The sequence below is a fragment of the Podarcis liolepis genome (assembly GCF_965112155.1).
Source record: "Podarcis liolepis genome assembly, chromosome: 7".
NCBI classification, from domain to species: domain Eukaryota; kingdom Metazoa; phylum Chordata; class Lepidosauria; order Squamata; family Lacertidae; genus Podarcis; species Podarcis liolepis.
This window is the reverse complement of record NC_139561.1, coordinates 36,839,804-37,128,161: the sequence shown is the minus strand read 5'-3', so window position 1 is coordinate 37,128,161 and position 288,358 is coordinate 36,839,804. Positions and strand designations below refer to the sequence as shown.

The 288,358-nt window shown below is 42.1% G+C and overlaps 5 protein-coding genes and 3 long non-coding RNA genes across 45 annotated transcripts; 5 read left to right on the top strand and 3 right to left on the bottom strand.

The window, feature by feature from the left end:
- Positions 1 to 105,430: 105,430 nt before the first annotated feature.
- CHD9 (chromodomain helicase DNA binding protein 9) lies at positions 105,431 to 180,095 on the top strand. Of its 21 annotated transcripts, XM_083513446.1 has the most exons (42): positions 105,434 to 105,538; positions 107,296 to 107,462; positions 113,707 to 113,809; positions 115,730 to 115,822; positions 120,120 to 121,707; positions 134,427 to 134,764; positions 143,117 to 143,228; positions 143,340 to 143,486; positions 144,816 to 144,884; positions 144,978 to 145,033; positions 145,893 to 146,010; positions 146,383 to 146,469; positions 147,101 to 147,238; positions 147,824 to 147,945; positions 148,599 to 148,842; positions 149,322 to 149,498; positions 151,308 to 151,451; positions 153,604 to 153,859; positions 154,630 to 154,840; positions 156,967 to 157,162; positions 158,135 to 158,302; positions 158,930 to 159,109; positions 159,353 to 159,463; positions 160,731 to 160,927; positions 161,603 to 161,802; positions 162,231 to 162,390; positions 163,093 to 163,182; positions 163,295 to 163,398; positions 163,485 to 163,602; positions 164,436 to 164,493; positions 164,830 to 164,872; positions 165,007 to 165,226; positions 165,369 to 165,571; positions 166,431 to 167,339; positions 169,819 to 169,982; positions 171,135 to 171,407; positions 172,086 to 172,254; positions 173,830 to 173,969; positions 175,037 to 175,258; positions 175,566 to 175,694; positions 176,189 to 176,293; positions 176,725 to 180,095. In XM_083513446.1, exons 5-42 carry the CDS (start codon positions 120,283 to 120,285, stop codon positions 177,586 to 177,588), a joined length of 8,667 nt encoding a protein of 2,888 aa, XP_083369572.1. In that variant the 5' UTR covers positions 105,434 to 105,538; positions 107,296 to 107,462; positions 113,707 to 113,809; positions 115,730 to 115,822; positions 120,120 to 120,282; the 3' UTR covers positions 177,589 to 180,095. The 21 variants fall into 21 exon arrangements, with proteins under 21 accessions (XP_083369563.1, XP_083369564.1, XP_083369580.1 ...); XM_083513437.1 differs by lacking the exon at positions 107,296 to 107,462 and having other exon boundaries at positions 105,431 to 105,538; positions 169,822 to 169,982; positions 171,135 to 171,359; positions 172,113 to 172,254; XM_083513438.1 differs by lacking the exon at positions 107,296 to 107,462 and having other exon boundaries at positions 105,431 to 105,538; positions 169,822 to 169,982; positions 171,135 to 171,359; positions 175,064 to 175,258.
- LOC310711702 lies at positions 165,625 to 182,599 on the bottom strand. Its single transcript, XR_014528603.1, has 2 exons — positions 182,475 to 182,599; positions 165,625 to 171,760 (listed from the first exon to the last, which is right to left on the bottom strand). It is a non-coding gene; the product is annotated as an uncharacterized lncRNA (long non-coding RNA).
- On the top strand, positions 182,511 to 213,784 carry RBL2 (RB transcriptional corepressor like 2). The gene is made up of 22 exons (XM_083513574.1): positions 182,511 to 183,120; positions 185,660 to 185,790; positions 190,737 to 190,937; positions 191,498 to 191,562; positions 194,659 to 194,787; positions 195,493 to 195,653; positions 195,744 to 195,808; positions 197,644 to 197,830; positions 198,582 to 198,748; positions 199,434 to 199,543; positions 199,849 to 199,952; positions 201,278 to 201,415; positions 201,584 to 201,748; positions 203,278 to 203,389; positions 203,722 to 203,997; positions 204,577 to 204,845; positions 208,964 to 209,140; positions 209,238 to 209,309; positions 209,793 to 209,895; positions 210,555 to 210,760; positions 211,765 to 211,929; positions 212,201 to 213,784. Exons 1-22 carry the CDS (start codon positions 182,764 to 182,766, stop codon positions 212,369 to 212,371), a joined length of 3,531 nt encoding a protein of 1,176 aa, XP_083369700.1. The 5' UTR covers positions 182,511 to 182,763; the 3' UTR covers positions 212,372 to 213,784.
- A 430-nt stretch (positions 213,785 to 214,214) lies between these two features.
- Positions 214,215 to 234,966, bottom strand: AKTIP (AKT interacting protein). 16 transcript variants are annotated; one of them, XR_014528552.1, is made up of 13 exons: positions 234,730 to 234,890; positions 233,282 to 233,540; positions 226,986 to 227,103; positions 226,160 to 226,365; positions 223,122 to 223,186; positions 222,938 to 223,038; positions 220,065 to 220,153; positions 219,869 to 219,967; positions 219,028 to 219,135; positions 217,382 to 217,442; positions 216,126 to 216,287; positions 214,551 to 215,301; positions 214,215 to 214,509 (listed from the first exon to the last, which is right to left on the bottom strand). XR_014528552.1 is itself a non-coding variant. In XM_083513806.1 (12 exons), the coding sequence occupies exons 3-11, from the start codon at positions 227,025 to 227,027 to the stop codon at positions 216,141 to 216,143; spliced, it is 918 nt and encodes a 305-aa protein (XP_083369932.1). In that variant the 5' UTR covers positions 227,028 to 227,103; positions 233,282 to 233,540; positions 234,730 to 234,890; the 3' UTR covers positions 214,215 to 215,298; positions 216,126 to 216,140. The 16 variants fall into 16 exon arrangements, 9 of the variants coding, with proteins under 9 accessions (XP_083369932.1, XP_083369929.1, XP_083369926.1 ...); XR_014528550.1 differs by lacking the exon at positions 216,126 to 216,287 and having other exon boundaries at positions 233,282 to 233,537; positions 234,730 to 234,966; XR_014528551.1 differs by lacking the exon at positions 233,282 to 233,540 and having other exon boundaries at positions 234,730 to 234,957.
- LOC310711666 (uncharacterized protein) lies at positions 234,220 to 242,198 on the top strand. Its single transcript, XM_083513882.1, has 3 exons — positions 234,220 to 234,335; positions 240,531 to 241,088; positions 241,900 to 242,198. Exon 2 carries the CDS (start codon positions 240,544 to 240,546, stop codon positions 240,919 to 240,921), a length of 378 nt encoding a protein of 125 aa, XP_083370008.1. The 5' UTR covers positions 234,220 to 234,335; positions 240,531 to 240,543; the 3' UTR covers positions 240,922 to 241,088; positions 241,900 to 242,198.
- A 3,659-nt stretch (positions 242,199 to 245,857) lies between these two features.
- Positions 245,858 to 252,135, top strand: SNX20 (sorting nexin 20). 3 transcript variants are annotated; one of them, XM_083513787.1, is made up of 5 exons: positions 245,858 to 245,996; positions 246,390 to 246,604; positions 248,735 to 248,901; positions 249,502 to 249,653; positions 250,521 to 252,135. In XM_083513787.1, the coding sequence occupies exons 3-5, from the start codon at positions 248,742 to 248,744 to the stop codon at positions 251,187 to 251,189; spliced, it is 981 nt and encodes a 326-aa protein (XP_083369913.1). In that variant the 5' UTR covers positions 245,858 to 245,996; positions 246,390 to 246,604; positions 248,735 to 248,741; the 3' UTR covers positions 251,190 to 252,135. The 3 variants fall into 3 exon arrangements, with proteins under 3 accessions (XP_083369913.1, XP_083369912.1, XP_083369914.1); XM_083513786.1 differs by having other exon boundaries at positions 245,858 to 246,604; XM_083513788.1 differs by having other exon boundaries at positions 245,858 to 246,604; positions 248,718 to 248,901.
- On the bottom strand, positions 246,747 to 277,551 carry LOC310711685. Its single transcript, XR_014528581.1, has 4 exons — positions 277,447 to 277,551; positions 262,055 to 262,265; positions 253,566 to 253,735; positions 246,747 to 248,119 (listed from the first exon to the last, which is right to left on the bottom strand). It is a non-coding gene; the product is annotated as an uncharacterized lncRNA (long non-coding RNA).
- Positions 277,552 to 277,644: 93 nt separating this feature from the next.
- LOC310711673 lies at positions 277,645 to 283,988 on the top strand. The gene is made up of 2 exons (XR_014528564.1): positions 277,645 to 278,897; positions 282,554 to 283,988. It is a non-coding gene; the product is annotated as an uncharacterized lncRNA (long non-coding RNA).
- Positions 283,989 to 288,358: the final 4,370 nt, after the last annotated feature.

Sequence of the window (288,358 nt, the reverse complement as noted above, 5' to 3'; positions counted from 1 at the left end):
TGCTGATTTCCTCCTTGCTGTTGACATTTTCGTGCTGGAATTTGTTTGTTTACAGTGTTCTGTAATTATTACTGAATTTTAAGGTTTCCTTTTTAAGCTGCCCAGAAAATGGTTTTGGTTGGCATATATACTGGTGTCAATGAATGAATGAATGAATGACACAAAGGGAGAGTGAAAGGTCTGATAATAACATTGTTCACTGCACAGTACAACTGAGATCACCCTTCAGAAAAGCAAAAGGACATCTGGTCCAGGACTCAGCTTCCCACAGTGGCTAACCAAAAGCTTATGGGAAGTCCATGAAGAGTGCAGAAGGCAACAGCTCTCCACTGCAACTTCTCTTGTTCAGAGAAGTACGTATATTACCTGTAAGATCATGGACATGAGCAGGGATGGGAAATCTGTGGCCCTCTAGATGTTGCTGAACTACAACTCCCATCATCCCTGAACATCAGGCCATACTGGTCAGGGCTGATGGGAGTTGAAGTCCAACTACAGCTGGTCTGACCACTGTCCCCCACCTCTAGTTTCAGAAGTCATAAAGTCAAAAGACTAAGTAGGTGAGAAGAACAGGCAAAAGGTTTGAGAACAAAAATACTCTAGCCTACCAATGCCTTCAATATCCTAGATGCTTCTTTTTAAAAAATTTAAAAAATCCTCTTGTTTACAGATGTCTTATCCAGATGTTTGCTTATATTTAAGTGAGCCTAGTGCATTAAGTCGAACACAGGAATACATTTCAACCTTCTAAAACAACAGCATCAATGCAACACCACTCAGCTTTCATTTGTGCCAGAAAACTGATAGCTTGATAACATCATGCTCGTGATTCTAAAATGTATGAGTAAAGATGTGTTTCCAAAAATACAGAGGCTGCTGATGAAAACTTTTGCAATCTGATGACAATAAAGTAAAGGTCATTTATTTGTTGAGTGGGCTCTACATATGTTCCTTTTACTTCCTATATGACATGATAGATACCAAATCTCTTCCCCCACCCAAAAAATCATCATCATCATCACAGATGCTAATGGCAACACTTATCAACATGGGTGCCATTTGAGAAAGCTCTGATTCACCCAGTTACGTGCTCTGAAAATTTCCCAGATTTCTAGAATTCCTTTGCCTCATATTCAGTTCCTATGTTTATTTCACCCAAATGCTCCCCTTGCCAGCTTTTAAGATGCCAGAATATGGAATCATTTGTTACTCAGGAAAGAATTTTGTACCAAGTGAGGCAGGGGGTGGCTTCTTTCATTTTTATTGGAGCTTAATCCACCTTCCAGTTGTCACCATTTCTAAGTACCACAGCCTCTGCACCATGCTTAGGAAGAGACCCAGAATTCAAATGAATCATCTTATCATTCCTCATAACTCACCTGGTGCCCTCCCTTTCCAGAATAATGAAGGCCCTAATAGGTGGTAGGAGGTGGTATTGGTGTACCTGTCATTAGGAACACAGGAACATAGGGTCACATCATAGGAACTGCTTAATTCAGACTAAGGGAGGGGGGGCATGAATGGTGTCTTGTCCAAGTGCCCTCCGAAACCTGGAGTGAGCACTGTGTGTACCATTGAGTGTGTGTTGATTGTAAGGGCGTCTGTGTTGAATGAGTGTATTCATGGCCTCCCCCCATGCCCACCACTGGCCACACCCACTGGCATGCAGCTTCTGAGTGCCCAGAACTGCCACAGCACTGGCATGCAGATGTCGGGAGAAAAAATGCTGCTCGCCCTCGATTTAAGTGAAAGTTGGTTTTCCCCCCTAAATGCCAGCCGCTTGCTTTAAAAAGGAAGGCTAATGAAACATTGGCACCTAAGTTTCAAAGCAGGATAACAAAGGGAATCAATCCATTTTCTGCAGCAGAGGAGGAAGGAAAGAAATGCATAGCTGTTATTGACTTTTCGGTCCCATTTCCAGAGATAATCCTTGTTATCAGAATTTACTAGTCACCTAGTTATGACTAAGCTGAAGACAATTTCAGCTCTCTTCAATGTCTCCGATAAGCCGGTGACTCAATATGCCAACATTTGAGAGTGATAAATTTCAAAGGCTTCAAAGCAGTTCCACTGCTATATTATACATGTCATAACAATCCCACACTCCCCAGAAGACAGTCGTCATGGAATACATCACACCACTTGACAAGCAAACCTCAGACTCAAAGACCCACTCTTATCTCATCTAACGTGCCAAAGTGATTTCTATCACAACAAATGGAGCCAGCCCAGAACAATTTGGTTCAAAGGGAAATTGAGATGAAACTACCTCTAATAAGGGAGAAGATCTTCCGGGCTTGGGGAGACTAAGAAAATGGACTGGAAATACATATGATTTCCTCCCCCTTTGGTCAAAATTCTCCCATCAAATTTATCAGGATCCAGACCTCCTTTTATTTTTAAATGCCAGGAAGGTACAAAAGAGGAACAGAAAGATAAAAAATGAACTTGTTTCCGGTGTTTTATATGCTATGTTGTTTGTTACATTTCTAAAAGTCTAATGAAAAGTGATTGGGGTGTTCACATGCTACATTCAACAAGCGTAAAATCTGTGAGCATCTAGATACATGCATTTGATCTGTACACTTGCACAGTTAATCATATGTAATGTTTGGATACCTCTGTACATGCTAGTGGAGTTGTACAGATAAACTCTTTCACCAAATGCATGTATCATTATTATTATTATTACTACTACTACTAATACTACTATTACATTTATTACCCATATTTCACCAGCACATCACAGGGTTGGTAGATATAGCCTTCAATGTAATGTATGAACAAGCCCAGTGTTAACTCCTAGGCCAGGATGGGAGTTGAAGAGAACCCTTGGTCCAGCCCCACAATGATTTCCTTCCCCTTTCATTACTGTGAGCAATGTTAACCAATGGGATCTCCACCAGATTTTCCTGGACCACATCTCCAATCAGCCCTAGTCAGCACAGCCATTGGCCAGAGATGATAGCAGTCTATTTATTCTTTATTTTATTATTACGTTCATGCTCCACCTTCCCTCCAAGAAGCTCAAGGTAGTGTATATATCTCCTTGTTTTATCTTCACATCAACCCTGTGAGGTAGACAAGGCTGAGAGATAGTGACTGGCTCAAGGTCACTCAGTAGTCTTCATGGCTTCATGGTCACTCAGTAGTTTTCAAAATGGAGGAGCATGGGGCTCCCCCATCTCTGCTGTCCACAAATGATCTGGAATAAAGGTTGAGCAGTGACAGACCAAAGTTTCCAGATTCTTCAGGATGGTGAAACTCAACGTGTCATTGAAGAACTTCAGGATTAACCTCTCCCCAATGTGCATGGGCAACAAAATGGCAAATGATAAAAGTTGTAATAAAAGTTGCAATAAAAGTAAGGGTCTAGTGTTGCAAACATAGGTAGATGCATTTAACTTAGTCAGCACAATAAATGGGCTTGTAGCCACAGCCCATTGAACACAATGCAGAGTTGGCCACGGTGGTTGGACTGCTAAAGCCTAAGGCAGAGCTAGGAGGATGTGAGTCTCAAAAGGGGGCAGTGAAGCCCCCTGCACTAAATCTCCCCTTGGCAGAGTGTATTCTGGAAAAGCAGCAGCCTCTGATGAAGACAAAGAGGGTACCCCAGTGTCCCCATTTGTGATAAGGGCCGCTGCATGTTGGTGCCTCCACTCATCCACTGATTAGGTCTCATCAGGGCTGAGGGCTGGTGGATTCTGGCAGTCCTAGACTCATTCGTAGTCATAGCAGTTCTATCCTAAGATGCTTGTGGGTTTCCACAGGCATTTGGTCAGTGAATTTGAGCCAGGGTGCTGGACTGGATGGGCCATTGGCCTGATTCAGCAGGTGATTCTTGTGTTGTTAAGATACCTCCCACTGTGCTTGGTGCCCTCCAGATATTGTTGGACTCCAACTCCCATCATCCCTGACCATTAGCCATGCTGGCTGTGGTTGATGGGAGTTGGAGTTTAGCAACATTTGTAAAGCAGCAGACTGGGGGAGACTGCATTACAGTTTTTGCATGTGAAAATGAGAACATTTTCTCTCTCTTAGCAACAGCACATAAATGTAGCCAGCCTGAGCTGGCTTTAAGTAGTGAGGAATTCACACACACACACATACACACACACGGTTGGTGTATTATGCTTCTAAATAATAAATAAGACAGAGGCTATGTTATTTATGTGCTTCTGTTTAAGTGCCATGATGCATAGAATATTATGTAACTATAATGAGAGGGTGTCTAGATGTTCAACAAAGAAAACCAAGTCTGAACAGATGGGTCTTTCACCGCTGAAGCTATTTTGGAATAGAGAAGACAACTGGCATGTAGAAGACACAGATACAGAAAGATTGCAATGGAAAAGCAGAAAGATGTAGGCCATTCTGAAATCAGTTCGAACTCAAGACGCAGTTCCTGTCTGTTGAAATATTACCCTTTTACAAAAGTGAATATGAAGCACCTAGCAAGCACATAAACTTTTCTCCGCCAGGCCAAAAGAGAGCTCAGGTTCTAGCAACAAGAACATAGGAAGCTGCCTTCTACAAAGCCGGACCATGGATCTATCTATTGTAGGACTATCTACCCTGGCTGGAAACAGCTCTCCAGGGTTTACAAGGAGAGAGCCTTTCCCAACCCTACTTGGAGGTGCCATCGGGGATTGGACCTGGGGCCTCTGGCAAACAAAGCAGATGCTCTCCCACTGAGCTATAGCCCTTCCCAAAGGACTGCACATTTGTGCCTTTAGATGAGGAAGGCTCAGTAAATCAAAATCTGATTCTAGAGTTAAAGAGTCAAGACCCACCCCAAAAGGAATGCATGGAAAAACCACAGCAGACAACAGTGTTTAAGAGAAGGATATACAAACATTTGTGTATATTGCTAAGGAGGAAATCAGAGCATGGGGAGAAGGAGGAGATACTCAGATCGTTTGGCTTCTCTCTCTCTCTCTTTTGGCCTAATGAATAAATTATCCAGGCCCCATTTCTGCACCTGCTGCTTTGGGGAGGGAAAAAAAATTGCTGCCCCTTTCCACACCAAGTGAACAGTAAACATTGCACAATGGCTCGGATGTTGCTGGAGTCCCGCCAGCAAAAATTACCACTCTTCAACCAAGATAAACATCATATTACTTCATTACCCTTTTAAAACATATGCAAATTAAATCCATTATTCTTTCTTACTGGAGAAATGAAGTTCGTTTGGCTGGGATTCATCAACTCCCTTTTGTTACCGTCAGCCATGAATGGATGAACCTCATGTCCACGTTGCCCACTTCCCATCTTTGAATCAAACATTAATACCATTTGACAGTAATAAATAACATTTATCACAATGGGGATCTAATAATGATTTTTCCCCCCACTAAGCTGGCTCATCAGCTGACAACTGCATAAATGAGATTAGCATAACAGCTGCCTCTGACAAATGTATCTAAATCATTTTAATGCCAGCTACTGCTTTTGATCTCCCTATCGCTTCATTGCCAAAGCTAAATCCATTTCTCCCAGATTTGTGTGTACACACACTATAGTGTGTGTGTGTGTGTGTGTGTGTGTGTGTGCATCTATGTTTTAGAGACTGATGTGCTGTTCATGTTCATGCAATTAAAAGAATTAAGAATAAGAATAGGACATCACTGCTGTAGTGTAAACACACACTGTCACCTTATGGGATATCATTTTGCTGTTTCCCCCCAGAATTGTTGCAAAACAAAAGCTCCAGTGAAGACTGCTGTAATGTATCTCCCCTTCCCAGTTTAAGAGAGATTTGAATGCAAATTATGACATTAACTATACATTGCTGTCGCTTTCCAAAGAGGTCTGCTTGATTCGTAGAAATCTAAACTGATTCCGGGTATTTTGCATATAAAGAAGCACATATTAAAAACAACAAATCATTGTGTGGGGAGCATGAATGCAACATTGACATAATGAGCAGGGAAGCCGCTTTTGCAGTACTGGCAATCTATTGATTTTCTCAAGCAATTAAATTACTATTTAAAAAACAAAAAACAAAAAAACCCAACTTGTTAGTTACAAACCATAAGCAGGGAATCATCATAAGTCCCACCACTTTCCACCAGATGGCATTGGGGAGATGGAGTAGAGAAGTTTGTTTACCCAAGTAACTTGTGGGGCACTCAAAACACCAGAAGCTGCAGTAGTGGAGGTGGAATGCAATAGTTATGTAAGATTAAGTGGAAATTGGGTTACTTGAAGGACATGAAGTACTCTGATCTAAACAGTTGAACTTCAAGCATCACTATTATGTGTGTTAGTTTGTTTCATTTGTTTAACTGGCTTTAGATACTGCTTAATCGGGAAAAGCTCTAAGCAGTTAACATAAAGCAATATTAAACATTCATCAAAAATACCTATGAATTTTAAAATTTTAAAAAACTAAAACACATAGTATGCATCAAGACATAAATAAAATTCAACAATTTTAAAAATATATGCAAAAGAAAATGGCTTGATAACAATACTGTACATCTGCAAATTATACACTTTTGTAAAGGAAATCTGGGGAAAACATGTTAGTTCTTCCTTTTCTTGAACCAAAGATATTAGCACCAGGACAGACAAAAAACAGTGTCTTATAATAAACTGGACCATCAGTCTAGCTAGCTCAGTGTTACCTACACTGACTGAAAACTGTTGTCTAAGGTTCCAGATAGAGGCCTTTCCCAGCCCTACCTAGAGGTGTTGGGGATACATCCTGGGACCTCTTGTGCGTGAAGTATTAGTTCCACCACTGAGCTCCAACCCAGGCACATTTTCTATGTGTCATGTGGTATCTTGCCAGAGGAGGGCGCTGCTAATCTCCTCTCCACCGCACTAAAGTGGCACCACTGCGGATAGCAGAAGGATGGTATTGCAGCTGCCCAGTTAGCAGGGATCAGCCAATGCAATAATCTAACTGAATGCTGCCTGGTCCTATAAACTGCTGGTTCTGGTTGAGTTCCTCAAGCTGAGCAATTCGTTGGTCAAGGACCAAACTCAGAAATATGTCCCTATGTTTTTCTTTACTTAATCATATGTTTGGGGGAGGGGGGAAGAGAGTGGTGGTACTGCCCCAGTCATAATCCAAATTCCAGCCACCTTACTCCAGCCTATTGTTTCCATTAGCCCAGTCCTGGAAGTTTGGAGTCATTCAGCAATGATGCAGCTCAGATACCTTACATGGTCTTTGGATGCTCCACTCCTTCCTTTGTCTCAGCCAGCCCTGATCTAGGAAGGTGCCTGGCTAGCTTCATGTGAGGCAGCATTGGCCGTGTGGCCCTGAAGATTGTGCCTGGTTGACTGTGGCCCTGAGGGAGATTAGGGCAGGGCTCCAAGAAGCAGCAAGTACCCAGGTGGCTGGTGTAGTGTGAGGTAGAAATTCTGTAGAGCCCATTATCATTTAGGCCTGCATCACTAAGTAAGAGTGCAGCCTGACCACAAAACTGATAAGAACCAGTCACCTAACACTGACAGCCCCAGGTAAGGTGCAAAGAGGGCTTTGTGCATACAGCAGAAAACTTGGGTTGAATAAGTGCTTTCAAGGACTATGGTTGGATGAAGAGATGGTGAGGTGCTGGGGTGGCAGATGGTGGCACAAGTTGGTTGGATGAAGGATGGAACAACCAAGATGATGTGTTTTTCCTAAATAGGATGTGTGCTCATGGAACACTGTCACAGACTCCATGGACTCTGTCCAGTAATGCATTACTGAATAAAGTCAGACTGATGCGGAATGTTGGACCCCCAAAAGAAAATTTCTCCCTCCAGCCCTTGGCAAAGGATGCCCAATAGTTCTTCAGGGTCACAGGCAGTGTTGAGATCTGCCAGAGTGATCTACTCCTCCTGACTATTGTCCAAAGAGACCTCAGGATCCAGATCTGGATACCACTGAACTCTAGAAAAACTTCCCTTCTCCACACACTGTAGTCCTGGTGAAATCTGCCCCCTTGCACCTCTAATTAAGGGGGTACACAGATGTGATTGCTTGTAAGCAATTGAAGTATTTGGCCCATAGTGGGGCATGAAGACCAGAGGTTTATATTAGAGGCTTCAGGAGAAATAAGAATGCAAATAATGATGAATGATCAAATATGTAACTACTTAAATTTCACACTCTCGTACACATTTCCTTCAATATCCCGAGCATATACCAATGCCTCGATTATCCGCAAAATGAACTTAAACTTGCATTTGAACAAGATGCAAAGAGATGAGGTCATCAAGCTCTTCCCTGTAGCAGGAGCTAGTTTTACACAGTGGAGCATGCGACGCAGGGAGATGATGTCATCCCTTTCTTCCTTTCCCTGCCTCCAGCAGTGAATTTCCAAGCTTATGATCCTTCCTTGTACTTGGTTTTCTGCTGGCTGTCCTACTTCTAGTTGTCATATTAATCTACATGAATTTCGTTACTGTCTTTGCTTCTTTGAGGCTCTCAGAAAGAGGGAAATCAAAATTATTCTGTCCATTTGTTTTGCCTTTGTACAGAGAACACAGCGACCTTTTATCCAAAGCTTTTGTTTGGAGAAGCAAGTCATTTTTCATGAATGAGACAGGGGTACCTGCACTGAGTGCCTCTGGAAATGCTTCTTATCATTCCCTCTAGTTAACACTGTCACCTTTCATTATTTAATTCTGAAGTACAAACTTAGCTGATTGGTATCCACAATGTATAATTATGGGCAGAGGAGTTGAAGAGCAGAAATATTGAATTAGTACTTGGGCAAAAAGTGCCTCTCTGAACTTTCTGCAAAAGAAACTTACTTTCTACAAGGCACAGCAACAATTTGTAATAAATAAAGTCATTGTGGTTCAATGAACATTTGCTGTTTTTTAATCTTTGGTCTTATTTTGGCTGCGTTGATCATAATAAATCAACAGTGATCAATAAAGTCACACTAGATGAGCAATATAAACTCATCAGAAGGTGGCTTAGCATTAATCAGGGTGTCCGCTGGTTGATCATTACATGTGAATTACTGTGTAGCTCCACCATGAGTGTACACATATGGTACACTTGCTGAACTTCTCTTTTGCAGAAGGCAACAATGGCTTGTGGCTGTAAGGTCTTTGGGTTGACGAGAAGAGATGCGGTCTAGGGTGCTGGAGCTACAATGTCTTATTGGCATGGGATGAACCTACTTGTGTGAAACTTCAAAAATATATATATGAGGGGCAGGGGAAATCTAGTAGACCATTTTGGTTGCAGAGTTGGCAATCCTACTTTGTGTCGCCAGTGTTGAGGGACAGGCATGCCTGCCTTCACCTTTTGTAGAGCACCTGTGGATTTGCCAGGTAGGCAAACTGTGTGCATTTCAGCTGCAGTTCCCCATTTGTGGAATGCTCTCCCCAAGGAGACTCACCTGGCACCTTCAGTACATATCTTTAGGCACCAGGTGAAGACATTCCTCTTCAATGAGGTCTTTGGCTGATTAAATAACCTTTTAAATATGTTTGTGGGAGGAGGGGGGTTAATGGTTGTTGTTGTTAGTTTTGTTTTTCCTTTTGTCATTATGCCATGTATTTTGTGTTTCTATCTTGTAAACCACGCTGTGATCTTCGAATGAAGGGTGGTCTATCAATTCAATAAATAAATAAATTTACACACCATAATTTCTCCCATTTGGCTCTTTCTTTCTTTCTTGGGTAGCCCTGGGGTGGGAAGTGTTGGTTTCTGCCAGCGACAGTATTCTGAGCCTGAATCTGAACAAGGGTATTCAAGCCCATATGGTTCAATCACATTTCACAAAGCTGCGACGAAACCAAGCACCTTACTTCATGTGCATCCATTTAATAGCTAGCCTTGGTGGCAGGTTGCGCTGGCATGCTGGCTCAGCGTTGGAATCTCAAGTGCCAGGCTGAAAAGGAAATCTGCATTCTTAAGTGTTCTGTTTAAATGGGCAACAATAATAAGCACACAAGCAACAAAAGGAAACACTGGGAAAATGGAGCATTAGCTCTTCAGGCTTTTTTAATAAATCTAAAGGGCTGACAGGTTGAAAGTGGTTTCTGCTGACTCAAAGATTGGTGTATCTTAGTAACACACACAGACAGTAGCAATGCCAGCCAGTAAAGTTATCCACTTTTCTGAAACAGTTTGTGGATTATTATTTTTTAAAAAACAGCATGAAAATTCACCAGCATTTTAGTGCAAATTTCTCATTTTTCAAACATTTTTGCATATAGTTTTTGCCTAATATGCATTTATTGGCAAAGCAATTACCCCTAAAATAAGGCATTCTTGTATGATTTTACTAATATGTGCATTTTTATGCATGCTTTATCCCAGTTAATGCATTTTTGTACCTGTCAGTTGGCTGGACAACAAAGTTTGGAAAAATGCAAATTGCAAACAATGGCTGAGTTTCAGTTCGTGAATTGTTTCAGAAAATAAAAATTAGGTAGGTGAACATTTAACTAAGAACTGAAACAGATTTCCCCCCCCCCATCCCTGTCTCAGTCTGATTTAAAGTAGATTTGCAAGGATTCCTGGCCCCAACAGTTTTACAATAGCAAAATAAGCTTCCCTCCTGCTTTTTTTATTTTAATACACTGATGAAGCTATGAAAGCCAGGGTGGGGGAGGAGAAATAGCTTTATTTGTGAAAAGCCTGCAAGATTAATTTGAAAATAAATTCCTGGGCTGTGCATATGCTGACACTCGCTTCCATAAAACTAAGGCTGGATATAGACACATCAAAGAAGCGTTTCAGTTAAACGCACTGAAAATTTAAACACGGAAAACAGGTAGAGAAAAATGGAACTCCACAGCGCCATCTGGTAGTACAACGTTTTATCACATATACAACACATATAAATCGCTTTTTCTTTAGCAGTCTAGCTGAGTGCAAAGTGTACATCAGCTTCCATGGACCACAGTTTTGCATGAAATGCTGGTTGATGGATCCAAAGAACTAGACCAAACCAGCCTATGTTCTGCCCACTCCATCATAGATTAAGAAAATTAGGCCTTTACCTAGCTATGTAGCCAGTTTATACCAAAGTCTATGCCAGGGGAGGGAGAACCACTAGCCCTGTAGAAAACCTTCACCTCCTAACACAAACCCCTCCCTGTTTCCCCTCCTACCTCTACTAGCCTTTTCATTTTACTTTACTTTGACTTTTTGTTAATTCAGGTATAGTTAACACGATGCCCTCCAGATGCTGGACTTCAGCTCCAAACTCCCCTGACCATTGGCCATGCTGGCTGGGGCTGATGGGAGCTGAAACCCAACAACATCTGGAGAGCACCACGTTGGCTGTCCCTGGTATAAACAGAAACTAAAAACAAAGCAGCAGCATTGTGCTCAATATGTCCCACATCTTTGCCATGCATTTAAATCACTGTTATACCATGTTGGGTGGGACGCTGGTGGCGCTGTGGGTTAAACCACAGAGCCTAGGACTTGCCGATCAGAAGGTCAGTGGTTTGAATCCCCATGACGGGGTGAGCTCCCATTGCTCGGTCCCTGCTCCTGCCAACCTAGCAGTTCGAAAGCACGTCAAAGTGCAAGTAGATAATTAGGTACGGCTCCAGCAGGAAGGTAAACGGCGTTTCCATGCACTGCTCTGGCTTGCCAGAAGTGGCTTAGTCATGCTGGCCACATGACCCGGAAGCTGTACGCCAGCTCCCTCGGCCAGTAAAGCAAGATGAACACCGCAACCCCAGAGTTGGTCACAACTGGACCTAATGGTCAGGGTCAAAGCATCCTCGGAACTGTAGTTGGTTAAGGGTGCTGAGAGTTCTTAGGACACTTTAAAAGGATAAGGCTATCAATGGCTACTAAACCTGATGCTGATATTCCACCTCCACTTTCAGAAGCAGTAATGCTTCTGAATACCAGCTGGAAGACACAGGAGGGGAGGGTAAGGATGTACTCAAGTCCTGCTTACAAACTTCCCCAAGGTATCTGGGTGTCCAGATTGCTAGATGAACCACTGTGGGCTCTTCTTATGTTCTTAATTAGGCACTATATGAAAGAAGACTCTCCTTTAATCATCCTGAATCTCAGTCAACCAGATCCATCAGATGATCCCAGGTTCTAGTGTTCTGAGGAAGGGAGGAGGGAAGCCCTTTTCAACTTCCTTCCCTACACCATGGTTCATTTTATAAACCTCCACTGAGTCCCCCTTAGTTGCCTATTTTCTGAATTAAGACCATAATCACACCATACACTTTAAACAGCCATGGCTTCCCTCAAAGAATCCTGGGAACTGTAGTTTGTTAAACATGCTGAGTGATCTTAGGAGACCACTATTCCTCTAACGCAGCTCCAGTTTTCATATTGGTTTAACAGTCAGTCTCTCTTCCCAGGGAACTCTGATGCAACACCATCTAACAGTATTGACATAATGTCCATAGTACTAGATATAGCATACTACGTATTCTAGAAAGGATATCACATCACAGAGACACTCTTTTGTGTTTTTGATGTACTTCACACACACACACACACAAACACAATGTTTCCAGCAACATAGATATAGTCAAGATTCCCATATATATTCTGCCTATTCCACCAAGGATGTGTGATCAGAGTCCTCCTTTTCCTTTCCTTTTTTACAAGAGCAGCAGTGAGATTTTCATTGTGCTGTCATTGGCTTTTGTCTTATATTTATCACCAGGTCTTCAATTTCATCTCTAATTTAGAGAGCTGGTACTTTTCAAAAGGCACAATGGCTGCCTGCTCAGTGGACTGTCTCCTGTCAACTCCTGATTGTCTCCTGCCTCCTATTCATCACCACTTCAATTTATCCTTTGTACAGTGTTGCCAAAACCCAAAGGTGAACAATAGGAGGAAACGTGAGAGAACCTCTTTGGACTTAACTCTTTACAGTACAAAAGCTAGCAACAGCAACTGAGTGTGTATATAGGGGATGAACCGTACAAGCTGAGATCAAAAGATCTCTTGGCCTCTTTAGCTGAGGAAAGGAAGGAAGGAAGGAAGGAAGGAAGGAAGGAAGGAAGGAAGGAAGGAAGGAAGGAAAGCAAATAGGCTGTCGTTCCACAAATCTATTAGAAGGATTAAAACAAGAGAGGAAGCATCTGTATTTAAGTGAATGAATGTCAAAGAACCAATAACTACAAATTAGTCAGTAATACATTTAGATAAGAAGTCAGAATCAAGCTTTATACAATGAGCACCCAACCACATAAGGACATAAGGACAGCCTCATGGACCGGGCTAAAGGTCTATCTAGTCCAGCATCCTGTTCTTTTCACACTGACCACCCAGACAGTCAGTGGGGAGGCCAAAGGTAGGACCTGAGCTGGACAGCACTCTATTCATTTGTGATGCTCAGCAACATCAGAGGAACACTGATGTGGAGGTAAAATATAGCCATTGTGGCTAGTAGCCATTGATAGCCTAAAGCCACCCAAGTTGGTGGCTATGGCTACTTTTGGGGGAGCAAATTCCATAGTATATATGGAACTATAAGAAGAGTACACGTTGACCTTCATCATAAGACTATGGGAGAGGGGGGTTGCACAAATGCAGAGAGGTGGGAGAGACTTACAAATCACTTTGGTGGCAAAATAACCCCGGTGAATGCTGAACTTGATGTCACCGTTAGTTCAGTGCCACTGGAAATCTCTGGAGCATTAGGCCTAGTGGGATCTGTTTCAATTGTTGCAACCTGAAGGTGTGGACAGGATGCTTTTGACACTGAGGCTAACGATATGACCTCTTCATCCCTGCCCATTATGGCTGACAAAATATAGTAGTCCTCGGGTCCAGGGAATGATCCACATGCCTCCCTGATGGAGGCAGCTATGGCCACCACCTTAAAACAGGCAGTAGGTGTGGCCCTCCTAAAGAGCTCTTCCCTGGATCCAGAAGCTTTGGGAAACTACTATCCCGTTTCTAGCATTCCTTTCCTGGGAAAAGTGGGTGGTGGGCAACCAGCTGCAGTGTGCCTGGAAGAAGCAGGTTATCGAGATCCATTCCAGTCTGGTTTCAAGCCCAGTTTGGGCACCAAAACAGCCTCGGTCACCCTGATTGGCAACTGACTGCTTTTAATGAAAGAGTAAACGCCATGCTGTTTTTAATGTAATTATTTGTATGGTTTTAATAGATGGCATGTAGCTTTACTTCCATCAATAATCATCGCTTTTTAATTATTGGGTTCCCCCCATGTTTTTAATGGTTCTTACATTTTTATATGTAAGCTGCCTTGAGTCCCGTTAGGGAAAAAGGCAGGGTATAAATAAATTTATAATCACGTATTACTTCTTACAGGAAAAAGACAGGGGGAATGCAACCCTACTGTTTCTGCTCGACCTCCCAGCAGCTAAATAAGTTGGAGTAAAGTGGGCCTTCCTGGGGAGAGCATTCCCTTGGCGGGAAGCTTCTGCACAAAAGACCCTATTCCTACATTGCAGGGGGTTGGACTAGATGACCCTCAGGGTCCCATCCAACTCTACAGTTCTATGATTCCGTGACCCACTCTCCCATTGCCACCTTCTGGAGCTCCAACAGAGGTGGCATGCAAATAGTGAGCTCATGGTTCAGGCCCATAAGGGGAAAGGTGACTCCAGCCTCCAACATCTCACCATCCTAGAACCTGCTGCCTGAGATAATCAACTCACTGTGCCTAACCATAGAATTTTTGGCATTCATGCATGAGATTTCCCCAACACACACGTGTTTGTAGGACAAAGCCTGATGTTCTAAATGGAAGTGAAGTTTCTACATTGGAACCATATGACTGCACTGTAGTAGCTAAGGTAGCATGCATATGCTCAAGGTGTTTCTGCGTGTGCTAAAAACAGCCATAACTGCAACAACTGTCACATTACCTGATGATATTGATTGCTTATTAATGCAGCTTCACAGAAACCAGAATGGGTTTTGATTGGGAATTGTGTGTAAATGGTTCAGTGTAGATTTTAAATACCAGCTGGCTCTTTGTAGGCATTTAGGCGGGAGGGCTGACAAACCCTTTTTTTGGTTTTGTTTTTTATGCATTTCAGCAACAGTCCTGCAGATAAATGGATATCAATTACCTTTAACGCCAACTTACAACTTTAATTGTAAAGTCATGTGGAAGGGGGAGGGGAGAAAAGAGGTTGACTTACAAAGGGATTTTAATGACACCAAAAAAAATGGTTCTGCGATTGATCATTACCCATATCCTATTCCAGCGTGAGATCATACATAATATCAGCATGATAGAAGACCCTCATAATAGCAACATGAGGCCATTGCTCAGGGTTTTTTAGAAGGTAAAACTGTGCCTCTTTTTTTTTTTTTTTTTTTTTTTTTTTTTTTTTTGGAAGGGACAAAAGACCACAATTAGAGGTATCTTTTGAAATAGTGGAATAAAGGCTCAGAAAGTGGTATATTTGAGGGCTTCTTGAATGTGTTTTAAACTTTTATATCATTTCTGAAGTGCCCAGTTTTAATGAGACAAACCACAGATGAAAAGTGGATGGAAATAACTCTGAATGAACAATCAGGGGAGTACTTGAAAAATCAGGAACGCTTGAGAGGATTCATGAAAAGGCATTAAACTCAGCACAGTGCTACAAAAGGTTCAAAACAGGCTTATCACACTGTAATTTGATTGTTGAAATGGCAATATTTTGGGGTGGGGGGTAACTTTTGCAAGTTTCTGGCCATCTTCTGCACGGCTATTGGGTTACGTTTTGGTCAAAATCTTCACAGATAAATTGAATTTTCAAACCCATGGACCTATCAAATTTCCTCCAGCTGTTATGTCATTCTTAAGTATCTGTAGGATCTTGGTGAAGGTTAGAAAGTTCCAGAAAGCCCATGAACCCCTCTGAAATATAAGAGCCCTTATATCTAGCACAGAAGCCCTGCACAAGGCCATTACACCTATTGAAATGGCTTGATCTCCCCTGGACCCTAGCTTCTCCGTTTGCTGTAGGAGAGAGGGTGAAAAAATGTGGACTTGCCTTCCTGAGTTGCGCCAAGGTCCATCCAGGGTAGGGATGGACAGCTCTGTAAATTTTGGTTACTTCTGTTTCTCTTTTTCCCCAATCTTAAATTCAATTCCCCAGGTTTCTATAGAAATTTGCATTTTTTTAAAATAACCCTGATGATTTCTCAGCATTTTAATTTGAATTTCTCCTAAAAACATGTTTCTATATGCAGTTCCGACTAATTACATATTTCTGTGAGCAATTTTTCGATATAGAATCCATTTTTGTATGTTATTTTCACAAATAAGTGCCTTCTGTTTCAACTTTTAAATGCCTACTGACAACTTTTCAATTCTGCCAGGCTTATGCAGGCAATCAAGAATACATCTAACATAGTAGTTAGCTGATTTCTGATTTCTCCACTATTATTGTTGTTCTTCTTGTTGTTATATTTTTTTTATACCCTGCTTTTTCCCCAGACCACGACTCAAGGTAACATACAGATAAAAATATAAAAATCCAAGTAAAAAAGCTAAAAACATTGAAAAGAGAGTCATTAAAAAGTAATTAAACATGGATGGAATTAAAATAATATAAAAAGATATATTAAAAATGCAGGTAATAACAATAAAACTCCACAGCACTAGCCTTTTCCTTAAAAACAGTCAGTTCCCAAAGGTCTGTTGGAATAAAAAGGTCTTCACCAGCCAGCAGAGAAACAACACAGATTGTGCCAGTCTAACTCCCATAGGAAAGAAATTCCAAAGTCTGGGAGCAGCCACTGAGAAGACCCTCTCCTGCACCCCCACCAAGCAGAGGTGCCAACATCTGAGGGAGAAGGAGGGGCGACATTGCATGTGCATACCCTCCAACATTTCTCCGACAAAAATAGGGATGTCCCATTCCATAATGACAATTTTACTATTTATACCCCACACATCTTACTGGGTTTCCCCAGCCACTCTGGGCAGCTTCCAACATATATAATAACACAATGAAACATTAAACATTAAAAAAAACCACTTCCCTATACAGGATTGCCTTCAGATGGCTCGGGGATTGGATAACTCCATACCCTCCAATATTTCTCCAATGAAAATAGGGGTGTCCTATTCCAGACCCTCCAACATTTCCCCAATAAAAATAGGGGCATCCTAAGGAAAAGCAGGGACACGGGTGGTGCTGTGGGTTAAACCACAGAGCCTATGACTTGCCGATCAGAAGGTCGGCGGTTCGAATCCCTGTGACGGGGTGAGCTCCTGTTGCTCAGTCCCTGCTCCTGCCAACCTAGCAGTTCAAAAGCATGTCAAAGTGCAAGTAGATAAATAGGTACCGCTCCAGCAGGAAGGTAAACGGCGTTTCCGTGCACTGCTCTGGTTCGCCAGAAGCGGCTTAGTCATGCTGGTCACATGACCCGGAATCTGTACGCCGGCTCCCTCGGCCAATAAAGCAAGATGAGCACTGCAACCCCAGAGTCGGTCACGACTGGACCTAATGATCCTTTACCTTTAAGGAAAAGCAGGACATTCCAAATCAGAAACCAGGACGGCTTCTCTAATTCAGGGACATCCCTGGGAAATAGGGACACTTGGATGGTCTACAGGTGAGACATCAGGATGTTGGGAGGAGCCAGGCAGCAGAGCCAAATGTGGTGGCACGGTTTGGATGGCTGGCAGTTCCTCCTCCTCCTCCTCTTCCTGCTGCTGCCGCCAGCCAGGGTCTGCTTCCCCACTCCCTCCTCTCCACAGCAGCAGCAGGAGGGGAAGAAGCTGGCCACTGACACTACACTGTGCTCTACTCTGCTCTTGGCCTTCTCCACCCCCTTTGAACCATAACTGTCAACGTTTCCCTTTTTTAAGGGAAATTCCCTTATTCCGAATAGGATTCCTCACAAGAAAAGGGAAAAGTTGACAGCTATGCTTTGAACATTGGGGGGCTGGCCCTCTCCCCCAAAATATTGGGGCCCCCAAAAGGGCTCAGCCCCTAGGAGTCGGCCCCCTTGCCACCAAGTATGCCTATGAGGATGGTGAGACTGAGAGAAGGTCCTCCCCCCAAAAAATCTCAGAGCCTGGGCAGGTTCGTATGAGGCAATGCAGTCAGACCTTCAGGTGGCTGCATACCAGTAGTGGCCAAGACCATATGCAAAAGTAGACAGAGAAATGGCCAGGCCAAAAAAAGCACTCAATGGTGGTGTGGACTCTGGGATGTTGTGTGGCCTGGGGAAAGTCCCAGGGGTCAAAGAGAGAGGTATCCAGGCCTGAAGCTCCCCACCCCTGATGCAGTGCATGCTCCCTCATCCCAGTAATAATAATAATAATAATAATAATAATAATAATAATAATAATAATAATAACAACAACAAAACCTACAACAGAAAAAACAAGTCCAAGGCCAACTGTATGCTTAAATAAAATATTCCAGAAACAGACAACATAATGTACAGCATTCATCAGGGAAGAGATTAGGTTTAAAGGACCTATGACAAACAAATGCCCCAGAGCTCAAACTAATCCACTAATGGGTTTCCCACCCCCCCACATCCAAGAGCCCTCCAAGGATTGTTATTAAGCACTCATGATATCCCTATGTGCTAGACTTTGCAATTGGATCACTATAGAGTGGGGAGATCTGTGAAATGCCATGTAGCCAGAGAGCTCCCTATTTGTTATACAGGAGGAGGCTCCTGAGAGTAAATTAATCCATTCAAGGTCAAGTGTGTTTTATGTTTGGTAAATTGACTTGAGCTTAATTCCGATGCCAGCCACACGTCTAACTTAAGCTCGCTGCTAAAAAGCCTGCTGGAGGAAGCACGTGTCTCGACAACCTTAACTCTACTGTGAAAGAATCCTAGAATCATGGGCATGTGAATGTTGTGGATTGTACACCGTATGAATGACTTACTAGCAGTGGTGACTGGGGGGGGGGCAGAAAGCAGGGAGATCAACAGTGGGTACAGCCTGAGAACCAATGAAAAGCAGAGCCACTCTCTGAATGGTGTTAAGTAAGGAGTCAAGTGGGTGGGGGCTGACTTAGAGCAGACAGAAGCTGGTGGGGCAGCATCCTGTTTGCCCTAATGGACTAGACGCCACTGCTTGTTAGGGAACTTGGGCATTCTTCATCTTCCAGTTGAGAGGCAAACATCTTTATCCAAAGATCCTCAGGGTTTGTTAGTTTTTTAAAACCAAATATTAGAATAAGCTAGAATTTCCTCTGAAATATGCATCTCATAAGTAGGCCAAAAATTAGGATGCAAGATTTTGATTAATTTCAAGGGGTCTTGAATCAGCAGTTCCTCGCAGGGACCATTTGAGATTCTGAGCACAAAAGAGGGAAGACATCACACAAATGAGGATATTGCAAGAACAGAGGGACCTTATTGTCCATTGGGACTGGGGCAGGGAACGCTAAATGAGAGCTTCCTGGTTCAAAAGAACATACAGGCAATCCAAATTAAACGTGTTGATTTAAGGGCCAAGACAGCAGTGGTGATAACTGTGCAATTCATAATTGCAGAATTAAAAAATAAAGTACAGAGCAGTCAGAGACAATTGGGTTCAATACCATGGTGGGGTCTGAAACGAAGGAGAAATCATCTTCCTCATTTCATGTACACAATTGGACTAGCAGGAATATCTATACAGGTGGGACAGATAGCTTCCCAACAGGTGGGTCACTGTTGCTCACTGGGAAATGGGGGACAAGGAGATCAACATAGTGCAAGCACACCAGCAGAGGCAATCTGGAGCTCCTGCCACTGTATTTACACCTTGCCAACCTCCATACTAGGGACGCGGGTGGCGCTGTGGGTAAAACCTCAGCGCCTAGGACTTGCCGATCGCATGGTCGGCGGTTCGAATCCCCGTGGCGGGGTGCGCTCCCATTGCTCGGTCCCAGCACCTGCCAACCTAGCAGTTTGAAAGCACCCCCAGGTGCAAGTAGATAAATAGGGACCGCTGACTAGCGGGAAGGTAAACGGCGTTTCCATGTGCTGCTCTGGTGCCGGTTCGCCGGAGCAGCTTCATCACACTGGCCACATGACCCGGAAGTGTCTGCGGACAGCACTGGCTCCCGGCCTCTAGAGTGAGATGAGCGCACAACCCTAGAGTCTGTCAAGACTGGCCCGTACGGGCAAGGGTACCTTTACCTTTACCTTTTAACCTCCATACTACCTCACACTTCTTCCTCCAGGTAAGTAACAACATCCCACCTGCTGGGAAGCTAGCATAATCACTCTGCCCCACTCCACGAATTGCCTCCATTGACTAGACTGGTTCCTACTTCCACCCTGGTGACGGGACAGGGTCCTCCACCATACCCAAGGTCAACATGCAGAATTAAGAGGAGACCATGTGGCACATTGTTTTGCTCACTCTCTGCTACTAAATATCCACCGCCTGAGGCAGTTCAGCCTTCTGCCTAATGGCAGAGCCAGCCCAGATTATCATTACATCTGTGTAATAATTATCATAACCACTGTGAGATGGGGGGGAGGCTGGCTTAGATGGGCCACTGGCTTCATCCATCAGGTTTATCTTATGTTTGTAACCCTAGTGCTTCATATCTGAAGCTTATGAATCTGGAACCTTCCAAAGCACTCACAGATTTTTTTAAAAGCAGTAAACCCAATTGGAAATTGGTTAATTTTCTACCTTCTCTCTTCTGATACATTGCCTTCATGCTAGTATATTAAAAATAAAAGCAGTAAGCTTACTTCCAGGTGAAGCACTGTGATGAAGCATAACCCAGCAAGGATTTATCAAACCATATTAAGAAGACAGTGAGGTTTCTAAGGCTGCTGCTCAGTGTGCATTACTGCACTGTAAATGTTATTGTGCATGCCTCTCCGAGAAAGAACAAGAAACCCCTTCTCAACGTCCAAATGAATTGTTTCATTCAATGCATCTTTTAGGCAGGTTTGATCAGTTACGGGAACCTGAAATGCAGAGGGCTCTCGCTCCCTGACAAAGCGACATTGATTGGAAAGATGTAAAGGTTAAGAAAAGGCAGCTCGGCTACACAAATCTACTGCACACACTTGACACCGCACCTGCCCTTTCTCTGTTATTCATTGGCTGGCCAGATGTCAGAGAGTTTGGCTGAAAGGGGACAATTCCGAGGGCTGAACATAGCCATATGGGGGAGCGGAATCAGGAGGGACCCTTTGGCTATTGGGAGAGAGGGTAGATGAAACATTTGCAGGAGGCACATACTGCTAACACTTGCATTAAAATGGGTGGGGTGGGAGTGCTGCCCGCTTCAGTCTTTCCCCCTAAAAGGCAACAGCAGCAGTGCTACATCTAGAACAGTGCAAGGCTCTCAATGTGGGGCTACCCTTGGGCCTGGTCTGGAATCTCCAGCTAGTGCAAAATGCTGCAGCTGGCTGTTGACGGAGGTAGACTACTGCGTGCCTCCAACCTAGGGTGCCCAAAAGCTTGCACTAGCTGCCCATATATCTACTGGGCTGGGTTCCAGGTTCTTTTATTAATTTACAAGGCCCTTCACAACTTGGGTCCTGGATATCTCAGGGACCATCTGATCCTTTATGTCCCTGCACGATCGCTGGGGTCTTCAGGGGAGTCACTGTTAGTGGTCTTTCGTGGCTCAGATACGTGACTCAAAGCAACCAGCAGCCATCAGTTCAATATTGTGGGCTCAATTTTATGGAACTCCCTTCAAGTTGAGGTCAGACAGACACACCCCCACACCCCTGTTGAACTTCTGGTGCCTTCTGAAGACTTCCTTTTTAATCCAGCAAGCATTTTGACAGAATTCTGATTTTATAGTCTTAACTAATGTTTATCTTTTGTAGAGCTTCTTTTTTTTTTGTTGCAGTGCAGTGCAGTTAGAAATCGTTTAAATAAAAAAATAATGTAATAAATCAATTGATCAAAAAGAAGCACTTTTAAGCAACAGGGTGGGGAATGCCCTCCATTAATTGGATTGCGTAGATAGGTCGAAAATGATGCTCTAAAATAGGTCAATACAATCCTAAACATCCCTTCTCTGTTTCTATGCCTTATAGAACCCATTGCTCTAAAACTGGTCTTGAATTATTGGTCGCTTAAACAGGTTTCTCCTTCCAGGTCCGTGAAAGTATGCTATTCATATTTATTTATTCTTTTAAAGACCCTTCAATTTTAAGTATAAAAGGAGCCACGGTTCCCCAGTGCATCCCTTTCTACCAATGCCACAGTCGAGAGTGATACATTGTCCGTGTGCTAACATGCTGATGATGTGTTGCACTAATACATCCTTACGTTGGCAATGCTCTAATGATCTGTCTGGGCCTTAAATCAGCACCCGGCTGTCAGTTTGATGATGTGTTACTTCAAGATGTGTGATCAAAAGAAACTATCAGGAGGTTCAACAATGGGAGAATTGTATTTTTAGATTTCAGGAATTCATTGGTGTGTTTTATTTGAGAGAGAAAGAGAGAGACCTCCTGCTTAAAAATAAAGGCTGGTTGAAATGAAGACCTTTTATTGTATAAGCAGCTAGCTAGCTTCATGTTCTACCATTTATTCCAATCTACTAAAATCTCTTCTAAATTTATCATACAGCCTATGGTCCTAGTAGTATAAATGCCATTAATATTGCAACAGCTTCACAATAATCAGCTTGATGAGACTGTAATACAGCAATATTAGGATCCCCTCTATTAATAAAATATTCAATAGACCAGAACGGATGTACTGTAAACTCAACGTTCAGTGTAGATAAAAGAAAAAAAGAGGGAGAACTAATGGGACAATTCCTCCACTCAGTCTCAGAAGAAGGGTTAGGAACCCAATAGCCTGAACTAATGCAGGCTTAATTCTGAGACAAACTGAGAAGATCAGCATATAGGGAGAGCCTGATGGATCAATCCATTGGCCCACCTAGTCCAGCATCCTGTTCTCACTGTGGTCTCCCCTGTCCTACATACCTGGATATGGCAGGAGTTGAACTTCAGAACTTGTACAGGCTGCTCTCATGGGACTGGTGTGTTTCTAGACTCCATTCAAAGTGCTGGTCTTCATCTTCATGGCTTGGGGCAATGGTATCTGATAGACCACCCATTTAAAAAAAAGAAAAGAAAAAAGAGGTGTGCTGGGTTGCTGCAAGTGAGATGGCCTTATTGGTGGTACCCAAACTATGGAATGATCTCCCAGGCATGCTTGCCATGGCACATATTCTGATGTTAATTTGGAACCAGGTAAAGACCTTTCCATGATTTTCATAATCTGATCTTTTAAAATTCTTTCGAAATAAGAAACATTTGCCTTATTATAGAGAACTGCACAAAATTAAGCACCATGTTTTCTTTGTTATCAAGGCATGGTGATTGTATGTTTTTTGGGGAAAGAGTTGGGACTCAGTGGTAGAACATCTGCTTTGCATGCAAAAGGTCCCAGGTTCAATCCCTGCCATTTCCAGCTAGTGCTGGGGTATACTCTCAACTGAAATCCTGGAAAGTTATTGCCAGTGTAGACAATACTGTGTGAAATGGCCCAATGGTCTGACTCAACATGGCCTTTGCTGTTTTATTCCGCTTTGATTTGGTGGTGTCATTCTTAAGCTACCCTGGAATCTTGACTGAATGGCCATGTAGAAATTTCTGTCGCATAAATAAAATAAGTGAACAAACAAACAAACTAGGCCTGAGAACAAATGGCCCCTTGCACAGCCAGTTTTTGAAAGAGGAAATAAAATATACAAAGAGTGGTCTCTCTCAGGGTGTACAAATTTAAACAACAAAGGCAAAAGTGTTGAGAAAATATTGGGGGAAATAAGTGCTTATTTTCATCAGGCATGTGTCTGATGCCAGGCACATCAAACTGGAAGAAAGAGTCAACAGTACAGCCATTTCACAAGTGAACTTTGACAAATTATTATTGAAACTTACAGCATAAGAACAATTCCTTCTTTAAGATTCTTTATCTATAAGAAAAAATAAAGATGGAGATTAATAATAGAACTGATGGAAGCATCCAACAGGTTTCTTAACACATGATTTATTGAAGGTGGGGTGGGAAAGGAGAAAGGAAAGCCTTTGACTAGGGAACAAATAGAAGGCTGACTTGTGTTCTATAAATACAATTGCCAATTGCTTTTTAAATATTCTCTGAAATCCTTAAGAAAGTGTGTGTATGTTTCATGTCAAGCCCTTTTGTGGAAAGGCTGAGGCTGCTTCCTTTTTTCTTTTTTTCATTCCTCAAGTTTAGTTTTTGAAAGATGCTTTCACATTCAGAGCAAAAAGCTATTTTGCTTTTACTGATTAAGATCAAAATAAAGCAAAACTTAGCCTCATGCAGGCCAGTGACAACAGTTGGCTAGGTGAGGCACTAGCCAAGGGCCCCGGGAGCTCTGAAGGACTGCTGCCACAATGACAACAGTGGCAAAAGAAGAAGAAAATGCTGTGTAACTGCATCACCCACTCCCCCCACCTTACGTGTGTGTTCAGGGTGGCAACTCATTAGCAGCACAGTGCCAAGGGATCCAGGCAGTCAATCCAGGGAGGTTGGTGTGGTGTAAATGCAACAGCAGGAGCACCAGATTGGTTCTGCTGGTGCTTTTGCACCACGCTGACCTCATCGCCACCTTGCCCCTGTTTGTGAGCCGGGAAGCCAAGCAAGTACCTCCATCTCACAATGTCGTCTGCTATGGATCAGAACCTGCAACCATCATCTCTCTCTTTCTGTCTTTTGTTACCTGCTGCTTATCTGAGGCTCCATCACTGTCCCACTTGGAAGTTCAAGGAGAAAGATGCTGCATTTAATGGCGGCTGTTGGAAATAACCCCCTTTTCTTGCAGCTGCAGCCTTTGTCAATACATATAGTGAAGAAGGCAAACAACCCTCATTGTGATGCAGATCTCCCAGCTTTCAGCATGCATGTGCGCACCAACACAATCATTTCCCATGGTCTCTTCAATGTATTCCTTCTATTATTCATAGAACACAATGTAAATGAAGCTATAAATTTTTGCCACATGCTAAATGTGGGGAAGGAATAATGGAAATGGTGAATTATGAATGAATCATGGGTTACTGTAATTCCTGAAGGGTTCTGATGGAAATGATTACAGCTGTGGAAAGACACAGTCATGCAACTTATATATATTGATCTTTCACAATGACTCCCAGAATGCTATAATTAATAAATGCAATTTATGCATTTAATTTCCACGCAGGTGCCAACGATTACAACTATCAAAGACAAGCATGTGCCAAAGGAACCTGGGAGCAGACAAGTACCATCACTTTGGGAATCACTGAGATGGGGAGAGATGATAAGACCCTGAAAAAATATATTTCCAACCCCATCACAAATGTTCTTCCAAATGTAAATAAGTCATGGGCAAAATGCATGGGATAGTCTGCAACAAAGATCTTAGTATTTGGAAAGAACTAATTTGTGGGGCCCTCCAGTGTGGTGTAGTGGTTAAGAGCGGAAGTCTCATAATCTGGGGAACCGGGTTCGCGTCTCCACTCCTCCACATGCAGCTGCTGGGTGACCTTGGGCCAGTCACACTCCTCTGAAGTCTCTCAGCCCCACTCACCTCACAGAGTGCTTATTGTGGGGGAGGAAGGGAAAGGAGAATGTTAGCGGCTTTGAGACTCCTTCGAGAAAGTGGGATATCAAATCCAAACTCTTCTTCTTCTTCTTCTTCCCCATTGTGGGTACATTCTGCAACATGTTCTTGATGCAATGGTAGTTCATTAGTGGTGGATTTATTTAATTTGTTCTGCGATGCTTCCCTGAAGCTACCCCATTTTTGCAGCCCGGAGAGACTATAGTACAACAAAAGCGAGGCAAAAATAATGCAGGACATTTGAGATATAACCCCAGCAGGAAGTTGCATGATATGCACTTATTGGAAATGAAGCAGTGTTAGTGTCCCAAAACTTTTGCAGCTGCAAACAGTATTGAAAGTGGGACTGCATATGACTGCCCCAATAGCATCATGAGCACAAATCATCATGGACGCGAAATAAAAAGGATGTCTCAGGGAGCCTTGAGCTTTCCTGGTTCAATGGGTTTAAAAGTGGACTGGACAAATTCTTGAAGAAGGTGATCAATGGCTACTAGCCATGATGGCTATGCTCTGCCACCCCAGTCAGAGACAGCAATGCTTCAGAATACCAGTTGCTGTAAACCACAGGAAGGGAGAATGCTCTTGTAACTGGATCCTACTTGCAGGTTTCCCACAGGCTTCTATGAGAACAGGAAGTTGAACTAGATGGGCCATTGGCCTGATCTAGCAGGCTCTTCTTTTGCTCCTATGTACAACCTCTTAGACTTGACAAAAGAGTGTTTGATGGCCCTATAGTGTTCTGGCAATGCGTCTCCAGGGGAGCTAAAGAGGCTAAAGAGATGACTCATCCAGATTCTCTTCCCTTCTTTCAAACATGTGGGTCAAGATGTGTGTGTATATATAAGCGTGGGTGTGCATGTATACCAGCATGTGTGTGAGAGTATGCACTTTTGTAAGGAAACAAAAGACAGGCTGCAGTTTACACAAGACTGGGAAAGACACAGAGAGATGAGTGTGAGCTCTGTAAGCATCTTAGGGTGTTGGGTGACTCACTAGAGATCTTATGTGAGAGCAATGGACTGTGGCAGGCTATTGTAGTGTTGAAACTGTGCCTTCACTTATGCTCAACCTGTATGTTTGCAAATAAGCACAGATTTTGCAAAATACAAATCAGCACCCCACACACCCAGTGACTTCCTTCCAAAAGAAAGCAAACCTGGCTAGGTGCTGCACCCCAAGGACCCCAAATCACTTGGAAAAGGGGGTCGAGCATCAACCACAATAATAAAATGCACATTTGAAAGTTAAGCGAGGGGCATTGCATGTGGAATGGCTCCTTTATACTGCCAAATGTCCATTTTTTCCTGCTGTTCAAAAATACAGGCTCACAGCTGTGATGGCATAGATCAAAAAAATATGAACCCAAAAGCACATAGAACATTTCCACTGTGCAGAATAATTTCATTTTATACTTTGCTCAGGGTTCACTTACGAGGTTTTACCTGGTGAGGCCCTTTTATTCCATTGCTGCCATTGGTGCAGTGTTCTTTTATTTTACATTTTTCCGCCATTTCTCCAGAGGAATCCATTTTGTAAACATATTGGCAGTCTTCTAAAATGTGATTTATTGTACTATTTTTGCCACTGATCACTGCTCGGTATGAGGGTTATTCCTCCTTCCCCTCCAACATACCCAGCTGTATTTTACTCTGAGATTGCAGCGAAGGTGTACGTATATCAACAAAGCAAATGTTTTTTTAATTTACAGTTGCCTTTTATTCCCTCCCCAAATACAAAAATAGGACGTTCCTTGCTTGGTCATAACTCATACTCATACTCATAACACAGTAAAAGAACTAAAAGAAGAAGCATGGCATTCTTTACCACAAAGTTCCATCATCAGCAAAAGACAGACTTGCCTCATGACCTTTGCAGAAGCCTTTGAAGAAACCAATGAGCATGCAGATGGAGGTGGTCCATGGATTTTATGGGCTGTATCCAAAATGCTCTATCAGCTACCTCAAGGGTTGTTGCTGTAGCAGAAGGGTGAATTTTCATGCTGTGAAACAGAGGAATCCAATGCAACAGTTGTGCTAGGGGAAAGTCACTGTGACGGTCTTGCTTGTGTGGAACTCAAGACTACTGCTGCCAAGCAGTACTGAACTAGAAGGATCAGTGGTTGGTCATGTCCCTCCTCTATGCCTCTTCTGTTTCTCAGTGAAATACAGATCTCTTGGAGTAGCCTGACCCCACAGGCCTTCAGTATTCTGGTTGAGCAGATAGTTCAGGAGCAGGGAACATTCTTCACCCTGGGGGCTGCATTAGTGCACGGGCAGCCTTCCAGGGGCCACATACCAGCGGTTGCCAGGACCACATGCAAAAGTGTGCAGAGTAACAGATGGATGTACAGTGGGTTACATTCCTGTGCTTTCCCCTATCAATGGAAGGGAAATGCTGTTCTTTAATTCAGTTTATAAATGGGAAATGACAGAGGAGATTGCTCCTCTATATCACTGATGCCCTGCTGGTCATAGCCTATCAGAACTCTAGATTAGGCAGATCAACCACCTTTGGTCCTCCCACCCCAGCTTAGTAACTCCCCAAAATTAATGTGGCTGTGAATGCACTAGAGAGCAAACATGGAGTCCACCCAATATTGTTGGACTACAATGCCCATCATCCCTAACAACTGGCCATCCTGGCTGGGGCTCCTGGAAGCTGCTGTCCAACAATATAAGGAGGGCACCATGTTGACTACCCCTGCATTCAAAGACCAAGGAGAGATCTCTATCGCCTTCAAAATTTAAACTAGGTGCAGAAGATGTCTAAAGGGTAACACCGTGAACCCTATTTCTGTCTTCTCTCCCCACCAATAACTCACTCTATATTTCATTAAACTGGAGGTGGGGGTGGGTCAAAAGAGGCTGGGGATTGTGTTAATGAGCAGCGCTGCATGTCAGTTACATCCTTAGATGAAAGGGTTCCCTGAGCCAGCCAAGGAAAAATCAAGGTTGAAAAAGAAAAGGGATAAAAGTCCCAAGTCTCCTGGGTTTTAACTTCTAGACTGAGAGGTGATTTTTTTTTCTTCCCCAAGAGAAATGAGAGAGAGAATTAAAATGTCATCTTCATGTGCAAGTTGTGCTTCACTCTGCTTATATTTCATCCATACCTAAAATAACTTGTCGACATCCAGAACCGTAACTCTGAAACAGACTTTTCTCTTGCCAATTGGAGCTCACTCTGTGGTATGTTTACTGCCGCAGTCCCCTTGGGACACATGCAAGACAGCTCTGGGGAGTGGAGAGCTAACTGCTTCTGTCTCGTTAGTATGGTGGTCCCCAAACTGTGCGCCGTGAGAGAAGTTCGGCTGGTGTGCCAGGAGGTTCGGCCAGGAGGCTAGAGAGAGAGTCAAGGCTAATCAAACATAAGAACACAGGAACATGAGAAGAGTCTGTTGGATCAGGCCAATGGCCCACCCATCAAGTCCAGCATCCTGTTGTCAAAGTTCCTAACCAGATGCCTATGGGAAGCCCATAAGTAGGACCTAAGCACAAGAGCACGCTCCCCTCCTGTGGTTTTCTGCACCTGGTATGCAGAAGGATACCACTTCTGACCATGGAGGCAGAGCATAGCCATCATGACCAGCAGCCACTGATGGCTAGAATTTGTCCATTCCTCTTTTAAAGCCATCCAAGTTGGTGGCCATTACTGCCTCCTATGAGAGTTCCATATTTTAACTATGCACTGCATAAAAAGGGATCTGTTCTGCATCTAGTTTTACCGCAACTCTGTAAGTCTGACAGTCCATCCATGTATGCAGGTTTTCTGTTAGTGAACAAAACATGTGTGAGTTACCTCTTGAACTCAGTGGAAACTCAGGGCAGATACTGTTTGCAAATTTTCTGAAAGAACCATATTGGGCAAATAAAAATGGGACAGTGTCCCTTTGGAACATTACAGTTTCCTCTCTGTTGCACTCAAACGGTTAATGAGACATCAACTTGAGTTTACCAATATTAATCCTAGATTCTGAGGTAGGCGTGCTTTGAACTGTCCAGTGCATTAAGCATGGCAGGCTTCCCAATAAGCCCTCCAAGCTTATGAGCTCTTCTGCCATTTACATATGCAACATAATTCAAGTTACATTAAGAAGCGCTTAGCAGAAGAAGGTGAAATTTCAAAATCCCTGTTTCTCTTTCACTCCCTTTCCCCATGGAATGTTAAGTACATTTTTTAAAATAAAGAAAATACATGTTGGGAGGGGGGGATTGATTAAAACCCAGTTAAAGCAATTCATCACAACGCTCCTTAATTCTCTCAGTTGCAACCAGGTACAAAGTATTTATCATGTTACTTAAAAAGGAATAACTGACTAACTCCCTAAAGAGCAGGTTAAGATCCCCAGTAACATTGGTACTCTGTAAAAGGGGTATGGAACCAATTTTCACTTGGAGGTCTGCATTCCCATGTGGACAGCATTCCAAGGGCAAATACCACTGTCGAGCGGCATCAGAGTCAAACCTGGGGAGAGCAATAGGTGCGCCCCTTGCCTTTTCATGATAAGCTATATTCGAGTCATGCAGAAGTCAGAGGTTTACAGATACACACTCATCTCTTCAGCTTCCATCCATTGGGGCACATATGACGATGTCATGGGCTGCATGGATGCAAAGGAGTGGGGGGGGGGGGACAACAGCTTCAGAATCCCAAAGGGAAGAAGGCTCAGAGGCAGAGAGTTAGTGGTGGGACCATGATAAATGGTCAGAGAGAGAAGAGGGAGAAGACTGGAAGGTGGTGTTGGAAGCTGGTAACAGGGTTTAGTGAGCAGGGAGAGTCTGTGACAGAGAGCAGACCAGAAACAGAAATGGAACCTGGAGAGGAGGGGGGCCAAGAGGCAGAGATGAGTCAGGACGCTGAAGAAACCAGGGCATCTCCTGCTGCTGCTGCAACCAGCTCCCATCCCCACTGGTCTCCCAGAGAGGAGACCACTGGGAGGAGCAAAGCAAGGTGAGGTGTTGGAGTTTGAGATTGCTTGGGAAGGACCTGGGGGAGGAGGAGACTTAGGGAACTTAGGGATCTTCAGTTCCCACAACTGCCTCACAGGGGCATGATCTACTGGGATGAGTTGCCATGCTCACTAGGCCTGGCCTCCTGAGTCAACCTTGTTTCCTTGAATAAAGTGTCAACTTCACTGGCACCGGGTGATTTATTGCTGACCTGCTGGAGTTTGCTGGAGTTATTGCTGACCTGCTACAGATGAGTTTGCTGGAGCCAGCCAATGGCCCACCTGGTCCATCATCCTAGTCTCACAGTGGCCAACCAGATGCCTGTGGGAAACCCACAAGCAGGCCTCAAGCACAAAAGCCCTGCTTCCCTCCTGCAGTTTCCGGCAACTGATGGAGCCTCTTGGGAAAGGAGGCCCATTAAGAGATGCTGGGGGTTGAACCTGGAACCTTCTGTATGCAAAGCAGCTGCTCTACCACTGAGCTATGCATAGTCCCTCACCACTTTCACTCAATAAAAGTGCTTAGGATTGCATCCTTCATGTTCCAAAGGAGCACAGAATCCAAACAGGGCTTCAGGTGAATTGAAACGGACACCTCTGGCAGCCCTAAAGTATTATAGGGGAGTTTTATTGTATTAGTCATTTTCCCCCTCCTTGTCATTTTGCATTAGCGTCATATTAGCCTAATGCAAGACTAACATGATACAGAAATGTTAGCATATTACAGATTACTCAAAGTGCCAAGTTTGTACCTGATCATATTATTCTGCGGTATATATTTGTGAGCAAAAGCTTGCAACCAGGAGAGGGGAGACTGACGTGACACCGTTTCATGGATATTCTATAAGGCTTCGTAAAGCGGCATTAACCTCGGCTGCCAACATGTAGCTTGCTAATTGTAAATAAGTTTTGAGGGCACCGAGTCAAAAGTATGGATTTCTTAGAACAAACAAGGTTTTTCCTCTGCAGAGTAAAGCACAGACCAAGCCTGTGCACAAACAACTGCAGCTTTTATTACAGCACTGAGGGTTCTCAACTCAGAAGGAATGTACTAGTATTCTGTTCAGTATTTAATTTCTGCAACAAGAAGCAGCAGAAGGGAAAGCCACGCTCTCTGCCCAGGAATCCTATCTCCCTAATGTCAGGAATGTATAAATGGGTTCTGATTATTTTCTTTTGAAGAGAGGGCTCTCTGCACATGCTTGTGTGTATTTTATTTATTGCATAGATACTGGTATGTCCTCCTCCTTCTCTCAGAAGATCATGGTAACATTCTTCATTACTCTTCCCCAACACATCTGCTATTTTGTCCACAAAACAACCCTGTGAGGTTGGTCAACCAGAGAGACAGTGGTTGGCTCAAGGTCACTTAATGATTTTCATGGCCAACTCAGGATTTGGAGCTGGGTCTCACCAGTCCTGATGTGACCATTATATCATGTTTGTTTCTCTCTTCTTGGCTCAATCTTGCTATTTGCAAGTGGTTTCTCCAGAACTATGTAAACCTTTTGTGCAATAAGCATTATTTTTTAGGAAAATGAAGTTGTAATGTTATTCTTAAAAAAACCACGAGTGAAGGCCTGGCCAGGGCAAAGGCCTCTTATATACCTGCTGGGATTGACAAGGCATTGACAGGTGATCTGGTCTGCAGCCACAGTGTGGGAATAAAGGATGAGATTGCCCAACAGATACCAGACACTCTACTATTCAAATTAGGCCCCAGTGTTTTTGTTACAATCCCCTCCTCAATTAAGTAATCAGTTTTAATCTAGAATTTAAATTCTCAAAACTTTCTTATTTGTTAATTCGAGCAAGTCAACTACTGGTCTCACTTCATTACAAACAGTATTTCTAACCGCAACACACTTGAGCAAATCTGCGCCTCTTCCTTTCACAGATATTTTGCTGCCATTTGCAACTGTAGCTGCCTCTGATTAGTTATCATTTAACTCTTGGGGGAAATAATTAGCATCACACGTCATGTGCATGGAAGTTGCTGAACCAATTAACCAACTAGAAGGATTACTGTTAATAGCACCAGTTTTCCTATTACTTGATATTGCTGGGTAGTTTTGATGAACTGCAAAAGCATTTTTAGTTTGCTTTCTGTTGCCACCCTGGAACTTTTCTTTATTAGTGCCACTTTGTTTTGTACAATTCCTTGCAAATGAAGGAAAACAACTTGTATATGTATATGTTGATAATATAATTTTGGTTACTGAGGACAAACAAGATTGAGTGCAGGCCTGGCCAGGACATAGGAGTCCTGACTATGACAAAGGTGACGTGTGTGTGTGTGTGTGTGTGTGCTTGTTTGCTTGTTTGCTTGCTTGATTAACAGCTGTTGGGAACTTCAAGGTCCCTGCTCTTCCCTTCTTATGGTCTTTGTAGTGGACCTGGAGACTCCAATAGAGAGCATTCCATGCCAAGAAGGAGGACAAGTGGTCACCCTATCAAATGACAGGGCAGGGGCTACACAGAGCAGGGCCTTTTCACTGGTGGTGCCCATTATATGCCTCGCTCTTCCCAGACCTGTTCTCTTTTGGCCTGTATTTTAGAGTTTTATAATTTAGGAAGACTTTGGAAGAACTGGTTGACAAGTCTTATCACTCACTGACGTATGAGCAGATTTTATTTGTTGCTATTCTGGGGTTCTGGTGCACCAGGGTTTACACCAGTGTAAAAGAGTTGGCCGGGATGCCAGAAGAGATACAATTTATGAGCTTTCTCCATTATCTGCACAGCAGGGGGTGTTCAGTCAACAGTGCAAAGGCTGAGCTGAAGCGTTGCCTGCTGGTTACCTGCTTTCCGCAATAAGGGTTGCTGTTTGGTAGTACCCAATTGGTTAGCTATCAGATTCTAGAGCTCTCTATTGGTGGCTCTTAGGTAATTCACAAAATACAGAGTCCATTCATAAAACAGTGTTCATTCATAAAGAAGTAATATAAATCTCCATTGCTACATATTGGGTGTATATTTCAGCAGTTGAACATACAGGTTTATGGCCATGCTGTAGTGTAGTGCTTATGTGACTGTGAATAAAAGGTGGCTGGGCTCATTGTCTTGGGGGTTTTTGGGGGGGGAGGTGACAAAACTGATTTCCAATAAGTGCCCCCCTTTATTTCCATAAGAAGTTCTTGAATCTGTACTCTAAATGGTGACACCAGGGACCTAGAAGGTGCAGGGCTTGTCCGTCCAACCCCTGCACAGTCTCATCAGGGCTGAACTTAGGGCAATTGGAGCAATTGGGCCAAATTGGGCCCCACATGCCGCTCCTATGGGGGCCCCACACCGGGGCAATCTAGATGGCTTATATTTATATCTATAAGATTTTGCAGACTTTGGCTGTGAACTGGGGCCCTACCAAAAAAAAAATTCAAGTTGCACCCCACTGCTTCAAATTGGGCCTCACTGGCTAGCCCTGAGTCTCATAGTTGCTGGGCCTGAGTTGCCCTGCCCTTGCATGGAGTCTTGGATTTACAATTTTGGGAGAGGGGAGACTGTGGCACTGGGGAGTGGGCAGGCTGGGGAGGCCCCTTAGATTTAGACGCCTGAGTTGCCTCGCATGAAGTCTTGGGTTTGCAATTTTGGGAGAGGGGAGGTTACCTGCTGGGGAGAGGGCAGGCTGGCGAGGCCCCCTAGATTTAGAGGTCCTAGGCTTCAGCCTACTTAGCCTGTACATAAATCCTGCACTGGGAGAGGGCATTCTCTGTGGCAGCTCCTGGGTTGTGGAATTCCTTCCCAACAGAGGTGACTGTGCCACCTTCCTTATACCAGTGTTTCCCAACCGGTGTTCCGCGGCACACTACTGTGCCGTGAGACATCGGCTGGTGTGCCGTGGGAGGGAGGCGGGCGAGAGGCGGCGGCGGCGAGGATCCGGCGGGGGTGGGGGGAGCGGGGGCCGTCGCGCGCAACCGAACTCACTTGGCGCGCTGCCGGCTTGTCCTCCTTCAACCCGGGTCGGGCCAGGCCTGCTCACGTCCCCGGATCCCCTAGCAGCAGCCGCACGCTCTCCAAAAGCGCAACGCTGCGCGCAACCGCTCGGCCAGCTGGTGCTCTGCGACTCCGCCCTTTCCCCTCCCAGCGCCGGAGGGTTCGCGCGACCGCAGCTGTTCCCTTTCGCAGCGCGCGGGAAACAATTCCAGGCCGATTGCCTTGTGCCGAAAAGCACCGCCTCTCCTTCCAGCTCAGGCCCGGGCCGCCGGCTCCCCGAATGACGTCACGGGGGCGGGGCTTTAATGGTGGTGTGCCGCGAGATTTTTTTCCGGTAAACAGGTGTGCCGTTGCCCAAAAACGTTTGGGAAACACTGCCTTATACAGCTTTTTTCATATGCTGAAGATGTACCTCTCTGTCCTGGTTGTGAGGGACCTGCTGGTGAGGGACAGGTAATAAATGTAATCATCATCACCTTCACATCTCTAGTTCAATGTTTCTCCACAGAGCTCAACGTGGGTAGTTGCCTATAGAAGAATGGTAGGATGAAGGACAGTGAGTGGCTGGAGGTCACTCACTGAGCTTTATGGATGAGTAGAGATTTGAACCCTGGTCTCCTGGGTCTTAGTCCCAAACTCTAACCACTACACCACAAATTCTCAGTTAAAATTCATTTCTTCACTGTGCTGTCGAGTAGGTGAATTGTTTCTTTTAATGCTTCTTATGCAGCCTTTTCTCAGGTTATTTAAACGAACTTGTTGTTTATTTATTAAAAAGGTTCATACCCCCACCTTTCTGTTTGTTTGTAAAACCTCAGTGCCTCTTGCAACACGATTAAAACATCAGGAAAGATAATAATGAGAACAAATTCAATAGACAAAAGCAAGTGAGAAGAGACAGTGAATAAAAATCAGAAGCTAATATTCTAGGAAGACTGAAACCATCAACAAGTCAGCTGAAAAGAGGAAAGCTCTTCACACAGCAAAAGAAGGCCAACAAACAAGGGGCAATGCAAGCTTCTCCAGGTAAGGAGAACCAAACCCGGCATAGCCACATAGAGAAACCTTTCTCCCAAATCCAAACCAATCACAATTTCCTTGGGTGTGGGAAGTGAGGGAGAACTTCTCCAGAGGATCTTAAGTATCATTATGAGATCGGGCATAGACAGCAGAGGGTTAATGGACCTGAAACAGATGGGACAGATTTGACTCAACATATTCTTTGTTAGGTAAAATATAGGCAATGTGTTGTCATGGAAACTAAAATTATTAGCCATCAGCAGGTGATATGTTGCCATGGGAGCTAAGAGGGCCCAAGAAGGCTAGGTGATGGTTGGAGAAGATGACTCTGGAAAATTCCACCCTCTAGCCAGAGGGAGGGGGCAAAGCGTCGCTCTGTGATGGGGGGGGGCGGGACAATAGTCTGCAGTCAGAGTTGAAGCAAGTCACAGAGAGCTGGAATATGGGGGCACTGTTAATTGACAGCCATAACGGCTAGCTGGCTCCTTCGAATCTGATGTCAGTGCAACGGAATGTGGCTATCTGTTGGAGTGTTGGAACTGTGTGCTTCCACCTACACTCAACCTGAACACTTCCAAATAAGTAAAAGTATTACAAAATGCCAAGAAGGAAACAACATGGGAAGATACTGGAACCTCTCACTACACAGAGAATTGGTATGAACATAACAACATGTTGCTCTCTGCATACTATTATATCTTGTTTTACTGAATATTTTAAGCAGCATTGAACATCACTATAAAAAAGAGGAATAAGATGCTTTAAATATTGGGAGCATGTGACTTCTTGGTTGGTTTCTAAGAACAATTCAGAGTGCTGAGCCAGGTAACCCAAAAGGCCATCCTCTCCGAAATGGAATCCTCTCCAGTGTCAGTGGGCAAACTCTGACAAACTACAGAACATCCAACAGCTGTATCGCCATGCAATAACCACCAGTGCTATTGCAGTTGAGTATATGGCTTAGGGCCATAGTATCCCAAGAGTAACCTTCTGCCACAAGGATCTGCCCAAGAATTATGATCCACCTCTGAGGCCCTTTTCCAAGGCCCCCTTCTGTTGGATATAGAGCAACTGAATGTCTATGCAGCTGAAGTTATTATGAAACTGAAGTTGCCATTCCACACTATAGGTGTCCAACTGGCAACCAATTCTGTCATTCTTTGGGGATGGTTTTGGTTGCCAGTTGGGTACTTGTAATGTGAAATGGTAAATTCGGTTGCATAGATTGCACTATCCCACTGAACAGACAGGTCCACCCCTCTGTTACGGACAGCCATCCAGATTCAAAGGAGGGGTGAAGCTGCAAATAAACACAGGATAATATACTGTATCATATTGGTATTACCTAAATATACTGCATCTCTTTTGGGTATGTCTCTTAAGAGTTGCAATTTTCCAGCATTTTAGAGCTTGAGTGACCAAGGAACCCCTTCATGCAACCAAGGGTTTTGTTGCTGCGGTTAATTAATTATAAAGTTGCATTGTTTGGAGAAAGTGGTCATTAAATGAAGCTGAGAGAAGATTCAGGACAGACCAAAGGACATGTAAACAATGGAATTGGTTCCAACAAGATGTAGTGATGGCACCAACTAGGATGGGTTTAGACAAAATCATGGGTGATCAGATTATCAATGGCTACAAGCCATAGTGGCTGTGCTCCATTTTTTGCCTGAGGCAGTATGCCTCTGAGTACCAGCTGGTGGGTATCACAAGTAGGAAGGGTGCTGTTCCACTCAGGTTCCCCATATGGGTTTCCCGTAGGCATTTAGATGACCACAGTGAGAACAGGATGCTGAACTAGACTAGCCTTTGGCCTCATCCAAATATAGAAAGGTGGATGGTTGTTTTTTAAAAAAAAGAAAAAAGGAAGAAAAACCAAAGAAATAAAATTACAAATAATTGTGAGCACACACAACAAAGAGGATAGGACTCATAAAAGCACAATAATTCTATACTGAGTGCATTCAAAGTGAAGCCAAGCAAATCCCGTGGAAATGCTTTTAGACTCTCGCAGATCTTTTGGAGAGTTCCATGTTCTCTGGGTTTTTGAAATACAGAACAAGCAAACAAACAAACAAACAAAGACAGAGTAGAAGCATTCCTGCTGAATCACCTTGTTGACTTCCCACCAATCTGGCACCCCTGCCATCGTACCGATGTGGCCACTCATTCCATACCCATGTGCTGCATGAGTAAGTTTATGGTTTGAGGAACAAAGCTGTGTGGAATTTGAATGAAATGTTTAGCACTTTGGGGGAGTGTTGTGGAAACCAAACACAACACATATTTGAGCAAGCTGCCACCTGCTGGTCAGCTCTGGTATTTTATGAGGCAGAGAGAAACAAAGCAGTAGACAAGAGCTAAACATTTGCTAGGCAGATTTGTGGAAAACCTTTCCCACCAGAACTACCAAAAGCCAAAACTAAATGTGCAACTGGATCATCTTGTATCGTGTTCCTATCGAATGGGATTCAAACAACAGTGGTGGCTACTTTAAAGGTGACTTAAGAGTTTTGTGGAGGATGAGGCATCTATGGGGCTAGTAGGGGCTCTGTGCCACAGTTGCTGGCAACATCAAGGAGGGAGCTACTGGTGGACTCCTCAGAAGTGTGAGTGAGCACTGTGGCCAATATCAGACTATGTGGACTTTTGGTTTGGCCCAGCAGGGCTCTACTTAGGTTCTAGGTCAGGGATGGGGAACCTGTGGCTCTCCAGATGTTGATGGACACCAGCTTCTATCAGCCCCGGAGAGCATGGCCAATAGCCAGGAGTGATGGTTGTTGCAGTGCAGGCCTTTTGCCAATTAAACAATTTATGGCCTTTTAAACCAGGGAGTGTGGGTGGGGTGGCTATTGTTTTTGTTTGTTACTAATGATATTGCTATTTCTAGCTATGCATGAGAGTTCTGTATGTGTACCTTATATTGCTTTGCTATGCCTGAAATGGAGAAAAATGGAGCAAACATGTCTGAGATCCATAGAAATATAGGTTTTTAGAAAGGTAAACAATCATCATATTTTGCAATGCCTGGAGTACAAAGGCAGATAGTGTTCCAGCTATGAGATCCTGACCTGTATCTTGTTGTTGGCATCTGTCTGTCTCAGAAGACAATGGAGTGCACCTCCAGGGGCAAAGCCAAACTGCTGCATTAGCAGCACCAAAGTGACCTTCCCAGAGCACAAGCCTGGGCAATGCACATGGGGGGGGGTCCTGAGCTGCCCAGGCAAGAAGACCCCACTCTCGGACACACTGATGTGGTCCAAAGGAAAGCAGAGCAATACGTCTGGCACCAGCTTGGCTGTAGGAGTTACTGGAAGGAGCATACAAGGCACCACCCAACTGTCTTAGGAACTCCGCTCCAGATTTGTGTAGGATTTACTCCTTAGCGTTTTCTTCTCTTAAAGATACCTCACAAGGCAGCAGAGGTTTAGGATCAGTTTTTCTTTTCCTAGATGGGATACCTTCCCAGGCTGACAAGCCCCATGTGCCCCTCACTTCCCTCTACAGCATGTGCAGAAACCACCTTCTTGACCCATGGACCCACTATTGGTCTCATCCACTCAACCCACATGGGCCTGTCTTTGCATGCAGTGGAAGTCTGTAATTCACTGAGGGTTTAAGACCCATTGGCTATTCTCACCTGGTTTAGCCAGCTGGTTAAAACCATTTCCTAGGGTGTGGCCACTGTTGCATGCTGACAGCTTCTAGGAGCTGGGTATGGCGTGGGGACCAGAAGGTGGACAAACTGCTCTACGCGGAGCACAACCTTTATCAGTCTCTAACTATCCATGAGACTGTCATAAGCCCACCATGCACCATTTTGTCCCTCCAGAAGAGGAGAATGAGTTTGTGTCCATTGTCATCCCTTCCACAGGTACTGATTCTCCATTACCTCCAGCTAAGATGTTGCCAGCCTGCTACTAGGAATTGTTCACCTGCACATACAGGAGACAGACTCTGCAATGTCACACGTATAACACGAGCGCTGTAGTCCTTCCACCCCCGTCGTTGCTCACCAACTCACTTCAAGAGATCGATAATGCTGAAGACTTCCATGTTCAAATCCTCCCATGTCTCAGCTGAACTCTTGAGTGCTTTTCAGCAATTGTCTGAAAAGATCGTTAGCGTTCACCCAACATAGACCTTTCCTATTTGTTCAATTTTTCGATCCACTACATCTTCAAAAGCAGCTGCCTCAAATAGATTCCCTTTTAACCTCAGAATCCATATACTTGCCTGTAAAGCAAATAAGTGGTAAACTGTTCAATGTCCACGTTAAATGGAGCCTGGCCTTTACTACTTCTCTCTCTATCTATCTGCCACCCCCTTTAGGCTTATTTTCCTACTCACCACCAGGATAATTCAGAACATTTATCACAAGGTTTACATTACTATTTAGACTCACAGAACTGCGCTGTTTCAGAGTGGTTTAGTGGTTTAATGGTTCTTCATGGAAAACTCCGGGAATTGTAGGCTCTGCAAGGGGGCAAAGGGCCTTCTAATAACTTTCAGCGCCCATAACAAACTACAGTTCCCAGGATTCTTTGGGGGAAGCCATGACTCCTTAAAGTGGTATAATACTGCTTTAAATGTATGGTGTAGAGTCTATAAGAGTATGGTGCAGTAAAACAGCTAATCTGCACAATGGAAGATGGAAATGGAAAAACAGACTTGTAAAATATGCTGCGCCCCAATGATCTGTTGGTAGGGCGATACTGGTTGGATCTACACTGACCTGTTTAACTTATTAGAATGATATTAGATATATTGTTCTAAAATGTCACCACAGGGAATAAAATAAAGTGTTTCTTACCTCTGGTTGTTGTTGTTGTCAAAATGGCTATCTCCCTACTGCTGGCCACACTGTGGTGTCACATTTCAATAACGCATTACGAACATTAAATGTAGAATGTCATGTGTCTCTCCATGTTATGAAAACCATTCCTTAACCCTTCCTTAATGTTAAATACCATGAATGCAGATCTGCCCCAAATTTCCAAATTTGCAGAGGGCAGCCCTATACTTTGATCAAGCAGAGGTCATTCTTCTGTTTTTTGTTGGGAATATGCAACCTTGTATGTCTGCAGTCAGCAGAGGACAGGGTTGAGACTAATAGATAGACAGGGGAAATGACACTTCGTTGTTTCCTACTAACCTCTTAAGCTCCACCTCCTCCTCCAGCTTTTGTTCCTTTATCTCTCTCCTAGAATCATAGAATCATAGAGTTGGAAGAGACCACAAGGGCCATCGAGTCCAACCCCCTGCCAAGCAGGAAACACCATCAGAGCACTCCTGACATATGATTGTCAAGCCTCTGCTTAAAGACCTCCAAAAAAGGAGACTCCACCACACTCCTTGGCAGCAAATTCCACTGTCCAACAGCTCTTACTGTCAGGAAGTGCTTCCTAATGTTTAGGTGAAATCTTCTTTCTTGTAGTTTGGATCCATTGCTCCATGTCCGCTTCTCTGGAGCAGCAGAAAACAACCTTTCTCGCTCCTCTATATGACATCCTTTTATATATTTGAACATGGCTATCATATCACCCCTTAACCTCCTCTTCTCCAGGCTAAACATGCCCAGCTCCCTTAGCCGTTCCTCATAAGGCATCGTTTCCAGGCCTTTGACCATTTTGGTTGCCCTCCTCTGGACACGTTCCAGTTTGTCAGTGTCCTTCTTGAACTGTGGTGCCCAGAACTGGACACAGTACTCCAGGTGAGGTCTGACCAGAGCACAATACAGTGGCACTATTACTTCCCTTGATCTAGATGCTATACTCCTATTGATGCAGCCCAGAATTGCATTGGCTTTTTTAGCTGCCGCGTCACACTGTTGGCTCATGTCAAGTTTGTGGTCAACCAAGACTCCTAGATCCTTTTCACATGTACTGCTCTCAAGCCAGGTGTCAACCATCTTGTATTTGTGCCTCTCATTTTTTTTGCCCAAGTGCAATACTTTACATTTCTCTCTGTTAAAATTCATCTTGTTTGTTTTTGCCCAGTTCTCTAATCTGTCAAGGTCGTTTTGAAGTGTGATCCTGTCCTCTGGGGTGTTAGCCACCCCTCTCAGTTTGGTGTCATCTGCAAATTTGATCAGGATGCCCTTGAGTCCATCATCCAAGTCGTTGATAAAGATGTTGAATAAGACCGGGCCCAAGACAGAACCCTGTGGCACCCCACTAGTCACTCTTCTCCAGGATGAAGAGGAACCATTGATGAGACCCTTTGGGTTCGGTCAGTCAGCCAGTTACAAATCCACTGAGTGGTAGCATAGTCAAGACCGCATTTTACCAGCTTCTTTACAAGAATATCATGGGGCACCTTGTCAAATGCCTTGCTGAAATCAAGGTAGGCTACATCCACTGCGTTCCCTTCATCTACCAGGCTTGTAATTCTGTCAAAAAACAAGATCAGGTTAGTCTGACATGACTTATTTTTCAGAAATCCATGCTGACTATTGGTGATCACAGCATTCCTTTCTAGGTGCTCACAGACTGTTTGCTTAATGATCTGCTCCAGAATCTTCCCTGGTATTGATGTCAGACTGACTGGGCGATAATTATTTGGGTCCTCTCTTTTCCCCTTTTTGAAAATAGGGACAACATTTGCCCTCCTCCAGTCTGCCGGGACTTCACCTGTTCTCCAGGAATTCTCAAAGATGACTGCCAATGGTTCTGAGATCACATCTGCCAGTTCTTTTAATACTCTTGAATGCAGTTCGTCTGGCCCTGGAGACTTGAATACATCTAAACTAGCCAAGTATTCTTGTACTATCTCCTTAGTTGTTCTGGGCTGTGTTTCCTCTGCTGAATCATTTGCTCCAAATTCTTCAGGTCGGGCATTGTTTTCTTTATCGGAGAAGACTGAGGCAAAGAAGGCATTGAGGAGTTCAGCCCTTTCTGTGTCCCCTGTTTGCATTTCACCATCTTCTCCTCTGAGTGACCCCACTGTTTCGTTGTTCTTCCTTTTGCTACGGACATACCCATAAAAGCCTTTTTTGTTGCTTTTAACCTCTCTAGCAAGCCTGAGTTCATTCTGTGCTTTAGCTTTTCTGACTTTGTGTCTACATGTGCTAGCTATTTGTTTGAATTCCTCTTTGGTGGTTTCCCCCCTTTTCCATTTTTTGTACACATCCTTTTTTAATCTTAACTCAGTTAAAAGTTCTTTAGATAGCCACCTGCATGAGGCAGCCATAAGAATCTTGCTTCCATCATGTAGGCTTCGACTCCAAAGCCATCACTGTAAATATGAAAACACTGTAAGTAGAGAACCTTTATTTTTCTTCACCAATGGGACATGTTTGTTTTTTGTTTACCTTTATTTAAGCAATGCTAGTGATGTGTGAATGAGACAGAGTGGGTAATGGGATCACAATAGTTATGCAGGTCAATTTTTCATCACCATGAGCCATTTCATTTGGTATCCGTGAAACCTTCTGTTTAGCAGCATCCTTCTTGAGTTAGCAAACAGGATGGGGGTTGTCTCCTACTTTTTGATGATCTCTGGGAGTGTTGAAGCATGGGAGGCACAGTGCCTCAAACTGCACATTCAGGATTCTCTTAAGAATTACAGCATAATCATCTTCTGACAGATGCTCACGAAACCTGCAGCCATTATCGTCCATGAGCAAGGGCCCATTAAATTTGTAGCAAACTTCAGCAAAGAAAAAGAAAAGCACAAATGGAAGGACTTTAAAAAAAATATGCCAACTCAATAGAATCAGTGCACAAAACCTCAGCCATGCATACTGAGGTCATATATCACAGGACAAAGTTAAGTGGCATTATAGTTTTGCAGCCATCTAGCTTTATGAAGCACTGGTGTAATTCTACTTTAAAAGTAAGTCATCCATGACAATAGAGGAAATCGTCCTGGTCCCAGTCAACTCGTCAGTGTTCTCTCTGATAACTTTAGGGAAACAATGTGGACAACACAGAAGAGAGACAAGGCAGGCTTTGATTCTAGCAATTATCTCCCTTCAGACTTGTGCAAAGGAGATATTCAGACTTCTAAAACTGGCTTCAGTCTGCCTAGAGCAGACTTATAGATGCCCTCCAGATATTTGGACTCCCGTCATCCCTGGCTAAGGCGATGGCTGACTATAGCTAAATGGAGTTGGAGCCCAAAACATCTGGAAGGTACCAAACTGAAATAAGATGACTGAGTGAGAATATGTACCCCTAAATAACTTGGAACCAGCTCATCTTGGGCCAGGCAAAGTGAAGATCTCAATGTTTTATTTGGATATGTCAGGGCTTTAGTTTTCTTTTTCGGTTCTCTGTAAGGCACAATTTCCCCAGCTTGGTGGCCTCCAGATGTTTGCTGAGCTATGGCCATACTGGTAGTCAGACTCCAACAACATCTAGAGGGCACCAGGTTGGGGAAGGCTTAGGCCAAGTGGCTTGATGTAAGAGAGCAGATTTTCTGGTTCAGGGATTTTGTTTTGTTCTTTTTTGTTAATAGGGCCACCCTACATCCATCAGGCAGAGCCAAGCTCTTCCCATTGTCTTACCAGATGTTAAGAACACAAGAGGAGCCCTGATGGATCAGGGCAAAGGCCAATCTAGTCCTCCATTCTCAAAACAGCCAACCAGATGTCTGTTGGAAGCTTGCAAGCAGGACCTGGTTGCAACAGCACTCTGCCCACTTGTGATTCCCAGCAATGGGCGTCCAAGACACACGGTGACCAGAAGGGGAAGGAGAACATTGTTGCAACATGCTGATATGTGCTTCTAAGTTCCACCCCGACTCGCTCCAAGCCCAAAGGGCAATTTTGCAGCTGGCCTACCCAAGCACATGGTGGTCAGGGGCTCACATGGCAAAAGCAGGATAATCCCCCACTCCAGGGTTGTTGATGTCCTGGGATGTGTTTGTGAAGTGACTCTCCTATGTGGAAAGGTTGCAGCATTGGGGACTTTTCAGTTTAGAGAAAAGGTGGTTAAGAGCCGGCATGATAAAAGTTTATAAAATGGTGGATGGCAGGGTGAAAATGGATGGAGTTTTTCTCCCGCTCATAACACTAGAACTTGTGAGCATCCAATGAAGCTGAACGTTGGAAGAATCAGGGCAGAGAAAGGAAAGCACTTCTCCATGCACAGTGAAATATAGTCAGAGTCGAGTGTGGATTTCATGCTCTTTATTCAGCTCATAGTAGTGAGGAATGGAAGTTCCCCCAAAATGTCTGCTTTATATACATTATTTACACAATGGGTGCCACGTGATTGGCTAATTCGGGATTCTCCTGTAGGCCAATCAGGTTGCGGCTTCACTTCCACCTGGAGTTTGTATTGGGTGGCTCCTGCGGGCCAATCAGACTACTGCATTCTGGATCCTATTGTTCTAATACCAATCAGACTGCTGCGTTCTGAATCCTATTGTTCTAGGACCAATCAGACTGCTGCAATTTGGATCCTGTTCAACTCAGTACATAACACACAGCATACATAGTTAAACCGTGGAGCTCGCTGCCACAGGAAGCAGTGATGGCCACCATCATGGATGACTATGAAAGGGAATTGAACAAATTCATGGAGGACGAGGCTATCATGATGAAGGATATGCTCTGCCTGCATGGTCAGAGGCAGCAATGCTTCTGAATGCCAGGTGCTGGAAACCACAGGAGGGAAGAGGGATCCTGTCTGCATGTTTCCCACAGGCATCTGGTTGGCCACTGGGAGAACAAAGTGCTGGACCAGGTGGGCCATTGGCCTGATCCAGCAGGATCTTCTTCTGTTCTTGTGTTTGGACTACAACATGCAGGTTGTTTGTTGTACCAAGCATATCTAGATCCTTGTACATTGCAGTACTACACCCACACTAGAGCCCAGGATGCTGGGTGTCATTGATAAAGTTTCTAAGGCAAGAAGGATACCAGTTGTGTCAATATTTCTCAAGGTGCTGTAACACATATTCATCTTGTCATATCACTGAATAAATAGATGGGGAGCTGAAGCAACATGAGAAGCACCGAGTAGGTAAAGGTGATACATGGCATTTCTTGTACTTCAATTACCTTCTTTGTATAATGTCAGGAGGTAAAAGCTAACAAACCATAACTTTTCCTGACATTTCCTCCCTCTGGTGACCAGTGATGGATTTGCCTTGAGAAGCATTCATCATTTTGCAGTGTTCGGAAGCCTTTTATGAAAAAAAGAAAGAAAGAAAGAAGATGAAGAGGAGGAGGAGGAGGAGAGAAAATGAGGTTTAAAATTTGACATCTCACTGTTTATCTACAAAGATATCAAACATGCCTTTAAAAGTCATTTAATGTGTGTTCAAGGCAGGGCTAGCTAACATGCTACCCTCTTGGTTTTGTTGAACTACATTTCCCATCATCCCTCAATATTGGCTGTGGGGGAGATGAAAATAGGAAGCCAAACCACATCTAAAGGGCACCAGTTCGATTGTTTTTCATCACACACATCTGATTGGCTGCTGTCAATTCCCATAGTTCCCTGGGAAGGGGGATTGACTGTTAAACCACCCTGGAAATTTGGAATCTGCTAACAACTCTCAGCACCCTTGCTTCCATTCCCAGGGTTCTTTGAGGGAAGCCATGGCTGTTTAAAGTGGTATCCCAACCCTGGGATTAGTGTGTGACAAGCAGGGATAGTGTTTATTTGTTTCATGTGTGATCATTCCAGCCTAAGTTTCAACATAATCTACAACAGTGGTTCCCAAACTCCACCACCACCACCATGAACCACTTGAAAATTACCAGCGGTCTTGGTAGACCACTTAAAGATTCTTTTGCCTACTGTAGAAGTTGCAATGCACCATGCTAGATGCTGTATGGTTTCTAATTGCATTTTCATGGCTTCATTTACTTCTCATGCTGTATTTGATTGTATTACAGTTTGCATTCCAAAGAATGCAAATGACAATAGAATAAAATATAAGAAATAATAGAGCCAATTGTATTGTAATTAAAGATTGATATAAATATTTTATGCGGACATGCTGTGGACCACCTGGATAAAGCTCATGGACCAAGGGAACTGCAGTTTGGGAATCCCAACAATTAAAATTATTCAACTCAGCTCTTGCTGGCTTTCCTCATCCTGGTGCCCTCCAGATATTCTGGAATCTAACTCCTGTCAACTCTGACAATTGACCATGCTAGCTGGGGCTGGTGGAAGTTGTATTCTGGAGGGTACCAGGTTAGGAAAGGCTGTTGTAGGCTATTGTGTGCATTCTGAGACTCAAGGCGCTTTAAATATTCTGTGCTTGCAAGAGATCATTTGTAAAGGTGTTTGAGAAGGAACGTCTGTTTCCTTTGCAATCTGACAGATCTACAAAAGGGACTCCACGGAGAGTTAGGAGTTACACAGAAAGTGAACTGAGGTGCCATATCAGTGCTCTGTACTCTCGCTTCTGAAAAGTCCATTAGAGGTGTCCCAGAGCTTTCTAGGGGATTTCCTATGGTTTAATGCATCATAACATCTCGCTCAAAGTTTCAACTCTCATGTAAATTTCACAAGATGGAAGTCTGGAAATTAACAAGAAGTTACAAAGCCTGCCCACTGATACACAGCTGTCTCCCCTCCACCGTCAGAAGCAACAGGACAGGGCTGGCTTCTCGAAAGCCTGGAGCGAGAAAATCTCCTGAGAGGATAGACTGGAAATAGATGAGTAGGTGAATGTGCTGTGGAGAGAAATGTTCAGATCTATAATGCAGAAATGAGAGATTTTGCTGGGATATGGAAGAAATGGTTCAACTCCCCCTCTCACCATGGTCCTGATCCTTACCCCCCCACCCACCCACATACACACACACCACTGTTGTTTAGTAGATAGGTATAAAAATAATCAGGTGTGGAAAACTTGTGGCCCTTCAGATGCTGCTGAACTAGAACTCCCATCAGTCCTAACTATTGACCATGCTTGCTGAGGATGATAGGAGTTGCAGTTCAGCAACACCTGGAGGGCCAAAGCTTTCCCATACCTGAGGTGTACAAACATATATACAAACATATATTGCAGGGGCGTCCCATAGGCATCCCATTGGCTACTGTGAGATCAGGTTGTGGGACTAGTCAGGTCATTGGCCTGACCCAGCACTATGTTCTTATGTTTAATTTCAAATGTATAATTTGGCCTTAAATCTGCCCTCCACAAGCCATGCTGCAAATTCTATGTGTAAGGCGTTTGTTTTATGCACCAAGTATGACATTTAAATCAGGACTCAGTTTCGAAAGCAGTTTGCCCTGTGGAATGGAGGCTTGACATTAAATTGACATTAAAACAACAGTGCAGTCCTATGTGTATGTACTCAGAAGTGATGCCATTGAACTAAATGGGGCTTCTCTCCAGCTGTAATAAGTCTAACCGTTGTTGGCTAGATAGGTGTTGCTGTTGTCCAGGGTGCTGAATAAAGATGGTCGCTGGTTCCTGCCTCCTTGTGGAAGATGCAGTTTAGAATTAGGATGCCAGAGGTCCAATCCGTAGCATCTCTAGTTTAAAAAGGCTTAGGGTGAAAGGTAAAACACTTTATGCTTGAGAACTTTGGGAGCTGCTGCCCATCAGCATAGACCAAGGATGGGGAACTTGTGGCTTCCAGATGTTGTTGGACTGCAGCTCCCATCACCCCTGATCCATGGCCATGCTGGATGAGCATCCTATTTCACTCAGAGAGATGAAATTCCCAGAGTTCCCTGGGAAAAGGGACTGGTTGTTAAACCACTCTGAGAATGGTAGCTTCTGTGAGGGTGAAAGGGGTCTCCTCAGAACTCTTAGCACTTTAACAAATAACAGTTCCCAGGATTTATTGGGAGATGCCATAACTGTTTAAAGTGTTATGGTACTGCTTTAAATGTATAGCACAGATAGGCCTAAGCAAAGCTTTGCAACCAGCCACTTTTAATTAATAAAAAGATAAGGATAATTAATAAAAAAAGATAAGCATTTGGGGGGAAGAGTCCCAGAAATGTTGGCAATTTTATGAAGCATTATGGTTGGTTTTTTTTATCATTTTTACCATCCCTCCCACCCGCAACTGGATTTAGAATTAATGCCCTTTTGGAAAGAAAAATCCAAACAGGGGAGCCAAGAGAAAATTACTTAGATCTACAGACTGCAATATACTTCTGCAGAATCTGGTATTGAAGAAACATTTTTACTCTTGCCTATGCCACCTCTTTTCATGCCTCCAGGAAGGACTCTGTCTACCACAAGCATCAGTTAGATACAAATACAGACTTAGAAAATAGTTTAAGACACTTCTCGGAGGCAGAGGTGCCAGAATAGTAATATATTTGAATTTCACTAGCTGAAAACAATACTGTCTATATTTACAACTGTGGGATAAACTTAGATGTTCCATTAGCGGTTGCTTGTTCCCAAACCTTGTGTGAATTATTATTATTATTATTATTATTATTATTATTATTATTATTATTATTATTTATTTGTACTCTGCTCATCTGACGGGGTTGCCCCAGCCACTCTGGGTGACTTCCAACTGCCTTCAGATATCTACGGAAGGCCATATAATTGTTTATCTCTTTGATGGGAGGGCATTCCACAAGGAGGGCACCACTACCAAGAAGGCCCTCTGCCTGGTTCCCTGTAACTTCCCTTCTCACAATGAGGGAACTGCCAGAAGGCCCTCGGAGCTGGACCTCAGTATCCAAGCTGAATGATATGGGTAGAGACACTCCTTCAGATATACAGGGCTGAAGCCTTTTAGGGCTTTAAAGGTCAACACCAATACTTTGAATTGTGCTCGGAATATTGCCCTTGAGAATACTGAAAGGAGAAATGCCCAGGATGGTTTGGCACAAATTTTCCTGTCCTAACAAAATGAATAATCCTCCTATTCTCCTAAAAAGGGATTTTTGAAAACAGCAATGCAGGACAGAAAAAAGTAATAATGCTTGGTGCCACCATTTCCTGTGTTATTATCATTTTTTCTCAGAAAACAACACTCTTCCCTAAGCTGAAGAAAACCATTTCAGATTCTATCTGTGCCCAATGCAGGAGGACTCAGTTAAGATGTACATGTTTTTCTATAAGGTTTGCTTGTGCCTGGAGATAAGTAGGGGGCACCGGGGCACTGATGTTTGAGCTCCTGTACACCCCTTTTGCTTTCATGTGAGAGGTGAGAAGCCAATTGCTTCTGAATGTTGGAATCCAGCAAAATGTGTTTTAAGAATTTAGAAAGTGCTATGATTCAGGCCCATCACCACAATTGCCCTTTGTTTCTTCTTGCATAAAAGCTAGCCATGACATTCTCACAAATGCGCGCTCGCTCTCTCTCTCTCTCTCTCTCTCTCTCTCTCTCTCTCTCAATTTGGCAGTTTTTAAAAAGCAGTTTCCACAGCAATGCTTGCTTGCTTCTTCTTAAAAAAAGAGAAAAAAAACTCTCCACATGTCTCTTCAACTCGCCATGCCGTAAGCATAACCAATCACAAAAGGTTTAGTTCCCATGACAGTTTGAGAGAGGCAGACCTCTACTCTATCTTTCTTGGATTTAATTAAGCCTGCTGGAGTGGAAAAAGCCAATAGAAAAGGGGGCCAAATTCTCCTTTTCTCCCTCCCCCCCTTCCTTTGCAATAAAAGTTGCCCTGGATTTATACCAGACAAACTGAAGCCCACGAGGGGGGGGGAAGTGGGGGGGGGGAGAGAAAGATTATTGGGGAATTGCAGGAGAGGAGAGGAGCTTCGGAGACAGTGTTATTTATTACTAAAGTACTGCTTTATTTTAATTATTTCCCACCCTTCAGTTCAGTTATGTCCCCAGGAAGGAGTACTGTTTTGTAAAATAAGTAAATGAAAACAATAAATACACCAGATATTTATTTATTTTATGAGATTTATATGGCACTCGATTGCAATAAAGAATTTTATATACCGCTTAATAAACAGAAATAATAAAACCATAAAATTATCAGCAAAAATATAAATATAAATTTGAACCCACTATTTAAAACATTTGAAAAATCATTATAATCAGCAACAAGCTAAAAACCAGGTTAAAACACATGTCAAAATTTTACATGTCTGGAAAGGTTTTTAGCAGGTTCTGAAAAGTGTATAGTAAAGTTGCCGGATGCCAATAGGCAGGGAGGTCTAAGCGATCACAATGTAAAAGCAAATTCAGCCACATACTAATTAGGAGAGGGATTTCCACTAAAAGCAGATGATAGGACTGGGTCTTTTAAAAAGTATTGGTGCTGAATGGACAACATATTTGGCAATAGGTATGCCTCTGATAAGGCCATTTCTATTTAAATTGTTGCAATTTTAATTCTTGTTATCTATACATGAAAATTAGCAAATGAAAATTTTACAAAATTGGATAATCTATTTGTTTAGTTTTTGGAAAATAGTTCCCTCTTTCTTTCTTTCTTTCTTTCTTTCTTTCTTTCTTTCTTATGGCAAAATAAGTGGTTACTCTAACTGCATAGGCAGCTGTGCAGTGTAAAGAAAGTGAGTTGGCCTGTAATTTCTCAGAAAACTGTATTACCTGATTACCTATTTTGAGAGGCTCCACCCAAGCTGTTGGGGAATTTTAGTCCCCATCCCCAAATACATTATGGAAAAACCACCTGGAGAATTTTGGGAGGTCATTTTTTTGCTCAGCTGACATCATAAGGCACAAGCATTCTCCAGCCTGCCCTGAGCATTCTAATGCCAAGTCTGATTCGAGGCATAAATGCTGCTCCTTTACCTTCTGATTGTCTTGGGCGCAGGTGTATTTGTGTGTGTGTGCGTGCATGCATTTGAATTCAAATTGCATTGTGATAACATTAAACACTTTTATGTTGTGATAAGATTAAACATTTGGCAAAACAAGCATAAGCTGTAATGATTTAACCAAGGCATGCTGGCTTTGTTAGAGAACATGAAACGGAAGACACGTCTCACTGGGTGATCATCCCCAGGCACGCTCGCTTATAATAATGCGGCACTTAACGCTGTGCAAACATCATTGGGGGAGGACAGCATCCCAGCCAAATCCTGCTTTCAGGGTATACAGGACCATTCTTATGCCTCCCCCCCCCCCTGTGATTGTTCTTAATTGAAAATGTGTGCTGTCGTCACCCCTTGCTCTGAAAACTTGGGGCACCAGGCGCCCGTGGGAAACCAGGAAGCAGGACGGAAGCACAAGAGTACTCTCTCCTCCTGTGGTTTTGCAAAACTGGCATTCAGAAGCATTGCTGCCTCTGACTGTAGAGGCAGAACATAGCCATCATGGCTAGTAGCCATAAGTAGCTGTCTCCTTCATGAACTTTTAAAGCCATCCAGGTTGGTGGCCATCATTGCCTCACCTGGGAGCAAGTTCCATAGTTTGACTATGGCCTATGCCAGGGGTCAGCAAACTTTTCCAGCAGGGGGCCGGTCCACTGTCCCTCAGACCTTGTGGGGGGCCAGACTATACTTTGAAATAAAATAATGAATGAATTCCTATGCCCCACAAATCACCCAGAGATGCATTTTAAATAAAAGCACACATTCTACTCATGTAAAAACATGCTGATTCCCGGACAGTCCGTGGGCTGGATTTAGAAGGCGATTGGGCTGGATCCGGCCCCCGGGCCTTAGTTTGCCTACCCTGCGTGAAGGAGCGCTTTCTTTTACCTGTCTTGAATCTTCCAACCTTCAGCTTCATTGGAAGTCCATGAGTTCCTTCTTGCCTGTTGCTCGACCCCACAGGATCAATGTCTCTGCTCCCCAGCTGTTGAGCAGAGGCATCGATCCTGTGAAGCTACACAAGTGACTTTCCTGCAGGAGAGCTGCTTGCAAAGCAGCACCATGCAATATTGGATCCTCCTGTTTAACAGCTGGTAAGCAGTAGGGTCCAATCCTGCATGGTTCCAGTTGCTGCTCCTTTGGGAGTGGCTGTTAGCAGAAGGATCCAATTTTGGAGGGTACAGTGCACACACACACACACACACACACACACACACACACTTTTTAAAAACTCAATTTGAACTATATGCTAAAATAGGCTCCAAAAACCCACAGCCCTAACCCTAAATTCTTTCAGGGACAGATCTCGGATGGGGTAAGTGGCCCCAAAGATGGCAGCAGATGAACCACCCTGATCTGGGGGCCACAGATTGGGACCATGGGGCAGATCAAGGGGTCTGTGTGCAACCCTATCAATTACCTCCATGTTGGGAATTAGCTCTTTTCTCTGTTTTTCTTTAGCTATTTCATATACTCCCCCCCCCAAAAAAAAGCAGCCCTGTGTAATTTCTATTTGCCTGCCTTTTGAATCCTCACGGTCTAAAAAGACTGCAGCCAGGAATGTTAGAAGTTCAGTTTCTCCTTTCATTATGGCTGACAGTTCTCTTGAAATGCTATTTTAAGTTTCTGCCTATGCTTTCATTAAGTTTTAAAGAAGTGTTTCTTTAAAAAAAAAAAGCCAACAAAAAACAGTACATGCATTTGCTTTTTGTTCTGAAATGGAAAATGAGTCTGGAGCATAGCTTTCTGGAAAACATGGCCAATGTTTTGTCTGTTGTGCTGAAATGCCATCATATTACCATGGGAGGCTTTATATCGTTCTAGTTTACTTCATAAAAGTTAGTGAGGGGTGAATGACTTTGGCTCAACTGAAACTGAAGTTCCTGCTCAACATTAGCAACATATCTGGAAAGCATTTTATTCCACGCATTATTGCTTCAGGCTAACACATTATTGTTTCTGTTTGGCATATATCCTTTCATAAATGTGCCACAGTTCTTTTAGTGGGGACCTGAATACATTGTGCATGCAATATAGTACAAGACGGCACATGTCCCCAAAGGCTGGATAGATTATTATTTTTTATAAATGACTATGTTTATGTGTCTGGTCCCTTTTACCATTATTATGTGGTGACTAAGGATGGGCTCAGTGGTCAATTTCAGTTTCTCTCCAGTGTGGTGTGGTGGTTAAGAGTGGTGGACTCATAATCTGGGGGACTGGGTTCGCGTCTCCGCTCCTCCACATGCAGCTGCTGGGTGACCTTGGGCTAGTCACACCTCTCTGAAGTCTCTCAGCCTCACTCACCTCACAGAGTGTTGTTGTGGGGGAGGAAGGGAAAGGAGAATGTTAGCCGCTTTGAGACTCCTTCGGGTAGTGATAAAGCGGGATATCAAATCCAAACTCTTCTTGTTGTTGTTGTTTCTCCAGCTGTAAATTCCGTTCTCCACATTTCAACATTTGTTCATGATTTTCTTTTTCATTCAAAGATCCTCCCACAAGCTCACCAACATTTTAGTGCAAATTTCTCCTAAAATGCAAATGTTTGCATGCAGTGTTGCCTAATGTACACATTTTGGCAAAGCCATTTTCCTGGATGCGATGCATTTTGTTTGCTATTTTCACTAACGTATGCATTTTATGTGCACTTAACCCCCAGTATGTGTACACATTACTTGGCAGGAGAGCAGCAAGGCAAAATGCATGGCTGTGTTTTAGAAAGTGAAAATTAGGTAGGTTTGTATTTAAATGCCAGATGCAGTGAACTTCTCCCCCAGTCCTGAATAGTAGTAGCCAGGAAGAAAAGATAATTGAGAAGTGACATTTGAAGGGCCATCACATAGATTATCAGGCAAGTTTATTCTCTGTTGCTCCAGAGTATCTGAACCAGTGGGGGCAAGTTAGAAGAAAAGGGATTCCCAGCTTGGCTTTAGGAAGTACTTCCTGATGGTTGTGCTGAACCAAAGGTGAACTGTTCCAGAAGCTCTGCAAACGTCATCTTGATAATCAGGATAACCCCACAATTAATTGGTAATCGTTACAGCAATGAGCTCCTATTCACTTGCTTTGATATAGGCTAATTGGCTTGGTTTGACACTATCCTTATCTGTGGGCTTGGGGGGCTGGGCTCTGAACCCAGAAAGGGGATCTATCTGTAAGATTTGGGTAGTTGCCACCTATGGTGGACTGCAAAAAATATATATATATTTATTTATTGCATTAATATCCCACCTTTTTTTTCTTCAAGGAGCTCAATGTGGCATACATGGTTCTCCCCCTCCTCATTTAATCACCACAACAACCCTGTGAGGTAGGCCAGGCTTAGAGGCAGTGACTGGCCCAAGATCACCAAGGCTGGATCTGTATTCACTCTTTAACCATTCTTAGAGTGGTGCTTTTGATATCGTTTGATATCGTAAAAGCATTTGGTTTCTCACTTCATTTTTTTACAAGGGCTACGCACTTACTTGATGGGGAGAGCTCTACATCACCCTCTGGTGTCACATTTTAATAACACATTATTAACGTTTTAAAAGAACGTCATATGCCTGTTAGCCTTTTAAAACTGATTTTTAGCATTAAAAACCATGAGTGTAGATGAGTTCCCAGTGAGCCTTGTGGCTGAGTGGGGTTTGAACCCTGGTCTCCCAGGCCCTAGTCTGACACACTATATCACACTGGCTCTGAAGCCTTAAGAAGAGAAATGACACTGTCGCCACCGCCGTCCGCCTGCCCTGCTGAATATTAAGAAAAGTAAGCGCATTTGTTTGTGTCTCTTGTTACTGAGCATTAAATTAACTTCCATTTGATTCAAGTATACCAGTAGCTTTATGGAAACGGTTGCTCCAAAACTTCCAAACAAAAGTCACACATGCACACACAAACTTTGCATAATCTAAGATCCTGAATGCATGAAGGAAAATAGCTGGTTCCTTGTACTTCATAGCATTTAACTAGGTTTATGGACTGCTGTTCTTCTGGTTCCACCCCTCCCCCCCCCCATTTCTATAATCATTTTTAGGCACATTTTCCTCCAATTATTGCAACAAAAGCACCTTTCAGGCTCTAGAAAATGATGCTATTTTCTTCCAGGAGCTAGCACCTTTCTGTCGGAAAGTGGGGCGGGGGGGAGTAACAGTGATGCTAAACATTGCCGATGATTGTTATGGAAATCCATTCCTCCGTATGCTGTTGTCATGGCAGCTGAAGATCAAGACGACGCATGTCACATACAGTAATTTATACTGATTTGAAAGAATGTTTTGGGGAAAACATTTAAATACACTACCAATTTTGTTTCAAAGCCTTATCCCGATTCAGCTTAATGTTGTTGTTGTTTTTAAATAAAGTAAGATGCATCGTCTGGTTTGATCCAGGTGTACTCTATTATTGATGCTCATTGAATTGCTTTAATGGCCAATGTACTGGGCAATTTTATTACTTAGACATTCAGAATCTGTTTGTAGGAGGACTTGTTTTTGTTCTTTTTATGCTGCCCCCAGTTTAATTTTAGCCGTGTTCCTGTCCACATCAAAGGACGGCATGATGTCATATAGTTTCCCCCCCAAGTAGTACAGATTACAGGGATGCAAAATTACTTTCTTGTACTGAATCCCCTTTGATTCATAACAGGGATGGGGTAGAAGATTAGATTCTCCCCGTCAAGGCACATGGAACCCATCTTTAAGTTCTGAGCAAATTAAATGCATTTTGTCGGCAAACTCTGTTTATATAACCACCAGCAAAACGAATGCTACATTTAAAAAATATTTTCAGGCAACATTGCCTTGTAATGGTGTGTGGGTGTGGGAGGGTGTGTTTATATTGCTAATTGTAGCAGAGTTTTATCCATCTCTATGCTCAGTTGTTGTTGGAGCAATGGATGTTGTTGTGGGGAGCACCCAACATCTTTCAGCATTCTGGAAATTTCAAAATTAGGATCCTATCCTATGCATAAAGATGCTGCAGAAGATAAAAATGCAGAATTTTGACTGTTTCATGCTTCAGGGTTTGTATGTTTTTACTTGAGAGGTGCAGTGGTTTTTAACTGAGGTTTTAACATTTAGTCAATTTGTCGGTTAGATGACTCCATGATTTAAAACTTTTTTTTTCAAATTCACTCTTTCATATACATATAAATGTATTGTGGATGTGGCAGTCCAGCAGCAGCAATAAATAAGTAAGTAAGAACTGGGTTGAGGTCTGAGCTATGGCTCAACCCCAACAAATCATGAGCTCTGGAACTTGAGACCCCCAAAGCAAGACCTCCAAACCTGTGCATCGGAGTGTGAGCCCCCTAAGGAGTCCCTAGACTGACCCCACTCCATGTTAGAGACCCACATCCCTAAGCTGCCATGTTAAGAGAGGCAGTATGGACTCCCACAGGCAACCTGTGACCTCTGCCCTTGGTGAGGCCCTCAGTGCTGATTTCAGGCAAGCTCATGTCTATTTGGGGCAAGCTCTCACCCAAAATTGGCAGGATCTTGCTTGAAATCAGCACCATTCGGCAGCAGCAGTGACAGAGTGACAGACCAGGCAACGGAATTAGCAGGTCTAGTGGTGGTGGTGGCAGCAGCAGGGCAGGAAAAATGGGATGTGGGATACAGAACCCCACATCTAAGTACCACGTTCTCTGCTACCTTGAAGTGTTTCTGAGGAGACAAAAAGGGGTGGGGGCTGTTTGGTGAAAAGCAGCCTGAGCGTTAATAAAATCTCTCACCTGGTAGCAAGTAGAGTTTATTGGGAAGGGTGGGCAAGGGAAACTGTTGGGAAACTGCCAGGGAGATAACGTCCATCATGGCCCCCAAGCCGGAGTTCGGAGATTCCATCGGCCTCCCGTATTCACGCAGATCCAACAGTTAGGGACACGAAGCCTTAGAAATTCCTAGCCACATTCCAGGGCTTGGTGCACCCTCTTTATCAGCAGAAACACAGCCAAAAGCTTGCATCACAGAAGAGCATAATTTACAGACTTTATTTAGCGTTTAACAGAACAAAAGAAAACACGTCCATTCTGTCAGCGTGTCTGAGCCGACTGAGAAAACGAAAGGAAAAAACAGCAAGCATAAACATCCTGTGAATAGGACATGCGCAGACTCTGTTGCTTACAAAAGCCTGCTCCCTTTTAAGGTGGAACGGAAATATCCTAACATCCTCCCCCTTTTCGTGTAACCTGTTGTACCTGTGGTTCACTCAATTGCAACCTTTGTACATAAACCTTATGTTGTTCTCTGTTAACAACCTTAGACAACAGATCAGCAGGAATTTCATTTCCTGGCATGTAGGACACTTGAATCAGTCCTTTCTGGATACACTCTCTTGCACGATGTAACTTAATCTGCAAGTACTTGGTTCTCTGCTTGCAACTCTCGGAGTTCAGCAAAGCCAAACACGATCTATTGTCTTGATACACTTGTATAGGACATTTCACAGACACCCTGATGTCCTTAAACAGTTGCATCAACCATTCACAATCCATGAGTGAAAATGACAGAGCATTGAGTTCTGCTTCACAGGAACTTAGGCTCACTGTTGTCTGCTTCTTGCACAGCCAGTCAAACAGGCAGTGGTTGTACATGTAGCATACTCCAGAAGTGCTTGTACCATCCGTGGTGTCACTTCCAAAACTAGCATCTGCAAAGATTTCAAGACCTCCAGTCTTCTGACTGGTGAACCTCAGCCTGTAGTGCATAGTCCCTTTCAAATAGTGGGCTATGCGCTTCAGAGCTTTCCAATCCTGAACCGTAGGATTGTTGGCATGTCTGCTAAGCAAATTACAGCTTACAGCTATGTCAGGTCTTGAACATCTGGCAATGAAATTTAGCTTGCCTAGAATGCATCTGTACAGCGTTGTGTCAGAAAACGCTTCAGCAGTACTGTCTACCTGGTAACCTGTCACCATCGGTGTGTCTGCTGGGTTTGCATCAACCAAATTCAACCTGGTTAACACATCAGCAATTTTCTGTGTTTGATGTACCAGAAAATTACCTGCTTGGTCCTTCTCCACCTGCAGAGAAAGATAGTTGGATACCTCACCAAGATCCTTCATGTCAAAGTGCTCCTTCAGTTGAGCTAGGGTGCTTTGGTAAAAAGCCTGATTCTTCCAAAACATCAGAAGATCATCAACAAAACATAAACAATACAGTTTGTTTTGCCCCTCCTCCTTGACAAACACACATGGATCAGCTTTGCCCTGGTGAAAACCTAGAGAAAGCAATGTCTCAGTGAGTTTTGTGTTCCAACACCTGGCACTCTGCTTGAGACCATATAAGGATTTCCGCAGTTTACAGACCATACCCTTCTGTATCTCCATCCCATCAGGTGGAAGCATGAACAGTTGTTCATTCAAAATCCCGTACAAAAAAGCTGTATTAATGTCGTGGTGGGAAACATGCAGTTTCTCCTCCGCAGCGACCTTGAGCATCAGCCGAATGCTCTCATATTTGACTGTGGGTGAGTAGGTCTCGTGGTAATCCTGTCCTGGTACCTGTGAAAAACCTCTGGCAACCAATCTGGCTTTGTGTCTGACTACCTTGCCATTCTGGTCTGTCTTGGCCTTGAAGACCCATTTGCTGCCAACCAGTCTCATTCCTGGGACTACCGGTACCAATTCCCAAGTTTGGTTCCTGTTCAAGGAATCAACTTCAGCCTTCATGGCATTAAGCCAAGGCTCAGCATCTTTAGAGGTTAACTCCTGAACCTCTTTGAAGCTTGAAGGTTCCCATACCTTCTCTGAGCTACTAAGAACAGCAGTTGCTGTCTTAGCAAACTCATCAGCATACCTCTTTGGAGGTCTGCCTTTGGTCGCCCTTTCAGATCTGCGTACTAGACGCAAGTCTTCTGGACTCATCTCCTCTTTCTTAGGAGAAAAGTGACCAATGGTGAACAGTGGTTCTTCCAGTTCATTGTCAGACGCATCAGATGGTCTGACTGAGGCCTTTGCGCTCTGGTAGTCTGCTGTGTCATCACTCTCACTGACATCAGCAGCAGCGCCGCCCACTGAACTGGAATCCGAACTCTGATCATCATCATCATCATCCTCATCATCATCAGCAGCAGCAGCTTCCTCAGCTTTAGCTGCTTGCTTGACATCACCTTCATCCTCCTCTGGGTAACTCTGGAAAATTCCCACATTTTCCCCCCACTTAGGATTGTACTCAACACTCCTTGTGAACTTTATGGACTTAGAGTCAGTCATCCATACCCTGTATGCACCTTTTTCGTACCCCATGAACAAACCATGTGCCCCACGCTTCCCAAGCTTGTTGGTTTGTTGTGTGCGTACCCACATGTCCGAACCAAAGATTCTCATGTGTTTGGTATTGGGTTTCTTTCCAAACATCTTCTCATAGGGGGTACAACCAATGGGTGATGACAATCTGCGATTATAACTGTAAACCAAATTCCCCAAAGCTTCCCCCCAAAACTTATCAGGGAGATTGGCATCATGCAACAAGGTCTTGATTCCTTGCAGCAATGTTTGATTTGCTCTCTCCGCAAGACCATTCATCCATGGCGATATGGGCGTTGACATGTCATGCTGGATTCCCTTCTCAGTCAGGAAAGCTTCAAACTGCTGAGAAGTAAACTCCCCGCCCCGATCAGTAAAAAAACAAGAAATACGTTTACCGTGCACATTTTCCAACCAAGCACAGAATTCCTTAAACTTCGGAAACGCTTGCGATTTCTGTTCGAGCAAATACACATGAATGTACCTGGAAAAAGAATCAATCAGAATCATGAAGTACCTTGCTCCTCCTAAAGAGGGCGCAAGTGGCCCAACCAGGTCTGCATGCACTAGCTGGTAGGGTTTGGAAGCCTGCCTGCTAGACTCCTTGCCTTTTGGAGCAACCTTTACCTTGTTCTCTGCACAAGATACACATTTCATGTGAAATTTACAGGGTTTGATGTTCAAACCTTCAACCACCTCTGGCATCTTGGCCAGTGCCTTCCAAGAGAGGTGACAAAACCTTCGATGCGCATCATGAATGCAACCTGCATGAAGAACTTTGTTAGTTTGTGCAACACAACAAGAATCAGCATTAGATACAGCAACAGTGTCATCATAAGTTATATGGAACAAACCATCCATAAACTTTGCATGCAAATAGTCCTCTTTGCCTTTACTGATGACACAGACGCTCCTCTTGAAGGAAATCTGAAAACCACGTCCAGTAAGCTGTGGGACGCTCAACAAGTTGCTTGCAGCGCCTGGAACATATAGTACACCGCTGATGGTTGTGTGCAAACTTGCAAGTTTCACAGTCCCTTCTCCAGCAATTTGCAACGTCCTTCCATCAGCCAGGTGGATCTCACCTTCCTGAGGCTTGAAGGAGATAAAGAGATGCCTGTCCTTGGAGATGTGACGCGTGCAGCCTGAATCCACAACAAAGTCGCCTTTGGCTGTTGGAGCAGTCTTTACAGCAAGCAAACCCTTGTTTTCCAGCGGTTTGGGCTTTTGCAGCTTGCCCCCCTGCTGCTCCTGGCCAGCAGACTTGCCTTTAGCCTTTGGTGAAGCTGTGCCAGCAAGCAAAACCTTGCTTTCCACTGACGTGGGCTTTTGCAGCTCGCCCCCCTGCTTCTGGCCATCTGCAGACGTGCCTTTAGCCTTTGGTGAAGCTGTGCCAGTAAACAACGCTTTGTTTTTCCCTTGCGCGGGCTCTTCACCCTCCCTCTGCTCCTGGCCATCTGCAGGTGTCTGCCTGTGGCTCTGTTTACCTTTGCCTTTCCGGCCTCTGCAAAGGCGATGGCCTTGGTTCCCATGAGAACCAGAGCTCTCAGCTGCCGACTCCTTGGCTCCCCCTGGAGGCTGGAATGCTGCCTGGGACGACGTGACGGTCAGCTCCCCCTGCAGCTTGCAACCGGTGCCCTCAGCATCCCTGCACTCAAACGCATTCTGGGAAACAGCTAGGACCTCCGATGCAGTCAAACTCTGGGCTGGGATTTTTGCTTTGTGAGCTTTTTTTAAAGCAGACCACATTGCACGTGCAGTGGTGTTGCCAGCCAGCGTCTTAATTTCCTCAAGAGATACGGATAGGACTATTATGTCAATCGCTTTCGAATTCTGGCCTTTCCATCTCTCTGTCAGAGGAACTGGGGGGGCTTCAAAAACGACATGCCACACCCCAAACTGACGCAGTAAACTCTCACACCATTTTGCCCAGGGTTCATAATTCTGCCCATCCAACTTAAGGCACTGAGCATCTCCATCAGCTTGGAAAAATTCCATTTCAGCTTTTGGCAGTAGCCGCGAGTCTATTTTAAGTTGAAAGACTCCTTATCTTGGCAGCCCATTAATCACGAACTCTTTGGCTCGGCTCCCAGGTCAATTAAGCCTTGCCGGAGTTCAAAGGCTCTTTGCCGAGGTATAACAGAAAAAGCGTCCCTTTGCTTTCGCTTTTCCCCCCTTCATACCTCAAACGCAGTCTGTTGCAGCTTTACTCTCCTGTAGGTGCCGTGAATCTGGGCCCGAAACCTTGTTGTTGGGAAACTGCCAGGGAGATAACGTCCATCATGGCCCCCAAGCCGGAGTTCGGAGATTCCATCGGCCTCCCGTATTCACGCAGATCCAACAGTTAGGGACACGAAGCCTTAGAAATTCCTAGCCACATTCCAGGGCTTGGTGCACCCTCTTTATCAGCAGAAACACAGCCAAAAGCTTGCATCACAGAAGAGCATAATTTACAGACTTTATTTAGCGTTTAACAGAACAAAAGAAAACACGTCCATTCTGTCAGCGTGTCTGAGCCGACTGAGAAAACGAAAGGAAAAAACAGCAAGCATAAACATCCTGTGAATAGGACATGCGCAGACTCTGTTGCTTACAAAAGCCTGCTCCCTTTTAAGGTGGAACGGAAATATCCTAACAGTGCTGTGGCATCAATATGCCAGCATCGCCTCCTGACAGAGGATGTGGGATGCAGGGTTCAAGGGAAGGATATGGGACGTGGCCCCAGAGCTCCCCCTATAAGGCACTGAGAAATTCTGCACACTGATGGGAGTGGCACACAATGCTTGGTTATACCTCAGGGTAGCACGTCAAAATTAGTCATCGGCATCACTTAAAACTGTGGTTTCTCTGATAGAGGCCTATCCAGAACTTGCCTTCGAACAGCATAGCCCAAAGAGGAGAATTAAAACGGAGAGGTTACTGTAACCTCAAACAATAATGGTATCTTAATAGCATTCTAATGAGGAGATCATAAATGAACATTAACATCATTTTGGCATTTTCTAATTCAGGCTGTAATGGCTTGCAAATGATAATTCAATGGGTGCCACTCTGCCCACCATTTAGCTGAAATTGTTTTGGCATTGTGATATCATACCCTAAATGCACAGTAATTGGATCATATTATATTCTCCATAATCCTTTGCTGAGATTCTTCTGCTATTATGATTTCACATAGAGGGGACATCCTCAAGTGGCTTCCTTGGGAAGAAAAGGCACACAGCCCGGAGAAGAAAGTGGTCAAAAGACATCCATAGCGAAACGCCGGGGAAGGGGGGGAGAAAATCAGCTTGGTTAATGAGCCCTGCCTAACTTGCGCTTCCTGACACAATCCATGAACCATAACACAGCTGTCCTTCAAAACTGACACTTCTCTGAATTTTGCAATGTGGTTCTCCCACAAACAAATATAGAATCATACAATCATAGGTACCATAGAGCAGGGATCGTTTGCCCAATGTGGAGCTCAAACCCACAATCCTGAGATTAAGAGTCACATGCTCTACCGACTAAGCTATCCCAGATGTGTATATCAGGGGGAAACATGCATAAAAAGGCACAAGGCCAGATTCAGCACCCTTTCCCATTCTGGTGTGGCTCCTTATGACTCTGAACTAGATGATACTTGTGGTCACTACCAAGTCTGCAATTCTATGTATCCACCCTTACCCTGATAGCAGCCATTTCTCCATTCAGTCTGCAGTCCTATGCACACTTAGCTGGGAGTAAGGTGCTGTTGAATTCAATGGAGCTTTCTTCTAAGTAGACACTACTAAGATTGCCCTAGAAACACCCTTTCCCTGTAGCTTGTGATTGCATGAGGTTTCATTGCAAAGTGCATGGAGAAGGATAAAGGAGACATAATTATTAGTGGTGAAACACAAGTCATAAATGAGATCACATGAGGTTTCATTGCAAAGTGCATGGGGAAGGATAAAGGAGACATAATTATTAGTGGTGAAACACAAGTCATAAATGAGAATAGTAATGTGTTCTGCATCTTTCAAAGACAGTGACATTGCTTTGGGGAGTGGGGAGGTTCATTCCCCAAATATTGATTAAATAACTATATGCATTTATTAAATTATCGAATGAGCTCCATTAGAGTTTTTTCCCTGGGTTTGATGTCAGTCCCCATCACCACCACCTTCATCCCAATTAACTCAAGCATTCAGATTAATTTTGTATGGTTAGTCAAAGGGAAGATCTGCAGCACCTGCATTTATATAACAGCAGACGGTTGTTGAAACTGATCCAATCCAGCAGGGATACCAATTCACTTATGTCAATATTATAACAGGTACGACTGATGCAGCACATTAAGAGGATTGTTTTAGAAAGAAATGAGTTTTGTGGGGAAGCCCTAGCCTGGTCATCACATACTAACACTTTCTAAACTCACAGAAGCTTTGCGTAGGATGGAGGACTGGGTGCCATTTCAGACATTCTCCTAACCCTCAGCAACTTATGCCAATGTATGCCTTTCCATGATAAAGAACTTTGAACAATTTAATTCAGTAGCCAAATCTGAGAACTATAGGAAGCAAACCGCCTTATGCCATGACAGACCAGTGTTGGATCTTGCTCAGGAACGTCTACAATCCACTGTAGGCTCTTCAGGTTTCAGCCTGGAGTCTTCTCTGCACTTGGAGATGCCAGTGTTTGAACCTGGGACTTTCTGCAGGCAAAGGAGGGGCTCTCCAGAGCTATAGCCCTTCCCCTTACAGTTCAGTCTGTTTTTTCATCCAGTGCTACACACTTCACACACAGGAGGTACCGTCTGAAATATGTTGTGATGAAGCCCAGATTAGATCTGACCTTCATGCAGGTTCCTCAAATTAAATAAGCCTCTTCAGCAGAATATGTGCTCTGGCAGACTCCATCCATATGCATATTTGAGATAAATGTTATTATTGCTCTGAGATTGCCTATTATACACATATCCAAGCTGTACACCTCCTTCATCCCTTATCTGCTAAAATGAATTATTACCCTTGGTTCCTCTTGTTTGAATAGGTAGCCACCTGTTGTCAACAAAATAATTCAAGTGAGAACTGGAAAATTAAGCTGCTTTTCCCCTTCCAAACATGATCAGCCCTCTCCATTCATGAAGTTACTGGAAATAATGCATTGTGGAGTGTTATTTTTTTCTTGCCACTTCATGCTCTTTGATGGTTACTGGGCCCTTGGGTGACTGAGAAGATGCAAATTAATACTGTGTCACGTCCTTGCTTTGAGTAGAAAGCCAGGTGGGCAACAGAATAGTCTCTCCTTATCGTTTAAATGGCAGAATGTTAAGGACTTACAGAAATATGAAATCTAAAGCTTTGCAAAGTCACCCTGTACATGCTGACAACACCACTGTTCCAACACAGAAAAACTGTGGCTTTCCATGTACTGGAATTTTTTGTTTGTTTGTTTCCAATAATCATAAAATCAAATGGTCCTGAGGGAAAGCTCAGTTAGTAGAGCATAGAAGTCTTCATCTCAGGCTGGTGAGTTCAAGCCCCATGCTGGGCAAAAGATTCCTGCATTTCAGGGGCTTGGACTAGATGATCCCTTTCCAATTCCCACAAATCTATGATTCTACAAAATGCCATTTTTATAAGTGATCAGACCCAGCATAATATATAGCTTCTGGGATCCTTTAAAGGTCCACCACTGATTCCTGTCTTGACCATAGAAGTTGCTAAGTACTTGGGACACAGGCCCAGGGCACAACTCTGCATAAAATTTCCATATGCTAATTTATATTTAAATCTCTACATATTTCTGAGCAAATCAAGAAAGCAGTTAGCTTGGGTCTCTCCACCGCTGCATGTTGCTGTGTACATAGCTGTCCTGTGGATAGGGAGCCTGTGGCACTCCTGGCATTGTTAGATTCCAGCTCCCATCTGCACCTACAAAACAGGCTACAAAACATTTTGATGCTGCATGGTTTTCGTTTATATGCTTTATGAATAAAAATAGAGCACTGTATAGGCCCCCAACGACACATGTCTCTATGTGGCAAAGCTACCTTGTCAATATATATGACTCTGGCTTCCAAAATGTCCCTTTGAGGAAGCTATTTTATTATGATGCCTGTAAGCATGTCCTGAGCCTTCCGTTTATTTTATTCCAACTGCAGTGTTGCGCACACAAGCCATTGTTCTTTGTTTCTTTATTGTTTGGATATCTTTTTTATAAAAAAAAATAATAATAATTGCATTTGTTGGTCACTTTATGCAAAAGAAGTCTCAAAAGTGACTTAACTGGATAAAATACAAACACATAAGATCAATTAAAAGCCAAAGGAAAAGGAAAAACAACAATATGCAAAACAAAAAATTCTAAAGTGCGCATAGAACCAAAGGCAGATTTTGGGGAGTGCAGCTGTCACATCCAATGGAAGGTGAAAGGGAGGGAGGGGAGCCGGATTTTGGCATCACACAGGGCACCACTGAGACGTCAAGGGCCGCCACTGCCTAGTACCAATACAGGCTGTGCTAGCTGGGGCTGATGGGAGTTGTAGTCCAAAATGTCTGGAGGGCACCAAGCTGCTGAAGACTGTTTCAGCATATGAGGCAACAGATTACTGCCACTGCTGTCTTACAAGTTTTTCTTCCTATTTTAGTTGCTGTCATTCAATCCTGGAAGACTGTCTTCATGTTATGCTCTTCTTCTTCTTCTCTGATCCAAATAAGACTATTACAGACACTGCAGCTAAATTCCTGTTGAGAGCCATGAAGACAAGAGCTGAAATCTTATCCAAATAAATGTAACAGCATTTTCCTCCCTGCCAATAGATTTATTTGATCTAGTGTCTCGTTTTCAAATGTGAACAGGAGTCTCATTGTGAGACCTGTTGCCTAGTGTGATAAAGCGATTGAACTGGATAATGTTTAAGAAGAGTTGTCATACGCATTTTTTATTTAAAAAATCATTTATTTCTCAATATCAGGAAAAGGTTTATTTTATTTTATGCTTTACACTCCATACTTTATGCTACTGAGGTTGAATTGCCCACAAGGAGTCTTGTGGTGCTGCAGCTAAAATATCAGCCTTAGATACATGAAACTGAGGACCATAGCTTCCCTCTCAGGCTTAACATTCAGCCTAGGGCTGGTTGCTCTCTCTTGTTGGGAGCTGCCCAGAGTGGCTGGGGCAACCCATTCCAATGGGCAGCATATAAGCAATAAAACTATTATTATCACAGATGTGGTTCACCAGGTAGGGCAGAGCCACTACACTACCTTCTTGGCTAGTAGGTCACTGACCTCCCTGTCAACTTCCCTCTACCTTTCTTGCTCCTGCCAATCCAGGAAACCAGCGCAGTGTCTGCGCCCCACCTAGTAAGCTGTCTTGCAGAATTGTTGTGTTCTTTTGTCTAGTGAACATCTTATGCTACTATTATGTAAACTACTTAGAGGTTGGTTGGTTGGTTGGTTTATTGTTAAGCGGTATACTTTATAACCCTTGCTAAATTTAAATTAATACCTTCTCTTGTAGGGAGAAATCTGAAATTCACAAATAAGGAGTATTACTTGCATTTGTATTATTTATTTATTTTACACACAGCTTCAACTATTTTTAAGCATGGCCAGTGTGCGAACGTGCAACCATAATCTGGTCCAGGCAGGGAAGGAGTGGCTGTCTGAATATTAGCCTTAGACAAATTTATAAGTTGGGGTGGGGGGGAGTTCCTCATTCAAAATGCTAACATTCAGAAGGTTTTTAAAAAATAAAACATTGACAGCCATGATATTTTTTTCACTGCAATTGTCATGCAGCCTAATAAATCATTATGCAGAGTATTACACATCCACTTGTATTCCTGAAGCTAGCTGATCTGAAGGACTGCTAAATTAAGCAGCCCCAATTCATCTCTGCTCTTTAGAGAACCAAATAAAGGGCAGCCTCAAAAGGGAGGGGCACAGAGGCCAGACAGAGGCAGATGATAAATTATTGTCGAATAAAGCTGTCCCCTCCAGGATTCAAAGTTCCCAAGCTGTTTTGAAGGCTTGTGTGATTTTTCTCAACATGCCTGAGACCTGATCCACAAAGGAGATGGTCACTAGGAGGCACTATAAATGGGGAGAAAGTGAGATGGATCAGGCCAGTGACCCATCTAGTCCAGCATCCTGTTCTCACAGTGGCCACCCAGACGCCTTAACAGGAAGCCCGCAAGCAGCAGCTTAGTGCAACAGCACTCTGCTGTTCTGTGGTTTTGATATTCAGAAGCAGAAGTGGAACATAGCTATCACAGTTCGTAGCCATGAGAAAAGTTGCTTGGATGGACCAGGAAGTTGCTTCACATCTTCATGATACATTTTGCATTCAGTTCTTCTTACATTGCTCAGATGCATCTATACATATAGCTCAGTGGTAGAGTTCATCCTTTGCATGCAAAAGGTTCCAGGATGGACCAGGTCAAACTCTTTGACCGCTTATCCCAGAACCTTCTGATGATGGGGAAGGGTCACAGTTCAGTGGTAGAATGCAAGCTTTGTATGCGGAAGGTCTGCATCCTTGAACTTTGAGGTGGTGCAGCTCAGAGCACCCTCAAATGGACCACCTCCTCCATCTCTACAGTTAGACAATGAATGCCAGGAATCTCCAGCTCAGTCTGGATTTTATATGGCCACTTTAAGGCTAACAGCAGCAAGCAAAGGATAACAGGGGGCTGTTTAAATGGTCAAGTCTTATTGTCTCTAGAGATGGTAACTAAGAAGAAGAACTAATAAATTTATGCCAACTCATTGGTGGGGGGAAGAAAAGAATCTGCTAATGATCATTTCGGCCCTTTGCCATAGTTTAGCATCTTAAGCCTCACTAGAGTAGATAAATGAGATCATTAGAGGTGGGGGGGGGGATTTTGCTAATGACTGAAGAAGTTCAATGTGCTTTTTATTCACTGCCTCAGCCTCTAACAGTATTGAGCACATGTCATTTTAAAGGATGTTCATGTGAACATGTTACAATCATAGGAGGCTCAAGGATTCTGCTGGAATAGGCCAAAGGGGGCTCATCTAGTCCAGCATCCTGTTCTCACATTGCCCCCCCCCCCCCGTTAATGTTGGAAACCCACAAGCAGGACCTGAGCACAAGAGCCCTCTCCCCTGGTGTTGTTCCCATCAACTGGTATAACCAAAGACTGCATTAAAACTAGTCTATTTGAGGAATCCCAAATCACTTCTATTCCTTGTGGCTTTTGGAGCAGAAGTAAACAGTAAGGGTCGTTTCTCATGTTTGTGTTTGTGTGTTTACACATACGGATTCAAGAAGTTAGGAGGTTATAAAAATACTTATTTGTTAGGACAAACTTGTGGTCCCTTCTGATCAGTGCCTTGACTGTGCAATGGTCGTCTAACCAGCTTGCTTGAAGAAACAGCATTTTGCTGCTCTCTTCTAGTCAGCCTATCGGTCCACATCCTTCTGAATCATGACCAGGAAAAGTATTGTCAGAAACTTAAAAGTAATGCATGATTGTGTTGCAGGACCTACAATCTTTCACTTTGTAGCGAGCTCTCCCCACTTCCCAAAACACACATAGGAACTGCATAGGAATAGCTCGGCCTACTCATGCTGTAGACTTGTAGAGCGTGATCAGTGCCTCTGAGACATCAGCAGCCATTGCTGAAATCCCCATCCTCACTTCAGATCTATTTGCATGCTTAGCAACCAACAAACTTCATGCTAAATAAAGACACAAAGTGGTTGGCAGGTTTGAAAACAAAGCACAAAAGGGTGAATGTGGCATACAATTGCCAGCACAGTTGCTTTCTAGAAACACAATTGTGTGACAGCAGGGGAAACAAGAGACACAGCTGACAGTGTCGGTGGATAAAGAGAGAGGGGGAAAGAAGAGAAGAGAAGAGAAGAGAAGAGAAGAGAAGAGAAGAGAAGAGAAAGTGGAGCATAGTCATCTGGGAAGAGCAGCTATGGTTTGCTCTCATCTACCAAGTTCTGCTTCCATAAAAGCATTATGACAGATGTTTCTCATAGCTTCACATAATCCACACTCCCATTTGTTAAACACCTATGCAATACGCAGAGCCAGCCTGCCCCTGACACGGAGTAAAGCACCCACCTCAGGTGGCAAAAGTGCAAGAGTTGGCACTCTGCCTGCCGCACCACTTCTGCCGCCGAGAGGGAGGCATTTCAATGTATGGCATTGGCACTCTTCTTACCCACTCCCAGGTGAAGAAGCTGAGTGAGCAGCAACAATGAGCAGCGCCCTAGCTCCCAGTGAGTTTGACAAGAGAATGTGGTTTTCAATGCTGCCTTATACAAAACACCCTGGAAGTAGAAAACTATCATAGCAGACAGAGGACTGAGCTACACCCTTTCTCCCTGATGTGCTAGATGTCTACAAACAAAGTTTTTACTATCCATTCCTTTAAAAACTTGCAGCTTGAAGTGGTCCTATCCACAACCACTTGAAGGCATAGCTGTCAAGCGTCCCTAATTTGGCGGGACAGTCCCTTACCCCAGCACCATGTCCCGCTGCTGTCCTTTATTGATGCTGTCCCTTAAATTTCCAGGGTTTCAAAGGAAGCAGGTCCTCTCCCTCCCTCCCTGCCGGCCAGGGAGGAGGGAGGCTCCAACTGTGCTGCTTGGCTGTGTTGCTCACCCAATAAGGAGTCTAAGAACGACTGGGGGGTGGAGCTTGCATGCCTTGTGCCGATCAAATCAGCCACGTTGCCTGGGGACTCGACTTTGCTCAGCGCTTCCCAGTGGAGAGGTGATGGTGGTTTTCCTTGCTGCACCCCCTTTGCCGGGTTGCTGCACTATGGGAACCACCACTTGAGGCTTCGTTTGGCTGCTGATCCCTTATTTTTGAGGCTGCTGGTCCCTTATTTTCAAATCTGTAAGTTGACAGCTATGCTTGAAGGACTTCACCATCTCATTCTGCTACATGTGTAGATCTGGCCCATTGCAAGTGGTGGGGGGGTAACACAGCAAAAGTTTGTGTTGCATTCTTATTTTTACCTTCCACCAAGTTTTCTGTAATTCCTGCCCCTCGGTGACCTCATTTAGCAAGGTGGAAGTCAAATTTTCCTGGTCTATTAAGACTTCAATAAAACCACCCATTCACAGTTAACCAAAATTGTACTTGCATTTAGAGCAGAATATTAATTGTCTGATAATGAGAAGATAAAGCTGCTTCTCTCTGCAGGTGCACCAATCAATTGTAGTGAAAATGGGGAAAGTTGGGGGGGTGAAATTTTTCCTCTTATTGCATGTGAAATTAAAAAGTGATTTATATTTTCTAATAAAGTGCTTTTTCATTGATCCCCTTCTGAAAATGTATGGTTTCATTTGCACTCTTTTAAATTACAGCGGTTTCGGTTTGTATAAGAATGATTTTTCCAGTATAATTTTTTTGGCCTCCAATTGATTATTAGCTCTAATGTGACTTCAGAAGATGTTAAGGGGGGGAAACACAGAAAATTTCTTTACTTTTAATAAACTTTGAAATACACGATCAGCAGAATGATTCAGCTAATACACAAATCAGCCCAGACGACTCTTTTGAAGAAAAGTCTTTATGGACTCCATAGACTTTTTCATTGGCGTACAATGTTTTACTTTGTTATGACTCTTCCTCAAGAAAATAAATTATTTGCTTGAATACAAAGCAATACATAAACTTTCTTAAGATTTTTTAAATTAGGTAAAACAAATGTACAATATTTATTGCTAACCAGACCAATTAATACTTAAGGCTAAAGGTTTTCATAGAATTTCATAGAATTATAGAGCTGGAAGGGACCATGAGGATCACCAATCCAACCCCATACAATGCTGGAATCCTTTGCGCAACGTGGGGCTCAAACTCATGACCTTGAGATTAAGAGTCTCATGCTCTACTGACTGAGCTATCCCAGAAGTGTATATCAGGGAGAAGCATGCTTTTCATGTTTGAACCTGCAAGAGGTTTCCAGTGATTCCATTTGATGCTGGCTTGTTTTGTAATGGCCTGGGTTTTGTCAGCTACAGATATCAGTGTGAAGTGCTAATTAGAGGAATAAATCTATTCTGTAGTACAGATTAACTCCGAAAGTTATCCAAGCAACTTTGAAAGGGACTTCAGCAGGCTGCACTTTGCGAAAATGCTGTCAGTACTTCTCCCTCCAGCTCTGCCTCAAACCCCAGGTTTTTGTGCTGTTTAGTACGGGCCAGCGAAAAGTAAAACAAAGTAAATATCATAATATTAGGTAACCTAAATTAAAGTATTGCAGGGCAGCAAAGCATATCTCTAGTATACTTTATGTCCTGTAATCCAGAGCTTCAAGTCCAAGCCATGGGCTCCAGACTGAAGCACACAGTTTTAGGACAGAGCTGCCTCCTACATGAAACTGAGTCAAGCCACCAAGTATAGCAATGAACACATATCACAATGAACATGCATATCATAATGGCATCAGAACACTGGTCAAACTTAACTAGACCAAGGGTAGCCAATGCAATGTACTGCAGATGCTGTGGACCTCAACTCTCATCATCCCAGATCATTGACCATGCTGGTTCGGGCTGGTGGAAGTCCAATCCCATCTTTAGGGCACCATGATGTTTACCATTGAACTAGATGCTGCAGAGGAGCAGAATGGGGGGTAGGAGTGAAACCTACCTGTATCGAATCAAATCACAGAGTCCAGTTTCTACTCCAGAGATGAAGAACCTGTGGTCCTCCAGTTGCTGTTGGACATGCTGCCTGGGGCTGATGGAAGTTAGAGTCCATCTAGAAGACCACAGGCTCCCCACCTCTGGTTTAGACCAACTAGAAGTTGGTCTACAAGAAACCTTGCCCAGTCTTACAATCTGGTAGCTTTTAAACTGAAGGACCAGGGACCCTTTGCTTGCAATTTTTTTTGCTGTAGGCCCCCACCTTGACAGTGTGTGTGTGTGTGTGTGTGTGTGTGTGTGTGTGCAATCAGAGAGAGACAGACAGACAGACAGACAGACAGACAGACAGACAGACAAAGGGAGAGATAGGACTTTCTTTTTTAATTAAATATGCTTGAAAATGATTAAAACTTCTTTTCTTATGGCCAAAATATACCTCTGTCTTTGAAGGTTAGTGACTTTGCTAGAGATCTCTAACTGTGCTTTAAAAATACTTATGAATAAGTCATCAGCATTTTTCCCCTCCTCTGTGGTATAAATCTATTTCATACGAGGAATTTTTAGCTTCTTAATGATATAGTCTAGCCATACCATATTATTGCACATTTAGAAGTAATTAGTTTTCCAACTGCAGTAGAGGAGAGTAATGCATTTAAATTAAAATTGATTTTTTAAAAACGTACTCAATGTTTCTAATGGTGGGGAGGGCATCAAGCTTTATTTTACAAGCTAAAAAGAGAAAGTGATCTTTTTTTCATACTAATCTTTGGGAGCCATATGCCCTCTCCTCCCCCCCCCCTTCCATTGAATGAGATGCAGGGGCACAAAGTTTCATGAAGCTGCTTAAATACCTGCCCCATCATTTAAATTAAGTAGCCCATCCCTTGTCTGTGATTGTACCCAGATCTAAGGAATACTTAGCTTCCACAATAAGCAATCCTTGCTCATCTTTTAGCAAGTATAGAAATGAGCTGTATTGTGCTGGTGGAATGGCCAATGAATCCCCTAAATGTTCAGCCTAGGACGAGAGGGGTAAAATATATAAGAAGCAGGGAAATGGTAGACCAACAATGACTAGCACACGTCCAGGATCTGCAGAAGCACCAACAAAACCCACCAATTAGAGACTCTGTTGGCGACAATGTCTCCATGCAATGCTATATGGAGTGATGAACTTGTGAGATTGTGACATGCACCCAACATATACCCCACCAGTACTCAAGACTATGCCAGTGTGACCCTGATCCAGCAACACCACCTTGCATAGGGCAAGTGAGGATGATCAAGGGGATGGAAAAGCTTTCCTATGAGGAAAAGTAACAACATTTGGGGCTCTTTAGTTTAGAGAAAAGGGGAGTCACTAACAGGATTCTTCTTCTTCTCCCTGCCTCAGGGGTGGCACAGAACCCCACAAATCACTGGCCCCTCTAGATCATCATCTTCTGCCCCCCCTCCCCTGCTCAACCTTTGGACTCCTGCCTATCCCTGGCATGTGGGGAGAGTGCTGTCACAGTTTCTCCTTGTGGTCTTCCCATAGGCAACTGTCTTGTTACAGGAAGAACAGAATGATGGACTAGATGGGCCCATGGCCTGATTCAGTCTGGTCCTTCTTATGTTCTTAGGTTGAGAACAAGTGACTTATTGAAAATCACCATTGAGCTTAAGTGGGAATTGGAAGCTGAGACTTCCCAAACTGAGTACAACACTCTAACCCATACATCACATTCAGCTTGGCTACCATATACATGCTTAAACATTATGGATCAGCTGCCACCATGTGTCGTTTAGCCTAGAGTGATACCAGGATGGGTTTCATTGGTGCCCATAAATTTCAGGCTGTACATTTTCCATAAAGAAAATGTGTATACTAGCTCTAAAATATCTCTCTGTTACACATTCCCGTCTCCACATGCCACCATAATGGATTTCTTTAGGAACTGAAAAGGCCTGTCACTATGACAGAGTAATGTTATCTGTGCAAGAGTTGCAAATAAGTATGTGGAACTCACATAGGTGCAAAAACTACTCTGTTTCCCCCCACAAAAGTGTAAGTGCATGTAAGAATGAGGTGTCTCCATCGAAGCTAATGGGTAGCCTGTGTGTGCCTGCAGAGCTTTGTATTGGGGACACCGACTTCATGAGCATAGATTCCATTCTGTTGAAACCATTGTCAATGCCTCTTTGATGTGCTGAAGTATTAGTAAGACATTATCCAGGCTCAGCTACTGAAACTGTTGCATTGTTAATGAAATTGGTTTTTATTTAAGCTCCTTTAATTCACTGCTTCTTCTCACATTTCTGCCTGAAGGAAGGAGAAATCTTTGGGTTTTTTAACCAAAAAAATAATAATAAAGCTGGAAAACTTGTGTTCTATCGTTGCAAACAGATGTTGAACCTTTTGGTGTATACATGTGTACCGAAACCTAGAGGTGCACTATTTATTTGGCAGATTGGTTAGATTAATTGATTAAAAACAATGGGTTGAACTGCAAAGATGCCTCGGGTAGTAAGGAGGGCCCATAATACAGGCTCTTGGGATGGGTGGCTTTCATGTTAAGGAGAAAGACAAGTTAACCAGTTCTGGATGGGAGTGGACTCCCTATGGAGGATCAAGTGCATGGCTTGGGGGTACTATTGGTGTGGAAGCATCCTCCGCGCCTTTTACCAACTCCATCAGGTTCACCAGCTACAGCCACTCCTAGACAGATATCTTAAGCACCAAGGTATGGGGGGCACCCACCGCTCCTGCGCACACTTCTCCCCCCTTCTGTAGAGTGCATCTTGCTCTGCTACACACAACTGGGTACAGGCCTCCCCTTGCCTCTTGCTCCCCCCCTGCCCCCACACAAGAGGTTTCTGCCCACTCATCCATTCCCCCCGCCCTCTCACCTGCCCACCTCTCCTACCGGTCTACCTGCCCATCTGCCTCTCCCCAGCTGCCCTAGCTCAGATGCACTCAGAAATGGTACCTAAAGCTGCACAGCAAGCCAGGAAAAGAGGGGGGTGCCTGGCTGGGGGGGAGGGGTGGCTGCCCAAGGGAAGTAAGTACCACTGAACCCAATAGGGCTCAAAAAGTTTAGGATTTCACCCTTGCTTTTATTTAATTTCCTGCAATGATAGTGATGCACATATTGTTTTTCATTGAGAGATGTATTTCTTTGTACAGTGGGGGGGGGGGGGAATCAAGGGGGTAGATAAAGAGGGAACTACCCAAGACTGGGATTTTTACATTACCCTTTTAGCTGCAGTAATGGGTAATGTTAGAGTTAAATACTGACTCTGATTATTATTATTGGATGGAGCTAAAACTCCTCCCTTTAGCTTGTTCTTGTAGTCACTTTCATTTTGTTATGCAGTTGTGAATTAACCTGTTTTTCAACAAACAACCTCTTGTTCTTGGCCTACAAAGCGACTGGCCCCCTGTCTTGTAGTAAATAAGCACTTAACACCGGTGAATTCTAAGAGAGCAATGGATGCAGTTCTGAAAAATCACCCATCTTTTTTGCAGCAGGGCGAGGGGTTGGTTGATAACGCAGGAGAATGATCCTGCCGTATTGCATCAGTACATAGAGGTCTCTCTCACTGAAGGGCTCTTAATTCCTTTTACATCAGTGCCATCTAGTGTCTCCTCATTCAAAAGTGCCAAGGACCATATTTGAGAGCAGACGGCGCATCGTTTAGCTCCAGTGAGTTAGAACATTGCCAATGGACTTTCATGTCTTTGATAGCTTTGCATTCAACAGATATTCCATGGCTAGGGGGTGGGTGGGAGATAAAGAGTGTTCAGATGGTTAGCTGCCTGCATGTAACAACATGTTTACTTGGCAGATTAGCTAATTATGATTTTAAAAACCACACAAAACAGATGATTGAGATGTGGCACGTTGGCTTTGCCTCGCAATCCAAACTTTTTTTAGATTGATTGGTTTCACTCATTAATCACATGAACCCCAGATGTAAGTCGATGAGGGATTCTGGTTTTACATTAAACCCCTCCTCCTCCTCCTTTCTGAAGCTGGGACTGAAATGCAGGATGCTGTCCCAGGCCTTTGGTCTGATCTAGCAGGGCTCTTATATTTTGCTTCTACTGTGATTCACCACATTAAACCTGGCCTGGCCTAATCCTTGGTACCATTCTTTCTCCACTCAAGCTTGCAGGATCCACATCTGACACAATGAACATAAAAAGAGCCCTGCTGGATCAGGCCAATGGCCCATCTAGTCCAGCATCCTGTTCTCACAGTGGCCAACTGGATGCCTGTGGGAAACCCCCTAGCAGGATTCGAGCACAAGAGACCTCTCCCGTCCTGCAGTTTCCAGCAACTGCTATTCAGAAGCGTGGCTGCCTCTTATCATGGAAGCAGAGCACCCAAGGGTCTCTGTGGTGTAGTGGTTAAGAGCGGTAGTCACGTAATCTGGGTAACCGGGTTCGCGTCTCCGCTCCTCCACATGCAGCTGCTGGGTGACCTTGGGCCAGTCACACTTCTGTGAAGTCTCTCAGCCCCACTCACCTCACAGAGTGTTTGTTGTGGGGGAGGAAGGGAAAGGAGATTGTTAGCCGCTTTGAGACTCCTGAAGGGGAGTGAAAGGCGGGATATCAAATCCAAACTCTTCTTCTTCTTCTTCTTATTGTGCAGTTAATGAGCAGCGTGTTACCCCCTCCACCCCCTGTGCACCATAGATGCCATACCAAGTTTAACTCTTAAGCTTCTACCTTGTGTATGCTGTCATGCAAAGAGTTAATAATGCCTTTCTGTAGTCCCTGCATGAGGAAGCATTCAGTGTTTTAGTTACAATGCAAAACTAATGTTGGAGGCATGTTAAAACTTGCAGAGTTGTCACAAGAAGCCTGACAAAGGAGTTGAAATTAAGAGCTTGGAAGGTCCAGTTGCATCCTTGTGCCATTTTAATTAGCTAGCCAACTTACCCCCTGCTAAGCACATTGTTAAAAAGGAACTCTGGCGTGGGTAGACTTTGAGCCAAACTGCGCATGATGTGCTCACTCTCATTTCTTGGGCTGTGTGCACACCCTACATCCAGAGCACATCCAATTCACATTTAATGCACATGACTTCTCCCAAAGAATCCTGGGAACTGTAATTCGTTAAGGGTGTTGGGGGTTGTAGCCTTGTGAAAAGTAAACTAGGGTTCCCAGGATTCTTGGGGGAGAGTCACGTGATTTAATTGTATTGTGTGTATGTGTGTAAAGGTAAAGGATCCCTGGACAGTTAAGTCCAGTCAAATTCAACTATGGGGTGTGGTGCTCATCTCTGCTTTCAGGCCAAGGAAGCTGGTGCTTGTCTGCTGACAGGTTTTCCAGGTCATGTGAGTAACATGACTAAATCGCTTCTGGCACACAGAACACTGTGACGAGTGCCAGAGTGCACAGAAACACTGCTTACCTTCCCACCACAGTGGTACCTATTTATCTACTTGTACTTTTATGCTTTCGAACTGCTAGGTTGGCAGGAGCTGGGACAAAGCAATGGGAGCTCACCCCGTTCCGTGGATTCAAACTGCCCACCTTCCGATCGGCAAGCCCAAGAGGCTCAGTGGTTTGTGTGTACACACACAGCCTTGGTCACATATAAAGCAGGGAATGGGGAGGTCTATTTTTTACATTAAAAGATGCACATTTTACATTGAAAGTTTGTGTTCTAACAACAAACAGCCTCTTGTTCTGAGTGAAAAGAGGCTCGGGGTGGTATTCAACTCAGAGTAGAGCTGTTGAAATGAATGAGCATGGCTAAGTTAGATCCATTCATTTCAGAGGACCCACTGAAACTTGAATACCACCCTTGGTGTGAAATGCATGGAGACAGTTCCAGGTTCAATCCTTCAGCTGAGAAGAATGTAGCTGACACACAGTTTGGAAAGCTGTGCCTCACAGAATTTGGAACCCAATCCCTAGTATGCCTGCCAATGAATTCTTAGGGATAGGAGTTGGTTCAGGGGCATATACCAGTTTGCACAGGGTGCCTGAGCAGGCTTGGCGAGTCTCAAGGCCACCTTACGTGAACTCAATCAATCAATCAATCAATCAATCAATCAATTTATTACAATCAATAGACCAAAAAGAAAAAGCATGCAGTACACAAGAATTTCAGAGCAAAACAGATGGTGAAATACAGCATGAAAACAATCATACAAAACTACAATCATCTCCTGAATATAGTTCTTCCAGTTTTAAGTGGCGTGTTGTTGTCTTGTTAACTCTGCTGTCAATAGAAACTTAGCCACTCCCAATGACACATTTGGGGGTTTTTTAATCTTCCATTAGATATTCAAGATAATATTGAATTGACCTTCCTGGTAGTTTGGTCAGCAAAGGGCCCATTGTAATGCTGCCAAACTCCAGACTCCAGCAAAGAAATTACAGAGCAGAAGGACATTTTCTATAGATTCTACCGCCTGATGGCAAACCTTAAGGAAAGAGAGTTGCCAGCACACCTGCCCCCAAACGCCTGAGATGGAAGAATGTTAAATCTAGCCAGAATAAAAACTCTGCAATGTTTAACCACTTGCAGTTTCCTAAAGTAGGCAGCTAACTAGAATGTATCATCATAAGAGATATCCTTGTGTGAACTGAGCATACTCTATCAACGAAGCCTATGGCTAAGTGCTCTTCCAGAAGGCCTACTTATTAAGCATTCATTCTGATTTCTTTCCACAAAGCTTACATGGAGGTTATATTATATCTGATCTTTACTGAGCATTCGTTCTGATTTGTCTGCAGGGAGGTTATACAACAGTGAGCATTAATCCTGAATTCATCCTGACTTGCTTGTGCAATATTTACACATTTCTCCATCCCTTCCCTAAAAAGTCTGTTTGTTTGTTTGTTTGCTTGCTTGCTTGCTTTTCAAAAGTGGCTTTGTTGCACTAGGATGACAAAATGCTTTAATTGCCCATTTCCCAGTACAGTGGTACCTCAGGTTAAGTACTTAATTCGTTCCGGAGGTCCGTTCTTAACCTGAAACTGTTCTTAACCTGAAGCACCACTTTAGCTAATGGGGCCTCCTGCTGCTGCCGTGCCGCCGGAGCACAATTTCTGTTCTCATCCTGAAGCAAAGTTCTTAACCCGAGGTAGTATTTCTGGGTTAGCGGAGTCTGTAACCTGAAGCGTATGTAACCTGAAGTGTATGTAACCTGAGGTACCACTGTATACCCTTCAATCGCTCCCACAAAGTACTGACCGTCAGAAGTGTCCTAAGACATGGTGAAGAAAGCTGTTGTTTGCTACTACAGCAGTTCTTACCGAGAAGATTCTGTAAGGCCCCTTGGGTTACCCAGAGCACAATTTGAAAACCACAGAAAACCAAAATAAGAATAGCCCTCTTCAGACATTTGGTACGCATGGGTACAGAATGCATGATGTGACTGTTGAGAATGTGCAGGCTAGTCCTGTCCCCCTAGAAGTTGGCACATGAACTGACAACAGGGGAGCTTATGCATCTAGGGCTTCCTCCAAGGAATCAGAAACTTTCATTTACTGTTTCCATGGATGAACTTGCCCTAAGTGTACTCACTTAGGACTGATTCGGGTTGACCCTGATCAGATGTTGACCAAGAGTCATGGCTAAGGTGTACATTGGTACCCATGGGTACCAAATGTGAACAGAGCAAACATCATATGCAGTTGTTTTTGAATGCAAAAACGTTACAGTACATAATACCGAGGAAGCTATATTAAAGAGAAAGAGAGTATAGCAAATGCTGATCACAACTCATAACTTTAATCCCTTCAAACGTTTGCCTTTTAGATCCAAGATCTTGAGCAATCAAGTCCAATTCATGGCTGTTAATTTGAGCATAAGGTTGGAATTTCATCTACTGTATTCAAACATGATACTAAAGAGTAGAATACGTGATCATATACAAGTCTACTGCAAGGTAAGCCCTATTAAGCCCAAAGAGACTTACTCAGAGGTAAGAATGTATACGATTGAACCCATCATGACTATCTGGCCTTCAGCAGTCATGTAAACCTAAATATAGAAAATAAGATGGACAGTATGGTGATTTATATTTATATTTCATTTGCTCTCATTGAAGTTAATTGTCTCACTTCAAACCTGGCCCAAAATGTCCAGAGAAAGTACTTTAAAGGTATGCAGTGTCTTCCCTTTCCTGAGCATTTTTGCTAGTTGCATTAAAACCACTTTTCTTGAAGTTCCTTAGATCTCTTGAGGTTCCTTAGATTCTTTTTAATTTCATGTGAAATCCTGTGGCAAACAAAACCACTCTAAGATTATAGATAGTTTTAATTCTCTTGCACTAGATTTTTATTCTTGTGGATGTCCTTCAATCTTCTGGCCAAGTAGGAACCTTGAGAATCATTTAGAGTTTTACTTTTGGCAAAAAATCAGTGGCAACTCAAGTGAAATTGCAGCAAAAATGAGTCTGCCCATAGGAGCAGCCAAATCACCTTTGGAGTTCAGTGTGGAAGAATCCTCAGACATCCAGGTGGAATATGAAATTGCTCCTTCCAGAAGGATCCCTTGAGCAGTCTTTAAGGAATGTGTAATTCATGAAAGAGTTTCTCCTTTCTTCCCACAGTCCTGATTGGGCAAGTAATGAAAATGAACCTCATTGTTCCTCTCACAGGCAAAGAAGAAAGACCAAATTGATAAGTTCATTTGCCCAGTCATAGCGGCTATTTTGGGAGGGGGCACCTCCTTTGCTTCAGCTTTTGCAGGTACCCTCTTTGGCAGAGGAGTTCTGTATGGAATCTGCCTTTGTTTCAGAGCTGGCATCCTGGTTATTTTCTTCTCCCTGAGGTGGGTCACCAGGCTTTTCAGCTGCTTCCACGACTGTTGTGCTCTTGCTGGTGGTGCAGCCCATTGTCGTCAGTGGCAAAATCAGCCAAGGCCAAGGCTGCCTCCTTCACACCACCGCAATCCTGAAATGAGAGAATCTGAAGGCTGTGGGCATCTGAGTGGTTTCTGTACGTGTTCAGAGCTAAATAGCTCTTCCCACTAGAAAACACAGAACTAAAAGATGTTTGGGTTCCTTTGACAACCTATAGATGCTGCCACTCAAATCTTCCTTCATAAAGGCCAATAGTTCATTCTTTCGCCTCTCCCACAAAGCAGCCTTGCAAACGAAGAAAAGGAGCTGACTTTCTGACGGCGCAGTGTTCTAGCCCACTGACTCACAAAGGTCGCACCCAAAAGAATTCTGTTTAATTTTAACTCTGAAAAAGCCCTGAAGCCTAGCTACCCAACAAACACTTCTGGTTACGGTAAAGGAGCCCTTGTTGTTATGGCAACACATTGTCTGGCCTGGTAAATATTTGCTGTATTCTACCCTGATACGATCTCTAGCATGACACAGATATTTCTGTTATAAAAGAACACATATAATCAGGCAAGGGTTCGTAGTCCCCCACAGGGGGCAAAGAATATACCACTATTGAATCTTATATTTATTTATTGCATTTTTTGCTCTGCCATTCCTTCAAGGAGCTCAGAGTTGCATATAAGGTTCCTTCTTTCATATTATCCTCAAAGCAACCCTGTGGTGTAGGACAAGCTGAGAGACAGAGTGAGTGGGCCTGAATCAGGAATTGAATCCGAAACCCTCCAGTCCTGGTTTAGCATTCTAACCACTACAACACACTAGCTTACTATATACAGTGGTACCTCGGGTTACATACGCTTCAGGTTACATACGCTTCAGGTTACATACTCTGCTAACCCAGAAATAGTACCTCAGGTTAAGAACTTTGCTTCAGGATGAGAACAGAAATTGTGCTCTGGCGGTGCGGTGGCTGCGGGAGGCCCCATTAGCTAAAGTGGTGCTTCAGGTTAAGAACAGACCTCCAGAACGAATTAAGTACTTAACCCGAAGTACCACTGTAGTGATAATTACTTATCCAGAGGTATTCTGCTCCCAAATGGAGCTGACACCCTTTCATGGTGTTATAGCCAACTAACTTTTACTCAGAGCCGATCCACTTAAATTAATAAACGTGTTTGCTTTTGTAAGATTTCTTACCCACACTTGACCCTAAAGTCAGTGCTTTTTTTTCTTTAAAAAAAATGTTGAGGGCTACTCTCATCTCCTACTCATATTGAAATACTGCCCCTCAATGAGGCCAAACTTAGATTCACAAAATGTTTAGGGGTATGCGTACCCCTGCGTACCCCCAGAAAAAAGCACTACCTAAAGTTATAGCAATAGAAAGCACAATGATGAAAACAAGATAAGATAGAGTTGCCATATGTCTGGGATTTTCTGGACATATCTGGACAGATCGGCAGCAGAGTCCGGGCAGAAATCTCAAAAATGTCTGGGAAAATCTGGACGTATGGCAGCCCATGTTGGCCATTTTTGCCAATTTTCCATTAAAATAGCTTTAAAACGGCCAAACAACTTTGCCTTCAAAAAAAATAGCAACCCTAAGATAAGATCACTACAATACATAAAACTATTCCAAATGGAACAGAACAGGATAAATATGTTAACCATGCCCATTAATTTCAATGGGTCTAAAATGCAGGTTGTTTACCAGTCTTTCATTGGTTGAACACATAGACCGCTTTCACACCATACATTTAATGCAGTGTCATACCGCTTTAAACAGCCAAGGTTCCACCAAAGAATTATGGGAGCTGTAGTTTGATAAAAAAGCAGAGACATCACCTTGCCAACAAAGATCCGTATAGTTAAAGCTATGGTTCTCCCAGTAGTGATGTATGGAAGTGAGAGTTGGACCATAAAGAAGGCCGATCGCCAAAGAATTGATGCTTTTGAATTATGGTGTTGGAGGAGACTCTTGAGAGTCCCATGGACTGCAAGAAGATCAAACATGTCCATTCTGAAGGAAATCAGCCCTGAGTGCTCACTGGAAGGACAGATCCTGAAGCTGAGGCTCCAATACTTTGGCCACCTCATGAAAAGAGAAGACTCCCTGGAAAAGACCCTGATGTTGGGAAAGATGGAGGGCACAAGGAGAAGGGGGCAACAGAGGACGAGATGGTTGGATAGTGTTCTCGAAGCTACCAACATGAGTTTGACCAAACTGCGGGAGGCAGTGAAAGACAGGAATGCCTGGTGTGCTCTGGTCCATGAGGTCACGAAGAGTCGGACACGACTAAATGACTAATCAACAACAACCAAGTTTTATAAGGGTGCAGAGAGTGGTTAGGAGACCCCATGCATGCACACTTCCTCTCCCAGAGCTGCAGTTCCCAGGACAGCTTAACAACCAATCCGTCTCCCCAGAGAACTTTGGGAATTCTAGTCCCATAAGGATTTTGCTTTAAATGTATAGTGCAAGGGGGGGTCTGAGTTGTATCCAGCCCCGTGGTAACCTTAATAAAGCCTGTCCTTAATTTTCCAGGGAAGATCTCCCAGCCACACAATTGGATACAATCCTTTGTGTCATAGTCCCTCTTCTCCCACCCCACCCCATCCCGCTCCACACTCTCTACTGCTCTTGCTGTGTCTTATTTATGTTTTTACCTGAGAAACAGCCTTTTGTGTACTGATGTGTTACAAACATTTCGCATAGCATCAGGACCGGTGCGGGCTGGCTCCAGCCAACCCCGGTCTCCATAGCAACACAACTCGTTCTCCCTACAACCCCCCCCCCCCAATCCTGAGTTTCCAGTTCTCAAAGGAGAGACACATAATAGTCCAACAAATGAGAATGTATATTGAATGGTCAACTTTATTTTGTTTTGTTTTTAGCAAATACAGAAATAAGGAACTTTTTAACTCCTGTGTGCATACAGAAAATAATAAAAAATAAATTCTGATCAGCTCTGGCTGATTAGAAGATACATATTGCCTGTGCTTTATAAAGAACCAAAGGAGACAACAGTGTGCATGGATGCATCTGATATTTTTCAGTTACTCTCATTTTTTCAATCTTAAGTTTGCCACATTAGCTTGTTTTCCTCCCCCCCCCTTTTTTTTTTCTTTTAAAAAAAGGGTCCTTATGAAAATTCAGCAGCAGCTTAGGGTGAATTTTTTCTTGTAAACAAATTCTTGTAAAGCAATTTCCCCAAATATTACACATTTGATGGCTGTTGCTTTTATTGGTGCATGCATTTTTGTACTCATTACTTGGCTGGAGAACTGCACTGCAAAGTCTAGAGGACCGCAAATTTCAAAGGATGGCTGTCTTTCAGTCCACATATTGTTTTGGAAAGGGAAAATTTGGAAACTTTGCTTTTAAATGTAAACCAAATAGTATTTTGCTCCCAGCCCATTTTAGATTTACCACAGTTTGTCATGGAATTTTAACCCTAAGTGGGGTTGATTTTAACTGTGTTTTGTTGCAAACCATACATGTAAGATCAGTGGTTTGTTTGTTTCTACTATAAAAAAGGTGCCAGTACTCACTATTAAGTTGTTATAATAAGTGCCACACTTTTAACATTGGGGGCGGGGGGGGGAGGTGCCGGTATTGCTTTCCCTTGAGTAACCCCAGGAAAAAAAGCACTGGCTAAGGTTAATCACAGTTTGTTGGGTTTGGACAACATGGCAAGCTGTAGTTGGTTGATGTTAAATGAAAGCTTAAAAAAATGTTCTCATGTTGCCACCCTCCTGACTTCTCGAGGAGGAGGCACACAAAGAAGGCCCTCAGAAGGTGATCTCAGGGTCCTAGTGGGTTCATATGGGAAGAAGCAGTCCTTGAGGTATGGCCGCAGAAGATCTCAGGGTCCGGGTAAATGAATCAAAGCTAAAGCCTCTGATCTTCTCATGGTTGCACCAGAAGATGAGGAAGAAGAAGAAGAGTTTGGATTTGATATCCCGCCTTTCACTCCCCTTCAGGAGTCTCAAAGCGGCTAACATTCTCCTTTCCCTTCCTCCCCCACAACAAACACTCTGTGAGGTGAGTGGGGCTGAGAGACTTCAGAGAAGTGTGACTGGCCCAAGGTCACCCAGCAGCTGCATGTGGAGGAGCGGAGACGCGAACCCGGTTCCCCAGATTATGAGACTACTGCTCTTAACCACTACACCCACACTGGCTCTCAAGGCCTGAGGTTCACCTCATTCTTCTGACTATGGTTTAACATTACACCTGGTTCAGTATAATCCCACCCTTACACATCATACTAGATGGCGCAGCACACCACTGCCATAGAAATGTTTCCTTCCAAGCATTTGCCAATGTGGGCTGAAATAGTAATCCTGCAAATGATATCTGGCAAATGAATGGGTGCCAGCATGCACAAGATTTACCAATCCTGTTCATATCAAGAGGCCCATTAAAGAGGGATGTGCCACTTCCCTAATGGATGGTTAGTTGGTATGCAAGTGTTGACACATGTGTGAGTGGGAGTGTGTATGAATGAGCTATCACAGATCGAACAGCACCACTAGAATTTGGGTTCACCTTGAAACATCCCCCAATCAGATAGTTCAGATAGTCAGCTGTGAGGCCTCAACTGATGACATTATGTAATGCAGTATCACAAGTTGTGTGAATGGGTGGCTCAGCTCTAACTAGTTTGCTGGTATACGTGTGTGTGCCAATGTGCAGATCTGCATCATGAGAGCAATGTGAGACGTTTCAGTCTTTTCTCTGTTCATAATGGATTGTATCCAATAATAATCAAACTCAGACAAAATTAAAAGACACCTGCTCCTTGGGAGAAAGGTGATGGCAAACCTAGACAGCATCTTAAAAAGCAGAGACATCACCTTGCCAACAAAGGTCCGTATAGTTAAAGCCATGGTTTTCCCAGTAGTGATGTATGGAAGTGAGAGCTGGACCATAAAGAAGGCTGATCGCCAAAGAATTGATGCTTTTGAATTATGGTGCTGGAGAAGACTCTTGAGAGTCCCATGGACTGCAAAAAGATCAAACGTAGCCATTCTTAAGGAAATCAGCCCTGAGTGGACAGATCGTGAAGCTGAGGCTCCAATACTTTGGCCACCTCATGAGAAGAGAAGACTCCCTGGAAAAGACCCTGATGTTGGGAAAGATTGAGGGCACAAGGAGAAGGGGACGACAGAGGACAAGATGGTTGGACAGTGTTCTCGAAGCTACAAACATGAGTTTGACCAAACTGCGGGAGGCAGTGGAAGACAGGAGTGCCTGGCGTGCTCTGGTCCATGGGGTCACGAAGAGTTGGACACGACTAAACAACTAAACAACAACAAAAAGTTAGTTAAGTCCTTTAATTTGATTATGACTGATTTTAGAGACAATTCTCAAACTTTTTTGAATGTTTGGTTTGACTGATGGATTTAGTTATCTTTGAGGGTGGGAAGAATACCATCTTCCATTACTCTACTAAGTTTTATTAATTTTTTATTGGTCTACTATTTTTTAAACCACTTTTATGGACCTGAATGCAAATAAATGCATTGTTTAATGTGGATTATATGGCTGTACTACCTTCAGTTTTATGGATATGCAGTTCTCATTTTCTGTACTTTTCAAAGGCAGAATATTAAAACCGCCAGACACAAATCCTGTGTCTCCTTTATTAAATTCTCTCCACTATCTCTCAGAGGTCATATGGTTTCCATTTTTTTAAAACAAGCAACTTTTGACAAGTTTTATTCACCTTCTGGATAATCCCCTTTTCTCATTATATAGTTTGGGCTTCTTAATTAGTTTTTCCACTTTTCAAGCTCAGACTCTTCTTAATCCTTATTTATTTTCCCTGTGTTTTATAATATTTCACTCTACATGTAATATACCATCTCCACTTAATAGCTTTCACAGTTTCTTTTAACAGCTCACCTGCTTTGATGTGTCACCCTCCTTCCTGAGATTTTTTGCACAGTCTGAGCTTCGTAGGAACTTCCATACCAGTAGAGGAGCCCATAACCCAATTTAATGAGATATTATCTCAGGGCATTGACCAATGGAAAGTCCTTTAGCAGGTAATGCAAGTGCTCCCTCTGGTGGTCAACAAGGACATGGCTAGTGTACATAAGGAAACAATTTTCATTGCAATATGCAAATTCCATAAATAATGCAGATTCTGTTTGTATAATCATATGAGTGTGGATCTTTTTAGCACCAGCAGAAGTAGCTGCAATTTCTCAGAGACAGAGCCACTACAGAGACAGCAATCTTTTTCTCACTTTCCCAGGAGTAAGTCATCTCAACAAGTCTTACTTCTGAGTAAAGGTGCACAGGGCTGCACTGTTAAATACGGAGCCCCACCCCCCACTTAATATTTTAGGTTCCAGGTCCTTGGACCAAGCAATTTTGATTCATGCCGATTATTCCTTGTTTGGGGGTGTAGAGAAATGCTACCTAGGATCAGCCCATCTCATCACTTACTCATAAGTCGAGCCTCAAGGCAGAAGAATGCTACTGAATGCAAAGCCAAACATGCCCCCAGCTGTTTACCATCCTTATTGGACACAAGAAAATGGTCACCCTAGGCCTAGAGGCTCACATTATTCTCAGCTGCATCCACCCTCCTATTCTGATGAACTGTCTGGTGAATAAATGGATTGACTCTAATAATAATAATAATAATAATAATAATAATAATAATAATAATAATTTATTATTTATACCCTGCCCATCTGGCTGAGTTTCCCCAGCCACTCTGGGCGGCTCCCAATCAGTGTTAAAAACAGTACAGTGTTACATATTAAAAACTTCCCTGAACAAGGATGCCTTAAGATGTCTTCTGAATGTCAGGTAATTATTTATCTCTTTGACATCTGATGGGAGGGCGTTCCACAGGGCGGGCGCCACTACCGAGAAGGCCCTCTGTCTGGTTCCCTGTAGCCTCACTTCTCACAATGAGGGAACCGCCAGAAGGCCCTCGGCGCTGGATCTCAGTGTCCGGGCTGAACGATGGGGGTGGAGACGCTCCTTCAGGTATACAGGACCGAGGCCGTTTAGGGCTTTAAAGGTCAGCACCAACACTTTGAATCGTGCTCGGAAACGTACTGGGAGCCAATGCAGATCTCTCAGAACCGGTGTTGTGTGGTCCCGGCGGCCACTCCCAGTCACCAGTCTAGCTGCCGCATTCTGGGTTAATTGCAGTTTCCGGGTCACCTTCAAAGGTAGCCCCACGTAGAGCGCGTTGCAGTAGTCCAAGCGTGAGATAACTAGAGCATGCACCACTCTGGCGAGACAGTTCGCGGGCAGGTAGGGTCTTAGCCTGCGTACCAGGTGGAGCTGGTAGACAGCTGCCCTGGACACAGAGTTAACCTGCGCCTCCATGGACAGCTGTGAGTCCAAAATGACTCCCAGGCTGCACACCTGGTCCTTCAGGGGCACAGTTACCCCATTCAAAGCCAGGGAATCCCCCACACCAACCCGCTCCCTGTCCCCCAAAAACAGTACTTCTGTCTTGTCAGGATTCAACCTCAATCTGTTAGCCGCCATCCATCCTCCAACTGCCTCCAGGCACAGGACCTTCACCGCCTTCACTGGTTCTGATTTAAAGGAGAGGTAGAGCTGGGTGTCATCTGCATACTGATGAACACCCAGTCCAAACCCCCTGATGATCTCTCCCAGCGACTTCATATAGATATTAAAAAGCATGGGGGAGAGGACAGAACCCTGAGGCACCCCACAAGTGAGAGCCCAGGGGTCTGAACTCTCATCCCCCACACCACTTTCTGGACACAGCCCAGGAGGAAGGAGCAGAACCACTGTATGACAGTGCCCCCAGCTCCCAGCCCCTCTAGACGGTCCAGAAGGATGTTATGGTCGATGGTGTCAAAGGCCGCTGAGAGATCCAGCAGAACTAGGAAACAGCTCTCACCTTTGTCCCCAGCCCACCGGAGATCATCAACCAGCGCGACCAAGGCAGTTTCAGTCACATGGTGAGGCCTGAATCCCGATTGGAAGGGATCCAAATGGTCCGTTTCCTCCAGGCGTGCTTGGAGTTGTTCAGCAACCACCCGCTCAATCACCTTGCCCAAGAATGGCAGATTTGAGACTGGGCGATAGTTGGCCAAATTGGCCGGGTCTAAAGATGTTTTTTTAAGAAGCGGTTTAATGACTGCCTCTTTCAGCGGGCCTGGGAAGGCTCACTCACAGAGGGAAGCATTCACCACCCCGCAGAGCCCGTCGCCCAGCCCTTCCCGGCTCGCTTTTATCAGCCAGGATGGGCAAGGATCAAGGAGACAGGTGGTCGGTTTCACTTGTCCAAGCAGCCTGTCCACATCCTCGGAGGTAACAGATTGGAATTGATCCCATGTAACAGGACCAGACAGAACTCTAGCACTCTCCCGCCCTGGCCCTGCTCCCACGGTGGAGTCTACCTCCTTCTGAATCTGAGCGATTTTATCTGCAAAAAACTTTGCAAAAGCATTGCAGGAGATCTTGGGGTCCCTACCAGGCCCCAGTGGTACAGGTGGTTCCGATAGATTGCGCACCACCTGAAAAAGTCTCCTGCTGCTGTTTTCTGCAGATGCAATGGAGGCGGCGAAGCAGGCCCTCTTCGCTCAACGTTGAGGCTCAACGTTGAGCTCTAACCCATGTCCGGTCTGATTCAGAATGAGCTTTCCACCACCGGCGCTCTAGCCGTCTCAACGATTGTTTCATCACCCTCAGCTCTGGGGAAAACCATGAGGCTGTCCGGGCTCCATGCAATCGGAGAGGGCACTTTGGAGCCAGACAGTCAATAGCCCTGGTTAACTCCGCTTTCCAGCGTGCCACCAGGGAATCAGCTGAAAGGCCATCAACTTGGGATAAAGCATCCCCTACCACTCTCTGGAAGCCAATTGGTTCCATTAAGTGGCGGGGGCGGACCATCCGAAACGGTCCCACCTCCCTGCAGAGGGGAAGGGTTGCGGAGAAGTCCAGTTGCACCAGGAAGTGATCTGACCATGGCACTTCTTTTGTTTCGCTTTTAGTTAGTGTCAGATCACCAACATCCATAGAGGTGAACACCAAGTCTAAGGCATGTCCACGGCTATGAGTTGGGCCAAACTTATTCAGGGAGAGCCCCATGGAGGCCATGCTTTCCACGAAGTCCTGAGCGGCCCCTTGTAAGGTCGTGTCGGCATGGATGTTAAAATCCCCCAGGACAACCAAGCTAGGTGTCTCCAGGAGCATATCCGCCACGACCTGAAGCAGCTCGGGCAGGGAATCCTTGGCGCAGCGGGGAGGTCGGTACACCAGTAGGAATCCTGTACTGCCCCTATTGCCCAACTTCCAGAACATGCACTCAGAAAACTGGGTCTTCCCAATAGGACGCCTGGTGCAGACTAATGACTTCCTAAAAATCACTGCAACCCCCCCTCCCTGCCCACATGACCTGGGTTGCTGTGCGTAAGAGAAACCTGGTGGGCAAGCAGCGGCAAGGACAGGCCCATCTGCTTCATCCAACCAGGTCTCTGTCACACATGCCAGGTCAAATCCTCCATCCACAATCAGGTCGTGGATGGCAGTGGTTTTATTCATCATTGACCTGGCATTGCACAGCAACACTTTCAGGTCATGTGGGTTTCCCTTGCTGATTACTGTATCCTTCCAGTCAGGACCAGACCTGGAGGCAGGGATAGTCCTCAAACAACGACTAAACCTGCCTCCTCGGTAATGACATGGTCTGGTCTTAGCATAACTCCTCCTCCTGCCCGTGATCACTGAGATCGGGTGTCCCAATACATCCCCCCCTGTGGAACCTGCCCCACCCAATCTACTGGCTGAGGCCCACTCCCAGGCAGCCATGACCCTTCCCCTTAAAAAGCAAAATACAAACTATATAATAATTTAACAGAATAATAATAATAAAACAAAGCAAAGCAAAGCAAAGCAAAGCAAGAAACAATAGCGCTGACTAAATGCTTATCCCACCCCAAGCAAAAATAAAATAATGAAATAATATAATATAATATTATTCTTCGAACACAGCCATTCTTCGAACTTTGCACTTCTGTGAATTTTGCAAAGCAGTTCTCCACCCAAATATTGCAGATTGCAAGGTAAAGTTTGCATATATGTGCATATATTAGTGTAAAGAACAACAATATTAGGAGAAATTGCTTTGCAGCAAATGTGTAATTAGGCCAAATTGCATATCAAAATATGTATATTAGGAGAAAATCGCACAAAAATGCTGATAAATTTTCACAGGGACTTTTTAAAAAAATGCAAACTGATGTGGAAATTTGAAGAACAGAAGGATAGAAGAATTAGAAACTGAGAGAAGGCAACATTGGTTTCACATATATCTAACTGAAGATGGATGGTAGATAGATAGATGAGAGACAGACAGACAGACAGACAGACCTATTGCGAAATCATGAACTTAATCTCATCTTCAGAAACACACATTAAGCATGTTAAAGTGCTTTGTATTAGAGGAGATATTTATTCACTGTACTGTGGATTATCAAGTTGGCTTATTTGATAATACTATTCAGTTAGAAATAATAAATTCTGCAACTATGCCCTTGGTCAATTAAATTAGGCCGGACTGCAATTCAGATTACTGTTTTTTCCTGTGCCAATGTGCAACTGTGTTGTTTGACTAATCCCAAAGAGGTATTGGGAACTTGTGGCACTCCAAGTGTTGTTCAACTCCAACTTCTATCTGCCCCGGCAATGATGACCAATGACCAAGGATAATGGGATATGTAGTCCAGGGGCACAAGTTTCCCATCCCTGCTCTAGAGAACAGGATTTCTTTGATTCCAACATGTGAGAATTCAGAGGCAAAGGAAGTTTACTAAAGGACTTGTTGGAAGTTTTAGCAAGTTAGACTGTTGGACCGTCTAGCTCCAAAGTGTCTACAGCAGAGGTGGGCAACCTTAAGCCCGGAGGACAACTGTGGACCTTCAGGCCTTTATATCTGGTCCTCGGAAGTCTCACTATACATCACACCTCTCACTGGCCCAGCCCTGAATGTGTCTTGGCTGTAATGTGCCTGTCAGCTCTGATATCAGAACTATTCCATTTTACAGTGGTACCTCGGGTTACATATGCTTCAGGTTACATACGCTTCAGGTTACAGACTCCGTTAACCCAGAAATATTACCTCAGGTTAAGAACTTTGCTTCAGGATGGGAACAGAAATCATGCTCCAGCAGCGCAGCAGCAGGAGGAGGCCCCATTAGCTAAAGTGGTGCTTCAGGTTAAGAACAGTTTCAGGTTAAGTACGGACCTCCGGAACGAATTAAGTACTTAACCTGAGGTACCACTGTAGTTTGGATTCCTCAGATGCAAGAAACTACTTTGCTTGCTTGACTGCACAAGTCTTTGCTGAGTTCAAATGCACGGATCCAGCATTTTCGCAGAGTAGGCTGGTTCTAGAAGACTTCCTTTCCAGATTATTTGTGCAAGTGCAAATCATGAACTGTGGGAATGCCTTGGCAGCTAACAGCAGCTTCTCCCCTTGAAATGTGCACTTTGCAAATAGTAACAAACTTCTGACAGCAAAGTGCTTGCACTGGCCTAAAGTATATGTTAAAGGCATTCTGATAATAAGGAAATTTCCATTGTATTGTGCAGGGAAAATTTGCAGAGGTCAGTGAAGAATGTCATGCCAGGTTTTGAAAATATACAGACATACCACAAGGGGGCATCAAGACCTCAGAGCTGAGAGCTTTTCCAGCAAACTGGACTTGGTTTCATTTTGAGGCACAGGGACATCACAGCTTCTCCATGGAACACGATGGGCTTGTGCTATAGCTTTGTTCAAGCCGAAACCGGGGGGGGGGGGGGAATCCCACTTTCTACATTTCATACAGTAAACAAGTTTTGACCAACGATGGCATTAGCAACGGTTAACTTACAGTTGCGGGTCATTTCACATTTTTACATGCACAGTACATTGAAGGCTGGCTGTTGTATTTAAAATATAAATTGTAAATGAGATAAATAGGAGTTAGCATGTATCCTATATGTGGATATATTGGGCTGGCAACCAGGATTAGCTGAATAGCAAGTATACATACCTGGTTGGTGGCTGTGTCATGTGTGAAAGAGCAAGGTGACACTAGTGCAACATGGTCCTATTGGTGCCACTTACACTGGTGCTACTACTCTTGTGCCGGGGTACCCTGAGCCCGTCTAGCCATCGTTTGGTTCAAGAATTGTATCACAAAACTCAGAAAAGTGTGCAATTTCGAAGGATGGCCATGTTTTAAATCTCAGATTGTTTCAGAAATATGAATAGGTGATAAACTCAGTTTTGTGTAATGTGAGGCCCTGCTCTGTGACCCCTCTCCCTGAGAAGTTTGGACAGTGACAACAGCATGAGAATTTTCTGTTGTGGTTCCCCATATATGGAATGCTTTCCCCAAAGAGGCTAATCATTAAGTAATCTATGGCATGTTAAAAATGGGGGGTCTGTTATTATTTTTGATTATTATGTTATTACTATTCTTTATTTTATGTTTTTATTATTATGTTCCATAAAATACGTTTTTAATGTTGAACACCTCCCTGAGATCTTTTGATAAAGGGCAAAACATCTCCCCCACCCTTGCATGAGATACAAAATGGAAACTCTGTCTAGGTATCCTCACCATCCAAAACAATGGCTTTTTGTGTATCAAGTTGCTAAGCCCATGATATGCATGCATTTGAGTGTTACACCAGAAGTGATCTCATTTCAGTCCAGACAATTGAATTAAATCCATATAATCTGCTCCTCGGTATTTACGCTTCAGGAAGCAAAAACATTCCTGAACTGGCTCTGTGCTAAATTATTTCCTGCCTGGTTTGAGCCATCTTTTCTGTGATTCATGGAACAATTACCGCAAAATGGAAAAAAATTCAGGTTTGGGACTGATAAGCAAAAGAACCATATGCTAATTGGTCCAAAAACAAAAGAAAATGAAAACTGAAACAAAAGAAAAATGGGTTCTTGTAGTTCTTGTAGTGTGAGTCAGCTAACTTTGAAGTGAATCCTACAACGTTGAATGGGGCTTACCCCAAATTAAGTATGGATAGGGAAACCACCTTCGGCTCATTATGCTAGTCTCTTGGACAGAGATAATTTAGATAATTACTTTAGGTTACAATCCTACACCAATTTACTTGGGAGTAAACCTCATTGAACTCAATCAGACTTTATTTATGGGCTACACAGTGAGTGAATTAATCAGCCCAATGACTGGAAGTATTATGATGTGTTTTAAGTGTTATCTCAATTAACTGGTCAGCAGATTTTTTAAAAACACATGTGCTTTTAAAAATGGCACCATCTTAAGAGGCATTCTGCCCCCACAGAAAGAGGCAACTGGGCTCTTGCCACATTCCAGGGTCAAGGGGGATGACTGAATGAGCAGTAAAATGGCAAATGCAATTCAACGAAAAGAAGTGTAAAGTTGGGGCAAAAATTCCTTAATTTCACATATGCACTCATGGGGTTTGAACTGGCAGCGTCTGATCAAACAGGAGTGGGCAACTGGATCTGGCCAGGTCTGGCACCCACCTGTCAGCCATCTGATATCACAATGACACCAGGTGACTTTTTATATCCCTGAGGATAACATACCCAAAATTTAGTACATTGCAGAAAATGGCTACTCTGGCCAGAGCTGATGAAAGTTACAGACTAAAACATCTGGAGGACACCGGGTTGGTGAAAGCTGTCCTAAGCGTTTAGCCAGCACTAAGCAAGCAGTTGAATGGGAAGTTCAGTGTCCACAAACAGAACTAGCTGTACTCTCGATTGCCTTTCCAAGTGCCGGATGAAGAGTCATCTGCACTAAAGAGTCTATGGCCTTTATGCAAAACGTGACTGCAGCCATTACATCCGGCTGTATCATGGGAAGGAAGACCCAGAGCCTCTCCATCAACACAGCTGAGAGGCCAGCAACTTTTGCCTGCATTGGAGGACGTTGGACTAAATGACCCTTTGTGATCCCTCCCAACTCCACAAGTCTGATTCTCCTTGATTTCCCCCCATCCCAGCGGACTATTATAACAACTTGTAGCTAAGAGCTTGAACCTAATTTTGCTTATTTCCTTCTCCGTCCCACTCCAGTTTCCTTTTGAGTCCTTTTATTTTTAGATTGCAAACCTGAGGGCATGGACTTTCTGTTTTAGTTATTTGTAAGCTGCTCTGGGAACCTTTCTTTTTTTGGCTAAAGAGTGGGATTAAAAAATTCTGCACAGAAATAAAGTAAAAATAGAATTTCCTCTGCGTGGGAGACACAGCAATTTGCTTAGCGCTCAATACACATGATTTTCACATATTTCACAGGGGAGGTGTGGCTGTGGGTACTTGAGTGCTGTTCACCCTCAATTGTGAAGATGGAGTCATACTTTTGAGATGTGAGCTCCTCTTCTCTGGTGAGATTCTCCCATCGTTTACCTGAAAGGGGCAACTTCTCCATGCAGCCCCACCTGCTGCAGTGGAATTGAGGTGGGTGTTTGTGCCAGAAGTCCTGAAGCAGGTTACCTGTGTGTACTCTGAGAACAAAAGAGATACCCATTTGCCCATCTGCTGCTAGCCTTGGCTGTTGGCTGATTGTGCTAACTGTTCCCTTTGGACAAAGTGTGTTTTTATCAAGTTCTACTTCAGCAAAGTCCACATGTGTGTCCAGGTTACAAATACCGGGACAAAGTGATGTTGCCCCGTGTTGTGTGTGTTGTTGTTGTATGAGCTTTGTTCTTTGGCTAGAGCTTATATGCCCCTGTTAGTGTGCCATGATTGGCTCTCTAGTCAGAATCCTATCTTCTGATCTGGCTGTGGGACAGAGGAAGCGAAGGGCAGTCAACTGGGATTTCCCATCCACTACAATGGGACTGTTTTTACTTAGTCATAAGAACACGAGGGGCCATTGGTCTGGCCCAGCTGGCTCTTTAATCCTGTTCTCACAGTGGCCAACTAGATGCCTGTGGAGAAACCTACAAGTACCACCCAGGAACAACAACAACAACAACAATAATTTATTATTTATTTAATAATAATAACTTATTATTTATATAGCATTCTCCCTTCCTGTGATTTCTGGCAACTGGGATTCAAAAACGTTACTGACTCCAGCTGTGGAGGCACAGCATAGTCATCATGGCTGGTAGCCATTGCTAGCCTTTTCGTCCATGAATTTGTCCAATCCTCTGTTAAAGCCATCCAAGTTGGTGGCCATCACTGCCTCCTGTGGGAGAGAGTTCCACAGTTTAACTATGTGCTGCATGAAGTCTCTTTTTTTTCTGGCACTGGGGACAGGACTGACCTCCAATCTTCTACAGAAATCCACACCACAACATTTCCAGTCCTCTTCATCCTCCTCCCAACTCTTCATCCTTCACCCAACTCCAGTCCTCTTCATCCTCCTCCCATACTCCCAACTCCACCCAGTTTTGCCCCTTGCACTGGTGCTGATCTACTGTCATAGGAGTTATGCTGGCACAACAGTATCAATACACTACTGTAAGTCCACTATGTAATGTTTTGTTCCTCTGACACAAAGATATTTGAGATCCTATCCCTGTCCAGTTGGCATAATACAGGGATATCCGATAACCAGTAAATCACTAACAAAACTATAAAGGAATTAGGGTTGCCATATTTTTGAAGAGGAAAAAAAGAGGGCACATTTGCCAACTTCTACTTTTAACTATGGATCACTATGATGAATCTACCATGAGAAAGAGTATGTGTCCTGCAAAAAGAGGACATATGACAAACCTACACAGAATTCTGTTGTTTCTTTGGGAGATTCTTCGCTTGCTGGTATCAAGGATAAGGAACAGTCTTTCCCAGCCCCACCCCCTCAAATAAGGTTTGGATTTTCCTTTGGAAAATTCCCCAGTTAAGTTTTGCCTCCTGGCAGAGTTTCAGCATGTGGTCTCCATTTTAGCTTACGGTCTCCAGACCTCTCACTGTCATAAATTGCACTGCACTGGTGTGTGTGTGTGTGTAGATAGATAGATAGATAGATAGATAGATATAGATATAGATATACACACACACACATACACACACACCTCCTCATCCGTCCCGCCTCCCCCCCCCCCGGTTTTATTTGTGCTAGGCAAACTCTGGTTCTGTAGCAGGTTGCAGATCCCTATGTGCCCCTCACCCAGCTTGAAGCTCTCCCCAAAGTCCTCCTATTCTTAACTACTAACAACACACTGAGCAGAAAAAAGTGACAAGCAGTTTAAAGTAGGATTTTCTGGGGGAGGAGGTGTTCCCCTCCCCACGATGCAGCCACTGCCAGCACCTTCATCAGTTCCTGTTGCAGCACCTTCCTCCAACATAACACCAAGGCAGCTTTTTAGCTGCAAGCAACATGAATTAATCTCTGCAAACAATACTGAAACATCAGCAGAATGAACCAGGGACTAGTAGAGAAAATGTATTACTAATACATCCTGCAGCTCTTTTAGGCATCAGAGTGTTATGCAACCTCTCTCTCATTTACCTACACAGCAGCCATGCTATAAATTGAGTCATTAATACTGCAATCTTGTGCACATTTTCTTGGCAGAAAATCCCCCTGGACTTTGGAGGTCTTACTTCTTAGTAAGAATAGGCAGGATTGGCCTGTACAGTAACGAGCTGGGATTACAGGTAAGACCTCTCCCTTACAGCAGGTGCATCTAATCTCAGCTCCTTACATAGAATCATAGAGTTGGAAGAGACCACAAGGGCCATCGAGTCCAACCCCCTGCCAAGCGGGAAACACCACCAGAGCACTCCTGACATATGATTGTCAAGCCTCTGCTTAAAGACCTCCAAAGTAGGAGACTCCACCACACTCCTTGGCAGCAAATTCCACTGTCGAACAGCTCTTACTGTCAGGAAATTCTTCCTAATGTTTAGGTGGAATCTTCTTTCTTGTAGTTTGGATCCACTGCTCCGTGTCCGCTTCTCTGGAGCAGCAGAAAACAACCTTTCTCCCTCCTCTATGTGACATCCTTTTATATATTTGAACATGGCTATCATATCACCCCTTAACCTCCTCTTCTCCAAGCTAAACATGCCCAGCTCCCTTAGCCGTTCCTCATAAGGCATCGTTTCCAGGCCTTTGACCATTTTGGTTGCCCTCCTATGGACACGTTCCAGTTTGTCAGTGTCCTTCTTGAACTGTGGTGCCCAGAACTGGACACAGTACTCCAGGTGAGGTCTGACCAGAGCAGAATACAGTGGCACTATTACTTCCCTTCATCTAGATGCTATACTCCTATTGATGAGGCCCAGAATTGCATTGGCTTTTTTAGCTGCCGCGTCACACTGTTGGCTCATGTCAAGTTTGTGGTCAACCAAGACTCGTAGATCCTTTTCACATGTACTGCTCTCAAGCCAGGTGTCACCCATCTTGTATTTGTGCCTCTCATTTTTTTTTTGCCCAAGTGCAATACTTTACATTTCTCCCTGTTAAAATTCATCTTGTTTGTTTTTGCCCAGTTCTCTAATCTGTCAAGGTCGTTTTGAAGTGTGATCCTGTCCTCTGGAGTGTTAGCCACCCCTCCCAGTTTGGTGTCATCTGCAAATTTGATCAGGATGCCCTTGAGTCCATGATCCAAGTCGTTGATAAAGATGTTGAATAAGACCGGGCCCAAGACAGAACCCTGTGGCACCCCACTAGTCACTCTTCTCCAGGATGAAGAGGAACCATTGATGAGCACCCTTTGGGTTCGGTCAGTCAGCCAGTTACAAATCCACTGAGTGGTAGCATAGTCAAGACCACATTTTACCAGCTTCTTTACAAGAATATCATGGGGCACCTTGTCAAATGCCTTGCTGAAATCAAGGTAGGCTACATCCACTGTGTTCCCTTCATCTACCAGGCTTGTAATTCTGTCAAAAAACAAGATCAGGTTAGTCTGACATGACTTATTTTTCAGAAATCCATGCTGACTATTGGTGATCACAGCATTCCTTTCTAGGTGCTCACAGACTGTTTGCTTAATGATCTGCTCCAGAATCTTCCCTGGTATTGATGTCAGACTGACTGGGCGGTAATTATTTGGGTCCTCTCTTTTCCCCTTTTTGAAAATAGGGACAACATTTGCCCTCCTCCAGTCTGCCGGGACTTCGCCTGTTCTCCAGGAATTCTCAAAGATGACTGCCAGTGGTTCTGGGATCACATCTGCCAGTTCTTTTAATACTCTTGGATGCAGTTCATCTGGCCCTGAAGACTTGAATACATCTAAACTAGCCAAGTATTCTTGTACTATCTCCTTAGTTATTCTGGGCTGTGTTTCCTTTTCAAGTGAAGATACCAGGTAGCCTGACATCTGGCTGGTTGATAGGGGATCAAATACTTATTTCACTCATTATAGTGCACATCGATCTCCGACTTTTGTCTTCGGAGTTTCTGGGGGGTTTTCTGTTGTCTCTCACAGCTACAATAAACCTACCATTAAAATTATGGACAGGTCATTTCCTTGTCAGAGGGCAAACAGATCAAATACTTCCCCCCCTCACTGTAAGCCTGTCTTCTCTAACAAAAAGACTGGGGTTTCCCTTACAACCAAGGAATTGTAACTTTTCTGATTTATACATGCCTGGTCCTTTGCAGAATGCATGGTCTGAAGACAAATATCACATAGGGCTTAGAAATGGGGGAAGATCAAGGGACCGGGAGACCACTAGGACCTGGATAACTTACACGGGGACCCTGTGCTGATGTGGAAGACCGTTCCAAATGCTGGTTCAAAATAAGAAGGCCTAACCTACCTCACAGGGTTGTTGCGAGGATAAAAATGGAGACCCAAGTACACCATCTTGAGCTCCTCGGAAGAAAGGTAGAGTATCAATGTAATAATGATGGCACCCCCCACACACACACCTTGTAGTGCAATAGGAGACCACAGTGGATGCTTAAGCTTCCTCTCTGGGCATGAATCATGTCCATTGTGCATCTAACCTTCCTGGGTTTCTCAAACCAGCGAGAGAATGTGCACTTTGGAGGTACTTCTGCACAGTCATCTCCTTTGCCAGATGATGAGGGCATCCGTTCTTACAAGAAATCACAAACAGTATTTTGCATGTTAGCTAAACCATTTATTTTTCATTCTGGCAGCTCAATTATGTGGAAATAAGCTCTAATTAAGCTAATTGAGCTTTACTTCCAAATAAATTAGTTTCAAATTGGGAGGTGCCAGTGGTTTTTTTTTTGCCAAGCTTGTTATGTATTGCAGCACAATCCTATTTGTTACTTGTAAGTAAGTCCCATTGAGCTCAATAGGGCTTACTTCCAAGTAAGTACACATAGAATAAAACCATGTAGGGTGACTTATCGGTAAGTCTAATTAAGTTTAACGGAATTACCAAGTCTGGTTTGGTGCAGCCACAAAGTACAACCAAATGCATGTCTGCTGGAAAGTAAGCCCCACCAAGTTCACTGAGACTTACTCCCAGGTAAACACATGTAAAACTGCAGTCCTTTTCAGGGATTGTTACTCAGGGATTGATCTGCCCACCTTCATGTCTTTGTATGGCATGTAAACATGTGCATATTAAATATCAGGTGGCTCACAGGTTACACATTAAAACTCATTCATTCAAATACAATTAGGCAGGTTACAAACATTTTTATTCCAAGCTAAGTTCAGTTGGGTTGATTCCATGGTATGCAAGCACATGGCTGCAGTAGCACTGCAATCTTAACCATATTTATTGGAAATCACGACCCATTGTTCAGTGGGGCTTCAGAGTACACATATTTAGAATCGGGCTGTAAGGGCATATCCTCACTACCAACTTAAAGTGGTTCAACAGTCTTGTCAGCTTCCCAGAGGACCCTGAGAATTGTTGATTTGAGGCTTTGGGTGTCCGACAGAATTCTGAGCATCTCATAAAAATAAAATTCCCACATTAGGCTAAGACAAATGAAGGCTGACAGGATAAATATTTCAGATATTCTGAACTTACTGATGAAGGTCTCATTCATTTCCAGCTTTATCCTTTTTGAGTCTGTGCTCCTCCAGATGGCGTTGGACTCCAACTTCCATCAGCCCTGGTCAGAAAGGATAGGGGTGACAGGCCCAGCAACGTCTGATTTGTAGACTGACCTTCTAAATTGAAGGCCGTTAGCTGGGGCAAGACAGCTGCTGTTTTATTAATACAGCAAGAAAGGACGTTAGATAAGTATGCAAAACTCTGTAATAAGATTGCTAACATGAAAGGCAGGCCTTTTATTATTGTTGTTGTTTTAAAGTGAGGGGCAATTGCATAACAGGGAGATGAGAAGGCTACAGCTATCTCCCCTCAAACCCGGGGCACATGCAGAAGATCAACCTATTTCCCTTCAAGAGAGAACCTAGAGAAGGTGATCTCTTTACTCGCCCTCCCACTAAGCTGCCACAGCTGGAAATGCATCCTGCGAGAGGAAGAGCATCCACCATAGCTAATAAGGCAGCAGGAACTGTAGTCTGTGTCAGTATGAGAAAAAGAAGGAATGCTGTTGTTGGTGTGTTTGTCAGGAAGCAGGGAGGGAGCGAGCAGCAGGGCTGCCAAGTGTCTGCTAGAGGGAGCCACAGGCAACCAGAGCCTGATCTCTCCACCAGCATAGTACAATTTCGCCATAGCACGCCTGTATAGTTTCCCATCTGAAGCTCTTAACCAACGCTAGAACACACACATACATAGCTGATTATAAATACTGTAGTTCTGGCCTTGCTTACACCTCCATTTGAGACTTTATTTGTATTGTTCTCATTAGCTCTTCATTGTCTTATAAAAGGGAATTAGGCGATTTCGTGGAGGAAGATAGATCAGTTCCAGACCCTCCAAGTGTTCCTGTTTTCCAGGGACAGTCCTGGATTTACAGAAGCCGCCCCAGTTTCTGATTTGATCCTGGGATGTCCCACTTTTCCTTAGGATGTATCTATTTTGGCTGGGTCGGGCTGATATTGGATTGGGGGGGGGCAACTCCCATCTCTCGCAGGGGCGCAATTAGTACCAGCACCGTCCATTAAGAGTTTGCGTGTAATTTTCGACACCTCCCTTTCCATGGAGACACAGATTGCAGCTATAACAAAGGCAGCATTTTTTCATCTCTGCCAAGCTAAGCAGTTGGCTCCTTACCCCTCTCGCCCTGACCTAGCCACTGTGATCCACGCGACGGTCACCTCCAGGCTGGATTATTGTAACTCACTCTACGTGGGGCTGTCCTTGAGACTGACCCAGAAACAAAATGCCACGGCGAGACTCCTTATGGGGTCCTCGCTACAGGATCACATTCACCTAGTGCTATACCAGCTGCACTGGCTCCTGATAGAGTACAGGATCAGGTTTAAGGTGCTGGTTTTAACCTTTAAAGCCCTATACAGCCTAGGACCCTCGTACCTACGGGACCGCCTCTCCTGGTATGTCCCATGGAGGACCTTACGGTCTTCAAACAAAAACATATTGGAGGTCCCAGGCCACAGGGAGGTTAGGCTGGCCTCAACCAGAGCCAAGGCTTTTTAGGCTGTGGCTCCGATCTGGTGGAACGCTCTGTCACAAGAGACTAGGGCCCTGGTATTGGAACTGATTCAAGAATTTGGACAGGTTGCAGGTTTCAAGTTGAATAAGATGAAAACCAAGGTTCTAGAGAAAAATTTAACTATGAATTAGAGAGAGAAGTTTCAGGAGGCATACAAATTGGACAAAAAAGTTGGTTTCCAGGTGGAAAAATCTAAATTGGAAACAGAATTGTTAGATCCAAAAACTAAGAATTTGTCAAGAATGTATAACTTGCTGTTGAAATGGAACACTCAGGATGAAACAGTGAAATCAGCTATGATTAAATGGGCACAAGATGTTGGACATAACATAATGATGGCTGACTGGGAACGGTTATGGACCACAGGTATGAAATTTATGGCATGTAATGCCTTAAGAGAAAATTTAATGAAAATGATTTATAGGTGGTACATGACACCAGTTAAGCTTGAAAAAATCTACCATTTGCCTGATAATAAATGTTGGAAATGTAATGAGACTGAAGGTACATTCTTTCACCTTTGGTGGACGTGCCCAAGGATTAAGGCATTCTGGGAGATGATTTATAATGAAATGAAAAAGGTATTTAAATATACCTTCCTTAAGAAACCGGAGGCCTTTCTCCTGGGCATGGTCAGCCAATTGGTGTTAAAGAAGGACAGAACTTTTTTTATGTATGCAACAACAGCAGCAAGAATACTCATCGCAAAATATTGGAAGACACAAGATTTACCCACCAGGGAAGAATGGCAGATGAAGTTGATGGACTACACGGAATTGGCGGAAATGACTGGCAGAATCCGAGACCAGGGAGAAGAGTCGGTGGAAGAAGACTGGAAAAAGTTTAAAGACTATTTACAGAAATACTGTAAAATTAATGAATGTTATAAAAATGTTAGAATGAAGTTATATGGGTTTAGTAGAAATGTTATAAGGAATTAAGTATAGATAGATTAATAGAGCATTAAGGGGAAAAATAAGGTTAGAATGTGTTAAGATAATTATAGGATAGAAAACAGAGGAAGATGGAAAGGAATTGCTGAAACAATTAATAGAAGTGGAATACAAAAAGGGAGGTGTGAGGAGGTCGTGGAAATTAGTGAAAGAAAGATAAGATATTGAAATTGGATTGTGTTTTAAATGGATTTTGTTTTGTTTTGTTAGATGTATGCTAGTGGGGTTTTATTGTATTGTATTGTATTGTATTGTATTGTATTGTTGTATGTTTTTTCTTTTTCGGTTTTTTGTAGTGTTGTGTTCAATTTGTTGGAAAACTAATAAATATTATTATAAAAAAAAGAGAGACTAGGGCCTGCAGGACTGCAGGACATCTTTCCGCAGGGCCTGCAAGACAGAGCTGTTCCACCAGGCCTTTGGCCAAAGCACAGCCTGACCCCCCTCCTTTGGTAATCCTCACAGAACTCTAGCCCAATGGTTGCCATTAATTTGATTTGAACTGATTTTATAATGAATTGATTTTAGAATGCTGTATTATTTACTGTTTTTAGGAGGGCGGGATATCAATAAATAAAGAAATAATTTTCAGCAGAGAAATTTTGGAGGGTATGGAGTTATGCGACCCCGGAGATAAGTAACTATACAACCTTTAGAGGACATCAGAAGGAAGTACAGTGGTATCTCGGGTTAAGTACTTACCGTATTTTTTGCTCTATAAGACTCACTTTTCCCCTCCTAAAAAGTAAGGGGAAATGTGTGTGCGTCTTATGGAGCGAATGCAGGCTGCGCAGCTATCCTAGAACCCAGAACAGCAAGAGGGATTGCTGCTTTCACTGAGCAGCGATCCCTCTTGCTGTTCTGGCTTCTGAGATTCAGAATATTTTTTTTCTTGTTTTCCTCCTCCAAAAACTAAGTGCGTTTTGTGGTCTGGTGCATCGTATAGAGCGAAAAATACGGTAATTCATTCCAGAGGTCTGTTCTTAAGAGGAAACTGTTCTTAACCTGAAGCACCACTTTAGCTAATGGGGCCTCCTGCTGCCGCCGCGCCGCCGCTGCACAATTTCTGTTCTCATCCTAAAGCAAAGTTCTTAACCCAAGGTACTATTTCTGGGTTAGCGGAGTCTGTAATCTGAAGCGTATGTAACCTGAAGCATATGTAACCCGAGGTACCACTGTATAGGCAAGTTCTTTTTAATGTTTAATTCTTTATTGTTTTTATATATGTTGGAAGCTGCCCAGAGTAGCTGGGGCAACCCAGTCAGATGAGTGGGGTATAAACAATAAAATAAAATAATAAAATGGGGGTTGGACTAGATGACCCTCAAGGTCCCTTCCAACTCAACAATTCTATGATTCTAAGCACAAGCACAATTCTATGATTCTAAGCCCCACAGTTTCGTTTTTGTTTGTTACCATGTTGTGTATTTTTGTGTTTTTATATTGTAAACTACCCTGTGATTCTCAGGTGAAGGGCAGTGTAAAATTTTTATAAACAAATAAAAATAATGCAAGTAACCAAAGCATGAATTACTGTGGCCAGAATGTAAATATGTACATATACAAGCACCCCCACCCAGTCTCATTTCTCCCACAGGAGATGTCTATGTTCCCTAAAATGATATTAATAAAAATATTTTTTCTTATACTGTATTTATATTATTAATGCATTATTTCTGAGTAGTAGCCGCACCAGCAGGATTTCCTGAGCCTCTCTTGCCAAGTCCTTTGCCCCGCCCACTCCCCCCCCCCGCAAAAAAATGGGGCGGGCAAAAGTCTTCCCCTTTTTCAACTCTCCCCCGCTGCCAACCACCCACTGACTCCACCGCTCACCCTGCCTTCTGACCAATCAGCGAGCGGGTGACAAATATGCAAATACAACCTCCCTCCTCTCTTACCTTATACCACCCGTAACCAACCACCACCTCCCAACCGCCAACAGACATACACGCGAGCCATCCTCCCCCGAAAAAAGAATAAGAATAAGAATTAAGTGTCCCCTCCCCGGGTTGGCTGGGGTCGCGGAGCAGGCGGTTGGCGGCGCGCGCGCGGCTTCCCTCTCCCTCTCTGCCCCTGTCACTTCCCCTAGTGAGAGGGAAGGCGCGCGCGAACTAGAGAGAGAGAGAGAGTCCGTGAGGAGAGAGAGGGAGGGAGGGAGGGGGAGCGGGAGGCGAGGGCGGCTCCGCCAATAGGCTATTGGCGGGCGACGACGAGAAAGGGAAAGGGGAGGGGACGGGGGAGTCTCGGGGTGAGCAGGGAGAGGGCGGGGGCAGGGAGCGAATCACGCCGCGTCGCGCCCCGCCCCCCTTTCCCCTCAGCCACCGCCGCCGCCGCGCCACCTCCTTGCCTCAGGCAGGGCCTTTGCCAGCCTGCCAGCCACCCGCCCTCCTCCTCAGGCTCAGCCACCGCCACCGGGTAAGCGCTTCCTTCTCTTGCCCTCCCTCAGGCAAGGAGGCGCTGAGGGAAGGAGAAAGCCCGGGAAAAATTAGGCGGGGTGGGTGGTGGTGGTGGGGTGGGGTGGGGTGGGGAGAGAAATGGGGGGATTCCCTGAGGAAGAGGGGAGTGGCCGCCTCCTCGCCCACTGCTGCCGCCGCCGTCGCCTTCTCCCTTGTGCCACCCTTAACCACATGGAGGAGGAGGAGGACCGCGAGTCCTCTCAGGCGGTGGCCGCCGCCGGGGTCGAGCTGTCAAGCCGAGGCGGGCGTGGGGCATCGCCTCAGACGCCACCTCTTCCACACACGCGCGCGCGCAAAAGGGAGAGAGAGGGCGAGGGAGGCTGCCCTGGCGGGCTTGGTGAGTACGTGAGAAGCCGAGGCCCTGCCGTGCCTTGCCCTTCCGACACCCCTCATCCATCTCCAGGGACCGACGCGGCCAGCCTGAGCCCTCTTGCTGCTCCCACTCTGCGTTCACACGAGGAGGAGGAAAGGCGCAGCTTGGGCCTTGCTGCTGCTGCTGCCGCCGCCGCCGCCTCTCTGTCACACCTTCTCTAGCTGTCTTTCCCTCGCTCTCTCTTCCACCTCTTTCTTTCCCCGCGCCCTTTCTTTGCTCTTCCCTCCTACCAACCCCCTTCTGCCTTCAGTGCTTTCTTCCTTCACCAGTTTTTAGCCCAAGACTGTTTAGGGAAGGAAGTCCTTTTACTTGTTGGAAGTGGGGGGGGGGGGGAATTAATGAGCAATGATTGCAACCCTCTTATGCCACACAGACACGCCATGCTCTCCATTCTTTGAGTTATCCCTGGCTTTACCTCCATATATATATAGTCAGGTGTATATTGCCTAAGCATACCTATATAGTGCTATTATAGCAGTATCCCTCTGAATACCAGTTGCTGGGGATTAGGAGCTGGAAAATGTTATTGCCCTTATGTGCTGCTTGTGGGCTTCCTGTGGCCACCATGAGAACAGAGTGCTGGACTAGATGCAAGGCTAAATAAGGCCTCCGGTCTGTTCCATCAGGGCACTTCTTACCAGTGCATAGGGTAGTAATGACAAAATAAAAATATCCAGTTGCACCTTAGAGACCAATTGGAAGGATTTTTAAAATTTTGTTTCGACTACAGCTACCTACCTGTAACTAGGGTAGTAATGAGCACAGATCACCACTCACCCAATATATATATATATGTGTGTGTGTGTGTGTGTACACACAGGGGGTGTAAATGGTGGGCATGTGCTTCACATCAAATTTGGTGAGGTGCTTTTTTTCCTGAAGTGGGTGTCACAGAACGTCCAAGTTAAAAGGTAGAATGCCACTAAATCACAGCTGCTGGGAGGGAGAGAGGGCTGTTACTTTAATGCCCTGTTTGTGGACCTCTTGGAGGAATCTGATTAGCCACTGGGAAACAGGTGCTGATCTAGATGGGCTACTTTAATGTTTCTGCAGGGATGTGTTTTGCATGGTGAGGAGGTCATTAGGGTGGTTTGAAGTAGCTTTTTAATCACCACCCCACTTTCCAACAGGTTTGAGAGCAAGGTATACTTCTCTGTTGGCCTTGGATGTAGTTGGCTGCCTGCTACATTGGTTGGCAAACATTGTCCACTGGTTATATCTCTGGATCAGAAAGTCATATATGCATTTTACATACTCTCACATGGTCTTTGGTGCCGCCTTCTACTACTGATAAATTGGCAACTCTTCTCCATAAAATGTATTTACTATCTTCTGCTTGTCAGGAACTGGTTGTCACCTGGTACTCCAGTCTCTAACACAAGACCCACTTCCAAGAACCCATGCACTCAAGAGGAGGGGCTGACTGATAAAGGGGCAGAGCTCATGCTTAAGGGTTGAAGCCATGCACTCCAGGAGGAAATGGAATGTTAAGGAAAATGCTGTGTTTAAGGTGTGCTTTTTCTTGTGCTTTTGAATCCTCTGCCACCAAGCAGCTTCACTTTACACATTGTGCTCCATGACCTGTTCAAATCAAATTTTATTAAACGGTCACAGACCAGATTAACCATGACCTGTTCACCTACCTTCTTCCTTGCCAACCCAGCACTTTGATGTCATTGTACAAAGGAGGAGACAAGCACCTGGAGAGCCTCTGTCCAGTCCTGGTGGGATATGCAGCTATTGCTACCCCCATTCTCCTGTCTCTCATGACTTGGAGCCAAGCATAGGGATATGGAGATACAGCCTCAGAACAAATGGGAAGAGCCCTCTGGGCATGTACATTGTGCCACACTCAGGCTTGCACTGTGTGAAGGGACAGTAGAGCTGCAGAGGGAGACACAGCTACCAAATATACCCATGGAGTTACATTTTAGCTTAAAAGTGGTCACTCTCTCTTACGTCTCTTTTCCTTCTGAGTGTGTGCTGTTCCACCCACTGTATTCTCCCTGCAGACAAATAATTGAAGGAGGAACAGCTTTTCAGTAGTGCATGCTCCAAGCAGGAGGAGGCTGCTTCTCTTCACAAAACAAAACAGCAGTGGCATCTCTGCCAGGACCATCCTGAGATTGGACCTCCAGCCCTGAGCCACCTGTTGAGGGCCAGTGTGCTATTGTAATAGAAAGGTGGTCAAAAGGTGGAAAAGTTACTTACAGCTTGCTGGAAAGTTGGGATAAATGCATGTTGATTTCAGTTGGGGGGGGGGGGACAGAAGTGTAGAAATTTAGTATTGGATCACAATGTAGCAAAGTAGGGTTGAGACCAGTGTGCTTTGGAATGTTAACAAAAAGTTAGAAGAAACTTCTCAGAATGAAAGTAGCAGCCCCAGTGCTCATTTTTATTTTGAGAATTGTACTGGAATTGCTTTAGCACTAGATGGTAGAAGTAGTGCAAGTAAATGAGTGCATAATAACTTTTGGCTAAAATCGTGTAAAAAACATGTTAATTTATATATTCTTTAACAGTGCTTTACCATATTTTTAGTGAATATGACCATAGTCTGATAAGATTGGATCATTATTTTTACAGATGAGGAAAGCCAGTGTAACCTGGCATTTCTGAACTGAAATTTGAATTCAGGCCTGGGTGCAGCACACTGCTCCATGAATCATCTAATCAGATAAAAAGTTGAGGGAGTATGTGGGAGTAAAGAGTAATAACATATTGTAAACTGTTTGGATGGCACTGTCTTCTGCTAATGAGGAAGCAGGGATAATGAAGTTGCTTATGCCATTTGATAAAGGTCTGTTATGTAGACCAAATAAAAGGATGAGGTATATACTCTTCATCATATAGACATTTCTGTTGATGGAGGTTATTTAATTGGAGTAATGTAGGGATTCCAGACTGTAATCCTCATGTGCTAGATACTGACAAAATTTAAAGGGCTTGGAATGTGAGTGGTTTTCCATCAGTAGCATTAGTGTAGTGAAAGTAAAAGTAGTTGGCTGGTATCTATTGGCCAATATTTGAAAAGTCTGAAAGTTGATTGTCCTTGAGAAAGGTTGGTGAATATTGAATAAATTTTCTAGAGGTTCAAAATCCAGGGCAGTCATGTTTATCTTTCCCAAGAACTTTCTTGTATTGCTGCTTTGTAGCTCCACCTGTTGCCTCATGTCTTTTTCTTAATTATTTTAGGTTATAGGGTTTACGGACAGTTAAACATTGATATTTCTGACACTATGTCTTGTGTGTTTTCTTTAAGCGGTAGATTAAACTTTTGCATGTGGTTACAATACCACAAATAATATCTCATCCATCCATAGGAACATCTTATCCAGAAGAGGGACTGGAATTTTCCTTCTGGTCAGCATGTAGCTGCTTCCAATAATAACCACATTGATACTGATATTCTTTCTCATTTTAAATATGTGGAAAGTACAGAAATGATCATTCTCATGAAATTAATAGGGAATGAAAATACACATTGACAAAACTCTGTTTAGAAACTTAGTTTGTGACTATTGGCATGCCATTTGTATTGATATCTCATAAATGAAAGAACTATCAGTAGTGTATATTGCATGTTGTTACATTAATGCTTGGTATAGAAAGGAAAACTAGACAGATTCACACATTTTTGAAATATATATTGTGTTCAGTAGCTTTTTTGTACACAATAGTGTAATAGACTGTTTTATTGCTATTAATCAACATAGAAGTGAGACCTTGCAACTAAAGGGCCTCCCTGTGCTATAAGAGGAGTTCTTCTGTTCAGTGTGCCATTGAACCTCAAATAGGAACCTTGTAGTTCAGGTCTCTCAAGGGTGGATGATTTTCTTTCAGTCAAACCTCAGCATTTCATTGCTATATAGGTGGTAGGGTTTTGTAGAGTGGAAAAGGGAATACATGTCATTTCCCTATTTCCTGCCCTCTCCAAGATACCTGCAATAAGCTGTCAGGGGCTTGAGCAGGCCTGGAAGTTCCATCTGCAGACAAGGAACTGACTTACTCTAGTATTTCTAATACAGTGGTACCTCGGGTTACATAGGCTTCAGATTACAGACTCCACTAACCCAGAAATATTACTTCGGGTTAAGAACTTTGCTTCAGGATGAGAACAGAAATCATGCAGCGGCAGCTCAGCAGCAGCTGGAGGCCCCATTAGCTAAAGTGGTACTTCAGGTTAAGAACAGTTTCAGTTTAAGAACGGACCTCCAGAATGAATTAACTCTTAACCCAAGGTACCACTGTATATATAGGCCAAGCTATCATCAACATACTGTACCTGAAAGCTCATGGGTTCTTGTTGGTCAGGTTTGGGTAGTTGTTGTTGATTTAAAACATTATTTTAATTTATATTTGCAAATTTGCAACGGGAGCTCACCCTGTCGTGGGGATTCAAACCGCCAACCTTCTGATCCGCAGAAGAGGCTCAGTGGTTTAGACCACAGCACTAATTGGAAGGGGAAGGCTATTGCTTGAACTCAGAGTTTGTAGAATAATTATTTTTCTGATACCTGAAAAAATTGAAGAAATAAAACTTGATATAAGGAGTACTGTATTTCTGTGATGTAATTATGTTTAGGTTCAAGTCTTAGGATTGCACCCTTAGGGAATCTGCCCCTTGATGTAAGGGTTCTTAATAAAAGTCTGCTCATGTTTTATAAAGTAAGTAGCACACTGCACATGCTATTTTAAATACACAAAATTTCAATTGCTTTCCTTTCATTGCTTGTTATGAAATACTTCCATCTCTATATCCCTGTTTTTTAAGAAAACATATCTGTTGTTTAGACCTTGGGTCAGATTGTATAGAAGACAGATGAGTGCCAACAATTTCTCAGTCTCTTAGGAGTTGGATTGCATTATGTTTTCCTCTTTTTAAAAAAGCTTTTTTCCCCTCAAGTGACAGATGTTTGAATACAATAATTCTGAGTGATTTCTTAAGGGTTTATCAACTGCCTTGGTTTTGGAATCAAAGTTGGAGTGTAGAGCCTGCCATTTCCCCCCATCCAGGAGTCAGATTAAAATCTCCCCTGACTTTCCACAACAGAAGCCTAAATTTTCTGTTGGTGGCAGTAATTCTAGGATACTTTGCTAATGGTCAGTTCATGTGCACTTGAAAAAATACTTGGTAGGTGGAAATAATTTGAACCATTGGAAACATTTACCTAGCATTCTTATTGTGTGTTAGAATATTAGTCTCCAACTTGTTTAGCTTTTCTGTAGCTAATTTTGCATTGGGGGTAACATTCATGCTGAAGAACCAGTACTCACTGGCTTAAAATGTAAATTGTAACTAATTATACCATAAGCAACATGTTAAATAAATGCATCTCCTATTCCACTTGGAAACTTTACATTTAAGTGTGGTAAGAAAATGATTTTATAGCCTGTATGTAATTAGCATGTAGTATATAATGAGTGAATGTGTCTGGTTTGGAAGTAACAGGGAGGAAACATACATGAGGAATAGCTCAGTTGGTAGAGTGTGAATCTCAGTGTCATGGGTTCAAGCCCCACATTGGGAGAAAATTCTTGCATTGCAGGGGGTTGAATTAGATGATCCTCATGGTCCCAAGGTCTAGGATTCTATATCTAAATGATTTAAAACTCAAATGGATTACAGGGCTAAACTGCCCATGCAGCAGATGCCATGAGGGCCAATTATAATTTCCCCCAAATATTCCAATTGTAAAATCATCATCAGTGATTCATTTTATTCCACAATAAATTGAATATTGACATGTTCCTCCCCCCCCCAATAATTTGGGAAAAGTTGACTAGGAAAAAATGTAGACTCTCTTACTGTTTATCTTAACTGCCAGATAAGTAGAATGTGAGTGAATCAGGAAGAATGTTTCTTTGCTACAACAGCTTCCAAACTGGCACAGTGAAAGGTGATGGGATGGGCCTTTTGCTGTCACATGACAACAGGAGGGCTAGCTCTGGGTCCAACAGATTTTGCACTTGGCCAGGTCCACCTCTCTGCTCTGGAGGATACCTCTATCTGCCAGCAGAAGCTTCCCACTAGCCAGGTGCACTGGAGCATTCTGATAGAGCTGCACAGAGGGGAATCTCCACCTCATTCAAACCCCATTCAGCATGGTAGATCTAGGGTTTAGAATGCTAAGTAAGAACCTTCCAAAATTACTAGAAAATAAAAGTTTGTATGAAAACTTTTAGCCACAACTTGTGGAAATAAAGGAAGAATAGCTGGCTCTTAACGTTTTAGAACACCATATGTAGACAACTTTACAAGCCTTTCTGTTTTATTCTGGAAATGCTACAAACAATATTTCATGCAGTAACAAATAAGGTAACAATATTTCTTTTTCAGTAAGCTTACAAGTATAATGTTATAGAAACCCTTGTCTTGGTTTCTGAAAAACTTATATATATCATTTAAGAAAAGACCTTCTGGGTCAGATCACTGGTCAGTTTGTTTCTACTTGTAGCTGTAGCCTTAGATAAAGTTTCTAACAGTGCAAGACTCTTTGAATATTTTTATCTCAACTGACGGCTAATGTTGGAGTCATTGAGGTTCATTTCATCAGTTAATTTCTTATAGTTTTAAATATCTTAAATATAATGTTGTCAATATGTCAGCAGAGTGAGTCTCACATTCCTGTATTTTCCACTGGGGGTGGAAATAGAAGTAATGTTGATTTACAAAACTGCCTTGGGAGTCAGAAACCTTACAAAATTTGGTTGAAAAAATAATAATTATAAAAATACTACCAATATAATAATTAAACTTAATAAAACAGTAAAAAAAAGCCTATATCCAGTTGTTATTTATTAAAAGCTTGAACCAATAAAAAACAGTTAAGCAAAGCAGAAGAAAGCATTCCAGGACCAGGGTACAGCTCCAGGAAAGGCTGTTTCGTTGGTTACCACCTGTCCAACCTTTGAAGGCACAAGAATCTCTCTCTCTCTCTGACTCATCTGCCTTTATTCAGTAAATAATTATCATTGAAAAATATTGATTTGACGGAATTGGAAAATATTGTTTGCACCAGAAGCTAATAGCCAGTTATATTTTCTTGCTATCATATGTAGGCAGTACATCCTGAGTATTTTGAGGACTAAGCATTTGACTTAGTATTACTAAGTATGGTGTAGGTCTTGGAGAAATTTTGTCCAAAGCACTTGTATTCATGCATGTATTATGGATCTCTTGTATTTTGTGGAGGGAAGAGGAGAGGAAAATTTGGCCTCTGAATTTCCAAATATTTTATAATTTCCTGTTCATATAAACCAACTTTGTTATCATTTCTGAGTGTGTTCAAATAATTGTCTATGATCCTTGCTTAGTTAAGAAAAGTTTCTCACTCTTCTCAGACACGCAAATGGGGGAAATAATGGGTCCTAATTAAAGAGCTTGGAATTAGAGGACAGCTTAAGGCATATAATGAATGTCATGTTAAAATATTTACAGATAAATATAGATCATAGTAAAAGCAGAAGTGAAAATTGTAGTTATATTTTTTTCTTGAGAACTTCAAATAAATATTCCTAAGGTTGTTATGCATACATACATGATCAATGTTTGATATTAAATATATGTGTATACACACACATTTATCTGAATAGCATGTTATGTAGTTTGCATATCACCTCAGAAATACTTATTAAAAAGGGTACAGGGTTATTTGCAGACTGTTAGCTGTTTTTGTCTTGCAGATTGGTTATGTGATGGCTCTATCTTAACCTTCATAATAATCTGGGTTTTCCCCTTTTTTCTTTCCCAGTTCTTCTGCTGTACTGACAGTATTGCTACAAGGAAGTATTTGTGATTGACCACAATGTGACACAATGTAACCCACCAAAGGGAACCAATTTTTACACCAAATGGTATGGTGATTGTTCTGAAGCTAGAATGTATTTATCAAGCATCTGTCTTAGAATCATTCAACAAAATGTATTAATTGCTGAGGTGATTGCAGATCTATATTTTAACTCTAGTAATGTTGAATACTGTGTGCCACATCTCGGTGGTTATTTTTATTTGCTAAATGACAAAAGGGAGTAGTTTTAAACTGACTGTCCTGGAGATTTATGGGTCTTCAGTTACCTCTGCCTAAGCAGGTAACCAAACAGTGTCTCATAGTAACATACCTGATAGAACATATAAATACTGCATCTCTGACATAAACCATGGCTTATGCACATGAGGTCATCTTGTGAACCTTACAGCTGAATGACATGTCTTCCTTGATTACAAGAAGAGGCTCTGGGACAGTATTTCCCTGTAATTTCTGATAAAGGTATGAGTTGCACAGAAAATATATGCTAAAAATTTTTTGTAGTTTGATTAATTCATCATATTCTTTTATGATTTTATATGTTATATTGGCTTAACACCAAATCTGTTATTATGCATGTTACTACTATGGAAATTCCAAATCTGTGGTTCTAGAGCTCCTATTTTGGAAATAAGTTGTTTGCTGTCAGTATTGTTAAAAAATAAATTTTAAAACTTTTTTTTTAAAAAAAAGAAAGTAGTTTAATTAGTTGCTACTTTGTATGACCCTGCTGCATGAGGACAGCCAGGATCCCTAAGTGTTTCTATTAAAATAAATTGTCATCAAGGCTGTGAAACATAGGGTTTAGAAGGAAGGATGAATCCTGAGAAGCGCAAGCAGGGTGCAAGCACTCTTGCAGTGTGGTTTCCCAACTCCCTCTTCTCCACTGCACTTATCTGCAACCCTGAAAATTCATTCATGAGGTTTGGGGGACTCTCTTCACTCTAACACAGATCCTCCCCACCCACCCCGGCTCCAATCCCTTTACAGAAGGGGAATCTGTAGTGCTCCATATATTGTTGGACTTCAGTGTCCTTACTGGCTGGAACTGGTTGGAGTTCAGCAACATATGGAGGGCCAGATGTTTCTCCTCCCTGCTTTACAGCATTGACCATGGTACAGCATTATTTGGCATTAATGCCAACCATGGTTGATTTTAACCAGAATGTGCAAACTTTAATCCTTCTTTAAAATTTATGGGAGGAAGTTCATAAAACCAAAGGGTATTCTCAATCTCATAACCTCTCCTGTTTTTTATTTTATTTAAATATTGGTTAATTTTGTAACCTCATTGTTACAATTACAGTGGAACCTCTACTTACAGATGTAATCAGTTCTGGAGGTCCATCCATAAGTCGATCCGGGTCACTGGTAGAAGCGCCGTTGTGCGCAGGCGCAATCGGCGGCAGCGCACTTCTGTGCATGTGTAGGCGGCGGCCGCTTCTACACATGCGGAAATGGCAGAAGCTGCTTCTACACATCTGCGAATCACGGCAAACCTGGTATTTACTTCTGGGTTTGCCACGGTCGCATCTTGGATCAGGCCCAAGTAGAAGCGGTCGTAAGTAGAGGTTCTACTGTATGGATTTTTCAGGAAACTGCATTTTTAAAAATTAAAATTTAAGTATTTACTTATTTGAGGTTTGTAGTGACAGGACATGTGCCATGATTGAGACCGACTGAAGTACAGCTGTTCAACCAGTGCAATAATGATAAAATATGATGATGCAGTAGCACACAAGTTCTTGTTTTCTTTTGTTTTGATCTGAGTGAGTCTGTTGTCAGTTATAGTTTATATTTGTACTTGTGGAATGTTTAGTTTGGGCATCCAATTTTTCTACTTTTAGGCTGTGATGTATTTCAGATAGCATTCCTAAGCAAATATATGGTATTTGAAGTCAACTGAAGCAAGCAATTAGTTTGAAAATTTGTAGTTTTCTTTAATACAGTACTGTAATTTGTCTTTCAGATCACTAATACTAATGAATTACCTTTTGGGGGGTCAAGGATTTCCTAGGATTATGTAAGACATTTGCAATGGAAATGCACTTCATATTAATGGGTAAGGATTATTTTGATTATTTCACCAAATTTAACAGCAAATGAAAGACCAACAAATTCTACCCTATCTGAGCTCTAAGCATTGTATACAACTTCTGTCCAGTTATATTGTGGTTCTGCCAGGTTAATTGTCATCTAAACAGGTGGTTTCAAATTACCTATTTTTCTACCATGTCATTGAATTACAAAAATGACATACAGTGGTACCTCGCAAGACGAATGCCTCGGAAGACGAAAAACTCGCAAGACGAAAGAGTTTTTCGTTTTTTGAGTTGCTTCGCAAGACAAATTTCCCTATGGGCTTGCTTTGCAAGACGAAAACGTCTTGCAAGTTTGTTTCCTTTTTCTTAAAACCGCTTGAAGAGGTGCAGTTGTGACTTGACCGTGCTTCGCAAGACGAAAAATTCACAAGACGAAAAAACTCGCAGAACGAATTAATTTCGTCTTGCGAGGCACCACTGTATATAGATTCCCGTGGGTAATAGATAATTTGTGTTCCTGGCCTTCAATATTTTCCAGGGACAATTGGCTAAAGTAGGAATCAATGTTGTATGGTCTCTTTTATGCAATTCTGTTTACCAGTAATTCCAGCATGGAGTAAACTAAGGAACTGGTTTTTTATCTTACATTCTTTGCACTGATAGATGTGGATATTTTCTCAAATTTCTCATTTCAGGAAACTTTCAGATCTGTCAGTGCAGTGGATGTAGGTTGAATTAATGGATGCTAATACACTTACCAAATAAAAACAGGATTTTTTTTTAAAAAGGCAGAATCATACCTCCTGAATTTTATTGCCTTTGGGAAATGCACATGCTCAAGCAATTATTATCACTGTTGGACATTAAAAGAGTATATATGATTAACTGATAATCCTCAGAATAGTATGCTTTACACTGTCTTCTTAAAATTCAGGCTTCTAAGACTGCTGTGCAGATGCTCAGGCAATTCCAGTCTCTCTTTTTTACACACACACACACACACACAGTGCAGATTTTCCCGTGGCTTTTCATGCTGCATGTGTTGTGAAAAGGGGCACAATGACTGCAGTGGGAAGGAGTAGCCCCTGAACTCCATTGAACTTGCAGAAAATCTTCCTGCATCTCATTGAAGTTCCAGCTGAAGTAAATACCAGTGATTTAAATAAAACTTGATTCTTAAAGTTTGCTCTGTGCTACTTGGAAGTAAGTTACATTTGAAATTCCAGGAAAGTTATTTAGGATAATAATGCGTACTTTTGTAGACTGAAATGTTAAGCAATTTAATCTTGGATAGAATTCTCTGGGGTGTTGGAGCAGATGACACTGATAAATCTTTAGTAATTTGGATTTTGTGGATTATTTTGTTGGTGGTGATTTAGCATTTTAAATGGAGTTTCCATTCTGGACCTTGTATAAATGCTGTTAGCATTGATCTATATTTCTTGGAACAGTTTCATTGTTTTACATCTCTGCAAACAGAGTAGTACTTTCAGATAGTAAGTCCATACTGATATGCATGCCCAGTTTGCAAGTAGAGAAAAAATATAAACAGTGAGGTCAGATAGAAATGAAATGCAAAAAATACAGTGTGGTATTCCATGAAGTCATTCAGTTAGTGCAAGGACAGCTGAAGTTCCTCTCTGTCTTCTTTCCCCATGTGCTCGCTAAATCTGTTCCTGGGGCTCCCCCAAATCTCTGGAATAGATTTGCGTAGGGTGCCGGCAGAGAGGAAGGGGTACAGAGCCATTGTGCAAGTGGAAACTTTGTGTTAACAGAACAAATGCATTGGATACTATCCACAGTTGGTGACAGTTATGTTAAAACTTAATTGTATTCAATATAACTACAGTGGCAATTCATAACAGCAGTAGCTTCCATTGGCTAGATATTTCTGGATTAAGCAGTAATTGGTTGGCCATCTGTCATGGATGCCTTAACTGAGATTCCTGCCTTGCAGGGGGTTGGACTAGAGGACCCTTGGGGTCCCTTCCAACTCTACAATTCTATGGTTCTATGGTCTTGGACTTGCTTATTTGCTTTTTTACATATGGTTAACTGAAAAGCCTTAAGTGACTGTACTGAAGTTAAGGGGCATTACTTTAGTCAAGAGCTATGAAATGGATATGCTGATACAGTTTGTGGGTTTACGTAGGAACTACCATGGTAGCCAAATTAATTGATATAATCAGTTTTTGTGTTGCTGCAACATAAATTATAATGCAGAAATGTTAGATAACGTGTAGAATGTGTTAAGACTCTACCTGAGGTGGAAGATTGAACAATTATGTTAAATGATTGTATACATCCTCAAAATGTGAGTAGATGAACCTGATAAATTTTGAAGATTTTTCCCCCCTGTAAAACCGCTTGAAAGTTCAGCAGCTTGGTAGGGATTAAACTATAAAAACCCTCCATTTATCTTAAGATCAAAACAATGTCACAAAAATGTATCAAACCAAAGTTTTCACAGTGCCAACTCAACACCTATGGAAAGCCCGCAAGAACAGCATTATTTCCTTATGATTTCCAGCAACTTCCTCCAACAGTGATGGTAGTACATAGCCAGCATGGCTAGTAGTCGATTACTTTACCATCCATGAATTTGTCTAATCCCCTTCTAATACTGAACTGAGTCATAACAGTAATGTCACTGACAAACAAAAACATAAATAGTTAAAATCCAGTATTGATCCACATTATCTTGAAGTTTCAAATCATTGCAAATAAAATAGATTTACAGAAACTTGTTATAGCCCTTTTGACAACAAATCAACAAATTCCTTGAAAGAATACATTTTTAAAAAGTAAGAAGCTGTAATAAATCTTATTTTAAAAAGTAGCATGAGCGTCCTGAGCTCGGATTGTCATGACATTTACTGATATGATGGGAGGGGACAGCCTGCAAATATAAATAAACTTTATAGTTTTAAGTATGATGTACCAAGGAGGAAATCAACAGAAAGACACTGGCTATGTTCAGACATCATATTAAACCATAGTGTAACATGATGTGAATGATCCTAGGCAAGCCCTTGGGTTCACATTTTCTCCCATCTGGTAGGAATTATGGATTCTGGGGGTTTAGCTTTTGCTTAACAAGTAGTTTCATCAGACCTGAAAAACTAGGTTTACAATGACTTTTTTCAAACAAGCCACATGGTTAATTTGACATCATTGTTTGGAAAGCTAGCTTGTTTCAACAAACTGTAGTTCAGATTAACCAAAGGTTAGAATTCTGATCTAATGCTAAACTGTGGTTAAGTCAAATCAGAAGAGAAAGCTTATAAACTCCTACTTGCAAATGCACTTAAAGAGGAGGGAGAGTGGCAGGGATGGTGATGTTAGGAGGAAACATTTGAACCTTAAGTTCTTTTCCATCATGCTATACCACATACTTCACATTATATATTGGTGAAATTTACAGCTCATTTATTTTAGAGCAGTCATTTTAAAATCCATATTGATATGGTGGAAGATTGTTTTGCAATCACTGTGGAAGCCCTTTATATGATACTTATGATAACACAGCATTACATTCTGTCAACTTGTTTGTGTCCCAATAAACCATGGTGAATAAAAATCAATATTTTTGAAGCTAGTTTTTTTAAAGATTGACAGATTTATTTAAATATAATAAAACATCAAACTCTACAACCATCTCTTAAAATTGAATCCATGATTGTTTGTCAAACATTTAATTAAAGGCTCCTTTTCTATGTAAAAGAATGAAGCGGTGGCAAAATAATGTTATGAAATCAAGTGCTGTAGATATGACAGAATTGATTGTTAACTGCATGTATTATTATGCATACAATGAGTAGTTACACTCTTTTAACCAGATAGTTACTTTCAGTATCATGGACAAACACAGGTTTTCCCAGTATCTACAAACCCTTCCTTCTGAAATGTTCTGGGCATTTAACTGAAGATTAAGTTATCCTGCTTTTGTCTTCGCTTTTGTATATGGAGGTGACTAGAACTCCTTAATAACTGCTCCCCTAAGCAGATAAGATTTCTGTGTAAAAGACATGACCTGAGATTTCAGCTTGTGTTCCTATATAGTAAAAAGGTTACATGTCTAATGCAAACATATGTATTGTTATAGCAATTGATTAGTGGCATGCATATTCAGGAAATATATCAGAAAGTTGGAAATTTGGGTTCACATCAGTCCATCTGCAACAACATTTCTGTATTTTAAGTGTCACATGACAGGAGACAAAACATGATTTGGGGGGCGGTGGTAATTTAAAATACAGCCCCATACATTAACATTTTAAAGTAACCGCTTAATTGCTTTTTTCCCCTCTTGCCTAGGGTATTTTAAACACTTCAAGACATTATTTCTTCAAATGTGCTAATGGATGTGGACATGACTTAGATAAGGTGTTGACCACTGCAAATTCTCTGTTGCTGTGTGCTGCCGAAAGGCTAGCTGACTCCATTTGGAGTAGTGTCAAACTAGCACAGATATATCAAGATGACAGATCCTATGATGGACTTTTTTGATGATGCCAACCTCTTTAGTGATACCTTAGAAAGTTTGTCTGATGATGCTTTTGTACAAACTGGACCTGTTTCACTTGTTGATGAATTGAACTTGGGTGCAGAGTTTGAACCTTTACACATTGACTCGTTAAACCATGTGCAGGAAACGCAAACTCAACAAAAGATAAATGAATTTGGGCAGCTAAATCAGTATGATTCATTGAAACTTCAAGTAAGCCAGTCCTTCAGCAGCCCAGCTGAAAATGTTTTATCACCACACTCTGAGTTTAATTGCTCACCCATCCATCCCCAAAGCCAAACCAATGGGATGTTTCCTGATGTGGCAGATGGAAGCCCAATGTGGGGACACCAAACTTCTAGCAGTGTTTCAAATCAGAATGGATCCCCTTTTCACCAAGGTCGTTCACAATCTATGCAGCAGAACAAAAGCTTTGTAGCACACCATGACTTTGCCTTATTTCAGGCCAGCGAACAGCACCATCCGTGTGCCTCATTGCAGTCTCAGCAAAACAGAAATGGCATCAATGCAGAAGAGGACACTCAAAGTCAGTCAGAAAACTTCATGGAGGTTAATGCGTCTGTTTCACATAGAACCAGTGTTTCTCATGCACCTCAAGGTGCTACTCTTTCAGACTCACAACAGTCTATCTCTGTGCAGTCATTTTCTCAGACTGCAAGTAACTCACCTCACTTTTGTGGGACTCAAGACGGAAACTTTGATGGACACTCTCCTACTCCATGCTCTGTTAATACACAGTTTTCACCTCCTTATTCCTACTCTAGTAACCATGTCTCTCCTACCAGTCTTCTACAGTCTTCGACAGCTCTTTCTGTTAGTCAACAAACTCATTCTCTATCTGATTTTCCAGAGAGTGATGCCTTTGCTCCTCAGATAGGGACCAAGCAAGAAAATACAGATAACCTCCTTAACTCAAGTCCATCTTTAAATTCAAATAGTTTCCATGTGTTGCATTCAGCACATCCTCGGGGCAGCTTCAGTGGTTCAAAACTGTCTGCAATGAACATTAATTTTTCTGCCCCTGCTGGCTCTGGTCCTCAGCTGAGCTATTTCAGTGATCCTATAGAAGGCAATGGTTTTTCGTCTTTGGATGAGAACTTGCTTCATCAAGTCGAATCTCAAGCTGAATCATTTACAGAACTGGATCCAGAAACTCTCCTTCAGGAAGATCTCCTTCCCCAGTTCAGTGAATCTACATTTGTGCAGGACAGCTCAAGTAATGAGTTAGAACACCACCTAGAACACCATGTTACCCCACAAGTGACAGAGCCCTCCCACCTTGTTCGGACTCAGACTCAAAATTGCAATCATCCCTGGTATCCTCCTAGTTCTAATCAACACCTGCAAGAGCGAAAACGTGTAAATGCTCAAGGGCAGGTAGGTAATGCTTTTCTGGGAGCGTTATATTTTGCTATAGCTAGTTCATTTTTACCTTGCTATTAGTCAAAAGTAGTTAGTAGTTCAACCAATATAAGGAGGCAGAACCATAATCCATTAGTAAGAAGAACTATCCTGAAGTAGAGGATCCTGTTTAAAAAGGGGGGCGGTTTGGAGAGGTTTTTATAACTTTCAGCTGTTTGAGATGGAATACTAAATAGCATTTAAATCTTAGCTCTAAATGCCTTTTACACACTTCACTTTACAGTGTCTTCCATCTCAGAAAATACAGCATTCTGCCATATCTTCCAAAATTGAATACACATTTCAGTTTGTTTCTGTACGACTTGGCAGACTGTTATTTTTGCTTTCGTTACTGCCAACTGTTGAGTTTTGTGGTATAAACTGGAAGGAAAAAAAATACAAAAAAGTGTTGAGAAATAAGCTTTATAATGCTGCTTGCTTTGTTTTTTCTCCCCCATCTCAAATTAATTGAAGTTATAAAACACCTTTATGGTCTTTTTAATAACACATAGAGGTATGACTCTAGCTTTGAACATTGTTGCCATGAAGAGTTGTATATATAACTATTATTGTTTAAATTAATAAGCAGAATTGAATACACACACACATACGTATATATAATAAAAATGTAACAAATATTAGCAATATATAATATTGATGGAAATACTGGATTCTGTTTTTTCTATTTATGTAGGTGGCTGTGGATTTTAATATTTTATTATGAGAACCTAGTATTTACTTTGAAAACATTTTGGAGCAAATTATGGTGTAATTTATAGTAGTGAGCATAAAACATCCCTTTGATTTCAAATCTGTTATTAATAGTGACTGCTATTTGAGCATAATTTTTCCAAGAGAGTATTCTTTTTGACATTTTGGCATGACCAAATACTAGTGTAATATATTCTTTATATTTCATTTGTCTATTTCCTTTTGGGCTGTAAAATACTTTTTTTCTCATGTGTTAAGCATAGCATGAATCTTGGAGAATGCATCTTTCTTTTCTTCGAAAGGCAGGTGTTGCTTAGCAGTAGTTAACTACATAACAGTTAGATGGCAGAGGTACTTGATGCTGTCAAATCATGAAGTCTTTAAGGTCACAATGATTAATATGGTAGAATGTCTAGGGAACATAAATGATATTGCTCATGAGCCCTAAATATGAGATCACCGAGCTTTCAAAATTCTGCACAATGGGTGACAAGATAATCATTTGTATGAACTGAAGTGATATGTCAAACACTAATTATTATGTTGGCCATCCTAATCTTCAATTTAAGCAAGGGTGCCTAACTCACAGGCCATTTATTTTCATTTACAAATTTGTAAACCACTTCACACTCTGAAGCCACTGACCATTTTTAGTAGCCAGCTAAGCATCGAGACTTAAGACGCCTGCCTAATTTCAGCTGGTAATTGATTCTAGAGGGCTAGAGTTGTAACACAAAAAGCCCAGTTTGGGGTGAAGTGAACATCTGGGGCATGCAGAATTCTCAACCATGCCCCTTCTGAGGAGTGCATTGTCTGGGCAGGGATATATGGGACGAGGCCATCCCTTGGGTAACCTGGCCCCAAGTTATTGACCTTCAAAAGTTTTATGTGAACCCCAGAAACATGCACACCAGCTTTGTGAGGTCATGTTTAACTCTCTTTGCACTTACCAGATGGCTCCTGCTGTGTCCATTCCATTCCCTGGCTGTTTTTGTCCCAAAACTGCATCCCTAAGCTGTTTGACCTTGCTGATATTTTGCACTTCCACATACTGGTAAACTTTCTGCTAATGTCAGGTGAACTGCGTTTTGCTGATTATGTTCTGGGGATAGCGCGTAAACCAAATTTCATATAGTCAAAACAGATTGTGTTCAATGGCAGGTGGGATTGGCAAAGTCTTTTTTCCTGGATGTCTGCCCCCTTTTAAAATGTGTTGGGTTTTTTTTTTTTATAGCCAAGCATGTATAGCTGAATCCACATGAGTAAATGTGTGTAAGTTGCAAGTTACCTGTATTATTAAAAAGATAATATCTAGAGTGCAGCTGAAGCATCTGCTCTTAGGGACAATCATGGGGTATCATCTTTTCAGAAGACCTCAGTGGGAGCCAAATGAAGCAAGCATCTCAAAGTAACATTGAGATTTGTGATTGAAACCAGCTGAGCTGAACGATAGTGTATTTTATCGACGTCAGGGCAATCCTGGTGTAGGATATCCTCCACTACCAGTGCTGCCCCGAGAAAGAAAAATGCTGAATGAGTATGTGTCTACTGAAACAATCCCCCAACCTCGTTCTGACTGCTTGCTTGCATGTTTGCAGACTGCTCATCCATCCCCCTTCTCTGCTGAGCATGTGGATTGTTGTGTGTGTGGCATGTGGCAGTTTAGGTGTGGCCAATCCTCACTGCATCCCTCAGGCCCAAAAAAGTTAGTGCACCTGAGTTAAACCCATGATTTAGTTGCTTACATCCTAAATAGTTTTACTTTCCCACCTGCACACACATACAGTACAGTGGTACTTCAGGTTACAGACGCTTCAGGTTACAGACTCCGCTAACCCAGAAATAGTACCTTGGGTTAAGAACTTTGCTTCAGGATGAGAACAGAAATCGTGCGGTGGCGGCGCGGCAGCAGCGGGAGGCCCCATTAGCTAAAGTGGTGCTTCAGGTTAAGAACAGTTTCAGGTTAAGAACGGACCTCCGGAACGAATTAAGTACATAACCAAAGGTACCACTCTATCTACATTTGCTTATGTTTTACCCGAAAGACAAGAAAAAGCAACTCTTCCAAAAGCTTCCCTGGATGTAATTCTTAATTGTCAGTGCTGACCAGGTGAAGTCAGAAGTTTTGAGTTGCAGAGCTTGCCGTTCCTAGAATGTCTGTTAGGAAGTATACCATTAGGAGAGGTGAAATCAGTGTTTTGCCAGTAACCTCATCAGCCTTGAAAATAAACTGTTAGCCTGCAAAAAAAAAAAGTTACTCTTCCTGCTAGAGGATGACAGAGTGAGTAGTGGAGAGCCCTGCTGGGTTCAGAGGCCCTTCTCTAGTAGGCCTTTTGGTTTCTGTGCTTGGTGCAGAAGAGAGATGAAGCATTTCATTCACTTGCATGGAATTCTGTGCACTCACCTGTTTGCTATTTCTTTTCAGCTATGACTACCAAGCTAGTTCTAAAATGCAAAGAGCTGGTGAAGGCTGCTAGTGAAGCAAATTTTAGCATGAGAAATGAAAATGTGGTAACATTGACATTGCTTGAAATATTACTGACTTTGTGCTTTTAGACGTTGGCTTATGTTATTAAGCTCTGGTGAAAAATTAAGCAAGATAAATTTCCAGTTATGTGGATGCATCTATGGATGCTACAAAATGACATGGATATGTAAATGAGACCTTATGAAGAAGGTTGATGGGTGCTACGATGGTTAATAGGTGTCAGTTAAAAGTCAGAAATTGCTAACAATATTTTGAAAGTTATAAATGCAGGTGCAAGTTTCAAAAAAGCCTACAGTTTTTCATAAGCGGCACCTAAAATGTCAACACCTAATTTTTCTCATTAATATCAGTGCAGAGAGGGAGATAACATTTGCTAAATATGTTAAGAAATCAGTGACATTTAATTTGTCCTCTTTTATTATTCAAAATAATAAAATTACTCCATGACACCATGTACTGTTGCCCATTTTTTTATTTGTTGCTTTAAATTTTGGCCTGCACAAATTAAATCCTGCATATAATAATGTAACATACTTAAAAGCAAGCAGATACAAATTCTTCCTATTAATGTTCTTTACAAACTTTTTTGGTACACGGGGTATGGACAAATTTCTAAGTTGTCAGGTCAGCTTTTACATTGTAAGTATATTACAAAAATGTTTTATCCATTTTTATTAATATAATGTTTCTAAAGTCACAAGTTAGACCTTGGTGGTTGTTTGTTGTCTTTCTTGTCAATTCTTTGTTAGTATGAGTCCTCCGTGTCCTGGATTTGCATGGAATGACTGCCAGCAGTGAAATACGATCCTAGCTATTACTTGGTGTACTGCACTGCACAGGCTGCCTAGCACTCTGCCAGGAAACTAAGTAACAGAAAGCAGAGTTGTTTAACAGTAGCTTTCGTCCTATTGGCCTCCTCCATGCATACTCAAAGCAGAGTACAAACAGGAAGTGGATTCCAGGAAGGGGAGGAGAGGATGGAATTTGTGGATCACTCCAGTATATAAGGAGGATGTGGGTAGGATCAAAGCCAAACTAAACTGTATGTTTAATTTCTCTGGAACTGGAAGATATTAAACACTGTACTCAGTTCTTTTGCAAAGTTTAAGATTTAAAATAATCCAGTAAAAAATAATAGTTAGAAACAGCTGTAAAATAAATTTCAGTACCTATAGCTCTCATTTTGGGGATCATGATAAATCATGGTTTACTGTAATGGGAACAAGCCACAATGAGGCTTAGGCTCACCTGTGTTTTGGTCCCCTTTCATCTAAATCACCTTTATAACCCATGGTTTGAAGTTGATTTGTTAGAAACAAACCAAAGTTAAGATTAATCACAGTTCATCAATGACAAGCTGAAAATAATTGGGGGGGGGGAATAAATGTAAAAGCTTCCAATATCCTCATGGATATGTTGGAGCAATAGAAGAGAGAGGGGAATACACAAGCTCAAGGTTCACTGTAGCTCGTTTCAGCAACAAAAAATCCAGTTTATTCAACCAACTCACAATCACATGTCTCTTACTTAGGAAAGTAGAACTGATTCTTGTCCTTTCTTCCTGTTAATATTCCTGAGAAGTGAAACTTACTGAAGTGTTCCAAAATGCATAGCTTATGTTATGTGAAGGAATATAACAGAAGTTTTCCAACCATGGTTTGTTGAAAGGTGGAACAAACTCAATTTCTGCACTTGACCCTAAAATTGTTTTTTCTTTCTTCTTCTGGCAATATCAAGGCTCTTTTGATCAAGCCCAGATTAACAAGCATGCTAACAAGGCCCTGGTTTAGAGCCTGTAATTTTCATAATATGGTGCTGATGTGAACTGAGATTTTCACCTCTTGCTGCTCTCAAGTCCAAATGCAGAAGCAGGTTGAATGCCAAACTTGACTTGAGGGTAAAGTAAATTTAACATTCAATTTTTAATAAATTTGTGATTACAAAAACAGGCACATCCATCACATTAGAAAGGCCAGATTGCGGTTTATAAAATATCACTTATTTTATCATATGTGCTCTGATTTTCAAACATAAAATAAGTGGTCCAAGACCCCAGCAATGTTCAATTGGTCTGCAGAGGGAAAATTAAAGAACTACTTGTATCTAGTATATAACATACATATATGACTTAATGTTTCTTCCAAAATGAATTTAACAGAGCCAATAAGAGGAAAAACAAAGCTTTATATTATGACCACAATCCAAAATACACTCATAAAGGATTAAGTCTCATTAAATTAAGTAGGATTTGCTTCTGAGTAAAGAGGCTTGTGATTGCACTGCATGTGTTTAATTATATTCCAAATTTATCGAGAAAGCTGTGAAATAATATAAAACCCATATTTTGAGTAAAGGTGGGATAATCAAGATATTTGCTGGTAGATTTTTTTATTTTAACAATATACAAGTTTAAATTAAATTAAATTTCCAGTATCCTGGAAAATGAGTGATGATGATGATGATTTCATTTATTAAATTTGTATACCGCCCTTCATCCTTAGCTCCCAGGGCAGTTCACAACATAAAATTACAAAATAAAAACCACAAAGTACATAGTAAAGATAAGAACAACAGCAAACAAAAAATGTGAAAGATATGCAGTGAGGAAATCCATCCAGTGTTTTAAGCAATTACATGCACTAGTACAGCTGTTATGGCATGAATGTGAGAGCTTTGATGCACGCTGGGAGTTCTGCATGAGGTTTTCCTATTCACTTCAGTGGTCTAATAATGCTCCATCCTCATAATCCTTTTGTGGACAGCATCCTCTAACTGTAAAGTTTGTGGGGAACTCCTTGTTATATGAGCTCTATACTGACTATGAAGTTCTGTATAGATTTGGATTGAAACTAAACCTTGATCTTCTCCTTGTATTGTTTATACCATATAAAAATATTGTTTAGCATTTGAAATTTATACTGATAGTTGCTTATATTGTGGGACTCCATTTGTTTAATTATATGTAGCCTACACTTCTTGAAACTACAGCATCTTCCAACAATTACATCAGAAAAAAATAAAAATAGTTTATTATTTTAAAATAATAAAACCACACATCTAACCAGTCAGAATCTAGCAACATTTAGTTAAAAACTTGCATATACAAAAATGAGTTCACTTTCATGTGTTACAAGGAATTGGAATCAACCCATTAAAGTTCCCAGCTAGTAGGAGATTGGATCAGGCTCTCTTCCACGATCTTATAGGTAGATAGGCTCAATTGTGAGAAGATGTAGTGAAGATATACCAGGTTTAAGCCCAAGTTTTTATTGTACCAGGAAGGTAGTTGGAAGTCAGTGCCATTAGCTATAAGTTTGCCTATCTGGCATACGATTCCAGTTAAAAGATGGGCAGCTGTGTTTTTGCACACTTTTACATTAACTTAGTAGTAACAAAAGCATTGGCAGTGAATGAAATCTATTCTTCAGATAAGTGTCCAGTGGTACCTCTGGTTACGAACGCTTCAGGTTACAAGCTCCGCTAACCCGGAAGTAGCTGCTCCTGGTTGCAAACTTTGCCCAAGGATGTGAATGAAAATCGCGCGCCAGAGGCATGCACACAGCAGGAGGTCCCATTAGCGAAAGTGCGCCTCAGGATAAGAACAGTTTCAGCTTAAGAACGGACCTCCGGAACGAATTAAGTTCATAACCAGAGGTACCACTGTATAGCCTTCTTATTAGGTTTGCCTGTGGGAGGAAGGGCAGGATATAAATTTAATAAATATATGTAATAAATAAATATGATAAAAATTGTTTTTGAATACAGCATCCACTTGTAAGTCAAGGGTGTGTTTTAGATCCATGGGTATCTGATTCCCCAGGGAGAATGCTAGAGAAAGAGAAAGGGTTCCTAGACTGCAGGACCACATCGTTCCAGATTTGTTTTTTTGTTTTTCCTCCTCATTCCAAAACTTTTTTCCAGAACTGAGGTCACCACTTGTAGATGTGGTAATAATGCTGGAAATCAGAATATTTCATATTTACCCTACTTCTGGCTTCATAATATTTATTTGTTTGATACTTTTATTCTACTATGTAGTCCTAAAAGACACACAAAGCTGCTTAAAAATATTTGCACAATACAATTACATTCAAAAAGATTTGCACAGATAATAAATTATGCCAGGTTTTTTTGTCCTCATTCTTGGTCTTCTCTGGTGTCTGAGGATGTCCACTTAGGACCTCTGAGTTTAGTGAGTCTGAGCAGCCAGATCTTACTCAGTGAATGTTGAAGCCTGCTGGAAGTTAGCAGTTCACATGCAACAGTTCTTACTGAGCACCTCTGAGGCAAGGGAGTGAGGCTGAGTTGCTGGAAGTCACTTAGCCCATTATGAAAGAAAGAGCTCCCACTGAGGACCTCTGAAGGCAAATCTTGATAATAATGTAAGAACTGTGTCCATCCTGGTGCATGCAGGAAATACACAGGCAGGATATGAGGCAACAGCCCTCTCCTATATGGGTTCCCCTATCTGGTGTTCAAATTATATCATAGAATCTTAGAATTGGAATGGACCCCAGGGTCATCTAGTCTAACCCCCTGCAATGCAGGAATATCAGCTAAAGCACCCATGACGGATGGCCATCCAACCTCTGCTTAAAAACCTCCAAGGTAGGAGAGTCCACAGCCTCCTGAGGGAGACGGTTCCACTATCAAAAAGCTCTTACTGTCAGAAAGTTTTTCTGTATGTTTAGTTGGAATCTCCTTTCTTGTAACTTGAAACCATTGGTTTGAGTCCTACCTTCCAGAGCAGGAGAAAACAAGCTTGCTCCATCTTCCATCTGACAGCCCTTTAGATGTTTGAAGATGGCTATCATATCTCCCCTCAGTCTCCTCTTTTCCAGGCTAAACATACCTAGCTCCTTCAACAATCCCTCATAAGGCTTGACTTCTAGACCCTTGATCATCCTAGTTGCCTTCCTATGCATATGTTCCAGCTTGTCAACATCCTTCTTAAATTGTGGCTCCCAGAACTGGACACAGTATTCCAGGTGTGGTCTGACCAAGGCAGAATAGAGCAGTACTATTACTTCCCTTGATCTGGACCCCATACTTCTGTTTATTTATTGCATTTCAATCTTGCCTTTGTAGTTCTGAAGAAGTGCTAAAGATGTCTACTGTCAATACTGAAAACAGAACAAACGGGGAGGGATAAACCATGAAAAAACTTCTTTATAGAGAGTAGCAGACCAAATAATAGAAGGCCAATAAAATAATTTTAAAAGCTTGGTTCCTTTTTTGTGAACAGCACCAACTTTGATTTTGTCACAGAAAAGCAGGATATAAATGCCCAAATAAGTAAATCAAATTTGAGTAGCAGATAAACCACAAGTTCATTGAACAGTACTGTTTTGGAACATGAACATTTTATATAGTCTACTTTCCAATTAAAGCATGATCTTTCTGAAGCAATTTGTAATCCTAAAATAGCCTATTAAACATAATTTGCAACCATACAACACAGAAAAAATACAATAGAACATTGAAAAAAAATATAAGAGCATCTAGTTCTCATCATTTAATATAGATATGAAACAGTAGAGAAAGTTGGAACCATAAGAAAGTACCCTTAATACCTGCTTAATTCCATTGGTGTTTTAACCTGTACTGCTAGATCCAAAAGAATCTTCAGGAAAATTTCCTTTTGACCTTCAAATGAAGATCATCAACCAAGGCTACTAAAGCAATCTCTGTCCCATGACCAAGCTAGAAACTACAGTGGCATCATTTTCAAAACCATTTGTATTAATATTTTAGTGAAAAGGTTTCAATTCAATAAAGTGATGGATAAAAATAAAAGGCACAAAAATGTGTAGAAAATATATATATAAGAAAAAACATCCTCACCCATACATTATTTTCAGCAAGTACCTGCTTGAGACACCAGCTCAAAGACTGAATTGTAGGATCCAAATTCAAATGATTATTGGTATATTAAAACTATTTTTCAGACTCATTATTGTGTGTAGCACCTTGACATCTGGTTGTGATCTTTAGGTGCGTGACCCATGAGTAGGGTTAGGTATTTTCCAATCCATTTATTTCACTGGACACATTTCTTCAGCATTCTGGGACAATCTTCTGCCATGCACACTTAAGTCGTCTCCCCTGCTCTCTTAGCTCTTTCTGTCGCCCAATAAATCAAGGCGTGCAGCCCTGGAGAAAATGCGTGGTGCTGCTGTATTTATGCCCAAGGTCAGTCTTCATTGCAGAGGCGAGTAAGGCCAACTGCACAGAAGTTTATTAAATCTCTCAGAATTTTGGAAAACAATTAGATCTAAAGGTCTCCAGGGATAGGCAAACCTAGCTCACCTCCCACTCGGGGACCACAAATTCTGTGTGGCCTTGGTATCTAATCATTTTCTACAAGTCAGCTGTGAAGTATATTCCTTCTGTGAATGATATGGTGCACATTTTCAAAACAGATACAGTTTTCATCAGATTGAATAAAGCTGTGTATTAATAACTTTGACTTTTATAAAGATTAATACTTCTTAAACTTTTATTTTCAGTCTGTTACCCATTTCATGGGTTTTGACCATTTCCTCTCTTTATAATATTTAAGGCTGGCCTCCTCCTCCTTCTGCAACTGTATTACAGAATTGTTGTTGTTGTTGTTGTTAACAATATTACTTTTTACTATTTTCTTTTTACTACTAATATTACTTCAAAAATATGTGAGTAGTATGGATTTTGATCAGTAAGGTCTTACCTACCTGTTCTGTCCAAATAGATACATTACAGAAAGGGAAGGAGATTAAAGGAATATAAAGCAGGCATGGCTCAAAATAGCTTCCGCAAAAACACCTCTGTACTGTCCTGCTAAAATATCAAGTGTTCACGTAGAAAAAAATGATGCATGTCATTTTGTAACAGTAAATATCTTATATGGTCCTTGTGCTTCTGGACTTCAAATATTTTTGCTCTGTGGACCTAGTATTATAAAGCTGTAGGAGGGATGCTTTGAAATGGATGTCAGATTTCGGTGTGTTACTTGTGTGTGGTGTGGAATACATAGGTATTATTTTCAACTACTGTAGCAGCTGGAAGAGTAAGAGTTAACTACTGTACCACATGTAGGGAAGAACAGTCTATTGAGGGTTAAATTACAGAGTCTAATGGAATAATAACTGGTAGCACCATCTGCTGGCCTACTTCCGCAGAAGGAGTCAGTATTTTTAACGACATCTCTAATATTCATGCTGATGCATTTTGATGCTTTGTGCATTCATTTCTTTCTGTGTTTTGTTGGAATCTGGCTATCTGCTTACAGCTATTGTTGAAATTCTGCCGTTCCATGGAGGTTGACGGTTTCTCATACGGTAGATAAACAGAGGACTCTTGCTTGTCAAGGAAGGAATATGTTGATAATTCACAATGTGTATTTGTGGAAGGTTGTGTCTATCCTGGCTTTCGGCTTACTAAATAGGCCATTTAGCAATCTTCTTTCAATGCTTTTCTCTTGAGCACTACCTCGGGTGGTGAAAAATCAGAGGGCAAGCCTTTGTCTAATGCCAAAAATGTCTTCAGTGAAGAGGCCAAGAGGAAGGGTAAGTGAAAGCTTGAATGAGTGGGAGGAGGAGGGGTTCTTTGGGCTAAAAGGCTAATGGGATTGAATAACCTTCCTTATTACTGGCTGCTGCGGGAGTCGTGCTGCATCGCCATCTTGAGCTTGTTGCTGTTTTCTCGAGTCTTGGTGATTTGTTGTAGCCTGCAGGCCTTGAGGTGGCATTTTACTTAGCTATCATAAACCCTGCTTTCTTCTTCGTGCTGCAGCACTGCTGTTAAGCTTTGATGAGGCACGTATAGAAAAATGTATCCAGTAAAGCGAACTGGATCTGGCCTGAAAATGTGTTTGGAAATTCCTGGCTTTCCCCTATGCTGTAGTCAGAGGCACATTTATGGGTGAGAACATAGCAGAATTGTTATCTGCTTTTTTTGTCTGTTTGGATAGGAAATTCTTTCCATTCCTTATGTTTGGTTTTTTTTAAAGCTGTCCTCCGTCAGATCTTCGAGAGGCTGCTATAATTATTTGTGCTAGAAACAGGAATTTCAGTGTGCGTACATTTAGAAACAACAACCAAACAAAGGAGCTGTTTAACTGTTTCCTGTGATCAGTTCTACATGAATTTCTAAACAAAGGGTATTTTTTGTAACTGACTGAAATTGTTTTAGCGTTATATGCCTAGTTTACCTGTGAAAGCTAATTCGGCTAAAATATATTGCATCTGAATGTTGAACATTGTAATATGTACAGATTTTGCTATGACGTTAACTTTTATGTTATGTAAGTTTTTATAAATTTGCTTTTTCTTCATCAGTATATGGTTTCTGTATCTGGCTAGAAATTCAAGATTCATAAAACAGTATTTTTTATGTATAAACATTCTTTTTACATGGGAGTTGTATAGAACTATTTGGCTTATCCTGAATATTTTTTTAATCAGTGTGCCATAAATAAAATGTTTTATTACATTTAAAATACAACTTAAATGGTCACAAAAAATTGGTAACTGTATGATGAAAATTCTTTTAAATTATGTTTATATTTTTATTCACACTGGTGAACGGTGAGTAGGTTGTGAATGTAGATTAATTTTCAACTGAAGTGAGATAGCGCAGAAAATATGGAAGTAAAAAAGAAGGTAAACAGTAAAATGGAGAATGTGAATAAATGCAGTTGGAACAGGAGTTGTATTATGGCCCACCCTCATCAGTACATGAAGACTGTAAACTGGAACCTCCCCAGGCACAGATGCTAATTTAGTGGACACCCCCCCCCTTTATTTTTACAAGGTTGTGAACAATTCAGCCTATGAAAATCTTATGGATAGAGAATTTTCACACTAGACAAAAGTTTTTAGAATTTAGAAGTTACAATTTTTAAAGATTCATAACTTCAAACTACACCATTTTTACCTTTTGCTTTTCTATAGTACAGCTGCCAGCTCTATTAAAATGAGAGAAAAAACTTAGAATACTTCTTTGAGTTTAACATTTATGTCTGTTTCCCAAGCCCCCTTTTATTGCACATGCAAAGACCTGGTCTAATACACAGTAATGTAGTAATTTTACTATAACTTAAAGCTACAGTATCCCCTCGATTTTTCTAAATATTGTCTGTGACAAAGAATGTCACAAAGAATGCAGATAAAAAGTTGGATAGCTCCCCCCATACCCACTCAGGAATACTATAGCTTTAACAGATGGTGTTTTTTTATACTGACTTCTGTAAGATTTTATGATAGAATTAAAATGTTTTATTATATGTGATTAGGGCTTCAATCTGCAGCATACTTATTAGTAAGCCTTAAAGAACACAGTAGATCTTATTTTAAGTATACATGTGTAGGACTGTGCTGCATGACTGCAGTTAGACTATGGAATAAGCACTGGGACTATCTCCTGAGTAAGCATGTATAAGCCTGCACTGCAAATGTACAGTATAAGAAAACACATTTGTTTTAGATGAATAACATATATATATTTTTTCTTGCAGCCTCCTTCCTCCAAGAAAACAGATGGTTCTGGGACATATGCTAAGTTGCAGAATACCCAGGTGAAATCTATGTCTGAGAAAAAACAGAAAAAAAAGGTGGAATCTGAAAGTAAGCAGGAGAAAGCTAATCGCATAATATCGGAGGCAATAGCAAAAGCAAAAGAGAGAGGGGAGCGAAACATTCCACGAGTAATGAGTCCAGAAAACTTCCCAAGTGTTTCAGCAGAAGGAAGAGAGGAAAAGAAGGGCAGGAAAGTTAAATCAAAACCAAAAGACAAAGAAAGCAAAAAACCCAAAACTGGCTCTTCATCCAAAACTAAAGAGAGAGCAAAAATTGGGTAAGTGGGCTAACATTCTGTTGTCTGACAGTTTAGCATCCCAACCATAGCCAACGTTTATGTGGAACTTGATTTCAGCAGGGCTTATATACAATAAAACATGCATAATATTGCAACCTGAGGGTATTTGAAAGAGTTGAGATAGCACAGAGAGTATTTTTTTTTTTACAAGGGTTGAGGAAGTAGTTAGATAAGTTCCATTTTTTTTAAAAAAAAGAAAATTCTTGTGAGAGTCTAGTTTTTCCTGGGTCGTTGTATATCAGTGCATGAAAGCAAAATGCCCCAGGAACTCTTAAGCTACTGCAGAAAGTGTTGGAACTGCTAAATGTAGGTGGCATATTTGCTGCTGATTTTTAGTCCAGTTCCAGTCCTTATCCTTAATATGAGAGATAATACAATATTTGATGTATTCATTCTTAAGTGAAGTTTGCATGAAGCAGAATCCTAGGATCTGTGGTATTTGCAGTCTCTGCAGCTCAGACTGGGCAGGAAGATACCCTGCCAACAATTTATTTCAGGTCCCATTTGTTTTCATATATAATATCCTAGCCTTAATCAAAACCAATTTTGTGCTGGCTGGCTTTGTATATAATATGCAGGATGTCTCTGTGTGCGTCCCTTACTGCTAAGAGCTTTTGTTACTACAGTATGTTGAATTCAGTTGTTAGAACTAGGGTATTCTAATATAGTGTATTAACTTAAAACTTTCTCTTATATAATAATTGTGCTGTGGGATAATTTTGTAAGCATTTTGGCCATGTGTTATGATCAAGTGCTATAGTTCTTAGCATTTCTCATAGCAGTATTCTTGTAACAATTGGCTTCTACACCAAATATGTATTGTCCTTTGCAGTCCTTTTCCCATTGCTGTTGTGCACCTATGTGTATGTTCAGATATAGATATGTACTGTATAATGTACTTGGGTTTTGTGGGGTTACTTGCACAGCTTGGAATTACTGTTGATGCAAAACTTAAACAATCAGATGGGCTGATGCTTGTCTTCTCCCTGGGACCTGCAGGGTTCCATTTCATCAGTGCTTGTGTTCAAAATGGAATTGAGGATGCTACATAAACTCTTGGAATGAGGGGCCACAATGTCATTGATGGGTTTCATCCTCTGATCAAGCTTCCACGTTTGAGTGCTTATGTATTTTTTGCATTGACTGAAATGTCATATAGCAGAAGTGGACAGATATGCTTTCCATCTGGTATGAATTCTGCAGTCCTTTCATTTACATTCCTTTTCAACAGACATAGCTGTGTTTTTTTTGTAAACTACACTGAAAGAAAGAATATAGTGAAAGATTTTTTTAACCAAATAGATTTAAATTTGAAGTGTTTATAATATTATGTATTTTTTAAAGAAAAAAATCAACATTGAGCATTGAATATTATTTTAGAATAGTGTAAGCTTTTTAATATATACTTTGTTGCATAGTTCTACACAGGCTATCCTTAGACAGAGTAATATTTCTGACTTTTAACAGAAAAATACTTATTCTTACTATTTAGTGTGTATTTAAGTATATTGAGTTGTATCCAACTAAATCACACTCAGGTAGTACCCCTGAAAGCATTGGACTTGATTTAGCCATGACTTGAACTCATCATGTTGTCTTCAAAATTGTACATACTAAGACAATGTCAGGAAGAATGAAAGTCTAGACATTTTTATTGGTTGTGGAATATCCAATGTATAGTCCTGCCTTTGTCTTAATTCCATTCTACTTGTATATATTTGCCATATTTCTTATTTTGCCTGGATTAGCCTTCACATCTGCTTTTATCAAGCACATCCCTCTTATTTAAGAAGCAGTTTATTTATACAGTGCCATCTATGTACATGGTACTTTTCAAAGAACAGGTTTGACAGATAACAACCCCAAAGGGCTTACAGTTTAAAAATAGATAAAAGGGAAATGGAGGCAGGGTAAACAGGGAAAATATGTAACTATTTGGGTTAGACTTTGTTAAAGTACATAAGATAGTATGCCTAAATTCTTTGTCATGACCCACTTATGCAGCAAAGCTTTCCTTTACCTAATCTGAAGTCCCTTAACCGTTTCTTCATTGCATTTCCAGAACCCACTAAACTTCCCCAACACATATCTGTTGCCACATAGTTCTCTTCATTCACTTATAAATTGTTGATCTAATGCAGATTGGAAGCTTTTCCTTCCATTTTGTATTAACCATTGTTTTAGCATTTCATCTGAATTTGGACAAAGCGGTTTACTAACACCAGCTTCAAACTTTGATCTATGAAGCAGAATTATTTTCAATACATTTATTTTATAAGCCTTTTATCATCCAAAAATGTATTTCAGGGTGGTATGCATTGAATTTAAAATGTACAAATACAATATAAAATGTAACCAATTATCCATTAAAATTTAAAGTAATAAAAGCTATCTAGATGGCTAAAAAATACTATATTTAAAAATGCCTGGGGAAATAGAAATGTTTTCACCTGACATTGGAAAGAAAGCAGAATCTGTGCCAGGCATCCTCCTTTAGGAAGGCATTCCACACAGGGTACAAATAAGGGCCTCTTCTAATTATCTTAATGCATCTGTAGGTTGGTTCCAGAGGAGGCCCTCCTTCAAATATTTGCATCCCAAGTTGTTTAGGGTTTTAAAGGTAAGCACCAGTACCTTTAATTGGGTTTTGTAGTGAAAATGGAAGAAATAAGAGTTCCTTTAGAATTGATTTAACTTGCCTCTGCATAAATCAACCAGAACCTAGTTTCCAAATTTTGTTATAGTTGAAGCGTCTGAACTGTGTTCAAGGACATCCCTACATATAATGCATTACAGTAATCAAACCTGGAATTTACCAGAGCATGGATCAGCATGGTCAGACTGTCTTAGTCTAGGAAGGGCCAAAGCAGACGAACTTATCACATTTTAGGATTTGGACAAAACACCAACCTGTGGTTAATAGAAAATAGAAGCAAAAGCTTCTGATAGCATCCTCATTACTACACCAGTAGGGGAGAGTACATACCACTCGGGGTAATTCCACTATGTTACTGTTATGTGTGAATGAGACCTAATTGCTGTGTAGGACTTAGCACAATGTTGCTAATTCGGTAAATATTTAGAAGTTGTCAGGGGTGGCTGGCTCATAAGGGGGAAGGGGGCAGTTCCCCTCCAAGAGCAGCCATTGTGCCACAGCAGACCCTGGTTCTCTCTTAACCCCAGAGCTTCAGCTCACTCTTCCTCTCCACTTCTCTCACATCCTAATTGTTCACTCTCTGCCTGTCTTCCAGCTTGGAGTCTGCATTACTATGACACAGGCAGGCCTGCCCACACACCTCTCCAGAAAAAAGGGAGAAATGGTAACTTACTTCAAAATTTCCCATAGGAAAAGCTTGTTCCATTGAAACTGGAAACACCTAGTCAATCAGGACAATTATTTACTTCAATTTGTATGAAGTGATTTGTTCCAGACTGATGCCTGCACCCAATTCACTGCAAGAACTTCATACCATTTCCCTCACCAGTGGTGTCCCTAGACCAGTCAGAATTCAGTTAGGATGCTTTCAACCAATCATGTTTTTGCTGCAGTACTGTTCTGAGAGAGAAGCTTAACTAACAAATCATTTTGGAGACTGGACTGAAGTAGCAGAAGGAACAGGCAGATTGTGTTGTGTTGATGGAAAGCACAGGCAGAAAACTACTACAAGATAGGAGGACTGCACTTTCTGTTGAATAGAAAGTTCTCCCCCTACACCTTTGTTTATTCTTTCCCCCCTTCTAATCCCTAGACTTGCTCACTCTTCACCCTACTTAATTCTCACTGTTTCTTCCCACTCCTAGACTCTTCCCCTACTTCAATCTCTCTCCTTCTCTCCCAGCCCCCTTAAACTCTCTTGTGTTTTTGTCTCTGTTCCAAGTGTGCTCTATTGTGGCATTCACCTTTATCAGCTGTTTGCTGACTTACCCTACCTTTTGCTCCATCAGCCGCCATGAGTAGTTGTATGAACAGAGAGAAATTAAAGATCATACTAGAATGGGAGATTGAAGTGTGGAGTATGACTGTGTCTGCTTCAAGCAAGTCATCCTTATCATCACACACACACACACACACACACACAGAGAGAGAGAGAGAGAGAGAGAGAGAGAGAGAGAGAGGTTTTTCTTCACTGTGACTACAAGGAGAGTGAAAGACACTCCTTACTCAATATATACTCTTAGTCAAACTGTGTGGTGTTGCGGCAGATGCTTCATTGTGAGGTTGAGATAGCAAACATTAGTAAGCAGCCTCATAGTCCTAACAATTTAGCTGAAAGTAATTTTCAGGGCAGATAACCCAAATGACATGCTGGGACAGATACAGGAATTAGAAGGGTGAGGAAGCCAAAGGGAATCCAGGATGGAGCCATAGGCAAGATAGGGCACAAGCAAACAGACAGATGTGAAGAATAGTGTATTGGAAGCAACACAAAGTTGTGCAGAGCTTGTAGCAAGAGGAAGTTTATATATGGACAAGGGTAAACTATGGTTAACTAATATAATGAGATAGAGCAAGATAGAGGTTCTGATATGAGGTTACATCAGTGAAGTAACTGCTGTGGTAAATAGTGTTTCTGTACACTCTGGTTTCCATCACAGTGTTCCGTTGTGCTAGAAGCAGTTTAGTCATTCTGGCCATATGACCCGGAAAGCTGTCCGTGGACAAACGCTGGCTCCCTCAGCCTCAAAGTGAATTGAGCGCTGCAACCCCATAGTCGCCTTTGACTGGACTTAACCATCCACGGGTCCTTTACCATTTTTTACCTTTACTTCAGTGATGTAGGCCATTGAGGAGGAGGAGCTCTCCTTGTCCCCAGAACTCATAAAACCTTTGTTGTCAAAGACCTTGTAGAGAACAAAACTGATTTACCAAGTTTCCAAAAGAAAATATTTATAGTGTGCAGATCCCCACTCCATAATACTCATGTCTATAGTTATAATTTGTGTTGCTGTGGGGAAAAGTATGTATTCCACATGTCTAAGGCACCACAAAAAAACAAGGTTCTTTATGTATTCTGATTTATTTATTTATTGAATTTCATTTGCACCTTTCCTCCCCAAAGGAGCTTGGGGCAGCAGTCACCAATGTGGTAATACAATACAAAATTCAATAAAATCACTTTTAAAAGGTGTAAAAACATTTTTTTAAAAAAATATGCTTTAAATGTATGGCATAATCATAAACACTTGTGTTTTCTGAAACAAGAAGCATGCTTTCTGTTGTTTTTGGATGCACTGCTAGCACGTTTGCAAAGCTAAGCAGGAACCATGTGTTGAGATTCTTGTATTACAGGGCATTGGACTAGATGGCCCTTAGGGTCCATTCCAACTCTGCAGTTCTATGATTCTATTTGGCCAAGCAAATATAATCCTGAAGGAGGCATGCCTGCTGCCCACCAGAGAAAGCCAAATGTCTCTTAAGAGAATTTTTGCCACCTACAGTTTGGTCACATCCACACCATACATTTTGTTCATTCATTCTTATGTTCGATTTATATCCTACCCAAGGGAGCAAACACATCTATAATTAAAACAATTTTAAAGCATTCTAAAAATAATTTAAAGTATTCCCTCAATCAGTGATTTCAGCATTGCCAAGAATAGTATCTTTCAGCCATCAAATGCCTGGGAAATAGGAATATTTTTAAATACCACATCCACCTGAAAGTGAGGTAAACAATGAGGGCATTCCACGAACAGAGAATCACCATTGAAGAGACCCTGTTGGGTCAGCACCAACTTGACAGCTTCCACTTTTAGTTGTTACCCCTACACAGCCTACCTAATATTTACTGCTTCTGATGTACAGCCTTAACATATTCATGATTAACCCTGAAAAAGATGTGTAATGGTGTAGTTAAAATCAACAGGAACTGTGAAGGGAAATGTTAGTACTAATGGCTTATCATAGGCAATGTCCTATGCTGTGTTGTCCTTAATGAAGCATACCTTTAGACATTGGTTTGGACTTTATGGTCTTCAGGTACATTTCAGAATTATGAGTCATAAAGTTGGCAAGATGAATCATGTGCAAGGTCTGGCTGCAGCAGCTGCGTAATGAGAAAAGGAAAAAATTCTTTTTAAATGGGGGTTGGGGAGTACAGAGGATGATGGGGATATCTGCTGTTTGGTGCATATTTTCAAGTCGGGGTTGTTTGCTGCTTATCTGTTTGCTTTGTTAGTTAATGAATTTTGTGGTGTGATTATTAATGCATCTTAGTGTGAGTACTGATTTTTACGGTTTATTATTTATATGCATGCTTTGGAAAGAGTGGATGGCTGGGTGGGTGTTCAAATGCCAGGCGTTTGACTTGTTCTTTATGTGTATAATGTTTTGATTTGATGTTCAGTAGCATTGATGTCCAAAATATTTTTCTCCTGACGGACCTTGCCTGGCTCCGGAGAGGAGTTCTTGAGCGAATTCATCAAAGGCTAGGAACAAACATAAATGTTCTGTATGTAGTCATTGTACTGCTAATTGTCCTTTTAAAAATAATTATAAAATATCCTGCAATCTGAGTTTATATACTGTGGATATGAATTCAAGTGGAGATAGAGAAGCAAGGTGGTCTTAATGTGTCATGTTGCAGATTTAAATTTTGGTTTTATGGAGTTGCATAATTTTACAGTAGTACGTTGGTGACATTAGCAAACAATTTTCTTCAAGGCTTTTATGATCACATTAATCAGAGATCCAATTAGGTTTTCCATGGCTTTTGCCTAGAGTTGTCATACATCTGCTATGATTCCTTCAGAACATCCAACTAACCAATGATAGCTTTTTGTTTAATTTGAGGGAAAGCACTAAATTAGTCAATCAGATTCTTTTCAGTAACCTTCGGGTTGCTATTTGGGTTAAAGGGACTGTTATATCATAAAACCTTACTGTGGGTTTCCTTAACTGAGTAATGTTAATACAATAGTAAATTTTCAGGATCATTGGTAACAAAAACTAGGCTTCTGTCATAAAAAGAAATGTAATGGGTTTCCTGGATTACTATTCATTCTTAAAAATGATTTGACATTTATAAGTGATCAGCCATCTCAGCCATATGTGACTTGTAATGTAGAAAGCTAATGAAAACTAGTGGTGTTGCTCTGGTGAAGTAAGATCAGGGTGCTTTTCTTAAGAACTTGAACGTTTAAAGGGATCCAGATAGTCTTCCTTATTTCTGTAATTGCTTCTAGCAAATTAGATGTTTTGTACATGCGCCATCTACAAACAAGATTTTATGTTATTAACTTTTAAATTTCATAAGCTCAATAAATTGCTGAGTAATTTATAATGGGTGCCATCTGATCTAAATTGTCCCCAAAGTAGATCCAATAGATGTAAGTTGGGCAGGTACCACTGTTTGCATATATAGTGATTGGTGAATCATTTCTTTAAACCAGCTTCATTTATTCATTTATTTCTTTTAAATATGATACAGTTGAAAATGGTTGAGTCGCCCCACTTTCACTGCTTTGAATTATCTTCCAGTGGCCAATCATGTTTACTGTTTTTGATGAATAGTAACTGCAGCAAATTAATAAAGGCCAATTTTTTTTATAAAAGGGATGGGAAAAGTTCTGTGAAGCAACATAAATTTCTATAGTAAAGCAATTCTGTCATTGCTACATAGTATGTAATTATCAAATCTACATTATGTAAAGTGTGCATCTAAGGACATCTCTTTATCTGAATTTGGGTTTGATTGTAATCACATTGTGATTATTTTGAGAATGCATTGAAAAGCAGCACTTGTCAGACTTTAAATATGGAAAATTATATGTATTTGCAGCCCTCTGATTAAAACCAGATGGAATGATATTAATATTGTTCCTTTTTCTGTAACCCTTTGAATATAAACTCAGAAATAATTAGCACTGTTGCATTAGGGCTATAATTTCTCCCTCCAATTCTGTAGTCATTATCAGTTGTTACTAATGAAATGGTTTCTGTACTTCTCGATGTTTCAAAATTTCAAACTGTCAACTTGAATATTTTTTTAGTGTGCTTACTCTGGATTATGTATGAAAATACTTTAGACTGATGCAATATGCACCACTTATATCAATAACTTTTTTTTGTTTTGTGTGTTAATAATAAGCACTTCCAGGCAATATGTATAGATATTATTCTACAGTTGTCCAGTCTTCTACTAAAGTAAGCTTTTTTTCTGGAGGTGAAAAAATTGAAATCTCCTCCTCCGGCTAGCACCACATCAGGATTAGGAGGAAATATTTTAAAATGTTGCAGCTTGACAGTGCATCTTTGATGTTAAATACAGAAAACATTTAGTATCTTAAATTTTATGACCAGGCTTAACTTTGTATTTTGTTTCAAAACAGCAAGATTATTATTACTTTGGGCAAAAAGCAAAAGAGAAAAAATGAGTCTTCAGATGAAATGTCTGATGCTAAGCAGACAACTCAGCAGTCGTTCAAAGATGAGACTTCTCAGGTATTCAGAAATTAACACTTTTATTTTGAAAATATGCTTAAAACATTAACTCAGTCCCCAACCTTTAACAGTTTGGTCAAAACACTTTCAATATTTGCAATTCCATTGTAGAAGAGAAGATCAAATCGACAAATTAAAAGGAAGAAGTATGCAGAAGAAGGTGAAGGAAAACAATCTGAGGAAGAAACCAAAGTTTCTGTCAAAATAAAAAAGAATTCTGCCCCTTTACCTGCTGAACAGCCTTTACAGTTATTTGTAGTAAGTGAAACTCATTATTTGTGGGGTTTACCTCTTGCAGTTCTGTAGTTAGTTTCCAAGGCTACATACACTCAAACATGTTCATAGCAGTTTTTCTTAATCCAGAATCTTTCGTGCTAATTCTCAACATGCTGCTTTCAGTCTAGATTGATTATAGATCCTGCAGTCTACAAGAGTGGGTGTGGTTACTTTATATGCATTTGAAAACCCACTCCTTGCTTAGGTTTTCCAAACCTTTTCTTCCCTGCACATGCCCCAGGTGAGGGAAGAAAGAAGTAGTGATTTGAATCTTGGTATATGCCCACCCCACAACATAATTGGGCAGGTGTAAATACCCCTCCCCCCAAAAAAAAAATCTCCTGTGCTGCACGATACAGCCAATCTATGACTTGGAAGACCAATCAAGCCCTGTCTTACAATAGACAGAGCAATATAGTGTGTATTTCAGGAAAGGGGCCACTGCCACCTTTGCTACCATGAGCCTAGCAGAGAAAACAAGCCTTTAAAATATTTTGATTTATACTACCCATTTTGCCAGTGTAACTTTTACCAGGTTGCTAGGTCACATGACAAATCTCATGACTGAACCAGGATGGAGGGAGACTTTGAGACTTTGCCTGAGCCAGGATGAGGGAATACAACCAGTAGCCTAGAGATCCACCTGTTCCAAACTGCTGATACCAGCAGGCCTAGAGTTTAGATCACTCCTAGAAATGTGAACTAATGAAGGCAGCAGTCCATCAAATTATGTTCCTTGTATTCCTTACTGAAACAGTAGCTATATGGGAATAGTGCATTATGCATTGCACCATATACTCCCTCTCATATAAGTTTGCCTCTGTGGAGAGATTCCTTGTATGGGTGGGAACTCATATGCATGCTTATAGGTCTTAACACCCATAAGAAATTTCAATGGAATCGGTACTATTTTTGTGTGCCTGCAGCAGTGCATGGGCAAAGTTACCCACTTTGTGGAATGAAAGGGTCTATTTACCCTGAAGTGCACATGGGATCTGCATCAAGGAGTTTATGTACACTACGTACTGAATAATACTAATAATATATATTGGTGCTATTAGTAAATCTAAATGTGTTCATTTGTTTTGTGAAATATTAGTCCTAAGAACAAAGTAGTTTCTGTTCTAAAACTGTAAGAATTAATAGCTCCATAATAATAACTGTAGAGGGAGATTGAATATATTGAGTTTTAATCATTTGATTTTTTTTAAACACATTTATGTATAATCCTTCTCTGCTAATATCTGCACTCAGGACTGCTTTTAAATGGAATATAGCCTGTTTTGTTTTTGTTTCTTTGCACCTGATTAGGAGAATCCAAGTGAAGAAGATGCAGCAATTGTAGATAAAATTTTATCTTCCAGAATCATTAAGAAAGAAGTGAGTACATATGGGGATATGGGTTTTGGGTCATAGTTTTTAAAATGTTTTCATATAAAAGAATCTTAAACAGAACACTGTGTACTCTTTCAGATTCCTGGGGGAGCGACAGTGGAAGCCGAGGAATTTTTTGTTAAATACAAAAACTAGTAAGTATTGTAGTTACGTTATTTAAGTTAAATTACAAGTTTGAGACTATCAGGCTGGCTGACAGTTTCTAGGGCTAGGTAGAAGAGATCTGTACATAGTGTTTGTCCCCTCCCCCTCATTTTCCATGGCAGCGTGGGTTCCTTGCAAAGCAGGGACCCCCATCTACAAAGAGTAAATATTAATTGGAACTAGGTAGTTACTGTTGGGATACTGCCGGGGAGACAAAGTCCATCATGGCCCCACGTCGCCTCCGGACGTCCATCGATCTCCCGTAGACATGCAGTATCAGCAATTAGTGACACGAGCTCCAGAAACAGCTTGCCACATTCCAGAGCTGATGCACGCTCTTATCAGCAGATAATGCACAGCGAAAGATGCATGAAGGAGAGCATTATTTAAGTTTATTCAGTGTTGGTCAGAACAAAGAAAAAACATGACCGCCTGCTTCAGTGTTCAGGCACCGAAAGAGAAACGAAAGCAATAGAAAACATAAACTTCCTGTGAACAGGAAATACGCAGACTCTGTGACTCACAAAGCCTGCTCCCTTTTAAGGTGGAATGGAAATATCCTAACAGTTATACCCCTGCTTGTAAATGAGGACTGTAATCGTGCTTTTTGCTTAAATTATTTTTACAGTTAAATATGGTTCTAAAATAAGAGAATGCAATTGTACGCAGGTACTTTGTGGCTTTATTTTAAAGTTCAGGCACAGAGAAATAATCATATGAAGCATAGTGTATTAAAAATATGACCATCATTTCTCTTCGAAGGATTTATCTAATATTGCTAAGGGCATGTGGAAGAAATATAACAAATTGCTTGCAGCAATGTGCTAACATACTGTTATGCCATTCTAGCTCCTACCTCCATTGTGAATGGGCTACTGAACAACAGCTTTTAAAAGATAAAAGAATCCAGCAGAAAATCAAACGTTTCAAGCTGAGGCAAGCACAAAGAGCCCATTTTTTTGCAGATGTGAGTATGCGGGAGGGAAACAAAACTACAAAGCTAATTAAATACTTGATTATCAGAAGCCTACACATATTTTGCTATTTAGTATTTTGTTATATTCATGTACGTGTGTGTTCTCTTTCTCATTTTAATTATAGACATTAAACAGTATAAATGGGTTTGTATATTAAAAATAGTGAAAATGCAATATATTCTTGGGTAATTTTAGCACATAATGCTGATCAATAACTTTTCTGTTCTCTATAGTTGGATATTAACAGCAAACCTCAACCTGCTATTAATATACTTCAGTGCAATTTACAGTGTTTTGGAATTGAACCATGCTATGCTGTTAACAAGATCAATTAATTCATTATAAAATATACTCAATTTCAGATGGAGGAAGAACCTTTTAATCCCGATTATATTGAAGTAGATCGTGTGTTAGAAGTGTCCTTTTGTGAAGATAAGGACACTGGAGAGGTATGGATATAACCAAAAAGAATCGTATATAATCTAAGACACACGTTTTGCAGCATCTATCATGATCATTTTTAGAGTAGTGTGTGCACTCACATATATATGTATGACCTGTGTTGTATATATCTGTGACCATGTTCAAATCCTAAGCTTCCTTGAGCCATAACAATAGGACAGAGTAAAAAAAGGGGGGTAATTAAATAACCTCTATAATATAGGCATGGTGAACCTCTGACCTGCATGCCAAATTTGGCCTGATACAAATTCCAATTTGGCTACAAGGCCATTTCCCCAAAGCACACACATGTGCCCCGCATCAAAGTCCCTACACAGGGAACTTTGAGACATGGGTTATCTGGCTGATATTCTGACACCAATTGATTGGCCTATGGAAATGGGGACAGATAAAAATCTGGCAAAAAAAAATGTTCCCCATCTGTTGTCTAATGTATTTTCAAGCTTACAGTGTGGAAAGCATATAGGAATAATTAACCAAAGGGGGGGGGACAAGGGGTCAACTGCAGGAAGAAAGCAAATACTGTATGTGAAATGTGTTGAAACATCTTACTAAATTGAGGCAGCATATATTCTTTCGTATTTTGTTAATTCCGACTAATCATTTTCACCACTACAGCCTGTTACTTACTACTTAGTAAAATGGTGCTCGTTGCCATATGAAGACAGCACATGGGAGCTGAAAGAAGATGTAGACCAAGGAAAAATAGAAGAGTTTGAACAGCTGCAAGCTTTAAGACCTGATTCAAGGCGGTTGGTAAGGATAAATCATTTATCTCAGGTTTGGTTTGTTGTTGGTAAGCAGAGGTGCCAACTTGTGCAGAGGGTGAAGGGGGACTAGTGACGTTTGCTTGATATTGGGATGTGTTGTCAGGATGTTGAGAGGAGCAAGGGGTGGAGCCCAACACAGCAGCGTGGCTTCAATGGCCAGTGGATCCTCCTCTCTCGTGCTTGGCCTCCTCCTCATCTTGCTACCACCACCACTGGCCAGGGGCTCCTTCCCCTCTGCCGCAGGAAGAGGAAGAGCTGGCCCCCAAACTGCACTGCGCTCTTCTCTGCACTCAGCCTCCTTCACCCCCTGATCATTCTGAACGTTGGACCCCAAAAATTGGGGCCCAAAAGAGCTGGGCACCTAGGAGTTGACATAGGAGGGCACCTATGTCAGGAAGAGTTTCGACTCCCTCCCATTTACATGTCTTGAGCCAATCCATCCTCAACTCTTTCAGTCTGTGCAATATACTGGACTGTGTGCATAACCCCTGAAAGAATGTTTTACTTCAGTTTCTTTTTTCAGGTGAATAGAGAGCCAAAAATGTCATTTATGTTATGCTTTATTCCTAAGGATCGACCTCCTTCTAATTCATGGAAGAAGATAGAGCTGTCCAGGGAATATAAAAATGGCAACCAACTCAGGGAATACCAGTTAGAAGGGCTCAACTGGCTACTTTTCAACTGGTATAATAGGTATGTGTTCTGAATTAATCAAATCAATTTTTATGTTAGTGTTGCTTCAAAAGTAAATAAAAACAATGAAACTAGGAAACATTTGTATTTGAAATTTGTGTCAATGAGCAGTCTAGTTTTCATACCTTTTGGCATGTGTTACTTATTTAATGAACTTTTATTTACTTGTGACTTGGAGCATATGTACCCCACTCTACAGCTAAAAAAGGTTCCCATAGTGGCTTACATACAGTCAGTTTAAAAAGACAGTCCCCACTGCACAGGCTTACAATCTAGAAAACATAACAAGCAAAGAAAAATGACAGAGAAGAAAGAGGAACATGAACAGATCTACATTTTTTTTAAAATAAAAAATGCAATGGTATTGTTTTTAAGCGAAGACAAGTCTTTTCTGCTGGAAGCTCAATAACACAATAATAATAGATGTGGAAGAGAGATAAGAGTAAGACAATATTTAGTCTATTACCATGCAGAAATACGGTACCTATAGGGAGCATACAAAATTCAAGGAATCAGGTGCTAAATCACTACTCATTCTTTGCCCTGGGAAACAATGCAAAGAGATGCTTCAAATCTTTCTTATACTTAAACATTGACAGCCATCCTGAATGTGTGTTCTTCTAGCCCTGCTAACAATGTTCTTGTGTTTTCAGACAAAACTGCATTTTAGCAGATGAAATGGGTCTTGGCAAAACCATCCAGTCAATAACATTCCTGTATGAAATCCTCCGGACTGGTATAAGAGGGCCTTTCTTGATCATAGCTCCACTTTCCACCATAGCCAACTGGGAAAGAGAGTTCCGCACATGGACTGATCTTAATGTTGTGGTATATCATGGGAGTATGGTTAGCAGGCAGATGATACAGCAGTATGAGATGTATTTCAGAGATTCACAGGTAATCTTCTATTTTGTCTTATAGCTAGTAAACCAGTTTGATTTCTGTACATAGTGTTATCATTTATTTTTGTGATTTATGTAATTGAGAGTCTGTTTAGACCCTCAACTTAATACACTAAAAATGTCAGTAGTATATGTAGGCATAAAATTATTCTGTTTCTGTATATCCTGTCATAGCAAAATATGTGGATGGAAATTTGGCAACCTGAGACTGCCATTATGGTGGCTGTGCATGGGTGGAGATAATTGTGGCCTTGTATTCACCCTTTCAATTATTGTTTCTCTTGTTCATTATATATTGTTTCAGAATGTGCAGCTTTGGCTTCTTTTTTAGGTTTCATTTAGGCTTGGACACCCAGCTTTCCCCCACACGTTAAAGAACATCCCAGTTATGCAAGCACAATTTCCCCCTCCAGAAGCAATGGAAAGGTTCTAGATAATATCATATATTGTGTTCTGTTTGTTCACTCTTCCTAGGGTCGCATCATTAGAGGTACATACAAGTTCCAGGCTATCATTACCACATTTGAAATGATTCTTGGTGGCTGTCCAGAACTCAATGCCATTGAATGGCGCTGTGTTATTATTGATGAAGCACACAGATTGAAGAATAAAAACTGCAAACTTCTAGAGGGGCTCAAACTCATGAATCTTGTGAGTGTTTACTTTTCATTTGCATATATAGCCCTTAAATCTGTAGGGCTTATGGAGGCCAAGTTCTCAATAGTTTGTCCAACTGCTTGACCTTCAAAAGATGTATAAATATTTTATACTTCTAAATCAGGGAGTTGTATGCTCCTACTTGCACAATGTTAATGTTGTTTTACTACTCTGTTTCCGCATGACTGTAATCATTAGAGGCTAATGACTGGGCATGAAATCATGTGTTTGCAAATACAAGCTAGTTTCTCCAGCACTATAAACCTTTCAAGCTATCTACCTTGTATATAGCATGTCATTTGTTTTATTGTTTGAATTCTTAACATATGCCTTATTGCACTATGATGTAAATGTCTTTTTTAAAATGTAATTTGTATTGCTGAAAAATATAAATAAAAATTATTTCATAAAATAATCACACTTACAATAACATACCATATTTTCACTAGATCATCTACTATTTTTGAAATGTGAAATTCGGTTGCAAGCATTAAATCCCTGAAAGTTTGAAAATTCCTTATAGCAGTAAAATTTCAAAGCAATTTATAAAATGTGCACATATACCTACATGCTAAAAAGAATCCATATTTTTGGTATAATATTGACAGTGCATCTTCTCTACACTAAGTACCAGGGGCGGGGAGAAATACTTCAGTTTAAAAGAATGGTTGATTAAATTACGTAGTTTACAGGTTTTGAATAAAATTACATAGGGTGGAATTCAGTGCCACACTCTTCCCATCATTCTGCCTGCAAAAGCATCTAAGTTTGCCACACAAAATGACTCCCCATCTCCTCCTGTGCACTGCTCTGGAGATTCTCCCCACCGCTGCTGCCAATTGTGGGGGGTGGGGGTGGGGAGAACCGAGGAAAGCCTTGCTGCACAAGGAGAAGTCCTTGTTCAAGGCTTCCACTGACTAGATTTGTTAGGTGACTCCCACCCATAGATTTTCTGGGTGAAGCAGGAAAATATAGGACCAATCAATTTGAGGGAGAATGGAAGCCATTTAGAAAATAACAAAATTATTTACAGTGTGTGACAGACAAGAATCCCTTTCCATAATGATCTAATTCAAATACTGTAATGTAAATAAAGCTTAGTGTGTATGTGTTATTATTTTTCCTTTGTACTGCATGCTTTAGATAATAGTTCTATTTTGGGGTCAAAAGGAATAGAATATTGTAACAGCTTACTAATATTAAGATATTCATTAAAATCCACAATGCATGAAAACAGCTCTGACTTGTCCACGGTTTCACCAGCAGTCCTTACAATCTTTATAAATGATGTAATGTATTAAAGGCAGAAAAGTTATTACAATGCTTGTTTATCATAGGTTATTTTATTTATAAATTAGCATATGTGTATTGTCTGTATGAGGGACGGAGGTGGCGCTGTGGGTTAAACCACAGAGCCTAGGACTTGCTGATCAGAAGGTCGGCAGTTCGAATCCCTGCAACGGGGTGAGCTCCCATTGCTCGGTCACTGCTCCTGCCAACCTAGCAGTTCGAAAGCACATCAAAGTGCAAGTAGATAAATAGGTACCGCTCCGGCGGGAAGGTAAACGGCTTTTCCGTGCGCTGCTCTGGTTCACCAGAAGCAGCTTTGTCATGCTGGCCACATGACCCGGAAGCTGTATGCTGGCTCCCTCGGCCGATAAAGCGAGTTGGTCACAACTGGACCTAATGGTCAGGGGTCCCTTTACCTTTATTGTTTGTATATTTCCTCTCAAAGATTCAAGATTGTGCATAACATACCCAGCTATATTTTAGACAATCATGCAAAATGTGCATCTTCTATAGGAGCACAAGGTGCTATTGACAGGCACACCACTGCAAAACACAGTAGAAGAACTTTTCAGCCTTCTTCACTTCCTTGAACCTTTGCGCTTCCCAGCAGAATCGACATTCATGCAAGAGTTTGGAGACCTTAAAACAGAGGAGCAGGTATTTAAAACTTTTTATTATGTTATATTCACACACAGGCCTTGTTCACATGTCACAGTAAGTACCGTATTTTTCGCTCTATAACACGCACCTGACCATAACACGCACATCGTTTTTAGAGGAGGAAAACAAGGGAAAAAATATTCTGAATGAAACAGTGGGCGTATCATTTTTGTGCTTCATGCTGTGGCCACAGACATGTGATCTGATGGTGAATTTGGGGTGACCCAATGCAAAAATCCTGAGAATCCCTGTGGATCCATGCTTTGTAGCCATGTTTTTGCACCATTGCTGCCCCAGGCAACAGTGGGTGCGTGATTTTTGGGGGGCAGGCTGTAGCCATGGACATGCTATGTGCTCTGATGGTGAATTTTGGCTGACCCAATGCAAAGATCCTGAGGATCCATGTAGACCCATACTTTTTAACCACGTTTTTGCACCATTGCAGCCCCAGGCAACAGTGGGTGCGTGATTTTTGGGGGGCAGGCTGTAGCCATGGACATGCTATGTGCTCTGATGGTGAATTTGGGGTGACCCAATGCAAAGATCCTGAGGATCCATGTGGATCCATGCTTTGTAACCACGTTTTTGCACCATTGCAGCTCCAGGCAACAGTGGGTGTGTGATTTTGGGGGGGCAGGCTGTAGCCATGGACATGCTGTGTGCTCTGATGGTGAATTTGGGGTGACCCAATGCAAAGATCCTGAGGATCCATGTGGATCCATGCTTTGTAACCACATTTTAAGTGGGGAGGGAAGGAAAAACACAGAAGGCTAAGAATGCAGGAGAGGGCTATAACGTGAGGAAAGGAAGGCAAAAGTTTCCCCCCACCCACCCACACAAGCCAGCCAGCGTGCTCTCTCTCTCTCTCTCCCTCTCTCTCCCTCTCCCTCTCCCTCCCTCTCCCTCTCCCTTCCGGCTGCCTGTTATATACGTATTTTTTTTAACTGCCTTGACAGAAGAAAGCATTTTAACTGCATTAAGAACTATTTAGCAGCGAAACCTAAGCTTTGCCATCCCTTAAGAGGTACAGACACTGTAATCTTCCAGATCGCATGAATTTACAGGCAAAACACTGTTTAAGGATTTCATCCTTTTAAATGGAAGAAAGCATATTTGAATGCTGTGTGTCTCCAAAAACAAAAAGCAGGAAGTCAAATCAGAATTTTAAGCCGAACCTGTAATCTCTCTCCCTTCACAAACATTGTTCCCTCCGGAGCAGGGAGAGGATAGAACGAGGGACGCTCTGCTTTCCCCTCTACTTGCCTGGAGGGGAGGGGCTTTCCCTGCTCTTTGTTCCGTTTGAGCAAACACAGTAACGAAACAGAGAGGGTGGGCAGTAAGACCCTGAGGCAGAATGCAGGAAAGCCACCACTTCCTCTCTTCAGGCTTCCCTTCTCCCTGAAGCGCGGTTTGATTTCTGCCTGATTTTTCGGCTCCAGGGACCACACATTCGCTGCATAACACGCACAGACATTTCCCCTTCCTTTTTAGGAGAAAAAATCTGCGTGTTATAGAGCGAAAAATACGGTAATACTTTGTCTTAAATCTTGGTTTAATCGTGAATGTGCCTTGCCCTTTTTGCGTGCATGCATGCACAGCTTCTCTCCCCGCTAATGACTCAAACAAGCCATAGTATGATTTGTTGGGTCACAACTCCAGAATGTCATTTGTTCCATGCTCTAGGTTTGGATGGAACATGGGCGGGGGTAATATGTTAGGGGAGCAGCTGGACAGTGACACATACAACAGTGGGGAAGCACATTGGTATGGTTTGTAGTGATGTATGAACCAGAATACATTCAAAAATTAGAATTTAATGGGCTGTTTGTCCGGTAATGACTATCAGCTCAACCATAACAGTAAATCCACCTCTCCCATCTTTATTACTATTTGAACTAATGATAAGTAAATTGAAAATGTTGTGATCAGCCATAGTATTGCAACAATTCATGGTGGCTGCAAGAAAATATGCAGAAATAATATGAATTTGAATCTATACATACATTATGTACATTCAGGTTAAGTACGGACCTCCGGAACGAATTAAGTGCTTAACCTGAGGTACCACTGTAATGATTTTCGCTCCCTTTATAAGCTTATGAAATGTAGCAATTTATATAGGGTTTCAGCTAATTTTTACTTTATGTAGGTGCAAAAGTTGCAAGCTATACTGAAACCAATGATGCTGAGAAGACTGAAAGAAGATGTAGAGAAGAAGCTGGCACCAAAGCAAGAAACTATTATTGAAGTGGAATTAACGAATATCCAGAAGAAATATTATCGAGCTATTTTAGAGAAAAACTTTGCATTTTTGTCAAAAGGTGCAGGCCAAGCCAATGTACCCAACTTGGTTAACACTATGATGGAACTCAGGAAATGCTGCAATCATCCATATCTTATCAAAGGTAAATGTAAAAACCTTAAATTTTACTTACTTTAGGCATTTTTCTTGTGATGTAAAATAATGCTTTCCTTGGAGTTATAATTTGGATACGGTTGCCATATTTCAAACACTGAAAATCCAGACTTCTCTGTTGAGCCTTTTTTTTTTTGACAATTTTTGGCAAATTTTCCCCAAAAATAATATTAGAGCTATTTTTAAGGAAAATTGCTAAAAACAACACTGCCGGCATGGGTTGCCATATGTCCAGATTTTCCCAGGCATTTTAGTGATTTCTGCCTGAACACTGCTTTTGAATGCAATATTCCAGATATGTCCAGGAAATTCCGGACATATGGTAACCCTAAATTAGGATGAGTGCTATAAGGGTGGCCATAGTGAACTGCCCTGAGACCTTCAGGTATAGGGCGGTATACAAATTATAATTAGAACAACAGTAACAATTCAATTATTAATCTGTTGTATCATATTTTACTGGAGGAACCGAGGAACTTCTTTGTATTTTTAAAAATTGTGTATAAGTGCTTTTGAATTTAGTTGCATATGCTATAGTTTTGAAGGTGAAATGTAAATAGCCACAATGAGGATCAAGTGTTACTGTGATCAGTGTCAAGGGATGGGGACTGAAAAATGAAAAACAATGTGATCATAAATACTGTTATGAAATATGTGGCGTATGCACTCACAGTATTATGATGTGCACTTTGTATCAAAGCTATATGAAAATGTCAATACCTTTTAGAAAAAGCAAATCATACCTACTTTATGTGACAGGTGCTGAGGAAAAAATCTTAGGAGAGTTTAGGGAGACCTATAATCCAACTGCTCCTGATTTCCACCTGCAAGCAATGATCCAGTCTGCTGGAAAACTGGTCCTCATTGACAAACTTCTTCCAAAAATGAAAGCAGGGGGCCATAAGGTGCTTATTTTCTCTCAGATGGTTCGCTGTCTTGATATCCTTGAAGATTATCTGATACATAAAAGGTATGATACTATTCATAGTGCAAATAGCCATACTAATGGTATATTAAACAGTTTTGAATGGACTTGGTTCATTCATCTTTGAGTCATCGTACTGAGATATCAAGTGATAATTTGCTTTTAAATTACTAGTCATGCACTTCCTTGCACTACAGTTTCTGGCCTGATCTTGCACAGCAGGAGAGGGAAACTTTTTTTCCTGTTGATGGCCATAACCATAATGTCTATGGTGGCTGGAACCAGAGCCAAAAATGAGCAGGGCTACCTTTCTGCCTTTCTCCCATTTTCTGACACCCTCTCTTTGAGTGGGCTGCCAGGAGCAGCGTATTTTTTCCTTCTCTTCCATCAGATGCTTCTCCCCTGCATCAGATTAGGCCAAGGACCATATGCAGTCCTTTCAGTTGTAGGATGCCTATCCCTGCTCTTCCTTCTTTGGCGATCACTCATAGCCAAATAAGATTGTCTTCCATGAATATGGTATTAATGGTGTATCCATAAGTGACTGTGAAGGCCTATTCTGGATCCGCACGTCCTTTCACAGTGGGGACATAGGTTTCCAGGCAGGAGTTGATCACGGTGAGGATTTGCCTTCCTCTTAGCTCGCTTCTCCTTTTTGTCCTGAGTTTGTGCTTCTTCAAAATCCATGACACCTTTGGTAGAAGCTACTCCAATTAGAGCACTGTCCCTGCTATACACCAAGGCACCAGCACAATAGAGCCATAAGTTTATGTATTAGATAACACGTATAATTACCTGATTTTTATTTTATATAGAAGACAAATATAAACACAATGTTATGTCAGCTTCTCATAAGAAAGGGGCTAAAAATAACCTCTGCTCCAGCAGAGGTTCCTTTCACCATAGAGAATTTCAGAACTCCAAGTCAATGTGGTTCAGACTCCACAATTTAATGACATGTCCCAGATTTCCTCCACCAAACCTAATCTAGCCCCCATAGGCAGAGGGACCAGAGAACAGTTCTGACTCAATGCCTCCTCTGGTTCTTTTTTCTTCCTTGGGCAGTTTTGGCCAAGGATACCTAGGAACATAATACCATTAAAAACAGCCTAGTCATAGAATTTCTGTTTCTGTCCCCCAGTTCTGAGCCTTGAAGTCTACTGAAAAACTATTATTTGGCAGACTATTCACTACTTATTAGAAGTAGGGAACAGAGATCCAGTTCCCCAGAAAAGAAATTATCTGCTTTCTGCTCTGTGTTCTTCATTGTCTTCAGGAAAGGATGGAAATTAAATTCTGGATTTAAAATATGAAAACAAGTATATAACATAGGTTCAGGATGGAATCCTCCACCAAGGCAATTATAAATGGGAACACTACCAAATGCAGCCATGACTGAACTATAGACTTACCTCAGGACATTGAGTTTTCAACAAACACTGCTTTCAAGGCACCTTATTTGGATGACCTCTTTAGATCCTCATCTGGAGACAGGACAAGATTTGCTCCAAGCTAACCTCCCTCCAAGACTATGGCTTCTTTATCTATTGGCAAAGGAACGATCAAGTTCCTTCCAGGAGGCTCCAAAGCCTTGAAGTAGTGTTCTTATCTTATGATATCTGAATAAAGTTTTTCAAGTTTCTATAACGAAAATACCATATTTTTCTGTGTATAAGATGCCCCCATGTATAAAACACCCCCTATTCTGGGGGGACTCCAAATTAAGAAAACACCACTCAGCACTACCCGTGTATAAGATGAGACCCAATTTTAAACCTAATTTTTTGGTTAAAAACCCCTAATCTTATACAAGGAAAAATACGGTATATGTGAATATATATTAAATGCCCCAAGAAAATTATTGTTGAATGCTTATGGGGATGGAATTTCACATACTTGTTAAGAATTCTATCATTCAAAGCATCAGATGAGTGAAAAGAACATTGTTATGTTTTACTGGTTCACCTGAATATGGATTGGATGCATTTTAACACACTTTCAAGATGGTGTGTAATAAAAAACCTGACCAAAAAATTTACAACATCTCCTTGCAATGTAGGCTCATTTGATTAGGACAGTAGGATAGTAGTATTCAGAAGTGCATGGTTATACTTATATTCTGGTTTGCAATTACAGCCTTTTTTTAATGGCTTTTTTTTTTCACTTCAAAGGTACCTGTATGAGCGAATCGATGGAAGAGTAAGAGGGAACTTACGTCAGGCTGCCATTGATCGATTTAGCAAGCCAGACTCTGATCGGTTTGTTTTCCTTCTCTGTACCAGAGCTGGTGGATTGGGCATTAATTTAACTGCAGCGGATACTTGCATAATTTTTGATTCTGACTGGAATCCTCAGAATGATTTGCAGGTAAATATATTTGAGCAGTTTAGCCTTCTGCCATAGGGCTAAATACCTAAGAAACACCTACAAATGAACAAGTGTGAACAAGCAGGATTGCTTGCAGGTGCTTGCTAACTAGCTAGGTCATATGAGGAGAGACATTCTTAAATCTGCAGTGGGTTCAGGTCATTGTGTGTACTGTTAAATATATTTAAGCAAACCATCTATCCAGCAGGATATAGGTAGCCCTTGTTGGCTGCCAATACCATATATCTTTTTCAAGGAAGGGAGTCTTGTCCTGAAGTTGGCATTGTGCCTCTAAAACACAAATTGGAGATAAGAGGAAATCTCTTCCTCACTTTTCCAAGTCCATGCTTTGTGTTGGGAGAGAGAGTGGAGGACTCTGTGCAATGTGAAAACAAGCCGTTTCCCCCTCTAGGTCTGAGCTAGTCATAAGGAGTCAGAAGCTTTCGGTCTTGTCTCTGCACTTGCTGGATTCTTCAAATACCCAGCAACAGCAGAGACAAAAGAAGCTTCCAGTTCCAAGCTGCAAGGTATAGATAGCATGGTGAGGGCTTTTCGCTGGTTGTTAGGTGCTCCAAACTCCTGAAAAGTCCAAGCTGAAACAGGTCCTAGGCTTTCTCTGAACTTTAGAATGTGGTTCAGATGGATCGTCCCACCTCCTCTGTAGCTCCAGGTTTCAGAGGAAACTTGAGCCATGCCAAACTAGTCAGACACTATCTGAGCACTTGCCATGGGGAGCAAACTTGTGAATCCCTGTCATACAAGGTAGAGAAATATTCTATAATACACAAAGCTAAAGTCCGTTTGTATTGACCTTAATTTTATTTTTTATTGTTTTCATTTACAGCTTCAGTTTAATTGTATTTTGTTTTAACAATGTCTATTTAAGTAATTTTATATTTAAGTAATAATATATCATTATATTACATTTCTACTTGACCATGTGTCCAATGGATTCATGTACCTTTTTCTTAGGCCCAAGCTCGTTGTCATAGGATTGGTCAGAACAAAGCAGTGAAAGTCTACCGACTAATAACTCGGAACTCTTACGAAAGAGAGATGTTTGACAGAGCAAGTCTGAAGCTTGGCCTGGATAAGGCTGTCTTACAGAGCATGAGTGGAAGAGAAAATAGTGTTGGTGGTGTATGTACCCATTTCCCCCTCTTTCCTCTCCTCCCAAAAAAAATAGGAATTTGAAATGGGTTTTTATTTTTGTAACTGTATCATTTACTCAAGAGAATAGGGGAACAGTCCAAAGCTTAGTCTGAATGAGATCTTAAAGCTTTGCACCACTTCCTAGCTCTCTGCTTTTCTATTACCCCCACATAAAGTCCTGTTGCTTTTCTAACCAATATATCACCAAATATTGGCCATGTTGGAGAGAGAATTCTATTGTTTGAGACTTTAGACTCTGTTGTTGGATGGATGATCTTAAGGAACAGGTAGGCAAAGTAATAGGTTTGGAATCCTTGAGATAGTTTACTGTGTATACAATAATAGGATTTTGATACTGTAAGAGACTTTTTAAAAGATAACAAAAATAATACACATAAAGTAATTATGTATTGGCTGTAGTTACATACTTTGGACAGGACAACCAGTTTCTGTCAGTAACAGGCAATATTTACTGTAAAACTATTTTTTAGATATCCAGTGGAACTATTTCAAAATATAACAATTATATTATTCCATATTAACATTTTAATTGAGCATTTTTATGTATCCAGCTGGATTAATAGCATAAGACTTACCAGTTTCTCTTTTACATAGATTCAACAACTTTCTAAAAAAGAAATTGAGGATTTGCTTCGAAGAGGTGCATATGGTGCCATTATGGATGAAGAGGATGAAGGTTCTAAATTCTGTGAAGAAGATATTGATCAAATCTTGCAGCGTCGCACAAAAACAATTACAATTGAATCTGAAGGAAGGGGCTCCACATTTGCTAAGGTAGTTACAAGCTCTTCTGGTGTCCTTTTTACAGAACACAGAGAAAAGTATAAGCATCCAGAACAGTCCTCTTAGAAGTTAACAGATTGTGACTGACTTAACTGTTAGGTTAAAATACCTAATTGATAGGCTTCACTTGAATGTAGCTGGTGTTTTTCCTTCCTTGAGAGCATGTGGTACCTAGTCTGTGATACTTGAAACTGAACAAATATACTGGTGACACTTTATATTGTGCTGTTACAGGCTAGCTTTGTTGCATCTGGAAATAGGACAGATATTTCATTAGATGATCCAAACTTCTGGCAGAAGTGGGCCAAAAAAGCAGAAATAGACATAGACACCATCAGTGGTAGAGTAAGTATGATTTATTTATTCATTCATTCATTCATTTAGGCTTGAGTGTTCTTTTAATTGTCCTATTCACTTTGTTTGCTTTTTAAGTTGAGGCTTATTGTAGCAGTTTGGATCAAATCACTATTGGAGAACTAAGTTAAGTTCTTTGGACGGCAGTATCCTAACTGAAAACATTTCCTCCACTAAAATAGTATATGTAGACCTATGCTTAGTATTTTGTTTACTCGAAGAACTAATCCCCCCCCCCCATCAAACTTGCCTTCTGTTGATCCTTGGAGGTATCTGGAACTAGATGGTGTCGAAAGGAAAACGTATGTTTAAATAGACCACAAACTTGATCTATGAAAGCTTCATTACCAAAAGGATACAAATTGTGTACTAAATTTAAAATATCTTTTTTTGTATTCTGGGGCAGAGATTTTCATGTTGTGTCATGAGCTTTAAGTGTACTTTTCATTACTTGAGAGAAAATATTTTTGAAAAATGCAGTAATGTGTCCTGTCTACCTGATCATTACTGGATGTTTCCTTACCAATTCATAGAATTGGGAGTGGGAAGCGACAGAAATGTTCTCTCAGCAATGATTGACTATTCTGATCATGAATGAGGAATGTCCTATCATCCTATGCTGTATTTGAGTGTTCGTAGTTTTCTTGAAATGCTACCATACTTACAGTTCAACAAGCTTTTGTTGATATAGTCGTTGAAGCCAGTATTAGTTCTACTCAGAACAATCCATTAAAATTAATGGACATGGTTAATGTTGGTTGATTAATTTTAGTGGGTCTTCTCTCAGTATAATTATGTTTGATGTAGTGAGGACACCCTCTTGACAGTGTCACATTTGCCAGGAATTTGATATAGGGCAGCCTCAGAGAGGATATTCTCGATGGACACTCTGATTGTGGAACTGTCTTGCCCCTCAAATATGGTTGAACCATGTCTTACAAGCTCTAGACACCTAGCGAAGACCTACAATTCACCCAGGCTTAATTGAATCTCTGATACTGCACTATGTAAATGGTTATTTGTCAGTGTACATGCTTATTTTCTCTCTTACCGTTTATTGGGAGATAGATGCTAAGATTTGTTGTGTTTTAAAATCTTGCGTTTGGATTATTTTAAAATGAAAAGCTGATTGCAAAATTTATAAAAACAAGTAAAATAATAAATAAAATATCAGACAAGGATGTTTTGATGAATTTTATCATTTTGTATTTTGAAAATGCTCACTTCTGTTGACTCAGAATATTGTTACATTTTACAGAATAGCTTGGTTATTGACACTCCTAGAATTAGGAAGCAAACAAGGCCTTTCAGTTCTACAAAGGATGAACTTGCTGAGCTATCTGACATTGAAAGTGAAGGGGATGATAAACCAAAACTTCGGAGGCCTTGTGACCGCTCCAATGGATATGGAAGAACAGAATGTTTTAGGGTGGAAAAAAACTTGCTAGTTTATGGGTAAAAATGTTTTTTGTTTCTTTGGTGTAAAGAGAGACAAAAATATAAATAATAAAATTATTATTATTTCTTAAATTTCATTTTCTGTATGGATGGTGTCCTACTTTACACTTGCTATTGTACCAGATTCCAGCAGTTTAGTAGTGATGCTGCAGTACAGTTACAATGTAGTATTTTGTGGCAATAGACATAATGACCAAAGTGCTTACTTATTGATCAGCAGACCTTAGGATCAGGCCATGTTGCTTTTTCTATTGCAGTCATGTAAAACACACACATATAATGTTACTATAGTTCTTCTCATAAAGAACTGTAGTAACAAAATGTGCCATAACCTATGTGTAATAGAATAGTAGTTATAATAGCAAAGAGAAAATCTCCCTGTGGATATGTTTAAATATTTTATAGATACAGAAAAACCTGTGAGGGACCAAACTAATGCTCACAGACTCACAGATTTGCATAAAACTAGTGGCTTTCCCTATTAGCTTGCAGGATGATAAGGGGAGAAAACCTTAGATTCTCAAAGCAACACAAAAGGGGAAATTGTTAATGCATTAGAAATATAAAATATATTTTTACCTCTTAACACTTTGCGGCAAAACATTCTACAAGTAGTCTTAAAGATGCCATTTTTGTTTAAAATGTTAAACTCCAGTGTTAAACTCTAAACAGGTGGGGCCGTTGGAGAGAGATTTTATCACATGGGCGATTCAAGAGACAATTAAACGAACAGGATGTAGAGATAATCTGCCGAGCCCTTCTAGCATATTGCCTTGTCCATTACAGAGGAGATGAAAAAATAAAAAGTTTTATATGGGACCTTATTACACCAACGGAGGATGGGCAAACTCGAGAGCTACAGAATCACCTAGGTAAGAATCTGTAAGAGGACTATTTTTTGACATGCTTGTGATGAAATTAAAGACTCCTCAAAAGTACTGAAGGATGATACACCTTGTGAAATAAAATGGGGGAAAATACAAATGCATGTATTCTTCTATTTTGTGGCTTTGGGGAGAAAAACAGCTGGTGGAGACCATTTTGAATGCACTAATGTATGGGAAGGGTTAAATGACCCACTCCATCTGAAACTGCAGCTGCTTTACCTTGGGGAACATTGAGAGTAATCATGGTATTTTATTACATGTAGGTCTACCCTCTTTTGTCGTTTAGCATTACTGTTTGAATTATCTACACTTGCAATGTTAAGGGAAAACAGATAGTATTCTCTGTCTTCCTGAAACAAGGAAGTTCTGTCATACCATGCAGTTGTTACATTGTATTTTCCTATGTTGCATAGGTTTGTCAGCTCCTGTCCCCAGGGGCCGAAAAGGAAAAAAAGTTAAAACTCAGGCCAGCACTTTTGATATTCATAAAGCAGAATGGCTTCGAAAGTATAATCCAGAGCATTTGTTGCAAGATGATGGATATAAAAAACACATAAAACACCACTGCAACAAGTAAGTAGCAATATAAACACATGATTTAAAGTTTGTCTCCTTGATGTACAAGTAAAACCTTCATACTAAATGCTAATAATCTTTATTAATGTTAACAAGTGAGGTGCTATGGATTACAAAACTAGCATAATTGTAGTAGCCATGTTGTAAACTAGTCTCTATATTTGCACAGTGGTTACACCTTGTGCAGATGCCAAAAGTTGGAAGGGAGGAGGAGCAGACAGTAGGAGAGAACCTGTACATTTTGGCAGGAACTCTCCCTACTCCTGCAAAACAAAAAAAATGTGTGGGATTTGCAGAGAATGTCACCCTCCTTTGCCTTCCTCCAAATCACAAATTGTTTGGGCCTGACAGATGTGCATACAAATTGTTCTCATGTTGCCAGAAACTGTTGGCAGCAAACATGCTGCTGCAAGCCCTTAGTTAGCTGGGACTAAGCATTAGGCCCAAAGCATCAAGGTCATTAGGTATGGAGAAGGTGCGGGGGACTACTTTTACGGACTCGTAACCATTAAAATGTTACAGGTGTGTGGAGTGATGAAATTGGCCTCAAAAGACACTTGGAAAATTTAAGGTTTTGTCTTAAATTTGTTGATAATAATGCTGAGCATGTTTCCTATATATTTCAAAATAGCTTGTTGAACTAAAATACACTCTGCCCGGGGCTGAAGAATTAATTGTCTTCTGTGTGTTTATGTTTAGGGTCTTACTTCGGGTTAGAATGTTGTATTACTTGAAGCAAGAAGTCATTGGTAATGAGTGCTCAAAAGTTTTTGATGGAGTTGAAGCCAGGTACACCATGTTGAGGCTCTTTCCTCTTTTCTCCTTAACCGTAAATAAAGTTGTTTCTCAGAATTCTTTAATTGAGTTGACTTAACACCAGCTTTCTGGGTAACTATTTCAGTGAAATTGATATTTGGGTCCCTGAGCCAGATCATTCTGAAGTGCCAGCGGAATGGTGGGATACAGAAGCAGATAAATCTCTCTTAATAGGAGTTTTTAAACATGGTAAGTGATAGGGATACTACTTGTTTCTTTTTCACATACAGGTTGCTTGTCTTTTGAAATAATATTAATAAATATCTGTTTCTCAGGTTATGAAAAGTACAACACAATTAGAGCAGATGCAGCTCTCTGCTTCTTGGAAAGAGTGGGAAAACCTGATGACAAGGCAGTCGCTGCAGAACAGAGAGCCAATGACTATATTGATGGGTATGATTTTTTTTAAAAAAACACTATTTAAAGTGAATCACCCTCCAAACAAGATAAAGGGTGAGAACCAGCCAGAGTTAAGCCCTTTTAGTGGTGACTTCAAATGCAGTAACAATTGTAAAAAGAAAGCTACTTCTTGTTGAATTGAGTATGAGAGAGTTAAATGTATTTTACAGTCCCATTGAATTTAGTAGGAAAATTAAATGCTTTGTTGTCTGGATTGCATCCAAAGGTTATACTAGGCTTTGTTGTTGTTTTTTTACAATAAATGCACAAAATGCTTTGACCCCAAACCAGTCAAATGTGGTCATAGCCCCAAAGGGTCATAGAGCCCTCTTTTCCCCTAAAGCTAACTTTTGCCTAGCACGAGTTTACAGGCCATGGAAATGAGAGAATTCTTTGTATGTCTCTCATATGCCCATATGGTCCTTTCTCTGAGCATAACATACATGTAACAACAGTGATTCTGCAGTACTGTACAGAAATTTGAGGTTATTAGAACCATTATTTATCACTTGCAAGGTTAAATCTGGGATGAGGAACCATGTTGCTGTACAACTCCCATGAACCCCTGCCAGTACGGACAGTGATCAGGCATGGTGGGAATTGGAGGCCTGCAACATCTGGAGGGCTAGAGTGTCCTCCAGATGATAATTATCAGGATACATAGAACAAAACTTTAAATAAAAATGTCCAAATAGTTAAAACCATAATACATATTCTTTGTAGCAAGTTTTTTCTTCCGCAAAATAATTTAAAATTTTCCAGTAGCTAAAACAATTGTATGAAAAAACACATACTTTACAAGCCTGTGCTGAATGTGTATTTTTCAGAGATGTAGAAGACCCAGAATATAAACCAGCCCCAGCAATGTTTAAAGATGACATGGAGGTAATGTGTTGTCAGTATTCTTTTTTCCAGTTACACCAAAACTTAAGAGTTGATGAGATTGTCATATTTGCCATTGATTATAAACATTTATATTGGTTAAAACAGTAGCTTTTTAATTAGTTTCTTGGCAACTTTTCAATTAAACTATAGGGATTTTTTTTCTATGGAGAGATTTTGAGCCTCTTAATTTAAAAATGAAGTTAAAATAATCCATATTAAGATGAGCTATTACTATTCTTAGAGTAGTCAGTCATCTGCAAGATGTGTGACTTGTGCTGTGTCTGAATCATGCCTCTGTTCATTCTGCTTTTTTTTAATTAAAAAAATCTTTTTTAGGATGATATATCATCACCGGGGGATCTTATAATAACAGATGGAGGTAAAAAAAAACAACACCTCATGATCTTAAGATACTACAGTGAATACTCTTATTTGTATTACATTAGAGCAAACTTGTGTTTTTATGGAGGAAAAACAGAATCACCAGGAAATTCTTATGTTCCTTAATTATAGATGGTCAGATGATTGAAGGGGACAAGCTTTATTGGCCAACTCAGTCTGCCTTAACTACACGCTTGCGCCGCCTAATAACAGCATATCAGCGTACTAGTAAGAACAGGCAAATCCAACAGATACAACCTGCATTTCCAGTCCAGGCCTGTGTGATGCAGAATCCATATGAAGAAGCTGCTTTAAATCCAAAAATGGCTGCCAAAATTGAAAGACAACAAAGGTCTGTACATTCTAAAGTTACCAGGTTTAAAAAGCTGATCACAAAAAAAACCATTTTGACTACTTTCTAGTCAATCATTCTTTGTGCTTTTGGAGGAAAGTTACTTAATTGGAATTATTGTTCTTCTTGCTTTTCAATCTAGATGGACAAGAAGAGAAGAAGCTGATTTCTACAGAGTGGTTTCAACTTTTGGTGTAGTGTTTGATCCTGACAGAGGCCAATTTGACTGGACGAAGTTTCGAGCCATGGCCAGGCTACATAAGAAAACGGATGAGAGTTTAGAAAAATACTTGTATGCATTTATGGCCATGTGCAGGAGAGTCTGCCGCTTGCCTTCAAAAGATGGTGGGTTACTTGCTTATTTTTTCCTTTATGAAAAATAAACGCAGCAAAGGCTACAACAACTTTTTTATTGAAAAATGCTAAACCAAATTGTTCTTTGCATGAAGCAGGAGCAACAATATATACAAACAGTTTCCTCCAGCATGTAAGAATAGCAGTCTTTATGAGACAGAACTCTATTGTATAAAGTGATATTGACTAGACAAAAATCTATCAGACTACAGTATTTTATTGCATTTATATATTGGGTAGTCAAAATGCTCAGCACAATTTCCTCAAGCAGAAGGCAGCAGATACATGTCTGTGGATAAGGAATTTTTCAGCTTAGTGACTGCCACAGAAAATGCCTTCTCCTGAGCAGCTATCCCCTGAACTTTTGAGAGTGTTGAAACTACCAAGAACCCCCCACCCTGAGAGAGGCTGAAGGCAGGGAGGCAGTCTTTTGGATATTTGGTGCTGAAGGTATTTAGGATTTTAAATGCTAATGTGAGTACCTTGAATTGATCCTGGAAACTAACTGGCAACTAGTGGCACTGCTTTAGAACAGGGGTTATGTGAGTTCTAAATGGAACCTCAGCTGGTATTTCGGCTGCGACTCTTTGAACCAGTTGAAGTTTCCCAGTCATCTTCAAGGTCAGCCCCAATTAGAGTATGTTACACTAATTAAATCTGGTAGTGACCAGAGCATGGGGTATAGTTTCCAAGTAATCTCTGACCTAAAAAGGTAGTAGCTGATCAACCAAAAGTTATATTAATACTTAACATTACATTAGACATTCTAACCTCCTAAAGAGTGCTGTTATTTTAAAAGTTTAATTATAATTCCTGTTCTTGCTCATTCTTGTGTGTGTTTCCTGTGCAGAACTTGTGGATCCCAATATTTTCATCCAGCCAATTACAGAAGAGCGTGCCTCTCGAACCTTGTATCGCATTGAACTTCTCAGGAAGGTGCGAGAACAAGCTGTCCGTCATCCACAGATATTTGAGCGATTAAAACTTTGTCAGATTAATCCAGATTTGCCAGTTTGGTGGGAATGTGGGACTCATGACTGGGATTTACTGATTGGAGCTGCAAAGCATGGGGTGAGCCGAACAGACTACCACATCCTTCGTGATCCTGAACTTTCATTTATGTCAGCCCAGAGGAACTACAGTCAAAGTAAAGTAGCACTTCCAATAACTCCTACACCACTTTTGCATCAGTATCAGATGGTGTTGTCTGCATCTCCTCTTGCACCTCAGGCAAGGCTGCTGGATATTAAAGGGAACACACTTGAGGATACAAAAGTTAAGAATGAAAACCATAAAGAAGATCCACATTCTTCTGGAGAGGAATCCATATCTACTGAGGATATGCGAACGGGAGTAAAGACTGAACCTTTGAGCCCAAATAATGGCACACCATCTCATGCTACAGACCAGAAACCTGTTGTAAAGGCAGACAATGACAGGCGTATGGTTGCTGCAAGGACAGAACCCCTAACTCCTAACACTGCTTCCAAAAAACAGAGACCTAACAAGAGAGGATCAGAATCAAGCTCCGATTCAGATTCTGATTCAGATAGATCAACCTGTTCTTCCAGATCATCTTCATCTTCATCCTCCTCTTCATCCTCTTGCTCACGTTCCAGATCAGGATCCAGTTCCTCATCTTCTTCATCTTGTTCTTCAGCATCATCGTCATCATCATCATCCTCTTCCTCATCATCCTCATCCTCATCCTCTTCGTCAGAAGAAAGTGACAGTGATGAAGAAGAATCACAAAAGAGACGTAAGTGCTGTTTCGCTCATTTTCACATTCAAAAGGCTAATTAAGGGCTAATTTGCTTTAAACATGCTGGGAGAAGGTTGACATAAGCCCCTTTCCCCTTAATATAGCATGTAAATAAATATTTTGAATTGTAGGAAACTGGACTACGGGGGTGCCATATAATGCTGTAATCACAAACAGGCTGGAAAAATATTGTTCTTGCTCTGTGAAAAGTATAAATTTGGCTACATGAATTGCAACAGCTGTTTCTGAAAGTTAAATTAGAACATATTTTTAGCTTTTTTCCCATATTTGATTTCTTTTTAAAAAAATAATTACGAATGCAACTACAAGAATGCTGCCTAGCCATTCATATTTGATTTTATGTAAATATAATAATATGTATTTGATATGTTAACTTCCTTTGCTGTGCATAAAATTAATTTGCAAGGGTTTTTTCGGGGGGAGGGGAATACAAACATGAGTTTGACCAAACTGTGGGAGGCAGTGGAAGACAGGTGTGCCTGGCGTGCTTTGGTCCATGGGGTCATGAAGAGTCGGACACGACTAAACGATTAAACAACAACAACTTAATCTTAGTATAAGAGCTCAGTAAAAGTATGGTTTATTTGTTTCTAAAGAGAATATATAGTATACACACTGTTTGGGCTTTATGACTGAATTATTACACTAAACCTCTAAAGTATTTTGGCACATTCAGACCTCTCAGCTCTTCAAAGTAAAATTCCCCATGTATTTTGTAAACAACATCAAGATTATGGACAGCTGTAGTTACTGTTTTGGAATTCTAATGTCTCATATATATAAATCATATGTTCATAAATTTACAAGGCAAACACATACATAAGTATATAAACCACGTGTCTGAAATAGTACAGAAGAGCAATCCTGAAACCATTTTGCCTCTCCCAAATTGACCTCAAATATTTCTCTGCAGTGAGGAAGGAAATGGGAAAGCCTCCCCATTGTCTGTTTGCTCAAATCCTGTCTTAAGGGCATATTTGTGTATGAATAGGGTGAGCCTGCGACCTGTATTTAGGAACTAAGTATTTACCATCACAAAAGAATGGCCAGGCTGTCCAGGTAGAAGAATCAGTGGCGATTATTAGTTATCCTTACAAACAGGAATTTTGTTGGAGACCGCCTCCTTCTGTGATGTATTTATGATGTTTTGGGGGTGGTCTCTGGCTACAGGGTGGGCAACTTCAAAAGTCTATAAGGGATTCCGCACCATTGTTCTGGGTCCCTCCTGCCTCCTGTGTGTGGTAGTGAGCACCCTGTTGCAATAGTTAATAAAGATCAGACTTACTAGCTTCCTTGCTTCTCAATATTCTCTGGTTGGCCTCTGTTATTTTTTCCTTCCAATAGGACTCTATACGGGCTCCTTTCTACCCCATAAGGGAAATGAAGGAGTTTTTTCTTATAACATTGCATTTGCCATATTCTAGAGTGGTGAATGAAACCAACTTTTGCTAGCATTCACTACTACAGTGTTGACACTAAAAAATGTAAGACAGGATTCAGAGACTATAAGGTCTATTCGGATATTATTTCTTCCTATGGTTATCTCCAGAGAAGAGCTGGGCTTAGAAATTCAGGCCAAGCAGTTATTAGCTTGGTATCATGCTTTGCAGCCTAGAATGAAGCACTAGGTAATTGATAGAATCAGTTTATTTTGTTCTCTTGGGTTTCTAGCTTTCCATTGCTCCTGTTCTCGTTGCTGTGCACTTGGTTTATCAATTTCTTGAGGGTTAAAAATACTGCCCATCAAATTTACCTAGTTATGATATTTTCTGTCTAAAGTTATGGCAGTAAATTGTTCATACCATGATAATCTCATGTCTTGATTTTCAGTGTAATGGCACTTGAGGACTGTTTTGGAACTATTGTCGTAGCAGTTCTCAGCAGTTCTGTTCCTCAGAGTCTTGAAATGATGGTTTGTAAAGAGCAACTTGTACACTAGTCCTCCTGTATCTCATGCACAGTTGTCCCACAATGGCCTCTGATTCATGCTGTACTGTTTGTGTACAATCCAGACTGTGAGAGCAGTGGGCAATAGCAGCGCTAAGAAGTAATTTCTATTATAAGATATGATCTAGACTAAGATCTAGAATGTTTGATTTTTTAAAAATAAAAATCTTTATTTTACTATTATAGATGTTTGCATACTTGCATAGTATTCAAGGATCCTGATTAAGATGTCTCAGTTTTCTTCCTTTTTGACATCCAGAAGGACTGGCTGATAAAATACTCTCTTTTGGCCATAGAAGCAATCCAAGTTTTCTCAGGATAAAAGCTATCAAGTGATATCAAATGTTAGTCATACTGAAAGTAGACCTATTGAAATCACTTGGGTCTACCCTGAATATGACTAACGTTTAATATCACCATTTGTATATCAAATCATTATGTGTTGCAGAAATAGGGTATCCATTATTGGAAGTTTTATGTTCTAATAACCTAAAATTGTTTCCCTCAGCAGAAGGAACGCCTCTTTTGAAAGCATATGATGAAGAGAGTGTAGCTTCCCTAAGCACTGTGCAGGATGAAACCCAGGACAGTTTTCAAATGAATAATGGAACACCAAATTCTAACTGTATCTTACAAGGTGGATATATGTTGGCTGCTTCCTACTGGCCAAAGGTAAGTTAGTAAGGCTGGATCTAAACACATCAAAGAAGTGTTTCAGTTCAAAACGTAAATTTAAACAAGGGAAAACAGGTAAAGAAAAAGTGGCCTCCACATTATATTGCATATACATGGCATATAAATCACTTTTTCTTTGCCAGTCTAGCAGAGTCCTAAGACTACATGTATATAAATCTAGGTAAATTTTCTTCCAAAAAATACTGAATTTGCTAATTCATTTTCTTCAAACTTCTGAATTTCAGAAGTATATAAATTTGGGCTTCAGTTGCTTCCTGACATGGCTGGGAAGAAGTAGTTATTTTATCATACAGTATCAGAGATGCCCACTGTGCTCCTTTCACTGGCACTACTGCATTTTTTTTCTATAATTGGAAGCATTAATACTACTGTGTTCTTGCCTCTTGGACTGGCCACCACATATATAATTTCTCCAGCATATGGTGATTCTTTTAGAAGATATGTGATATGGAAATAAATATTCCGCTCAGTCACATGCTGGTGACACCCTACTCTTTGCCCAGCCACTCAGTTATGCCAGAGATCCAGTTGTCTGCCACCAAATGTTCACTTTCACTATCAGTGCTAGAAGAGCTTAACCATATGACTTCATTCTAGAAGCTGCAGTCAGTTTTACTGCCTAAAAGGAAAGGTGGAAGGAGACACAAGAATCTGTTATTGCATCCTGTTCAGAAAAACCCTTCTGACTATTGGCCTGTTCAGACCTGGTTTTTTTCCAAGCACTGCCCCCGGCATTTCTGTTCTCTGGAAGTAACTATAACACTTTGCTGTGGACAGGCTTCTGTCCCCGTTCCACACACCCCCCCCCCGCCAAACAGTCACATCAATCCTGAACAGTGATGCTAGCCTCAGTGGAATTTAAAACATGGTTTGTGCATCAGTAGAGATTATTGAAGGAAGTATTATTACCCTTCTTATGTACAAAGCAAGAGAAATCATAATGCCAAATTATGTCCACAATCAGAAGAAAATATTTGTTAAGTGATAGATCAAAACTCTCCTAATGATCCTGCAGCCTTGCCACATTTTGTTGGTTGTTTATTAATTACTCAGATTAATTTAGCAAGTTGTTTAACTGTTGAGATAGAAAAGTAGGCTATTAACTGCCTTCTATTCCTTCTCTTCTAGGATCGGGTTATGATTAACCGTCTGGATAGTATTTGTCAAACAATATTGAAAGGTAAATGGCCTTCGGCACGGAGAAGTTACGACAGCAATACCGTGGCTTCATTTTATACCACCAAGCTTTTAGACAGCCCGGGTGCCGCTGCAGAGTACAGTGAGCCCAGTGTACCAACACCTCCAAGTGCAGATGTTAAAGAAGAAAATGATCAGTCACCACAGATGTCAAAGGTGAAGAAGCATGTACGGGAAAAGGAGTTTACAGTGAAAATCAATGACGTATGTTTATTTTTATCGCCCTAGGACCTGATTGCGATTGCGGTGTGCAGCATGCTTTACCTACAAGTGGCTGCCTGCTCTCAATCTTATTTCCTTCACACACACATTTATGGGTATTTTGGGATAAATTTCTATGGGGCATCCCCCCTTTAAAAAAAAAAAGAATTCAGAATTGATCAACAAATGACAACAATTCTTGGACTTTTGAAGCCTTGCTGGTGGGATGCTTTCTCATATAGCCTTTCTTCTGCTGTCTTTAGTGCTGAAGGTGCTTTCCAGAGTGTCTAGCTCTTCTGAACTCAGTCTTGAATGTCTGAAAACAGGAACTTCCAGATATCCAGTTTTTAAATGCCCTTGGTGAACAAATCAGAACAATTATTCACATACTCAGAATTGCTTAGGCTCTTATGCTAAAAGGTCAATAGTAATACATACTAATGAATACAAACCCTTTATAATAATTAATTTGATATCCACAAATTTATGTTTTAATACATACTTATTTATAAAAGTATTCAGTTGCAGTCATTACTGTACCTGACTAAAGGCTGCCAGTTACTTAGATGCGTGTGTGAGAGAAGATCAATTCTTGAAAGAAATTGCAAATGAAGATCTTAAACTATTTCATTGGTTTGTTCTTCCCAAAGAAATGTGCTAACCCTCGTGTTTGTTTAACAGGAAGGGGGTTTGAAATTAATTTTTCAGAAGCAGGGGCTTTCTCAGAAAAGACCATTTGAAAGTGAAGATGGTACATTAGGACAGCAGCAATACCTTGCCAGGCTACAGGAACTCCAGAATGCTTCAGAGACCAGCCTTGCCAATTTCCCAAAGTCTTTGCCAGAGTTGGGTAAGCATTGTGTGAAAGCCAGTGTCTAATGCCAAAAGGTTTGCTACTTAGATATTGTATTAATAATTTTTGGATTGCCATTCCAAGCTGTTTAACTGTCTGTCACCTAGTTTTACTAATGTGATAAGCTTGGTTCTGTGCTGTGACACTTCATACTTCAGGTGGGTGCTCAGCTGGATGCTATGTCATACACAAAAGCGTTCCCTGCACATATTAAACTGGTATGTCAGAGAGAGAGAAGACCAGACTAGAATCTCTCTCCATGGCTCTCTAACAAGGAATGTTACCATTCAATTGAGTCCCTGTTTGCAGTATGATGTGGTACAGTTTGAAGAGATTGTTTTGTAGCTCCTTACAACCCTTTCTGTTCATAACTTCCCTGAACAATTTAGTGTTATCAGTAAATGTGGTTACCTCACTTGCTTGTCCCTAACTCTGGAACATTTATGAACAAGTCTATTCTATTATTGCCATTGATGATTGCATAAGTGAAAGAATGCAAACACTTCAAATAATTTGGATGATGTTCTTCTATCTAGAACCTAACTCAAATAAGTAAGAATGTTACAGCTTTACAGGGCTGAATAGCAACTCTTTTGAAGGAAGAGCTGTAGCATAAAGTAATGGTGATAAGTGAGCTGAGAAAATGCTGAGGTTTTCTTTGGCCTTGACAAGATATACTAGGCTACAATCTGTATGTTTGCAGGCCTGTTATTCCCCTGGTGTCAGGTTGTAATTGTGAGGAGAAAAGAATATAGAGCCTATTGAAGTTGGATACTTTGACATCAATGGATACTTTGTTCAGGGAAGTTTTTAATATGTAATGCTGTACTGTTTTTAACACTGATTGGGAGCCGCCCAGAGTGGCTGGGGAAACTCAGCCAGATGGGCGGGGTATAAATAAATTATTATTATTATTATTATTATTATTATTATTGTCACATAATCCTGGAGTGGTACAGTGGCGGGGCATATGCCCGTGCTGCCCAGGGTGGACACGCTCCCAAGGGGAGCGGGGCACGAAGGGTGTCCTCCCAGGCACTCAGGTGCATGGAGCAGCACACATGCCCTGTAGCCAGGGGCAGAATGAGCTGCCAATGGCAGACATTCGGCGCGCCACCCCCCACGACTCCTAACCCTCCCCCAAGCTGTTAAAATGAAGAGGGAAGGGGAGAATGCCACCAGCAAAGCGTTGCAGCTCCCTCCCCCTTCCGCCGATGGCTCGGGGTAGGCTTGGGAGTCGCAGGCGGGCGGCGCGTCAAATGTCACCTCCCTCAGTGAAGACACGCAGGGCAGTCCGCCTCCACCACACATCCCTTCCTCCACCCCTGGGGTGGTATTCAACTAACATTTCTTCAGTGCATGCCCAGATAAATTAATGAACCTTAGTCATGTTCTTAATTTGAATGGGCCTACTCAGAGTAAAACTCTGTCTCATAGATACGCTAGAACCTTTTTCTATAAATTCATTTTACTTTCCGTGACTTGTTTTGTTGCTGCTTTTACAGATGTTCATATTCATTTGGGGGGGAAAGTCTTTTGTTGCTAATTTTATGAAACTGTTAATTTGATTAGGAGCTTCCAGTCAATCCACAGCTACTGCAAATGGAATAATAGTTGATGACCAACCTGTAATGAAAAAGAGGAGAGGAAGGAGGAAGAATGTGGAAGGAGTAGATATCCTGTTTATAAATAGAAACAAAGCACCTAACCACGTAAGCAGATGTGAATTGATATTTGAAGTATGCATGCTGTTCTGATGTAAATGTTATTAATTTTGAAGGCTTTAATGTCTTTAGATTGGCCAAATAGAAGCCCACCTGCCAGCCTGCTTCAGTAGATTTCTTGTATTGTACTACTGGTATTAGCTTTGGCATTGATATTATAAAATGCATTGACTTTCCCATCCAGCATCTTATTTAATCAGGTTCATATATTTTTGCAAGACAAAACTTTTTTAGCAGGGTTGACATCTTGAATATGTAAATGTGATGTTTGCTTTCCATTAAATATCTATCTCTAGGTTTTCTTCATAGAATTATAGAATTGTAGAGTTGGAAAGGACCCCAAGGGTCATGCAGTCCAACCCTCTGCAATGCAGGAATCTCAACTAGATTCATTCATTTTTTCATTCATTTATTTATTTACGGCTATTAGCCCAACTAGATTGTACATGACAGGCGGTCATCCAAACTCTGCTTTAAAACTTCCAGTGTTCTTCCTCATGTTTAATCAGAATTTAGTTTCTTGTAACTTGAAGCCATTGGTTCAAGTCCTACCCTCTGGAGCAGGAGAAAACAAGCTTGCTCCATCTTCCTTTAGATACTTGAAGGTGGCTATCATCTCTTCTCTGTCTCCTTTCATCTAAGCCAAGCATACCCAACTCCCTCAACCATTCCTCATAAGGCTTGGTTCCAGACACTTTATAATTCTGGTTGCCCTGCTCTGCATTTGTTCCAGCTTGTCAATATCATTCTTAAATGGTGGTGCCCAGAACAAGACACATTACTCCAGGTGTGGTCTGACCAAGGCAGAATAGAGTAGTGCTATTACTGTACTTCCTTTGATTTGGACACTATACTTCTGTTGATGCAGCTCGAGAGAGAGCTCTCAGACTGCAATCAGCAATCTCCAATCAACTAAGTCAGGCATAGGTGGTCCTGTTAGCTGGTCCTGTTAGCAAGGGATGATGGGAGTTGTAGTCCCAAAACATCTGGAGGGCCAAGTTTGCCTATGCCTGAACTAAGTAGAACAGTACTCATAACACTTTGTATTTCTGCAGGTTTGCCATAGCATTAATGTCCCTCAGGTTGCTCCAGGAATAAACCCAGCACTTCCATATGTACCATCCCACGGCGTGTGTGATGCAGAAAGCCCAGTTCCAGTTATTAACTTGAAAGATGGAACAAGACTTGCAGGTGATGATGCCCCTAAAAGAAAAGATTTGGAGAAATGGTTCAATGAACATCCTGGCTATGTTGAAGATTTAGGAGCTTTTATTCCTGTAAGTATTTCCATTCTTTCTAACTGTGCTGTGATATTTGAATATAGAAAGCAAATTCTGTGTAATATTCATCTTTTAATATAGGGTTGTAATTTTGAACACGCCATGAGTACATATATGATAATTTTAGCATGGTTTGAGGCCATTTTAAAATATTGTGGCGTTTAATATAAAACATAATGTGCAGCATATTTAAGAAGTAAAACCTTCGTTAAGTAGGTCCTTAAGCATAAATATGTTATTCATAAGCAGCTTGAATAATAGTGAGGGCTCACATATATATGTATTTTTAATTCTGCTACCACAGAAAATGCAGCTTCATGAAGGAAGACCCAAACAAAAAAGGCACCGTTGTCGCAATCCTAATAAGCTGGATATTAATAGCCTTACTGGGGAAGAACGTGTTCAACTAATCAATAGAAGGAATGCTAGAAAGGTATTTCTTTAACTTTTGCCATCCAGAGACATGCCAGCTTGGTGCCCTACCTCAAGGACCGCCTCTCCCTATCCTCCAGAGGGTGGCAACACGAGAATGGGCCTTCTCTGTAGTGGCTCCCCGTTTGTGGAATGCTCTCCCAAGGCAAAAACATTTCTCTTCAACCAGGCTTTTGGCTGATTAATATTCTGCAACCTTTTAAATGTGTCTGTGGGAAGGAAGGGTTATTTATTTTGCTGTTTTGTTTTAATTATTTACTTGTTTTTATCCTGTATTTTATTTTGTGAACTGCCCTTAGATCTTATGATGAAGGGCGGTGTATAAATATATTAATAATAATAATAATAATAATATAATAATAATAATGTGTCACCATAACTATTCTAGCACAGACAGAAACAAGATAGCTTGTTAAGCTATGAGTGCAAACTGAGTGTTGGATCCATGAAGTATACTGATATATGTTTGATCCATTTTTTATCCTTACATTTCAGGTAGGAGGTGCTTTTGCTCCACCACTGAAGGACCTGTGCAGATTCCTGAAAGAGAATTCTGAATATGGAGTAGCTCCTGAATGGGCAGATGTTGTAAAACAATCTGTGAGTACTAGAGGGGGTGTCATAATTTTGTAGCTTTACTTACCAAAGAAAGGAGGTTAGCCTTAAAGCAGTGTGATCCCTGTTTTAAGCAGTTTGGAAACAACTAGGGAAATTTTGAGCCTTGAGACCACTCTTGCTTATTTGTATTGTTATGTGCCATGTACATTGAAGGCACTATATAAATTAAAGTTCAAAAGCTGTAAAAGGCAGCTTTTGCAAATGATTTTATTTGAATTATTTTTCTGGTTTCCAGCTAACATTCCTAACTATGCTATATATCTATTCTACAATATTATCGGCAGATTGCTGTGTTTGAAATTGATTTTAATACTTATTTTTTCAATTTAGCTACAGCATATTTTTAAGATGCAGAAATAGGTAGGTGCATTAAAGAATGCAATAACCCAAGTTTCATTTTTCCCCCCTCTTAGGGATTTCTTCCTGAAAGCATGTTTGACCGTATTCTCACAGGGCCTGTTGTGCGAGAGGAAGTAAGCAGGAGAGGGAGAAGACCTAAAAGCGAGATTGCCAAGGCAGCTGCTGCTGCAGCAACAGCAGCAGCAAGCATACCGGTCAACCCTTTGTTAGCCAATGGGCTGCTGCCAGGGGTGGATCTATCTACTCTCCAGGCCTTACAGCAAAATCTGCAAAATTTTCAGTCACTGCAAGTGACAGCAGGCTTAATGGGAATGCCGACTAGTTTGAACACTGCTGGGGAGGCGAAAAACATGGCTGCTGTGTTTCCCATGCTGCTTTCAGGAATGGCTGGCTTACCAAATTTGCTAGGAATGGGAGGACTCCTCACAAAATCTACAGAATCTGCTTCCGAGGGGAAAAAGGGAAATGACTCAAGAGAGCCCGACGGGAAAAAAGAAAGGACAGAGAGCCAAAATGCACATAATGGTGGAGAAAACTCTGTGTCGGGTTCTCCTTCCACGTCATCTGCTGCTGCTGCAGCCGCCAGCCCTCTTGCTCTTAACCCCTTACTGTTGTCCAATATACTTTATCCAGGGATGCTTCTCACTCCAGGCCTTAATCTCCATATCCCAGCTTTGTCCCAATCCAATATTTTTGATGTACAGAACAATGAAAACAATGGCACAGGCACAGCCAAGCAAACAGAAGAAAAGGAGGAAAATTCTAGAGTTAAAGATCAAGACGACAAAAGGGGAGCAGAGCCTAGCTCTCGCAATGAAAACAGCACAGATGAGGGTTCAGAGAAAGCCGATGCTTCCTCTGGGTCAGACAGTACATCGTCCTCGTCTGAGGATTCGGATTCTAGTGATGAAGACTGACCCCAAACTCTGCACTTAAATTATAAACTGATTTTGAATTTATTCTTGAATTATTTTGTTGTAAATAACCAGTGTTGAGTGAGTGCATCAATAATTTAATGACCGAACATTTCAGTATTTGTTTAGAAGTGCAAACTGCTTTCAAAGACGTTTTGCATGTAATATTTCTTGAGGTTCATAAGTTTCTGAACTTGTATGTACTATCAAATACACAATTGTGTAAAAAAAAAAAAGAATTACAGCAAAAGGCATTATAATTTTGTTTTGGGGGGGTTAATTTTTAAAAATTGCTTAGTAAGAGCTGTATATTTAATATATTTGTAGTGAACACAAAATTCTTTATGCGCATTATTGATTTAATTTGAATATAGTTTTACAGCCTCCTTGACACCTATAATTTACAGATCAAAACTCAGCAATAATTTGGGCAGCTAATGAATGTCATGAAAGCTGTAGAAACTACATCACCATCCATTGTTTTAATTACAAGAAAATGCTCTAGTGTTGTGATGCACTGCTGATGTTTCCAATTCAGGTACAACTCTGTTTTAAAAGAAAAGTTTCCCATTCAGCCAATTAGATTGGCTACTTGTTACCTCAGCTGAGTTAGTTTAGGAAGTTTACATTGGTTTCTCTACTTGTTTTCATATTCTGCTTTGCTTTTTAAAGGCATCCTGTGTATGTTAATTTTGCAAGGGAAATTACCATTACCAGTTGCACTCTTGTAATAATAGTCACAAAAATCCCTTTCTTACTTTCTTCGACACCATGGATACCTTTTTAATGTTAAGATTTTGCTCCTTCTACAGCCTTCATGTTGTTGAGGAGCTGTATCCACAAGCTGAAATAACTCAAAGTGCCACTTCAACACTGCATACTTCATGTTATAAGGATTAGATCCTTGTGAAAATGGCTTGTTTGTTTTGTTTGTTTCTCTTTTGTGTATGTTTGTCATGTAAACTCCTGTAGTTACCAGTTAATAATGGTAAGAGGAAATGTAGTCATGTTTAAAAATACTCATATTTCTCTACAGGTTTGGATTTGACTATGTAGAATAATGTTACCCAAAATCAAAATTTAGGGTATCATCTATCCGTTAGTTGTAATAATGCTGAGTTGCCCAATAACTTAACTTTTAAAAAGCACTTTCAACAATGATGTGAGAAATGTGTTCCATGAAACCATGGTATGACAGTGCTTATAAAGCATCTGTTTGAATACAGATCCTTAGAACCTTGATGCATAAAATCAGATATGTAATAGGATTCCTTGTTCTGCTGAAGCTGCTATTACTCTGACATGGTAGAATCACAGATTCACACCATACAGTGGAACTGAGGTGAAAAGGTGTGAGCTTGTATTAATTTCACTTCTGGTCCAAGAATAGGCAAGTTGAGTGAATGGGTAAAAAAATACTGATGATATAGTCAGTGACAAATCTTTTCAAAAGGAAATAATTTAGTATTTTGATACAGTTCTGTTGCTTGCTTGTACAGTAAACAAGACTGTGTTGTTTTTTACCAAGATCTTTACCAATAAAAATAAAGTTTGTACATGCAAAATTATTAACCCCTTTGACTAGAAAGCAGTATTACATGTAATTACAGTTATAAAAGTATCATTTGGATTGTGCTGGTTTACTGTATTTTCCCTCCCCGGAATAGTATGACTTGTTTGGCCCTTCAGTGTCTTAGCAATAGTCAAAACATGCCACAAGAAAAGGGGTAGCAATTATTCATCATGAAAGGATGTATTACATATTTAATATTTTGCCCTTTGTAATATAGCACTTTTATTTATCTTGTATGTATCCATGATATAGCCAAAGTTTTCCAAACACGGTTGTTGACTTAGTCAATGGAGTATTTCAACAATATCACTTTGCACCATACCCCTACGTACCTCCCCCCAAAAGAACCTAAACATAATTTTTAATAAATTTATGAAATAAAGTATTTTCCTAATTATGGTCAAGTGAATTTTACTTACCATTCTAGTGATATCTCTCTGTAATAAGGAAATTTTACAGTTTCAATGTGTGACTGAAAGATTTGAATATGAAGTAAAGGTGTGTTTTTTTAAATCAGCATCAGCTGAAAGGTGAGAAATATGTAGCTCTGTCGGCTAAACAATATGCAAGTGTGACTGCATAAAGTCAAGGGTTGTAAAGGAGCCTTTATTAGAATTACATTAATACTGAAATTTCAGTACAAAAGATATCCAATATGGTGAAGAAGTGTATGTTGGTAGTGACTAAAAAGAAATTTAGCTCTTATTGCCTTGTATTTCTATCCCTTGTTTCAGGCTTCATGATCCGTCTTAGTCCTGTTTTTCTTTTGGACATTTTGCAATATTTGCCAGTTGTGTTCTGTGTAGTCTGAATTTGCTTTCTTGTAGTTGAAAAAGCGTCTTAAAGTCATTTGTAATTTATTGAATTACTTTCTATGATGTTCTATAGAGCAAATGGAAGTTTAATTATTTTTTATTAAACATATTCTTTGACAACCCATGATGTTGGCCTCAATACATTAAAAATGCCTTTTAGTTATCACACAATGTAGTTAAGCTTGAGCAGAAAGTAAACAATTGTTACAGCAATATTGGAGAGCTAAACATCTGCAGGTATTCAGTATTTAAAGAATTTGTGGTTTCAATTTTCTGCAATTCGTATGAGCGGCTAATACTGAATGTGCAGGTAATATGAGCTGTCAAAATAGTTTTGTCTTGCCAAAGGTATTATATAGTAAGATTTTGTATTAAAACATCAAGAAATATTTTAAACTAAAGGCTATAGTTTAGTGATCAGGTGAATGCTGAATACTAGAAAACGTTCTGCATCCTGCACTTGTCTTGGCAATTAGTGGTGGAATGTGCTTCTTCCTTTGTTGAATGAACCTTTGTTCATTCAGTTATACTTTTATCATTAGAGTATAATTTGAAGAACATTGTAGGATTGATGCAATACACAACTGCACCTTGGCATTTGCCAGTTACCTGAAAATGCATAATCAAACTGATTTCATGGAACTAAAAGATGTGCATTAGGTCCCATCTGTGTTATGGCACATCATAAATTGGAGGATAGTGCTAGCTAATTTAAAATGATTCTTAGGTTTATATGGTTAAAATATAATAGAGTTAATCCAGCAGGTTGTGAATTGTTTGCATATAAATTTTCCATACTTTCATCTGCACTATATTAAATTGGTTTGGGGATTACCCTAAATTTCAGAAGCAACTTCATGTAGGTGAAAAGAACTGTTATCAACTAAAAGTATAACGCTGTATGGCTAGATGCAGCCTTGAGATCTTTGCAAACATACTGAGGCATCTAACTTAGACTCATGGCATTCATTTTTGTGATAATAGTGGTGTGGAGTTCTTTCCTTCAGCCAACACTGGTTTTGCTACAATACCATGTTAGAAATGTCATATGGATAGTGCATACTCTCAATCTCTAGAGTGAACTTTGTTTTGTTACCATATCTGATAGTGAATAATTTTATATAAAATATATTCTGCCATTTTCTACGGAAGTTATAAAAATACAAATTAAGCAATGCAGTGGGGAAATGGTTGTTGCTGACAGCCATTAGGTCAGCCATTCTGTATCCTTACACTCATGGTAGATTACTTTTGGCTAGGTGGTGCAATGTAAAAAGAATCATATAACTGCAGTTGAAAGGGATCCCAGAGGTCATCTTCCAATCTCTTGCAATGCATGAATTGCAGCCAAATTATCCCTGGCTGAGGTCATCCAGCAACTGTTTAAAAACCTCAAATGAAGGAGAATTCACCATCTTCCATGGTAATCTGTTCCACTATTGAACAGCTCTTACCATCAGAAAGTTTTTTATGTTTAATCAGAATTTCCTTCCTTGCAATTTGAATCCTTCGGTTCAGCTCCTACCCTCTGGAGCTGCAGAAAATAAGCTTGTGTCAGCCTTTCAGATACTGTATTTACAAACCATGGATACAGTTGGTAGGCATGTGGTTATAGGAATTGTATAACATTTCTCATTTGTCTGAATGTAAACATGGCAAATACTTTTAAATTTATAAACAAGGGCTTCCGTTGATTATGGGCATGCCACCGATTAGAAAACAAGACAAGAAATGAAACAAGACTATACATGGCCCCTAAATGAACACTATGAGCCTGGTTCGAACTGTATGCTGATCAGTGGTTCTAGAGGGGGACCTTGCATGGCAAACCAATTTTTCTGTGGACGTATTTCATTCCAAATTTTAATTGCCACTCGGCTTCTTGCAGTCCACACCAGCATGTAATACTTGGTGTATCTGGGCTGTTTTTCTATCCCATTCCCTTGAATCGCTGCTCCCACCCACCACACTACGTACTACCTTTATCCATGATGGGCATCCGCACCATTTTATTTTTTAAAAAATCGCAGGAATTGTGAAAAAGCAAACTACCGGTTTTATCCAGTCATTTTCAATATTTTTTACAGGGGACAAAATTGAGGCCTGTGTCTTGTTGAGTGTTGGTGTGTCAATTTCGTTTTTTTAAAGACCTCGCCGTGAAACTTAGAAAGAAAAAGTCTGGTGTGATGTACTAGGATTACAGTCCCCAACTAATTAAACACAGCTAGTGTCGAACGTGTAAGATCCTATCATTTCTGAGGCAGCTGGCGATCAGCGGTAATCGGTTTCTTCCCTTTGCTATTGAGAGGGAGGAGGAAAATGACACATTACACGTTCCCCGCTTCGCCCCGCCCCTCACTGAGGCTGACGCTTTATGGGAATTGTAGTTCCCAGAAGAAACGAACGCTCCCACTTCCGCTCTCCTCCCCGCCGCTCTTGACTTTTAAATCTCTTGCGCAGACAGCAGCACGCTGATTGGATTCGCGTGGGCGCGCCCTTGCCCAATGAGCAGAGCGGTGAGGGGCGGGGCCGCGGGGGGGTGAGGGAGACGAGGTGTTTAGATTCGAACGCCGCGGCGGTGGCGACTGAGGGAAGGAAGGGTCCAGCTCGGCATCCGCCTCTCTCTTTCCACCCAACCTTCGCTTCAAACGCACGAAAACAATCCGCTGCGCAGGCGCAGTCCGCCCTTGTGCGCGAGCCGCGGCTCTCGAGTTCGCCGGCGTTGTTGCGCGCGACCCTCGCCGCCGCCGCCTTCCGCGCTCCTCATCCTCTCCACGCCCGTCAGTGGCGATGCTGAGCGGAGACGAAGGAGAAGAGGAGGCAGCCGCGCCTGCCTCTGCCGGAGGGGGCGCTCCTTCGCCGACCCCCGTCGCCTCACCCCGAGCGACTACAGCGGCCGCAGAGGAGGCGGGGGCCGCCATAACCGACGCCCCCGTCCAAGAAGAAGGAGCAGCGGACGGCGATGAGGAGAAAAAGGACGACGACGAAGAGGAGGAGGAGGAAGCGGCGGCGGCGGCAGCAGCTGAGGCGGAGCGAGACACCCGGCAGCGCTACGAGGACCTGTGCAGCAGCCTCAACATGGACGAGCGCGCCCGAGCTGAGGCCTGGCTGAGCTACCAGAGCATGAGGAGGAATTACACTCTGGAGGTAGGGGGAGGGGCGCAGCGAAGGGGGCGGGGTGCTGCTGCTTGGTGGGAGGGGCTTGTGTGAAAGGGGAGGGGCCTTTGCGGAGGGGCGTGGTCACAAAGTAGAACATCTTGGCAGCAGGGGGCGTTTTTTGAACTCTGGGGAACTGAGTTCCCTTACTTTTATTAAATTAAATAATTTGGGGGGTGGGGGGGTAGAACGGATATATACCCAATGCCTGAGCCAAAAACCCACCTATATTTGCAATCAGTTGTGACCATTTCCAGTCCAGATCATTGTCTGCTTGAGTTTGTCATACATTTAGCCACTACCCCGGGTGGGAAGTGGCATTGTGACTGGGCCCACAATAAACTAACTAGCTAACTTTCCCCATGTTTTTTCCCAAGAAAAAAATTACTGCTTGGCAGAAAGAGCTTTGGCAGTGGGCTGGGCTTGTGGTGGAGAGGATTGGCCTTGACTTTGTAGAGGGGCAGAGTTGTGAAGCAGAAGTAAATCTAGATAGGATAATCTTAGACAGAGTTGGTGGAGCTTGTGGTAGAGGCAGTGAATTAGAAAGAAACCTTGATTGGAGGGGCTTTGAGGGAAGGGGGGGTGTCCTTAGCTTGGATAGTGGGGTGGAGGCCATGAGGTAGAATTATATATCCCACCAGAAAGGGGCCTTGACAGAGGTAGAAGTTACCCAATGGTGTGGACACTATGGTCCTCCAACTTTGATCAGATCCAGCCAAAATGGCAGATGATTAGGGATGGTGAAATTTATAGCTCACCAGCATCTCAAGGGCTGCAGGTTGTCTATTCCTGTTCCATTTGCCACATGGCTGTATGCTTGCTGAAATAATTTACCAGTCAAAATAGTTGTCTGTAGTCAACCTCTCGGTTTTTAATTTCTAATCTTCTTTTCCTCTCCATCCCAGTCTCATGTAACATGACACTTTTGTACCCTATGTTAATTAATCCAGACGTTTTATGAATTGCTCTGTGGAATCAGAGTAAAGGACCCCTGGACGGTTAAGTCCAGTCAAAGGTGACTATGGGGTGCGGTGCTCATCTTGCTTTTCAGGCCAAGAGAGTACTTCTCTATAGAATGTGTATTTTGAAGTGGATTGAAAGGGATGTGAAAGTGTAGTAGTACAGCACTTGATACACTTGGAAACACACTTTAGGAATGATAAATGAAAACACACTTTAGGGATGATAAATGGAAACACATTTTCAGAATGATAAATTACATGTAAGAAAATAAACAGAAATTTAACTTTGAAGTTGTTATTTGCAGAACTACTTTTGATAAATCTAATGCTTTCTCTGAAAAGATTATTACTTTTGGATATTATCAATTCATGCTTTTGAGAAATGTAATTAATTCAACAGTAGCCCTATATTTCCCACAACTGCTTTTACTTTAAAGTTCTATTCTCTGGTCTTTTCCTCACCTGTATATCGTTACAATGCTAGGCTGGATTTAAACCAGAACAACATGCAGCTAAAACTGCTGACAGTGAGCTGTCTTTTCAAAACTAACAAGACTCTGTATACAAGAAATGTTGAAAAAGCTTTCTTTGTATTTTAAAATGTTTTGCTTATTTAAAGCATGTTTATTTTGGCCTTCAGCCAAAAACCAGACTCCCAGAATGGCTTATAACTATCAATGCTAGGATAGTACCTCTTAACAGGTTTACACTAAAAGAGACAACACAAAAGGAAAAGGGATTGGAAGGGAGAAGTGAAAGAGAAAACTCAAGCACTATTACTTGGTTAAAGAATTACTGTAATGACCAGCAAAAATAGAAAGATTTAAAGGGAAGGAGGTGCGGGGGGGGGGGGGAATGTATTTCAGCAGAGCTGATGGAGATACCCTGCAATCCTACCTCTCTCCCTCTACTGATGAAAAGGCTGCTCTTATTTGCTTTAATCTCTGACCTTGTTAAATATTTTCTGTGTCCAGTTGCCTCTTAGCAATTTCATTTCAGTGAATGTTACTTCTCTAATGTGGTTTGTTACTTCACACCCTCTGCTTTATAAGACTTTACTGACATATAAACTGGGATTCGAAATAACTGTGCAATAGGTTGTGTGTGCCCAAAGGGGATTGCAGCTTGTGTTTCTCCAATGCCCCACACTCTGCCCCACACTGGATGGCAAATTGTATTTTGTATTTTGAACTGAAGGAACTTCCAAGAGGCACGTAGAGAATCCATATTATGCTAATAAGTATAAATAATTTTAAAAAGCTGGTTGTGATATGGCCTTGATGCTTTCCGTTCAGAGAGTAGTTTAACATGCCATGATGTAGCTCTTTGAAACCTCATTCCACTCCCTGATCATTCATCTTATCTGTAGTTCAGGAGTGGCTAACATGTAGCGCTTCTAATGTTAGCACTCCAACTCTCAACAGCTCCAGTGAACATGGAGTGTAATCTAGCAACAGTTGGAGGGCATAGGTTAGCGACGCCTGCTGTAACAAAATAAAGCCTTTCTGTTTTAGACATATGAGTTAGAGAGGAGTCAACTTCTGCTTTTGCTTCTTTTAATGTAACAGGGAAATGATCTACATTGGCTAGCATGTTCTTTATACGTGGCTTGCAGAAAAGCTGTCCCAACAGTGAGCAGAGGAACCGTTGAAGGAAACTATGTATCTTTAATAAGAATATTGCGCTGCTCAGGACAAAGGTAACTTCTATTTTAACAAATCAGAAAGTTTTAGAATTGATACTAATGTGTGAATTGCTATAGTAAGTAACTAGTGAGACTATTATCATGACTTAGGCATGCTCTCTGGTCATTAGCTGTATGGGGATCAAATATAATATTTCAAGTGACTTTAATCACTTTGACTTGTTAAAAATGCTCTTGCTGGTTTGACCCTTTGTAACAACAGTATGTTTATATTTATTTCCTGTCAGATATACTGTATTTGTTTAACATTTATTTAAGTGCAGTATATCAACTAATAATACAAACATGCATCAACAACTTAAATGTTGGCATGAATAATTTTTGTAATGAAAAAGTGATTCATTTCCATCAGCATTGTTGTTTAGCACAGCTTGTCCAAAGTTCTGTTTTCTGTACCATTTCATACTTACGCTTGAGGTGAAAAGTTTTACAGCAGAGGAAAAAAGAGGGAGATGCATTGAGTTAATCAACATGACTAATTTAGGTCCATTAATTTCACTGTAGGACTAGAATAACATGCACATGGTCACATACATGAACATTGTTGTCTGATCATGGATACTTACCAGATTAATTATAGACAGAAAGAGGGGGAATAATGGGGACACAGAACATGTGGTAGACCTGAGGAAGCATTCAAATCAAATTAGAGAGATAGCTGAACAAAATATAGTCAGAAGCCTGAGTTGGCTTCACTTAATCTTTACCTAGGGGACAATAGAAATATGCATTTTAAGCATCTTATTTGCCATCTTTCATTAGCAGCCAAGCTAGTAACAGCTAGGTATTGGAAATTCTTGGAGGATGCGACATTGACCACATGGTATAAAGAAGGATGATAATAAGCTCTGACAGAAAAAATAACCAGTAAACTAAAAATAGCAAAGGGAATGAAACAGACGCTTTTTCAGTGGACTGGCATGCTTTTATGATGTACGGTGTAAAATAGGAAAGCATGGGACCACCTCCATATTGTAAATGATTGATGTGGTAACCATATTGCCATGCAAAAGCAATACAACAATTTAAGGGATGTGAACTCTGTTATAATGTGACCTCATGTCTTCGGAAATGATGGGATGATAGATTTTGTTCTAATACTGTTTCTTGTTGTTTTGTAATGCAAGAAATAAATATTTTTTAAAAAAATATATGAGAATCATTGGATTGGCATAGAGATCATAGGTAAAAGCAATTAGAATGGACAGAATAAGCAAAAATGACTTATACTTGGGTAAGTTTTTTTAATAGAAAGTTGATAAGAGAACAGGTCTTCAGTAGCAAATATGCTTAAACAGATTTTAGCATTAATATACTACAGCTCAAGAGTTTTAGCAAGACAGTTTGACCAAAAAAATTGGGGGTGGGGCAGGAGGCATGGCCAAATTTGCTTAGCAGGGTAAAGAACTAGGTGAGAGATTATCACTGAGGGGAAGAAAGAAAGAAAAAACTAGGAAGCCAATCAGAAAGGGATACTCCAATTTGAATGAAGATTGTAAAAGGGGATAGAAGCAGAGGCATAGGAAGGTCAGTTGGTACCCAGTGCGGAAAATTTCTTGTCGTCCCCCCCCCATTGATTTATTATTATTATTATTATTATTATTATTATTATTATTATTATTATTGCCTGCAAAAATGGTTTTACGTTATTTCATATTTTCTTACAAAGGAATGTGGATTCTGGGCCTCTGATAACAAGTAGGCGACTATGGACAGATACTTAAACCTACAGGATGGATTGTGTTTTGGCTTGTGTTATTTTATTTATATTTATTGTTTATTTAATAAAATTCATTTTAAAAAACCTGCAAAGTGGTTTACTAAAACAAAAACAAAAAAAACACAGCAGTAAAATCAAGAAAAATTAACAATCCTACTTTAAAACATACAAAAGCTAAAATATTAAGATTAAAATTACTTCAACTTCCTAAGCATCTAGGTATGCTTGCCTAAAGAAGAATGCCTTTAGCAGGTGCCTAAAAAGAGTCTAGCAAGTCACATGCTTTGTTGCAATAGGCGGGGAGTTCCAAAGTGCGGGTGCTGTCACAGTAAACAATGCAGTACAGATATTATGTGGAACTTGTAGTAGTGCGTGAAACTACTGAAGGGGAGGTTTTATTTATCGTGATTTCACCATGCTCTGTATTATCTGAAAAGGAAAACATTTATTTAAAAAATAGGACTGCACAGCAGCAATCTACTCTCATCATGATCAGTGGGACTTATTCCCGAGCCAACAGTGCATAAGATGGGCTGCAATCCTATGCACCCCTTGCATCCAACTTGTACCTAAAACTCTGCATAAGCCTGCACCAGAGAATTGTAGAGTTGGAAGCGACCCCTGAGGGTCATCTAGACAAACCCCTGGGGCAATGCAGGAATCTCAACTAGACCATCCCTGACCGATGGCCATCTGTCTTTTGTTTTTCCCCTCAGCCAGGACACACAACAACAGAGACTGGAGGTGGGGGTAAAGCTAAATTTTGACAATGCGGCAGATTTGTCAGGCGTGCACAGGAATAGCTTGAAGACTTTACACAGACCCCACACGGGTTTCCCCGCATGTAACGTAACAGGCAGGGAGCCAGCTCAGATAGAGAGAAAGACATTGGGGAAGGACAGGACAAAAGAGTACCAAAGTCCGCCCATTTTATCCTCTTAGGGATGGTGGTGCTAGGGCTCTGGGAGCACCCTCCCCAAAATATTTACTTGTCTTCAATGTATTGTTACCACTGTTATTCTATAGTACAGATCCTTTTTAAATTAAGCACTTTCTCTAAAATTAAAAGTAATCAGAAGTAATTTTAGAAGTAAGCAGAAGTAATCAGTAGCATAGATACCAAAGGAAAGGCGAGAGAATAGTCCCTAATAGATACAAGGGAGACACAGATAAACGAGCACACAGAAGTAAATAATCCAGCCTTGGGGAGAGGGGTGGGAATGTACAGTTTGCTGTACTTAGCCTCAAGATGGGAGACTGAAAGGGAATAAAAAATAAAAGTCTTGTGTTTAGGAATATTTTTCTGCAAAAGCATCAGACTGATTGTCAAAAGTGTGAACTTCATTAATAGACCCTATTTAAAGGAATTGTTCAATTAGCCACAGAATTGCTTTGCTGATTTTTATAATAATAATAATAATAATAATAATAATAATAATAATAATAATAATAATAATAATAATTTATTATTTATACCCCGCCCATCTGGCTGGGCTTCCCCAGCCACTCTGGGCGGCTTCCAAAAGAATATTAAAATACTATAATACATCAAACATTAACATAATAACACAAACATTAACATACTATAATACATCAAACATAAACATCATCTTTTAATTACACAACTGCTTTTGGGGGGTCCTACCTTCATGCAGGGGAGGCTGGGGGCAAAGGGGAGGCTGGCCTGCAGAGTGCCCAGGGTGGCACTGAGCTGCTCCTCCTGGCGCCCTGCACAGGCAAAATGGGATGGGATGGCAGCACTGCCCTTGTCCTTCACGCTCCACTTTTGGGGGCAGCAGAGGCTTTTTGGAGGGGGATTGGGGCCCAAAGGGGGTGCTCGGGACAAGCAGCAGCTTTGGCAGGCCTCCTCAGCAGCCCAGAAAGCCGGCCTATGTGAAGAAAATGAGACTAGGCCAAGTAGATTTGGCCTTGCCTTCGCCCCACCCCCAACCCAGCTGGCCAATCGGCTGCGTGTAGGGGGCAGGGTGAAGGCAAGGCAAGGCCTAATCTACTTGGCCTGGTCTCAATTTCCTCACATAGGCCAACTTTCCAGGACCCAGGAAGCCCAGCGGAGGGTAAGGCAGTAGGTCAGTTCATAAAAAACTTTTTTTAAAATAAGTAAATATCCCTGCTCTAGTGAATTGAAATTTCAGCCTTCATGACATAGGAAAATGGCCAAGTAAACAACTATTTTCGTGGAGGAGGGTCAAGATATTAACTGATATGCATGAAATTTCATCTATAGCTATATAATCCCCAGTGTAGTAAGATAAGACCTTTGGAGCAGGCATTTTTTTAAAAAAAGTTTTTTATGAACTGCCCTAGTAGGGCAGTAATTGTTCCTTGATAATTTGTCACCCCCCCCTCCATGATGGTACCTGGGGGGGGTCCCCGCCCCCCCTTTCCTATGCCCCTGGATAAAAGACAATGGACTAGCTGCATGAGAAAAGGAAAGAGAGTAACTAAGTAAACGCAGGTGGAAACACTGGCTCTCAGGTGAGACCTAATACTTAAGGCAGTCTGAGATCACTTATGATTGCAAGTTAAGATACTTTCATGCATTAGAATCAATATCTCTATATATGTTGCTTTTTCTTTGATGTGTGCTTTAGTTGTAATTATTGCTTTTAAATCCTGCTAACTTGTCTCATCTAACACTGCTTTGTATAGATGGTGGGAGGTTCTCCAATAGGGTAGCATGATCCCTGTTGGGGTCATATTATAAGATATCTTCAAAAAATTATACAACCCTATGTCATATGAGGCAATATACTATTTCGCCTATGTAGCATTTTTATAGCAATTTTCCTTAAAGTAGCCTTAAAGCTACAGGATGTTGCATAGTCTGCCATAGGACTGGCTAAGAAGCAATCACAAAATATGTGACCACCATAATTGAAGAGAGGCTATAATAGAGTTGAAAATGGAAACATCGCACATGTTTTATGGGGGTAACATTGAATAAATGTTGTTCTACTTAGGGCGGGGGAGAGAACATTCAGAGGAATAGACAGCAGTGACACACAGATAGTCTTAGCTACTTAAATTTTAAAATAGGAAAGAGGCTGTCCTTCGTTTTCCTAATTAATTATTAAAGCGTTTGAAAATTAAGATTCCTTGCATATTTTCTATTGTAGTCATGCAAAGTTACATAAATCACAATCAGTTTTTAGAAAGATACTTCATAAGACTATATTTCTGATAATCTAAATGTCTTCAGTTTGATAGAATTTTTTAACAAGATGAAGAAATGGGAAGATATGGCAAATCTACCCTCCCAGTTCAGAGAACGTACCACAAGATTAGAAAGAAACTTTACAGTTTCTGCTGTAATTTTTAAGAAGTATGAACCCATTTTTCAGGATATTTTCAAGTACCCTCAAGATGACCAACCACGCCAGCAGAGAGGAAGAAAACAAAGGTATGGAATTCTTATATTAATTAAGGTATTAATACATTGTTGTTGTTTAAAAAACTAAGATTTGTATTCTGACCCCATTTAATTGGAAGTAAGTTGCGTGTTAGTTTCATTGTAACCTAAGTAAATATGTTTAGTACCTTTTGTTAGCTAACTTCTTAGGAAATGCCCTCCCCAATCCTTGCTTCGCTCATCTGCACTAGTTCACCTGTCCCCTTTCTCTGTCCCCACCATCAGTTACTCTCCTGCTTCTAAGTGTCTTTCCAGGCTTCTGACTGATGGGCAAAATTAGATGGCCATGCATACTCTCTGTATCCTTGCCCTGTTTAATGAAACAAAGAACTATGAGGACTGTAAGTGCTGCACAACATCCCTCCTAGCCTGAAAGCTCCTGAACTGTCAATCTAGAAGGAAAAGAATAAGGAAATCTATGTGTGCAGCATTCACAATACAGCCCAGAGTGTATCTGACTTTTCTATAGGAGTGGTATATTTTTGAGATCCTTCATCATATAAATGAAAATATAATAATTTGTTTCTTTTTATGGCGTCATTACTAAAAAGGAGACAGCCTTGCACAGTCTCTGAAGTTTTTCAGTTTTCCTGGGTGCTGTTTGTTTATGCAAAAGGTAAGAACTGATGTTTAATATTGTGTTCCATAGCCTTCATGATACTATCTTTTAAGAGGTGTGATGATAGCAATGTACCTTAATAATTGCTCCAAAGCTGTAGAATGATCTTTCTTTTATAACTGCCTCCTTTTTCATTTGGATTTTGACTTGGTTAGCTAGTCTTCTGTTTTTCCCTTTAAAAAAAAGGTGTGATTAATATGGCCACGCTTCCCTTACATAGTTAGTGAGGGATGCTGTCCCTGTTTTGATGGTGTCGGTTTGTCTTTCTTTATTCAATTTTTTACCCCTCCCCTCCTCACAAAGGAACCCATAGTGTTAAACACATCAGTAATAAGATTATTTGTTTAGTATTTATAGCAAACAAACCCACAGCATCATTGTCTCAAACAGTGATTTCAGGGTTTCCAAGAACAGTATCTCTCCGTCCATCAAATACTTGGGTAAAGAGGGATGTTTTTCAGTTCCTCTTGAAAGCTATTAAAAAGGAAGACTCACCTCACCAGGGAAAGCCTTCCACAAATTGGGAACCACTACTGAAAAATCCCTTTTATTACCATTTTCATTGTGTTTTGTTTCTCTGAGCTTATTGATTTCAGTCAACCTTGCTCCCAGTTAAGTACACATAGGATTGTATCTTTAATTCAGTATTGCTTGTAGTGATGTTTGGGTATCTGAAAATTGGTTGAAAGCTCTCCCTTTTAAAGCTTGATGGGAAATAGCATAGCCATTCTTCTTGTTCTCTTTAACAAGCTTGGAATTATGGGTGTTGGCTGTTAAATGGGACCTCTGTTTTAACCTTGTGTATAGATTTATCTTAAGTGTCTCTAATTTGTCTGAAGGTATGAAGTGTCTATATAATTTGTGGAAGAGGCTTTGGTTTACACCCATGGTAGACTGTTGTCCTAACAATTCTTACACTCCTGATGGCTTAAATCAACTATAATACAAGTACAAAAAAGTTGTTGTCTAAACTGAGTATTTCTATTGGCTTTAAACATCTAGTCCTACTTTATGTGCTGCTTTATTTGTAGTAATAACTGTTGTCAAAAGGTTGACTGAGTAAATATATAACATTCGTAATCTGTTACAATGTAAGAAAATAATATGAGCATCACAGCTCATTGAGATGGAATACAGTTCCTAGAACAGTTCCTAGAATGCATTCTATTTCAAAACCCACTATGAATTTGTTTTCAAAGGAAAAAAGAACCGTTATTTCATTGCTGAGATTCATACCAGTTGAGCAGGGGTGGGCAGAAGGTATATTGAGATTTACTGGTAGATCTCTGGATGATTTGAAGTAGATTGGCAAGGATTTCTGACTCTGTAGTTTAACATATCCCTGTGAGCTGAATTCTGATACTCAAAACAAATTTATTGACTCATAATTCGTTTCTTCTATGCCTTTTGTACCTGGCTCTGGATAGTGAATCTTGGGTTTCAAAACCAATGTAGATATTGCAACCCTGAAAACTGCCCACTTCTGCAAGTAAAGTACAGAATAATTGCTTGGACATTGAATCTAAAAGGGGAGACTGATGGAAGCAAATTGACTAGGATTATAGGGGTTAGTGTCAGAAACCACAGGACTTTTTGTCTATCTCTTTTTTATTAACCTTTTTATTTTTAAGTATTAAAGACTTGCAATTTAATGAGAACTATTAATGAGCTTCTGTTTTCTAGCTTATTATTCAGTCCATGAGAACAAATTGTTTTTTGTTGTTGTTGCAAGAATGGCAGCTATCTCCCATGGAATACTTAAGGCTTTAAAATGGGATAATGTAGCTTGTAAACTGTGAAATGGAGTTTCACATGCACAGGCTTCATTTGCTTTTGACAAATAGCCATGGGACCTTGTTTGCACTGTTTTTGAGGGTTTCTTCTGCGTTTATCATGGCAACCACATTTCAAGGACAAGTTTGGGCTTGCCTGTGTGACCAGCTTTGCTTAAAGATAAGCACTTGCAACTTCCTTTCTCTGCACAGAAAGTAATATAGATTTATTGCTTACTACTTCTGGTGCAGATGAATTAGCCTCTTGCCTAATGTGTGTGGTAAGACAAGTGCTAAGGTACTGTAAACAAGCATAGTATTAACAATGCAGTTGCTGATGATTAGTTATTCTGCTTCTCAGATTTTAAGTAATTCAGTATTATCTGTGGTTTATTTAAGGTGGAAATGTTCTTTATTTGAGGCAGCAATTAAACAGTAGCAGTAGTCTCACTGTTTTGCTACTTAATTTTTTAAAAGGAAAATAGCAAATAAGAAATTAGAGAGTAATATGGCTGAACTTTGAAATATCAGTTGTCCTAACACTCCTGCTTTGGAAGTTATTACATGTACAGTTTTTAGTTTATAGTATTACAGTATTAATGTAAATTATCTGTAATTTACATGACAACAGTTTTAAATCTGTTGTCAGTAGGTGTCTGATCCATGCATTTACGTTTATAATGTATTTACATACCTGTTCCAGTATTGCATAAGCGTATGGATTAATGAACACTGTTGATGCTAAGCTGGTGCTCTTCAGATGTTGTTGGAGTACAACTCCCATTTAATTCTGACCACCACTCATTCTGACTGAGGCTGTTGGAAGTTGGAGTCCAAAACATCTAGAGGGCAGCAGGTTGGAGAAGTCTAGTTTATTCTATGAGAAATTTTCTAAGGATTGCACTCATCTTGTTAAAGTTTGGAGCGCTTTTTAATCAACATTTATTTGTAATACGTTGTAGGATATCATAACACAAATTGATTTCTAAACAGTGAGAACTTAAGTACAGTAAGAAAGGAGTAATAGTTTTACATTAACATGAAACTTCTAAAAAGGAGCATGTAATATTTCAGAATGCATTTTTATATTTACCCAGAGGGAATACTGAACATTTCCCCATGCTTTATTTTTCAGTCAAATTTTTTTTGATAGTAACAGTGAACAATGTATGTGTTTTTAAAAGATTCATGAGTAAAGGACTGTAAGGTAATATTGGTAACTGTCCAATCTTAAAACTTACAGTCATTTGCATTTATTTATTTTTTTGAGAATTCTGAAATCTTCTTAAATGTAATTCAAATCTTGTTTGTAATCTCTCAGGCAATTTCCCTATGATCAGTGATGACTTAGTCAATTCCTACCATCTATTATTATGTGTCCTCGATCTAGTCTATGGAAATGCTCTCCAGTGCCCAAATCGTAAGGAGCTTCTGAATCCTAGTTTTAAAGGTACATTTTAAAAATCTTTTTATAATGCTGCTCATGGTATGCTACAAATTCATTATTTTGAATTTTTTATTTAAAAAACTTGCTTTTTTAGTTTGGCTTTGAGTGTAGTGAACCAAATATTACATTGAAAGATTAGGTGCGCCACACTGAGCGGAACTCTAAAAAGGATTAAATATAATGCAGGTTGTTCACCCTTTTGCTTTATCTGCACATTTAATGTTCTCTAACTTTGCCATAGAAAATACAGCAGGCCAAAGAACATATTGTTTATCCATACACAGGGCTGGATTGATGAAAAGTGAAGGGAGAGAAGAGCATGGTTTGTATCATAGTCTTCAAGAAACAAAAATTCCTTCATTCCTTTTGATTCACACAAAAAAGCCCAAATGTTTGCCGCAGTGACAGCGATGGTCAGTGAATGAATACTGATTTTAAACTCTGAATCATAGATTTGAGTTGAGAAAGTGTTATTTTTAATATAAATAAGTATATAGGGAATTTTCGATTTTGCCTGCTGCGTTCGCTCCTTGGTGCTGATGTAGTACCTATTGCTGATGTTATTTCTGTTGTCTGGTCTTTGACTGCAATAAAGATTGATTGAGTGTTGGAATTTTTTTTCATAATAAATTTAGTAAACCTGAAACATGCAAAATACTTTTACTCCTCTCTTCCCCTCCCTACCCCCGATGCTACTTGTTATCATAGGGCTGCCTGAAGACTTCCATAGTAAAGATTTTAAGGTGTTGTCTGAAACTCCTTGCATCATTGAAGAGCTCTGCTCCTTACATGATGGTTTAGTATTGGAAGCCAAGGGTATAAAAGAACATTTTTGGAAGCCCTATGTGAGGAAACTTTTTGAGAAAAAGGTATGTAACTAATTTGAAAACTTTATGCTTCATTAATGATTTGTCATTATTCCATTGCTTGCACTTAGCACTAGTTCTGTTTTCTTGTAGATTCTAAAGGGAAAGGAAGAAAATCTGATGGGCTTACTGGATCCTGGAAACTTTGGAGAAAGCTTGTGAGTTTTGTAGAACAATAGCATTGGTAGTCACAGAATTTGCTGAATACAGAGGTTCCATTAGTTTGCTTTCAATCTGTCACAATATCCCTCACCGCTTAGAGCTAAGTTTTGAAGCCCAGACTATCACTGGTTGTGGTATGAAATTTGCTCCTGTAAATTACCATATTTTGAAACACTCAGTTTTAGTTACTTGTGAAATCCTGGGCTATAATTTTTTAGCTTCCTCAAATGCATTTGTACCTTTTTAAGGTATTTTAAACAGGAACATCCTTGACAAATTGCCTAAATGTATGTATGTGTTTATGTGGGTATGTATGTATGTACAGTGGTACCTTGGTTTAAGAACAGTCCTGTTTACGAACGATTCGGGTTACAAACTCTGCAAAACCAGAAGTAGTGTCCTGGTTTGCAAACTTTACCTCGGTCTCAGAACAGAATCCGAACGGTGGAAGGGCACCAGCAGCAGGAGGCCTCATTAGGGAAAGCGCGCCTCGGTTTAAGAACAGTTTCATTTTAAGAACGGACTTCTGGAACAGATTAAGTTCGTAAACCGAGGTACCAGTGTGTGTGTGTGTGTTTATTAAATTTCTATCCCACCCCTTCTTCCAATCATCCATTTGCCTTTGAATGTGCACCAAGGTCCCAAGATTAGTTGAGTTTTCCTAGCTCTCTTTTCACCTTGAAATATTAAAAGTCAGTGGTTGGACCATAGTTTTCTTTCTGTCTCCCCCTTTTCCTTTAACCCCCAAAAATCTGCTTCTAGGGGTTGGGAGATTTGGGGTGTGGTGAAGAGGGTTGCAGATATCTCCTCCCCACCCCCTTCCTCTACATTAACAAATGATCAACTTAAGATCCAAATCATTTCCCATGTTTGCATTATCATAACTTGGTTCAAGATGAAGCTGGGGGATGAACAAGCGTTTTGTCCAAACATGTAGCTGCTGGACCCTGGCTTAATATCTTGGCTTCGGTTACATTTAATGGAAGACTTCTTGGTTTGATTGCTTGCCTGGGGAAGCAAGGAACAAGGCATCTGCATATGTACCTGAAAGGTTAATCCATATCTTGGCTTCATAAACTAGAGAGGTGATAATCTGAGCAGAGCAGTTCTGTCAGCAGTTTCATCTTATACAGTTAGACATCTGCTGGTTACTTTATTATATTTTGATAGTTCTCAGTAGGGCTTTTTTCAACTGGAACTCACCAGAACCCAGTTCTGGTCCCCCTCCATTGTCATTACAGTGGTACCTCGTGTTACGGATGGGATCTGTTCTGGAGGGCCGTCCATAACGTGAAATGCCCGCAACTCAAAGCACTGTGTCTGCGCAGGTGTGCGGCGCAATTTGGCGCTTCTGCGCAGGCACGAGCAGCGAAACCCGGAAGTAACCCATTCCAGTACTTCCGAGTTGCCGCGGGACATAATGCAAAAAGATGCAACATGAAGCGGACGCAACATGAGGTATGACTATAAGAGAACAAGGAGGGGTGAGTTCCGGCACCTCTTTTCTAGAAAAATAGTGCTGATTCTCACTATTTAGATTGATGCCATAACAAAAGTCTCATTTTTAATTATTATTTTGAGGAAATAAATGTTGGCTTAGTAGTTACACTTTGTAAAAGTTATCATAGAAGGAATCAAAGATCCAACAGTTTTCTGTGGTAACACTGTAGAAATTCTTACCCTGTTTGACTTTTCTCATGACAGAAGCGAAAAGGCCTAGGAAGACCCTTTTTACTGAAACGCTTCCCTCTGTTCTGTTGCAGTCACTTATATTTTGAGTACTCAACACTGTTTATCTCTCCCCCCCCCCCACACACACACCCAAATATAGCAAAGCCATCAACAAGGCCTATGAGGAGTACATATTGTCAGTTGGAAATCTAGATGAGCGAATATTTCTTGGAGATGATGCAGATGAAGAAATAGGAACCTTGCGTAGATGCTTAAATACAGCCTCAGGCATGGAAACAGCCAAAAGAGTTCAAGTGAAATATAATCTGCAGGAGCATTTTGAACGAGTGAGTATAGTGTGGTCTGTCGTGTGTTCTATTGGTGAGTTGTTGTCTGTCCTTAGAACAGTCATAGTAGCTTATTGCCCATGGTCAGTAGGTGACAGAATTATATCTCTGGGTGTATTTGTGTTGCTCTGGTGCATTTCCAGGCCCAAATCAAAGTAAAGGTTTTAGGCTTTACAGTAATAACTTTAAGATCTTCTGCTGTGCTCACCCTCAGGTTGGCAAGGTGGGTTGCCAGGATGGAAAGGCACTTCTTTATGCTGGTCCCACGGCCATGCTGGCCCTTCCATTGGGCCAGCACCAAATCTCTATGTTGCAGACTTCAGGGAAGGACCTGAAGATGTACCTATTCCAGATATGATGCTTGTTAACCAAGTGAGGGTCTAACTCAGGCTTCCTCAAACTTGGCCCTCCCAAATGTTTTTTGGCCTATAACTCCCATGATCCCTAGCTAGCAGGACCAGTGGTCAGGGAGGATGGAAATTGTAGCCTCAAAACATCTGGAGGGCCGAGTTTGAGGAAACCTGGTCTAGCTGAATTACATTCTCTCCAGTTTTGTTAAGTGTTGATTTGTAGCATTTTGAAGTTTTAATTTTGTAATACCTTTGTCTCTTATTTTGCTTGTAAGGTCTTTAGATGGGCTTTGACCCAGAAAAGCGGCCTAAAAATATTTTAAATCATGAAATAATTATTTTTTATGTAATCATTGTAGTAACTTCAGTTCTTAAAATATTTTCATGTTGCTGCTGTTTAGGCAAAATCCTTTAGAATAGCAACACCTCTTACTGGTCGAAAGTATATAAAGGAGAGCGACCCGTGTACAAGTCCTATTTCCATAGCCACATACAGCTTGACCCGACTTCATACAATGCTGACAGGCCTGAAAAATGCCCCTAGTGAAAATCTTGAGCAGATTTTCAGGTTAGTAGAATCACTGCTTTGAAATGAGTTGGTCTAATCTTCCTGGAACATTACAGACCAGAAAGCCAAATATAGAAAACAAGATTTTTTAGAATACTTGAAGGAGTTTGATATTATATTACTTCAGAATACATAGTATTGTGATCACAGATGCATGAACAGCTTTGTCATTTCCCCCCTCTCTCCATTTGTGCAGAGATACAGTTCTCTGGAGTAATTACCTTTTAAGATTACATGTAGCCTCTTTGTGTATAAGAAAGCATACACTGTGTTCTTCTTATGCTCCCCTGTTCATGGATGAAATAACGATACCTGTTGTTATAACTGGCATTGAATGGTATTTCATTACCATGGTAAATCAGTTTATTTGTTGGAAATGCAACACGACAAAATGTAATAAAATTAGCAAAACTAAACATGCAGAGTTCCATCTTGTGGTGGCATTTCATGCTAGTCCTACTCAGAGCAGACCCATTGAAGATAATGGACTAGGCTAACATAGGTTTGTTAGTTTCAGTAGGTCTACCCTAAGTAGACCCTGGCTGAAGGCAGTATGTTAAAAATAAAATAATTCTATGAACAATGGCTGGATAAAAGTGGTATTACTTCATAGTGTTCTGAAAAACCATATCACCCCTTTCTTCTTAATTTACAAAAAAAAATAATTGGTTTTTTTTCTGGCCAGGGCTTGTTCCAGGGATCCTTCTTTGTCAATTGCCAACAGGGTGAAAGAAATGTATGACATTTATTGTCAGAGAACACCGTCACAGGGAGAACCTGGTAGCTTCTCTAAAGGTAAGGCCATACATATATAAAGCAACTTCCATTGTGTTCTGATATTTCCAGTGATCCCTGTACACAGTGCAGCTAGTATTTGAAAGTTGCCTGGCCTTTGAACATGTGTTCTGTCCGAAATCTGAACCATCTGGAAATAGTGCAGTATAGCCTTATAAGAACATGTTTGTAATTTCTATTTGTTTCAAGGGATTTAAAAGTAATTGTTGTTGTTTGGAAGCATTCCCCTCCCCCATTATGATTCTTTTTAATGGCAGCTGACGAAATCTAGCCCCAAGTCTTGAATTTCTTTTCTTAATGTGCAGAAATTGTTGGAAAACACTTTCGTCTTGCTGAGGTCCTTTATTATAAGGTATTGGAGTCTGTCATTGAGCAAGAAAAGAGAAGACTAGGAGATGCTGATTTATCTGTAAGTAAGTCAGAATAGTTCGCATAAATTTTCAACATCTTTTATTTCAAAAGAAACTAATACAAAATGAAATACTTACCTACAATAAGAATTATGGTAATCAGTCCATAAGCTGGCACCAATTTAGTCATTGTTTTCTGCAGGGTCTTTAAGATTGCCTAACCTCGTAGTTTGTGTAAACATAATGTTAAACTAATGAAATTTCTGTTGCCTTGAGATCAAAGCAGTTTATCCTCTTCTATGCAATAGTATAACCTCTCCTCCAGAGAAATTGCTATGTGAGTTGCAGTCTCCATGACAGTGAATAAAATGGTCGTTTTAAAATGCTCATATATAAACCTTGGCAGTATTAAAAACATTTAATATTGTTGACAGGTATTGTTATCCCAGTTGTCCCAGAATAACCAACAGACGCTGGCTGCATGATAAGTCCATTGCCCAGAAGGGATCTGTCTTTATAAGTGGATGAGACCTGTGAGGTGTGCATATTCCCCAACAAAGAAATGCTGCCTTCCTAAATTGAAATTAAATGAGGAGTCTGTGTGTGCAGGAGATTCATGAACATGGGTCTTCCTGTCCTATTGATTGGCCATAACTGTGAGGTTTAGGAACGAGTGATAGAGATGCATAACTCAGACATTTTCCTTTGCCTGCTCAGTGTCAACTTCCACCTTACTGGTGCAAATTAGTTAGTGGCAAATTACCGTATTTTTTGCTCTATAGGACACAATTTTTCCCCTCCAAAAATGAAGGGGAAATGTGTGTGTGTCCTATGGAGTGAATGCAGGCTCCTTGGCTTCGCTGCGACGCGCCTGACCTGGAAGCCGGAGGAGGAACAGAAGGGTCTCCTTCTGTTCCTTCTCCAGCTTCGCTGAAGGGCGCTGCGCCTTCTCCCTCTCTGCGCAGCGCCTCTCCTGTGAAGGAGAGGCGCTGCACAGAGAGAGAACTGTGCAGTGCCCCTTCAGCGACGCGCCTGTCCTGGCTTCTGCCTTAGCCCTGCGCAGCCTCTTCGGGCAGGGGGAGCCTTCATCCCGCTGCCCTGAAGAGGCTTGGTGCGGTTATCCCAGAAGCCAGAACAGCCACACGGTATCCCAGAAGCCAGATCCCTCTTGCTGTTCTGGCTTCTGGGATTCAGAATAATTTTTTCTTGTTTTCCTCCTCCCAAAACTAGGTGTGCCCTATGGTCCAGTGCGCCCTATGGAGCGAAAAATATGGTATAGCGTGTTAGATTTTTTTAAAGGACTTGCTTGAATAAAGAAATGCTTTTTGCGTTTTTATGCTGAACTGATTGAATTCTTCATTGTACAACACTTTTTCTATCCTAGGGGATTCTGGAGCATGATGTGTTTCACAGATCTCTCATGGCTTGCTGCCTTGAGATAATTATTTACTCTTACAAAGCAACTGATAGTTTCCCATTCATCGCCGATATATTTGATGTTCCTGCCTTTCACTTTTATAAGGTGAATTCTTTTTTACCATTTGCTCTGACTTCTAAAAGTCAGCAAGGAAAATGTTATAATTTACTAAGAAGTTAACACCTTTTAACTTTTAAAAATGCTATTGAATTTCATAGTAGTTTCAAAGACATAGCAATGTATGTTTGTTTAAACTTGCAATATTTGTTATAGGTGATAGAGATTCTGATTAGAGCAGAAGATGGCCTTTGCAGAGAGGTAGTGAAGCACCTCAATCACATTGAAGAGCAGATTTTAGAAAGTCTGGCATGGAAAGTGGAATCACCATTGTGGGACAAAATCAAAGAAAATGAAAATAAAGTTCCCACATGTGAGGAGGTAAAATATGGGGCTTATCTGCTGTGTGTGTGTATACTTCTTTATTTAGTACTTGGGAATTTATTCTGCCTGTTTAACCAAAATGGGAAGGATTTAGCCTCCGTTCATCAGCTGAGAAGCAGAGGGCTGACTCCTGTTTTTGCAGTCTGTCTGAATTGGACCCCACACACCTGTCAGTCAGATTCTAAGTCCAGCCTGCGGAGAATTACCACCAACTTAACCCTAAACCAGCACTATCCAACCTATTAGCCTATGGAAGTTTCAGGCTACAACTCCCATCATCCTTGATGTTTGGCCATTCTGACTGGGGCTGATGAGAGCTGTGGTCAGCACTCATTGCCCCTCTCCCCTACCCCATTCCTCTACTGAGGCAACTCCTTTAAAACTGTCTGCAGTGTCTGCCAGCAGTGCTTTTTCTTGTAGTCAGTGAAGCTATTTAGGATGCATGGATTCAGGTTGTTCAGCCAATTCTACATTAAAACTGCCAGCAGCTTAGCCTCTATTAATATAATGGGCACAACCATTCCTTGAGTCTTCATGCCCTGCTATTGGTCAGTAATGGGTCCTCCTTCCTTTAGACATCATTTGATTGTTCGGTATCTCATTTTCTTTGCCCAGTGAGAGCAAGAGGGTGAGTGAAATGGGGGGAGACTATTTGCCAGCGGGCTCATCATAAAGGTTTAAGCAGACTTTCATGCAGATCCAGCTCGTTATCCCTCACTACTTTCTGCAAGAAAACACTGAACCAGCAATTTTTAAGAAAATCTAAATATGTACATTAAGTAAAGAACCATTCCCCTCCAATGTGCCCAACTGATCTAGTTCTATTAGAATGTCGTTGAAGTCTGTCACAGCAGTCCAGGATTATTACTGGAGTTTCTGGCTCCTGCATGAAGTAACTAGAAAACAGATTAATCGTGTTTATTTAACTGGTACTGTGGCTGCAGTCTTGTACCACCTTCCTGTGAGTAAGTACCATTGAATTAAATGGGACATGCTTCTGAGAAGACATGTATAGACATGTATAGTAGACAGTAAGGCACAGATCAGATGTCATGTTTCTAGATATCTCAACCATGCTATGAGATAGTGTGCTTTCCTGTTCCTACATGTTTATTTATTTAAATAAATGTATGGTCTCTTAAAAAAAAGAAAACGGATCACATTAAAATCCCCCATCCCAGTTTGCTTATAACTGGAATTTTCTATTCTATTTAGATCCCAACTTGCTATTGTTACAGCTTCCTAGGGTTTTCCAAAACTGTTGTTCAAATCTTGGGATGTAGTCAAGTCTGGGACATCATTAGCCACAGTTTGCACTAGATTAAAACCATGATTTGGAGCAGTTTTGGTAAATGGTAACTCCTGTTTTGGACATAACAGTGGAGGTTAAAAAAATCAACAAGAAGCAGCAGGGAGAAAAAACTCGACCACAAAATGTTCTTCTAATGGCTGACCTGGACTACAGAGAGCAACATTTTTTAAGAGGTTTTGCAAGGATAAAAAATGCATGAATCTTGTGTTTTTAGGTAATGCCATCTCAGTATTTTGAAAAGTCAAATGGGAACAGTGTGGCAGGTTCCCCTTTAACCCCAAGGAGACTGAATGAGATTCGTGCTGAAACTGGAACACTGGGAAAGGGTAAGATTTATTCAGCTTATCACAAGGTGCATCTTGTCTCAGTGTTTGCACATCAAGAATATTACTACTTAAACACCACCTCATATTGGACAGGGCATAATCATATTGAGAAAAAGGCCTGAGGATGATAATAATCAGCTGTGAGTTACATTGGCGTATTCACAAGGAGCATTCTCTTCCATGAAATTGACATAGTAAAATAATCTGACAACCTTGCCACATACAAAATGTACATGAGCCCTTAATCTGATGTTTTGAGTGGGATTAAACTTCTAACAAGAAGGCATTGGATTACATGCACTTCTCCCCCCACTTTCTTTGTCAATCTGCAGGCCTTTCATCTTCTCCAACCACGCTTTATGAGAGATACAGCTCTCCGACAAGTAACCCTACGAGGAGAAGGCTCTTTGTTGATAATGACCCCCCTACTGAGGCCACTCGGACTCCTGTGAGGGTCTCCCAGCAGCCCGTGATCAGTACAATGTCTGTTCAGAACGTCTCCACAGAAACAATACCTGTCACTCCTGTGCCTGGGCAGACTTTAGTAACTGTAGCGACCGCAACTGTGACTGCAAATAATGGACAGACAGTTACAATACCGGTACAAGGTAAGGAGGATGCATGGTCTTTGCAAGATATAGGAAATAACCACTACGGTGGCTCCCAGTGCCATTGTTGGGGTGAGGATTGTAGTGAAGTGGGTGAATCATATAATTGAAGAGTTTGAAGGTTCCCTTTCTCAGTAGGGACCCTCTTAGGAGTTCCTCCACCCTCAGAAGGGGGGGCGGTGGTGGGCAGCCCAGAAGAGAGCATACTCTGTGGAACCCCTAAATAGTGGAATTCCCTCCCACGAAAGTATGTTTGCACCTTCTACCATATAATGAAGGTGCAACTTTTAACCCTGACCTTTGACACTTGAGGTATCTATTTTTAGACCAGGGTGAGAGGGTCTGTAGGGTAGAAGTAAGAGAGTAAATAGTGTCCCCAAAATTCAGACTTCCCAGTACGCAAGCTACTTTCAGCCCCAGAAACAAATTGGCTTCCCCCCTTTTTCTCAAAGTTCAGTATGTACATATTCATATACTTCCCTAAGTAGTAGGCACCTTTTGTTCCAATTGTTTCTCGATTTTTTCCCAGCTGTCCATTTGCAGCATTTCTTTGCTCTTCCTTTGCTCTTCCTTTTACAGGCATTGCCAATGAAAATGGAGGAATAACTTTCATTCCAGTCCAGGTCAACGTAAGTGGGCAGGCCCAGCCACTGCCCAGTTCCATCCAGCCTCTCAGTGCCCAGACCCTTGCTGGGACTCTCAGTACTCAACAAATGACTGGCACAGCCCTTCAGTTACAAGGCCAGTTCCAGCAGATTGCCCTTCCCGGAGAGCGACAAAAGCAGCAAATGGGCAGTAGCAGTGCTAAGTCCAGGAAGGCCGGCTCACTCGCACTCTTCTTTAGAAAGGTACATCCAACATAGAAAATCACATGTGTCACTACAGTGCTGACTTGGCTGGAAATCCAAGCTTGCTTTCTTAGGGTAAGAACATCCTCAGGCAGGGAGATGTGTATGATAAACTCAGACCATTTTTTTCTAAGTCTACTCTGCCCATCGTAAATAAGAGTTCAAAATCCACATTGTTCTAGCTGATTTTACTGCAACATTCCTCAGTCCTCAGTCATGTTCAGACATATTAGTTTGAACTTCATGCAATCTCTTACCTTTTATGATGGTGATTTAGAAGAGGTTGTTGTGCTTCTCACATTTATACAGAGTACCACCCCATAACTGCTTCTGATTGATTGATTGATTGATTGATTGATTGATTGATTCTGCAAAGGGCATTTTTGGCTGCCAGCCAGCCAGGTGTTCTCCTAGAAAGGGATGCCTCTCTTCTTCCCAACCCATTTTCCACCCCCATAGCATTCCCTGGATTTACATTCCTGTTAAAAGGGGGGCTTTGTTCTTGCTTGCTTGCTTTCCAGCCACCTTTTTGAAAAATAATAGCTGAAGTGAAATTTTGTTGATAAAATTGGGTATATAAGCTTAAGGAATACAACTCACATATGTTAGGTTTGTGACCATAGTAAAGCATTGTTTTTATAATAGGCATCAACATTTTTTGTATCAGTTCCAATGTTCATTAAAGTCTATTGACTAAGAAACAAAAAGTACAAAATAGAAAACCCAGCCTCAGTAGAACCCGTTATTAACACTACTCACTCCTGAACAGGCTGGCTATTGCTCAGGCAGGTCAACTTTAGACAACTGCTTTATGCTCAAGACGGGACCGAGACGGCTCTGGTCGCCCTAACAGATGATCTCCGCAGGCAGCTGGATCGAGGCGGGTCAGGGCTGCTGATTCTTCTAGATCTGTCAGCAGCCTTTGACATGGTCGATCACGAACTCCTGGACCACCGCCTTGCCGACGTGGGGATCCAGGGCACAGTCCTTCAATGGCTGCGCTCGTTTCTCTCTGGTCGGGGACAGAGGGTGGCGCTTGGGGGGGAATTGTCATCACGCCACTCCTTGGTGTGTGGAGTGCCTCAGGGTGCAATTCTCTCCCCGATGCTTTTTAACATCTTTATGCGCCCCCTCGCCCAGCTTGTCCGGAGTTTTGGGCTGGGTTGCCATCAGTATGCTGATGACACCCAACTCTATCTGTTGATGGATGGCCATCCTGACTCGGCCCCAGACACGCTGACCAGATGTCTGGAAGCGGTGGCTGGATGGTTACGTGGGAGCCGGTTGAAGTTAAATCCTTCGAAGACAGAGGTCCTCTGGCTGGGGCGGGACGATATGGGATCGAGGGGGCAACTCCCATCTCTTGCGGGGGTGCAATTAGTGCCAGCACCGTCCGTTAAGAGTTTGGGTGTAATCTTCGATACCTCCCTCTCTATGGAGTCGCAGATTACAGCTATAACAAAGGCGGCATTTTTTCATCTCCGCCAAGCTAAGCAGTTGGCCCCTTATCTCTCTCGTCCTGACCTAGCCACTGTGATCCATGCGACGGTCACCTCCAGACTGGATTATTGTAACTCGCTCTACGTGGGGCTGCCCTTGAGACTGACCCAGAAACTCCAGCGGGTGCAGAATGCCGCGGCGAGACTCCTTATGGGGTCTTCGCTGCGAGAGCACATTCATCCGGTATTATACCAGCTGCACTGGCTCCCGGTGGAGTACAGGATCAGGTTTAAGGTGCTGGTTTTAACCTTTAAAGCCCTATACGGCCTAGGACCCTCGTACCTACGGGACCGCCTCTCCTGGTATGCCCCACAGAGAAACCTACGGTCTGCAAATAATAACATCCTCAAGGTCCCAGGCCTCAGAGAGGTTAGGCTGGCCTCAACTAGAGCCAGGGCCTTCTCGGCTGCGGCTCCAAACTGGTGGAATGCTCTGTCACAAGAGACTAGGGCCCTGCGGGACCTGACATCTTTCCGCAGGGCCTGCAAGACAGAGTTGTTCCGCCAGGCTTTTGGTCAGGGCGCAGCCTGACTCCCTCCTCTGGCAACCTGCACAGAATTTTGTTTAATCGGTTGCCATCAATTTGATTTTAACTAATTTTTATAATGAAATATTTTTAGAATGTGTTATTATTTGATTGTTTATTTGATTGTTGTTAGCCGCCCTGAGCCCGGCTTTGGCTGGGGAGGGCGGGATATAAATAAAAATTATTATTATTATTATTATTAAGCACATTATTGATAAACATGTCTTGCAATTCCAGCTAAATATTTATGTGGCTTTCATTGATTTGAAAGCTGCTTTCAATTCTATCTTTTGGGAGCAAACTATAATCAATGGGAGTTGGTATGCAGCTTTTCAAATGCATAATGGTGCTATATTCTGGCAAATCATTGCGAGTTAGAATAAATGGAGGGCATCCATCTGACACTGTTCCAGTTACAAAAGGAGTAAAGACAATGATGCCTACTTGCCCCCCTTCAATATATTTATAAATGATGTAGCTGAGTTTCTAAGAGGTGAGCACTGTTTTCCAGTAAAAATCAGAAATATTTAGTCCTCCTTTATGCAGATGATGCAATCCTGATTTCCTGCACCTAATTGGGCTTGCGAAGACTGCTGAATTGATTCAACTTGTATTGCAAGAATGAGCATCTTACTATAAATTCCCAAAAAACAAAAGTTATGTATGATATTTGGCAAATCCAAGAAAACTCACAATTGGTCCCTCAATGGAAATACACGGGAGCAAGTATTCTCTTTTAAGTATCTCAGTGTGGTCTTTCAGTGGACAGGGATATGGTCTGCACAGGTCCACTCAAGCACCCTATTAGCTGGTAGAACTTGAAATGGACTATTACAATTCCACCTTACGAAAGGGGGCAACTTGGTTCAGCCTACTTTAGAACTTTGTAAGACTAGGGTGTTGCCAAAGTTGTTATTTGGAGCACCACTGTGGGCCATGACTAATTTAGATCACTGGAGATAGTGCAGAACAAATTTTTACAACCTCTATCTTTCTTAGGAACTCCTTTATGTTGGCCCGTCCAATTTGCTAATGGAAGGACATTTAGTCTTGTCTGTGTAAAGGCTATCATTTTAACATTTGGTAAATCTACCTTGGCAGAGATGGATACAGTGGAATAAAAAAAAGCATAAATTTGTTAGATTGACAAATCCTGATCCCAGAAGGGAAGGTTGTCTTTTGCAAAGACTTGTTTTTTGTTGTCTGATGTAGAGAGGTATATATACTTTAGAACATCCACATATCTTGCCACGGCTTTACAAACTTGTGTAATAAAACTTAAAGGGGGAATGGGAAATGATTTATCTTCTAAAGGTCAAGGAGTAAAAATGTAAACCACTACAGTGGTACCTTGGTTTACAACCATAATTTGTTATAAACCAAAATAGGTTGTAACCCAAGGCACGCTTTCACCAATGTGGCCTCAAAAAAAAAATTGTTTGTAATTTTTAAAAAAGGGGTTGTAATCCAAAAAATGGGACACACACTTCCAGGTTTGACATGGTTGTAATCCAAGACAGTTGTAATCCAAAGCAGTTGCAAACCAAGGTACCACTGTATTAGTAGTAGTATTCTTGTTATCATCATTTTTATGTGTGTAATGGCTGTTTGCTAAACACAATAAACCAAACTGACTAACAGGGACTAACAGTCATAGCAGTTCTGAGAAGGAAATGACAACATTCAGACATTTTGCCACTTGTTTGGTAATGATTTATTACCCCTTTCAAGGAAGATACTTCAAAAGGGTCTCTTTGAATTAACCAAGAAACTTCATCTTAAGAATTATGCATTTTCTTAACTCCATTATAAAATCCACAGTAATAGAACAAACAACAGATGGTTTCAGTCTCTGAATGTTTACAGCACCTATCCTTGATAGGATCGTTGGAGGGTAAAACATTAAAACAGAACAACAAAATGTTCTCTTACACTTGGTTTAGTTGGAAAATTTAGATATGGCATACGTTTGTTAAAAATACCAAGGTAGGACCAGTGACCTTAGTGTACATAGTTCATTAACAGATATGAAACACAGAATTCTATAAACACCTAATATAGGGTAATTCTGACAGTCTCCTCTCTGTATTAGGTATTCCACTTAGCAAGCATCCGTCTGCGGGATCTCTGTCTTAAACTGGATATTTCGGATGAGCTGAGGAAGAAAATATGGACATGTTTTGAATTTTCGCTGGTACAGTGCTCTGAACTCATGATGGACCGGCATTTAGACCAGCTCTTAATGTGTGCCATTTATGTAATAGCAAAGGTAAAGGTTCACAAAAGGTACATTTTGAGGGGGGTGCTAAATAACTTGAAAGAAGAGAGATCTAGTTATGGCAATGAATCCCCCTATTGTGCTTTAGGTTACAAAAGAAGACACATCGTTTCAGAACATCATGCGCTGCTATAGGACCCAGCCACAAGCTAAGAGCCAAGTAAGCAGGTTTTTCATTTGTTGGTTGGTTTTAAACCAGTATGCATTAATGATCTTTCTTCCTTCTCATTTCACCATTTAAAGATTTTGCTAAATATAAATCAAATAAAACACGATAAATCAGATCCCAGTCAACTGAGGGCACTGGAAAGCTTTCCAGGTCCCTACCCCGCCTGCCCCCCAGAAAGTCCACATCAGTGTAGAACACCCACTGAATATAGTGACCCTAAGTTAGTCGTGCCCATTAATTTCTATGGGTCTGACTATGTGCAGTGCATACAGAAATTAATCATTGCTCACTAGGAATGTCCCATTGGAATGAATGGTCCAGGTCCTGATTGCAGCAGTTCGTATAATAGAGCATATTTAGAATTTTCCATAAAATAATTAACATTTATATATGAAGCCTCTGTTTATATTGAGACAAGGGAGTAATATTCTGTAATTCTTCTCTTTCATCTACCACAACTTTGGCTTTTGGAAGGTGTATCGAAGTGTCCTGATTAAAGGCAGAAGACGAAGGCATTCAGGCAACAGTGACAGCAATAACCAGCAGAATTCCCCGACTGAAAGAAATAAGGATAGAAGTAAGTGGCTGTAATATGTTTTGATGAAAGATTTGGCCCCTGCGGTTGCCCTACCCTTCTCCAACTGAAGGAATCCTGAAAAAGGATGCAGCCATATGTGCACTTGCTTGAGAACAGGCCCCATCAAGCACAGTAGGGCTTATTTCTTTGACCATGGAGAGGACTGAACTGCATGTGAATCCAGGATTGGAATAGAGCAGGGGTTCCCAACTTTTTTGGCCATTCCCTACCTAAGCATCTCTAAAATCCTGATGCCCTGTCCCCTGTGACATATAATTCTTATTATTCAAAAAGTGAGTTCCTATTTATGTAGAGGAAGCCTAAAAGGCCATTCACTGTTAACTCATTCTCGAATTGCCCCCCGTGGGGCGTGTGCCCCATGTTGGGAATCACGACTCTAGAGTGTCCCAGGCTTCCTGTAAGCTTCTCTTAAGCTGCCTGCAAGACAGTTGTTGAGCAGAAAGAGCAGCACTTAGAAATCCTGGCATTCCAACAAAGGCCATATGAAAAAGCAGCTGGATAACCGGCACCTGCTTTAAAGCGTTATTGGCTGGGACTTTTGATGATCATCCAGTAGCAAGAGGAAAATATTGATATGTATGTTTTGTTTAGCAAGTTCTTTAGAACTTGATGAAAAAACTTCCATTGTGCCTTCACAGCAAGCAGAGACTCCAGCCCAGTGATGAGATCTAGTAGCACCCTGCCAGTGCCACAGCCCAGCAGTGCTCCCCCTACTCCAACGCGCTTGACTGGAGCAAACAGTGAAATTGAGGAAGAAGAGCGCGGAGACCTGATCCAGTTTTATAACAACGTCTATAGTGACCGAATTAAAGGCTTTGCCCTGAAGTACTCTTCATCCAATGGAGTAAGAAGCCTTTCCTGCTTCGTAATAAGTCTTATTAATGTCAGAAAAACCCAATGTTGTGCAGTCTACTTTGTGGTCCCAGAGACAAGGGCCCATTGCTGCTTTTAAAATAGTACCATAGACAGCGGCAGTAATGCTTCTGAATACCAGTTGATGGAAACAATGGGAGGGGAAACGGCTGTTGTGCTTAAGTCCTGCTTGTGGGTTTCCCAGAAGCATCTGGTTGGCCACTGTGAGAACAGGATGCTGGACTAGAGGGGTCACTGGCCTGACCCAGCAGGTCTTTTATTATGTTCTTACTGGTGAAGGATATGTTTTGTTTTTGTGTGTTTACCTCCAAAGGACATTTGGGGGTGGGTACAAACTATATTTATACCACATCTAGATTATTATAGTAAAAGGTCTATGTCCAGCTCTAGAAACTGCACTGCTAGTAGGACTTCTTTTTTAGTCTGCATCTAGACATAGTCTGTTATGCTAGGGTTGAGTCTCAAGCAGCAAAGCTTTAGCAATATTTGTTGCTTTTGAATTAAATATTGCGAGGGGGTTAAAAAATGCATCTCTAGATGTAAAATAGTGTGGCACAAGTGTACAGAGTAACATGAAACAAGACTTCTTGAACTGAACTATCCAGAACGGTTTTAAAACTAGTTACCATGTCTTTTTCTCTATAGGTTTGTCACTTGAACATCTTTGACATTTGTATATTTGATGCATTAGATAAATGCACACTGTGGAACACAGCATTCACTTTATGTGGTAAATGCAGGTCCTCTAATATTTCCTTAAATATTGAAATAAATATAATTGAGTTGAGTGCTGCTGAATCTATTCCAGATTGGTTATCCCAGTGTATCTATCTCAGTCTTACTGGTGCAAAAACAAAAGCATACTCTGAGTCATTTAATGGTGTGGATCACCATGCAATGACTCAAATGCATACCATCCTGGTTTCTTTGCTGTGTGGATAACTGCAGATTAATTTTGCTATTTTTGTATGACAGGCTGAAGCTCCTCCCCTGTCTCCATATCCTTTTGTAAGAAGTGGCTCTCCCCGCAGAATACAGCTTTCTCAGAATCACTCGATTTACATCTCCCCTCACAAAAACGAGTTTGCACTTTCTCCACGTGAGAAAATATTCTATTACTTTAGCAGCAGCCCATCAAAGGTAAACGTTTACTATTGATCTCCAAACTCTTCCATTAGCTAATAAGTTAAAGATTCTAACAAGCTTAATTTTAATGAACTTGCATATAATAGTAATTATAATTTAGCAAAACATTTATATATACCATTTTCTTTGTAACATCATAGCTTTTTGAGACTGGTGTTTTTTGTTATGTATGTGACACATGAATCAGATTCAGAAAATCAAAATTCCCTGTTTGACTTGAATGAGAAGTAGACAGCATTCGGTTGTTCTTTGTGGTATGTTTCAGAGGCTTCAAGAGATCAACAGTATGATTAGAACTGGAGAGACGTCGACAAAAAAGCGTGGCATTGTCCTGGAGGAGGGGGCTGAATCACCCGCCAAGCGCATCTGCCCAGAAAACCACACAGCCCTCCTGAGGAGGCTACAAGATGTGGCCAATGACAGAGGTTCTCACTGACCTGGGGTTTTATTTGTTCTTTTCCGTCTGTTATGTTGCCAGTAGTGACAGAGCTTGCAATCCTAATATCTTTGAAGCACTTTCCATGGAGAAATGAAGTATTTGAGCCCTTTCCAAGGATGTGCTGCTTCTAGTACCAGGTGCACTGCAACTCTTGAAGAGGCTTTAGTCTACCTTACACCAGAGGACTGCAGCGCTATAATCCTACTGAGCTGGGAAGAAGTGGAGACTGTTTCCTCCAACAGTCTTGAAGCTGGGACAGAAAAGGTCCCACCCTCTCTTAACTTAGGTTATGCGAGTGGCAATGGCTGCAGTTAAAACCACAGCTGTTTAAATTTATTGGCAGAAGTGACTGATAAGTCCAGTAGGAACCCCGCTGATAACTATTTTTCCTACTAAATTGAGAACATTATTTTTTTGTGCTATTTGGTAAGCCTATCAGTGCAATGCTTGGAGTTTGTGGTATCAAGAGGGAAAGGGTAATTCAGATGGTGATGATGGGACTGATACTGTGACCTTGGCTACCTGTTTCAGGAAACTGGCAGTACTGATGGCTCCAGCACACATAGCAGGCCGTAGTTAAGACTACACTGGAGCTAGACTAGAAATGGTATTTTAGGCGGTCTTTAGGAAAAATTAAGGTCATTCTTTCCTAGATGTCTTTTTCATGTGCCCTTCCAGTAATTAAGATAATAAGGGGGGCACTTTATGTATATACAACACTTTGGTTTTTAGCTGTGCAATGATTTAAGTGAATTCCTACCAAGAGTAACTCTTAAACAGCTCTAAAGCATTCTTTCGAAATGCGGATTAGAGGTGTGGCTACTTCACAATGGCACTTTTAAAACAAAATTAAATAGCCAAACCTTAATATAGAAGTTGTGCTGAATTGCCTAAATTGTATTTATTCTCAAAGTACACGGTGGTAATGCTCAGCTTCTATATGAAAATTTTCTAGGGTGTGATTACATGCCTTCCCACTTCAGCAGCTGTAGGCAGTGCCTCCAACACCAGCTTTTAACATTAAATTATGCCTTTTGCAGAAATGGCATACCATTATGTGGCAACAATGCAGGGATCCAAGTGCACTGCACTTGCTTAACCTATATTAGACTCTTTTTACAAATTAGCACTTTTAAGAAGAAAATGGTGACATGGACTTGCCAGCAATCAGTCTGCACAAGGCAAAGCAGCTGGAATTTGTCATGAGCGAAACAAGCAAAAGAAGGCAGTGAAAAACTGTGCACAACGGGCCATCAAATGGGTGAGTTTTAGAGTAGTGAGATTACTCTTTTGATAACTGCCAGTGTTTCTGAACAGTGGCCATATTGTGTTTTAATGGTAGTGTGCAAATGTTTGCAGCAAATCTACAGCAGTTTCAACCCTTTCTAAGATAAAATCAAAACTCTTTAAGCCTGCAGTGTTTTACTTCTGCTTTGTTAGGTGACCAGCTAACACATACATATACACTAGTAGTTTCTAGAATTTCCACCAGCATTTATTTATTGCTAGGCCTATTATGCCCTTCAGGGATATATTAAAAAAATCACTGCTGCAAAAACAAACTGACCTTTTTCTTTAAGTAGACCAGTAATCTGTCACCAATGAACTACTGTCTCAGGCTGTACCCCTGCAGGACCCAACAGGTAGGAACCTCAGTATACAACACATTTGCATGCTTGGTCGTGCTAGAAGCCAAGCCTTCCATATAGCACAGGAGTCTTGGGACAACCTATGTTTAGTAACCGTAGTGATTAGACCAAAATTTTAAGGAGGTCTTTCTGTTTAATTCTGAAGTTGATGAACTGAAAATATTTCCAAGGAACAAGAGTGACAAGACACATTTTACCATGATTGGTCTTTTATTTTAAGATGCCACTTAACACATTAGTCATGTCAGTCTCCAACCTAGCTCTCCTTACAGATTTTATTAAATCAACAAATGTGCACAATGAAGAGCACAGATTTTTTCTTCTAGTGGTAAAAAGCTCAATGCTCTACAGTCCTGACTAATGTGCAAATTAAGGCTGCCTCTAACATTACTTTGACACATCTTAAGGCCACTGGTATAAGATGCCTGCAAACCGCATGAAGAAAAGGGTTATACATATATTTTCTTGAAAATCCTTTGAGATTTGCTAGTTGCATCCATTTAACTTTTCTACTATATGATGCTTACAGGCAATTGGGTTGTAGGTCTAAAGATTGTTGAACAAGTTATGTTATAAGCAGCCTATAGTGACAATATCTATTTGGGGGAGGAAGGAAAATTAGATACACATCATACATGCCAATCTCAGCCTTACTGCCCCTAAAAGGGCTAGAAGGAATCAGAACCAACTATTTACAAATTCCATATCCTAATGTATTTACAATAGAAACCAATGCATTTAAAAGTTTTAAATATAGTATTTTACTCTGCTATATTAGTTTACATAAACACAGATTACCTCTGGAAAGTATTTTTCCCACCTGCTCTTTACATTTTAAAAAAACCTACCCCTGGAAGGAAAATTTTAAAAGCTTTTAAAAGTAACCCAATGAAGAGCCTCAGATATTAGACCCCTGAGGCTTTCGTTACCCACCAGGGTGGACTTCACTAACTGGAGTCCAGCCTTGTTAAGAGCGACTTCCAACCTGCAGTTAAAACATATGTAAAATACGAAGAGTCTGAGCAATCCCATTGAGCAGATTTACTTGAGTCATTGCTACCATTTAACTCTTTACTAATCCAAGTCAAGAAGGAAAGCCGCTGTTTGGCTCTCCATTACATTCCCTCTTCCTGCAGAAAGTGTTGAGTGCTTCTTCATTCACAGGAACTAAGTAGGTAGAGTCTTTTCCTCTTTGCTGAAAGGCTGAACCGAGCCAGGCTTCACCCATGACAGGCCAGACACCTGCATGCTTTTGCACTGTTGATCCTCTGCCGCCTTCTAGGAAGACGAAAGAGTGCCATTAAGATGAACTCAGTACTCTCAATTCAACATGAATACCATTGTTTTGCAAGGACTGCTTCACATCAGCCATACTTGAAAAGAAACCCCACACACGCAACTGTACATGCACAATTCTGTTTCCTCATGCACCATGTTGCTGATTCTAAAAAAGATCTTGAGGGTGGGTTGGTTCAAAGGGGGCAGGGAGGGAGGGAGGCATAATTCAGCAAGAATCCCCATTCCCAGTATGTTGGCTTTGCCAGTATGTACAGGTCATGGGAATATGCCCAACCTGGCTTAGGTGAGTTCAGGATGTGTCTTCCTACAAAAGCAACAGGCAGGTAAGTCTCTAAAAAGAGAGACCCTTTCCCTCCTAGGGAAACCACACATCTTGGAGGGAGAAGTTTGCAAGAGCATGTGATGAAAAATGTTAAGGCTTTGACTTAAAAGTAGCAGCAGTCTGCAAACTTCCTTTGCTGCCACAGGATCAGCAGAGACGGAGCTCCACCTTCTCTCAAGTACATGTGAGCCACAGAGGAAGCAGCGGCAAACTGCTTCAATAGTTATTTCTCCGCCCCCCCCCCCGCCCCCTCCCGTTTTGATGGTATGTTATTTTCATTGAATAGGGCTGGACATTGTCCAGGCCTATCATTGACCCTCCTTTGGGAGTAGCCTCAATCAGCTTCAGAGCAAGAAAAATGCTTTTAAATAAAGTAAGTAAAAATGTAGAAGTGTGACAAACTCCCTACAGATTTCACATATCAAAAAAAATCCACATGCACCTCAAACACTGCCAGGAAGAGGGCAGTCTGGGCTCTTACCTGAACATGGTCTGATTATAATATGTGCATCCACCAGTCTGAATGGGTAAGTGAGTAGGGTCCAGCCTTTGAGGGTGGAAGCAGCTCTGCTGAGGGCTTTGGGAAATAAGACCTTCCCAGCCCCAGAGAGAATTCCAGAACTCTAAAGACATACATGTAACCCTAGCAATGATAAACATGAATGTTAATAACTTGACTGGTGGATGAGCCTATTTAAGAAGATGGGGTGGTGGCAGTATGGAGAGAAACTTTAGTCCAGATAAACTTCTGAATTCTAGCCAGCAGAAGGGCTTCTAGGTGCAGAAGGTAGCAGAAAATGTGGTTTTTTAAAAACCCAGCATAGTACCCTTAACCAGTGTTATTTTTCTAGAAAAAGAGGTGCCGGAACTCACCATGAAAGCCTCCCTTGTTCTCTTGAAATTGTGCCCACCGGAGAGGGGCTGGAACTGAGCTTTGGTGGGTTTTGGCTGAAAAAGCCCTGCTTTTATCGCAATAAACTTTGACACGCCAACTTGCTACTTTAGGGAAGATGTTTGCTTTTAAAAAGCTTGTTGATTTCTTCCTCCTCCAGTCACTTCTACCTTACCCTATGAGATTAGCCAGCTCAGTACCGATCCCAGGAGTTACGGGGCCCTTGAGCAAGATGCTCCTCAAGACTACCTCCTCACCACTTCTGTTGCCTCTCTAAATCACAGCCATATCCAAGAGAAAAGAAAGAGTAAAGGCTTGTGGAGGTTACTGCACTTTTCCCCTAACTGCTTGCTCACACAGAAGGAGCATATAAAAAGCCAGCAACAGCAAAGAGAACCAATAGGACGAGGAGACTCTAGGAGCTGGCAGGGGGCCTCTTTGAGGAACATGGGTCTTGGCAGTCACCCAACAATGCCAACCACCAACAGTGAGCCAAGCCACCCTGAAGAAAGTCTTCTGGGCAAAGGAGGTATGTGGGAGGATTAAGCTCCTCCTGGAGGAAAACCCAAACATGTCTAAAATGTTGCCACCCACTAGCCTGCCAGCTAAACACAATTACCACTTCCCTCCCAAGTGCAGGATGTACTTTGTAGGGCCAGCACAACCGGATTTACAAGACACAACTAACTCTTTAGGACTACAATACTGCCAACATACGTCTGAGATGAGGTTTTATAGAAACATTTCATTTGCATAGAACTTGTATCAGTTGTGCTTCATAGCAAATCAATAGGTCTTGTTTTCAAATCCAGCTACTTGGAGCAAGCTCAATCCCTCTTACGTACCTTCTGGGTCAGCATCTTCTCTCTAGCTTCATCATGTATAGCTGGATTCCAGGGTGAAAAACTGTTAACACATAAGAAGAGCATAAGCCTGTAACTGGTCTCCAAAACTGAAATAAAATGTCTCCATAGTATGACAGAAATTTGTTTTAAAGACATGCAATAAGTCTGAAAGTAGTACAAATGAAAATGGCCACTTTTCCAAGTATATCTATGGGACACCACAAGTATTTGTGCTTACTTACACACTTTGAACAACAAAATTGGCAAAGTAATTATTCACTCTACAGTAGCTTTCCCAACCTGCTGCCCTCTAGACATTTTTGACTACAGCTCCCATACTTTCTGACCACTGACGATGCTAGCTGGGGATGATAGTAGTAGTATTAGTCTAACACCATCTAGGGGGGTACTAGGTTGAGGAATGCTGCTGTACAGATAATCTCGGTAAATTTACTTCAGCTACAAAATGTATTCTATTTATGCTAATAGAATTAACTTAAAACAGTGTTTGAAGGTTGGGCTGCTGTGATGGTGAAGTCATCCCAGCTGAAAGGTGAAGGGAAAGAGAGAACACAATTTGCAAGCAAGCACAACAAAAGAGTCTGGAATGCATTGCAGGCCCAGCAGCATTGGAGCCAGTGGCAAGGTGAAAGCACATGCAGCCATACAACAAAAGAGAACGCAACATGTTGGAATAAAATAAGGTCTTAATTTTATTGATTGCAGATGTTGGGCGGTTTTATGTAGGCATTAGGTATGTCTCTCAAGATCAACCAGTCTGTCAGCTGGCTGATGGTAAAACGGTGTTGACTAAGGTTAAGGGTAACCCTGCAACGTGCATCATATCAAGGCAACCTGCCAATGTCACCAATGGACTGTGGCCCATCCAGTCCTGAGTGGAATATCTGGACATAAAATGACTCCCCGGGCTCCTTTAGGAGGATACCCGTGACAGCAGAGCAGGGGGACTCCCTACCCCCTGCCCATATGGACTAAGGATCCAACCAAATGCCTTTTCCACCAAGACGTCGTGACAATTGCTATGAGGTAGGCAAAACTCGTAGAAGGTCCCAATTGCTCTGCAATGAACATTCATCCCTGGCCCCAAATACATTGAGCAATGTAATCCATAGCAAAGTCCAGGAAGGGTATGCCTCCTAAAATTCAGGCAAATCTTACTCCCTGAAAAGGAGGGAGGGGAATCCAGTGCCGACTACTGCCTGGGCTCCGGCACAGTCAGCTTTATATGCCCAGGGAGTAGGTAGGAAGGAAAAAGTTCCCTCTTGGCTCTGCTCCCAAGCCCTTCCCCCTCATAATGCCTGTGACTGGCTACACAGGTGAGTCCTTGGGAATTGGCGCAGCAAGAGGAGGTGGAAGTGCCTTTTCCTGCCATGCCAAAGCCAGGGAGGATGGGGACACCCTGCCGGGGCCACAGCAGAGTTGCAACAGCCTCTCCCAGTGAGGTATGGCAGGAACAGGTATTTGTTGCTTATGTGTTGCAGAAGTGAACAGGAGCACATTAACTTTCATTTTTTGATACACAAGTACCTTAAAAACTTTAGTTTCAGAGGTGTTTTGATCTTAAGACTTTATGCTGTTATGAGAATGCTGATATGCCACATTACAACTGTAGTACAATTTCCTACCTAATTGCATAGGGATCCTCTATTTTTGGTGGATCAAATAAGTGACTGCTGCATAATTTCACACTGTCAACCACCTTACTCTTGAAAAGTTGAATATCCTTGTCATATCTAAGAGAGAGACCAAGACAAAAAAGGAGACGACACATTAGATGAAATCAGAACAATCTATCAATGCATGAAGAACAGAGATTTGTAATCTCCCTTTATCCACAAAGGACAACAGTGCCTTATTTTTACAGAAAGCTTTAATATCAAGAGTTGGACTAGACACAATGCCAAGGCTAAGACAAGAGAAAGGCCCAGACAAAATGCCATTTCCACCCAACTGGCATAATTAGGCTTAACTGTGAGCCTCCTGTTCTGCAGCAAGCCTTCTCCAACCTGGTGCCCTCCAAATGTTTTGAACTATAACATTTATAATCTCCAGCTCTTATTTGTAGTCCAAGCTATCTGCAGGCACTAGGTTGAGGAAAGCTGCCACAGCCAATGCAAAATAGAGAAAGGCCACATACCTCCAACCTCCCAGCTATCAACTATCAGGAAAGCACAAAGCTCCTTGTCCAAATGCATGATGTTAGTTACAGGGCAGGACACATTACATCACAAGTGCAGAGGAAGAATAAATTGCCATGTACCCACACCACACTAAAACTATCTTCCTATCCAGGTTGGCCCCTCACATATGTGTGTCTAATGTCAGAAGCCAATTCTAGGAACTTGCAGCTAAAAAACAATTCTGGAACCGATGCATATAGGAAAATCCATGACATTTGGTAATATGCATGTACTCGTGAGAAAACCTGGAGAAGTTCTAGAAAGTTCAACCCTGATAGTAACTTACAGCACAGCAGCCTCGGGATTCAAAGGAATGGTTGTGTCAATCTTGTAGAAGACCCTTCGAGCGTACATCAGTATTTGCCATATGTGATTATGGTTTCGCCTTTAGGAGAAGCACAAGAAAGCCACAGCGGCACCTTTAGTGAAGCACCCAGACACAACTTCTGTTCAATATTTGCATTCTAGAGCATCACACTAACCTCCACTTGGCAAATGCTCTTTTCACATCCAGTTCACCTGAGATGGGATCTACTAGCGGGTGGAAGATGGGCAGATCAAAAACCAAGCGCTGAAAGACAAAGGAGACTTTAAAACCAAGCTGATAACCAACCTTACAGATTAGCCGGTGGGCTATTAACCCCTTTGCATGCAGAACTAACTTTTTGCATTAAAAATGCTTTCCTCTTTGGTCAGTGGAGAGATTGTTATGTAGCTCAGCCAACTAACTAGTTACAAACCTAGAACAATATTCTATAACATTTTGATAACATGCAGCATGAAAGGGTGCCTATTCTTATATGCCACCTTTCAGGGTAAAGCCTTCCTAAGGCAGCTTAAAAAGTATACCTGAAGGGGCGTATCTTTCCCCCATTGTTCACTGAGGTCTTCCAAGGGTCTTCTGCTGGTTCCCTCACTGCAAGAAGCAAGGTTACAGGGAACCAGGCAGAGGGCCTTCTCGGTGGTGGCGCTCTCCCTGTGGAACACCCTCCCTGCAGATGTCAGGGAAATAAACAACTATAGTGGTACCTTGGGTTACGAACTTAATTCGTTCCGGAGGTACGTTCTTAACCCGAAACAGTTCTTAACCTGAGGTACCACTTTAGCTAATGGGGCTTCCTGCTGCCGCCACACGATTTCTGTTCTCATCCTGAGGTAAAGTTCTTAACCCGAGGTACCACTTCCGGGTTAGCAGAGTCTGTAACCCGAAGTGCTTGTAACCCAAGGTACCACCATATCTGACTTACAAGACATCTAAAGGCAGCCCTGTGAGCCACCCAGAGTATGCTGTGAGCCACCCAGAGTGGCTGGGGAAATCCAGCCAAATGGGCGGGGTATGAATAATAAAATTATTTCTTATTATTAAAAAGGGGGGAAAGCTTCATATACATAGCAGGGGAAATGTTGAGTGGAGCTGTATCCAAGCACAAAGCAGAAGATATTTCTACATGTAACTAAATTCTGCAGTGGTTTCACAACTGCTTTTGAACAGCATGTTCTTAGAATTAGCCTCTGCTTTTGATGGCTTCAGTAAATGGGGTAGGTAGCTAGAGAAAAGACAGCTCTGGGCTGGCAGTGTATTAATGAATTAAACGACATGGGTGGGCAGAGAGCAGAGATGTACCTTCAGAGAATGCAAGCCCTCAAAAGGCACAATTCTTCATGAGCACACTGAATACCAGATAGGTAAAGAGCCTGCCTCAGCTGCACCTTCTCTCCCCCTCCCTAGTCCCCTGACAAAGCGATCAATTATCTCTTCTATGTGAATGAGCCTGTAATGCTTTACGAAACTAGTTTAATGTTTTGTGTTAAGGTATCACAAGAGGATTTGTATCCTGAAAGGTGGGATATAAAGGACTTAAATAAATGACTATTGCATTGCATTTCCTGGGAAACCAGAACTAATTCTAGTTTGTACATCACTTTTCAGCTACAATTTGTTTTCAATGCAGCTTACAATTATATCCATAGAAAGGGGCAATACAATTAGGAATGGGGGGGCATGCATGGTAGTTGGTCAGAAAACTTTATATTTTAATTTCTTGTGGATACCATTTGGCTAAGGGGTCACTTACCTAATCTAAAAGCATTTGCAATTGGCTAAAATGTGTTGCTGGTGGATCATAGGGATGTGGATTGGCTTAGTGGAGGGATGCGGGGAGCAAGTAACTGAGAATCAGGCTTCTTTTTATTCAGTGAAGCCCAGAACACTTAATTCATCATCATCATAGACTTTCAGAACACTTAATTACAGAAGCAAGTGGAGGAAGAGCACAGAGCAACTCAGAAACAGACCACAATGTTTTTTTAATGCAGTGACACAGTTAAGAGACAAACTTTGTTGACCATGCACACTCCTAGTAGATACCATGTTAAATATTTAAATGCCTTTTAAATTTAAGCACTGTTAATTTCTCTTTAAAGCTTAAAGTAGCCTCTACCACTGTGTTCTGCCAAAAGCTGCTCTGCCCATTGCCATAAAAACGTCCAAGCTTGGCTGACTCTCTTGCCTTTTGAGATCTGCCAGAGCCAAAAGAGGTAACTGAAGTTGGTAAACAAGAACATTCCGCTGTTTGATCCAAGGAGTCTGATTTTAAAAGCAGATCTCCGAAAGCAATAAAAACAACTGTGCACAGCAGATGTGGCCAGATCATTTAACTAAGAGAACAAAGCTATGGCAGGCAGATGTTTCTACAGATAACTAAATCTCATAGCTGAATCTGAAACAATCTCACTTGCTAGGAACAGCTGAGACTTGCTACCACCAGAGAAGTAAGAAATTGCCCTCTGCTGACAATAAATGGAAGCTTAAGAGTTGGCGTCATATGAATAGCTAAGAGAATGGTTCAAATCTCTCCTGCCACAAATGCACTAAGTGGCCTTAGGCAAACTATTACAGGGTGAGTCCTTTAAAAGAGGCCCCATGGATACAGAGTACACATGTTCCACAGGGCCTCTTTTAAAAGACTCACCCTGCATATGTATTTTATCAGCCACCCCATTCTCCTTAAAAGATTTTAATACTGATTTTTAAATTGTTGTAACCTTCCCTAAGACCTTATGGTGAATGCAGAGTAAAAAAACAAACAAACCCTTAAATAATAATAGCTGTCACCAGCAATATGGAGATATACTGATCTACCTTAAAGGCTACAATAATAACATATTTGAAGCACTCCTGAATGTTTTAAAAGAGCTCTATAAATGCAAAGTATTTATTATGTAAGCCAGAATTGCCAGTTCTGCCATGGTCTAGCTTGCTGAGCAAAGTCCTGTCCTGGAAGAGACACAGCCATCTAAGTAAGTCCACAAATAAGTCCACAAATGATGAATGTTTCAGCCTACTGATACTTACTGGGCAGTCACCATCTGGGTAGTTGTCAGGGATGTAGACTGTAAATTTAAACACACCATCCTGGTACAACCCGTGCCTTATGAATATTACTCCAAACCACACTGCAAAAGAAAAAAAGGAAGATGATGAGATGTAAAAAATAAATAGCTTTGCTATAGGAAGAAAAACCCAGAGATATACTTACTTAATGCTGATTGGTAAGAAGGTTGCACATAGACACCTGGCAGCTTCTGCTTCACAACCAACGTGCTGTAAGGAAACGTGATCCATCCAGTTAGGTTTAAAGTGGCATACACTAACCCCTACTCAAAGGCTCTCAATTAGAGTACACAGTGAATTTCCCCATGATCTTTTTGCTTAAACAGCTAAGGATGTTTCTTCCTCACCACCAAAAATGTTCAGAAGCCAGTCAGCCTACCTGCAACAGGAAGACACTGACTTGAAAGCCTCTCCCCTTCCACATGTCCACAGCCAAAGTGCACTCCAATTTATCTAGAGGAGTTGCCTGTGAATCTCAGGACTGGAGGTTTCCCCATTGCCCTGAACCAGCAGGCAGTACAAGTCAAGGCTTTGCAAGAAGGTTCTTTCTGACATCAGAGAAGCCGAATCAATGCCAGCCACACTCAACTCACTTGCAAGAGCAACAGAAATGCACTTTAAATATCATACAGGCCTTTGCAAGCTTGTAATAAACCAAAACGGTCAGCCAGCTATTTTACTGGCTTTAGGGACTCACTTGGACAGAGTAAAAGACAGGCACGGAAATGGGAGCAGGCATCAAGACAGAAGTCAGCAATGAGAACAAACCATAAATGCAAGTGTGGGAAGGGGGCAGGGCTATGGTTTCTGAAGGCAGGCAATACAGCAACCTTGATGAAGCTAAGCAGGTCTGAATCTGGTCAGCGTCTGAAAGGGAGACTGGGAATCCCCATATATGCCACATGGAGTTCTATGATCTATTGAAGGTGGGATATAAATGCAACAAAGCAAGCATACTCCATAAGGCTAAAGTCAATCTCTCTTTCCATCACTCAGATACACAAAGAAGCTTCCTAGTGGATGAGGCTTTTGATGTAACTGATGCATTTGGGGAGGGGTATATTGGACAATTTAATTTCTGTCCCTGCAGATTTTATCTGTAAACGAAGTGCATTTGTTTCAATCTTGTTTGATTTTGGTTTAGACTATGTATGTCTCTACCCTGTGACCTTCAGGTAAAGGGTAGATACATAAAACTGTTTTCTAGTCCTGCCTGCAGCACATTGAATGAAGCTATAGGAACAGCAACAATGAATGCATCAGATAAGTAAAACAGAAGCTTGTCCCTTTGTGCTCTCCTTGGCTGCTACAGACAAAGTTCACACATGTTTGGAGGATGACTTGATCATTTCCCCCCACAGTTTCTGGTATACATTACATAACATGACCAGATTACAGTCCTAACGGAAGAGATCCAAGGCTTCACTTCTGATGAAAGACAACTACGAAAACAAGAGAGTTGTGTTCCCGACACCACAGCATTAATGAATGGAATTTTACCCAGCCATCCTATGACAGCAGAGCGACGGCCATGGGCGGCATTTTGCCAAGTGTGCCTCAAATAAGCTTTCATCAGCAAGCTTTTCAGTAGCTGAAGCATGCAAGCCTGTTTACTTGAACAAAGCCTGCCCACAGAACAATAATGAGCCCCGTCACCAGCTGTGCCCCCAGCAAAGCCTGAATCACAGAAAATGATTTAACCTCTGCAAGCTCATAACACTCATTTTCTGTTCCTGGTTCAGTTTCTACAGCCGCATGAGGAAAGCACTCTCATTTACTAAGCTGGCTTGTCTCCCCGTCTAAAGGCAAGCTCACAACTATAGCCACTAGACTTGGCGATTTTTGCAAAGGCGATCCACATGGGAGCTGAACAACTTATGAAAGGGCTCCACACATTCAGCTGTAAGCCAGCAAAGCAGAAGGCAGCCTTAATCCAACTTGCCCTTTTGCTATGTCCCAGCTTACAACAGACATCTTTACAAGAGCAAAAGCTACTACAGGATAACAAGAGTTCACACACAGTGGAAGAGAGAATCACACAGATCTACTCTTATTCATATAGTGCTGTCCATCTCATGTATTGAAATACACTGCTATTAACTCCATCTCTTTTTCAACAATTTTGCTAATGAACTACCAGTTATGATGTGCAGCTTGGCCAGATAAAAGGAGACTTTGGTGACATAATACGTATATGTGAGTGCTTTGCACATAGCAACGTATTGTTCTCCACTGAGAGGCCCCTGTAGTGAGTGCCTGGGCCCCTACTGCCAGGGGCAAGTTTTGCACTCCTTGAACTGTGCCCTACATTGTAGCCTGTTGACTTAGACCCACAGAACTGAATCTATGTGGCATAGTGTCACCCCTTCATTTGCCTAGTCCCACTCCAGATCCCTTGGGCACAATGCAGTGTGAAAAAGACTGGAATGGACCTAATGGCTTTTTAAAAGCACCTTGCTCTAATAAAGACAGCAGGACAAACGGTTCCCCAAACCTTGAAGAATGGATGGGAATTTGCATTCTATTAAGCAAGCACATTTGGTTACTTTGTGACAATAGACTGCTCTGCTTCCTTTCTTTTAGCAAATGTTTTGTGCCACTGGGGAAGTGGTAATTCTGTATTGATTTTGGATGTTTTATGTGATGCCAATAAAAGGTTTGATGATGATGATTTGGTTACTTTGCTTCAGGTACTCCTTCTGTTTACACAGGCTTTTTCTGATCTATAGCTCAACCTTTGGCTATTGTGTATCACTACTGATACTAGGTATGTTTACACTGCTTTATGAATGTGTTACTTTCACCACCTAGATACTTTGTTTACTGTGCGGTATATCGAGTCTATAAATAACTAGCCTCAAAAGATACTACATATTAACAATTGGCCAATTGCAGCTCTGCACACTTTCAAGGAGCATTTGAAAACAAATGTCACATAATTCCAGCTGCTCAAAGAATCCCTCTTCAGCTCCTGCACAGAAGATCAACCCTCAGGAAACTGCCTCACTTCACTTGCCACCAAAGTGAATGCAGCATGCAAAACCAGCTAACACGTTGTTCATTTTATACATTGCTTTTTGGCCTCAATAGACTATTATAATGAAAAATAAGCATTGATAAGGAACTCCTCTATAAAGCACGAAGTAGTGAATTTCTGAACCGAAAACACACACAAAAACGTACAATTCTGCCAGGAGAGAGTATTCTAGGTAGAAAGGTCCGTAGGAGGCATGTGTCCCATTTGTAGACTGCGCTGAAAGGGCGGGTGAAGCAGGCTTGGTCAATGGCACAGCATTTTTGGGAATCGAAGGCAGCTGCTTTTTTTGAGTGGTGCGTGGAGGACTGTTCTTCAGCTCGCCAACCAGAGCCTTTTCTTCTGTTTCAGATCTCTGTTAGAAAATGTAAAACATGGGGGGGGGGGTTTAATTGTTCCAGTTGTATCTAATAGTCAACACTCCAATTCATATTCACTAACACTCCAGTTCGGGTACTGAACAGAGGACGTAAAAGATATCCTGCCAGTCCAAACAGTTATGATATATCCAATTGCTTAGCTGAATTTGGCAATTATATAAAATTAGCTACTGTCAACTATGGAACTGGCTGAGATCTGGCCACAAGTTAAGTAACACACCCAAGTATGCTTTTAAAATGGTCCACATATATATTTGCCTCACCAGATGATCTGTTTAAACTACTACCCCAAATCTCTTGTGAGCAATCCCCACTTTTGGAGAAAATGTAATCAGAAAGGTCACCCTGAGACGACCTGTGATTATAGTTCAACTGAAACATTAAGCTGAGCTTTCTTTCATTCAAGTTTCCTTTCTAGTGGATCCCATGATGGTAATTTTTAATCCACATCAGGTTTCCGATTAACATATATTATTTAAAGATCCTTTGGATACTCTTTCAGAATATAAAAAAACCCAAGGGGGAGGGGAGAGAGTCATATAGCACACATTTCATCAACTCAAAATGGCCTGCCTTGCAGTCAGCCACAGCCCACCTTGCGTGTAGAACTTGTAGACATGCTCCAGAAAGGGTTCATAACGTGTATTCCGAGTAGAGGGTGGTAAATCTGCTATGCCACCCAGATAGCCAGCTTTCTGGGATTAGCTTCTGCCCTAGAAACAAAAAAGTGAAGTTACCAAATCAGTGTCCTGTTGGTCATATTGTGATTCCACCCAAATATTAAGAGACACCCCAAACATGTTATACAACCTAAACCACTTGTCAATAGTCTCTACATACCCTCCCAATTCTCTTTCAAGATTGCAGTATGGTTTTGTGGCCACTGAACAGGTTGTTTTACCTGTGCTATTTTACTGGAGCTGAGCGAGAGGACTAGCATGGTATCTGTCTTTGTGAAGCACAGGAGAATATTTTGTTAAAAACGAGTAGGACCTCATCAGGTAACCTCACCTTTGTTTTCACAGACACCACCAAGTATGCCACAGCCCTTCCCAAGCTATCCAGATAAAACCCGTATAACCAAGGGCTTTTTAGCTGCTATCATGAGTCAAACCATCAGCAAAGCTCTGGCAGAGAAAGGAACTTCTAGTTGTTTTAGTTGTTGGTGTTGTTATTATGTGTGCAATTTCAGCATTCAAGTTATACAATTTTGCTCAGGGTCACCCACATAGTTTGATTCTCAGATATATGAAGTATGAATTTATTGCACTCAGCTGGGCTTCCACAAGGCAGCACAGGGCGTTACCTTAGGAAGCACATATTTCCAAACCATTGTTTGGCAAGATGACAAAAATGCAGGGGCGGAGCACTTGCAAGGGAAAATCAGAAGCCAGAGGAACAGGGGGTGCAGCCTGCCCCCCCTACTTATTTCTGGTTTAAGAACATGGAAGGAGGAAGAGAGAAAGTCAAATGATGTGCAGCAGTCTCGAAAAGCAACACTGGCAGATCAGATATAGCAGGTGGGGAAGAATTAAAAACCACCCCCTCTCACAAATGCCCCGCATCGCATTATGGTGTGGACTCAGGAACCTCGTGTTTTAACTGCAACATGTAGTCGCACCCTCAGGAAAACAAGCAGTAGAGGCCAAGTAGCATTTTTATTGTCAGTGGGAACAACTCATGTATCATTGCATGAAACTTCTCCCTTAATAGATTATCAAAGTAATCTACTACAGTATACTATGACTCACTGCAACTCAGGCTTCAAAGGAACAGTAAACGACACAAGTGTCACCTTATTGTACATCTCTTTCTAGTCCTATCTAATAGACCCATGGTTACTTGAAGAGTTTTAGGACAAATTCATTGCGCTCATTAGAAAGTAAGAATGGTGTAGATGTTACCACTCTTCTAACTTCCTGAATAGTTAGCATTAGGAAAATGAGATTTCAGCATCTGAATATAGCATGTCCTGTCATTGCTGCATGCTACTCTTCTAGTAATCTTCTGTATCTTTAATTAAGAAGTATACTTAGAAGATAAACCTATTACATCAGCACTTGGAGTTAACATTTCCTGGGTCACAGAGCTCACAGAGCGGATGAGGCCTCACATACATGAGCCAATCTTGCTGGAACTGAGTGTTGTTTATGTTGTTTGAGTAAGTTGGCCCACTGTACTTATTGCTGTTGATACACACCCCATGCTGAACTAAAGTTTTGTGTTGATCAACCATTAACGTCATGCTTTCAAGACAGTCACCAAACAACAATGGCAATTTCAGATACCCCCTTCTTAAAATATATGCTATCACTTTAGAATATCCCAGCTGATATGCAAATGCGTTTGTATCCCATGAAGCCTTTACTACGGAAAAAACTATATTCTTCCCACAACAGTTCATACATCTCTAATGAAAACTCCAATATAATTTTGACTTGATCAGCTAATAAGTGTGGAACCCAGTTTCCCCATTTCCCAGGGGAAGCAGCAGCAAGAGCACAGTGCTAATCCTAATCTATATATCAACACCAAGGTGAATTGTTAAAAATGTAAATGCTAAGTTATTCATAACTGATGAGGCATATATACATGTCAATCCTAAAGCTGATCTCTAAACTGAATGCAGTATGCCTTTACCAGATACATTACAGGTTTTTTTATGCAAATACAGAAGAACCAATTTGATCAATCACTTCTCAACAAAATCTTTTGTTTTATAGCCCGCTTTTTAAAGGAACTCTTCTACAAAAGCAGCTTGCATCAGGTTTAAAATATACATCCAAACCATAAAAATCTACTCAAAATGCCCAACCAAACATTAACAACAGAATCATTGTGAGTAAAAGGACCACAATAAAATTATCCATATTCCAATAAGCAGGTATTCTCCGATACCATGTTTAAAGCTTAGAAAGTTACACAGGATGCAGTCTCTAGCCTCTTCAGGAATTGAATTCCATAAGTTTAGGACCACCATTGAAAAGGTCCTGTTCAGAGTTTCTGCCAGCCTGTTTGCCTTCCCTAGCAGACACTTAAGGTATATCTCAACATATGAGCAGCAATGCAGGGGTGTAGGCAGTCCTTCAAGTAACCCAGCCTCAGCTCATGGAGGGCTTTAAAGGTCATAACCAGGACTTTGGACTGGGCCCAGAAATATACTGGCAACCAGTGCAACAGATACAAAAATCAGTGTCACATGTTCTGGCCACCTGTCACCCACCAAAAACTAGGCAGTCATATTTGGTACTAGCTGAAGTTTCCAAACTTGAAAGGCGGCACCACAAAAAGCATGTTAAAGCCATCCAATCTGCATTTAACAAGGGCAGCGAAAACGGAGGTGAGATCATATAAACAAATTTCTTACACACCTTGTCATGCAAGAGCATTCAACACTACAGGATCTTAAGCAGAGTAGAAATGATGACCACTCCCATACCCTGGATGCTTCCGAAATGGCTGAGAGACCAGATCTTCATGTGCTTTTACATTTTGTACTCTCATTAGTGCACCCAATCTTGTCATTTTGATGCTAAACCTAGTAAGCTAATTGGCTAAATAATATCTCCCTCCCCAAAGGGAGAATAGATTGTTTCAATAGGTTTCCATCACTACATCCTGTTTTATGTGGCTTTATTCAACCACAAAGGCTCTGTGGTTTACAAGATGACCTTAACTACTTCTCCCTTTCTCAAAGCATTAGAACTCATGGCCATCAAGTGAAACTGAATGTTCAGGCCAGATAAAATAAACTATGCACGGTGTGAAGAAGTACTAACTGTGGAACTCATTCCCACAGGAGGCAACGACGGCCACCAACTTGGATGGTTTTAAAAGAGGATTTGGCAAATTTATAGAGGATAAGGCTATCAATGGCTACTAGCCATGATAGCTTTGCTCAACCTTCTCTGTCAGAGACAGTATGCCTCTGAATATCAGTTGCTGGGAATCACAGGTGGGCAGAGAGCTGTTCCACTCAGGTCCTGTTTGCGGGTTGCCCATAGGCATCAGGTTGGCCACTGTGAGAACAGGATGCTGGTCTAAATGGGCTGTTGACCTGATCCAGCAAGCTCTTCCTAACTACCATCAGTCCCAGTCAGCACCATTCCCAGTTAACACAAGTTAGCCAAGAGTATAGCTAACTTCGCATTTCTGCAAAAAGGAGGAAGGCAGCTTAGGGAAATGATTTTGAGCTCAAGAGTTGGCAATCCTCTGCTAGACCTGTTATAAAACAGAAAAGTCTATACAGTAACCTGACTTTAGCATCCACTGCTTTTTCTCAATCCTGGAATAAAGTATACAATACTTCCAAGGGAATCTCAACAAGCCCCAGATATATATGCTGCTCTCAAGCTACTGTCTCATGTTCTATAATATGCAACAAGTTAAACTCAGTAATATAGTCAAAGGAGGTTGACAAGCTCTTGAACACCAGCACTCAACAACTTCCACTTTTATTTCAAGTGTCCTCTTATAGATTGCAGCCCTTAACTCAACTCTTTTATGTTCTTAAGCCTCAATGATTTTGAGGGAAGTTACAAGAACCCAGTTAGGTTCAAGGATGGAGCAGATTTAGAATTAAAAAAAATGGGGGTGGGGAGGAATTCTCACAACCAGCACTTACCAAGAATTTCACAAAACAATCTGTTTTGAAATTTCTATGCAGGGTTTAAATCACTACTATCCCCTCAAGAGGCAGAAATTGTTTTGTTTCTGCCACTGGGTGATTAAAACAATACAAAATGAATATCCAGCAGTATCCTCCTCCTTGGGTCTATTAATTATCCAACCTGTTATCCTAGATCTGCACTCGCACCCCCCCAATACAGCTACTGTATTTTTTGCTCTATAAGACTCACTTTTTCCCTCCTAAAAAGTAAGGGGAAATGTGTGTGCGTCTTATGGGGTGAATGCAGATTGGGCAGCTATCCCAGAAGCCAGAACAGCAAGAGGGATTGCTGCTTTCACTGCGCAGCGATCCCTCTTGCTGTTCTGGCGTCTGAGATTCAGAACATTTTTTTTCTTGTTTTCCTCCTCCAAAAACTAGGTGCGTCTTGTGGTCTGGTGCGTCTTACAGAGCGAAAAATACGGTATAATTCATATAGCTACCCATGCCATATATGAACTACAACTAAAGGAACACCATATGTGTGCTTCCCATGGCACTAGCTTAAGGTTTTAATGCTAAACAAGTGTGTGTGAAGCAGTTCCTGAACAAATAAATATGGTTACCCAAAAGCGCATATACTAACATACTCTTTCCCTGCATGGACCACACAGCAAATTAACTGTGCACATGTTTTAAGCAGACAGCTGAAGGGCAAATTCTTGCTAAGGGCACTGTATGTTTCACAGGAGAAGGAAGGGGGACTAACAAGCACACCCAGCCATGAAACACCTTGGATTCTGAACAATGCAGTCAGTATTTGCTGTTGTACAGTCTCTCTTCATTTCAGAGGGACTTGAGCAGGGCTCATAATAGATCCCAAAAAAATTAATAGATTCTCCAGTGTTTTCCCCTCTCTGTCCTGTATTCATGATCCACTTCTTTGTACATTTTAGCAAGTTTTATTCATGACCCCCACTATGGCTCTCCTTTCCTTTCCTCTGAGTTTATATATACCCTTCACAAGCCATCTTCAAAGAGGCATGAGCTCACCTTATGAGCATGCAACATAAAAATAGGCAAGTTGAGAAATAGCAACAGGTTAAACTCGTCTGCCAGGTCCGTTAAAATGCTGTCACACCTCCCCACCCCAGTGCCTCTTAATAATCTCCTATAGCAACCCTTCTTATATGTCAGATTCTGGACACCTATATTTGTCGACCTAATTGATTTGGTTGCAATATGCAAGGGTATGCACCAAGGCAGATGAACTCCCTACCGATGAAGAGAGGAGCCGAAATAGGTCAGATGAAATGGTGCTGCCTTAACATTTAGTTCAACCATTTCACAGGCAGATAAACCCCAGAGAGCTGAGGGGAGAAAACGAGAAGAGTTCAAAATAAGCAAAAAAACGGTGGGGGTGAGAAAGCTTGCAGTTAAAAAACCACATACATCTTTGAGAGCAGGCTTAGTGGTAGGGATCTCTTTATTTCAACCCAGACTGTGTCACCAATATACTCAACTGACTTAATTTACTTACTGATTGGGTGGCTAAGAACATTAGTTGGAACAAACCAGAGGTCTACCTCATCCAGCACAGCAGCCAGCCAGGTGCTTATGTGAAGCCCACACAGGTGCACCCTTGATCAGCAAGGAAACAACACAACCTCCCAAGAGGCATTCACAGAGAATTAGCACAGCACTCTTAGGAACAATAGCTCCTTGTGTAAAAGTCATAGAATGGGTGGCTGATACAAAGCAGCACAGAATTTGAAGCTCAAATCTATCTTCACTCACCAGACGTGAGGTTCTCCAGCATAGGCCACATAAATCCAACAACGTAAGTCCCTAACCCAGCTAACTTCCTAGCTACCTTTTCTTCAACATGTTGTCTCTCCATCATTTGGAGAGCATTCCTATACCCAGTCATATTACAACGCAGCATTCAACATAGCCCTTTTCCTACTAACCCCTAAACCAGAAATGAACTCTCCATTTCTCCCTTATGAGGCCATTTCTCCTCACCCTCCAGAAATAACCATTCCCCAGCAATGTTTGCACACAACCCCTTTACCTCCAATTCCTCCTCCACCTAAGCCTCACTGGCTGCCAGAAGCAGAGCTTCCATCCCCAGAGGGAGACACTACTGTACTTTACTCAGACCCCTTCTACTCATGAGTCACTCACCCCATTTAACTTCCCAGAAATGCAACACCTTTTGGACCAAAACTCCTCTTGCACCTCTTACCCCACCCCTCCACCTCCATCACCCAGATGGTGGATACCTGCTCTTTTGGCTCGCAAGGAAATCCACTGGTCCATCAACTGCTCCTCATCAACATCTTCTCCAATTCCACAAAAGAGGCACCATTCAGGTACATTTGGCTTCAAACGTCTAGCCTCTTCTCACCTTCCACATTCTTTCCCTTGCTCTGAATATGTCACCTTTTGTTTTGTGCTAACCTCTCATGTCTATAAGCTTTCTTTTGGGGGGGAGGGGGGAAAGAGATGTAGAAGGTTTCACCAACTGAAGTTCAAATACTACTATTAATAAGAGAAATACTAACAAGAGGTAAAAATAAAAAGTATTGCATCTAAGTTAATTTTCTCTCATTGAGATATAGCAAAAAAAATTCACCTTGTACTCTAGCATACCACTTTTAAAAGGCAGGCTTGCCACTGTGAGCCAGGATCTTGACAAGCAAACACTTACTCACCTGCTTACCTTTCTTCCATTGTGTTAATTTTAATCAAGCCAGGGAAGCTTCACCTGCTGAGCCACTTGTCAAAATGACCAGCCAAGGCCCTGCACCTTTGTACCAGCAGTATGGCAACCAAGTCCTCAACAAATGAAGCTTCCCCTGCCCACCTCACAGGGAGAGAGAGAGATGAAAAAGAGCATCACCCACTTTTTAAGAAAAGTGGCTTTGCTCCTGCGAGCCACCAGCGTGTCAAGCAGAAGTTCAGCAGGTGAAGTTTTATTTTTTGCCAGGAAAGGATTGGGGGGGGGGGGAGAGACTTTGAACTTCTGCTTGTTAAGCTGCTAGCTCAAAAGGCACAGGAAAGGAAGGGATAACACAGGCGCCTTTGCACATGTGCCTTCCAGCTAGCAGAAGTTCAGCAGGTGAACGTTCGTCCCCGTCCCCCCCCCCCCCGCCACACCTAATTTCCAATCCCCTCGCTGGTAATATGGGAGGGATGGAGGGGGAAGACTCTACCTGCTGGACTTCGGCTTGTCAAGGTGTTGCTGGCTCAAAGTGCAGGCGCCAGGCCAGGTGAACCGGGAGGCACCACGGAACCATTTCCCTCCTCCCTCCTCCAAGGCAACAGCCCTGCCAGGTGAGACCCGTCATACCTGCCTCGGGAGCCCCAGAACCTCTTGGGCACCCACCTTCTTTCCCCTCCATCCCCACCCCCGTTCGCCGTCCCCTCCCCACTCAGCAGACCTTCAGCTTCGAAGGCGGAAACCTCCCGCGCCCGCCACCGCCCTCGAGCGCAGGCCGGGCTGTCAGCTCGAACAAACGCGTTCCTGAGGGAGGGGAAGGAGGACGGGCGGGGGGGAGAGAAATCTGGTCCTCCTCAGCCACCGTCGCAAAGGCCGCACCGGGCAGCGCACATGCGCAATCCTCGCCCTCGCGCCCATCCTTCCACCGACTTCACGGCGGGCGGGCCGCGAGTCCAGGTAACGCAAGAGCACCTTGCCACGCGCACCCCCTGCCGTCCGCCAGCTCACCGCGATCGGCTCGCCTGCCCCAGCCGCTGCTCCTCCTCCCAGCTTGCACCCATCGGGGCTAGGTACTCATCCTTTTGGCCGCGGATTTCCGGCGGAGGTTGGGCACCCTCATTGGTCCGCGCGCGGGCCAATCAGAGGACAAGCCCCTCCCCGCCATCCTTTTGTGACTACCATAGTAACGCCTCGACGCCCCCTTGTGAAGCGAAGCCGTCTCGGTCTGTTGTTAAGAGGCGGGGCCCGGCGACGCCCAGTGCGTGGATCCGGATTGGACAGCGGACCTGTCCACCTCGAAGGGAGGCGGGCGGCAAAGAGAGGTGGGAGCGTTCAGGATTGACGGTCTGGACAGCCAATTTCTGGACGCAGATTGGTTTGCGGGCGCGGGAGCTACCAATGGACAAATAAACGACGGGAGGAGAAAGGCACTTATTGGTGACTCAGGAGAGGGTGGGACTAGGGAGTCGTGAGGCGGGGCCTGAAGTGTAGCCAAAGGGCTTGGTTCTCCTTCGCTATTCTGTTTTTCAGTACAGATTCAAGCGAATGAAAACAGCCAATCGGTTGTTATGAACAGTAGTAGTTATTAATAACAACTGTAGCATTAATCATTAATATTTGTAATTAACTGTTGCTGATTATATTGCTTGGTGCCTTATTACTTTTAATTAAAGAATTAACATTATTTGTCTGTTGTCTTTTATTGCTTTTGATTAAGTAAATAAATAAATAACATTGCTTATTGTATTCTACTTTTTTAAATTAAATAATTAACACTGTTATAGTGGCTATTGGATTCTATTCTTTTTAGCTTACTGCAAACTGGTCTGGAAAGGCCAGTATAAAAATATTGACAATAAAACAAAAATGCAAGAATGCAACGAGTACCATATTCATCCTTTCATTGTTTTTATTTATTTGGTACCTGGACTCCTAAGGCAAACCTGTCAGCTAGCAGAGGAAGGAATTGAGGATATATATTTCTTATATTGTATTTTATTGTATTACACATTGTACTCTATGCAAACTGTAGTACAACAAAATACAATATAAGAAACAAAAGTAGGAATAAAAATACAATCAAGAATCAACACAGCACACAGAGTGGCTGTGGCAACCCAATCAGATGGGCAGAGTATAAAAATATTATTATTATTATTACAACAAATGCTACAGCAGGCAGAAATGTAATTAAGTGGTCCATGGGGGAGTTTTGGGAAATCATTACTCTCAGGGTCCCACAGTTTCCACAAGCCAGTCTCACTGATCTTGGATTTTTCTGCTGTTAAAATTGTGTTTATCTCCTGCCTTCAACCACCCTGTGTCATAAAATCTCATCTTACCACCCTTTATTTAAAAATACCCAATAATGGATTATCCTCAGGTTGCTCACAAAAAATTAATACAATATATATACTATGAAAAATAAAATATAAAACAGTAAGAGCAGCATACAGAATAAAACTTGTCTCATAAAATGGGTAAGTCCAGCTTATTACTATTTATTTTTTAAAGTTGTTTAAAAGCCGTTTGTGGATAAAAAGGTCTTCACCTGGCGCTGTATGGCATAGCAGTTCAAGTGCTGGACTAGGCCATGGGAAAGCAAGATTCAGATTCCTACTCAGTCAAGAAACTTGCTGTCACAGTTTCTCAGCCTAGCCAACCTCACAGGACTGTTGTGAGGGTAAAATGGGAAGGAAGAGCTATGTATTCCTGATATACAATGTCTAATAGTTCGTTACTAGCCCTAAACAAATAGTTGGCCCATGTGCCTGCTGTATAATACTGGAGCTTGTATCAGGTTCCCACAAAAGTAGAAATAAGTATCCCACCTAATAAAAGTAAAATAAAAGTAACATATTTGTGTTTTGGGGGGAAAGGCATCAAGCACAGCAGGTCTTCACAGTTCATCTGCTAAGTATACTGGAATTTGCATAGATTGTTCTCTTCAAGATGAAATAAGAAGGTTAAGGATAAAATCAGAAGGAATTGACAGTCCAGAACGAATAATATTGTTGATAGCATATTGGAAGTCAGTATGAATGTACAGCAGACCCAGCTGGTTACGTCAATGGCACCACATCCATAAGGAAGAATTTCAATAAATGTCATCCAAGGAAGAAAGGAAGGATTTTATTGTTTCACTACAATACGCTTGCAATTTTATTTTCAAATACCATTTGAAAGTACATTTTCTACTCACTTGTCGCCCCCATATGGACAAATGGATACCTAGCAAGGAAAATCTGGAATTGCAGAAAGTACAATTGTGACGCTTAAGAGATGGGGGAGATTTTCAAACATGAGGGTTAAATGTGTTTGGGTATAAAACATAACTAAACACTATAATACAGATAGAAGCTGCAGAAATCTTAGGGCAGAGATAAAATTATAGATTTTATTTTGTTTATGCATTCAGCTCCACATTTATCACTTCATGCGTGGCACAAAGACTTTTGGATGTCACCTCTCAAAACAGCAATGTTTGCAATTTCACACATTACAGGGAGCAAAGCTGGGTGTGCCACACAGTGTACACACAACAGGTTGCCACAGGCAGTCCTTTCTGGAGAGCGAAATTGTGTGATATATTTACTTATTTCTTCTATATACTACCTTCTTCAAGGAGCTCAAACTGATGCATATAATCCTCCATGTTCTCCTCACAACGTCCCTGTGATGTAGGTTAGGCTGAGAGGCAGTGATTGGCCCATGTTCACCCAAGTAACCTTCATGGCTAAGTAGGGATTCAAATCCTCATCTCCCAGGTCATACATAGTTCAGCACTCAAACCATCACACAGGTCTGTGCTTCACTGACTTACAGGTCACGTTTTTGGCCATTTTGGGGTCACAATTTTGGCCATTTTCTGGCTTCCTGGCCCATGCATCACAATTGGCCCCTGACCAGTGGGTCAGGTCTCTAAAAAATGGGCAAGAACGTGACCTGTGAGGTAGGAGTGAAAATATGAGCCAAAACATAATATGGGGGTCAGGACTTCTTTTTTATTTATTTTTAAAAAGCACAAAGTGACTTGCATATGAGGAGCCCAAAAATAGTGAAAATGTGACTCACAGTTCAAGCACCAAAATATGAACAAAAATACCTCCCATGAGAAAGCAAGAATAATAAAACATAGCCTGTGTGTCAGGAATCTAAAAATAAGCCAAAACATTATTCAGGGGTCAGAAGCCCCCCCCCCAAAAAAAAGGGTAGGTCAGGTTTCAGAAATGAATTCTGGTTGAGCAGGGATTTGAAGTATGGTCTCCCAGGTCCTAGTCCAAAACTCTAAGTACACTACGCTGGATCCTTGCTCAGTCCCTTTCCTTCTACTCCTTTCTGGCACACTTCCACCAATGTGGTCCTAGCATGCAAATTATTTGGGAAGATAGCAACAAAGCATTGGCTGAGAGCTGTCACAATGGCAGTATACAGCTAGTGAGATGACATGACCCTACCATGGAGTCATAAAACTTTGGTGTGTTGACTATTCAAGAATCTGCACCCAAGCCAATAGGAGCAGGGTAGGGATGGGCAGACGTCTGATATCAAAAGAGCTGAGATCTAATTTAGACCTTAGTGGGTCAATCTGGTTACAAGTTTCTTGAGTCTCTAGAGCTCATTTGTTATTCCCAAGGGATACTGGACATAGCATCAATAACTCAAAACAAATGAGGACATCTAAGTGCTTGAACTGCTTCCAGGAGACTATCATCTGCTGCCTTTGCTGTTTTAGGGCAAGAAGAAGGTACCAGATCTGCTTTCTGTTCCAGGGCTTGCTTATATGGTGTTTTAAGACAGCATCAACTTGAGGTGCTCCTATGAAGATTTACTTAGCTATGTCAATGGTGCCTCTACGGTCATGATTCAACTTAATAATTTGCTTTTAGCATTGTGGCATCAGTGTCTTACCCTATTCAGTGTGAGGTAACCAGTGTCATATAACCAACATGCTTAAATCTAATTAATACATGAAGGGGTTAAGACCATAGAGTAAGCTGTCCTGCCAGGCTTAGCTCACCTTGGGATGGACTAAGTAATCAAGACTTTGTTTCCCTCCAATCTACCTGAGTAGCTTAGCCAATGAAGAGGTTTGTGCTGGTTGCTCCAGCTCAGACTGCATGGCTCTCATCAACCATTTCTGAGTTCATATATCAATCATTTAGGAACTTTCATCACTGTAACTAAGGCAAGTTTTATTGCCTGTGCAACTTTTTCTGAATGCTATATGGAAAAGCACATGAATCTGAGAGTTTTACCATTTTAAACTTACCAAATGTGTGGTCTTTTTTCTATGCTAGAGGAAGAGGACTGTGGAAGGAACTTAGAAGGGTGTATTTAAAAGGTCTAACAGCCTATATTTACACATTTTACTTTGCTGCATCTTTTGTGATTTTAAATCTGTAATTGAGTTCTCTCACCAAAGAGTATTTGCTCCATACTTGGATCTTGACATCCAGGAATTCTCCTTTTATGGCTACTTTATCCTTGCAACCAATATTCAAGTGCTTTGTACTTTGTACTTACTAAATGTGTAATAGGGTTCCCTAGAACATGCAGGCTAGACATGCCCCCCCTAGACAGCAGAACGTGTCCACTGTAGATGCTGATAGACCACAGAACTCCCTTTGTGGGGTTGGGAACCCTGCTCTATTTCCAGGTGCTTAGGCAGGGTTAGAAGCATAGGCCCCATCTGCACCATACACCTGAAGTGCTAGGAAAACACTTTAAGCTGTATTTTGTTGAGGATGTTGTGAGTTGGTTGGAGGCCCCCATTCCCTCACATAACTGCAATTCTTGTTAAATCACCCTGGGATTTGTAGCGCTATGAGGGGAATAGATATCTCCTAACAACTTACAGTGTCCTTAACAAACTACAGCTCCTATCATTATTTTGGGGGACGACATGGCTGCTGAAAGTGCTTTCAGTGTATGGTGTGAGTGTGGCAGTAAGGCACAGGAGCGAGGTGGCAACATTGTGCCCAACGGCTTCATGGAAAACATTGGTGTAATGTGAGCAGCAGGAACTAAAGTAATTTAGAAATGGTTACATGGTGGGAATCAGTTCTAGAAGACACCAGCAGGGAAAGGAAGCCAATTAGATCTGACTAGCTTCACTTTTGCATATAGTTTGGCAGCAGCCCACAGCTAAAGAAAATTTGTTACTTCTAATTCAGTCTCTCTGGCTCATTTGTCATCTTGCAAATACAACAGACACTGAGGAGGAATCTAAGAGGGGGAAGAAGAGAGGTGGTATCCTGTAGGTGTTCTAGGAGTTTGTTGTTGGGATAAAGGGCAGGAGGGAAAAGTGGGAAGGATCTTGACAAGAGCTGACTGTGGTGGAGCTGGAGCAGTGAAGGCTGTAGCAGCTGATGCTCATTGGAACTGGTGTGGCAGAAGGCATGGAGGCCAATGGTAGGTGAAGCCTGAAAGTCAAAGACAGACAGGGCCTACTAACTCTAGCTTTGCCCCAAACCTCCCCTCCGCTGAGTTTCACAAGGGAAACTCTGAGACTGAGAAGCAGGAAGCTAACAGCCAGAGGGCTACTGCCCTTGGGCTAGTTGTAAATAAGGAAATAGGTAGGTGAGAACAAGTTGAAGGCACTTGCCTTAATGGACCAGCCACCACTGAGTGAAGGTCATGGACAAGGATGCCTTGGCACATACAAGCAGAGAGATAAGGGAGGCCATGGCCACAGCAAGCTTTAAATATTATGATTCCATAGAAAGTGAAGCTAGCTCACCCCAGCAAAGTAGTCTGTCCTTATCCATTCAGATCTCCATCTGATGATCAATTTGGTTCCTTTGCAGTTCAGGGAAAAGGATGCTTGACTTTTCTGGAACCAAGTGGAACACACAAGGTGTGGAGCCAGTGATAGTCCACGACATCTTATCCAATGACATTCCGGATCTCAGGGACAGCAACAGTTTGGAGATTGCTGCTATGATGCACGGAGATGAGGATCTGCTGAACAGTGCTTCTGAGCTGTGTCTAGAACAGAACATGGAACAGACAGATGTTCTGGTAAAGCTACATGTGGAAGAGTGGAAAGGATATGACACACTAGCCAGCAATGAAGCAGAAGCGTGTGGCACAACAGAGAAACCAACAGAGCAGGAAATTAAGAAGAAAGAACCGGATGATACCTGTGTGGGTGATGAAGAAGAAAAGAGTCATTCTGGACCAGCAGGAGAAGACTGAGAGAGTGCTGCTTTCTATAAAGACAAAGCCTTCACTGAAGGAAGCATCGATCTAGGATCTGACAAAGGAGAATTTGCACAGATGTGATGTTGCTCTGGCTCTTGTGGAGAAGCTGCTGAATAAGAATGGACAACTAACTTCCTTCAAAGCCTGGAAGAGCCAAGTTGGTTAGTCAGCCACATATTCTCTTGCAGGGTGGAACCTGGGGTGAATCTTTGGCCCACTAAGTATCCATGGCTGGATACACACCATACATTTAAAGCATGTGACTTTGCCCAAAGAATCCTGGGTACTGCAATTTGTTAAGGGATCCGGGGATTCTTTGGGGGAAATAGTGTGCTTTGAAATGTGTGGTGTGCACACAACCTCTGTTTCTTCTGCATTACATGGGCTCATACATTTCCCATATCCTCTCCTTTAATTGCCAAGTCTGGAAGTGTGTATCAGTTGTCTTACACTGGTCCTGAATTTCTTCCATTTCACAGAGCCTCTGGAAAGATTTCATATTTATTAAAAGTATTTTTCCAAAAAGGACACTCAAAGCAGCAGACGACAAAATGAAAACACAAAAGCTTACTAAAAGTTAGGCCATTAATATTCTTAGGTTATTTTATTCATTTATTCAATGGTATGTATATTGGCCCCCCACGAGCACAATTCTCTGGGCAGCTCCCAAAGAGGTCCATCAATTGGTCCATCTAGCTCAACGTTGTCTACAATGACTGGCAGTGGCTCTCCAGGATTCCAGTCAGGGTGCTTTCTCACCCCTACCCAGAGTTGCTGGGGATTGACTCTGGGACCTTCTCCATGCAAAGTAGATGCTCTCTCACTAAGCAAGACCAATGCTTTACCAATGAGATACAGACAGGCTCATTTGAGAAGATGTTGAAATGGAGCAATGGTTAAGACTTCTGGGATTCTGTGAGGTTGTGCTATTCTGTTGCTTCATGCGCACATTTCTTATTTTCACATCTCTAGGGTACTTCAGCATCCTTGATGTACCAAAGAAGAACTTACGTACAGTGTGTTGAAGACAGAGATCCAAGGCTGAATCCCAAAGAGTCCCAAAGACGCTGGTTTCCTAAAATATTTCCAACCCAACCTTTTTGTCCAGTGTGCTTCATTCTTTCCAGTTTCATTTGCCTCTTCAGCTAAAAACTCTTCATGGAGAGACATCAAAGAACCACCCCACTGGCATATTGGCAATGACTGAGATACGTCTCCCCACCCCCTCAACTCTAGATGAGAGGGAACATTAAATCATTAAACGTATTTCAGTATTGTTTGTTTGCAAGAGCACATTCTTCATAGTTGACTCCTTTAAGTATCTACTTGTATATTAGATGGGGAGGGAGCATGTTCTTGCTGCTTCCATATATGAGACTGGGTTTGAAGACATGTTTGTATACCTTGTTGAAAGATGGACTTGCTTGCTGCTCTTTGTATAGAGGCAAGTCACAATCTTGCTTTTGTTAAATATGGCAAAGGGGACTCTGCCTGGCTGATCTTTGACGGCATGGCTGATTGTGATGGTGCATCTTCTCATTTAGCCTTGTTTCCTTTTCTGGTTAACATATGAACAGAAGGAGAGCCATGCTGGATCTGATCTAGTTCAGCAACCTGTTCTCACAGTGGCCAACTAGATGCCTATGGGAAGCTCACAAGCAGGACCTGAGCAGCATTCTTCCCACTTACAGTTCCCAGCATAGGCACCAGCTCCAGGGGGCTAAGGCCCTTTGGACCCCCTCAATCTTTTTTTGAGGGATCCACACACACACCCTGTTGCAGTCAAATGCAGAGCTGGGCGTGGAGCAGTGTCAGGACGTAGTGCAACTTCAAGATGTCACATCGGGGTCCCTCAATGTTCTTCAGAAGATGGCTCCTCTGAATCTCAGCAACTGATAGTCGGAGACAAAATATTAACAGTAGACTCACTGAAAAGAATGCACCTCAGTTTGTCATATGCTGATGTGCACTAACTTCAGTGCACCTGCTGAGTAGGTCTAGACTAGCATGGGATGAAACAACCCAGAATCTTTTAAAGTCACCTGAGTTGGTGGCCAGCACTCTAGCTTGTGGTTTTCATGTTGCTTTGAGACACTATAACTGGTTTCTAGCACTTAAATTGTTCACTGTTGCAGGGCAGCTTCTGTAATAAGGCTTCTCTGTTTAATTTTGCATTGTGTTAAGATGGTATGAGCAACATTAGCAGAAGAACGGGGGGAAATGCAGCAAAACATAAGTGTGAAATAGAATAGTGGCAGTGACAGACTAGGATTTTACCAACAATGCCTGAGATTTTCTTTATTTAACGTGTCCTTTTACGATATATTGTGCTAGAAATTGAAGCATTGATACAATACCTAAAACACAGTGGGATGGCTCAATTAAATTCTATTCAGAGTATAAATATTTATAAATGTCAGACCAGGACCTGGGAGAGCAGGTTTCAGCCATGAAACTCACTGGGTGGCCTTGAGTCAATCTCTCAGCCTAACCTACATCACAGGGTTGTTGTGAAGATAAAACGGGGAAGAAGAATGCCACTTTGTGTGCCATTCTGTGTGCCACTTTGATCTCTTTAGAAGAAATGTTTTTACATATGTGGGGGGAGCGATCGTCCCATAATCTTTCTAAGCAGGTATCTTGGGAACTGCTTAAACATGCTTCAAGCTGTAGCCACTAAAAAAAAGCATCCACTTTTTGAAATTTAAAAATAAGGTTTAAATTGTACGTCCTATATAAACAAAGGTATTGGAGGAAATTAATTTTTCATAAATCCGAACAGTAAATTGGTACTCATCAGTCTTCTGTTATTACACTAACCCATTTCTAATCCGCATTTTCTTTCACCGATCGACCTCATTGCGGATGTGATCATCGAGAAGATTTCTACCACCCCTTTTTGTGGTTTTTGACAGGAAGCCGTTTGAAAATTATATTTATAGTTGAGGAACTGTCTGCTCACACATCTGTAGAGCTTATTTTAACAGTGACCTGCTTATCAGGCAATAACCAAGCCATTGAGCCTTCAAATTGCTGAGTACAGTGAAAAGAAGAAAAAGGAGATTCTTTGCTCCTCTGTTTCCTTTTGCTTTAGAGAGATCAAGGGGGCTTTGTGCAGCCTGGAAATATTCCTTCTTGGTTACATATCCATTGGCAGATTTAGGATAAGTTTCAGATGGCATGCCACCGGCACGCTTGTTGAGTGGCAAACAGCAAGCAGGATCAAACACAAAACTCCCGACGAAGAACTCCAAGAAGGAGGAAAGGAAAATAAATAAATTCTGTGTTAAGTTTGGCCTTTAGTCTGGGTCTAGTACTCTAGGGCAGTGTTTCCCAACCGGTGTTCCGCGGCACACTACTGTGCCGTGAGACATTGGCTGGTGTGCCGTGGGAGGGAGGCGGGCGAGTCGGGCGGTGAGAGGCGGCGGCGGCGAGGATCCGCGTCGAGCCGGGGGCGGCTCCGCGGTGGTGGTGCCGAGCGGCGGGGCAGCGCGTGCAAAAGGGAGGAGCGTGAGACAGCGGAGGAGGAGGAGGCCGGCATGTCCGGGCAGCAGCAGCAACAACAGCAGCAGCAACTCCCGGCGACGGCTCCTCAAGCCCCGCCGCCGCCCCCTCCTCCACCCGCTATCGCCGCCACCACCACAACAGCCGCCGCCGCCTCAGTTGCCGCCGTCCCTCAGTCCCTCGCTCTGCTGCCTCCTCCCACCCCCAAAGCTTGGAGGTTCCCCGGCAAGGGGGAGGAAAAAAACTTTCACTTTCGTGCGTCCCTCCCGGTGTGACGCTGCGCGCTGACGTCACGGGGCGGGGCTTTAATGGTGGTGTGCCGCGAGATTTTTTTTCAGTAAACAGGTGTGCCGTTGCCCAAAAAAGTTTGGGAAACACTGCTCTAGGGCTGCACACATCCTAGAGAAAACTCCACTGAACTAAGAGTTACATCTGTGTAAACGTTTATTTATAGATAGATAGATGCCAACTGAGATAATATATAAAAATACCAAATATCAACCCAGTATTAAAGAATACAATAATAAGAATCAAACCACAATAAATTCCGAGGAGTGATACACTAAGGGTGCATCCAGGCAACATTCATATTAAGCATTCATTGTTGAATGCTCTCCCCAGGGAGGCTCACCTGGCACCTTCATTACATATCTTTAGGCACCAGGTGAAAATGTTTCTCTATAACCAGGACTTTGGCTGATTAAACATTCTATGGGCTTTTAAATGTGTTTGAGGGAAGGGGGATTACTGGTTTGTTTTTGTTTTATTATGTATTTTCTATTCTTATTTTGTATTTTTATGCTGTGAACTGCCCTGTGATCTTCAGGTAAAGGGAGGTATACAAATTTAATAAATAATACTTTAATAATAATAATTTGTTTGCACAAAATTTGCAGAAGCTTGTAAGACACTGGTAATTTAGTGAGCATGAATCAATCAATCATTATCCCACACTTTCCAGTGCATATTCTGACACTTTCCACCCCAGAAAAAGGACCATTCCGCCCCCCCCCAAAAAAGTAGGTTTGTTGCATAAGAGTCCCAAACCCATTTTAATTATGCAACCTCAATTTGACATTATGCAATTGAACCCTGCTCACAAAATGGCAACAGTCCAGAAGTGGTCCAAAACTGTTCAGCCAACTCAAATAATATGGAAAATGTTTTTTTAAAACCCGTGCAAATAAAATCAACTGGTGCCAAAAAGAATTCAGTGTTGAGGGCCACCACTGAAAAGGTCCTCTCCTCCATGGATGCATAATGCCTCTGGTCCTATAGAATATTATTACAATTGCACTATAGAAGGCTTAAAAGAGAAGCAGGGAATCTCAGGCCCGGAGGTCAGAAGCATCCCTGCAGTGTCCTGTAACTGCTCCTTGGAGCTCTCCTTAGGCCACACCCCTTCCCTCCAGGCCACACCCCTCACCTATCCTTGCTTCACACCTTGAGTGCTTTTGCCTGGCTAGAACCCATCCGTGCCTGTACTTTGAGAATGCCTTTTGCTTCTCTGGATGGAGGGCAGAAAGAGGAATGTGAAAGTATGGAGAAACTCACCTGTATGAAAGGTTAAAAAATAATGATGATTTGTTGCCCTACCCACTTTTCTCTCTGGCCCCACCAATCCCTGGCACATGACCCTCAGAAAGTTGCCCAGAAGGGAAAGCAGCTACCAGACTAAAAAAAGCTAACCATTTCCTGCTTTTATGTATTTAATTGGGCTCCGTGGATTGTAGTACTATTTGCTTGCCTAGTTTTCACGTGGGACAGGCCATGTTTGGCTCATCATATTAATGTAATTAGCAGGGAAACTGATTGTGCTAATAGAGACATAACGGGGGGAAGGGGCACACTAGTCCCCTATTCCAGCGCAGAGCAAGAAAACAGGCACCATCTCTCTTAAACACAGAATACGTGGAACAGCACACACTGAAGCTGCTCTCCTGGTTTCATTATTGCAGCAAGCGCCTTCTCGACAAACAGCAAATAAACTGAAGCAGGAAGTCCAAACACAGCTTCCTTCTTTGGTACAGTAAAAAAGAGAAGTTGGCTGATGAGATGTAAAGTGAAACTTGGTACTTTTGGACATTTTGAGAAAGCAGAAACGCAGCTGCCATGAAGTTCTGGAGACTCTAAAAACCATTGTCAAGGAAACAATTTCTAGATTATTAACCAGGTCAGTATTTTATGTCTGTGATCTGTGGGTGGCCAAGTAGCAGTTAGTAAAATTAGTTAGGTATTTGTTACAGAAATGTGTGATATAGATATATATATATATATATATATATATATATATATATGGAGAGGGGTGTGGGTGGCTGGGTGGGTTTCTGCCTTTTATTAATTCCTTTGTTAGCTAGATCACTGAATAATTGAGCAGTCCTTGCTTGCTCTCTGGCCATGTCTGGGAAGAGAAAGATGGCAGAAACAGTAGGGCAGAGGAGGAGAGCAGCTGAACACAGTGGCGAGGAAGGGGCAAACTGACTCAAAAAGGGGCCCCTGAAGGTGCTACCCCAAAAGAACTTTGAACCAGCTCTGTGTTCAGGGTTCCTGCCAATCAGGAACTGCTGGCAGTAAAAAGCTCAAGCAGGGGCTTTCCAGAAATGTCTGGCTGTCCTCTGGATAGTGGGCAGCGTAGAACCTTGCATGGTTGTAACCAAGATTTATTTTAATGGGTGCAGGCTTTATGTTAGGGAGGGCAGAACTGAGATCTGTGACGCAACTGATCAGTTAATTATTTTTTATTTACTTACTTTAGGGGGGCAGCTGCCTCCCTGCCCACACCCAAGGAACCATGGAGTCTGATCCAGAACTCTAGAATGTGAGGCTACACTAGGATACATAGATTACTTTAGAGATGATTGCAAGTGTGAACATTAATGAGCAGGAGGTGGGAGGAAAGGGAGAGAAAAAAATGGTCCGCAAGTTAGTAGGCTAACTGGTTTTTTTTTTCACATCTTAAAGGTGAAATTCTTGTTAATGACCATTTGTGGAAGCTGCTGCTTTTGCAAGTTTAAAGCTGATTGTTTGCATTGATTTCCCCTCCCTCCATTAATGTGCCACCTATGCCAAAATGACAGGCTCTTTATTCATGCTGCTTTTGAACACCTTTGGAAACGTGGGCTTAGCTATTTGAACTATTGCAATTACTAGCATGTCACCGGTTCGGCGGCCGACTGCGGCTATGAAAGGTTGAAGGCTCGAACGTGAAAACTACTTTTAAAAATGGCTCATTTTTCATCTGAAGTGGCTTTGGGGGAGGAGGGGACCTGGTCCCAGTTTGCTTAGTTAACTCACAATGACAGTTTGATGTTGTGTTACATGTCAGGGGAAGAGACGTAGGTGGCTGTCTCTGCGTTCCACCATACGGAGGCACATTTATAACAACAAGCTGTCATGATTCGCACACCTAGGGGAGTGGTGCCACCCTCTCTTGCTCTTTTCTATATAAGTCTTCACCTGGGTTTGCTCACAGAGGCAGGAATCTGCCTCCACTCTCTATACTCCGGGATAGGGAACCCTTTTTCAATTCAGGGGCTGCGTTACCTTGTGGGTCACATACGTGGTGGATGGAGCCAGACGCAGACTTATGACAGACTTACGTTTGGTAGCTACATTCGTCCAGCTGCTATTTTTCTTTTCTTCTCTGTACAATTACTAAGCTCTGTTTTCCTTGTTTGGGTATCTTTTGCTACTTGAAATATAAAATCATTTAAAAAATGAAATGATGAATTTAAAAGTTAAGAGTACAGTAAGAGGAGTAGGGTGGGCCCTGAAAACAAGTGTCAGAAGAGGTCCCTTTGCTTGCCTGCACTGAAGATAGAGAGATGTATGGAGGTGTATGTAGAGACCCATTTTTAGGGAAGATTTTTATGGGGCCCAGAGACATGGCATAGGGCAGAGACAAGTGGGAAAGTACACATGATTCGCCTGAACCCTTATATCCCAGCTGCATCACTGAGATAATCTGCAAGAGTGTCATTGATCATTTCTCAAGTTGGTGAGATTCGGTTGACAACAACCAGAAACTGTGTCTTTAAGGTCATCAGTTCAGTAATGTGGAATACTCTGCAAACAGAGATTCAGCACACACCTTCCGTCTTAACTTTAAAATGCCTGCTGAAAACTTTTCTACTCCATCAGGCCTATGCAGGCAATTAAGAGGGCATCTTCCTACAATGGTTAATTGATGTCAGTTTTAAATTTTTAATATGTTTCTTCTGTATGGTTTTTTATGTATTTACGTATTATTGTTGTAAACAACTTTGATTTTTTAAAAAATGAAATAGCTGTCTATTTCTGACAGCATCGCAATGGAGGAAGGCCAACTTTGCTTACAAGACCACCAGAAGGAAGTCCAAGGGGTTATAGCCGAGTCTGCTGAAGACGCCCATTCAGATGAAGGAGATGGCTATGAAACCCTAACTTCATTTCAGCCAACCCAGGAGCAGACAGAACCCACTGACATCTCAGGTAAGGCCTGGACAGGTAACTCTGCAAGTCAGGGGTGAGGAAACCTCAGGTCCACAGACCAATTGTGACCCTCATAGAAGCCAATGCCTAGCAGCCAATAAAATAAATGAGGGGGCCAGCCCCTCAAAAAAGTTGATGGGCAATGCCATTCAAATGGTGTGCGTGCACTGTGTCAAATGATTGATTATGTGTGGCAGGGCTTACCTGCCCCCCCCCGCCCGATTTATTCAAGTTAGCACCGCTGGTGTCCCTACAGACCACTCTGGACATTGTGACCCTCCCCAGGCCACATTCTTCCCTGAAAAATCCTGGGAACTGTAGTCTGTTACTGGTGCTGAGAGTTGTTAGGAGACCCTTATTCCTCTCACAGAGCTCTCACTATTCCCAGAGTGGTTTAACAATCAATCCCTCTTTCCAAGGAACTCTGGAGTAGCCCTATAATGAGGGGAAAGGTTTCTATTATGTCTGAAAACAGACCCATACCTAAGCAATTTCCCAAGGATCTATCTGTCTGCATACAGCTGCACACACACTTTAGAGCACTTTAGAACATATTCCCCAACCCCCAAAAGGACTCAGTAAATATATACATTCTTTTAGGTGACAAAAGAGTCCAAAGTCCCAACTCTTCCATGACAACTAAGGAACTCCAAGAATACTGGCGGAATGAGAAGCGCAATTGCAGAGAAGTCAAGGTCCTTTTCGAAATCCCGTCAGCCAGAATTGTAGAGAAGCCCTTCTCTAAATATGTGGTAAGCAAATGTAAGCCTGTATGGGTGAAAACATTTGGAGACCACACCACTGTTCTACAAGTGATGTCATACGATGTCAGGTGCGAGGCATGGCTCAGCCAAAAGGGGTTTGGCAGGCACCACCAATCCACCCTTTGCAAAGTAAGGCGCACACAGCTTTGTGTGAACCAACGATCAGCTTGCAAAGTGCTCTGAAAAACCACCACTCTGAAAAATAGTGCTCTGCAGGGGGCTTCAGAATGCCATTGGAAAGCATTCTGCAATATAATGCTCCCTGACCACCTGTCAAACAAGGCTTGCAATGCAGGGGGGAGGAGATAACGGTCTAGCGGCTCTAGCCCATCAGCCAAATCCAGTTTCCTACCTCAGGCTTTGACAAATTCAGGGAGAATAAGGTTATCACCAGCTAAGAACCACCATGGCCATGTTGTACGTTATACCTAAATTGTCAGAGGCAGTAGGTCGCTGAGCACCAGTTGCTGGGAATCCTAGTGGGCAGAGCGCTGCTGCATTCTGGACTGCTTGCTGGCTTCCCACAGGCATCTGGTTGGTCACTGAGAACAGGATGCTAGACTAAATGGGCCTTTTTGAAGCAGGGATATTTACGATCATTTCTGCAGAGTTCAGAATCTGCACTGAATGGGGCACCACAACTACCCCTCTTTAAGACTATTTCAAAACAAGTTAAGGCAGCCCTACTGAGTTTGGGGGGCCCTCCTGCTCATTCTGCTGAGTGGGGGCCTGGGCATTTGCTCCTGATGATATTAGCACCATGTCCTGATGGTGCTGCTGGCTTCAGTAGTGCCAGCCTTCTTCCTGAGCCACCAAAGCTTTTCTCAATTGTTTCGTTTGTGTGTTGCCCGCTAGACGTACCAGATCCTCATCATCCAGACGGGCAGCTTCGACAGCAACAGATCAGTGATTGAGCGTCGGTATTCAGATTTCGAAAAGCTGCACACGAATCTTCTGAAGGAGTTTTATGATGAAATGGAGGATATTGCATTTCCCAAGAAGTGTATGACGGGGAACTTCACAGACGAAATCATCATCGAGAGGAAGTTAGCCTTCCAAGATTACTTGCGGCTTCTGTATTCCATGGAATACACCCGGACATCTAGAATATTTATTGACTTCTTAGTGAGACCGGAACTGGAGGAGGCCTATAGTTGCCTCCGGGGAGGACAGTTTACCAAAGCTTTGGAGGTACTTCTGGAGGTTATAGCTCTGCAAGAGAAACTTGTCAAGCATCGGCCCACCCTATTGGTCCCAACTCTCTGTGCCATAGTCGTCTGTCACAAAGATCTGGAAAACTCCAGAGGTGCCTACGAATTTGGAGAGAAAGCTTTGCTACGCCTTGAGAAGCATCCTGGTCACAGGTACTACATGCCCCTGCTGGAAACAATGATTTCCTTAGCATACGAACTTGGCAAGGACTTTCTATACTTCCAAGAGAAGATGGAGGAAAGGAAGGCCAAAAAACGGCTAACTAAAATGGTGTCCCTAAAAGAACTTGCAGTTCAAGAGTACATAGACTGAGAGAAGCTGGGGAAGGTGCAGAAAAGGCGTTAAGTCAATAATTAAGCAATTGGCACACCTTCTAGAAGGATGAAAGGCGAAAGCCTGTTTGGGACTTTTTTGCTCAGGCCAGAGGCAGGGAGCCTTCTTCAGCCCAAGGGCCACATTTCCTGACGGGCAACTTTCTGGGAGCCAAACTTATTCCATTTATTTAATACAATTTATATCCCGCTTGATTGTAAAAAAAAACACAACCTCAAAGCAGTTTGTAAAAAGAAAAAAAACTATTAGATTATCAGCAGCAACAGTTAAAAACAACTTTTTAAGACATTAAAAAAATAATAAAAATCAGTAGAAAGCTAAAAACCAAATTAAATCACATGTCAGCATTCTGCATTTCTAGATAGGCTTACGTAAACATAAATGTTTTTTAGTAGACACTGAGAAGAGTACAGTGAAGGGACCTGCCTAATGTCAATAGGCAGGGAGTTCCAAAGTGTGTGTGCTGCCACAAAAAAACACTGATCTCTTACAGATGTGGAACAGGTATTATGTGGCACCTGCAACATGCCACTGGCAGGTGGGGCTAGAGGCAAAGGTGTGTGATGATACAGGTGTGACTCTTGCCTTTGTGCAGTATAAGGCAGAGGTTTCTACATAAAATGTACCCACATTAAATATAATATCCACATACCCATGTTTGCATCTGGCTCCATCCACCACCATCATGTGGCCCCTAAATGGTTGCCCGGGAGGGAATGTGGACCTTGGGCTGATAAAGGTTTCCCATCCCTATTATATGTGAATAGTATTTGCTGCTTTCCTTTTCTATGAATTATCAATCATTGTTTTGTATTGTTTTGTATTGCGAGGAATCCTATTAGAACCTCCCCTTAGAAGCTGGTTGGTTGGTTTTTATTAAGCAGTTCAGACATTTTTCTAAATGAATAAATAACATCCATATTGACCACACTGGTTGGAGTTTGAGTCCAGTTCCCCAGACTGAGGAGAAAAGCAGTTTAACAGCCAGCATTTCCCCGAAGAACACTTGGGATTTGTAGTTTGGTGAGATTTCTGCATTAGGGCTCCTGGGCATAGAACTACAGTACCCAGAATTCCCTAGGAATCACTCATACCAATTTACATCTGAGATGAAGATACGCCTTCTGTTTGGCTTTTGTGGGGGGGGGGGCGATGTTTGCACCACCTGGAGCCTCAGCTATGTTGACTCTCTCTTGACATATTAATAATCGGTGTCAGTCAGAACACCAGTCTGGAGCCGTTTCATCTCAAAAGAAATAGGAGATGGCTAACATCTGTCTCGTGCTCTTTGCAAGCCTCAGAAAAGCACATTACAAACAAACCGCCACGGCTGCACACACCCCGCTCCCCAAAAAGGAAATTTAAATAAAATCTGGGCAGACAGTTTTGAGCAGCCTCTGGGATTTGAACTACAAGCAACTTAGTTTGGGCCTATTTCCATATCAATTGTTACATCATTTGGGCCATTAAGTAGATAATAGTGCAGGCATCTCTCTCTCTCAAACAGCAGATGACGTCCCTGAGGCAGCTTCTGAAACACTAGCAGGCAAGTTATTCCCTGCACAAGGTATCATTTCACATACACAGGCTCCTGCGCTCTTCCCCACTTTTGCCTCACAATCAGTGCTCATTAGCTGGTTATTCATTTTGTGCTCCCACTGCCCGCCCAGCCCTCCTCACTGTTTGTTGAAGAATGCTAATGAGTTTCACTCACTAGAGTCATCTGGAACTATTGCTGTGCCTGGCAATCCATACGTTGTCCATAGCACATTGATCTCTGGACCTGTTTGCTAAGGGAATTACTTGCTAGGTTGAAAACTAGAGTGCAGGGGACCATGTAATTTCCCCAAGGCCCCCAGCAATTGAAAGACTGGGTTGGGAAATTTTCCCAAGGTTCCCTAAGACAAACTCTGCAAACCAAGCTCCTAGGTCAGGGGTCAGCAAACTTTTTCAGCAGGCAGCCAGTCCACTGTACCTCAGACCTTGTGGGGGGCTGGACTATATTTTGAAAAAAAATATGAATGAATTCCTATGCCCCACAAATAACCCAGAGATGCATTTAAAATAAAAGCACATATTCTACTCATGTAAAAACACCAGGCAGGCCCCACAAATAACTCAGAGATGCATTTTAAATAACACATTCTACTCATGTAAAAACACGCTGATTCCCGGACCAGCCGCGGGCCGGATTTAGAAGGCGATTGGGCCGGATCTGGCCCCCAGGCCTTAGTTTGCCTACCCATGTCTCCATTCCTAGATGCAATGTGACACTTTATATCTCCAATAGAGGGAGCTGTGTGAAATTTTTTTTTATAAGAAGGCAAATCAAGAATTAGTTCCAATTTAATCCACCTACCTCAATTCATTCTTGCTCTTGTTTCCAATAAATCAGTAATTCCAAAACTACCAGCTGGGCAGGGCTGAGCCATGGGCAGAAATCTGGAGTGAGCCAGAACTAGGAGTCATGAAAAACTGGCCGATAGAACTGAAGAGTAGACCAGATCCGAAGGACAAACCAGGCACTGGGAAAGAAAAGCAAGTTAAGGATCAAGATTGGTGAATAACCATGAATGCAAGAACACACCAGAGTTCAGGAAGCCAAACTCAGTTGTCACAGGAAGCCCTTTTATGTTCCTCCTTGTCTAAGAGGCTCCAATGGCCAGCCTGGGTGGGTGGAGTCAGTCTAGGACCTGAAGATGTTTCACTGCAAACCGGCCACCTGAGCTGTACATAGATCCAGTAGTTCCTGGTTCATAGATCATAGAAGGGACCCTGAGAGTCTTCTAGTCCAACCCCTTGCAATGCAAGACTATGCCCCTTGGCATTATCAGAACCACGCTCTAACCAATTGAGTTGTTTCAGGACACCCACCTACTTCCAAAGTAAATGGAAGAGGGTGCCCACTGTGCCTCTGGATGATTCATTGCTATAGGTTGGTCTCCTTCGCACCAAATACGGAGAAGAAGAAGAAGAAGAAGAAGAAGAAGAAGAAGAAGAAGAAGAGGAGTTTGGATTTGATATCCCGCTTTATCACTACCCGAAGGAGTCTCAAAGCGGCTAACATTCTCCTTTCCCTTCCTCCCCCACAACAAAGCACCCTGTGAGGTGAGTGAGGCTGAGAGACTTCACAGAAGTGTGACTGGCCCAAGGTCACCCAGCAGCTGCATGTGGAGGAGTGGAGACGCGAACCTAGTTCCCCAGATTACAAGTCTACCGCTCTTAACCACTACACCACACTGGCTTTCTCAGAGAGACATCCTCAGAGAAATCACACCCAGAACAGTTACTCACACTGAAACACAGCAGGTGAACTCTTCAGTGACAGTTCTTACTTTTAAATGTGTTAAAGTAAAACCTTTTCTAGCATCAGCATGGCGGGTGCCTCCCACTTTAATTCCTAAAAACAATTGTGCCCATGATCAGGAGTTTGGAAAATGTCACAGTAATAAACAGTTCACACCTATGATTAAAGCTTATACCACTAGAGGGCACTGTCGCACTGACTGAACCCATGGCTGTAGGCATGCACCACAAACTTAGCACTTAAAAAAAAAAAACTTTTTTAGAAGGCAGAATATTGGAAAGAAAGAATTTCTACTCCAAAAGGCTAACATTTAAATTTTTAATGTACGTAATTTTTTTATTTTTTTTAATCAATTCCATTGTGAGTTTTGGATGGGAAAGCTTACCTTTCTAGTCGTCCTTAAGGACAATTTAACATATCCCTTTATCAGGAAGTTGTATGAGCCAGGCTAGAAAGCTGAAAGGGAAAATATTCTTGCAGGCTTTTAGACCTGGTGAGTTCAAAGCCAGAGACACTGCAGCGCTTCGGCTCCAGCACTGCCGTTTCCTTCTGATCAAAAGCAGCCAAAGTAAAACTTGCAACTCTTTAAAGAACTATCAAATAATGAGGGGAGGAGAGGAGCAAAAGTAAACGAACTCTTTTCTGCACGGTTAAAGGGAAAGTGGAGATCCAGCGTTTTCTCAAGCTAACATGTTAGCCGGGGTTAATAAGTCACCTGTCACCCTTGCCGACAGACTTCCATTCAAAATGGGAAACTCTTACCAGGACACCCGCAAAGGGTCTAATTTGGGCCAAGATTCAACCTCTCAACTTGTTTTTACTGCTGAGGATTCTAATGAAAACAGTGCCACAAAGCATATGCAAAGTGCTTTCCCCTCCTCACCACTGCAGGACTGAAGTGGGTTATCTGTCAGACACCCACCCACCCCTCTGAAATAAAAATCAGTCAGGACTTTCGAGTCGTAACAGCTGGTGTTGTTAGTGGTTGGAGTGTTGGACTAGGACCTGGGAGACCAGGGTTCCAATCCCCCCCCCCCCAGCCATGAACCTGGAAGAAGGTTTACTGGACAAGTTCTCCCAATCAACTATAATTGTGCGACCTGTTTTTGCGGGCATGTGACCAAATTTCATCTGAACATGGTGAAAATCTGGAAGGGCCCAATATATCTTCTTCTTGCATAACACTAGAATTCATGGATGGAAGAAAGAACTTATTCACACTGCACATTGTTAAACTACAGAATACGCTCCCACAGGAGGTAGCAGTAGCCACAAACGTGAACAGCTTAAAAAGATTACAGCTATTTCTTGCTTCCGTGGTTGGACGTAGTGCGCCTCTGAATGTCAGCTACTGGAAATCACACAGTGGCGTAGCGTGGGGGGTGCAGGGGGTGCTGGCTGCACCGGGCGCAACATCTGGGGGTTAGGGTTAGGGGGCGCAAATCCACGGGTTAGGGGGCGCAAATTACTTGCCTTGCCCCGGGTGCTGACAACCCACGCTACGCCACTGAAATCACAAGTGGGGAGAGCTGCTATTTTGCTTAGGTCCCATTTGTGGCCACTGTGAGAACAGGATTCTGGACTAGATGAGCCATTCGCCTGGTCTAGCAGCCTCTTCTTATTTCCTTAAAGCCCCATCTAGTCCCAGTTTTTTCTTCCCACAGCTTGATACCTCACGGAGCTCTATAAATGAAGAGAGGCGCAGCTATCCTAATAATATTTTTTTATTTGTTTCATCTACATTCCACTTTTTTTCTCCAAGGAGCTCAAGGTACTTCCCCGCTCAATTAATCCTCTCAAGAACCCTGTGATGTAGGTTAGGCTGGAAGGAAGTGACTGGTCACCCAGTAAGTTTCATGGCTGAGTGGGGACTTGAACCCTGGTCTCTCAGGTCTTCGTCAAACACTTTGCAGCTCTAGAAACACAACACTAGAAACATAATGAAAGTGAATTAACTCTTACTTTTTAATAAGTGGCTTCTAAGCTGGACTGCACATGCAGACATCAGCAGTGTCACTGTTGGGGGAAGATGCTCTTTTCAAGAATCAGTGGGGGGGGGGAGAGAAGCTGTTATGCTTCACCACCACCAAGTACACATTTCAAATTCCAGAGAATAGCAGCTTTCTTTAAAAAAAGAAAAAGAAAAAAGATGATGTTTCTAGTCCTTTTGGGTGGTGCAAAGGCATAAAGGCTCTTACGTTCTTAGCCATTGCCAGGGGGGTTGAATGTGCAGTGGCAGGTATGAGTCATGCAATCTCAAAGAATCAGTGACTTACTGAAACGGTGTTGCTACCTGAAGAATTAATGATAGCGGCACGTTCTTCATGGGGAAACCACAGGGTCTGGAGAGGCCCCCAGTTGCACTAAGGAGCACAAAACTGAGGATTTGCACAACAGCAGCTTAAGGGTTGTCCATGTAATAGCCATTGACAGGTCAGGAGTGTGTCACATTCTTCAGGAGCGAATTGTTATGGAGCCAACGGGCACCATCCCAGCTCAAGAGGAAGCTATCAGTAGGCATGGGGGGGAACCCGAAGTTTGCAGAAGTACAAGAAAAACCTGCAGAAAAAGTTGAAACTCAGAAATACAATTTGATTTGGAGTTTAATACTAGCCTAATGAATTTGCAAAATTTGCAAAACTCCAATATCCTTCAAAGTTTGCACTTCTCTGAATTTTGTGGCACAGTTCTCTAACCAAATAACATGTACAAAGGTATGCTTATTAGGCAAAGGTAAGCAAAACATGTACATATTAGTGGAAATAACATTATAGTGGGGAAAACTGAGTGCATATTAAGAGAAAATTGCACCAAAGCGCTTGGGAATTTTCACGAGGCCTGTATTTGGGGCGGCGGGTAGTTTTCTTTTAACTCCTCAAACAGATGCAGAAATGTAGAGAAATGAACTTAAGACTGAAAAACCAGAACCTGAGAGAAACTGAAATGGACAAATCTTTCCATCCCTAGCATAGGAGAACAGCCACACGAACCTACTCCCTGGGTGGACTGAATCCCATCGGTGTTAAATCTGCCTGCCTGATAATGATAATTTTATTATTTGTACCCTGCCCATCTGACTAGTTGCCCTAGTCACTCTGGGCAGCTTCTAACAATGTATATATATACACACACACACACACACACATATACATACATATATATATATATATATATATATATATATATATATATATATATAAACACAGCGAAGCATGTGTACTCTGGTACACAACAATCCATTCTTGCAGCAGAGACCTCACTTTGTGTCATGGTGACATGGCCACTGAGCTTCTTCCGGGCCCATTTTGTCCAATCAGTAGGTCGTAAACAGCTTATCTGAGGCGTGCCAGGCATCTGGGACTAGCTGCCATTGAAATTTCCCACCATACCCCTGCTGTAGTATTGCTCTCGGGCATTGTGGGGATTTAAATAGCAGACTGGGCACCTAGTGCTGTTCACAGAACGGGGCTGGAAAACAAAATTAAAGGGGAGGCAAAGGAGGGAGATGTCAGTAGTGGACCTTGCCATGGTACTGGGGGCCCAGCAACTGCCCAAGGATGCCGGGTGCTGATGCTGGCCCTGCACTGACGCTTCCAATATCAGAGCTAATGGTGGGTGGGTGTGACCAGAAATCGGCTCCACTATCGGTGATAATGTTGGGGGGAAATCAACTCAGCCAAACGGTCCTTTCCCTAGATAGTAACACTTTATTCTCACCTGCAATACCGAGAAGAGACGAGCCTTTCTCTCCAGGTCCCTTTGAGCGTTAAGGGCCCTTGAGCTCAGGAAGGATAACGACAAGATGTTCCCATTTTTGCAGACATTTCTCCCCCGCTAACACCCAATAAAATAAAACAAGAATCCTACCTTTCTCTCAAAGGAGAAAGAACCTTGAAGGCATTCAGGCCCAGCTCTCCCATGAGAACTCAATCGTGCACTACTTTCCTAGCTTTATTTTTGTTTTTCAACCATTTCCCCACCAAAAACCCGCAAATCCCTTTGAGACGACCCATCTTTCAAGGTATCTTTTTTCCCTCCCTCCCTCCCATTGATATCACCTGCCCTTACCGCTGAAGAGCGCTTGTTTGCCTGTTTAAAGAAAGAAAAGAAAAGAAAGTGGGGGGGATAAAGGATGCACACATCGGATGCAGCATCATTAACAATTCTTTAATACATACAAGCAAATCTGGCAACTTTAAATCATGTTTCTTTCCTTGAAACACGCTACAGACTGTCTTTCCCACTTTCTACTTAGCAAATCTTCATAGAGTTTTTAATACTCTTTCTCCTTTTGCCATGATCAAAGGAATCGCTCTCCGTTTGCTTGTTCCTCTGATAAGTGATAAAAGATGTCAGTGAGACTAATGAGAACTCCCTCCAGCTCCCTTCATAAAGCCCCTGTAGAAAAGGAAAATCACAATGCATCATCAAACCTTTTAGGGAAGGGAGGGGGGAGAGGGAAATGCTAGGTACAAAGGCAATGGGAAGCAGAGTATTTTGGGTGGGGGCTTTTGCAAAAGGGGGGGGGAGGATAACAGTGAAAAGAAACTAAATTCTGACCAAGAAGCTCAATTTAGATTTTTTTTAAAAAAGTGGGGAGGGGGGAACCAATAGGATCCTTGGCTAGACTGTTCATAGGCCTGTTAGTTGTTGTCTTAGAACAAAATGCCCCTATGTTGCTTTTGTATTTTATAAAAGCAGTAAGATAAGGTCAAAGGCTTTGACTGTGTCGACCACAGCAAACTATGACATGTTCTTAAAGAAATGGGAGTGCCTCATCTGTCGCCTGAGAAATCTCTATGTGGGACAAGAAGCTGCAGTCAGAACTGGATATGGAACAATTGATTGGTTCAAACTTGGGAAATGAGTACGACAAGACTGTATATTGCCTCCCTGCTTATTTAACTTATATCCAGAAATCATCATGCGAAAGGCTGGACTGAATGAATCCCAACCCGGAATTAAGATTGCCGGAAGAAATATCAACAACCTCAGATATGCAGATGACACAACTTTGATGGCAGAAAGTGAGGAGGAATTAAAGAACCTCTTAATGAGGGTGAAAGAGGAGAGCACAAAATATAGTCTGAAGCTCAACATCAAAAAAACTAAGATCATGGCCACTGGTCCCATCACCTCCTGGCAAATAGAAGGGGAAGAAATGGAGACAGTGAGAGATTTTACTTTCTTGGGCTCCGTGATCACTGCAGATGGTGACAGCAGTCACGAAATTAAAAAATGCCTGCTTCTTGGGAGAAAAGTGATGACAAACCTAGACAGCATCTAAAAAGCAGAGACATTACCTTGCCAACAAAGGTCCGTATAGTAAAAGCTATGGTTTTCCCAGTAGTGATGTATGGAAGTGAGAGCTGGACCATAAAGAAGGCTGATCGCCAAAGAATTGATGCTTTTGAATTATGGTGCAGTCCCATGGACTGCAAGAAGATCAAACCTCTCCATTCTGAAGGAAATCAGCCCTCACTGCTCACTGGAAGGAGAGATCCTGAAGCTGAGGCTCCAATACTTTGGCCACCTCATGAGAAGAAAAGACTTCCTGGAAAAAATCCTGATGTTGGGAAAGATTGAGGGCACAAGGAGAAGGGGACGACAGAGGACGAGATAGTTGGACAGTGTTCTCGAAGCTACTAACATGAGTTTGACCAAACTGTGGGAGGCAGTGGAAGACAGGAGTGCCTGGCGTACTCTGGACCATGGGGTCACGAAGAGTCAGACACAACTAAATGACTAAACAACAACAAAGATAAGGTGGTTTTCAGCACTAGCCCTACCCAGGGTAGAGCCCATGAAGTTAATTAGTAACTTAGGTGCATTAATTTCAATGGGACTACTCTGAGTAGGACTTAGTTTAATACGGTTCAAAGCTTGCTAATGAATCAGGGTGATGATGTCACTGGCTTATGCCAGTACAGTGGTACCTCAGGTTACAGATGCTTCAGGTTACAGACCCTTCAAGTTACAGACTCCGCTAGCCCAGAAATAGTACCTCGGGTTAATAACTTTGCTTCAGGATGAGAACAGAAATTGCACAGCGGTGGTGGGAGGCCCCATTAGCTAAAATGGTGCTTCAGGTTAAGAACAGTTTCAGGTTAAGAATGGACCTCCAGAACGAATTAAGTTCTTAACCCGAGGTACCACTGTACAAAAGAAAAAGCCCTCAGGTAACCAAAAGTGGCATCAGAAAAGAGAGTAAATGCTAGATCATGAATGGGGAAGCTGTGGTCCTCCAGATTCTTGGGTTTTAAAATATATATAGTTGTTCGGTTTATAGCTTGGAAGATGAATCTACCCACTCCCTCCACCACCCATTCTGTCTCATCCACACACCACTAGCATTGCTTTAAAAGAGTAAATAAAATGCACAGAGGTCCCATTAGTAAAGAAAAAAGATTCTTTGCTTACAGTTTCTTCATATTTACAAGGATGGCTTTAGTTTCTAAAGACTACAAGGCGAGAGGTGGTTTCATGGCTGCCTCATGCAGGAAGGAGGGAGCAGGCAAAGGGACAAGATGAAGGGGCGGAGCTTGAGGGATTAGTAGGAAACCCCAAAGTGTAATTTTTCCTGGTTATCTATGTCTCAACACTACCCTCTACTGACCAGAGGCACACAAGGTTGCTTATAGCCAACACAGATATCATTGTACTATCACACCCCTCATGCCTGAAAATTGGATGGGTTAGCCAGCGCTGCTGTGAGCTGGAGTCCAACACTGTCTGGATGGTCACAGGTTCCCAACCATTGCTTTAGATTCTGCTTAGCTGTATCCATGAAATGCCATATCCAACCTAAACCTGGCCCACACCCTTAAAGGTACACTGAGTTGAACTTAAGTCAAGTACAACCCTATAATTTAAGCAGAAAAACTTGGGGAACTGTGGGAAGCTCCCAGCAGCCTCAGCCATCATGGCCAATTGTCAGGAATGAAGGGAGATCAACAATATCTGGAATTCACCACATTTGATACCCCTGTTCTAGACCCTTTCAAGCTCCTTGTTGGCTTTACTTGGCACAGGCCCACCTAGGCAACCAATATCACCACCACGACCACCATTTTAGCTAGGAAAACAAAAGCAGAAATGGCCCCAGGTCTCTAGTTCTTTTTTTGTAGAATATTTCCTTGACCTCAGATGACATCTGAGCAACACAAAGAATCAATGTAATGGCTGAACCAGACATTTAACTGCTAAGCTAAACACCAGACAGGGCTGGTGAAAGTGGAAGCAGCGGCCTATTCCTTCAGCAGAGGTCTGCAATGCAAATATACGGCAGAGGAAACGTAGTTCACCGCAACACATAGTTAAACTACGGAGTCTGCTCCAACAAATTGATGTGATGGGCACCAATGAGGTTGGCTTAAACCAAGGCCAGCCCAGGATGTTTTGCAGCTTGAGGCCCCCATGGGGCTCACAGAGCTCCTTTAATGTCCTGGGAGAGAAAGCAGACCGGAGCTATGCACTGTTCTGCCCAAGGTATCTTCTATTGGTAAGTATGGATTGGCAGTTAACTAGAGGCTATTACCAGGCTTGGGGAATCTCAGGGTCCTCCAGAGGTGGGGAATCAGAATGTAGCCCTCTAATCCTCCTTATCTGGTCCATGGGACTCTCTCCAGATCACCCCTTTCTCAGTCGCACCTTCTCTCTCCAGGACAAACCCCTCGCCGACCTTACTTCTTTGAATGTTTTGCCTGGCTGGAACACGTCCCTGACCACTGATGATTTCTTTCCCTCACCTGGATGGAGGATAGAGAGGGGTGTGAGAGTATGTATGGAAACTAGCCTGCTGTATAAAGGTAAAATTGTCATCCTTTGCCCACCCCACTTTTGCCACTGGCCGAACCCGCCACTCACATGTGGCCCCCAGAAGGCTTCCCAGAAGGGAGTGTGGCCCTCAGGCTGGAAAAGGTTCCCCACCCCTAATCTACGTATACTTACCTCCAAGCTACAAACAGCTTTGCAAGCTCATTTCTGCTGATCAATACTGTGGCACAGGGTGCAAGAGCAGGCCACACCCTGGTCAGTTGGCAGCTCTGGGTTGCCTGAAGGCTTCTTCTCTGCTCCTTGTCCCTGACCCCACCTGAGGTCCTTCCTTCATTTTGGGAATTTTTCAGTGGCTGGACCAAATTACCCAGGTAGAGAGGGGCATGGCGGGAGGGCAGGGGTAGAGATCTGCAGTATGAATAGGGTGGGAAAGCTGGCAATTCCAACAATGTCCTTTAAAAGGATGTATTAAACTCAAATTCTTTGGAAAAATTAATACGCCACATACGGTGCGGTGAGAAACTTGAAGCAATTTGGAGCAAGGAGGGCCATTAGAGGCTTTAAGCTCATTATACAAAGCAAAGCGTCTTTGGGGGGATTTTTATAAGGAAACCTATTATACTCGCAGAGGAGAGCAAATTATTAAGGATTGGGAACAGATGTGGGGGAGGAGAGGCTCCCAACTGTGGGCACGTTTAATGCTTCCATTTTTGCAGTTGGATTGGAAGAACAGAGCATGCCAAAAAAGTTCAACAACAAATGAAGAAAGGGGCAACCAAAATTATCATGGAGATAGAGCGATTCCCTTACAAAGGACTTTTTAGTTTAGCGAGAAAAAGAAAGGAAGAGGTGACATGACAGAAGGATATTTTAAAAATGCATGGTGCAGAGAAAGGTGATGGAGAAAAGTTTTTCTCCCTCTTTCGTAACACTAGAATTCATGGACATCCAGTGAAGATGAATGTTGGAAGATTCAGGAGAGATAAAAGAAAGAACTTCTTCACACAACACATACTCAAACTATGGAACTTGTTCCCACAGGAAACAGCCATGGCCACCAAAAGGGATGACTCTAAAAGTGGATTGGACAAATTCATGAAGAAGAGGGCTATCAATGGCTACTAGCCAGGATGGCTATGCTGTGCCTCCAAAGCTGAAGGCAGAAATGCTTCTGAATACCAGTTGCTGGAAACCACAGGAGGGGAGAGTGCTCTTGTGCTTGGGTCTTGCTTGTGGGTTTCCCACTGGCATCCAGTTGGCCACTGTGAGAACAGGATGCTGGACTAGATGAGCCTTGGCCTGATCCAGAAGGCTCATCTTATGTTCTTATGTTCCTATCCCTATGTTCAGAAAGTTGCAACTCATCAGTCATACTGAAAATACTCTGCCCATGCTCAGAAGCCCTGCTATTTGCATTCCTCTATCTGGCACATTCCAGAGCTGAGTCCCAGTCCTGAAACAAGATCCTGGTGGTTCTAAATGCTCAAATCCAGCTAAAACATTTTCTATTCTCACCCCCCCTCAACCTCTCATTTCTCAAGTGAGAATGATGACATTTCTGTTTCTTTCTCTACATCTACCCCCTTTTTTTCTTCCCTGATTCTTCTTCCTCTTCTCTTTAAAAGGGAAGAGCTGGCCTCTTCCTGCCTCCTCTCTTCCCCCATTCCCCTTCTCATTTCTATATGATTTGACTCTTATATATTTTATAGTACCCGAGGCAGTCACTTTGCAGGCCTCCTGCTGAGTAAATCGCCCTTCACAGAGAAAGATCTTCCTGTCAATGACAGACGAGAGGTGCCAGCAGCGGCTGAGGAGGCTTAAAAAACCCACGAGTTGGCAAATCAGCAGGTATCTGTGTGCTGTTCTGGGTCCGCCCCTAGAATTAGTTCCTATCTTGTATCAAAGGAGCTTTCCTTCTTTTTTTAAAAAAAGTAAAAGTACAAAAAGGAATGGTGGGGCCTAGAGGCTGTGTTTCAGGTTAAAAGACAAGAGCATGGTATTTGCCTTCCTTTAAGAATTCACTTTTTTATTATTAAAAAAAGGAAATAAAAAAATACTAACACCAGCAGTTTGCTCTTTTACTTGTTTTGTTTTTCTTGTTCACTTAAAAAAAATCCTGAGAGATTGCCGAGGCAACAGGTTTGCTGAAGCTTCACTCATGCTAGGCCATGTCTGCATGAAACATCTAAAACAGTATCACACTGCTTTAAACGGCGACGGCTTCCCCCAAAGATGCAAAATGGAACCCTCCAGACCCCTCTGATTGGCCCTTGGGATGCTGCCCTCTCCTTAAACCACACTTCAAATTCTTTTGTCCGTTCTCGAATTATGATAATGCCTCTTGATTGCCTGGAGAGCAGATTTGTGTATTATAGCAAGCATGGAAACATCTGGCTGAATGTAGCTTTCCATACAAAGGTAAGAGTTGCTTTTTTGCTCCACCTACTTTGGCCACTGGCTCCACCCACCAGTGTCATGTGGCCCCCAGAAGGGAATGTATGGCCCTCAGGTCCTAAAATATTCCACACACCCTATGTGCAGTGGAAAGAAGATTGTCACTGTTTGCTTATAGAAGGTGTATGTATGGTGTTCAACACAGTAATACTGAGCCACAAGATACTTCCTTTCAGTCAACCCACAAACACCTGGGATTGGGCATTTCAGATGTGAAGGTTTGAGGATTGCAGCAACTCTAGGAAGAAGTGAGGCTGTGGGGTTGGCGAGGCAGAAGGCTGAAGAGGCAATGCTATTAACCATTTGGACAGTGTATAGTTCTGGTTGCCTCACTTCGAAAAGGATATGGCAGAGCTGGAAAAGTGTAGACTGATAAGATTCAGTCTGCAGGAGGCTCTCACCTGCAGAGCACAGTGTTCAGCTGGGAATATAAGGAGTGAGATTATATTTTAGGTCTCCTGGTTCTGAGATGTATAGGACTTTGTACACCAAAACCAGCACCCTGAACTTAGCCAGGCAGCTACGGTAATTGTTAGACAGTACAATTCTTTCAACAGTAACATGTTGGCGATATCCTGCCTCAGTGAGCAGCAGAGCCATCACATTTTACACCAGTTGCAGCTTCCAGACCAACCTTAAAGGCAGTCCCACATGCAACATATGGCAGTAGTCCAGCCTGGAGGTTACCAGTGCATGCACAGCAAAGGCCAAACTATCGTGGTCCAGAAATGGCTGTAGCTGTCTTGCCAGCTGTTATGTACTGAAGTTCTCACCCTGGGCCAGCAGGGGGATACTGTAGATAGTTTTCACTCAGGTCCACGTCAGTTATTTTAGACGGGAAACCCTGGGTTGTTGTTGCTACAATGTTGACAGCTGGCTGCGTATAAAAGCAGGCCGGCTGAGCTGTTTGCTGTTCAGTTTCTGTTCCAGCTTACAAAATAAAGAGCTGCTTTGGAGAAATCGCTGTGTAGTCTGCCATGTCTACCCACTATTCAACACTGGCGACGAGGATGGGATCGATGGACATCAGAGCACAGCCAGATGCAGCCACCTCTGATCAGAGCTGAATCACTGAGCGAAATCACTGAGCAGAACCAATTCAGAGCTGACTGTTCTGGCTAGAGTACTGTGTTCCATGGCTTCACTTGTGCCTCTACCGCCGTTTGCGCCAGCCTCTGAATCATGGGACTTCTACCTCGCTCGGTTCGACTGCTACCTCCAAGCCAACGAGCTGACGCAATTATCACAGGAGTGTAAGCGGGGCCTATTCCTTAGCCTCTGTGGGCCTGAGGTGTTTGAGACGGCCCGAGCATTGGTTGCGCCTGAAGCAGTCCAGGCAACACCGTGGGACATGATCCAAGAGAAGCTCCGCAACCACTATGCACCAAAGCCGTCCAAGATTGCTGCCTGCCATGCATTCTACCACCGGAACCAGGCAGAGGGGGAGTCAATCAACAACTACACCACCGCCCTGCGACAGGCTGCAATGCACTGCGAGTTCCAAGACCCTGATGGATCGAATTGTCTGCGGGGTCCGGGACATCCATCTGCAACGGCGTCTCCTCGCCAAGCCAGACCTCACGCTACAGAAAGCCATTGAGGAGGCTGTGGCCTCAGAAGCTGCTGAACGCTCCGCCCAGGAGATCCGCAAGTCCAGCAGCCCGCGTCTTGCTAGGAAGCCAGTTCCAGTGCATCATGAAGAGGCCAGCAGTGATGAGGCATCCTCCAGTGAAGACGATGACGTGCACCAGACAAAGCGGGAGCGCAGGAAGTTCCAACAGAAGTCCAAGGGCCAACCAGAATGTGCCGGCTGCGGAGGCAACCATTCCTGTGCCAAGTGTCGATTCAGATACGCCATCTGTAGGAAGTGTTCCAGAAGGGGCCACATCGCTAAGGTCTGCCGATTGGCTCTGTCTGACACCCCCCCTTCACCGACTTGCAAGTCCAAGTCTTCACTCCAGTCTGCCAAGGAAAGCTGTTTTGCTCTCACCAACTGCCGCTGCCCGTCTGGAACCACGATTAGCCAAACCGACTCGCCTACGCGACGCAAGCTGAACGTCACGGTGCTCATTGAAGGACCTCCATGTGACATAGAGATTGACACCGGGTCTGCCCTGTCCATCGTGTCTTGGAGCACCATCAAAAGACTGGTACCCAGAGTGTCCAAAAGGCAACTCGACTCTCACCGCGTACACCTGAGAGACTACCAGGGAAACAACACTCCCGTGGTAGGCATTGGCCGGTTCCGGATCGCCTTCAAGGATTTTTTGGGCCTGCTCTGGTTGGTGGTGGTCGAAGGTCAGCGGCCAAGCCTCCTAGGGCTAGACTGGTTTGATGCCCTCGGCCTGGAAGTCACCGGCATCAACTGCATCTCTAACGCAGAGACTGAGGGTCTGGTCAAAGACTTTGCCGAGGTTTTTGACGGCACTTTGGGGCAATATACAGGTACGCCCATCTCCTTTAGCCTTGATCCACAAGTCGCCCCCATCAAGCTAAAGCCATGCCGGGTTCCCTTTGCTCTCAAGGCTAAGGTGGATGAACAACTGGACAAGCTGATCGCCCAAGGAGTTTTGGAGCCGGTTGACCACGCCACGTGGGAAACCCCCATCGTCACGCCTGTCAAGCCAGATGGGTCGGTGAGAATCTGCACTGACTACAAGTGCACAATCAACAAGGCACTTCAGCAGCACGCTTATCCGGTTCCTGTTGTCCAATACCTGCTGCATTCCCTGGGTGAGGGTAAGGTATTCGCTAAGCTGGACCTTGCCCAAGCCTATCGACAACTGCCCGTCGATGATGCCACTGCTGAAGCCCAGACGATTGTCACCCACCGAGGGGCATTCCGTTGCCGCCGGTTGCAGTTCGGGGTGAGTGTGGCTCCTGGCATCTTCCAAAGCCTTATGGAGCGTCTCCTGCAAGGGCTTCCGGGTGTGGTACCATATTTTGATGACGTCTTGGTGTCCGCAGACTCACACCAGCAGCTGTTTGAGCGCCTCCGTGCCGTGCTGACCAGGTTCCAAGAGGCCGGGCTCAAGGTAAAGAGGGAGAAGTGCCAGATCGTCGTTCCACAGGTAGAGTTCCTGGGCTATCTTATCGACGCCTCCGGCCTACACCCGACCACATCCAAGATCCGCGCTATCCAGCAGGCCCCCATCCCAAAGAACAAGACGGAGTTGCAGGCGTTCCTGGGGCTGCTGAACTTTTATAACATGTTCCCGCCCCACAAAGCCACGGTGGCTGAGCCTCTTCACCGACTCCTCAGCACAAAGACGCCTTGGTCCTGGGGTCATCAGGAGACGGCGGCCTTCAATGCGGTCAAGGCTCTCCTTTCATCGGACAGTGTGCTGGTACAGTACAGTGAAGCCAGGCCGTTGGTCCTTGCCTGTGACGCCTCACCTTTTGGCATCGGCGCTGTCCTTAGTCACCGTTTTCCAGACGGAAGAGAAGCACCGCTCGCCTACTTTTCCAGGACACTATCTCCAACGGAACGGAATTACAGCCAGCTTGACAAGGAGGCACTGGCACTTGTGGCTGGAGTGAAGAGGTTCCATGGATACCTCTATGGCAGGACTTTTGACCTCATCACTGACCACAAGCCGCTCCTGGGCCTCCTCGCCGGTGATCGTCCAACTCCACCAGTCCTCTCACCGCGCATGCTGCGATGGACTGTTTTCCTGGCTGCCTACTACTACCGGCTCGTCCATCGCCCGGGGAAATCGATGGGCCATGCCGAAGCCCTCAGCCGTTGCCCCCTTCCAGCGTTTGTGGAAGACCCGGCTCCAGCTTCATCGCTCCTCCTGATTGAGGATCTTCTGGCAATGCCTGTATCGGCTGCCACTGTGGCCTCCGCATCTGCCCAGGATCGCACCATCAGCCGTGTGCTCAACTGGGTGTGGAGGGGGTGGCCACAAGGGCCTTTTGCATCGGAGTTCCAGCCATTCGCAACCAGACAACATGAACTCTCGGTTCATCGCGGCTGTCTGCTGTGGGGAGACCGTGTCGTGATTCCCCAAAGACTCCGTCAACGCGTCCTGGAGGCTCTGCACGTTGGCCACCCGGGAATTGTCAAAATGAAGGCGTTGGCTCGGTGTTACGTCTGGTGGCCTAACATGGACGATGCCATCACTGCCTGGGTGTCCGCCTGTCAAGCGTACCAAGAATCGAGGCCTGCACCACCGGCAGCTAAGGGACACACCTGGGAGATGCCAAAGACACCCTGGTCGAGGTTGCACATCGATCTGGCTGGCCCCTTTCACGGCCGGACCTTTTGGAGAAATCGCTGTGTAGTCTGCCATGTTTACCCACTATTCAACACCAGCCAAAGCTGGTAAAAGAAGCTCCTATGTGCTGCTGTTGTTATAAGCAAGAGTTATCCAAAATGGCTACTCTGCTAGGTTTCTATCCCTTGCTCGGTGCTCCCTAGCAATGCTTCCTTCCACAACCACCTATAGAACGTTTTGGTTCCTACTATGACTCACTGTCACTTCAGACAGGATCAAGCTACTAATCTAAAGCAAGTCCTGCAGTTCATGGCCCTAGGGCGGATGTAGAAGATCAAACACACACACACACACACACACACACACACTTTGCAGAGGCTGTGAAGAAAAATTTGCTCTTTTCTGGCTGGACTGCATTACAATTATTCAGCACATTTTGGTGAGGGAGGAAATCAGTGTAAAAGGATGTGATTTTATAGGCAACTTAGGTTGATCAGTTTAGAAACTGTGGGAAAATGATTATGCCGAGCTGCAACTCGACAAGAAACAGGATGGATTCTTTTGCCCGGGCGATCATGCTGTCTCCAGCACCCGTCTGCAAACTCTTAGAAACCGTTTCAGCCAGAGAATGTGAAATTTCATACAACTGCAGCTGTATGCCAGTTCTTTAAACAATCGTCAAGCATTACAGCCAAAAGGGCCTCTGAAGTTCTAAATCAGCCGGGGGAGAAAATATTACGGAGGGATGTGGGATTAATATCAGCTAACTTGTTAAAATTAGTCACGGACATAATTAAGAGCATGCTCGAGAGTGTCCATGGGAAAGCAAGGGTTTTCGAGAAATATTTCTAGAGGTAAAATTATACATTGATCCCCAGTGATAATGGGATAATGCTGTGAGTTTGCTGGCAGTGATATTGGGCTTTTGAACCTGGCAAAACTAACAGACCAGAAGCTAACGGGGAAAGCTAATCAGTTCCAGGCAATGCTGGAGTGTTTTTCCCCCCTTTCGTTCTAGGGCAGGTGGGGAACATTTAAAAACAATTTCAAATAGCAATTCAAAAGGCTTGAAGGTCCAGTAGGAAATTTTGCTGCTGTAGATTGACTACAGTGTACCTTAGCTAATACAATCAGCTGAACCCATATGTTCACTCTGTAGATTGCAAAGTTGGGGGACATTATGGCAAATTTAGGTGCAAAATGTGACATTAAATTACTGGAACTAGTGATCAAGGCCTTGGTTGCTGGTGGGAGCCATTTCTTAGACCCACAAGGCATCCAGAGCGAGGGAAAGAAGCAATAAATGGCATATCCTCCAATGTTACAAAATGACCTTATTCAGTGGATTTATTTGAGTATCTGTACCAAGGAAATTGTAGCTAACTGAATGTACAATTGTAAATGCAATGGACAAAACACAAAACTGAGCCCCAAAATGTTCTCAAACGTTACTTGTCCATCTGTAAAGTGCAACTGATGCTATCTGACAACAGGAATGTAAGAAGACAGCACTTTCCGTTCTGCTCTGTATTCACCACAATCGATGCTGTTTACGTTCCACTGCATTTCAGCTTCTGCCAAATACTGCAGTATTAGTTTCACTGTCCACTATCTTTCATAAGTTATGTAACTTACATGCATTTTATTGTGAAGGAAATGTCAAAATGATGTAGAAAACTGTCATTAATTACTTATTGTTTGAGGACTTAAGAACAACAGCTATGTGAGCAAATACTAGTCGTCCCAATAAAAGATCCCAGGTACAATCCCTGGCATCACCAGGTAGGGCTTGCAATGCCTCCTGTCTAAAACCCTGGAGAGCCATTGCTAGTTAGCACTGACAATACCAATCTAGATGCACTAGTGGTCTGACTCAATATGAGGCAGCTCCCCAAAGTTATTGGCTAAGAAGAGCTACCACTAGGTTTTACAAACAGGTGCATGAATCAAGGAAATGGCAGCATTCAAATATTTTAAACACAGTCCCTACACAGCATCATTAAGGTGCTCACAGCTTCAATTCCTTGCTTGATCTGAACAGAAGTCAAGCTACCATTAGCCCCATTCACCTCCCACAAAATTCCTTGGAGAGTTATATCCAGGCACCTAATACCAATTTTTGTGGGACTGCTTGGAATTATGGAATCAGCACATAGGGGGAAAGGTGTCAATCGCCGCCTCCTTCCTTACTCCTGGTCTGATCTGATCTCCCACAAACTGATGCTTTTGGGTGAGAAAGGAAAACATCAAGAGATCTGATCACAAAATCTCCTATATCTTCTCTGTTCCATCCCTCCTTTCTATGACAAGGCTAGAGTTTTGTTTCCGGGAGTACAGCTTTCTTCCTCCCTCCTTTCTTTTGCAGGAGACATGATTGCAAATGCATTGATGTTCCACTTCACACATTGGGAGTTTGAGCCCTAACTCCAATTAAGTGCTGTTTGAAAGCCTTATTTCAGCTGTCACATAAGAAAACTATGTTGGTTTTAAGAAGGGGGGAAAATAACTGTCAAAAAAAATGTTAGGGAGGAAAAATGCCCACCTGAGTGACAGCTGTATCCACAAGTAGAATGTCACACCATGTCAAAGCTGTCAAGAACTCAGAAAGGCTTGGGGAATAGGCGGCTGCCTGAATTTGCAAGAGGGAGGCTTCATTGAAAAACAGGGTTGAATTAAGTGCACCAATGTGCAGGGCCTCAGCATAATCAGAGTCTCTGCTGAAGTCTGCTTCTCTGACAATCCCTCTGAACGGAGAAGGTATTTAAACTAGACCCACAATTAGAAATTCCGGTGCTTAGAATGAACTAGTTGGGTTTCACAAAATTTCCTGAATTACTCCAATACCTGAAAGACCAGCCTCCTTCGCTACAGACACTCTTGGGTGCTACTATCACAGAGGAAGCCCTGGAATTCCACTGCAAACCTGCAACGTCCTCGAAAAGATGGTGGCGGTCCAACTTCAGGCATGCTTGGAGGAAGCTGATCACTTGGATCCATTGCCAAAACCTCCAACATCTCCGTATGTTTGATTTTATGGGCCTGCCACAAAGATTTAGGTGGGTCCGTTTCAGTGAGTCACAATCTTGGGTGTCAGTGATGTAAGGTGGGGGAAACTCCAGAAAATTTTCCACTGCCTTCCTTTTCCATGGAAGTTTTCCCATGTTGTAAGTTTATTCCTAACAGGGGACAGGTGCTGATTCCAGATAAACATTAGGCAAGATTAGCAACTTAGGAAAAAAAGCAAGCTTTGCTTACCACATACAAGTAAAATAAACAGGCTAAAGTACTCTTGAGGGTGGGAATGGAGAAACTGTAGCCTTCCAGATTATTTATTTATTTATTCAATTTAGATCCCCCGCCCTTCAGGGTGACAAACACATCAATATATATGAAAACAGTTGAAAACATTATACAAGCAGTGGTTTCAGTGGCCTGGAACAGTGTCTTTCAGCCATCAAATACCTGGATGAAAAGGAATGCTATTACATTCCTCCCAAAAGTTAATAATGAGGGAGACAGACACACCTCACCAGGGAGGGCATTCCACCGACATGGGCCAATGCCAACTGGGCAGCCCCCAGGGTTGGCATCACCAGCATGGCCAACAATGGATGTTGTTGGATTCCAACTCGCATAATCTCTGAGCAGTGGCCATTGTGGCTGGTGAGAGTCCAACAAAAGCTGGAAAACCATGTGCTCCCCATCCCTGCTCCAACCACATTACATTGCCTCTCTTTGACAAAATCTATTGTACAATCAATTTTAAAAAACAAAACAGAAGTCCCTTGAAATGAGTTGACAACAACTCGCTCAAAAACACCCTGAGCACTTTACTTCCACCTGATCAGAAGCTGACCTATTTCTCTAGTGCTTCTGTCTGTCTGTCTTCTAAAGAACTAATAACAAATGCTCTGCTCAGAACAAAAAAAAGTCAATGATCTTCATACTGAAATGTCTTTTGGCCCTTGCTATATGTTTTGCAATGGACATAAATCCAGTCTTGTCTTCTAGCTTGCTCACTTTTAAAAGGAGGGGGGAGAATAAGAGGGGGGGAGGATTGGACTTTCAGAGAGGTCAGTTTTCACATCAACAAGCCTGCAAGATCTAGATGTGTATCTGAAACCACACTTCCTCCAAAACAATCCTCCTCTGTTTTAATAATGACGCTGTCCTTACATCCCAGGGCTTGCTTCCAGGTCACAATAAACATACAACATGGTTTATAGCTCCCCTCCCCACCCTCTCTCTCTTAAAGAAAAAAGAACAATAATTTAAGGGGGATCTTTTTCAACAGTTTATGTCCCAGTGAGCTCCCTGGAATCCAAGCTTCTCTCTGCAAAGGCCATTATTCTCAAATTACAAGCAGCCCTTGGATATATCCCGTCTCCCCCCCCCCCCGCGCACATTGTGCTACAATCCCTACACTGGTTAGAAAACTAGGATTACAACAGAACAACACAGGGAGGGGGGCAGGACACGTGTCTTCAGTCACAGAAGAATCAACATGAAGCACTTCAGATGTGCAACTGGACATCCAGTGTTTGGGGGGGGGGAACACTGTTAGAAGCAGAGTTTGTGGAAGAATTCCAGCATTTCTTCCATGACCCAAAACAAGGGTGGCCAAGATAAAGCCCCAGGGATCAGATGTGACCCTCTGGGCATCTTTACCTGGCCCTCAGAACTCTCCAATGCATAACTGAACTCTGCTAATGCCTGTGAATGTAAGGAGAGCCCTGCTAGATCAGGCCAATGTCCCATGTAGTCCATTATCCTGTTCTCCCAGTGGCCAACCTGATGCCTCAATGGGAAGCCTGCAAGCAGCATACCCTCCAACATTTGTCCAATGAAAATAGGGACGTCCTAAGGAAAAGTGGGACTTTCCAGGATCAAATCAGAAACCAGGACGGCTTCTCTAAATCATGGATGTCCCTGAAAAATAGGGACACTTGGGGGGGCTTGAAGCAGGACCTGAGCACAAGAGCACTCGCCCTTCCTGTGGTTTCCAGCTGCTGATATAAATATTGCTTGCCTCTATCTTGTTTGCCTGGACAAAGAATAGAGAGGGCTGTGCAAGTGTGTATAGAAACTAGACTACACAAAAGTAAAAATAAATTATATGTGTTGTTCATTTTGTTCTGATTTCTGCAGTCGTGGCAGACCAGAGGTAGAGGTGCCAGCAAGTCCCCATAGCCCCACAGTTGCGCCAACAGTGCCTATTTCCAAGTTTTGCCTATGTGCCATGCACACAGGGGTAAGCTACCATCTTTGAAGGGCCAGCATGGAATCCTCTCTGACATGCCACTTGGAAATGGAGTATTCCCCACCTTGAAACATAGACTGGCTGCAGCCCTACCCATCCCTGTTCTCCACTTAATAAAAAAGGCATTTGCTGCCCAGTTCTTCGAAAGGAGACTCTCTTTCTTCCCCCACCCCTTGCAAAACTCCAAATGCTTTTATTTGTACATCAGAGAGAAGGGGCCCACAGAAAACAGATTGATTAACATTTGGAGGCATTTTGCTTTCTGCAGAATCAAAGCCCAAAAGATTCCAAAGGGAAGGACGGAAAACGTCCCAAATGTTAATCAGTCTATTTGCAGCTTCTCCTCAGATGTTTGAAATAAAGAGCGAGTTTGGGGAGGAGGAGGAGGAGAAAGGAAAAAAAATAAAAAATGCTACAATTGCATTTTGCTTGGCCAGCTGCCAAGAGATACCTCCTTCAGGAGATGGTCGTTAGCTGCACCTTAACTGTCTCATCCTTTTGTGCAGCACCCCAAACTGTGCATGTGATTCTTACATGTTTCACTGGCTCTCTCTCTTTTTTTAAAAAAAAACAAAGAAAGAAAAGGAGGAAAGGGAAGGAGAACAATGAGCCAGATGGCTGCAGGCACAAACTTGCAAGCAGCAGAAGCATACAGAAAGGTGCAGGAGGCTTCATTTCATTCGGCAATGCCCTAAAATTGTCACAATGTATTCCAAGCACCTGCCACATCCTGATTTATTTTGGATTTTGGTACATCTGTTGCAGCGGCAGTTTAACAGTCAATTCCTGTTCACAGGGAATTCTGGGCATCATAGCTCTGTGAGGGAAATAGGGGTCTCCTAACAACTCTCAGCACCCTTAACGAACTAGGGTTCCCAGAATTCTTTGGGGGAAGCCATGTCTGTTTAAAGTAATATCAGAGCACTTTAAAGGTATGATGTGAATGTGGCCTAAATGTGGTCCATTTCTCCAGCAACCTGTTATCATTGTGGCCAACTAGACGCTGGTGTGGAACATGCAAGCAGGACCTGAGAATTCTCCCCCATTGGTTCATTTTTGTCCAATCTTCCAGGATTTAAAAACACAATTGAGTTTTCTAGAAAGGTTAGTTTTGATTCAAAGATGTGTTGTTGGTATCCTCTGTCAGAATTGAAATGGATGCAGATTTGGAAGAGCAGCCCTTGCCCCCCTATGGGAAAGCTGCTCCATTCTTTGTTTTATTTTTGTTTATAGTCCCTCTGTGTATTTCATCTTCTCCTGCTGGAACCACTGCTCTGATGCATGCTAGGCATTAGCAACTGTCACACTAAATTAGGAAAGAAAAAAGGAGAAGGAGAAAATGCCCCATGGCCTTTAATGGAGAAAGTCCTATACGGGTGCCCAAGTAACATCTCTGGGGAAATCATGTATCTTATTAAGAACCACCCAATTTCACAAAAAGAACCATACATTTATTTATTTAAAAGGGAAGGAGTTCCGTTTTCAAGAGGCTTAATTCTCCTTATGTGAAAAGAATCCAAATGACCTCAAACTCTGAAAGAGCTAATGGCCTCCAAAGATTCAGCCACTCCAAAAAGCATTCTCAAACAGATGAAATATCTTTAATGATATTTTGCTTCCTGAGCTAGCATGGTTAGCTACAACATGTTTGTCAAACAAGAGTACAGTGGTACAGTACCTCAGGTTACACACGCTTCAGGTTACAGACTCCGCTAACCCAGAAATAGTGCTTCAGGTTAAGAACTTTGCTTCAGGATGAGAACAGAAATCATGCTCCAGCGGCGCGGCAGGAGCCCCCATTAACTAAGGTGGTGCTTCAGGTTAAGAACAGTTTCAGGTTAAGAACGCACCTCCGGAACGAATTAAGTACTTAACCCGAGGTACCACTGTACAGTATATACCTTCATATTACCACGTACTCAACATCCAGTGCACTTTCCACTGCTAATTTTTCAAGCTGCATTCCCACAATGTTAGACACAGTCTATACTTTCCAACATGACGCACTCCTGTGCAAGTCACATTATTTGTGTGAAATTCCAGCCCCGTAAAAAGTGCTTTTTGGGTACACCTGAAGATCGCAGTGGCCATTTCGGCTGCTGTCCTCTTGTGAGAAAAAATGGGATGTCCCTTTTTTTCCTGGGGCAGTTGACAAATATGCACAATCCATACCTATCACGTTGTTTCTTGACAAACACTGCTGTTTGATGCATTTCCCCACCCCACCCCTCAAACCAACTTCAATTCGACTTGAAAACATAAGCTGCATTCACTTCATACTTAAGAATATTGTATACATTTTAGATGGCTGAGCATGCGCAGATGACCGCTCCATGAATAGTAGTTCCCAGGTGTATGTGTTGGGTTGAATAAACCCCAAAATGTCTCTCAGCTTAACCTACCTCACAGAGTTGCTGTGAGGATAAAATGGAGATGGGGGAAAGTGTGTATGCCACTTGGATCTCCTTGGAGGAAATGTGGTATATAAATACAATAATCAATAATCAAGCAAGCAAGCTGAATGTTGGCGATTCAGAAAGGTCAAAAGGAAGTATTTCCTCATGCAGTGCACAGCCAACTACGGAATTATTATCATATGATGTAGTAATGGCTGCCTATGTGGCCAACTTTAAAAGGGGAACTGGACAAAGGTACAGAGAATAAGACTCTCAGGGGTTACTAGCCATGACAACTATGTTGCCTTGCATAGTTTTTATAGGAGTGGAAAAGAGAACTACGGTAATTAAGGGGCAAACAACCCAGGGCTGTCTTCCACATTTCCTAGCAAATGGGAACCAGTGTCTAATTCCCACATCTGCGTGGCCAGTGTGATAACATAACGCTGGACAAGATAGCTCTTAGGTTTGATCCAGCAGGGCTCCTCCAGTGCCCAGCGCTATCCTATTCCCGGCTTATACCTCCTTCCTCATACCTTGTAGTATTGCTCACCATCACCCCCACAGCCCACTGAGGTCCTGCTATTTAATTTAAAAAACCAACAACACGATTACTAATTATACTACTAAGATAATCTGCAGTTATTCCAGGAATGGGGAATCTCAGGCCCAAGGAGCAGCAGCGCCCCCCCCTCTCCAGACGTCTCTATTTACCCTTATGACACCTGGGGAACACCCAGGGCTATTTTTCTAGAAAAAAGAGGTGCTGGAATTCAACATGAATGCCCCCTTGTATTCTCTTATAATGATAATGGCGACCCACCTGAGAGGTTCTGGAACTGGGTTAAGGTGAGTTCCGGCCAAAGAAAAGCCCTAGCCACACCCCTTTCCTTCAGGCCACACCTCTCACCAGCCCAACTTCCATGAGAGTGTTTTGGCATGGATGGACTGTGACCTTGGAACACTGATAATGCCTCTTCAGTTGCCTGGATGGAGAAGAGAGGGGTGTGTGTGTGTGTGTGTGTGTGTGTGTGTGTGTGTGTGTAGAAACGGACCTACTGTACGAAGCTGAAATTGCCTTCCATTGCTCCACCCGCTACTGGAACATTCCCCAGAAGTGAGCCCAGGCCCTTGTCAGTCCTCACACCCCTGAAAACACACACACACCGCAATTCAATTCCTAGAGGAGACCTTGGAGAAGGTGCTGGAAATGTCTTGAAGTGCAATTCTTGTTTCTAAAAAGGCTGTTAGGTTTTGAATGTGTGCCCCCCCCCGCACCAGCCAAAGTCCTTCCCTGTCAAAGTAAGCGAGGTGAGAAAATCCAGTTATTTGTTCAAGCCGGAAGTATTAAGTAAATGTATTTTCCAACACTGTCAAAGTTGCCCATGAACTGCACACCTGCGAGGGACATCTTTGCAGGCTCTTCCCTCTCTCAAAAGCTCTTCCTCGCCAGCAGCCCTGAACCACAGACTCAGATGTTGTTAAAAAGCTTACAGTATCAGCAGGGCCACGGCAGCCTCCATTAGAAACATGATACTAAGATGCTGATTAATACCAGGAGGGGGCTTTAATCAGCCAAAGCCATATGCTATTTAACTTAAGATGAAAGTGCAAATGATAATCATTATTTCAGAAAGGATGTATTTAAAAGGAGAGCAGAACAGCAAGTGGCATCTTTTTATCATTAGAGTTCTTCATGCAGGCGCTCACTCTTTTTTTTTTTTTTAAGCTTTATAAGCTTTTATGAACATCTGGACCATTTTCTTCATTATATGGGTTTCCAATGGCATTATGTTTGATGTTGGGTGTGTGTGTGTTTTTCTTTTAGCAGAGCTATGCTAAATTTCTAAATAAACAATTAATTCCTATTAATTATAGTTTTCAAACTGGCAAAATTATCCTTCATTAACTTAATCACTTCTATTTTATCTGCAAATTGTATTCACTCTTTCATAATCCCCTACATCTAAAGACTCCCCCCCCCCCCACTTCTACATGCCAGGCTTCTTCTGATGCCATGCATGCTGTTTGTAGCAAAGGGGTTTATTTTTTTTTAAAAGCAGCCATTTCTCATTCTCTTGCAGAACATTAGATGTGAACCACAGCCTCCCACCCGCTCCCCAGTTTCAAAAGGCAGCCTAATGCAATCTCGGTTGTTTTTAACCAAGCAGTGCTCAAAGGAATGCTCCCTCTGCCCCCAGCTCAATGGTGAAATTGGATCTACAAAGAGTCAGGACTTGATTGTCACTGATGAAACTTCAGTGTTATCATGAGGTTTGTCTGGGGTGAGGAGAAATGCCAGCCAGCATGAATAGGCAAGGCAAGTTGAAAGTAATTCATAAGCTCACATTCTATGGGATTCTAAATCATTATAAATGCAGGGGTGAGATTAATAAACTCTCACTTTCAAAATAACCGTTGCTTAGTGAGTTAGGGGCATCCTCAGAGAAGGTCCAGAAATGTGTTGCTAAATTTCTCATGCATATGATTATTATAATTTTATTTTGATAATTTATATGCCACTTAATTACAGTTGCCTCCAAGCAGTGTACTGGAGACTCAACTAAAAATAAGTTAAAACTCTAAACTCAGAATTCAATTAAAATGCATGCTGGAGCAAAATAGACTTCAGTAAGTACCAGAGGTCCTGTCTGACCTCAACTGAAAGGGAGTTTTCATAAAATTGGGCCCACAATGCTGAATGAATGTGGATATGAGCCATGTATCCAAGCCATGGGGGACCACTAACAGTGATTCTGTCTAAGACCTGAGTGATCAGGGAGCAGGTCATGGGGTATCCCGAGGTATCCTGGATCCAAGTTGATAGGGGCCTTGTAGATCAGGGGTCAGCAAGGTTTATCTTGCCTGGGCCAGCTCGGTCCTGCAGAGATCCCTCCGCAGGCCAGATTGTGGGTGCGCATGAGCATGCATGCCTGCGATTTTTCAGCATCTGCGCAGGCGCGATTTTTTGCATCTGCATCTGCACAGGCGCGATTTCCGGTGGTGCCGAAGTGAGTCCCTGCACCGTGCTGTGCCAGTTTAGCGCAGCACGCAAGTGGGTGACTCAGTTCGGGGCGGCTCGTGGGCCAGTCAAACGACCTCCGTGGGCTGCTTCCAGCCCATGGGCCTTAGGTTGCTGACCCCTTTGTAGATTAGCACAGGAACCTTGAACCCGACCCAGTAGTGTATAGCAGCCAGTGCAAGCTTTTGAGCATCAGAGTTATGTTCTGGCAATAGTTCCAGCAACAGTTTGGCTGCAGTGTTCTGCATCAGCCAGAGCAGAATGCATTGCAATAGCTGAGTCTTAAGATTATGTGGTTTAGTGCAGGGAATAGAAGGAAAATGGTCATCCACCAGTGTTAACATCTACCACTGGCTGGTTGCTGGGATTCTTGGACTGTGCTCTCCACATACCGAAGTACTTTTATACTCTAAAGAAGGAGTGGGGACCCTATGGCTCTTTGGATGCTGTTGGACTACAACTCTTGTCATTCCTGACCATTGGCCATGTTGGCTGGGGCTGATAGGTGTTGGAGTCCAGCTATATCTGGAGGGCCACAGGCTCCCCATCTCTGTTCCAAAGCATACAGTTCACTCTCAGAATAGGAGAGATTTGTTGTCACAGAGTCCCAATCCCCAGAGTTCCCTGGGAAGAGGGAATGCTTGTTAAACCACTCGGTTGATCCTGTAGCTCTGTGAGGGGAGTAAGGGTCTCCTAAAAACTCCCACCACCCTTTACAAATTACAGTTCCCATAATTCTTTGGAGGAAGATGTGGCCGTTTAATGTGGTATAGCAGTGCTTTAAAAGTATGGGTGCGATTGTAGCCCCTGAGCAGGGGTGCCAACTCCCAGGGGCTGAGCCCTTTTGCCCCCCAATATTCTTCGGGAGGGGCTAGGGACCCCAATGTTCAAATGAGGTTGAGGAGGCCGAGGGCAGCTTCAGTAGCCAGTTCCTTCTCTTCCTCCTCCTGCCATGTAGAGGAAGGAGCAGGGAAGCAGCCCCCTGCCGGAAGCAAGAAGAGGAGGAGCTGCCGGCCATTGAAGCCATGCTGCTGCTACATTTAGCTCCACCCCTGGCTCCTCCCAACATCCTGACATCGTGTGTGCGATGTCATCCCTTTTCCCTCAGAAGTTGGCACCTCTGCCCCTGAGATAGGTCCCACCCTACTATAAGGTAGACCTAGGTAGCTGCCTCAAACAGCTGATTTTGGGTCTTGAATTTGTTTCTTTTAAAACAACAACAACAACAGGGTATACATTCAAAAATAAATAAATGGTAACTGTAATAGTCAAGATGTTGTGACATTGTGCAGAAGCCTGCAAAACACCCTTTTGCAAAGCACATTCCTGAAGCATTGGCCAAAAAGTGACAGATTCCTACACGGGCCACTCCCCCTGCTGCCCCACACCATTCTCTGTTGAGAATGTCTGGTGTTCCCCTTGGGAACCCTAGACCCGGTGCTCGTTACGGTTGGCCCTAAACCACTGCTACATCAGGAGCAGTGGCAAATTAATCCATTAATTATCTTAACCATTCAAATGAGGTCCATTTGCTAATAACCTTTTAGCCAAAAATGGTATCTTCATCTGACAGAGCTTAGACATCAGAGGAGAAACCACAGTAAATGCCTTTACTTGGACAGTTAAACTCTTCCAGAGCAAGCTCTGGAAGTGTAAAAGTTTCCTGCTTTCAAAATCTCCAAAGAAGGCTGGTTTTTCTCCCCCTCAGCCTCCCCCTTTTTTTTTTGGCTTCTCTGTTACATTTTGATGTTGCTTCCTGCGAATATCCTTGTCAGACGATACTAACTCTCCACCTACTCTCCCTGTCAGGAGCATTCACTGAGCTGACATTCCAAAGACTCCCTTTTTGAAAGCTGATCTTATTCAATGGTTATATTTTCCAGCAAATATTTGGAAACCTATTAGACAAGTAAAGAATCTACGGCTGCCCCCTTTCCTCCCCACCCTCTTATTATTTTTTTAAAGCAACAATGTGAAGGATGATAAAAAAATTAAAGTAACTAATTAGGCTGGCAAATGGATTTCAGAGGAATGAACTGAAGCGAGCTTGACATGCACAGAAGACATTCTCCTACTGTAGATAGAAAAAAAGGGGTGGAGGGGAATCAGCTAAGAAAACTAAGGAAAAAGTATTGGTTTGAAATACCAAGAAGGAGAAGGTTTTGGCTCTGCATAAATCCCAGATCAAAGAGTTTGGGAAGGGATGTTAATTTCAAACAAGGTATTTGCTATTTGGGCTCTCAGAGAATGGTCCATAAGTAGAGATCCCAAGTGCAAATTGTTGGAATCCCCAATCAAAAGGACCATGTCCCTCTTGGGTTAAAAAATAAAATAAATTTGGTTTTATAGTTTATAGCAGAGTTAAAAGAACAACAACAACTAGGAAGCTGGAGTTTTCCAGTCCCACTATTATCCATTCTCATTCACACATTATGAGCATTGCGTGAAAGGAGTACCGGTACATAAAACACACTGACGTCCCATTGGTAAAGTAGCGCGGGGGGGGGGGGTCCTTAGCTTATGGTTTCTTCATATTTACAAGGATGGCTTCAGATTCTAAGCCTACATGGCTGGAGCAAGTTTCATGGCTGCCTCATGGAGGAAGGAGGGAAGGGGGAGAGAGAGAGAGGGAGAGAGGGAAGGAGGGAGAGAACGCAAGAGTTAGGGGCAGAACTTAGGGTTTTTGTGGAAAACCACAAAGTGTACTTTCCTTGACTTATCTGTAAGTCTCAACCCTGTGCTCTGCTGACTGGAGGCATGAAAGGTGGCTTATATGCAACTGTAGCAAGTTGGCAGGTGATGGAGAAAGACTCTTTTCTGCATGAGAACCTGAAAATGGCTTATTTCTCTCTGGCTACCTTCCCCAGAACCTAAATGAAAGCAAGTAGCTGTCATCTTATTTTTCCAGGATTTGTATTACTTTGGCGTGTTTCCCTGCACCCCCAATTCTGGGGTCAGAAGAGAGATAATATAAAAGATGGGCTCTTTAAAGACATAAATGGCTTTCTGGACAGAATGGAGGCATCCTCTACAGTTTTATTTTTATCAATTCACAGAACAGATCTCACATCTAAGTATGAAAAGCAAAGAAGAAATGAAACCGATGTTCCTTTGCATTGGACTGAACGTCTTTCTTCCGTGACTCAGCATCTGAAGTTTCCAAGAAGAGATTCTTGAAAGTACAGCCTTTTCTTCTCTAGTATCATCTCCTTGCCAGGCGAGCAATCCATAAAGCTGTTACACACCTTCATCTTAGCTCTTATCCACCTCACAGTCCTTTGAACTCAGAAGGACTTGATTTAGGTTAAACATCAGGAAGAATTTCCTAACCATCAGAATAATTGGGCAATTGAACAAATTTGCCACAGGAAGATGCACAGTCCCCCATTATTCTGAAGTTATTAAACAGAGGTGAAACCTCCGTTGGTGATGATTTGTGAAGAGAATGGACAAAGCTGCAAAAATAATAGCCCCCAAAAGCCTCAGGTTTGAATCTTTATTAGTCTCGTTGTGGATAGCAATTTACAGTTCCACAAAGGGTTGATCTCTCAGGGCTTGCTCCCCTTGGACTGCTATGTGATACTTTGCCATGTCTTTAGTGGCAGAAGTGGGTGGTCAGCATGCATGCCAGGGTTCCCAGGCTGGGAGCATCCCAGTCCCTGAGATTTCAGGCCCCAAACCTGAGACGTAGGGCGGGCCTTGGTGATCTCATGGGAGTGGAATCTGGGGATAGAGATTAATTAGGAGAGGGGAGCGGAGGAGGGCAGACTCCACAGAGTGTCTGTGGCTTAATTTGCAGCCAGCTCCTGCTGGGCTGAGGCCTGCAAGCTATATGCACAGTCTTTGTAATGTCCCCTTCACCTGCCACTTGGAGGGGGCCAAGGAAACCTGGAGACTTCAGGTCAGACCTAGAGGTCTGGCAACTGTAGTGGATGGTCTTGTCACCATGGGAAGAAGAATGAGCAGAACTATAGGAAACAAAAGGTCCTTCAGGTTGAACTGAATTTTGCACTCAACAATCACAGTGGGACCTTGGATGCGCCTTTTCAGTAATTAATGAAACAATAAGAGGTAACATTACAGACATATTTGGATACTTTGGAGTGCCAGTTTAAATCAAGATGGCGGACTGAACCTTCCTTTTCAATTTATCTAGCTATCTAATATACAATTGTTTTTATATTAAAAAAAACCCTAAGAAAATAAAATATTATTTTAATCACTGACCTCAAAATTGGACTGATTTTTTAGATTCCCAAGAATTGTGATATGAGGCTACTAGTTTACTGTATTTGCTGGCAAACCAATAACATTTATTCTCTGGGCTGCTCACAAAAAAGTTTGATTTTTTATAAAAAAAAAACTAACAGCAAAATTAAAAATGCAATGCCGTACAAGATAAAAATAAAAGTGGCATTAAACATTGTTCTCTAAGACAGCAGTACAACACAGGGGTGAACTTGGGCCATTCACAGCCTCTCAGTCTAACCTACCTCACATGACTGTTGTGAAGATAGCGAGAGCAGAAAATCAAGCTATGCTGCCTTGAACTAATTGGAGGAAAGGATATAACGTATGCCATATCGTAAAAAAAATGTATTTGGTGTCAGAGACAGACCATCCTGCTGCCATGGTGGGGCAAAGTTAGATCCAATGGGACTTTGTCCTGATCCAGTAGGGCTCTTCTTATCTTCTAACTCCACTGTCACAGAGGCAGTATACTTCTGAACACTGGTTGCTGGGAATCTCAAGTGGGGAAAGTTGCTAGGATCCTGTTTGAGGGTTTCTGACAGGTATCTATCTAGTTGGCCACTGCGAGATCAGGATGCTGTACTAATGGGCCATTGGCCTGATCCAGCAGTATATTATTATGTTCTTACAATGTTTGGTGCCAGTGACCTGACTCAATATAAGGCAGTTTCCTATGTTCCTAAAAGAAATCAATTGGAAAATGTGTTTAGAATTGTTTTTTAAAAACAATATGGAATAGGAAACAATGGTGAATTGCATAGCACTCCTTGCTTAGTTTTGTACTTCCTTCAATAAAAAAAAACTTTTTTTTAATCTCTTAAACTTGGACTAAGTAGAGTTTTAAGGTTTGCAGAGCTGTTCTCCAGCTGAGTCCTTTCCTTTTAGATATGCACACCTCCTCGTTGGACATTCATTATCAACCCTCGTGTTCGTCTTTTATCTACAAGTCCTCTTCAGTGTTCAGCATAAACTACATGGACACCTTGCAGATTGACATTTCTTCATTCATGCTTTACCTTAAACAGCATGCAAAGACATCAAAGAAATGGAGCTGGCTTTGATGTTACAAAATGAAAAACGCCTCATGATTTGCCAAGACCAGGGGAACTTCTAGTTTGCGCTCTCTCTCTCTCTCTCTCTCTCTCTCTCTCTCTCTCTCTCTCTCCTCCACCTTAAAGGTGGGGGGAGATCCAACTTCCCTTCAGACATGTGAAAAATCTTTTCCTATTGTTCGACCAATTTACCCAAAGGTTGCTTCCCAGCTGAAACACAAACCAGGGTGAACAACCCTTTTCTCAGTTAAGGGTCTCATTCCTTCATAAGTAATCTATCAAGGGCCAAGGGATAAAAGTGTCCTGGATTAGCTAATCCAGACTAAAGAAGGGCCTGCTCCAACTTCCACCATGGTTACCTCAGGAGCAGAACCACCACCAGATAGGAGGATAAAATGAGAGTTGCCTAAAGCAAACAATGGAGGATGGAATTTGAAGGCTCCTCTTTCGGGAGTTGCCCCTTTGGAAATTGGACAGTTTCAGAAGTCCCTGCTTGGGAATTTCAAGCAAAGTTGTAGGAGTTTCATTAAGTATAGTTTCTAGAAGGGTCACCTTTCATGTCGTAAAACCAGCCAAGAAAATTGAGCTACCTGAAAAACTGAAAAAATTATGGTGGCATAAGCTTTCATGGACCAGGGTGCAGTACATCAGACGCATGCAGAGAGAGGGAGGGAGGGACAGAGAGAGAGAGAGATCTTTCACCAAACTCAGGCTTGTGATTTCCTTGCCAAAATGGAGAGTAAATTTGCTATGTGTTGAACAAGTTCTGTCAGATGTGTTCATCATCATTATTATTATTTCTTGGAAAGTGCTTAAATGCTAATTTCGCTTGGGCTGTCTCTTTTTAATTAAAAACCAGAGGACGTCACAGGATAGGACCAAAAGCAGAGAGAAGAAAGGGTTTGAAATGTAACTCTTGCTATTACTTCCCAGAAGCATGTCTGATGAAAGGCAAATGTCATGAGGGGAAACGCCTTGTGCAAATGAGCTGCTCCTTTGCCGAACAACCATGAGGCAGGGTGAGGCCACTTACCTCAGTTTGGGATGGGGAGAATTTAGATTCAGTTTGCAATTAAAGGAAAATCTACCTAATTTGCACTTTCTGAAACAATATGCAAATTGAAACACAGCCATCCTTTGAAATTTATATTTCTCCAAATTTTGCAATGCACTTCTCCAGCACAGTGGTGAGTACAAAAATGCATTTATTAAAGTATGCATATAAATGCATGCACAGTGGTACCTTGGGTTACAGACGCTTCAGGTTACAGACACCGCTAACTCAGAAATAGTACCTCAGGTTAAGAACTTTGCTACAGAATGAGAACAGAAATCGCGTGGCGACGGCGTGGCAGCAACAGGAGGCCCCATTAGCTAAAGTGGTGCTTCAGGTTAAGAAGAGTTTCAGGTTAAGAACAGACCTCCAGAACGAATTAAGTTCTTAACCCGAGGTAATAACATACAAATGTTATAATAACATACAAATACACATTGTGTTAAAGGAAATTGCTTTGCAAAAATGTATATATTAGGCAGAATTGCAGGCAAAAAAGTACATATTAGAATTTTTCACTAAAATGTGGGTGTATTTTCATTTGGACTTTTAAAAAAAGCATGATGTGGAAAATGTGGGAGATTGCAGTCAGATACAACTTGCAAGCAAAGGGCTAGTTGGTGCATGAAGGGGGAAAGGACGACAGAGATGTATTGGAGATACTCAGCTAGGTCGCACACCCTCTGCTCTGGAGAGGAAAAGAAGCATTTCTACTTCCTCTCAGTGCATCATGTAAGCCACAAGAAGGACATGTCTGTGCTTGCTTCAAAGCACAGACTGTATGTTTAAAGCTACTTTGCTGTATTTTCTACCTGATATTATTTTGCCTTGCTGTTGCATGGAACAATGCATGACCAAGACCTTGAATCTGTAAGTATAGTATTTTAAAATTACTTTACTGTTTGTGGTTTGCTTATTGCAAGAGGGGTAGAAAGAGGTCAGCTGCTGTGTGCAGCTGAACAGAATTAAAACAACCTGTATTCCTAACACTATACTGTTGCTTAACTTATTTGGGTTTAAAACCTGCTACTGGGGCTCTGTGTGTGCAAGTCCTACGTTTTGAATTTATGCACACAGCTGATTCTTTTGTTGTCCACCCACACATGTGGGTCCACGGGAATTCATATATTTAATTTTCCTTCCACAGAAGTGTGGAGAACTTAAGTGAAGACTGGGAAAATGAGAAAGCAAGAAACTTAACAAGATGGACCAATGGACTGACTCAGTATAAGCAACTTCCTGTGTTCCTTCTCTGGGATGGTATATAATCCTGCACACAAACTGGACACAAAAAAACCTTAGAACTCCACTTGCAGGCCTGGGAGAAGGAAAAGAGGTACCTGACGAGGAATCGAATCCCCTGAGAGGATCACAAGCTTTTTTTATATAAAAAAAACAGCCACAGCTAATTTCTCAACCCCTTCCAATATGTTCAGATTTGTCGCAAGCAATGTGTGGAAGCATGTGGTTGCTGATAAAACCGCCTGTTAATGCTCTTACTGCTACATGGGCTAGAAAAGTGATCATCTATATCCATGGTGATTTAGCCCAGTGTCACCTTTGCCTCTGAAGGTGATGTAAGGTTTGCAACTGATTAATGCGGCTATCGACTCCACTTTGCTGCCTACCTGTCCTGCAAGGGTGCGTCTTATGAGTTGCTAATTAAGTGCACCTGCTGCTCTGTGGAAGATTTTAGGTTTGGGCTGGACCCCTAACATAACCGGCTCCAGATCTGAGAGGGCCTTTGGTAACGTGCAAGCTTCCCTAATGGCAACAGCAGGCAGCAGGGCTTCAGCAGAAATACACACAACTATATTGAGTGAAAGCATAACAAAGACAACCATAGAAATATCAAAGTAGGTTGTCCATAACTTGGCTATTGAAAAACCAGGGGTCTGCAGTACTTAGCTAATTAGGAACCACTGCTGTAGTGTGTTATATGGGTGTTTAGTGTTGCTAGGATAACCCTATCCCCTTCACAGAACTACAATTCCCATAGTTCCCTGGGAAGAAGAAGAGGAGTTTGGATTTGATATCCTGCTTTATCACTACCCGAAGGAGTCTCAAAGCGGCTAACATTCTCCTTTCCCTTCCTCCCCCACAACAAACACTCTGTGAGGTGAGTGGGGCTGAGAGACTTCAGAGAAGTGTGACTAGCCCAAGGTCACCCAACAGCTGCATGTGGAGGAGCAGAGACGCGAACCCGGTTCCCCAGATTACGAGTCCACCGCTCTTAACCACTACACCACGCTGAAGAGGGGATTGATGCTAAACCACTTTAATTTACTTTAATTGTCAGACACTAAATTTGCCAGTATATGGTTGAATCCCTTCCAAAGAAGAGTGACAGTTTGGA

Coding starts and splice junctions, on each gene's coding strand:
- CHD9 (XM_083513435.1), top strand. CDS start 120,283: ATGACAGATCCTATGATGGACTTTTTTGATGATGCCAACCTCTTTAGT. Junction 164,873..165,006: donor TCTTATAATAACAGATGGAG/GTAAAAAAAAAC, acceptor CCTTAATTATAG/ATGGTCAGATGATTGAAGGG. Junction 176,294..176,724: donor CAGATGTTGTAAAACAATCT/GTGAGTACTAGA, acceptor CCCCCCTCTTAG/GGATTTCTTCCTGAAAGCAT.
- RBL2 (XM_083513574.1), top strand. CDS start 182,764: ATGCTGAGCGGAGACGAAGGAGAAGAGGAGGCAGCCGCGCCTGCCTCT. Junction 198,749..199,433: donor AATCTTGAGCAGATTTTCAG/GTTAGTAGAATC, acceptor TTTTCTGGCCAG/GGCTTGTTCCAGGGATCCTT. Junction 201,749..203,277: donor AAGTTCCCACATGTGAGGAG/GTAAAATATGGG, acceptor TTGTGTTTTTAG/GTAATGCCATCTCAGTATTT.
- AKTIP (XM_083513806.1), bottom strand. CDS start 227,027: ATGAACCCTTTCTGGAGCATGTCTACAAGTTCTACACGCAAG. Junction 223,039..223,121: donor TTCTTACCAATCAGCATTAA/GTAAGTATATCT, acceptor TTTCTTTTGCAG/TGTGGTTTGGAGTAATATTC. Junction 219,968..220,064: donor AGAGCATTTGCCAAGTGGAG/GTTAGTGTGATG, acceptor CTTCTCCTAAAG/GCGAAACCATAATCACATAT.
- LOC310711666 (XM_083513882.1), top strand. CDS start 240,544: ATGCTTGACTTTTCTGGAACCAAGTGGAACACACAAGGTGTGGAGCCA.
- SNX20 (XM_083513787.1), top strand. CDS start 248,742: ATGGAGGAAGGCCAACTTTGCTTACAAGACCACCAGAAGGAAGTCCAA. Junction 248,902..249,501: donor AGAACCCACTGACATCTCAG/GTAAGGCCTGGA, acceptor ACATTCTTTTAG/GTGACAAAAGAGTCCAAAGT. Junction 249,654..250,520: donor AGCCCTTCTCTAAATATGTG/GTAAGCAAATGT, acceptor GTTGCCCGCTAG/ACGTACCAGATCCTCATCAT.